The sequence below is a fragment of the Oncorhynchus tshawytscha genome, linkage group LG22 (assembly GCF_018296145.1).
Source record: "Oncorhynchus tshawytscha isolate Ot180627B linkage group LG22, Otsh_v2.0, whole genome shotgun sequence".
Taxonomy (NCBI): Eukaryota; Metazoa; Chordata; class Actinopteri; order Salmoniformes; family Salmonidae; genus Oncorhynchus; species Oncorhynchus tshawytscha.
The window spans coordinates 294,271-582,628 of record NC_056450.1 but is presented as its reverse complement, the minus strand read 5'-3'; the positions used below and the strand labels follow the sequence as shown (position 1 = coordinate 582,628).

Genomic DNA, 288,358 nt, shown 5'->3' with positions numbered 1-288,358 from the left:
GTAGATGGGAGCACCATGGACAATCCTGGAGGGGTTGAGCTAGATGCGAGCACCATTGAGGAGGCTGGAGGGGTTGAGCTAGATGGAAGCACCATGGAGGATCCTGGAGGGTTGAGCTAGATGGGAGGATCCTGTAGGGGTTGATGTAGATGGGAGCACCATGGAGGATCCTTGAGGGGTTGAGCTAGATGGGAGCACCATGGAGGCTCCTGGAGGGGTTGAGCTAGATGGGAGCACCATGGAAGAGGCTGGAGGGGTTGAGCTAGATGGGAGCACCATGGAGGCTCCTGGAGGGGTTGAGCTAGATGGGAGGATCCTGGAGGGGTTGATGTAGATGGGAGCACCATGGAGGATCCTTGAGGGGTTGAGCTAGATGGGAGCACCATGGAGGAGGCTGGAGGGGTTGAGCTAGATGGGAGCACCAAGGAGGATCCTGGAAGTGGTTGAACTAGATGGGAGGATCATGGAGGGGTTGAGCTAGATGGGAGCACCATGGAAGAGGCTGGAGGGGTTGAGCTAGATGGGAGCACCATGCAGGCTCCTGGAGGGGTTGAGCTAGAGGGGAGCACCATGGAGGACCCTGGAGGGGTTGGGCTAGATGGGAGCACCATGGAGTATCCTGGAGGGGTTGAGCTAGATGGGAGCACCATGGAGGACCCTGGAGGGGTTGAGCTAGATGGGAGGATCCTGGAGGGGTTGAGCTAAATGGGAGCATCGTGGAGGATCCTGGAGGGGTTGAGCTAGATGGGAGGATCCTGGAGGGGTTGAGCTAGATGGGAGGATCCTGGAGGGGTTGAGCTAAATGGGAGCATCGTGGAGGATCCTGGAGGGGTTGAGCTAGATGGGAGGATCCTGGAGGGGTTGAGCTAAATGGGAGCATCGTGGAGGAGGCTGGACAGGTTGAGCTAGATGGGAGCACCATGGAGAATCCTGGAATGGTTGAGCCAAATGGGAACACCATGGAGGATCCTGGAGGGGTTGAGCTAAATGGGAGCAGCATGGAGGATCCTGGAGGGGTTGAGCTAGATGGGAGTACCATGGAGGATCCTGGGGGGGTTGAGCTAGATGGGAGGAGCTTGGAGGCATTGAGCTAGATGGGAGCACCATTGAGGAGGCTGTAGTGGTTTATCTAGATTGGAGCACCATGGAGGAGGCTGTAGTTGTTGATCTAGATGGGAGCACCATGGAGGAGGCGGGAGTGGTTGATGTAGATGGGAGCACTATGGAGAAGCCTGGAGAGGTTGAGCTAGATGGGAGGAGCCTGGAGTGGTTGAGCTAGATGGGAGTACCATGGAGGAGGCTGGAAGGGTTGAGCTAGATGGGAACACCATTGATTAGGCTGGAGTGGTTGATGTAGATTGGAGCACCATGGAGGATCCTGAAGGGGTTGATCTAGATGGGAGGATCCTGGAGGCTCCTGGAGGGGTTGAGCTAGAGGGGAGCACCATGGAGTATCCTGGAGGGGTTGGGCTAGATGGGAGCACCATGGAGGATCCTGGAGGGGTTGAGCTAGATGGGAGCACCATGGAGGAGCCTGCAGTGGTTGATCTAGATGGGAACACCATGGAGGCAACACAAGGTGAAAACAGGCTACACAAGGTATTTTTGATTAACTAATCTCAGACATTATCACCCTATGTGTGTATTGCCAATACTGTACAGATCTTAATCAGTGACTTTTCTTTTTTTGTTATGTTCTAAAACTTCTATTTATCCTGATGAATATGAGCATCTCCGAAGAGACCATTTCCAGTGGGGCAAAAAATTATTTAGTCAGCCACCAATTGTGCAAGTTCTCCCACTTAAAAAGATGAGAGAGGCTTGAAATTTTCATCATAGGTACACATTGTAGGATTTTTAATGAATTTATTTGCAAATTATGGTGGAAAATAAGTATTTGGTCAATAACAAAAGTTTATCTCAATACTTTGTTATATACCCTTTGTTGGCAATGAAAGTGGTCAAACGTTTTCTGTAAGTCTTCGAGGTTTTCACACACTGTTGCTGGTATTTTGGCCCATTCCTCGTGGCAGATCTCCTCTAGAGCAGTGATGTTTTGGGGCTGTTGCTGGGCAATACAGACTTTCAACTCCCTCCAAAGATTTTCTATGGGGTTGAGATCTGGAGACTGGCTAGGCCACTCCAGGACCTTGAAATGCTTCTTACGAAGCCACTCCTTCATTGCCCGGACGGGGTGTTTGGGATCATTGTCATGCTGAAAGACCCAGCCACGTTTCATCTTCAATGCCCTTGCTGATGGAAGGAGGTTGTCGCTAAAAATCTCACGATACATGGCCCCATTCATTCTTTCCTTTACAAGGATTAGTCATCCTGGTCCCTTGGCAGAAGAACAGCCCCAAAGCATGATGTTTCCACCCCCATGCTTCACAGTAGGTATGGTGTTCTTTGGATGCAACTCAGCATTCTTTGTCCTCCAAACACGACGAGTTGAGTTTTCTGACCATATTACATTCTCCCAATCTTCTTCTGGATCATCCAAATGCTCTCTAGCAAACTTCAGACGGGCCTGGACACGTCTGGCACTGCAGGATTTGAGTCCCTAGCGGCGTAGTGTGTTACTGATGGTAGGCTTTGTTACTTTGGTCCCAGCTCTCTGCAGGTCATTCACTAGGTCCCCCCGTGTGGTTCTGGGATTTTTGCTCACCGTTCTTCTGATCATTTTGACCCCACGGGGTGCGATCTTGTGTGGAGCCCCTGATCGAGGGAAATTATCAGTGGTCTTGTATGTCTTCCATTTCCTAATAATTCCTCCCACAGTTGATTTCTTCAAACCAAGCTGCTTACCTATTGCAGATTCAGGCATCCCAGCCTGGTGCAGGTCTACAATTTTGTTTCTGGTGTCCTTTGACAGCTCTTGGTCTTGGCCATAGTGGAGTTTGGAGTGTGACTGTTTGAGGTTGTGGACAGGTGTCTTTTATACTGATAACAAGTTCAAACAGGTGCCATTAATACAGGTAACGAGTGGAGGACAGAGGAGCCTCTTAAAGAAGAAGTTACAGGTCTGTGAGAGCCAGAAATCTTGCTTGTTTGTAGGTGACCAAATACTTATTTTCCACCACAATTTGCAGTAAGTTCATTAAAAATCGTACAATGTGATTTTCTGGATTTTTTTGTCTCATTTTGTCTGTCATAGTTGAAGTGTACCTACGATGAAAATTACAGGCCTCTCTCATCTTTTTAAGTGGGAGAACTTCCACAATTGGTGGCTGACTAAATACTTTTTTGCCCCACTGTATATATATATATATATATTTATACATATATAAAGTTTACCTTTATTTAACTAGGCAAGTCAGTTAAGAACAAATTATTATGTACAATGACGGCCTACCCCGGCAAAACCCAGATGACGTTGGGCCAATTGTGAGCCGCTCTATGGGACTCCGAATCACGGCCGGAAGTGATACAGCCTGGATTCAAACCAGGGACTGTAGTGATGCATCTTGCACTGAGATGTAGTGCCTTAGACCGCTGGGCCAATCGGGAGCCATAACCAATATATGTATATATTTTTTTCAGAACGTTAACCATGTGTGCATTAACCTTGTTTTGTACAGTTCTGTACTTTCGACCCAATGATTTGTCTGAAAAACAAAGACATTTGCATCCTGCAGGCCCAGGCATGGATCAAAGCTGGCGAGAGTATTTCTATCATTATTTTATTCATGAAAGCATAAAGATGTTGATGAAGAAGCCACATTTGCCTCGGAATCCATCCCCGTTGGTATTCTGTGGAACCATGCGTATTCTGTTGGTATTCCCAGTTGGTTTTCCCAGTTGGTATTCTGTGGAACCATTTTTTCGGTGGGGCCCTTTGTCCGCTGATCTCCATGGATGGTTGCCAGCATGGTTGAATGGTCTGCAAAAACACATTCACGTTTTTAGTACACAATTATAAATTTTATTACACAGTATGTCTACACATTGATAGGCTATATACACTATCATTTTTTAAAAGAAAAATGCACTGAAACCAAATACCTTTAGTTGTGGTGATCCTCTCAGCTCCAGCTCATTTTCAAGTCCTCTGGTGGTTACAGTCCTAACCGGCCAATGTATCGAATGAATGTCTTAATTACAGTCATTTACCATTCTCATTCTCGGACTGGAAACGTTGTTTGCAGAGTTCACAATCTCATTTTCTAGTCCTTGTTTAAAAAATAACGATATTTTGTTGATGATTTTGTTTTCAAATAACCCAAACGTGAGTGTTTGTAATCTGAATAAAGGGAAAAAGGCCATTCTTGAACATGGGACGAGACAATAGGCCCTTCCTATTTTGTCTGGCTTGCCATTCCAAATAAAATGGAATATTTCTTGCTCATATAATTTAAGCAGGTCGCTCTCCGCCTGACTCTCCACGATCTTCTTCATCTGATGAGGAGTATGAAAGATCGGACCAAAACGCAGCGTGGTAAGTGTCCATTTTAATTTAATATCACTGAACACAGAATACAAAATAACCAAAGAGAAACAGTTCTGTATGGTGAAACACAGACACAGAAAACAACTACCCACAAACCATAGTGGGAAAACAGGCTGCCTAAGTATGGTTCTCAATCAGAGACAACGATTGACAGCTGCCTCTGATTGGGAACCATACCAGGCCAAACACATAGAACTATAACACATAGAACAAAAACATAGAATGTCCACCCCAACACACGCCCTGACCAAACTAAAATAGAGACATAAAAAAGGAACTAAGGTCAAACCATGTGCCATCAAAAATCTCTTCCCAACTATTTTGCAATCTATATGGCCCTACGCCAGTAATTATATTTAGAGGATTGGAGGATTCTAAATTCATATCAAAGGGGCATTTTTCGTTTGGGCAAATCTGTAAAATGACATGCGCAAGAGACGGTGATAGTATTTTTCCTTTTAGAGACTGTAATACATGGTGTCCAGGTCAGGATAACCAAAACATTTCATTATTAAAGACTATCAGAAAGAATGTTGGTACTTATTTATTTTGATCCAAAGCCATGAATGAGTAAACCACTCAGCTTTATGTTGGTGCTGAGGCTATATGACTGCATCAACTTCAGTCTTTAGCAGACATCACTTATATCACTTTAGCAGTCAACACATATATCTTAAGAATATCATGGAATATAATTTAACATTTTAGTTTGTCTTAGAATAACAACCTTAGTATAACAACAGTTACAGCTTCTTCTGACCAAGGAGTAACAAAACAACACGTGTATTTTTTCTGGGTGTGTGTGCAGGACAGAGGAATAGCCATTCTTACACTATTGTTCTAAATTCAATCCCCCTCTTCATCCTCATCATTCAGTTCATTGAAATTCAGTTTTGAAGTCGTACACAATGATCAATTTCTATTTGGTTTATATCACCCGTTCATTGACAGCATTTCATTCAGGTAGAGACACATTAGCGCCAACTCCCCCTTGCTGGTCTGGAGCAATGAAACAGTGACGCAGGGTTACATACTAAACTACAAATTATCTCTAAGTAGCACAGCATAATCTCAAAACTTTTAGTTGAGGAACCACTGTAAGTGTAAGATTGTTCTTAGTATTTGTGATGTGCTCGTGCACTTACTTTTGTTGTTTGTATTTATAGTTTACCATTATATTATAATTCCGTTTTAGTTGTGATGGCATCGACTGGGATGATGGAATTGGTGCTGACGAGAGTGTTGCTGATAAGACCTGGTGTTCCACAAAGGAATCACAGGTGACTGAAGATTCTGATGAAGAGGAATCTGACAAGTTTGAAGATTCTGATGAAGAGGAGTCTGACAAGTTTGAATATTCTGGGGACAGCAGCTTGGACGAACAACACATTCCTTCCCTTTGTGTGAAGTATGTTTATCATTCTATGGATTTAGACATGTATACATTTTTAAATGTGTCTCTTATGCTACTTCTGTACCGTTTTTTGAAAATAGTTTATCCACATATTTTTCCATGTGTTAAAACAGAAGGGGTGGATCTCTCCATCCACAGACACTCCTCCATCCACAGACACTCCTCCATCCACAGACACACCTCCACCCGCAGACGCTCCTCCATCCACAGACGCTCCTCCATCCACAGACGCTCCTCCATCCACAGACGCTCCTCCATCCACAGACGCTCCTCCATCCACAGACGCTCCTCCATCCACAGACGCTCCTCCATCCACAGACGTGCCTCCACCTACAGACGCTGCTCCACCCATAGACGCTCCTCCATCCACAGATGCTCCTCCACCCACATACGCTCCTCCATCCACAGACGCTCCTCCATCCACAGACGCTCCTCCATCCACAGACGCTCCTCCATCCACAGACGCTCCTCCATCTACAGACGCTACTCCACCCACAGACGCTCCTCCATCCACAGACGCTCCTCCACCCACATACGCTCCTCCATCCACAGACGCTCCTCCATCCACAGTCGCTCCTCCATCCACAGACGCTCCTCCATCCACAGACGCACCTCCATCCACAGACGCTGCTCCATCCACAGACGCTCTTCCATCCAGACGCTCCTCCATCCACAGACGCTCCTCCATCCACAGACGCACCTCCATCCACGACGCTCCTCCACCCACAGACGCTCCTCCATCCACAGACACACCTCCATCCACAGACGCACCTCCATCCACGACGCTCCTCCACCCACAGACGCTCCTCCATCCACAGACGCTCCACCATCCACATACGCTCCTCCATCCACAGACACTCCTCCATCCACAGACGCTCCTCCATCCACAGATGCACCTCCATCCACAGACGCACCTCCATCCACAGACGCACCTCCATCCACAGACGCTCCTCCACCCACAGACGCTCCTCCATCCACAGTCGCTCCTCCATCCAGACGCACCTCCATCCACAGACACACCTCCATCTGCAGACACACCTCCATCCACAGATGCTCCTCCATCCACAGACACACCTGACCCACATCAACTGATTTGCGAGGATGACATCATGTCACTTATGAAGTCAGTTTAATACATCTGACAAACTGTCTTGTGCTACCTGTGGATCAGTGCCTGTTCCACAACCATGGAACAGGTGAAGATTGCCATGGCCTTCCTCTCTTTGAGGTCCACTTCAGTTTGAGAGGCACAGGAAGCATCATTGAATGGGTCAGTTAATCCAATCCTAACATGGGTTTGTTGTACTTCTCAACATGCACGCAATGAAGGATGTCACAGACTTGTATCTTTGAACTTCCTATGCTATTTAGACATTGGTTGGCATCCACCCAAGTAAGGATGCTTGCGCAAATGTGTTTGTTCAAAAAAAGCTGTAACTTGGTAATAGTATACAATTTTATGGTATATTTTGGATATAATAATGTAATATTTAGGTTATTTTTAGTATATATTTTCATCCAGGTTGTGTCTCAGAGTGAAAGCACTGCCAGCAATCAAAAGTGACCAAAACATCAGCCAGGAAGCATAGGAACTGAGAAGTGGTCTGTGGTCCCCATCTGCAGAACCACTCCTTTATTGGGGGTGTCTTGCTATAATTTACACCTGTTGTCTATTCCATTTGCACAACAGCATGTGAAATTTATTGTCAATCAGTGTTGCTTCCTAAGTGGACAGTTTGATTTCACAGAAGTGTGATTGACTTGGAGTTACATTGTGTTGTTTAAGTGTTTTTGAGCAGTGTACATTTAAACTCAGTTTTTCACAATTCCTGATATTTAATTCTAGTAAAAATTCCATGTCATAGGTCCGTTAGCATCACCACTTTTATTTTAAGAATGTGAAATGTCAGAATAATAGTAGAGAGAACGATTTATTTCAGCTTTTATTTCTTTCATCACATTCCAGGTGGGTCAGAAGTTTACATACACTCAATTAGTATTTGGAAGCATTGCCTTTAAATTGTTTAACTTGGGTCAAACGTTTCGGGTAGCCTTCCACAAGCTTCCCACAATAACGTGGGTGAATGTTGGCACATTCCTCCTGACAGAGCTGGTGTAACTGAGTCAGGTTTGCAGGCCTCCTTGCTCGCACATGCTTTTTTGTCCATTTGGAAGACCCATTTGCAACCAAATTTTAACTTTCTGACTGATGTCTTGAGGTGTTGTTTCAATATATCCACATCATTTTCCTGTCTCATGAAGCCATCTATTTTGTGAAGTGCACCAGTCCCTCCTGCAGCAAAGCACTCCCACAACATGACGCTGCCACCCCCGTGCTTCATGGTTGGGATGGTGTTCTTCGGCTTGCAAGCTTCCCCCTTTTTCCTCCAAACATAACGATAGTCATTATGGCCAAACAATTCTATTTTTGTTTCATCAGACCAGAGAACATTTCTCCAAAGGTATGATCTTTGTCCCCATGTGCAGTTGCAAACCGTAGACTGACTTTTTCATGGCAATTTTGGAGCAGTGGCTTCTTCCTTGCTGAGCGGCCTTTCAGGTTATGTCTATATAGGACTGGTCCCATGGTGTTTGTACGTGGGTACTATTGTTTGTACAGATGAACATGGTACCTTCAGGCGTTTGGAAATTGCTCTCAAGGATGAACCAGACTTGTGGAGGTCTACTTTTTTTCTGAGGGCTTAGCTAATTTCTTTTGATTTTCCAATGATGTCAAGCAAAGAGGCACTGAGTTTGAAGGTAGACCTTGAAATACATCCACAGGTACACCTCCAATTGACTCAAATGATGTCAATTAGCCTATCAGAAGCTTCTAAAGCCATTACATTTTTTCTGGAATTTTCCAAGTTGTTTAAAGGCACAGTCAACTTAGTGTATGTAAACTTCTGACCCACTGGAATTGTGATAAAGTGAATAATAAGTGAAATAATCTGTCTGAAAACAATTGTTGGAAAATGACTTGTGTCATGAACAAAGTGGATGTCCTAACAAACTTCCCAAAACTATATATATACACACACACACATATATATATATATATATATATATATATATATATATATATATATATATATATATATATATATATATATATACACAAAAAATGGAGTCCACCTGATGTAAATTCAATTGATTGGACATGATTTGGAAAGGACCATACCTGTCTATACAAGGTCCCACAGGTGACTGTGCATGTCAGAGAAAAACCAATCCATGAGGTTGAAGGAATTGTCCGTAGACCTCCGAAACAGGATTGTGTCGACTGACTCAAACTTCTGGGGAAGGGTACCAAAACATTTCTGCAGAATTGAAGGTCCCCAAGAACACAGTGTCCTCCATCATTCTTAAATGGAAAAAGTTTGGAACCACCAAGACTCTTTCTAGAGTTGGCACCTAAATGTCTCAAGATTCTTTTGTCTGACGAAACCAAGTTTGAACTTTTTGGCCTGAATGCCAAGCGTCACATCTGGAGGAAACCTGGCACAATCCCCACGGTCAAGCATGGTGGTGGCAGAATCATGCTGTGGGGATGTTTTTCAGCTGCAGAGACTAGTCAGGAACGAGGGAAAGATGAACGGAGCATTGTCAGGGGGGGTCCTTGATGAAAACCTGCCCAGAGCACCTAGGACCTCAGACTCGGGCCAAGGTTCACCTTCCAACAGGACAACGACCCTAAGCACACAGCCAAGACAACGTAGGAGTGGCTTCAGGACAAGTCTCTGAACGTCCTTGAGTGGCCCAGCCAGAGCCCAGACTTGAACCCGGTCGAACATCTCTGGAGAGACCTGAAAATAGCTGTGCAGCAACGCTTCCCATCCAACCTGACAGAGCTTGAGAGGATTTGCAGAGAAGAATGGGAGAAACTTCCCAAATACAGGTGTGCCAAGCTTGTAGCATCATACCCAAGAAGACCTGAGGCTGTAATTGCTGCCAAAGGTTCTTCAACAAGGTACTGAGTAAAGGGTCTGAAAACTTATGTAAACGTGATATTTAAAACATTTTATAAAGATGCAAACATTTCTGAAAACCAGTTTTATTCGGTATTGTGCGTAGATTGATGGGGGAAAACGATTTAATCCATTTCATAATGAGGCTGTAACGTAACAAAATCTGTAAAAAGTCAAGGGGTCGGAATACTTTCCGAATGTACTGTATATTGCTCATTGAACCATAGACCAAATATTTGTACTTATAAACCCTCCCCATGGGCTGTCCATACAGAATAAAATGGTATTATCAGTAGTTTCTTCTCTGAAAAAGCCATCGTCACTGACAAATTAAAATCCCAATCAATCGACCATCTTTCAAAATCCACGATAGCTTGTTAAATAGATTTGATCACGATACCTTCCTTCCCCTCTTCCAAATAGATCCTGCGAACAGGAGACAAGGGGGAGTCAGACATGGTTTTAACTCTAGACACAGAAAAGGTAGGAAAATTATGGAGGGTACGGACAACAGAGGACGAACAGCAGAGGGGCTAATGATCTTGGAGCCGGGGGGAAAGGTCTCGGTTTCCGGGGTTGTAGCCGAGGCACTATAGCGGCTTGCCAGCGCCTCAGGCTTGACCTTCTTGGATACTGGTTGGTGCTGCGGAAACAAAGTGGTCCGGGTCTTACTGAAACCCTCCCGGAGTTCCTGCTACTCTCCGGAGCTGGCGGAAAGGTCCGGGGAAATTTCCAAGCCCCCAGGAAGATGTCCTGGGGCAGGCAGAGCTGACTTCAGGCAATGAGTGTGGCAGGACGGGCTCTAGCCTACGATGGCACCAGTAGCCCAGTCAATGGAGGGATTGTAGCGCTGGAGCCAAGAGAATCCCAATACCACAGGAACCTGCGAAGACTCAACCAGCAGGAATTGGATTGTCTCGCTGTGGTTCCCCGACACTCGTAGGTTGACGGGGGTGGTCTGGTGGGTGACCCGACCTATAGAGCACCCATCCAGTGCTCTAACAACCATGGGAATGGAGAGGGGTTGAGTGGGGATGCCCAGCTCGGATGCCAGGATAACTTCCATGAGACTCACATCGCCCCTGAGTCGATGAGTACCTGGAGAGATTTGGACTGGTTTCCCCACCGCAGGATGGCACAGAGAGGGGGGTGAGCAAGGCCTACCAGAGTACTCACTCCAACAAATGAGCTAGGTCTCTTGAAGGGACATATAGACACATAATGACTGGCAGTACCGCAATACAAACAACTCTAGGTCTCAAGTCTGCGTACACGTTAGGCTGGAGACAGCCTAGTCCTGCCGAGCTGCATCGGCTCGGGAAGAGGTGAATTGGCAGTCTCCCTCAGGCTTTTGGAGGGAATCGGGTAAGCTTGGATCCTCTTGGGGACGTAGACGACGGGGACTTCCGGAGTTCATCAGATGCAAAATGGGATTCCTGAGTGAGCAATTGGGACCGTATTCGGACCTTTTCTCCATCCCACGTTACCACCACCATACCACAATATTACACCACTACATATCTACAATACTAAATGTATAATACCACTCTAGCACAATATTACACCACTACAATACTAAATGTATAATACCAGCACACCACAATATTACACCACCACATATCTACAATACTAAATGTATAATACCACCATACCACAATATTACACCACTACATATCTACAATACTAAATGTATAATACCACCACACCACAATATTACACCACTACATATCTACAATACTAAATGTATAATACCCCCATACCACAATATTACACCACTACAATATTAAATGTATTATACCAACACACCACAATATTACACCACTACACATCAACAATACTAAATGTATAATACCACCATACCACAATAGTACACCACTACAATACTAAATGTATAATACCACACTATTACACCACAACATATCTACAATACTAAATGTATAGTACCACCACACCACAATATTACACCTCTACAAATCTACAATACTAAATGTATAATACCACCATATCACAATATTACACCACTACATACCTACAACACTAAATGTATAATACCACCATATTTCACCACTACATATCAACAATACTAAATGTATAATCCCACTATACCACAATATTTCACAGATAATTATCTACAATACTAAATGTAAAAAAACACCATTCCACAATGTTACACCACTAGATATCGACAATACTAAATGTATAACACCACCAAACAACAATATTACACCACTACACATTTACAATAATAAATGTATAATACCACCACACCACAATATTACACCACTACATATCTACAATACTAAATGTATAATAACACAATATTACACTAAAACATATCTACAATACTAAATGTATAATACCACAATATTACACCACTACATATCTACAATACTACATTTATAATGCCATATCTACAATACTAAATGTATAATACCACCATACCACAATATTACACCACTACATATCTATAATACTAAATGTATAATACCAGCAGAACACAATATTACACCACTACATATCTACAACACTAAATGTATAATACCAAAATACCACAATATTACACCACTCCATATCTACAACACTAAATGTATAATACCAAAATACCACAATATTACACCACTCCATATCTACAATACTAAATGTATAATACCAAAATACCACAATATTACACCACTCCATATCTACAACACTAAATGTATAATACCACCATACCACAATATTACACCAATACATACCTACAATACTAAATGTATAATACCGCTATACCACAATATTACACCACTACAATACTAAATGTATAATTCCACCATACAACAATATTACACCACTCCATATCTACAATACTAAATGCATAATACCACCATGCCACAATATTACACCACTACACATCTACAATACTAAATGTATAATACCACCATACCACTATATTACACCACTACAATACTAAATGTATAATACCACCATACCACAATATTACCATACAATACTAAATGTATAATACCACCATACCACAATACCTACAATACTAAAAGTATTACCAACACACAATATTACACCACTACACATCAACAATACTAAATGTATAATACCACCATACCACAATAGTACACCACTACAATACTAAATGTATAATACCACACTATTACACCACAACATATCTACAATACTAAATGTATAGTACCACCACACCACAATATTACACCTCTACAAATCTACAATACTAAATGTATAATACCACCATATCACAATATTACACCACTACATACCTACAACACTAAATGTATAATACCACCATATTTCACCACTACATATCAACAATACTAAATGTATAATCCCACTATACCACAATATTTCACAGATAATTATCTACAATACTAAATGTAAAAACACCATTCCACAATATTACACCACTACATATCTACAATACTAAATGTATAGTACCACCAAACAACAATATTACACCACTACACATTTACAATACTAAATGTATAATACCACCACACCACAATATTACACCACTACATATCTACAATACTAAATGTATAATAACACAATATTACACTAAAACATATCTACAATACTAAATGTATAATACCACAATATTACACCACTACATATCTACAATACTACATTTAATGCCATATCTACAATACTAAATGTATAATACCACCATACCACAATATTACACCACTACATATCTACAATACTAAATGTATAATACCACCAGAACACAATATTACACCACTACATATCTACAACACTAAATGTATAATACCAAAATACCACAATATTACACCACTCCATATCTACAATACTAAATGTATAATACCACCACAATATTACACCACTCCATATCTACAATACTAAATGTATAATACCAAAATACCACAATATTACACCACTCCATATCTACAATACTAAATGTATAATACCACCATACCACAATATTACACCAATACATACCTACAATACTAAATGTATAATACCGCCATACCACAATATTACACCACTACAATACTAAATGTATAATTCCACCATACAACAATATTACACCACTCCATATCTACAATACTAAATGTATAATACCACCATGCCACAATATTACACCACTACACATCTACAATACTAAATGTATAATACCACCATACCACAATATTACACCACTACAATACTAAATGTATAATACCACCATACCACAATATTACACCACTACAATACTAAATGTATAATACCACCATACCACAATAGTACACCACTACAATACTAAAAGTATAATACCAACACACCACAATATTACACCACTACACATCAACAATACTAAATGTATAATACCACCATACCACAATAGTACACCACTACAATACTAAATGTATAATACCACACTATTACACCACAACATATCTACAATACTAAATGTATAGTACCACCACACCACAATATTACACCTCTACAAATCTACAATACTAAATGTATAATACCACCATATCACAATATTACACCACTACATACCTACAACACTAAATGTATAATACCACCATATTTCACCACTACATATCAACAATACTAAATGTATAATCCCACTATACCACAATATTTCACAGATAATTATCTACAATACTAAATGTAAAAAACACCATTCCACAATGTTACACCACTAGATATCGACAATACTAAATGTATAACACCACCAAACAACAATATTACACCACTACACATTTACAATAATAAATGTATAATACCACCACACCACAATATTACACCACTACATATCTACAATACTAAATGTATAATAACACAATATTACACTAAAACATATCTACAATACTAAATGTATAATACCACAATATTACACCACTACATATCTACAATACTACATTTATAATGCCATATCTACAATACTAAATGTATAATACCACCATACCACAATATTACACCACTACATATCTATAATACTAAATGTATAATACCAGCAGAACACAATATTACACCACTACATATCTACAACACTAAATGTATAATACCAAAATACCACAATATTACACCACTCCATATCTACAACACTAAATGTATAATACCAAAATACCACAATATTACACCACTCCATATCTACAATACTAAATGTATAATACCAAAATACCACAATATTACACCACTCCATATCTACAACACTAAATGTATAATACCACCATACCACAATATTACACCAATACATACCTACAATACTAAATGTATAATACCGCTATACCACAATATTACACCACTACAATACTAAATGTATAATTCCACCATACAACAATATTACACCACTCCATATCTACAATACTAAATGCATAATACCACCATGCCACAATATTACACCACTACAATACTAAATGTATAATCATACCACAATATACTAAATGTATAATACCACCATACCACAATATTACACCACTATACATCTACAATACTAAATGTATAATACCACCATACCACAATATTACACCACTACAATACTAAATGTATAATACCACCATACCACAATATTACACCACTACAATACTAAATGTATAATACCACCATACCACAATAGTACACCACTACAATACTAAATGTATAATACCACCATACCACAATATTACACCACTACAATACTAAATGTATAATACCACCATACCACAATATTACACCACTACAATACTAAATGTATAATACCACAATATTACACCACTACATATCTACAATACTAAATGTATAATGCCACCATACCACAATATTACACCACTATATATCTACAATACTAAATGTATAATACCACCATACCACAATATTACACCACTACATATCTACAATACTAAATGTATAATGCCACCATACCACAATATTACACCACTATATATCTACAATACTACATGTATAATACCACCATACCACAATATTACACCACTACATATCTACAATACTAAATGTATAATACCACCACTCCATATCTACAATTCTAAATGTATAGTACCACAATAATACACCACTCCATATCTACAATACTAAATGTATAATACCACCATACCACAATATTACACCACTACACATCTACAATACAAAATGTATAATACCACCACTCCATATCTACAATTCTAAATGTATAGTACCACAATAACACACCACTACATATCTACAATACCAAATGTATAATACCACCATACCACAATATTACACCACTACACATCTACAATACTAAATGTATAATACCACCACTCCATATCTACAATTCTAAATGTATAATACCAAAATATTACACCACTCCATATCTACAACATTAACTGTATAACACCACAATATTACACCAATACATACCTACAATACTACATGTATAATGCCACCATACCACTATATTACACCACTACAATACTAAATGTATAATACCACAATATTACACCAATACATGCCTACAATACTAAATGTATAATACCACCACACCACAATATTACACCACTCCATATCTACAATACTAAATGTATAATACCACAATATTACACCACTCTATATCTACAATACTAAATGTATAATACCACCACACCACAATATTACACCACTCCATATCTACAATACTAAATGTATAATACCACCATACCACAATATTACACCACTAAAATACTAAATGTATAATACCACGACACCACAATATTACACCACTACATATCTACAATACTAATTGTGTAATACCACCACACCACAATATTACACCACTACACATATACAATACAAAATGTACAATACCACCACTCCATATCTACAATTCTAAATGTATAGTACCACAATAATACACCACTCCATATCTACAATACTAAATGTATAATACCACCATACCACAATATTACACCACTACAATACTAAATGTATAATACCACAATATTACACCACTCCATATCTACAATACTAAATGTCTAATACCATCACTCCATATTGTCACGCCCTGGTCTTAGTATTTTGTGTTTATATAATTATTTGGTCAGGCCAGGGTGTGACATGGGGTTATTTTGTGTTGTGTTGTGGTATTGGGGGTTTTAGTAGGTATCGGGATTGTGGCTGAGTAGGGGTGTCTAGCATAGTCTATGGCTGCCTGAGGTTCTCAATCAGAGTCAGGTGATTCTCGTTGTCTCTGATTGGGAACCATATTTAGGTAGCCTGGGTTTCACTGTGTGTTTGTGGCTGATTGTTCCTGTCTCTGTGTTAGTTGTCACCAGACAGGCTGGATTAGGTTTTCACGTTCCGTTTCTTGTTTTTGTATTGATCGTGTTTTGTCTTTATTAAACATGTATCGAACTAACCACGCTGCATTTTGGTCCGACTCTCCTTCGACGGAAGAAAGCCGTAACAGAATCACCCACCACACACGGACCAAGCAGCGTGGTGACAGGCAGCGACAGCAGAAACAGCGAAAGGAGAAATGGACATGGGAAGACGTTTTGGATGGCAAAGGTTGTTACACTTGGGAGGAGATACTGGCTGGAAGAGATCGCCTCCCATGGGAACAGGTGGAGGCACTTAGGAGAGCAGAGGCAGCCGGAGACAGGAGCCGACGATACGAGGGAACACGGTTGGCAAGGAAACCCGAAAGTCAGCCCCAAAAATGTCTTGGGGGGCTCAGGGAGAGTGTGGCAGAGTCAGGGTTCAGACCTGAGCCAACTCCTCCTGTTTATCGTGAGGAGCAGCGATCGAAGGACTTCTGGACTTGGGAGGAAATATTGGACGGAAAAGGACCCTGGGCACAGCCTGGTGAATATCGACGCCCCAAAGAAGAACTGGAGGCGGCGAAAGCAGAGAGGCGCTGGTATGAAGAGGCAGCACGGCGACGCGGATGGAAGCCCGAGAGTCAGCCCCAAAAATGTATTGGGGGCTCACAGGGAGTATGGCTACGCCAGGTAAGAGACCTGCGCTAACTTCCTGTGCTTACCGGGGGCTAAAGAGACCGGGAAGGCACCGTGTTATGCTGTGGAGCGCACGGTGTCTCCAGTGCGGGTGCATAGCCCGGTGCGGTACATACCAGCTCTTCGTATTGGCCGGGCTAGAGTGGGCATCGAGCCAGGTAAGGTTGGGCAGGCTCGGTGCTCAAGAGCTCCAGTGCGCCTGCACGGTCCGGTCTATCCAGTGCCACCTCCACACACCAGTCCTCCGGTGGCAGCCCCCCGCACCAGGCTTCCTGTGCATGTCCTCTACCCAGTGCCAGCACCAGGCCTTCAGTGCGCCTCGCCTGTTCAGCGCAGCCAGAGCCTTCCTCCTCTCTAGCGCTGCCGGAGCCTCCCGCCTGTTCAGCGCAGCCAGAGCTGCCAGCCTGCATGGAGCAGCCTGAGCTGCCAATCTGCATGGAGCAGCCAGAGCTGCCAGTCTGCATGGAGCAGCCAGAGCTGCCAGTCTGCATGGAGCAGCCAGAGCCGCCAGTCTGCATGGAGCAGCCAGAGATGTCAGTCTGCATGGAGCAGCCAGAGCTGTCAGTCTGCATGGAGCTGTCAGTCTGCATGGAGCAGCCAGAGCTGTCAGTCTGCATGGAGCAGCCAGAGCTGCCAGTCTGCATGGAGCCGCCAGAGCTGCCAGTCTGCAAGGAGCAACCAGATCCGCCAGTCAGCCAGGATCCACCAGTCAGCCAGGATCTTCCAGATCCGCCAGTCAGCCAGGATCCGCCAGTCAGCCATGATCTTCCAGATCCGACAGTCAGCCAGGATCTGCCAGAGCCTACTACCTGCCTGAGTTTCCTCTCAGTACTGGGCTTCCTCTCAGTACTGGGCTTCCTCTCAGTGCTGAGCTTCCCCTCAGTGCTGAGCTTCCCCTCAGTCCGAGCTTCCCCTCAGTCCCGAGCTTCCCCTCAGTCCCGAGCTTCCCCTCAGTCCCGAGCTTCCCCTCAGTCCCGAGCTTCCCCTCAGTCCCGAGCTTCCCCTCAGTCCCGAGCTTCTACCTCAGTCCCGAGCTGCCCCTCAATCCAGTGGGGTCCTTGGTGAGGGTTATTAGGCCTAGGTCGGCGGCGAGGGTCGCCAATCAAAGGACGCGTTACAGGGGGACTAAGACTTGGTTGGAGTGGGGTCCACGTCCCGAGCCGGAGCCGCCACCGTGGACAGACGCCCACCCGGACCCTCCCCTATGGGTTTTAGTGTGCAGCCTGGAGTCCGCTCCTTGGGGGGGGTTCTGTCACGCCCTGGTCTTAGTATTTTGTGTTTATATAATTATTTGGTCAGGCCAGGGTGTGACATGGGGTTATTTTGTGTTGTTTTGTGGTATTGGGGGTTTTAGTAGGTATCGGGATTGTGGCTGAGTAGGGGTGTCTAGCATAGTCTATGGCTGCCTGAGGTTCTCAATCAGAGTCAGGTGATTCTCGTTGTCTCTGATTGGGAACCATATTTAGGTAGCCTGGGTTTCACTGTGTGTTTGTGGGTGATTGTTCCTGTCTCTGTGTTAGTTGTCACCAGACAGGCTGGATTAGGTTTTCACGTTCCGTTTCTTGTTTTTGTATTGATCGTGTTTTGTCTTTATTAAACATGTATCGAACTAACCACGCTGCATTTTGGTCCGACTCTCCTTCGACGGAAGAAAGCCGTAACACATATCTACAATTCTAAATGTATAATACTACAATATTACACCACTCCATATCTACAATACTACATGTATAATACCACCATACCACAATATTACACCACTACAATACTAAATGTATAATACCACCATACCACAATATTACACCACTACAATACTAAATGTATAATACCACAATATTACACCACTACATATCTACAATACTAAATGTATAATGCCACCATACCACAATATTACACACTACACTAAATGTATAATACCACCATACCACTACAATACAATAAAATGTATATAATACCACAATATTACACCAATCCATATCTACAATTCTAAATGTATATACCGCTATACCACAATATTACACCACTACAATACTAAATGTATTACACAATATTACACCACTCTATATCTACAATACTAAATGTATATATACCACCATATCTACAATACCAAATGTATATACCACCATACCACAATATTACACCACTACATATCTACAATACTAAATGTATAATACCACCACACCACAATATTACACCACTACATATCTACAATACAAAATGTATAATACCACCACTCCATATCTACAATTCTAAATGTATAGTACCACAATAACACACCACTACATATCTACAATACTAAATGTATAATACCACCATACCACAATATTACACCACTACACATCTACAATACAAAATGTATAATACCACCACTCCATATCTACAATTCTAAATGTATAGTACCACAATAACACACCACTCCATATCTACAATACCAAATGTATAATACCACCATACCACAATATTACACCACTACACATCTACAATACTAAATGTATAATACCACCACTCCATATCTACAATTCTAAATGTATAATACCAAAATATTACACCACTCCATATCTACAACATTAACTGTATAACACCACAATATTACACCAATACACATCTACAATACTAAATGTATAATACCACCATACCACTATATTACTACACATCTACAATACTAAATGTATAATACCATACAATATTACACCAATACATATCTACAATACTAAATGTATAATACCACCACACCACAATATTACACCACTCCATATCTACAATACTAAATGTATAATACCACAATATTACACCACTCTATATCTACAATACTAAATGTATAATACCACCACACCACAATATTACACCACTCCATATCTACAATACTAAATGTATAATACCACCATACCACAATATTACACCACTAAAATACTAAATGTATAATACCACGACACCACAATATTACACCACTACATATCTACAATACTAATTGTGTAATACCACCACACCACAATATTACACCACTACACATATACAATACAAAATGTACAATACCACCACTCCATATCTACAATTCTAAATGTATAGTACCACAATAATACACCACTCCATATCTACAATACTAAATGTATAATACACACCTAAATGTATAATACCACAATATTACACCATCTACAATACTAAATGTATAATACCACAATATTACACCACTCCATATCTACAATACTAAATGTATAATACCACCATTAACAATACTAAATATTACAACACTAAAATACTAAATGTATATTACACATCTATCAATACTAAATGTATAATACCACCACTCCATATTGTCACGCCCTGGTCTTTGTATTTTGTGTTTATATAATTATTTGGTCAGGCCAGGGTGTGACATGGGGTTATTTTGTGTTGTGTTGTGGTATTGGGGTTTTTAGTAGGTATCGGGATTGTGGCTGAGTAGGGGTGTCTAGCATAGTCTATGGCTGCCTGAGGTTCTCAATCAGAGTCAGGTGATTCTCGTTGTCTCTGATTGGGAACCATATTTAGGTAGCCTGGGTTTCACTGTGTGTTTGTGGCTGATTGTTCCTGTCTCTGTGTTAGTTGTCACCAGACAGGCTGGATTAGGTTTTCACGTTCCGTTTCTTGTTTTTGTATTGATCGTGTTTTGTCTTTATTAAACATGTATCGAACTAACCACGCTGCATTTTGGTCCGACTCTCCTTCGACGGAAGAAAGCCGTAACAGAATCACCCACCACACACGGACCAAGCAGCGTGGTGACAGGCAGCGACAGCAGAAACAGCGAAAGGAGAAATGGACATGGGAAGACGTTTTGGATGGCAAAGGTTGTTACACTTGGGAGGAGATACTGGCTGGAAGAGATCGCCTCCCATGGGAACAGGTGGAGGCACTTAGGAGAGCAGAGGCAGCCGGAGACAGGAGCCGACGATACGAGGGAACACGGTTGGCAAGGAAACCCGAAAGTCAGCCCCAAAAATGTCTTGGGGGGGGGCTCAGGGAGAGTGTGGCAGAGTCAGGGTTCAGACCTGAGCCAACTCCTCCTGTTTATCGTGAGGAGCAGCGATCGAAGGACTTCTGGACTTGGGAGGAAATATTGGACGGAAAAGGACCCTGGGCACAGCCTGGTGAATATCGACGCCCCAAAGAAGAACTGGAGGCGGCGAAAGCGGAGAGGCGCTGGTATGAAGAGGCAGCACGGCGACGCGGATGGAAGCCCGAGAGTCAGCCCCAAAAATGTATTGGGGGGGGGCTCACAGGGAGTATGGCTACGCCAGGTAAGAGACCTGCGCTAACTTCCTGTGCTTACCGGGGGGCTAAAGAGACCGGGCAGGCATTGGCCGGGCTAGAGTGGGCATCGAGCCAGGTAAGGTTGGGCAGGCTCGGTGCTCAAGAGCTCCAGTGCGCCTGCACGGTCCGGTCTATCCAGTGCCACCTCCACACACCAGTCCTCCGGTGGCAGCTCCCCGCACCAGGCTTCCTGTGCATGTCCTCTACCCAGTGCCAGCACCACGCACCAGGCCTTCAGTGCGCCCCGCCTGTTCAGCGCAGCCAGAGCCTTCCTCCTCTACAGCGCTGTTGGAGTCTCCTGCCTGTTCAGCGCAGCCAGAGCTGCCAGCCTGCATGGAGCAGCCTGAGCTGCCAATCTGCATGGAGCAGCCAGAGCTGCCAGTCTGCATGGAGCAGCCAGAGCTGCCAGTCTGCATGGAGCAGCCAGAGCCGCCAGTCTGCATGGAGCAGCCAGAGCTGCCAGTCTGCATGGAGCAGCCAGAGCTGCCACTCTGCATGGAGCAGCCAGAGCTGCCAGTCTGCATGGAGCAGCCAGAGCTGTCAGTCTGCATGGAGCAGCCAGAGATGTCAGTCTGCATGGAGCAGCCAGAGCTGTCAGTCTGCATGGAGCTGTCAGTCTGCATGGAGCAGCCAGAGCTGTCAGTCTGCATGGAGCAGCCAGAGCTGCCAGTCTGCATGGAGCCGCCAGAGCTGCCAGTCTGCATGGAGCAACCAGATCCGCCAGTCAGCCAGGATCCACCAGTCAGCCAGGATCTTCCAGATCCGCCAGTCAGCCAGGATCCGCCAGTCAGCCATGATCTTCCAGATCCGCCAGTCAGCCAGGATCTGCCAGAGCCTACTACCTGCCTGAGTTTCCTCTCAGTACTGGGCTTCCTCTCAGTACTGGGCTTCCTCTCAGTGCTGAGCTTCCCCTCAGTGCTGAGCTTCCCCTCAGTCCGAGCTTCCCCTCAGTCCCGAGCTTCCCCTCAGTCCCGAGCTTCTACCTCAGTCCCGAGCTGCCCCTCAATCCAGTGGGGTCCTTGGTGAGGGTTATTAGGCCTAGGTCGGCGGCGAGGGTCGCCAATCAAAGGACGCGATACAGCGGGACTAAGACTTGGTTGGAGTGGGGTCCACGTCCCGAGCCGGAGCCGCCACCGTGACGGACGCCCACCCGGACCCTCCCTATGGGTTTTAGTGTGCAGCCGGGAGTCCGCACCTTGGGGGGGTTCTGTCACGCCCTGGTCTTAGTATTTTGTGTTTATATAATTATTTGGTTCAGGCCAGGGTGTGACATGGGGTTATTTTGTGTTGTTTTGTGGTATTGGGGGTTTTAGTAGGTATCGGGATTGTGGCTGAGTAGGGGTTTCTAGCATAGTCTATGGCTGCCTGAGGCGGTTCTCAATCAGAGTCAGGTGATTCTCGTTGTCTCTGATTGGGAACCATATTTAGGTAGCCTGGGTTTCACTGTGTGTTTGTGGGTGATTGTTCCTGTCTCTGTGTTAGTTGTCACCAGACAGGCTGGATTAGGTTTTCACGTTCCGTTTCTTGTTTTTGTATTGATCGTGTTTTGTCTTTATTAAACATGTATCGAACTAACCACGCTGCATTTTGGTCCGACTCTCCTTCGACGGAAGAAAGCCGTAACACATATCTACAATTCTAAATGTATAATACTACAATATTACACCACTCCATATCTACAATACTACATGTATAATACCACCATACCACAATATTACACCACTACAATACTAAATGTATAATACCACCATACCACAATATTACACCACTACAATACTAAATGTATAATACCACCATACCACAATATTACACTACATATCTACAATACTAAATGTATAATACCACCATACCACAATATTACACCACACAATACATACCACCATCAATATTACAATACAATACTAAATGTATAATAATACCACAATACCAATACTAAATATTACCATACCACAATATTACACCACCATATCTACAATAATAAATGTATAATACCACCATACACAATATTACACCACCATACACTACACCACTAGCAATACTAAATGTATAATACCACCATACCACAATAGTACACCACTACAATACTAAATGTATAGTACCACCATACCACAATATTACACCACTACATATCTACAATAATAAATGTATAATTCCACAATACCACAATATTACACCACTCCATATCTACAATACTAAATGTATAATACCACCATACACAATATTACACCACTACAATACTAAATGTATAATACCATCATACCACAATATTACACCACTACACATCAACAATACTAAATGTATAATACCACCACTCCATATCTACAATACTAAATGTATAATACCACCATACACAATATTACACCACTACAATACTAAATGTATAATACCACCATACCACAATATTACATCACTACATATCTACAATATTAAATGTATAATACCACCACACCACAATATCTACAATACTAAATGTATAATACCACAATATTACACCACTACATATCTACAATACTAAATGTATAATACCAGCACAACACATTATTACAACACTACACATCTACAATACTAAATATATAGTACCACCATACCACAATATTACACCACTACATATCTACAATACTAAATGTATAATACTAGCACAACACATTATTACAACACTACATATCTACAATACTAAATGTATAATACCACCATACCACAATAGTACACCACTCCATATCTACAATACTAAATGTATGATACCACCATACCACAATATTACACCACTACAATACTAAATGTATAATACCACAACACCACAATATTACACCACTACATATCTACAACACTAAATGTATTGTCACGCCCTGGCCTTAGTATTTTGTGTTTTTTTTATTATTGTGGTTAGGCCAGGGTGTGACATGGGTGATTATGTGTTTGTCTTGTCTAGGGGTTTTGTAGATTGATGGGGTTGTGTCCAGTGTAGTATTCTAGGTAAGTCTATGGTTGCCTAGAGTGGTTCTCAATCAGAGGCAGGTGTTTATCGTTGTCTCTGATTGGGAACCATATTTAGGCAGCCATATTCTTTGGGTATTTCGTGGGTGATTGTTCCTGTCTTTGTGTTTTCTGCACCTGTTAGGACTGTTTTCGGTTTTCCACATTTTCTTGTTTTGTACAAGTATATTGTTCACGTTATCATCTTTATTAAAGATGTTTATAAATAACCACGCTGCATTTTGGTCCTCCTCTCTTTCACCGGAAGAAAACCGTAACATGTATAATACCACCACACCACAATAGTACACCACTACATATCTACAATACTAAATGTATAATACCTGTCACGCCCTGGCCTTAGTTATCTTTGTTTTCTTTATTATTTTGGTTAGGCCAGGGTGTGACATGGGTGATTTATTGTGTTTCGTCTTGTCTAGGGGTTTTATTAGATTAATGGGGCTGTGTTCAGTTTAGTTGTCTAGGTAAGTCTATGGTTGCCTAGAGTGGTTCTCAATCAGAGGCAGGTGTTTATCGTTGTCTTGATTGGGAACCATATTTAGGCAGCCATATTCTTTGGGTATTTTGTGGGTGATTATTTCCTGTCTTTGTGTTTTCTGCACCTGTTAGGACTGTTTCGGTTTTCACGTTTATTTGTTTTGTAGTTAGTTCATGTTTGAGTTTTCCTATTAAAACCATGGACACTTACCACGCCTGTCACGCCCTGGTCAAAGTATTTTGTGTTTATCTTTATGTATTTGGTCAGGCCAGGGTGTGGCATGGGGTTTTTGTAATTGTGGTGTGTTTGTCTTGGGGTTTTGGTGGTGGCATTGGGATTGTAGCTTAGTGGGTTATCTAGCAAAGTCTATGGCTGTCTGGAATGGTTCTCAATCAGAGGCAGGTGCTTATCGTTGTCTCTGATTGGGAACCATATTTAGGCAGCCATATTCTTTGAGTTTGTCGTGGGTGATTGTCCTTAGTGTCCTATGTGTACTCTTGGTTAGTTTGCACTAGATAGGCTGTTTCGATTACGTTTATTGTTTTGTGTAGTGTTCGTGTTTCTTTATTTGATTAAACATGAATCTCAATCGACACGCTGCAGTTTGGTCCGACTCTCCTTCATCACCACTAGAAAACCGTTACAGAATCACCCACCAACCAAGGACCAAGCGGCGTGGTAAACAGAGGCAGCAGCAACAGCAGCAGCAGGAGAAGCGACAGGTGCAGCAGGAGCAACAGCAGCAGCAGCAAAGGCAGCAGCAGGAGCAAAGGCAGCAGCAGGAGAAGCAACAGAGGCAGCAGCAGCATTGGGAGAGGCTGCACTCTTTGGATAAATGGACTTGGGAGGAGATCCTTGACGGACAAGGACCCTGGGCAGAGCCATGGATGGAATTGGAGCTGTCGGCGAAGCAGAGTGCTGAGTCTGAGAGTGTGGAGGATGTATTGGACAGAGTAGAAAGAAAGGTGTGGGCTTGGCATAGCATGCACGGCATACCAGTGCCAGCACCACGCATCAGGCCTACAGTGCGTCCCACCTGTTCAGCGCTGCCGGAGCCTTTCTCCTCTACAGCGCTGCCGGAGTCTCCCGCCTGTTCAGCGCAGCCAGTCTGTAAGGAGCTGCCAGTCTGTAAGGAGCTGCCAGTCTGTAAGGAGCTGTCAGTCTGCAAGGAGCTGCCAGTCTGTAAGGAGCTGCCAGTCTGCAAGGAGCTGCCAGTCTGTAAGGAGCTGCCAGTCTGCACGGAGCCGCCAGAGCTGTCAGCCTACATGGAGCAGCCAGAGCTGTCAGTCTGCATGAAGCAGCCAGAGATGTCAGTCTGCATGAAGCAGCCAGAGATGTCAGTCTGCATAGAGCAGCCAGTCCAGTCTGCAAGGAGCTGTCAGTCTGCAAGGAGCTGTCAGTCTGCAAGGAGCTGTCAGTCTGCAAGGAGCTGTCAGTCTGTAAGAAGCCGCCAGAGCTGTCAGCCTATATGGAGCAGCTAGTGCCCCCGTCTGCCCAGCGTCACCAGTCTGCCCAGCGCCGTCAGTCTGCCCAGCACCGCCAGTCTGCCCAGCACCGCCAGTCTGCCCAGCGTCGCCAGTCTGCCCAGCGCCACCAGTCTGCCCAGCATCGCCAGTCTGCCCAGCATCGCCAGGCTGCCCAGCACTGCCAGTCTGCCCAGCGTCGCCAGTCTGCCCAGCGTCGCCAGGCTGCCCAGCACCGCCAGGCTGCCCAGCGCCGCCAGGCTGCCCAGCGCCGCCAGATCTGCCAGTCAGCCAGACTCTTCCAGATCTGCCAGTCAGCCAGACTCTTCCAGATCTGCCAGTCAGCCAGACTCTTCCAGATCTGCCAGTCAGCCAGACTCTTCCAGATCTGCCAGTCAACCAGACTCTTCCAGATCTGCCAGTCAACCAGACTCTTCCAGATCTGCCAGTCAACCAGACTCTTCCAGATCTGCCAGTCAACCAGACTCTTCCAGATCCGCCAGTCAGCCGGGATCTGCCAGAACTGCCAGTCAACCAGGATCCGCCAGTCGACCAGGATCCGCCAGTCGGCCAGGATCCGCCAGTCGGCCAGGATCCGCCAGAACTGCCAGTCGGCCAGGATCTGCCAGTCTGCCAGGATCAGTTAGATCCGCCATTCAGCCAGGATCCGCCATTCAGCCAGGATCCGCCAGTCTGCCAGGATCCTCCAGTCTGCCAGGATCCGCCAGTCTGCCAGGATCCGCCAGTCGGCCAGGATCCGCCAGTCGGCCAGGATCCGCCAGTCGGCCAGGATCCGCCAGTCAGCCAGGATCCGCCAGTCAGCCAGGATCCACCAGTCTGCCAGGATCCACCAGTCAGCCAGGATCCGCCAGAAGTGCCAGTCAGCCAGGATCTGCCGGAACCACCAGCCAGCCAGGATCTGGTAGATCCATCAACCTGCCTGAGCTTCCTCTCACTCCTGAGCTTCCTCTCACTCCTGAGCTTCCTCTCACTCCTGAGCTTCCTCTCACTCCTGAGCTTCCTCTCGGTCCCGAGCTTCCCCTCGGTCCCGAGCTTCCTCTCGGTCCCGAGCTTCCCCTCGGTCCCGAGCTTCCCCTCGGTCCCGAGCTTCCCCTCGGTCCCGAGCTTCCCCTCGGTCCCGAGCTACCTCAGTCCAGTGGGGCCCATTGTTAGGTTTCCTAGGCCAAGGTTAACGGCGAGGGTCGCCACTCAAGGTACACTAAGGAGGTGGACTAAGACAATTATGGAGTGGGGTCCACGTCCAGCACCAGAGCCGCCACCGTGGACAGATGCCCACCCAGACCCTCCCCTACAGGTTTAGGTTGTGCGTTCAGGAGTCCGCACCTTAGGGGGGGGTTCTGTCACGCCCTGGTCAAAGTATTTTGTGTTTATCTTTATGTATTTGGTCAGGCCAGGGTGTGGCATGGGGTTTTTGTGATTGTGGTGTGTTTGTCTTGGGGTTTTGGTGGTGGTATTGGGATTGTAGCTTAGTGGGTTATCTAGCAAAGTCTATGGCTGTCTGGAATGGTTCTCAATCAGAGGCAGGTGCTTATCGTTGTCTCTGATTGGGAACCATATTTAGGCAGCCATATTCTTTGAGTTTGTCGTGGGTGATTGTCCTTAGTGTCCTATGTGTACTCTTGGTTAGTTTGCACTAGATAGGCTGTTTCGGTTTCGATTACGTTTATTGTTTTGTGTAGTGTTTCTTTATTTGATTAAACATGAATCTCAATCGACACGCTGCAGTTTGGTCCAACTCTCCTTCATCACCACTAGAAAACCGTTACAACGCCGCATATTGGTCCGCCGATCCTTCTCGATGAAGAGGAGGAATACCGTGACAATACCACCATACCACAATATTACACCACTACATATCTACAATACTAAATGTATAATACCACAATATTACACTACTACATATCTACAATACTAAATGTATAATACCACCATACCACAATATTACACCACTACACATCTGTAATACTAAATGTATAATACCACCATACCACAATATTACACTACTACACATCTACAATACTAAATGTATAATACCACCATACCACATCATATTTACAATTCTAAATGTATAATACAGCTAAACTACTGGTGGGGTAAGTGTATGTGTCAGTGCTGTGTGTTATTTGACTATGCAAACAATTTGGAATTTCCAAAACATTAGGGTTCTTATAAAAACAAAAAGTGACACAGTCAGTCTTTCCTCAACTCTCAGTCAAGAGAGACTGGTATGCAAATCAAATCAAATTTTATTTGTCATGTGCCAAATACAACAGGTGTAAACCTTACAGTGAAATGCTTACTTATGAGGCCCTTACCGACAGTGCAGTTTCAAAAAATATGAATAAGAGATAAAAGTAACAAGTAATTAAAGAGCAGCAGTAAAATATAACAATATATACAGGGGGTGCCGGTACAGAGTCAATGTGCTGTGGCACCGGTTAGTTGAGGTAGTATGTACATGTAGGTAGAGTTTAATTAAAGTGACTATGCATAGATGACAAGAGAGAGTGTTAGTGGTGTGGAGAGGGAAGGGAAGGGGGAGGGCAATGCGAATAGTCTGGGTATCCATTTGATTAGACGTTCAGGAGTCTTATGGCTTGGGGGTAGAAGCTGTTCAGAAGCATCTTGGACCTAGACTTGGCGCTCCGGTACCGCTTGTCGTGTGGTAACAGGGAGAACAGTCTATGACTAGGGTGGCTGGAGTCTTTTACAATTTTTAGGGCCTTCCTCTGACACCGGCTGGTACAGAGGTTCTGGATGGCAGGAAGCTTGGCCCCAGTGATGTTCTGGTCCATTCGCACTACCCTCTGTAGTGCCTTGCGGTTGAAGGCCGAACAGTTGCCATTCCAGGCAGTGATGCACCCAGTCAGGATGCTCTCAATGGTGCAGCTGTAAAACCTTTTGAGGATCTGAGGACCCATGCCAAATCTTTTCAGTCTCCTGAGGGGTAAAGCTTTTGTCGTGCCCGCCTCACAACTGTCATAGTGTGCTTCGACCATGTTACTTTGTTGGTGATGTGGACCCCAAGGAACTTGAAGCACTCAAACTTGCTCCACTGCAGCCCCAAGCGATGAGAATGGGGGCGTGCTCGGTCCTCTTTTTCCTGTAGTCCACAATCATCTCCTTTGTCTTGATCACGTTAAGGGAGAGGTTGTTGTCCTAGCACCAGGTCTCTGACCTCCTCCCTCCTCTCGTTGTTGTCGGTGATCAGGCCTACCACTGTTGTGTCGTTGGAAAATGTAATGATGTTGTTGGAGTCGTGCCTGGCCGTGCAGTCATGAGTGAACAGGGAGTACAGGAGGGGGCTGAGCACGCACCCCAGAGGGGCCCCTGAGTTGAGGATCAGTGTGGCAGATGTGTTGTTACCTACCCTCACCACCTGGGGGCGGCCCGTCAGAAAGTCCAGGATCCAGTTGCAGAGGAAGGTGTTTAGTCCCAGGGTCCTTAGCTTATTGATTAGCTTTGAGGGCACTATGGTGTTGAATGTTGAGCTGTAGTCAATGAATAGCATTCTCAAATAGGTGTTCCTTTTGTCCAGGTGGGAAAGGGCTGTGTGGAGTGCAATAGAGACTGCATCATCTGTGTATCTGTTGGGGTCTTATGCAAATTGGAGTGTGTCTAGGGTTTCTGGGATGATGGTGTTGATGTGAGCCATGACCACCCTTTCAAAGCACTTCATGGCTACAGACGTGAGTGCCAGGGATCGGTAGTCATTTAGGCAGGTTACCTTCGTGTTCTTGGGCACAGGCACTATGGTGGACCGCTTAAAACATGTTGGTATTACAGACTCGGAAAGGGAGAGGTTGTAAATGTCAGTGAAGACACTTGCTAGTTGGTCAGCACATGCTCGCAGTACATGTCCTGGTAATCCGTCTGGCCCTGCGGCCTTGTGAATGCTGACCTGTCTAAAGGTCTTACTCACATTGGCTGCGGAGAACATGATCACACAGTCTTCCAGTACAGCTGGTGCTCTCATGCCTGTTTCAGTGTTATTTGCCTCAAAGCAAGGATATAAGTAGTTTAGCTCGTCCGGTAGACTCGTGTCACTGGGCAGCTCTCGATTGTCCTTCCCTTTGTTGTCTGTAATGGTTTGCAGTTCCTGCCACATCCAACGAGAGTCAGAGGGGTTATAAGCTTCTGGGTTAGAATCCTGCTCCTTGAACATGGCAGCTCCAGCCTTTAGCTCAGTGCGGATGCTGCCTGAAATCCATGGCTTCTGGTTGGGGTATGTACCTATGGTCACTGTGGGGATGATGTCATCAATGCACTTGTTGATGAAGCCAATGACAGATGTGGTGTACTCCTTAATCTGACCACTTTTTTATTGTTCTAGTCACCGGTGCTTCCTGCTTTAATTTTTGCTTGTAAGTAGGATTCAGGAGGATGGAATTATGGTAGTAATGGAGGGCGAGGGAGAGCTTTTTATGCATCTCTGTGTGTGGAGTATAGGTGGTCCAGAGTTATTTTCCCTCTGGTTACACATTTAACATGCTGATAGAAATTTGGTAAAAACTGATTTAAGTTTCCCTGATTAAAGTCCCTGGCTACTAGGAGCACCAACTCTGGGTGAGCGTTTTCTTGTTTGCTTATGGCGGAATACAGCTCATTCAATGATATCTTAGTGCCAGCCTCTGACGGTGGTGGTATGTAAACATCTACAAAGAATATAGATGAAACCTCTCTCGGTAGGTAATGTGGTCTGCAGTTTATCATGAGAAACTCTACCTCGGGCGAGCAATAGCTCAGAACTTCCTTAGATATCGTGCACCAGCTGTTGTTTACAAAATTACATAGATCGAACGCCCATTGTCTTACCAGACGCCACTGTTCTATCCTGCCGCTACATCGTATAACAAGCCAGCTGTATGTTGATATTGTTGTCGTTCAGCCACGACTCCGTGAAGCATAAGATGTTACAGTTTTTAATGTGCCGTTGGTAGTTTAGTCTTCCCAAATGCTCATCCATTTTGTTGTCCAAAGATTGCATGTTTTCTAGCAGAATTGAGGGGAGTGGGGGTTCATTCGTTCGCCTCCGACTCCTCAGAAGGCAGCCCGCCATCCGGCCTCTCTTCCTCCACCTCCTCTTCACACAGATCACTGGGGTCGAGGCCTGTTCCCGAGGTAGCCGTATATCCTCCGCCTCGGGCTCGTCAGAGTCGTGAAAGAAGAAAAAGGATTCTGCTAGTCAGTGGTGAGTAATCGCAGTCCTGATGTCTAGAAGTTACTTTCGGTCATAAGAGATGGTTACAAACAACGCAGATAAACGAACCAAAACACAATCGGTTGGGGGCACGTAAAACGTCTGCCTTCTGCTCCGGCGCCATATTACAGGTATTGTAATAATATTAGCCCTCTGATTACAAAGAAGAGCAAGACGTGTTGCTCTGTTCTGGGCCAGCTGCAGCTTAATTCGGTCTTCATTTGCAGCGCTTGACTATATGACTGGACAATAAAAGATACAATAAAACTAGAGCTTGCAGGACTTGCTTTGTGGAGTGTGGTATCAAAAAATCTGATCATCTCTTTATTGCAGACAGACCTCTCCCCATCTTTACAACCATTGAATCTATATGTTTTGACCATGACAGTTTACAATCTAAGGTAACAATAACTAATTTAGTCTCCTCAACTTGTTCAACAGCCACACCATTCATTACCAGATTCAGCTGAGGTCTAGAACATAGAGAATGATTTGTACCAAATACAATGCTCTTAGGTTTAAAGATGTTAAGGACCAGTTTATTCATGGCCTCCCATTCCAAAACAGAATGCAACTCTTTGTTAAGGGTTTCAGTGACTTCATTAGCTGTGGTTGCTGATGAGTATATGGTTGAATCATCAGCATACATGGACACACATGCTTTGTTTAATGCCAGTGGCAGGTCATTGGTATGAATCGAAATGAGTAGAGGGCCTAGAGAGCTGCCCTGCAGTACACCACACTTTACATGTAGTTATGCAAAAAAATATAGGGAGAACAATGGAAATACGTCCACGACTATTGTGCAATCCCGATCACTTTTAAAAATATTTGTACCCACTGACCACACACTGGTTGAATCTGGGATTCCCAAACTTTTTCACTCAGGACCCCTTCTACCATTTCACTCAGCCCCACATACACGCGATCACACCTATTTCTATGGGCACAAGCACTGTTGCTGGAGATACACTTTGTTATTTTTCTATTTAACTAGGCAAGTCAGTTAAGAACAAATTCTTATTTACAATGACGGCCTACTCCGGCCAGACCCAGACAACGCTGGGCTCCGCCCTATGGGACCCCAGTCAAACTGGGGTCCCATTCAAACTGAGGTGTCTGTCGTGACGTCTCTAGCACTGAGATGCAGTGCCTTAGACCGCTGCTCCACTATAAAACATTTGGCCGTGTCTAATGTGTATTCATGGGATATTTGATTGACTCTAACATTACAACAAAATCTATGGGAAAAGAAACCTGGGCTAGTTGATCTGGACATTTCTGAGAAGTTATAAATAGCTCTATAAGGTAAGCAATGACTGACATGATGCACTACCCAATTTTGAAATTGCACCTTGCGCATTCTACTTTTACAACTTTCAAGAGCAAGAGTTTCTAGATTTTCTTTACCTTGATTTTGACAGAAAGTCAACGCTGATACCAAGGTCTCTTCCAGATGAGACCTGTATAGCACCACAATACAATAAACACATTAAACTACACATTTATATACACAAAAAAATACACAAAAAGCTAAACACAGTAATACAAATAAAAAACAGACACATTCTTCAGTAAAAAGGTCAACTGTCTGAAATGACCTAGTGGCTTCCTGCAGATTAGACAAAGTCAAGATCTGTTTCTGTAGAAGAAGAAAAAAGCCCACTTTGAATCTTAGTTTAACAAACTCAGTCATATGTTTTGTTAACAATAAATCATTGCTTACCCAAATATCAAGGTATTTGTATGCAGGGTGTCATGACTTTACTTTCATTAATCTGATGACTGTTATTTATCTAATCAACTAACTATGTTTAGTTGTTACCTGTTCTGTGAAGGGAGTTGTACACAGCGTTATACAAGAACTTCAGTTTATTGGCAATTTCTCGCATGGAATAGCCTTAATTTCTCAGAACAAGAATAGACTGATGAGTTTCAGAAGAAAGTTCTTTGTTTCTGGCCATTTTGAACCTTTAATCGAACCCACAAATGCCGATTCTCCAGATACTCAACTACTCAACTAATCTTTAATTTTGCTTCTTTAAATCAGGACTACAGTTTTCAGCTGTGCTAACATAATTTCCAAAGGGTTTTCTAATGATCAATTAGCCTTTTAAAATGATACATTTGGATTAGCTAACACAACGTGTCATTGGAACACAGGAGTGATGGTTGCTGATAATGGGCCTCTATACACCTATGTAGATATTCCATAAAAAAATCAGAAGTTTCCAGCTACAATAGTCATTTACAACATTAACAATGTCTACACAGAATGTGCTATTCTTTCAAAAACAATTACATTTCGAAGTGACCCCAAACTTTTGAACAGCAATGTATGACTCCGGGAAAAAAAATAGAAAGTGTTTTGCTAAGTGGGATGCTTGGGAAACTCCAACTCTGAAATCATCCAATAGAAGTTGTTTTGCTAAGTGGGATGCTTGGGAAACTCCAACTCTGAAATCATCCAATAGAAGTTGTTTTGCTAAGTGGGATGCTTGGGAAACTCCAACTCTGAAATCATCCAATAGAAAGTGTTTTGCTAAGTGGGATGCTTGGGAAACTCCAACTCTGAAATCATCCAATAGAAGTTGAAATGTAAAAAAAATAAGGTAAGGGTTAAGGTTAGGCTTAGGTAAGGGATTATGGTTAAAGTCAGGTTTAGGCTAAGGGTTAGGGTTTGTTTAGGGTCGTCCCAAGTAACCCACTTAGCATCTGCCACATACAGTGCATTCGGAAAGTATTCAGACCCCTTGACTTTTTATTTTGTTACGTTACAGCATTTTTCTGAAATGGATTAAGTTGTTTTTTTCCTACATCAATCTACACACAATACCCCATAATGAGTCCAAATTTGAGATTTTTGGTTCTAACCGCTGTGTCTTTGTGAGACGTATGATCTCCGCATGTGGGGTTGAACGGGTGATCTCTGCATGTGGGGTTCCCACCATGAAGCAAGGAGGAGGAGATGTTATGGTGTCGGGGTCCTTTGCTGGTGACACAGTTGTGATTTATTTAGAATTCAAGGCACACTTAATCAGCATGGCTACCACAGCATTCTGCAGCGATACGCCATCCCATCTGGTTTGCGCTTAGTGGGACTATCATTTGTTTTTCAACAGGACAATGACCCAACACACCTCCAGGCTGTGTAAGGGCTATTTGACAAATAAGTAGAGTGATGTAGTGCTGCATCAGATGACCTGGCCTCAATAACCCAACCTCAACCCAATTGAGATTGTTTGGGATGAGTTGGACTACAAAGTGAAAGTAAAGCAGCCAACAAGTGCTCAGCATATGTGTGAACTCCTTCAAGACCGTTGGAAAATCATTCTAGGTGAAGCTGGTTGAGAGAATGCCAAGAGTGAGCAAAGCTGTCATCAAGGCAAAGGGTGGCTACTTTGAAGAATCTAAAATCTATTTTGATTTGTTTAACACTTTTATGGTTACTACAGGATTCCATATGTTATTTCAGAGTTTTGATGTCTTCACTATTATTCTACAATGTAGAAAATAGTACAAATAAAGAACCCATTGAATGAATAAATGTGTCCAAACGTTTGGCTGGTACTGTAAGTATTCAGACCCTTAACTTAGTACTTTGTTGAAGCACCTTTGGCAGCAATTACAACCTTGAGTCTTCTTGGGAATGACGCTACAATATATACACACCTGTATTTGGGGAGTGTTTCCCATTCTTCTCTGTCTATCCTCTCAAGCTCTGTCAGGTGGGATGGGGAGAGTCACTGCACAGCTATTTTCAAGTCTCTCCAGAGATGTTAGATCGGGTTCAAGTCCGGACTCTGGCTGGGCCATTCAAGTGCATTCAGAGACTTGTCCCGAAGCCACTCCTGCGTTGTCTTGGCTGTGTGCTTAGGATCGCTGTCCAGTTGGAAAGTGACCCTTCACCTCAGCCTGAGGTCGAGAGAGCTCTGGAGCAGGTTTTCATCAAGGATCTCTCTGTACTTTGCTCCGTTAATCTTTCCCTAGATCCTAACTAGTCTCCCAGTCCCTGCTGCTGAAAAACATCTCCACAGTGTGATGCTGCCACCACCATGCTTTATCATGGGGATAATGCCATGTTTCCTCCAGACTTGATTCTTGGCATTCAGGCAAAAGAGTTCAATCTTGGTTACATCAGACCAGAGAATCTTGTTTCTCATGTTCTGAGAGTCTTTAGTTGCCTGTTGGCAAACTCCAAGCGGGCTGTCATGTGCCTTTTATTGAGGAGTTGCTTCTGTCTGGCCACTGTACCATAAAGGCCTGATTGATGGAGTGCTGCAGAGATGGTTGTCCTTCTGGGAGGTTCTCCCATTTCCACAGGGGAACTCTGGAGCTCTGTCAGAGTGACCATCGGGTTCTTGGTCACCTCCCTGACCAAGGCCGTTCTCCCCCTTTAGCTCAGTTTGGCTGGGTGGCCAGCACTAGAAAGAGTCTTGGTGGATCCAATCTTCTTCCATTTAAGAATGATGGAGGCCACTGTGTCCTTGGGGACCTTCAATGCTGCATAAACGATCTGTGCCTTGACACAATCTTGTCTCGGCGCTCTACAGACAATTCCTTCAACCTCATGGCTTGGTTTTTTGCCCTGACATAAACTGTAAACTGTGGGACCTTATATAGACAGGTGTGTGCCTTCCCAAATCATGTCCAATAAATTGAATTTACCATAGTTGGACTCCAATCAAGTTACAGATGATCAATGGAAAGAGGATGCACCTGAGCTCAATTTCGAGTTTCATAGCAAAGGGTCCGAATACCTATGTAAATAAGACATTTCCGTTTTTTTTTATACATTTGACATTGGGTTATTGTGTGCAGATTAATAAGGATTTTTATTTCTTTCATCCATTTTAGAATAAGGCTGTAACGTAACAAAATGTGGTTAAAGTCAGGGCGTCTGAATACTTTCCGAATGCATTGTAAGTAAGTTCCATCAAACAGTTAATGACCCTCGTCCTAGTGAGTAAACAACACTTGTCAAAAGGTATGTGTACTCTGTCATATGCTATATTATATTATTTTTAGAGAGAAAGAATAATTCGGCTATTTAATTGGGGGCATTATTTTAGGCTACTAAAAAGCAATTGAAAGTAAAGGTTTGGCTGGATGTTTTGTCGTGTCAAATAATTGTGTTGTGTCATAAAAATTGGAGTTCAAATAAGTAGGTATTTTAAATTCTCCAGTGGCCAGGCAAAGTGCCACAAACCCGCTGTGCATCTCCCTCACCGGTCCAGGGTTTTCTTTGCTCTTCTGATCTTGCCTGCCGTACTTTAAAGCGAGTCCTCGCGGAAGTACTGACGTGTTCACATCAGCCAAACCAGCCGAGAGGTAGTTAGGTAGAGCCGAGAGTGACACAGCGGCAGAATCAGGTAAGAAAAACCTGTCTTGCAGCAGTATGTCTGTCAGTAGGTGTGTGAAAATATGTTCTTTAGTTTTAGTGGAATTAAGGGGACCAATACCAAAGTAATATTTCAATTGAATTCCTCTCTAAATATGATATCGAGAGGCTATATCTATGCTAGCTAAAAAAGGCTCGGTTTCTAACCGGAAGTGAGTTGTCAAATTCACGAAGTTACTGCTGGTGGTTGTAGTTCAACTTCCCGCTGATTTGTAGCCATCTTAATGACAAGATTGAGATTAAAGACTACATTTTCCTACTGTGATGTAGCAGGGTTGAACTGTTTGATTATTTGATTCCCGCTGCACATAATGGGAAGTAGAGGGAATCCATCAGTGTTTCACACACACTGTTAATGAAAGGTGGTTGTTTAAAAACTACACGAACCAGGAAGGTTTTTTTTGAGTGGGGGGGCAATCACTCATTAGCTTTTTTTCTAACGTTAGCTAACGTCACTCACCCTGCTTGCGAGACAGGAAAACATTTAATCAAAATTGCGCTATGAATAAAAAACACAAATGCTAAACATCTCATCTCAAACACTATAAATAATTGTTTTAGCTGGCTACAGTAGCTAGCAACTGCATTTGTTGGCTAGCTAAGCGGTAAACGAGTCAACGTTGGAGAGCTAACTAGCCATTATGAGAAGAGACTGTGAGCGACTCAACTCCACGATTTACGATGGAGTGGCGCGCCGACTAGTGTGTGGGCGGCCTCTGTTTTTAAATACATAGTACCGATTTCAGGGCTGTTCTTTGGGTGCTGAAATATGTCGTTTTTGATTAATTTAATTGTGTGTCTTCGGAACTCCAGTCTGCCCACACTAGTTGCCGCTAGTAAATCGTGGAGTTTAGTTTAATTCGGCTATGAAGTCTGTCATTATCAGCTAACTTAAGTCTCACAATAATTGGACGACTATTTGATAAGCAACGTGACATTTGACATGAATGGAAATGAAACTATCGTTTGAGCCGGTAGACCTTCCAAGGGGGCAAGGACTTTGGGTGGGAAGAGTTGGGATAACATTAAACCAGTATTTAGGCTTGAGGAGAAGATGTCTCCTCTGACGACCATTATCCTTAAATGTCTAAGTCCCATTAATCAGCTCTGCAAATGTGATGTCAAAATAAGTTCATTACGCACCCAAAATATGGAAAATATCATCTTTACTGCCGTTGTGCGCAGTATGTACTTGCAAAAAAATGTCTAAATAAAAATAGTTTTTGACCAAGTGCATGAGCCAAATCAACCTAACACCAAATGTTGATGTAGCTGACTTTGATCAACTCCATGGAGTTGATCAGAGACCAGGGTCTGTGGAATTCAGCTACTACTACATCGAATCACTCCCAAGGTCAATACTTAAACATTTACATTATGTAACACTTACCATGATGTACCAATGTTTGCCCTCTAGTTGTATGCCTTTCCTTGTTTGCTGAAATCCATACTTTTTCAATAAACGTTAATCAAATACAACCACCGATTTTGTTTGCTCGTTGCTTTTAGATGGCACGTGTCAATTTGAATTTCAACATCCAGTCGGTTGTATTTGATTTGTTTTATTTAAAAAAATATGTATTTCAGAAAACAAAGCCACTCAACTACAGAGGATTAAACGTAGGTACAAGGTAAGCATTTCATTTTTTTGTTGAAGTATTGACCTTGGGCAAATCAATTTAGTCAGAGCTGAATTCCAAAAAGCCTGGTCTCTGCTCAACTGTTCATGGAGCTCATCAGAAACTTCCTTTACTGACCTCCTGAAAGGCGCAGCAGTCTAAGGCACTGCATCGCACAGCTAGAGGCATCACTACAGACCTGGGTTTGATCCCGGGCTGTATCACAACTGGTCGTGATCAGGCGTCTCATAGGGCAGCGCATAATTGGCCCAGCATCATCTGGGTTTGGCCAGAAGGGTTTACTTGGCACATTGCACTCTAGCGACTCCTTGTGGTGGGCCAGATGCCTGCAGGTTGACCTCGGTCATCAGTTGAGCGGTGTTTCCTCCGACACAGTGGTGCGGCTGGCTTCCGGGTTAAGCTGGCAGGTGTTAAGAAGCGCAGTTTGTTTTGGGGGATGCATGACTCAACCTTCGCCTCCTGAGCATGCTGAGGAGTTGCAGCGATGAGACAAGTTTGAAATCGGGGTCCTTTACCATGGAGTTGAGTTTAGTCAGCTAGGTTGATGAAGCTTTGTTGTCGCTGTATGTGAGTTGTTGCCATGTTATTATATGTGGGAAAGGACTAACTGAATAAAGAAACTAGCTAGCTATATAGCTAGCCAATTCAAAAATTACTGTAGCCTACATGTTGGGTGAGGATGATCTGCCAGTGTTAGTACTGAATACCAATAGCTTATTTGCCAAATTGCTCTGAGCTGAAGGCCAAATATCCTCAGGTTCATCTGTCCACACATTATTTACATGCAGCAAATGTAGCCATGCTTTGGGTCACAACCAGGCGAGACATTCTTGTCTTGATAGCACACCACATCAACACATTGTGTCTATAACACCTTACTATAAACACTTAGTCTACAGATCCATACTCACGTTGCAAACAAAAAGCCTGCTGGTGAAATCTGTTCAAGTAATGCCTGTTAACAACCCCTTTCTCTCCTTGCACAGACAGAATGTCAGAAGGGGACAGTGTTGGTGAATCAATCCATGGGAAACCATCCACAATCGGAAGCTTCTTCACACGGGTTGGACAGGTACTGCTGCCAGGGCCTTTAGTTGTTATCTCATCAAATGTCAAGAGGAAAGAAAACTAGGCTAAACCAAGGGAAACGCTGCCACCACTGTTTTGATGAAGATAACCATTGGAACCACTGTCACAGTGGTGCTGCATTGAAAAGCTAGAAATTGAACTTCAGATAAGACGATGTGAAAATGTGACGCTTTATCTAATGTTTACTGTTGCGCTCCTGGTAATGGTTGTGCACTGTCTTTCTGTTTGGTGTCTTTTCCAGATCTATCAGTCATGGCTAGACAGGTCGACGCCGTTCTCCATAGGGCGATGGGGAGTCACACTTTCGCTAACGGCCATCTACATGATCAGAGTGTACATATTACAGGTAGAGAAACACACCACACTCAGGGCTTATGCTGGGTCGCGTTCAGGAGGTTGCAATGTACTGAACACTACAGATAGAAGTGCCATGAGTAGAGCTGACGTTTTTCCTTTCTCAGCGCCAGAGGTATATCTGTTCAATATATTTCTATCTTAGCATTCCACAACATTTTTCCCTACTGAATATGCATCTGACGTCTTTTGAAGGTAGACTCTGTAATCTGGCGTCACCATATACAGTGTGACAACTTCCTCCTTTGACGAAAACAACAACAAAAGTCAAATCTGCCAAGATATGGGTATGCCTCAATGGAGGGAGCCTGTAACTGGCTTGTCAGATGTGGGTATGCCTCAATGGAGGGAGCCTGTAACTGGCTTGTCAGATTTGGGTATGCCTCAATGGAGGGAGCCTGTAACTGGCTTGTCAGATGTGGGTATGCCTCAATGGAGGGAGCCTGTAACTGGCTTGTCAGATATGGGTATGCCTCAATGGAGGGAGCCTGTAACTGGCTTGTCAGATGTGGGTATGCCTCAATGGAGGGAGCCTGTAACTGGCTTGTCAGATTTGGGTATGCCTCAATGGAGGGAGCCTGTAACTGGCTTGTCAGATGTGGGTATGCCTCAATGGAGGGAGCCTGTAACTGGCTTGTCAGATTTGGGTATGCCTCAATGGAGGGAGCCTGTAACTGGCTTGTCAGATTTGGGTATGCCTCAATGGAGGGAGCCTGTAACTGGCTTGTCAGATTTGGGTATGCCTCAATGGAGGGAGCCTGTAACTGGGTTGTCAGATTTGGGTATGCCTCAATGGAGGGAGCCTGTAACTGGCTTGTCAGATTTGGGTATGCCTCAATGGAGGGAGCCTGTAACTGGCTTGTCAGATTTGGGTATGTCTCAATGGAGGGAGCCTGTAACTGGCTTGTCAGATGTGGGTATGCCTCAATGGAGGGAGCCTGTAACTGGCTTGTCAGATTTGACTTCTATTATTTATGACTGATCATGTTACATTTGAGTTTGAACGTTAAGCTATTTTCTCCCAGGGTTCTGCAATGTGCCTTTAGGCGCAATATGCACTTGCACACATCCAAGAAGTAGAAGATCACTTTGGGAGCGTCTGTGTGAAAATGGAGGCCACTGTTTTCCCTTTAGACTAGTATTGCCCCAGATCTGGTCAAATCAGTCAATGTGATACATTTGTGAATTATGTGAGGGAATACACATGTTTACGCTTATTTAATTTCCAGATTGGATAAGAGCGTCTGCTAAATGAGTAACATTTTAAAATGTAATGTACGAAATTCAATGAACACTAATATAGGTTCTCTCTGCTCCCTCCAGGGTTGGTATATTGTAACATACGCTCTGGGAATCTACCATCTCAACCTGTTCATCGCTTTTCTATCACCAAAAGTGGATCCATCAATGCTTGACGAAGGTAAGTTAGAGTTCACTGTAACATACGACATTCCTTTGGGTTCCAGTCATGTTTGAGATGTTTACTTTCTCACATAAAACAATGTACAGGAGTGTCTCCTCGCGCTCACTCTTCATGAAGAGACCCTCCATGTAGGACTGAGACTATATTTAAAAAACTTTGACTAGGGGTGTGTATCTTTGGCCGACTACGCGTCTTGATACACTGGTGTGTATATGATTCAGGAAAGACACATAGTTTGGGACGATTCAATAATATGTTTCAGTCCAATGCAACTAAATATTTATTTTCCAGTAAATCAGGATACGTTTTCATCCTTATGGCTAAACAAAGACTATTAAAAAATGACATTTTCTAATTGGGTGATTCGCAAGAAACTTGCACTTCACACAAATTCCTCTTGAATCACTAAGATCAGATCTTTATTTATCTATTTCATAATTATGGTTGTTAATAAGATTGTCATTTACAACAATTTCCACATCTACCAATGCAAAAATTATCAGCACTGCAACAGTTTTAGAAGTCTAAAGTAGTAATAAATACATTTCTAATATTTGTTTTAGCATTCCTCACTTAATGAAAGGGCCTGATTTAAAACATGACACTGAAAACAAATATTTAAAATGTAATTATTATTTTGTAACTTCTCATTACCACAACACAACCTTTTCTGAATCTTGTGTATACATGGTATTTTCATGTACACATGTAGATAAAGGCATAGTACCAGATTAAGCCCAAATAACTGAAGAGTACATTTTATTTGTTCTAATAGTTTTAAATGTTGGTGCATTAGGGTAATGATGAGCAGGTTTCAGAGATCAGAATGTTGGCTATTTAAAAATTATACTGAGCTCTATTAGAGATACACTTTTGTGTAATATATAGTGTACAGTTGAAGTCGGACGTTTACATACACCTTAGCCAACTACATTTAAACTCAGTTTTACACAATTCCTGACATTTAATCCTAGTAGAAATTCCCTGTTTTAGGTCAGTTAGGATCACCACTTTATTTTAAGAATGTGAAATGTCAGAATAATACCTTGACTTTGTTGTCCTTAAGCCATTTTGCCACAACTTGCTTGGTTGAGGTCATTGTCCATTTGAAAGACCCAGTTGCGACCAAGCTTTACTTCCTGTCGGATGTCTTGAGATGTTGCTTCAATATATCCACATAATTTCTCCTCATGATGCCATCTATTTTGTGAAGTTCACCAGACCCTCCTGCAGCAAAGCACCCCCACAACATGATGCTGCCACCCCCATGCTTCACGGCTGGGATGGTGTTCTTCGGCTTGCAAGCCTCCCCCTTTTTCCTCCAAACATAACGATGGTCATTATGGCTAAACAGTTCTATTTTTGTGTCATCAGACCAGAGGACATTTCTCCAAAAAGTACGATCTTTGTCCCCATGTGCAGTTGCAAACTGTAGTCTGGCTTTTTTATGGCGGTTTTGGAGCAGTGGCTTCTTCCTTGCTGTGTGGCCTTTCAGGTTATGTCGATATAGGACTCGTTTTTCTGTGGATATAGATACTTTTGTACCTGTTTCCTCCAGCATCTTCACAAGGTCCTTTGCGGTAGTTCTGGGATTAATTTTCACTTTTTACACCAAAGTATGTTCATCTCTAGGAGACAGAACGCGTCTCCTTCCTGAGCGGTATGATGGCTGCGTTGTCCCATGGCGTTTATACTTGCGTACTATTGTTTGTACAGATGAACGTGGTACCTTCAGGCGTTTGGAGGATGAACCAGACTTGTGGAGGTCTACAATTTTTGGGGGGCTGATTTCTTTTGATTTTCCCATGATGTCAAGCAAAGAGGCACTGAGTTTGAAGGTAGGCCTTGAAATACATCCACAGGTACACCTCCAATTGACTCAAAGGATGTTAATTAGCCTATCAGAAGCTTCTAAAGCCATGACATCATTTCCTGGAATCTTCCAAGCGGTTTAAAGGCACAGTCAACTTAGTGTATGTAAACTTCTGACCCACTGGAATTGTGATACAGTGAATTATAAGTGAAATAATCTGTCTGTAAACAATTGTTGGAAAAATTACTTGTCATGCACAAAGTAGATGTCCTAACCGACTTGCAAAACTATAGTTTGTTAACAAGAAATTTGTGGAGTGGTTGAAAAACAAGTTTTAATGACTCCTAAGTGTATATAAACTTCCGACTTCAACTGTATGTGGACACCCCTTCAAATTAGTGGATTTGGCTATTTCAGCTACACCTGTTCCTGACCGGTGTATAAAATCGAGCACACAGCCATGAAATCTCCATGGACAAACATTGGCAGTAGAACTGAAGAGCTCAGTGACTTTCAACGTGGCACCGTCATAGGATGCCACCTTTCCAACAAGTCAGTTCGTCAAAGTTCTACCCTGCTAGAGCTGCACCGGTCAACTTTAAGTGCTGTCATTGGGAGGTGGAAACATCTAGGAGCATCAACGGCTCAGCCACAAAGTGGTAGGCCATACAAGCTTACAGAATGGGACCGCCGAAGCGCGTAAAAATTGTCTGTCCTTGGTTGCAGCACTCACTACCGAGTTCCAAACTGCCTCTGGAAGCAATGTCAGCAGAATAACTGTTTGTCGGGAGTTTCATGAAATGGATTTCCATGGCTGAACAGCCACACACGCAAGCCTTAGATCACCATGCTCAATGCCAAGCGTTGGCTGGAGTAGTGTAAGCCGCCATTGGACTCTGGAGCAGTGGAAACGCGTTCTTTGGCGTGATGAATCACGCTTCACCATCTAGCAGTCCGACGGCCGAATCACAGAACCCTGACCTAAACCTCATCGAACAGCTTTGGGATGAATTGGAACGCCGACTGCAAGCCTGGCCTAATCGCCCAACCTCAGTGCCTGACCTCACTAATGCTCTTGTGGCTGAATGGAAGCAAGTCCCCACAGCAATGCTCCAACTTCTAGTGGAAAGCCTTCCCAGAAGAGTGGAGGCTGTTAGAGCAGCAAAGTGGGACCAACTCCATATTAATGCCCATGATTTTGGAATGAGATGTTTGACGAGCAGGTGTCCACATACTTTTGGTCATGTACTGTATCATGGGTGAATAAAACTTTATTTAAAAAAATGTGTTTTTACAGAAACTTGAAAAAGTCTTAAGGTAATGACAAACATGTCCACAGACAGTGTTTTTACTTAATACATATTTTGTTTAATGTGAACTTCAGATGGTATACAATTTATGATTAATCAAATTTTATTTGTCACATACACATGGTTACCAGATGTTAATGCGAGTGTAGTGAAATGCTTGTGCTTCTAGTTCCGACAATGCAGTAATATCCAAACTACAGCAACAGTGTTTTATTTGAATACATTAGGTTTTTCGAAAGTAAAACTGTCTAAAAGGAACTGAATATATGGATGCATTTTGGTAATGAGAATTTGGGGTGAAAATGTATGAAATTCAGGCTCATATTTATTTTAAATAAGACACTATGCCTAAACTAGGCAAGTCTATTTGCAACTGTCAAACTGGTATCATGAGAATTACTCATTTCTGAAAACATTGCCATTGAGCTATAGGCTAATGCCAAAATTAGATCACAAAATTCAGATATTTGTTACAGTTCAGTTCACCTACATGCAATATTTTGGATAACGGTTGGTTTACCTTGCCCTCACCAGACTTACTAATTTAAAATTGGGGCGCATTTGGTAAGTGGCATCTATTGTGCAAGGTTATTTTATGGCTAGGATTGTGACCGAATCGGGGGGGGGTCGTCTCATACCAATTCTCAGAAAGTATTGGTGACTACTTAAACCCCTACTCTGTACACTAAAGCAGCCTTTTAAGTATGGTTTGCGGCCCCACCTGTTAATGGTGGGTTGCAACTTGTCACCGTAAATGTATTATTTAATTCATTACCGGAATTGATTTGGCCAAGTGCAATTGCGCTCTATGGTAACTGTGCTCTCTCTGCTTAGCAGGGGTGTCTCTGCTCATTTTGGTATCTGCGCGAGTGGGAGGGAGACGCCTGTGTGCTTTGCTTTGTTTGATCTTGTTTCTGCAGTTTTATTGAAGATCACTCCGTGACCCACACGCTGCAGCGCTGTCGTTCAGCACCAGATGATGCGCTGTCAGCCACTGATTTGTTATTCTCACCGCTGTCATTAAATGGACTCAAGCTAGCCACAAGTTCTGACTGAGCTCATACAGTGCAAATACAGCGATGAGTTTCTCTCTCATGCAAACTTTGAGAAATGGTGAGGAGCACCCACAGTGTGTTTTATGCGCGAAGTGCTTAGTAATGAGTCTCTCAAAACAAAAATTAAAATGACACATCCTGACCAAACATCCACAGCATGATGGTAAACCCAGGGAGGTCTTTCAGAACAGGGCAGAATGCTTCAGGAAACAGGGCTTCAACAGTGGAAAAATAAGTCTAGCAAGGCACTGTTGTCATTTTATAACAGGTGATGATCAATAGAAATAAGGAGGTACTAACTGACTCTCATAGTAGTCAATTTTAATTTCTCTTTTTAAATAATCCCCTTGTACACAGCTAAGAGCTAGCTAATGTTAGCAAAAAGCAAGTTAGCTACTGTACTTAAAAAAAAAATATTTAACTAGCGAAGTCAGTTAAGAACAAATACTTGTTTTACAATGATGGCCTACCAGAAGGCCTCCTGTGGGGACAGGCTGGGGTTAAATAAATATTGGACAAAACACATAACGATGAGACACAACAACACTACATAAAAAGAGACCTAAGACTACAACAGCATGGCAGCAACACATGATAGCAGCACAAAACATGCTACAAATTTTATTGGGTACAGACAACCGCACAAAGACAAGAAGGGAGAGACAACAATACATCACACGAAGCAGCCACAACTGTCAGTAAGAGTGTCCATGATTGAGTCTTTGAATGAAGAGCTGGAGATAAAACTGTCCAGTTGTTGCAGTTTGTTCCAGTCGCTAACTGCAGCGAACTGAAAAGAGGAGCGACCCAGTGTGTGATTTGGGGCCTTTTAACAGAATGTGACTGGCAGAACAGGTGTTGTATGTGGAGGATGAGGGCTGCAGTAGATATCTCAGATAGGGGGAAGTGAGGCCTAAGAGGGTTTTATAAAATAAGCATCAACCAATGGGTGTTGCGACGGGTATACAGAGATGACCAATTTACAGAAGAGTATAGAGTGCAGTGATGACATCTAATGGCCGAATGGTAAAGGACATCTAGCCACTCACCTTTACCTGTCGATCTATACATTTTGTCTCTGTAATCTAGCATGGGTAGGATGGTTATCTGAATCAGGGTTAGTTTGGCAGCTGGGGTGAAAGAGGAGTGATTATAATAGAAGAAACCAAGTCTAGATTTAACTTTAGCCTGCAGCTTTGATATGTGCTGAGAGAAGGACAGTGTACTGTCTAGCCATACTCTCAAGTACTTGTATGAGGTGACTACCTCAAGCTCTAAACCCTCCAAGGTAGTAATCACACCTGTGGGGAGAGGGACATTCTTCTTACCAAACCACATGACCTTTGTTTTAGAGGTGTTCAGAACTAGGCTAAGGGCAGAGGAAGCTTGTTGGACACTAAGAAAGCTTTGTTTTAGAGTGTTTAACACAATCTGGGGAGGGGCCAGCTGAGTATGACTATGATCTGCATATAAATGGATGAGAGAGCTTCCTACTGCCTGAGCTATGTTGTTGATGTAAATTGAGAAGATCGTGGGGGCTAGGATCGACCCTTGGAGTACTCCCTTGGTGATGTGCAGTGGCTGAGACTGCAGATGTTCTGACTTTATACACTGCACTCTTTGAGAGGTAGTTAGCAAACCAGGCCAAAGACCCTTGTCGTGTCTTTGGCTATGCCGGATTAAGTGATATGACATGCTATTCTATAAAATCATTTATCCATAATTAATATTACCTGATTGAGCTAATCATGTAAATGTGTAAGAATATTTATAGAGCTGTTATCTTCCGAATAAACTCTTAAAGACCTAGTAATATTTTACATCAATAGCAGTCAATATTAATCGTCATCCTAATTCAGTCTCATCTGAAAGTTGTAAATTCTTGGTTATCTGCACGAACCTTGGCTAACAAGTTAAATCAGCAATACAAAATTGGGTTTAATTATTTACTAAATACCTAACTAATCACACAGAATTACACAATTAATCATAACTTGATTACAAATTATGTCATAAATTAAAACGTCCCTAGCGGGCGGAACAGATATGACAGCTGGTTACACAAAAGAAAAGGGCTGGGTTTGAGTGACAGAGCGGGAAGACTGAGGGAGAAGCTGTGCTATCGTAAATACAGTGTCTTATGCATTCTAAATTACAGCCCATTTTGGAAAAGGAAAATGCAATAAATATTTACTCTGAGCTGCGCTTCGGTAGGTTGGTGGTAGATGGAAGGCCGTGTTGCCAAACCAAGTCCTTTGAAGAATGTCTCTGGCGGTCAATTGGATACGTTGTGGTAACGTCTTTGTGTGATAGACGGGATACTCTGTCTGTTCCTTCCTAACCCTCGTTTGCAGCTGCTGTTGCTAACTCAACAGCTAGGAGGTATCACTTCTGTAGTGAATAAGAGTTCAAAGTTCATACCATTCGCAACCAAAGCTCACGCTGATGTTTGCTTCGTTCTGTATTTATTATCTGAACCATTCTGACATCGGACCATTGTCCTCACATCCTCGGAACAGAAGGTTATATTGTCGTCAAGGCTTTATAAAGGAAGGGAGAGGAGGGCGTATTTGAAAAGTTTTATAGCCCATGTCCCTTCACAGGGGCGGGCCACTGATTGAGCAGAGCCCTAACCTTATGAAAACCCAAATCTCACATTTTAGAAGCTAAAATCACATTTCATCCCATCACGAATAATTTCATATTCAAACATTTAAATTGAACAACAATTCCATGTGAATCACAGATAACTCTGTGTAAAAAGGGGGGAAGAGGTATTTATGACTGTCATACCTACCCCAGGCCAACGTCACGACACCCCTCAGAGACACCAATCTTCCTTAGCCCGGCCCACAAAAGGAATGGTCTACCGTATCATAAGCTTTGGCCAAGTCAATAAAAATAGGAGCACAACATTGCTTAGAATCAAGGGCAATAGTGGCATCATTGAGGACCTTTAAGGTTGCAGTGACACATCCATAACCTGAGCGGAAACCAGATTGCATACCAATGTGAATACTATAGACCTCAAGAAAGCCAGTTAGTTGATTGACAAGTTTTTCCAACACTTTTGATAAACAGGGCAAACTAGGAATTGGCCTATAACAGTTAGGATCAGCTTTATCTCACCCTTTAAATAATGAATGCAACGTGGCTGCCTTCTGAGCAATGGGAACCTCCCCAGAGAGGAGAGACAGGATTGGCGATAAGTGCTGCAACCTTAAAGAAAGAAAGAATCTGACCCAGATGTTTTTGGGGATTCAAGTTTAAAACTTCTTCGGGATTGGTGGGTCCCCTGCGGGACGGTTGAGCTAACGTAGGCTAATGCGATTAACATGAGATTGTAAGTAACAAGAACATTTCCCAGGACAGACATATCTGATATTGGCAGAAAGATTAAATTATTTTGAATCTAACTGCACTGTCCAATTTACAGTAGCTAATACAGTGAAATAAGGAGAGTGCACAATTTTGAACATGAAAAGATATGAATAAAAAAATTAGGCACATTTGGGCAGTCTTGATACAACATTTTGAACAGAAATGCAATGGTTCATTGGATCAATCTTAAACTTGCATTTACACTGTTGTCATCTAGTGGCCAAAAATTGCACCTGAGCTGGAATAATACATTATGGCCTTTCTCTTGCATTTCAAAGATGGTGCAAAATAAATACAAAAAAATGGGGTCCTTGTATTATCTTTTACCAGATCTAATGTGTTATAGTCTCCTACATTCCTTTCACGTTTCCACACACTTCAAAGTGTTTCCTTTCAAATGTTACCAAGAATATGCATATCCTTGCTTCAGGGCCTGAGCTACAGGCAGTTTTTCATCTGTATTGTTACTTAGGGTTGTATTATCAAACGGAGTGTGTGTGTGTTCTGTTGTACATCTATGTGATGTGATCAATCTGTTTATTCCAGTTCAGAATGAAAATTATTTAGTGTATTTTAATAGCAACGGTTCCAATCTAGACAGATATGCAAGAGTTTTTAATGGGGAAAATAAACATGAATTTATATGGGTATTTAATTTCATTGTTATTTGTTCTTGTCTATATTGCATTTGTTTTAGGCATACGGGAAATTAAATGTGCTGATAATTACATATAGTTGCATGTTTTCATAAGCTTGGGTCCCAGGTAAACAGAATTTCTAATTTGGTTCCCAGGCTGAAAGTTTAAGAACCCCTACACTAGAAAAACAAGATATTGGAGAGCTCATTTCCTTTCAATGTGATGAGAGTAACTTAGAAAGGTATTTGTTTGGAAGCTCTTGGGTTACTATGTAAATACTGCCTTTAGTGACATTTTGGTATTTAAAACCGAATGCAAAGTGTCTACACCAGTGCTCTTATCGGGATGCTATTTAGATCTGTTTTGAAACTCTGTAGTCACTGTTCTTGTTTTGAGTCCATTTGATTGGCTAGCAAAGTGATCCTCGCTGTAACTTTGCTCCCCCTCCATTCACCTGTAGATGAGGGCCCGGCGCTCCCCACCAAGCAGAACGAGGAGTTCCGTCCGTTCATCAGGAGGTTGCCTGAATTCAAATTCTGGTGAGAGCCCCCAAGGACCACACCATTTCTAGCTTGGCCTTTCACTGAACTGGACTGAGTTACAGGCTTGTGCATCATTTGTGCCCTATTATTTCTGACATCCTACCACAGTGTCCTGTCGGAATATTCCACGAATCTTTGAGTGAATGATTCAATGTCACACAGAAAATACACACAATCTATGGAAAGGGAGAACGCGCATATTAACGTAGTACACTGACATGTACAATACTGTCCAGCCATGTAATGGCTGTTGTGTTCTATGTCCCACTATTCAATAGCCTGGTTCACAAAAGACCTCCTGCACACTGCTGTCCCTTGCAAATTCTCTCCTTTTATTCTATTCACTCACCAAGTAGCCAGCTCACCCACCAATGTGAAGATGTGAAAGTATATTTCCAATAGGACACTGCACTAGGATTGCTCTATGGACTTGTAGCTTTCCAGTGCAAAGCTGTATTGTTGTACATACTTTCCTTACTATCAAGGCCATTTCATTCTCCACCTGAACCTATAACAACAATGCTAATATGTACTGGAGGTAGCACTGACAAGTATGTTGTTGCCCATACTTATTTGGATGGTAGGAAACAGAAATCTCTCGTTCTTAGCTTTGTAGCTTACTTGTGCTTTTTTTACCACTGTCTACAGGAAAGGAACTTGCTATCATTAACGCTGACTTTTTTTGTTGATGTGTACATGTGTTTTTCTTTTATGTCTTCAGGCATTCGGCAACAAAAGGCATCGTCATCGCCATGATTTGCACGTTCTTTGAAGCCTTCAATGTGCCAGTGTTCTGGCCCATACTTGTAATGTACTTCATCATGCTTTTCTGCATCACCATGAAGAGGCAGATCAAGGTATGGGAAACCCAGTGACGCTGCTGCTTACTCTGCATGATATATAGTTGTATCAGGCAATTCAAAGCTAAATGTATCGCAGTCATACAATCCTAATTAATTCCTCTGCTCTTGATATGTATCTGTAGTTAATCATGCTAGTCAATCTTCAAGATGTTTCACTGAGAATTCAGTGAATAAGAACATCATGTGGATGTGGCTCATTTTATTTTTCTTCTCCTACTTTCAGCATATGGTCAAGTACAGATACCTCCCCTTCACACACGGGAAGAGGACTTACAGAGGCAAGGAAGAAACCGGGAAACCTTTTGCTAGTTAAAATCAACCCCCCCATTGAGAATGAAAAGTTATGGAAAAATAGTATATGTGGGTCAAAGGGGTCAGTGATTGTCTGAGGGGAAAAAAGATACAATAAATAGTTTTGATCCAAAATGTTGACAGTATTGGATGGTAGTAGTGCTGAGGATTGATGTAATCACAAGAGAACACGCTGCCTTTGGTTATTATGGGGAGTCATCTCTCAGCCGCGGGATACCGTTGTCTTTGGTCAGTGGATGAAACGCAGTGCCGCCCTTTGCCTTGTAACCCCCTGGGGTAAGTATGAACTCTGCTGGAGGGTGGCGCCACTGGACGGATTGCAGGAGAAATTCCGTTGTGGAATCTTAATGACGCTCCGTTTCTAACTCCTCTGGCTCCAAGCGAAATACAACTACTATTGATTAAAGACATGGTACCTACTCGTTTATAACGTGTACTTGTGGGAGGTCCTTAGGTTTCGAAATAACCTGATTAGATGTACTTTTTATTTAATTGATTTAAATTGATGTGGGTCTATGATCAAGTGTACTTTTGCACTGTCTTGAGACTCACATCAGAAATGTTCCTTTATGTAAAGCAGTTCATTTTTAGTGACTGGTTACCCTCAGTTGAACACCAATTCACTACATACAATACCTATCAGAACTATTCAGAACCATAGTCCAACCATCTGTTGATGGCACAAGCAGTGATTTTAGGTATAGGAGATTGGCTAGATAACAAGTTGGCTAAGAGTGAAAACACTGCATGGCTAGGACAGAGTTGGTGTACTTTCCAGAGAATATCATCATGGAGAATGATGAAATGTCATGTTTTTTTACAACATTATGTACAGAGAGGTTTAAGAAAGCCCCGTTCAAGATGTGTGGCTGCTAAAAAGAAGGAAAAAAAGTGTTATTAATTTGTTACTGTTTTTCCCTCCGTAGCCATAGAATCCCTTTTGTGTTTATTCCCTCTGCTTTCCCGTCATGTCAAACATACGATTTGCTTGTACAGTTGAAGAGAACTGTAACTGTCATTCAGCACTCCTGGATACTAAATGACAGATTAATTTACATCTAGCTATGGGGAAGCAAATCAAGTAGTTCAACTTCAGATTTATGCTTTGCGCCCCCTGTGAATATAATTTTTTGGGTTCAGATTTCTTAAAATGTACATCAGTATGATACTCGTATTCAAATTATTCTTTCCTTACAAAAAAGTTATTCCCTGAAAGACCATATCCTTTGAACAAGCAGTTTAGGTAACTGTTTACAAACTGGGGTATATTCCATTCAAATCTAGTAGTTGATACTCACATTCTGTATTTTTCTTTTGACAAATGTGGTCTAATCATTCCAAACAAAAATATTTTCTCTTTCTCTTCTTTTGCAGAGGACACATGAGAAAAGTGAGATTGAGAGCTTTTAATGTATGAAGGGGGTATGCTGGGGATCTTATGAAAAGTACGCGGTAGTATTTTTGGTAACCAGAGACCATTTTGGAAAACCTTTTGATCAGCAATAGGGAAGGGAAGAGAAAAAAATCCTGTCAAAGTACATAGTGTTTCCAAGGGTTTATATCTATTTTAAAGATTACATTTGTTTTGAGATTTTTTTTCTTCAAACAACTGTTAAACAAGTGTTCCAAGTCATCGTATGTCATTAAAAAAAAAAAAAAACGAGTAAAATTGATTTCTAGATTTATAAACTTTCTCATGAAAGAGATTGCATGTTCTTGGTTGCTCTTGTGCTGCAATTATAAACAAAAAAAGAATTTAGTAAACTTTTAAGTGTAATTTTTTTCACTCCAAATGCTATTAAAGAGACTGTGTCCCTTCAAATTAGGTGTGGCTGTTTCATGTTTTAGGATCTCACTGACATTTGTCTGTTAACTTTAATCCATTCCTGCTTTTAGAAGTAACCATTAGGGCGGTAGGTAGACCAGCGGAGATGGACAGTTCGATTCCCAGGCCAGGCACTGGAAAAATAGGGGGAATTGATCTGGCAACTGGAGGGCTGATGGGTTCACATCTTAAAGACCTTCCCCTACTGTTGGGCCCTTGAACAAGGCCATTAACCCCACAACCTGCTCTCCATATAGGGGAGCTGCTCGTCTCAACTGTATGTGTGATGTCTGTGGGGGAACGATCATCAGCAGCGCCTGAGCAGTTGGTGTGGACACAGGCACTCTGCCTTCATATTTAGTATCTGAAGAAAACAATGATGCAGCATCTCCTAGCCCTGCAGGTAATACACTACCTGAATCATTTTCTTGCCCAGCCTCTGAGTTTAAACTGGTTGGAGAATATATACTGGGAGGACTTTGACGTTCATCATGCCAGCAGCTCAGTTCTTTACAACAGACCGGAGACTGGATTTCTCTCTGAGTACTGTAGCACAACATACCTTTCCACATTCAGGGAACTCACAACTCTAGACCTGGAGAGGCACTGGGTGTGCAGGGTTGTTTTTTTTTTACAGCCCAACGCCCAATTTAATTAAGCAATGCTTGTACTGAATACCAAGGTGACTATTGTAAACTGTTCTGTTAGTGTTGGTTTGGGAATAAAAGCCTGCATACCCAGTTGGAGTTGGAGACCCCTGAGTTAAATAATAACACATTTAAGTGAAATGTCTTTCATAGTACTGTAAATGTATTATAGCGGGGCTATTCTGCTATGTTCTTACAGGGGCCGGATCTGAAAAACGTTATTTACAGGGGTGGCAGACATTTTTTACATGGGATTACTCTTCCTAAAACTGGTATTAAAATTAAATATGGCTAAAAGTTCATTTTAAGTGCTTTAATATTAGCCTAATTCAGTGCATTAAATTGATTAAATAATGGTACACATTTGTACTTACAGTGCATTCGGAAAGTACTCAGACCCCTTAACTTTTTTCACATTTTGTTACGTTACAGCCTTATTCTAAAAATGTATTATATTCTAAAATTGATAAATAAATAATCTTCATCTACACGCAATACCCCATAATGACAGTGAAAACAGGTAGACATTTTTGCACATTTATTAAGAAGAAAAAACTGAAATTCCTTATTTACGTAAGTATTCAGATCCTTTGCTATATCGGCTCTTCCATTCCTCTCAAATATTTTAGAAAAGGCTGTTGCGCAGCAACTCACTGCCTTCCTGAAGACAAACAATGTATACGAAATGCTTCAGTCTGATTTTAGACCCCATCATAGCACTGAGACTGCACTTGTGAAGGTGGTAAATGGCTTTTAATGGCATCAGACCGAGGCTCTGCATCTGTCCTCGTGCTCCTAGACCTTAGTACTGCTTTTGATACCATCGATCACCACATTATTTTGGAGAGATTGGAAACCCAAATTGGTCTACATGGACAAGTTCTGGCCTGGTTTAGAGCTTATTTGTCGGAAGGATATCAGTTTGTCTCTGAATGGTTTGTCCTCTGACAAATTAACTGTAAATTTCAGTGTTCCTCAAGGTTCCGTTTTTGGACCACTATTGTTTTCACTATATATTTTACCTCTTGGGGATGTCATTTGAAAACATAATGTTAACTTTCACTGCTATGCGGATGACACAGCTGTACATTTCAATGAAACATGGTGAGGCCCCAAAATTGCCCTCGCTAGAAGCCTGTGTTTCAGACATAAGGAAGTGGATGTCTGCAAACGTTCTACTTTTAAACTCGGACAAAACAGAGATGCTTGTTCTAGGTCCCAAGAAACAAAGAGATCTTCTGTTGAATACGTGGGTGAACAGGGCCTCCGCAGTTTGTAGAGCCGTAGGGAGACTGGGCAAAGGAAGGAGACGGCAGAACTTAGAAAACCGATCCCAACGACCAGGATCGTGGTGTTACTCGACAGGGGAAGATCCGTCACGAAATCCACCGATAGGTGTGACCACGGTCGTTGTGGAACGGGAAGGGGTTGTAATCTCCCTCTGGGCAGATGTCTAGGTGCCTTGCACTGTGTGCATACCGAACAAACAATTTGAGCTTCTACTTCTAAAAATTCAACTTTCCAGAAACAAGTCTCTCACTGCTGCTGCTTGCTATAGACCTCCCTCTGCCCCCAGCTGTGCCCTCGACACCATATGTGAATTGATTGCCCCCCATCTATCTTCTGAGCTCATGCTACTAGGTGACCTAAACTGGGACATGCTTAACACCACAGCCATTCTACAATCTAAGCTTGATGCCCTCAACCTCACACAAATTATCAATGAACCTACCAGGTACAACCCCAAATCCGTAAACACGGACACCCTCATAGATATCATCCTAACTAACTCGCCCTCCAAATACACCTCTGCTGTTTTCAATCAAGATCTCAGCGATCACTGCCTCATTGCCTGCATCCGTAATGGGTCTGTGACCAAACGACCACCCCTCATCACTGTCAAACTAAAACACTTCTGGGAGCAGGCCTTTCTAATCGACCTGGCCGGGGTATCCAGGAATGACATTGACCTCATCCCGTCAGTAGAGGATGCCTGGTTATTCTTTAAAAGTGCCTTCCTCACCATATTACATAAGCATGCCCCATTCAAAAGAAATTAGAACTAGAAATAGATATAGTGCTTGGTTCACTCCAGACCTGTCTGCCCTTGACCAGCACAAAAACATCCTGTGGCGTTCTGCATTAGCATCGAATATCCCCCGTGATATGCAACTTTTCAGGGAAGTTAGGAACAAATATACACAGGCAGTTAGGAAAACTAAGGCTAGCTTTTTCAAGCAGAAATTTGAATCCTGTTGTTCAAACTCAAAAGAGTTCTGGGACACTGTAAAGTCCATGGAGAATAAGAGCACCTACTCCCAGCTGCCCACTGCTCTGAAACACTGTTACCACCGATAAATCCACTATAATTGAGAATTTCAATAAGTATTTCTCTACGGCTGGCCATGCTTTCCACCTGGCTACCCCTACCCCGGTCAACTGCCCGGCATCCTCCACAGCAACCCGCCCAAGCCCCCACCATTTCTCCTTCATTCAAATCCAGATAGCTGATGTTCTGAAAGAGCTGCAAAATCTGGACCCCTTCAAATCAGCCGGGCTAGACAATCTGGACCCTCTCTTTCAAAAAATTATCTGCCGAAATTGTTGCAACCCCTATTACTAGCTTGTTCAGCCTCTCTTTTGTATCGCCTGAGATTCCCAAAGATTGGAAAGCTGCTGCGGTCGTCCCCCTCTTTAAAGGGGGTGACACTCTAGACCCAATTTGCTACAGACCTATATCTGTCCTACTCTGTATTTCTAAGGTCTTCGAAAGCCAAGTTAACAAACAGATTACCGACCATTTCGAATCCCACCGTACCTGCTCAAGGTCGTAAACGATATCATAACCGCCATCGATAAGAGACATTACTGTGCAGCCGTATTCATCGACCTGGCCAAGGCTTTCGACTGTGTCAATCACCACATTCTTATTGGCAGACTCGACAGCCTAGGTTTCTCAAATGATTGCCTCACCTGGTTTACCAACTACTTCTCTGATAGAGTTCAGTGTGTCAAATCGGAGGGCATGTTGTCCGGACCTCTGGCAGTCTCTATGGGGGTGCCACAGGGTTCAAATCTCGGGCAGACTCTCTTCTCTGTATACATCAATGATGTTGCTCTTGCTGCTGGTGATTCTCTGATCCACCTCTACGCATATAACACCATTCTGTATACTTCTGGCCCTTCTTTGGACACTGTGTTAACTAACCTCCAGACAAGCTTCAATGCCATACAACTCTCCTTCCGTGGCTTCCAACTGCTCTTAAATGCAAGTAAAACTAAATGCATGCTACTCAATCGATCACTGCCCGCATCTGCCCGCCCATCCAGCATCACTACTCTGGACGGCTCTGACTTAGAATACGTGGACAACTACAAATACCTAGGTGTCTGGTTAGACTGTGAACTCTCATTCCAGACTCACATTAAGCATCTCCAATCCAAAATTAAATCTAGAATCGGCTTCCTATATCACAACAAAGCATCCTTCACTCATGCTGCCAAACATACCCTCGTAAAACTGACCATCCTTCCGATCCTCGACTTCGGCGATGTCATCTATAAAATAGCCTCCAACACTCTACTCAACAAACTGGATGCAGTCTATCACAGTGCCATCCGTTTTGTCACCAAAGCCCCATATACTACCCACCACTGCGACCTGTACGCTCTCATTGGTTGGCCCTCGCTTCATACTCATCCCCAAACCCACTGGCTACAGGTTATCTACAAGTCTCTGCTAGGTAAAGCCCCGCCTTATCTCAGCTCACTGGTCACCATAGCAGCACCCATTCGTAGCACGCGCTCCAGCAGGTATAGCTCACTGGTCACCCCCAAAGCCAATTCCTCTTTGGTCACTTTTCCTTCCAGTTCTCTGCTGCCAATGACTGGAACAAACTGCAAAAATCACTGAAGCTGGAGACTCATATCTCCCTCACTAGCTTTAAGCACCAGCTGTCAGAGCAGCTCACAGATCACTGCACTTGTACATAGATGGGCTGTTTACAGATGGGCTATCTACCTCATCCCCATACTGTATTTATTTATTTATCTCACTCCTTTGCACCCCAGTATCTCTACCTGCACATTCATCTTCTGCACATCTTCCATTCCAGTGTTTAATTGCTATATTGTAATTACTTTGCCACCATGGCTTATTTATTGCCTTAACTCCCTTATCTTACCTAATTTGCACTCACTATATATAGACTTCTGGTTTTCTTTTTCTACTTTATTATTGACTGTATGTTTTGTTAATTCCATGTGTAACTCTGTGTTATTGTATGTATCGAATTGCTATGCTTTATCATGGCCAGGTCGCAGTTGCAAATGAGAACTTGTTCTCAACTAGCTTACCTGGCTAAATAAAGGTGAAATAAATGTTTTAAAAATATAAAAAAATAGCTAAGAACGCTAGGCAACTAGTGTGGCCTGAAATGTATCACAATTTACTCTACTTCAGGCAAGCAAAATCTAGAGACTTCCTTAGATTTCGTGCACCAGCTGTTGTTTACAAATATGCACAGACTCCCCCCCTCGTCTTACCGGAGTGTGCTGTTCTATCCTGCCGGTGTTGTTGTGGGGGTGCTTTGCTGCAGGAGGGTCTGGTGCACTTCACAAAATAGATGGCATGATGAGGATGGACAATTATGTGAATATATTGAAGCAACATCTCAAGACATCAGTCAGGAAGTTAAAGCTTAGTCTTCCAAATTGACAATGACCTGAAGCATATTTCCAAAATTGTGGCAAAATGGCTTAATTAAGGACAACGAAGTCAAAGTATTGGAGTGGCCATCCACAAAGCACTCACCTCAATCCTATAGAAAATGTGTGGGCAGAACTGAAAAAGCGTGTGCGAGCAAAGAGGCCTACAAACCTGACTCAGTTACACCAGCTCTGTCAGGAGGAATGGGCCAACATTCACCCAACTTATAGTGAGAACCTTGTGGAAGGCTACCTGAAATGTTTGACCCAAGTTAAACAATTTCAAGGCAATGCCACCAAATACCAATTGAGTGTATGTAAACTGTGGAATGTTGCCCCACTCCACTTTAATGGCTGTGCGATGTTGCTAGATATTGGCGGGATCTGGAGCATGCTGTCGTACACAGGTCGAACCAGAGCATCCCAAACATGCTCAATATGTGAAATGTCTGGTGAGTATGCAGGTCATGGAAGAACTGGGATATTTTCAGTTTCCTGGAATAGGGTACAGATCCTTGCAACATGGGGCTGTGCAGTATCATGCTGAAACATGAGGTGATGGTGGTGGATGAATGGCACGATAATGGATTCAGGATCTCGTCACGGTATCACTGCATTCAAATTGCCATCAATAAAATGCCATTGTGTTCGTTGTCTGTAGCTGATGCCTGCTGTGGTATCCCAGTAGGTCTACCCCTGGGGATGGTAATAGAGGGGAGGTATGTGAGGCGACGTTGGCTCCCTCTGCTGTGAATAAGTGAGCAGGGCACCCCGACACAGACAGCTCCCAGTTGAGGTAATTAGAGGAAAGTGCCAACTGGCCGTGGAGGCCAAATAAAAGGAGCACGGTGGCACACCGTGAGAGAGAACGAGGAGAGACCGACACCAAGCAAAAAGAGAGAAGGACCGAGCCTCAGTGATTTTCTTTGTTTATTTTCTGTCTTAGTAAAGTTGTTTTTGCGGACTAAAGCCTCCCTGTCTCTGTGTCAATCTCTGCACGCTCAACCCAACACTCCACGGTTTACCACACTGCCCATACCATAGCCTCACCACCATCATGGGGCACTCTGTTCACAATGTTGGCATCAGCAAACTGCTTGCCCACATGACGCCATACATGTTGTCTGCCATCTGCCCAGTATAGTTGAAACCGTGATTCATCCGTGAAGAGCACACTTCTCCAGAATGTAAGTGGCAATTGAAGGTGAGCATTTGCCCACTGAAGTCGGTTACTACGCCGATCTGCAGTCAGGTAAATGAGCTCTCTTGAGACTGTTTGTGACAGTTTGTGCAGAATTTCTCCAATTGTGTAAAGCCACAGCTTTATCAGCTGTCCAGGTGGCTGGTCTCAGACCATCCCATAGGTGAAGAAACCGGATGTGGAGGTCATGGTCTGGAGTGGTTACACGATCATTACACAGGTGCACCTTGTGCTGGGGAAAATAAAAGGCCAATCTAAAATATGCTCAGATGTGTCATGTTTTGAGGGAGCATGCAATTGGCATGCTGACTGCAGGAATGTCTACCAGAGCTGTTGACAGATAATTTAATACACGTTTCTCTACCATAAGCCACATCCAATGTCCTTTTAGTGTATTTGGCAGTATCTCCAACTGGCCTCAAAACCGCAGACCACGTGTAGGGCATTGTTAGTGAGCGGTTTGCTGATGTCAATGTTGTGAACAGAGTGCCCCATGGTGGCGGTGGGGTCATGGTATGGGGAGGCATATACTACAGACAACCAACTTAGAAATTTAGAAGGAAGGGAAGCGCTGCTAACGTACACCATAGTAGGTTTTTGTAGACAGAAGGTGCTCTTTGGTAAAAGCGGTAAGTTGGTCATCAAAAAGAAAGGAGGACCAAGGCACTCTTCATTTAATTAATTAAAATGCCTTCATGACATGTTCAATGGAAAAAAAAATGTTAAATACTCATCCGGGTTTCGGCTGCAGAACCATCAAAATGCAAATCAGGGCTAGAAGCAACAGACCCCCTAGAAAAGTAGTTCCAGTCTTGAATATGACTGGGAAAAGTGGTAAGAATAAGAGAGCCATCTAGTTTATAATACACTAGATCACAGAAAACATGGACCACAGCAGTCTAAACACAGCTGAGGGCAATAAAGTGAGTGTAAAGTGTCCACTAGATATAATACAATAAAGTGTCCACTAGATGTCAGCAAAGGGACCTCTCACGACCCTACAGGTAAGGTGAGAAATCCGTATCTCCATTTAAACCAGGGTACTTACTGGCCTGTAGTTTGTAAATCCCAAGACTTTCCATTTGGTTTAGCTGTTTAAGATGGTCCATTTTTCTAACTGAGGACAACGAACACAGCTTCATTTTATCGATGGCAATTGAATGCATTGTGACGAGATCCTGAGGCACATTGTCGTGCCATTCATCCGCTGCCATCACTTCTAGTTTCAGCACGGCCTCATGTTGCAAGGATCTGTACACCCTAGCCACTGTTTTGCAACAAATGCCTGCACACCCAGTAGCTCTACAGGAGGAGGGTTGGCCACACCAGCCCTAATACCCTAAAAGGTGACCAAAATGCCCTAATGTAAGCTATTACCGTGGGAATGAGATTCATCGTGAACAAGGGAGCAACAGTCACAGATTCCGTGCTTCCAAATGGACCGGCCACAGCTACTACTTTTGACAGATACTCATTGATGCCCCTCGAAATTGAATAGATCAATTTCAAGATTGCCTGAAGCTTGAAGACGTCTGAGCTGTGGTTGAGTATCTCGTAACCAAGCAATACATTTGGCAGGAGGAGGCTTGAGTTATTGATCTCTTGCACAGCAAACCTCATCACCTGAAACATCTGATAACTTGACAGGGTAAAAAACTGTCTGTGGAAAGAGGTATACAGCAATTTAGTAGATGTTTCCTGGTATGACTACTGGCATATGCAATTTTAAATGTTTCATCACTTAACACTGCAGTTTGTTTCAACTTATTTGTCCACTTACTTTGTTAAAGGGGAAGTTCAGTATTTTATATGCTATGAGGTGGTTCATCACTCTGGTAGTAGTCTATGGGGCAGGAGTAACTGTAATCCAATGTTCTGTACTTTAAACAGCCACTACAACTTGAGCAAACTTTAACCACTGCTAATAATCAGTGTCAGGGATAGGGACCCAATGCAATCAACTCAAGTATTTGTTTAATGTTACTAAAGGGCTTGATTCAATCCGTAGCGCTGAAGATCCTCCGTGTAGCGTAATTGAAATGTAAAGGTAATTTCCGATTAAGCCAACATATGCAGCTTTTAACATGAATGCAGAGAACGCGGGAACATTGCCTTTACATTTCAATCGTGCAACAGCACTACAGCACTACAGCACTACAGCACTACAGCACTACAGCACAACAGCACAACAGCACAACAGCACAACAGCACTACAGCACTACAGCACTACAGCACTACAGAGTTGAACTTAAGCCCTTAACCCTGTGAGAACCAATGTTGCAAAAATACGTTTCCTAAATTGCATCCTGTACAGGTACTGAACAACAACAAAAAACGCTCTCAAGAGAACAGCCTATGTGAGCTTACAGAGGGGATAGTTGCTTTTCTCTGCCACAAGAAAGCCAACACGTATCTAGCAAAAATGCTTGATGAGGAGTTCGTTTTAGATGTTCGTTTTTTCAAATCAATTGAATGAAGATAATTTGGGACTAAAGAGGAGGGATAAAGGACAAACATAATGCTCAATTTCCTTACACTGCTCAACTACAGTTTCAAGAAAAAGTATGTGAGCCCTTTGGATTTACCTGGATTTCTGCATAGTTTTGACATACAATTTGATCTGATCTTCATCTAAGTCACAACAATAGACAGTGTGCTTAAACTAATAACACAAATTATTGTATTTTTCTTGTCTATACTGAATACATCATTTAAACATTCACAGTGTAGGTTGGGAAAAGTATGTGAACCCCTAGGCTAATGACTTCTCCAAAACCTAATTGGTGTCAGGAGTCAACTAACCTGGAGTCGAATCAATGAGACGAGATTGAAGATGTTGGTTAGAGCTTCCCTGCCCCATAAAATAACACTCACAACATTTGAGTTTGTTATTCACAAGAAGCATTGCCTGATGTGAACCATGCCTCGAGAATTGTTGCCTTGCGTAATGCTGGAAAGGGTTACCAAAGTATCTCTAAAAGCCAGTCCAGGGGTAAGACAAATTGTCTATAAATGGAGAAATGTCAGCACTGTTGCTACTCTTCCCTAGGAGTGGCCGTCCTGCAAAGACGATTGCAGCACAGCGCAGAATGCGCAATGAGGTTAAGAAGAATCCTAGTGTTTCAGCTAAAGACTTACAGAAATCTCTGGAAGATGCCAACATCTCTGTTAACGAGTCTACGATACGTAAAACACTGTCCATAAAAAACATTGCTGCACGTCTGAAGTTTGCAAAAGAGCACCTACTGGCAAAATATTCACAGCACACCAACATCAAAACTTCATCCCAACTGTAAACTATGGTGGAGGGAGCATCATGGTTTGGGGCTGCCTCAGGGAATGGACAGCTTGCTATCATCAAAGGAAAAATGAATTCCCAAGTTTATCAAGACATTTTGTAAGAATGTAAGGCTATCTGTCCGCCAATTGAAGGTCAACAGAAGTTAGGTGATTCAACAGGACAACAACCCAAAAGATGGAAGGAAATCAACAACAGAATGGCTTGAACAGAAGAAAATAAACCTTCTGGAGAGGCCCAGCCAGTCCTGACCTCAGCCCGATTGAGATGCTGTGGCATGACCTCAAGAGAGCGGTCCACACCAGACATCCCAGGAAAATTGTGGAACTGAAACAGTTTTGTAAAGAGGAATTGTCACGTAGAGTAGGCCAGATGGCTGAACTGGATAACCTAACCTCTATAAAAATAAAAAGATGGCGGAACCGCAAAAGTTCTTCTGTGCAAAGGTGTTTATTTACAAGTGATTCCGGAACAGAAAATAACAGTACTGCCATCAACGTCTACCTTATGGGACAGCTTAACAACAATGCTGCCCCATCCACAGCTCAATCCAAAAAATCCCCCTTAGAGACTGGAGAGAGGCTCCTTTTGTAGGGCTAGCCCATCCCCTCAGAACAATTAACCCTAATTAATTAATCAATTAACAATACAAACCTACATTTTCCATGAACTAAACATACTAAAGGATATACATTGCAACACGGTTTTAAACAATATCACAACATAACATTTACAACATTACATCATTACTGACAATATCTTTCAATATGCCCATATGCATTAATGAGCCATTTGGGACAGGCACTATAAAGCCAACCCAATTCCCTTAGCTCGGGTCCTTTTCCAGCATACCCAGAAGCTACAGAGATGGAGAGAGAGGAACAGAACAAACAAACAATGCGCTCATCCACAACATTGATAAGTATAATAATTATTGTATCTCTCAAATATGAACATTGACAAGTGTGAAATGCATGCACCAAGACAGAAGTTAAATTGTGTGTCGACCCACATTGTTAACTTATGGTATAATGGCGCAGGGAGGAGTGATGAATATGTGTGTGCGTTAAAGAACCAAATGCTGCCCGCGGCCAGTGACGGACTTCTACGTCACACAGAAAATAACAGTACTGCCATCAACGTCTACCTTATGGGGCAGCATTGTTGTTAAGCTGTCCCATAAGGTAGACGTTGATGGCAGTACTGTTATTTTCTGTTCCGGAATCACTTGTAAATAAACACCTTTGCACAGAAGAACTTTTGCGGTTCCGCCATCTTTTTATTTTTATAGAGGTTAGGTTATCCAGTTCAGCCATCTGGCCTACTCTACGTGACATATGGTGGCAGTGGTGGGATGGCGTACCGCAAATCAGTGAATTCCAACAAGAGAGGTAAAGGAATGCGTACAGGATTGCGTTCTCAGCAACAGCATCAACTGTCAGAAAAGGTACCTGAAGTTGAACCGGGGTGGAATACCATGGAATCGTCTGGTGAAGAAGAGGTCAAGTATGAGAAACTAGGAGCCCGACCGCGGGGCCAAAGACAACCAGAACTGGGTGAGCTGCTGACTGAAGGAGCAGTTGGGGGACCAGAACCACACCCAACCATGGTAACCCTTTTTCAGCAACTTTTCACCTGCCTTGAGAGGAGGGACGAAGACCTCAAGCAGGAGTTACGTGGCCTACGCCAATCTATCCTCACAGCTCCCCACCAGGCGGAACTCATCAGTGAGAGCCCAAGATTGGGTCTTCCAACATCAGGACGACAAAGGCTCGATGCAGCAGGGACTTCAACTCCACAGCAGGCACCCCAAGCAGTAATGAGGCCAGCACCAGGAGACCAGTCCAGCAGTGTTAACGTCCATCTTCCAGCATTCCTGAGGAAGGAGCCAAAGATGCCCTCATACCAGCAGGGGAGGACATTGAAAACTACCTGCTGAGGTTTGAGCGCATGGCTAAGACGTGGCAGTGGCCTGAGGTAGAGAGGGCCTGCAGGCTTGTCCCATTGCTCACGGGCAAGGCCTTAGAGGCTTACACAGCAATGGATGAGGGGCTGGCCAATGTCTACAAGGGCTTGAAGGAAGCGCTGCTGGTGAAGTTTGACATCTCACCGGAAACCTACCGTCAACGCTTCAGAGCTGCATCAACGCCATCGGGTGAGTCGCCGACAGAGACGTACCACCGCCTCAAGGGTCTCTACCGACGATGGGTTCGACCGGGGGAGAAGACACAGGACGAAATCGGGGAGGTCATCATCCTCGAACAACTTCTACAAGTTCTACCACACGACATTCGAACCTGGGTCCGAGAGCACGAGCCCAAGGACGGGCTTATGGCGGCCAAGCTTGCACTGCAGTATCTTAATGCACGTAAAGGGGGCCCACCACAACCTGCAGCACCCGCTCCAAGGAGTCTCAGAGACACAAAGGACATCAAAAACGCCAGAGATGGTGGAGGTAACTCTGGGGGTTATGTGTCTGGGAGGGAGGTAAGGGATCATGCAGTTCGCTCTGATGGGAGGGGTCTGACCTGTTTTTACTGCCGGCAGCAGGGGCACAAAGCTTCGAGGTGTCCGCTACGTAAATCCAAGCTCTCAGGTTACTGTTATGTACCCAGAGAGGGGGATGGTGTTCAGAATAGACAGACTCGGGAAGGGTCATGCTTGGTACCTGTAAAAGTGAATGGTAAAAGTCTTACTGCAATGATTGACACCGGCAGTTCCCTGTCATTGATCAGAAAAGGTAATGTACCTGTTAATGACATTGATTATGGTCATCAGACACTGATCCAATGTGTCCATGGTGACCAGTCACAGCAGCCCACAGCTGAGCTCACAGTTGAGATTCAGGGTCAGAAATACCTCCTCAAAGTTGGGGTAATGGAGAAGCTACCTTTTGAGATGATTTTGGGGAGGGATGTGCCTGTACTCTCTGATCTGTTGGGAAGTGTGGGGGTCAGCTATATGAGCAGTCAGTTTGCCAGTCTGATGTTCAGATGGCATGTTCAGTTGTCACTCGTGCCCAGGCCAAAGCTGGTTTACAACCTCTGCCTGACTTGTGTGATAGTCTGTGCGAGGGGGGAACCAAAGGGCCCAGAAAGTCACGACGCCAGCAGCGTCTTAAGAAGTATGTGGGAACCCCTGTACCTGTTGCTGATGTGTCTGGGTTAGAGGTGCAATGGGATGTTCCACAAAATTTTGCTACTCTGCAGAAGTCTGACGCAACCTTGAAATGTTTGTTTGACAAGGCCTTAGCTGGGGACAGTCAATCTTTATGTGGGGGATTTACACAGTAGACAACCACATACTCTACCTTGGGTCAGAGGCAGATAGCAGGAAGTTGGTGGTGCCATCTACCTGTAGACCACTTGTTCTCAACCTTGCACATACAGTTCCATGGGCAGGCCATCTAGGGCAACATAAGACCTATCTTAGGCTAGGCTCCCGTTTCTTTTGGCCCTCCATGTATACTGATGTACAAAAATACTGCAAATCATGCCCCACGTGCCAGAAAACCAGTGCTGTCCGTAGGTCTGAACGGGCTCCTCTATGTTCACTGCCAGTTATCTCTACCCCATTCAAGAGAATTGCAATGGACATTGTTGGACCCTTGGAGAAGAGTAGTGCAGGTTACAAGTATATATTGGTGATCTGTGACTATGCCACCCGGTTCCCAGAAGCCTTCCCACTCCGTTCCATAACCACTCCAAAGATAATCAGTGCTCTTGTTCAGCTCTTCTCTCGTGTAGGAATCCCAGATGAAATCCTGACGGACCAAGGGACAAACTTCACCTCGCGACTGATGGTTCAACTCCACCGACAGCTGGGCATTAAAGGCTTGAGGACTACTCCCTACCATCCCCAAACGGATGGGCTCGTGGAGAGATTCAATCAAACGCTCAAGAACATGCTGAGGAAGTTTGTGGCTGACACTGGTAAAGACTGGGATAAGTGGTTACCCTTTCTGCTTTTTGCTTACAGGGAGGTGCCTCAGGCATCGACAGGTTTCTCGCCATTCGAACTCCTCTATGGATGGCCAGTGCAAGGACCACTGGACCTGCTGAAGAAGTGCTGGGAAGGTTCCCCAGTAGCTACCTCAGGACAGGGGATTGTCCAGTATGTCCTCCAGATGCGAGACAGGTTGGAACGGTACCGAGAGGAAGCTAGAGCAAACCTTCAGCAAGCCCAGAAGGCCCAGAAAGAGAGGCTATGACCAGCACGCTCGCCACAGAGAGTTTGAGCCAGGACAGAAAGTCCTGCTCCTCCTTCCCTCGTCTACCAGCAAGCTCCTTGCGCAATGGCAAGGACCGTACCTAATCGGGAGGAAGATGGGCCCAGTGACCTACGAGGTGCTGCACCCGGACAAGGGTAAGAAGAAGCAAACCTACCATGTGAACCTTCTCAAGGCCTGGGAGGAGAAAGAGGAACTCTCCAAAGGAAAGTCCTTTCTGGTCCGCAGAGTAGAAGAGGATGAGTCGGATGGAGTCACAGAGGCATGGAAAGAACAAGCAGAAGTCATACTGGCTCACCTGGAAGAAGACAAGCAAGATGAGCTGAAGCAGCTGTTTGGCAAGTATCCGGCCCTCTTCAGTCAGAGACCAGGAAGAACCAAAGTCCTGGAACACGTCATTCGTTTGAAACCTGGCCAGAACCCTGTCCGCCAGCATCCTTACCGTGTGCCTGAGAGGCTGGTGGTAGCCCTCAAGGAAGAGGTCCACACCATGATAGAGATGGATGTTGTCGAGCCATCTTCAAGTGAATGGAGCAGCCCTATTGTCATTGTCCCAAAGAAGGATGGCTCTTTGCGCGTCTGCATGGACTTCCGTAAGGTGAATGCCATCTCCCAGTTTGATGCCTATCCCATGCCCCGCATTGACGACTTACTGGAGAGAATAGGTAGAGCTCATTACATCACCACATTGGATCTCTGCAAAGGGTACTGGCAGGTGCCCCTGGATGAACAATCCAAGGCCTACACTGCATTCCGGACGCCAATGGGCCTGTTCCAGTTCAAGGTCATGCCGTTTGGCCTTCATGGGGCCCCTGCGACTTTCCAGAGGCTGATGGACAAGGTCCTCCAGGACTGTGACGATTACTGTGCTGCTTACTTGGACGACGTGGTGATCTACAGCCACTCCTGGGAGGAGCACATACAGCATCTTAGCAGCGTCCTGGGGAAGATCCATGAAGCAGGCCTCACGCTTAACCTCCTGAAGTGTGAGTGGGCGAAACAGGAGACAAAGTACCTGGGTTACCAGCTGGGTAAGGGTGAAGTTCGGCCTCAGGTGGAGAAAGTGGAGTCCATCAGGAATAGCCCTCAACCCAGAACCAAGACACAGGTGAAGTCCTTCCTAGGTCTGGCAGGGTGGTACCGGAGATTCATTCCACAGTTTTCGACCATCGCTGTCCCTCTGACCAACCTCACTTCGAAGGGGGCCAGCAACCCTGTGAAGTGGACTGAGGAGTGTGAGGAAGCCTTCATGACACTGAAAAAATGACTGTGCTCATTCCCTGTTCTCCAGACCCCTGATTTTAAGAAGAGATTTCTCGTGCAGGTGGACGCTTCGGCTGTAGGAATTGGAGCTGTACTGGCCCAAGGGGAGCCAAGAGAAGAGCTTCCTGTGCTGTACCTGAGTCGGAAGCTGTTGCCCAGGGAAACCAGGTATTCTACAATCGAAAAGGAGTGCCTGGCTATAAAGTGGGCCCTAGATAGCCTCCGTTACTACCTTCTTGGGAGGGAATTTGACCTGCACACGGACCACAGAGCACTGACCTGGATCCAGACCATGAAGGACTGGAATTCTCGTGTGACCAGGTGGTATCTGGAGCTCCAGCCCTTCAGGTTCTGTGTCCGTCACAAGGCAGGAAAAGAGAACGTTACTGCGGACTACCTATCAAGGCTCCCGAACATGGTCGCTTCAGGAGAGGAGGAAGGTAATGTGACGTAGAAGTCCGTCACTGGCCGCGGGCAGCATTTGGTTCTTTAACGCACACACATATTCATCACTCCTCCCTGCGCCATTATACCATAAGTTAACAATGTGGGTCGACACACAATTTAACTTATGGTATAATGGCGCAGGGAGGAGTGATGAATATGTGTGTGCGTTAAAGAACCAAATGCTGCCCGCGGCCAGTGACGGACTTCTACGTCACAGGAATGGTCCAAAATTCCTCCTGACCATTGTATAGCTCTGATCTGCAACTACAGAACTATGCTGCCAAAAGAGGGTCAACCAGTTAGTAAATCCAAGTGTTCACATACTTTTTCCACCCTGCACTGTGAATGTTTACACGGCGTGTTCAACAAAGACATGAAAAATTATAATTGTTTGTGTTATTAGTTTTAAGCAGACTGTCTATGTCTATTGTTGTGACCTAGATGAAGATCAGATCAAATTTCATGACCAATTTATGCAGAAATCCCCGTAATTCTAACGGGTTCACATACTTTTTCTTGCCACTGTATATTCAGTCATAAGCAAAGTTCACTCCCATGATGTCTGAGTTTTTAGATAAACTGAAACCTAACTTTGCAATGAGATATGTCATGCATAAAATGTTTGTTTCCTGATGTAGGTCAACTGTGTAATACAGTGCATTCGGAAAGTATTCAGACCCCTTTTTCCACATTTTGTTATGTTACAGCCGTGCTATAAAATATATATATTTTTTTAATCTACACACAATATCCCATAATGACAAAGCGAATACAGGTTTTTAGAAATGTAGGCAAATTTATGAAAAATAACTGAATTTACCTAAGTATTCAAACCCTTTACTCAGTATTTTGTTGAAGCACCTTTGGCAGCAATTACAGCCTCAAGTCTTCTTGGGTATGACGCTACAAGCTTGGTACACCTGTATTTGGGGAGTTTCTCCCATCCCTCTCAAGCTCTGTCAGGTTGGATGGGGAGCGTCGCTGCACAGCTATTTTCAGGAGTCTCCAGAGATGTTTGATCGGCTTCAAGCCCGGGCTTTGGCTGGGCCACTCAAGAACATTCAGAGACTCGAAGCCAGTCCTGCACTGCATTGGCTGTGTGCTCAGGGTCATTGTCCTGTTGGAAGGTGAAACTTCGCCCAGTCGGAGGTCCTGAGCTCCCTGGAACACGTTTTCATTAAGGATCTCTCTGTACTTTGCTCCGATCCTCTTTTCCTCGATTCTGAGTAGTCTCCCAGTCCCTGCCGCTGAAAAACATCCCCACAGCATGATGCTGCCACCACCTTGCTTCATCGTAGGGATGGTGCCAGGTTTCCTCCAGATGTGACGCTTGGCATTCAGGCCAAAGAGTTGGATCTTGTTTCTCATGGTCTGAGAGTCCTTTAGGTGCCTTTTGGCAAACTCCAAGCTGGCTGAGGAGTGGCCTCCATCTGGCCATTGTACCATAAAGGTAGTGCTGCGGCCCATCTCCACAGAAGAACTCTGGAGCTCTGTCAGAGTGACCATCGGGCCTTTGGTCACCTCCTTGACCAAGGACCTTCTCCCTTGATTGCTCAGTTTGGCCAGGTGGACAGCTCTTGGAAGAGTCTTGGTGGTTCCAAACTTCTTCATTTAAGAATGATGGAGGCCACTGACTTATTGGGGACCTTCAATGCTGCAGACACTTGTTGGTACCCTTCCCCAGATATGTGCCTCGAAACTATCCTGTGTCGGAGCTCTACAGACAATTCTTTCGACCTCATGGCTTGGTTTTTGCTCTGACATGTACTGTCAACTGTGGGACCTTATATAGACAGGTGTGTGCCTTACCAATTCATGTCCAATCAATTGAATTTACCCCAGGTGGACTCCAATGAAGTTGTAGAAACATCTCATGGATGGTCAATGGAAACAGGATGTATATGAGCTCAATTTCAAATCTAATAGAAAAAGGTCTGAATACTGTTATCTATTTTATATACATTTTGTCATTATGGGGTATTGTGCGTAGATTGATGAGGATTTTTATTTATTTAATCAATTTTAGAATAAGGCTGTAATGTAACAAAATGTGGAAAAGGGGAAGGGGTCTGAATACTTTCCAAATGCACTGTACCTGTAACTTTCATTATGTACATGTCACATTCACTCCACGCCGAGTTAGCTTTTCCAAAGTGTCTAAGGGACGGCATGATAGAGATTCATCTTACACAACCACGTAGAACATTTGTGAGGCAATCTCTTTGTTTGTCAGTATAGGATATGTTAATGGTAGGCAGGCCACAATACAATGTCAGAGGGTTTCCTTAATGAATAACATCTTGCATATTTCCTGAAAACATTCCCACTCTTCTTTGTTAATTGTAACCAAAAATCTAGCAAATGATCATCCATCAAAGAGACTTGTCATAACCACAACAAAAATGAACATGGGCAGTTTTGGCATTTACTTCTCATCTCTTTTCAAATGTCTCCAAAAGTGATTTGAAAGACATGCACCCACGAGATAACATCTTGTACAATATCTGAAATGAAAAATACCCATTTCAAAAGGACATCATTGAATCTAAAACTAAAGAGTGGAATATGAAGGAGGTGTTAGTATGGGTGTAGTAAAAACCAATGTGTCTCCCAGGAATTGCACAGCCTCTTTCAAAGTTGCTATGTTGTCTAGCCTATCAGGTTCTAAAGCAAAGGTAGGCAAGTCATGATGTGTACAAAGCCAATAATATCAAAGTCCTAGCTTTGGGATTATAGGGTGGTTGAATAAAAACAACAATTATTTAGGATATACCCGTATGAAATCTTTCAACCACCCCAATGTCATGGCTGTGTAATAATAATAATATTAACTTTCTTCACTTCTATTAGAGTGAAATGTGAAATATCCTGAGGGCGATGCAGAAGGTGAGTTTATAAAACTATTTGTGTTCCTTTATTCTCTCCCGTAGTCAGGTGTTTGTGGGCCCCCCAGCCGGGCCCTGGCCTGTGGGCTCCTGTCCTGCTAGGCCTGTGAGATGAGTGCTCCCCAGTCCGTAAGGGGGGACCAGTTCGCCTTGGCGCTTCCTTTCCCGCTGGTGTTTATGGAGAGAACCTTTACCTGAACGGCACATCCCAGAGCTTTCCCCACCACCACTGCCCATCCTGTGCGAGCCGTCCAGCGGCCCTACCCGGCTACAGCTCCTGCCATGCTCCGAGAGGCAGCGCAGGGCCTGGGGCTCATGCTCAAAGTCGGTGAGTGGGAAATGCGAGGACAAGATGATGTGCGGCTCAGAGACGTCAGGGATTAGGGAGATGGTGGAGGTGCGGCGAGGGCTCTTCATGGGCTGGGCAGCGGGGTCTCGTCAATAAAGTTGATGACCTCGTCGCTGCTGAATCAACACAAATCCTCCTCCTCGTAGTGTTCTCCGCCACTCCCACGAGGCAGCTGGGAGTCAAATAGGAGTCGAAGAGGAGCATTTCACAGCTCTTACAACTGACTTGCTTTGAGTCTGGAGTCCAAATAGGAGTCAAATAGGAGCATTTCACAGCTCTACAAGTGACTTGCTTTGAGTCTGGAGTCCAAATAGGAGTCAAAGAGGAGCATTTCACAGCTCCACAACTGACTTGCTTTAAGTGTGGAGTCAATAGGGCTCAATAGGAGTCAAATAGGAGCAATTCACAGCTCTACAACTGACTTGCTTTGAGTCTGGAGTCCAAATAGGAGTCAAAGAGGAGCATGTCACAGCTCTACAACTGACTTGCTTTGAGTCTGGAGTCAAAAAAGACTCAATAGGAGTCAAAAAGGACTCAATAGGAGTCTAAAAGGACTCAATAGGAGTCAAAAAGGAGTCAATAGTCAAAAGGTTGAAGTAGCATGAGCAACTATTTTGCACATATTTGCATTGTTTTAGCAGAGTTGTTCAGTCAATGATATTGGAAGTCAGCATCAGCCTCATACTACTGTAAAACTTGAATGAATCGCTGAGTCTCAAATAGTCGCTTTTAATAGCTGGGCAACGGAACACATTTCAGCAAATAAACGCCTGTTACAAATAAACGCCAGGTCCAAATGAACTTTTTACGAGGTTACCATGAATTGTTTACAAGGTTTAATTTGTTACACTAAATCATTCACGAAAAAATTATGGAAATCATTTTTTTTTTAGGCAGTAAGAAACTGCTAGCCATTGGCTGCTAAAAACAGAGAACTGCTAGCTATAGCTGGCAAGCACAAAAACAGTCTACAACTTCGGGAGTACAGACCCCCAGAAATCGGCAAAAGTAGTGGCAAAGGTAAGAACTGACGAAAATGCTGGAGAATAATGGTTCTGTCAAGGAAGTATTTTTTTCCCGAAATAGAGGCACACTAAGACAAAATATATGTAAATGAGCTAAATCTACATTATTCCTCAGAAGCCTGTCTCTAATAAGCGCCTGTTGTGTTCAGTCATTTAAGCCTGGGCTATTAATTGAAGTTTTACAGTATTCTGGTATATATATGTTTAACTTGTGATACTATTATTAAGAGGTTGCAGGTCTGAGGAAGACCCACCTATAAATATTTGAGAGACTTATCTAATGAAGGTGAAAACTTGTAACGCTCGTCGTGGGTGGAAGAAGAGGAGGACCAATGCGCAGCGTGGTAAGTGTCCATATTGTTTTAATAAGAATACTGAACACTGAACAAAAACAATAAAAAGACAAAACGAACAGTCCTGAACGGTGAAGCAAAACACAGAACAGAAAAGAATCACCCACACCACACAGGTGGGAAAAGGCTGCCTAAGTATGGTTCTCAATCAGAGACAACGAACGACACCTGCCTCTGATTGAGAACCATACCAGGCCAAACACAGGTGGGAAAAGGCTCCCTAAGTATGATTCTCAATCAGAGACAACGAACGACACCTGCCTCTGATTGAGAACCATACCAGGCCAAACACAGGTGGGAAAAGGCTCCCTAAGTATGATTCTCAATCAGAGACAACGAACGACACCTGCCTCTGATTGAGAACCATACCAGGCCAAACACATAAACACAACCTAGAAAAACGAACATAGGCTGCCCACCCAACTCACACCCTGACCATACTAAAACAAAGACATAACAAAAGAACTAAGGTCAGAACGTGACAAAACTACTGATGGTCATATTTGCCAAACAGCCAGATGTATGCTTTTTTACTTTTAAATGTCATGTCTGGATAGAAAATATCTCTCAAAATGTAAAATGGTTCCAGCAAGATCAAACAAGACTAAGATAGATATTATAGTTGGCCTAAGGGCCTCTGTCACCATGCACATTGTTATCTGTATGTGAAGTTAAAATAAATGAATGGAAATATACCTGCAAATACTGCATGTTATCTTCCTGTCGTTGCAATGGATACCCTTGTAGGACCCCCCTTTCTACGGTTGAGAATTGGAATATGACAATACGGTCTACCTTCATGATATCAGCCACGGAGCTATAGTCATATGGTGGGTCATATATTAAGTCTGCATGAATTCCTCCATCTTGGCTGTTTTCTGCAAAACGTGTCAGCATTAAAGAACAACGTACTCGAAATACACAGACAGGACGGATAAATAAGAGAAAAAATTTATCTTTCGCTTGTTTTTGGGGGTCCACAGGGAGATTTGGAGTTCCTATTCAAAAAGGTGTCGCTGTAGCCCTCAAGACTTTCTTGCACTTGGTTCCTTAAAGATATTTGTAAGTTAATATTTTTTTTGTATAAAATCATAATTCCAGTATGAACCATTAAGTGTTATATATTATTTTTATTCAGATCTCTTCAGACTATATCACAGAACATGTAAAAAATATATTATAGGTTTATTATTGCCACAAATCTGCACAACTTTCCTGGTTAACTTCATTTGTCTTTGTGGCAATCACAAATCTCTACTTTTGTTCAATTCTGAACTTGGAATAGTCTGAAGTGTTGTGAATAACAGGGAACTTAACATTCAGTCGTTCATTATGGTCTAGTAACTAAATTATCTCTGCAGCAAGATGACAAAAATTCCCTAATGCTGAACAGTGGATTTGAAAATAATCCGACTGAAAATCATGACTGTGGCCCTTTCTCAACTAGAAAAACATAAAACAACTGCTTCCAAATTCAGAGACGATGTCTAGAAAGTGCTATTAATCGTTTAAGCACTGGGGCTTATCATGAGAACCATAACACAACAAATCAAAGGAGTGTTTTTGAGTAATCATTTGACATACTGTATAACTTGTCAAGCAGATTTAGAATCAAAACAATAATTCAAATTAGATTCAATTGGAGATCGGTGTAAAATGCTGATCTTGAGGCAAATGTTGGCTGGTAGGATGGAGGCTGTTTGCACAGGCAGCGTAGCACCCAAATCAGTAGCTTGAGAATGAAGAAACAACCCTTATACTGTACATAAAACTGTATTGTGATATACAAGGCAAGCCCTCTAGAAAAAGGGAGGAGAACTGGCCACATTAAAATCACACAAAAAAATACTGTCCTACAGTTATGTTTCTTTTTTTGCCTCATGCGAAACAATCAACAGGGATGGATGTCTAGAAAGGGAAGATATCAATAGGTTTGGGGGTTAGAAAGAGTGGAGAGGGGAGATATCAATAGGTTTGGGGGTTAGAAAGAGTGGAGAGGGGAGATATCAATAGGTTTGGGGGTTAGAAAGAGTGGAGAGTGGAGATATCAATAGGTTTGGGGGTTAGAAAGAGTGGAGAGTGGAGATATCAATAGGTTTGAAAGGGGTTAGGTTTGGGGGAAAGAGTGGAGAGGGAAGATATCAATAGGTTTGGGGGATATATAGGCCTACTGAATCAAATCTAGGGTTGTAAGCTGACAAGACATCCCTCCCCAAAACAAGATCTCTTCAACCCTGCTCCTGGAGAACCTTCTAGGCCTGCTTATTTCAGGTTAAGTTGATCTACAATCAAATCAGCTTCTTGTTGAGAAGCTCTATTCATACATTTCTATTCCAAAGGAACGTCACCATAGGCCTTCAGAATTCAAATCAAGTTTTATATCTGGAGATGAATTCCAGGAGTGCCTAGGTGAGATGATTCTCACTCAATTCACAGATGCCTCTCAAATCATCCATTCATGAATCAGCCAAGGCCCAAGCTAAGATAGTGCACAACCACAAATGTGAGGTGCTAGTAGTGGCTCCAGGACCGGGATTGCAGACCTCTACCTTGATCCCCCACTCCCAATCAAACGTCTGAGGCCATAAGGCATCAAACCACAGGTCCTAGACCAGTTTTCCAGGACCAGGCTTCCAGACCTCTACCATAACTTATACCCCTTGCGCCCCCCCCCTCCCTTCCCTGGAACTGCCACCCCATCATGTTATTAAGTCAATATAGCTGAGGGTGGATGGGGTAGATGGTGGACAGAAGGAACCTCCTCCTTTTCACCTTCGTCTACATCATCGTTAGACATGATGGCCACGCACTTTTCCCAGACCATACGCCTGTGCGGTAGCGGTCACACGCCCACAGGAACATGGGCAGCAGGATGGACTGGGCGATGGAGAACCACAGGCACCATCCAGCTGTAGGAGTGGTCATACTTCAGACTTGCAAAGCACACCACCTGCAGGGGAGGGAGGGAGGGAATATGGAATGGCACAGTCAATATCAAGTACCAACCGAAACTACTCAACCACTACAACGCCCAAGCGGAGGTTTTTCCAACATGAAAGCAACAGGGCAGAGTGTTTACATCTCGAGAAACACCAGCTGAGCAGTTCGTCTTTGATGCCTCTCCCTGAGCAAAAGTATAGCATGACATAGAGTTTAATATAGCATAGTGTGTTCCAGGACCAAAGCGTGTGCTCCTTTTCACTGGGCCTTGACACTTCATTCAAATAGATTAATTCAACTCATTAACCAGCCTGAACAACCTCCCTGGTGTCACGAGTGATCTTCACATCAATGAGCCACTTGATTAAGTCCATAAGATTACTTAATCAAACCTATTTCCTCATTAGATGTAAGATACTGTAAACCAGGGGTATTCAACCGGGAGTCCACGGTATTGCAGCGGGTCCTTAAAAATATTTCAAATGTTTTTATGAATATCGCTAGCAACAGAATAAAGAATAAACACATTTTGAATGACATACCTACAGTAGAAAATAGGAGAATATATTGTTACTAATGGATGTCAACTTATTTCTCAGCTCCTAATATTGAGAAAATGTGAAGGCCTATTTTGGGGCCTATTACACTTCCTGGAGTATCTGTGACGACCCTCCCACTCTGTCTGCCGAATTCTCTCTCTTTGCTCTTGTTTTCCTTAATAGGATGTCGGTGGGCGGAGCCAGGAGGGCAGGCAGCAAAATGGTACACACCTGGGTTTCGGTGTGTCCCGGGGATAAATGCACCTTTCCCATTAATTGAGGAGAGTCTCTCCACGCAGACACTGTTATTTTTTGGTTGTGGAATTTTGTGGCTTGTTTGTTTTGGCACTTCAAAAACACCCCTCATTATCACGATCTATGCACGCAACCACTCACACTACTGATTCCTGACTACACCATTGTTAATTGTATATAGTTTACTTTAGTTAATAAATATATTTTTGTTATTCCTTATCTCCACGTTGTCTCCCTCTTTGTTACGGGCTACGAGCTGGTTCGTGACATAACATGCTGGTAAGTTCTCTTGAATTGGACATTTTTGCCAACCTTTGTTTAACCAGCTAAACAGCTGCAGCTTAGTGAAAATGTGTTTGGAGTTAGCTTTTAGCTAATAGGCTATGTTAGAGCTTATACTTCCTATATATCAAATCTATTCCTTTAAAAATGTGATTACTTCTCCTTGCCATTAACGTTCACCTGATAAGACAAGACCTGTGTAAGCACATTATTTTGCTAACGTATGATGGGGGTCCCTGGGTCACCTGGGAGGGGGTCCCTGGGTCGCCGGTTTGCCTGGGAGGGGGTCCCTTGCTTGCCTGTTTGCCTGGCAGGGGGTCCCTAGGAAAGAAAAGGTTCAAACCTGTAATGGGGTTCCGCTAGTGGAATGTTTCGACAACATCCGGTGAAATTGCAGAGCTTGAAATTCCAAAAAATTATTAGAAATACTTAACTTTCATACATTCACAATAGCAATGCACCAAATTAAAGCTTAAGTTCTTTTAATCTAGCCAACGTGTCAGATTTCAAAAAGGCTTTACGGCGAAAGCAAACCATGCGATTATCTGAGGACAGTGCCCATCAAACAAACACATGACAATCATATTTCAACCTGCCAGGCACGACACAAAACTCAGAAATAACGATATAATTCATGTCTTACCTTTGAAGAGCTTCTTCTGTTGTCACTCCAATATGTCCCATAAACATCACAAATGGTCCTTTTGTTCGATTAATTCCGTCGTTATATCTCCAAAATGTCCATTTATTTAGCAAGTTTGATTCAGAAAAACACCTGTTCCAACTCGCCCAACATGACTACAAAATATCTAATAAGTTACCTGTAAACTTTGTCCGAACAACTTTCCTAATCCAACTTTAGATATTTTAAAACTTAAATAATCAATCAAATTTAAGACGGGGAAATACTGTGCTCAATACCGGACAAAAACAAAGTGAAGCGCGTTCCAGGTCGTGCACACCAAAACATTATAGTGCACCTGGAGTGACACATGAAAATAACAGTGCTACTTCTTCATTTCTCAAAGGAAAAACACCAACCAATTTCTGAAGACTGTTGACATCTAGTGGAAGCCATATGAACTGCAACCAAATGGCTCAGAAATCTAGATTCACCTTGAAAACACAGTAACCTCAACAAAAACAATTCCTGGATTTCTTTTCTCATTTTGTCTGTCATAATTGAAGTGTACCTATGATGAAAATTACAGGCCTCTCTCATCTTTTTAAGTGGGAGAACTTGCACAATTGGTGGCTGACTAAATACTGTTTTGCCCCACTGTATGTATGTGTATATATATATATATATATATACACACACATATGTTAGCTAATTTATTAAAAATGAAATCACATTTACAAAAGTATTCAGACCCTTTACTCAGTACTTTGTTGAAGCACCTTTGGCAGAGATTACAGCCTCAAGTCTTCATGGGTATGATGCTACAAACTTGGTACAGCTGTATTTGAAGAGTTTTTCCCATTCTTTTCTGCAGATCCTCTCAAGCTCTGTCAGGTTGGATGGGGAGCATTCCTGAACAGCTACTTTCAGGTCTTTCCAGAGATGTTAGATCAGGTTCAAGTCTGGGCTCTGGCTGGGCCACACAAGGACATTCAGAGACTTGTCCCAAAGCCACTCCTGCGTTGTCTTGGCTGTGTGCCTCGGGTCATTGTCCTGTTGCCCAGTCTGAGGTCCTGAGCGCTCTGGAGCAGGTATTCATCAAGGATCTTTTTGTACTTTGCTCCATTGATTTTTGCCTCGATACTGACTAGTCTCCCAGTTCCTGCCACTGAAAAACATCCTCACAGCTTGATGATGCTGCCACCACCACCATGCATCACAGTAGGGATGGTGCCAGGTTTCCTCCAGACGTGGCATTTGGCATTCAGGCCAAAGAGTTTATTCTTGGTTTCATCAGACCAGAACATCTTGTTTCTCGTGGTCTGAGAGTTTAGGTGCCTTTTGGGAAACTCCAAGCCAGCTATCATGTGCCTTTTACTGAGGAGTGGCTTCCGTCTGGCCACTCTACCATAAAGGCCTGATTGGTGGAGTGCTGCAGAGACGGTTGTCCTTCTGGAAGGTTCTCCCATCTCCACAGTGGAACTCTAGAACTATGTCAGAGTGACCACCGGGTTCTTGCTCACCTCCCTGACCAAGGCCCTTCTCGCAAGACTGCTCAGTATGGCTGGGGGGTGGTTCCAAACTTCTTCCATTTAAGAATGATGGAGGCCAATGTATTCTCGGGGACCTTCAATGCTGCAGAAATGTTTTGCTACCCTTCCCCAGATCCGTGTATCGACACAATCCTGTTTTGGCGCTCTACGAACAATTCCTTCAACCTCATGGCCTGGTTTTTGCTGTGACATGCACTGTCAACTGTGGGACCTTATATAGACAGGTGTGTACTTTTTCCAAATGATGTCAGCAACCATTAGGATGTCCTTCTCAGTAACCATGTCAGTATCCAGGACCATTAGGATGTCCTTCTCAATAACCATGGCAGTATCCAGGACCATTAGGATGTCCTTCTCAGTAACCATTAGGATGTCTTCTCAGTAACCATGTCAGTATCCCGGGTCATTAGGATGTCCTCCTCAGTAACCATTAGGATGTCCTTCTCAGTAACCAATAGGATGTCCTTCTCAGTAAGCACTAGGATGTCCTTCTCAGTAACCATTAGGATGTCCTTCTCAGTAACCATGTCAGTATCCAGGGTCATTAGGATGTCCTTCTCAGTAACCATTAGGATGTCCTTCTCAGTAACCACTAGGATGTCCTTCTCAGTAAGCACTAGGATGTCTTCTCAGTAACCATTAGGATGTATTCTCAGTAACCATGTCAATATCCCGGGTCATTAGGATGTCCTCCTCAGTAAACATTAGGATGTCCTTCTCAGTAACCATTATGATGTCTTTCTCAGTAACCATGTCAGTATCCAGGACCATTAGGATGTCCTTCTCAATAACCATGTCAGTATCCTGGGTCATTAGGATGTCCTTCTCAGAAACCATGTCAGTATCCAGGACCAATAGGATGTCCTTCTCAGTAACCATGTCAGTATCCTGGGTCATTAGGATGTCCTTCTCAGAAACCATGTCAGTATCCTGGGTCATTAGGATGTCCTTCTCAGACACCATGTCAGTATCCAGGGTCATTAGGATGTCCTTCTCGGTAACCTTTAGGATGTCATTCTCAGTAACCATTATCATGTCCTTCTCAGTAACCATTAGGATGTCCTTCTCAGTAACCATTATGATGTCCTTTTCAGTAACCATGTCAGTATCCAGGGTCATTGGGATGTCCTTCTCAGTAACCATGAGGATGTCCTTCTCAGTAACCATGTCAGTATCCAGGGCCATTAGGATGTTCTTCTCAATAACCATTAGGATGTCCTTCTCAGTAACCATGTCAGTATCCAGGACCATTAGGATGTCTTTCTCAGTAACCATGTCAGTACCCAGGGCCATTAGGATGTCCTTCTCAGAAACCTAAACAGTTCTGTCTGGTACAGAATACAAAAACAGAAAACAACTACCCACAAACACAGGTGGGAACAGGCTACCTAAGTATTGTTCTCAATCAGAGACAACGATTGACAGCTGCCTCTGATTGGGAACCATACCAGGCCAAACACATAGAAATACAACACACAGAACAAAACCGAATTAAAAACATTTAATGCCCACCCCAACTATACCAAAATAGAGACATAAAAAGGAACTAAGGTCAGGACGTGACAGTACCCCCACCCCCCCAAAGGTGCGGACTCCGGCTGCAAAACCTGAACCTATAGGGGAGGGTCTGGGTGGGCATCTCACCGCAGTGGTGGCTCTGGTGCGGGACATAGACCCCACTCCACCTTAGTCTTGGCCCACTTAGGTGGCGCCTCTGGAGTGGCGACCCTCGCCGCCGACCCCGAACTAGAGACCCTCACTGCGGGCCCCGAATAGTAGGGAGACTCTGGCGGCGCCTCCGGACTGACGGGAGACTCTGGCGGCGCCTCCGGACTGACGGGAGGCTCTGGCGATGCCTCCGGACTGACGGGGGGCTCTGGCGGTGCCTCCGGACTGACGGGGGGCTCTGGCGGCGCCTCCTGACTGACGGGGGGTTCTGGCAGCTCCGGACAGGAGGGCGGCTCTGGCAGCTCCGGACTGGAGGGAGACTTGGTTCTGGGAGCCGGCACAGGACTCACCAGGCTGGGGAGACATACAGGCGGCCTATCCTTGGCCGAGCCACCGGATGCACTGGGCCGTGGAGGCGCACTGGAGGTCTCGAGCAACGAGCCTGCACAACCTGTCCTGGCTGGATACCCCTGTTGCCCGGCAAGTGCGGAGAGTTGGAACAGACCGCATTGGGCTGTGCTGGTGAACCGGGGACACCGTGCATAGGGCTGGTGCCGCATAACCCGGGCCGAGGAGACGTACTGGACACCAGATGCGCTGAGCCGGCATCATCCCTCCTGGCTCGATGCCCTCTCTAGCCCGGCCGATTCGAGGAGCTGCGATGTAACGCACCGGGCTATGCGTGCGCACTGGGGAAACCGTGCGCTTCACCGCATAACACGGTGCATGCCAGGCCATTCTCTCACCACGGGAGGAACGGGGAGTTTGCTCAGGTCTCCTACCTGACTCCGCCAATCTCCCCGTGCCCCCCCCCCCAAAAGAATTCTGGGGTTGCCTCTCGTGCACGTTACCTTTTATGTCTCTATTTTGGTTTGGTCAGGGCTTGAGTTGGGGTGGGCATTCAATGTTTTTCATTCTATGTTTTGTTCTGTGTGTTGTGTTAGGCATGGTATGGTTCCCAATCAGAGGCAGTGGTCAATCGTTGTCTCTGATTGAGAACCATACTTAGGTAGCCTGTTCCCACCTGTGTTTGTGGGTAGTTGTTTTCTGTTTTGTGTATTGCACCTTGCAGAACTGTTCGTATTAAACATATTATGAATACTTACCACGCTGCACCTTGGTCCTCTTCTCCTTCTCCCGACGACATTCGTTACAGTAACATATAATTAACTCCTTTAGTAGGGCATTATACATGACTTTATCTGACAGGTCTTAGAAGTCTCAGGGTTACAACATGTCCTTATGATTTATAGGGAAAGCAGCCTTTTATGAATGACTCTTTTCTATCTCAACACATCTGATCTAACCTATATGTTTGATAGATTTCTTGATTGTTTATAGGAGAATAAAGGTGAATTCTGGAAGGCAGAATTTAAAGAGGAATCTGATTTTAATGTGCCCATGTTGATTGACAATATTCTTGATGCCATTACGGCTATCATTGAAAGTAAGTCTATAGTTTACAGAACTGTTTCTACTGTTTTTGTTGGAATTTATTAAGTAACTGTCTTCAGTTCAAGATTTTAACTTGTTTTTGAGCTTCATCAGGCCAGGTATCGGGTATCGTCTCAAGCGAAAACGCTCAAGGAGAGAATTTTGCCCATTATATTCTACCTCTGTGTCACAGACAATCTATGAAGTTGGCTTACTGGTAAACCTCTTTTTAGGGGGAGAGGGTGATAACTATCAGCTGTCAATATATTATTTTCATCTGTTGGTTTTCTGTTAACTGTAGTTCTTGTACTAGTTACAATGGGACGATCTATATCGAAGAAATGTATAGTTAATTGAAGTGATTTGCATAGTTGGGAGCTAACGGAGTCCCCATTGCTGTTCCAAAGGTCTAAGTAGAAATATTTATTATATCGAAAAATCGTTTTTAGTAAGCTCTAGTTGTGCAAGCTCAATTATATAATTTGTTGGCACATCACTTAAGCGGTTGGAGAGGAAGAATTTGAGGGTCTCCATACCTCCATCATTCGGGAATTTTGGTACATAGCGATGAGACATCAAGGGTGACTAGCCAGTCTCCTTTACTAATAACTGGTATACTTTGTAGTTTCATTCGAAAAATCAGTGGTGTCTTTCAGATAAGATTGCAACTGTTTGACTAATGGATAAATGTGAATGTCCACAAAACGAGACACTTGTTCTGTTAGGGAGCCGATACCTGAAACGATAGGTCTTAATGGAGGGTCTGTGGTTGATTTTGTGAACCTTAAAGACCATAAAGGATCAAAACTGTAGGTTTTGGGACAAAGATATTTAAATTCCTGTTCTGTCAACCAATTTATTTTGTAGTCCTTCATCAAGGACTTTATTCAATTGTGTAGTTGGAGGTAGGATCGAAAATCTATTTCTTGTAACATATTTTTTATCCTCCAACAGACTATTCATTTTTCCGATATACATGTTGGTATTAGAAATCACTGTTTAACGACGATAATGAGGTAGATTGACCAGAATGACATTTCATTGCTTCTTATTTTAAATCCACGTACATAGTGTGTAACACTGTATATCAGGCATTAGTCATTTTACCTGTTCTCACCTCAGCTGACCTTAGTTTTAGGGTTTTTATGTTTTCCGGTCCAGGGTGACCTATTAGACAAGCACATTAAGCTGGTCAACGGCGTGCTCACTAGAAATCTGAAAATGTCTGTACATACAGTATAGTCTATTTCTTTACGTTATTTTCGCTTTATATAGTCCATCTCTGTCTTTAATTTTTCCATGCTTCCTTCAGAGTTCCAAAGCTATTCTCTCATTTGTTATCTTTATGTTTTTTCCATCTTGTGACAAGGTAGGGGTGGTATACAGAAAATAGCCCTATATGGTAAAAGACCAAGTCCATATTATGGCAAGAACAGCTCAAACAAGCAAAGAGAAACGACAGTTCATCATTACTTTAAGACATGAAGGTCAGTAAATGTGGAAAATTTCAAGAACTTTGAAAGTTTCTTCAAGAGCAGTTGCAAAAACCCTCAAGCGCTATGATGAAACTGGTTCTCATGAGGACTGCCACAGGAATGGAAAACCCAGAGTTACCTCTGCTGCAGAGGATAAGTTCATTAGAGTTACCAACCTCAGAAATTGCAGCCCAAATAAATTGCTTCACAGAGTTAAAGTAACAGACACACCTCAACATCAACTGTTCAGAGGAGACTGTGTGAATCAGGCCGTCATGGTCGAATAGCTGCACACAAAAAAACACTACTAAAGGACACCAATAATAAGAAGAGACTTGCTTGGGCCAAGAAACATGAGCCATGGACATTAGACCAGTGGAAATGTGTCCTATGGTCTGGAGTCCAAATTGTAGAATTTTGGTTCCAACCGCTGTGTCTTTGTGAGATGCGGTGTTGGTGAACGGATGATCTCTGCATTTGTATTTCCCACCACTAAAGCATGGAGGAGGAGGTGTTATGGTGTGGGGGTGCTTTGCTGGTGACACTTTCTGTGATTTATTTTTAATTCAAGGCACATTTAACCAGCATGGCTACCGCAGCATTCTGCAGCGATACACCATCCCATCTGGTTTGCGCTTAGTGGGACTTGTTTTTCAACAGGACAATGACCCAACACACCTCCAGGCTGTATAAGGGCTATTTGACCAAAAAGGGGAGTGATGGAGTGCTGCATCAGATGACCTGTCCTCCACAATCACCCAACCTCAGCCCAATTGAAATGGTTTGGGATGGCCCGCAGAGTGAAGGAAAACAGCCAACAAGTGCTCAGCGTATGTGGGAATTCCTTCAAGACTGTTGGAAAAGCATTCCAGGTGAAGCTGGTTGAGAGAATGCCAAGAGTTTGCAAAGCTGGCAAAGGGTAGCTACTTTGAAGAATCTAAAATAAATGTTGATTTGTTGAACACTTTTTTAGTTACTATATGATTCCATGTGTTATTTCATAGTTCTCATGTCTTCATTAATATTCTACAATGTAGAATATAGGCTCCCATGCGGTGCAGTGGTCTAAGGCACTGCATCTCAGTGCCTTCACTACAGTCCCTGGTTCAAGTCCAGGCTGTATCACATCTGGCTGTGATTGGGGGTCCCATGGGTGGCGCACAATTGCCCCAGTGTCGTCTGTGTTTGGCCGGGGTAGGCCATCATTGTAAAAAATAATTTGTTCTTAACTGACTTGCCTAGTTAAATAAAAGTTAAATAAAATATCAAGAATTGGACTGCCTGTGTAAACACAACTTAAAGATTTGGGAGTACATTCAAACTATTTCCCTACAATAACTTTTCAGTCAATGTTATTTTGCTTGACTAAATGGAGAGGAACAAGTCTCCCAAAGGTTTGTGCAAATTTGTTGACTAATAGTTTTATATCTGTCTGATTTAAATCAATTTAAAAAACTAAAATGCCGGTCATTTTTTTCTGAAATAAAAATCTACCACTAGATGGCATGGTTAGAGAGGTAAGGAAACCTCACTATAACACACACACACACACACACACACAGGGAAATGTATTGCCAGACAGAGAGGAGGCTGGTGAACAGTGCAATAATAAAGTGTGTGTGTGTGTGTGTTTATTTTTGTAAGTTATCAATCTTTGTTAACATCCATTTTTATAGAAGCTGTCATACTATTTCAATGTGTAAGGTGGTTGTTCGTGTTGTACATTTGTGTTGTGTACTACATTTGTGTACTACGTGTTGCATCATTTAAAAAATGATCAATAAAAACACATTGTGCGGGCACGGCGTTCTTCAGACTGCTTATCCAGACGCAAAGTACACAGGTTTATCCAACCGCAAATGATAGGTCACCACACGCACAGGGAGAGGATAGCTCGCTTTGCTTCGATGATCACCCCTCATAGCTCGCAATGGATTTTGGATTTCATACTATTCGGCCAATACCTGGCGGGAAACTCTGTCTCGCTCGCACACGTGACTACTCTCCTGAAGCGTCTTACCAGTCCGCGCCTCGAGAAAAGCTATCCGCTGGCGCAAGTGGGGACACTTCAGGCAGAGGTGTAAGTTTCACAGCTCCCCATGTGTTACACTCAACTGCCAAACTGCTTTCTATTTGACTAAAACCTTGTTCCTTAAAATGGCATGTTTACTATTTTACTAACCATTTAAGGCCATATGTTTAAACGTTTGGGTAACAGTTGGTGGGTAGGTCTTGATTACACGCACTTCTGTGCGTAATGATACGTTTTCTTACCAACTAAAAGGAAATAGTATTTTGTCTCAGTCTAGGCCTAAGTTATGGCTATATATATCCTAGTCATACCAACATAGACAACTAAGGAAAATTGAAATGAAGAGGAATATACCACGGTATCGTAGTTTTTATTGGAGTTAAATATATGTACAATGCGTAATGGTAATACAAATACATCCCTAAAAGAGACATTTTACGTTTTTAAGAAACATAACACAACGTGCTTACATATCGTTTATCTGCACAGACCCAGAATACTGAAGTCTAAAGCGCAAATGACATACATTTAATAACCCTTTGGGTTTACAAAGGCGTTTTCTGTGGCCCTTTTATCATTTAACCCCCAAAGAGGACTAAATATAGCAAATAAAATCCATGCAGATCTTAAATAATAAGAATGTCTTCAAACTTGTCCATTTACAAGACAGAAGACGTGTGTAATTACTTCAGTATATAATACTTAACTAACATGATTTAACGATGAAGTATAGCTTTTCATCAAGAGAATATGACAATGCATGCATCTCTATAGCCTAGTATTGATAAATACATATGTACAAGAGACGTCTCCCCGACATGTACATATCATACAATTTACATTGGCGTTATGGCTTCTTGAATCAACCAGGGTCTCCACATGTTAGCATTGACAGCTTGTGGCACTGGCTGGGGCCGGTTGGGAAGCGAGTTCGAGTGGTTCTCGATTCTGGAGCCAACGTTGGCTTTGAGGCTCAGGAGTCTCTGCTGAATCTGGGGGAAAGCCCTGGAGCTCTGGGCGCAACAGTTCTGACAAGCTGGGTCGACGGACGCAGACATGGCCTGCTGAATGAAGTCGTTCACCCGCTGACACGAGTCTTTGTCCAGGTTCGTTTTGGGGATCAGAGCGGTGACGCGCTGCAGGCAGGCTTTGTACCCTTCTTTGTAGCTGTCTGATGTACTTTTTTTCTGAGCAGCAGGAATATCACTGAGGAATCTTACGGTCATCTCAAGGATGTCAGCTTTCTCAAGCTTCGAGTACCGAGAATTCTGCACAAAAAGAGAACAGGGTGATGGTTAGACCACTATCTATCTATACGCATAACTTCGATGATGACATGTTTACAGCTGTGTATTCTAGACACGTATAAAGCATCGCCTATTTGTTGGTTATTTGGAACTTACATCTTTTCCTGTGAGTGGAAGGATCAGAGTCTTCAGATGGTTGATGCTGTCATTGATACGAGCGCGCCTTCTCTTTTCCAACAAGGGTTTCATTGTCTGAAAAAGGGTAACACACACTTTAGTATCCGTTGCAAAACCATTTATCACGAGAATTTAGAAACACAAAGTATTTTCTATTCTATTGTATCTATTTAGACCCTTACCTTTCTCAATTCAAGCGCCTCTTTTCTCCTGGCCACAGTTGGCCTTGGAGCAAAGGATTGGATAAATTCGGAGGTTATATTTGGAATCATTTTCATTCTCGTATGTGGAGGAGGACAATTTTCAAGTGGGAATCTTTGAGATTGGAGAGGATATGTTTCCAACGACCTCGGGCCGCAGTTTATATGGAGGTCTCGAGCGTCGGTTCTGTGCGTCACGGGTACGCCCCCAAGCTACCGTCAAGTAATTTTGACCGAGGACCTTTGCATTTGAAACAACACGAGCACCAAGTGTACAATAATAACCATCTGCCTCCCCATTTAATCCAAGCATAACAACTATGGTTTGTGCAAGCTAAATTTGATGATACAAAGCTTGCAAAACGTCTGCGTAAATAAGCGTTGCTTTTTGGTCAAAGTGATTTGAACATCAAATGCTATTGTATACAAGCAGTCTTTAACTTAAAATATTTCTCATTATTGTCTGATTATTCTGAATTGCATAGTTTTTTATGTACCGCTTATTATTTAGGTTTTTAAATAAGTTAAATGATTCAATACCCATGCGTAAATACGCATAACCAATGTTCCATGGAAAGCATATCGCATTGTAACACCTTTCATGGTTAGTGATTTAGAAACATATCAACCACACATTAGGCCTACATGTTATTTGAATAAATATTAAACGTGTATGCAATTTCACGTTCAATTCGATAAATAGATGCAGGTTATTGTAGATGGATATGGTTCAATTCAATACACGTTTTTCAAATATACCGTTCAGCCTCTCACGTTTTGTTTTGTTTTTCTGATAGCATTAAACATGTTTTGCACAGATGTTGTTTGATATCCATTCTGTATCGTAGTCTAACATTGGTGGAGGGGCTATGGATGGATAGACGATGGAGGGGGCACTGGGCTTTACGCATCATTTACATCTACACCGACAGATACCCAAGCCAAGCTAACTTCAAATAACATCTGCTTGTAAATTGTGATCAACAATTTTCTTAGTGTGTGATGTCTAGGCCTCTTACATTTCTGATGGACGCTGTCTTTACCTGTAGCCTACTTGTGCTGCCTGGGGAGGGGCGTGACTTTGGGGGTTCGCGCGACAGATGATGGGTATGAACTGAAATTCGTTTAAGTTCTACATGAACAAAGCAAATGTAGAACTGTTTAGCATTCGGCCTATATCCTGAGACACATTTAGTAGACAAACCATTGTTGATTCGAGTCATGATGTATATATTCCATGTGGCATAGCCTACAAACCATTGTTGATTCGAGTCATGATGTATACATTCCATGTGGCATAGCCTACAAACCATTTACCGTTTATTCTATTCAGAAATGCCTTTAGCATGTCTTCCATAGGCTACCAGTTTCTAACAACAATCACTACTCCAGTGTTAACGACCTATCAAACTCGACGGTTCTCATGGGAATCACGCGTGCAGCACGCGCCATGGAGACCAGATGGGCGTATGTTACCGACCCGAACACACCCCCCAACCCAACCCACCTCTCCCATGTCCCCCTCCTCCTCACTACCATCCCCCTACTACCAGCCCGTGTCACCCTACTATAAGGAAAGAAGCCCCCACCCTACTTGTTCTAAACTATTTCTGCATTAAGTTTTATGAAGCATGTTTCGCTAACAATTTTGGCGTCGGTAGCCTACAAATCTGCATGCGATTGGGTGATGGTCTCCATGGTATCCACGATTAAATACTAGAATGCCAAAATAGATTTCCCCCACACCCCCCTTTCTATAGATGCTCTCTCCATATTGCCATAGTCCTGTTGGCTTGACTTTTACATACTTTATAGCGTCCAAGCTATATTTTTGCAAGTGTGTTTTTCAATGTTTGTGCGTAAAAGCCTGTTTAAGTGTAACGAATTGATGATGGTCGATGCCCTAGTTCAGAGCCCGGTTGCATCGATGTAGTTTAAGAGACACAGAATCAAACAAATAACATTGCCTTTCATTATAAGCCTTGTATATTTTCAAGTAACTTACAGATTGTTCGAAACAGGATATTTGCTATCACAAATCATGTTTTATTACTATGTGTACTTAACCTGTGATGTCTGCATGTTTCAAAACATTTTCAATAAGATAAATAATCGAAATACTTCCAAGATAATCATCGTTCTAATTCTGTGGGGACAGAACCTTCTAACGATGCAGTTAAGCGGACGCTTGGCTTGGAACAAAACGAAGCCCTGAAATTGATACGCGCATTTGCTGCATGCGCCCCTATCACCCCCGCGGGGCCTTCAATTAACATTTCGGCTGTATGAATCCAGAACTTTTCCATATAGAGCTTACGGTTAGGGCCCCCTTTGTCTTCCCAGCAAATTCGGCGTGGGTAACCCATCTGTGCAAGCTGAATGGACAGTGACCTATTGTCTAAGAATGTTCTGATACGTGAGAATGAAAAAAATGCAGCTTTTGGGATGGGGGAGGATGTCAGCCGCACCACGACTGTCCATGACGAAGAGCTGCGTAGCTTGAGTTGGACTCTACACTTCTTTTGTCATGGCATGACCAGCGTCTCTTTAGCCAGACAAATGGGAATGGGGGAAAAAACCTCTCAGGTCATGTCTGGTTTACTTGTGTGAGATCCAATGTAGCATATACCCAATAGTAGATCTATTGTATCTCAACCAAACCAATTAGATGGTAAAGTAGTATTGTCATTTGATTGAATACAATAGTTGTGTGTGTGTGTGTATATAACTCACATAACGGTTATTGTACATCAAATGAGTTTGGAAGCTCTTTTGTACAATGTGCACCTTATAACATTTGTCGGGATCCATCCAAAACATTTCATGTCATAAAATACAGTAAGATATAAAACCTCGGTAAAGTATATCTAAACCGTTTTTGTCGAGCTTCTCAGACCACAGTGATATGAGCTGGTGACAGGTGCAGAATCTGACGTTTTAGGGATGGAACACAGCTGGGAAAAGGGGCCAGAACTCACTTCATATAGTTGCAGCAGATATATTGTGATTAAGTGTATGTGAAAACAGATGAATGTTCTGCATGTATTTTGATGGGTTTATTTATCCAGGGGTTACCGGCTAGACTTTGATGCCAACACTTAAGAACTCCCAGTATTTTTATGGAAGTGGAAGAGGTTTAAATTGTAATTGAAGATGGAAGTTGAAGCAGTTAAGATAAGTGAGTGGTTGAGGGATGGAAGGTTAGGAATGGAAAAAAGTAAATTTCTTGAAGTAAATGTGGTGTGTTTGCTAGCTTGTTTTAAAGTATTTATGGTTGTGAAATAAATTATAATAGTAGTAGTAATGACTGCAGTAGTAATGGTAGTGACTGGTTATAGTAGAAGCAGTAGGTAGATGGAAAGATATTGATTGATTTCATAGGATAGGATAGGATGGAATTGCCTAAACATCTGGAAGTTGGTTTGGTGTCTCTAGCATAAACGGTTCAAGAGTTACTTTCAAGAGTTACTAACCGTTTCTGTACAGCACTTTGAGATATCAGCTGATGTACGAAGGGCTATATAAATACATTTGATTTGATTTGATTTGATTTACTGTTGGTTAGTTATTTTAAGCCAAAATAGTCATGGTTGATAAAGGTTTTTGATGAATTTGAAGTTAGGATAGCCTGAACATGTGAAAGTTGGTTTCGTGTTCAATAGTTACACTCTGTGAGTTATTTTATGCAAATGTGTGCACATTTATATAACTCTAGTTCATAAAGGTTTTAAAGAATTTGAAGTTAGGATACCCTATTTGTTTTTTATAGCTTAATTGGCCAAGGAGCAGGACCATTTTGAATAGCTACCTCTGTATTCCCATGGTTCTCATTCAAACCCATGTTCATGTACAGTATGCACATTTGTAAATGGTTATAGGTGTTTGGTGTTGATAGCTTAAACGGTGTAAGAGCAGTGGCACATCCAAATACTTCCTGTCGATTCTATGGAGCGTTTATGAACATTTAACACGGTTATAGACTGTAGTTCGAAAAGTGTAAATGATATAACAATTCTGAAAGCAACGAATTTAAGTTGGGTCAGTCTGAACATCTCAACGTTGGTTTGGTGTTGATAGGTGAAATGGTGTAAGAGGAGATGCATGCCAACATTTTCACCATGGAAGTTTATGGCCCTTTTATTGCCATAGACATGCATTGGGATCTAATTTAAATCATTGGTGTAAAGTACTGCGTAAGTTGTTTGGGGTATCTATACTTTACTATTTCTATTTTTGACATTACTTCACTACATTCCTAAAGAAAATTGTAATTTTTACTCCATACATTTTCACTGACACCCAAAAGGTACTGGTTACATTTTGAATGCTTAGCAGGATAGAAATGGTCCAATTCGCACACTTATCAAGAGAACATCCCTGGTCATCCCTACTGCCTCTGATCAGGCGGACTCACTAAATACAAATGCTTTGTTTGTAAATGATGTCTGAGTGCTGGCTATCCGTAAATTAAAAAACAAGAATATTGTGCCGTCTGGTTTGCTTAATATAAGGCATTTTTAATTATTCATACTTTTACTTTTGATACTTAAGTATATTTTAGCAACTACATTTACTTTGATACTTACAGTTGAAGTCGGAAGTTTACATGCACGTTTTTCAACCACTCCACAAATTTCTTGTTAACAAACTATAGTTTTGACAAGTCGGTTAGGACATCTACTTTGTGCATGACATAAGTAATTTTTCCAACAATTGTTTACAGACAGATTATTTCACTTATAATTCACTGTATCACAATTCCAATGGGTCAGACGTTTACATACCATAGTTGACTGTGCCTTTAAACAGCTTGGAAAACTCCAGAAAATGATGTCATGGCTTTAGAAGCTTCTGATAGGCTAATTGATATCATTTGAGTCAATTGGAGGTGTACCTGTGGATGTATTTTGAGGCCTACCAAACTCAGTGCCTCTTTGCTTGACACCATGGGGAAATCAAAAGAAATCAGCTAAGACCTCAGAAAACAAATTGTAGACTTCCACAAGTCTGGTTCATCCTTGGGAGAAATTTCCAAACACCTGAATGTACCACATTCATCTGTACAAACAATAGTACGCAAGTATAAACACCATGGGACCACGCAGCCATCATACCACTCAGGAAGGAGACGCGTTCTGTCTCCAAGAGATGAACGTACTTTGGTGCGAAAAGTGCAAATGAATCCCAGAACAAACAGCAAAGGACCTTGTGAAGATGCTGGAGGAAACAGGTACAAATGTATCTATATCCACAGCAAAACGAGTCCTATATTGACATAACCTGAAAGGCCGCTCAGAAGCCACTGCTCCAAAACCGCCATAAAAAAAAGTCAGATTGTACTTTTTGGAGAAATGTCCTCTGGTCTGATGACACAAAAATAGAACTGTTTAGCCATAATGACCATCGTTATGTTTGGAGGAAAAAGGGGGAGGCTTGCAAGCCAAAGAACACCATCCCAACCATGAAGCACGGGGGTGGTAGCATCATGTTGTGGGGGTGCTTTGCTGCAGGAGGGACTGGTGCACTTCACTGAATAGATGGCATCACGAGGGAGGAAAATTATGTGGATATATTGAAGCATCATCTCAAGACATCAGTCAGGAAGTTAAAGCTTGGTCGCAAATGGGTCTTCCAAATGGACAAAGACCCCAAGCATACTTCCCAAGTTGTGGCAAAAGACTTAAGGACAACAAAGTCAAGGTATTTGAGTGGCCATCACAAAGCCCTGACCTCCTTCCTATAGAAAATTTGTGGGCAGAACTGAAAAAGCCTATGCAAGCAAGGAGGCCTACAAACCTGACACAGTTACACCAGCTCTGTCAGGAGGAATGGGTCAAAATTCACCCAACTTATTGTGGGAAGCTTGTGGAAGGCTACCCGAAACGTTTGACCCAAGTTAAACAATTTCAAGGCAATGCTACCAAAGACTAATTGAGTGTATGTAAACTTCTGACCCACTGGGAATGTGATGAAAGAAATAAAAGCTTAAATAAATCATTCTCTCTATTATTATTCTGACATTTCACATTCTTAAAATAAAGTGGTGATCCTAACTGACCTAAGACAGGGAATTTTTACAAGGATTAAATGTCAGGAATTGTGAAAAACTGAGTTTAAATGTATTTCGTTAAGGTGTATGTAAACTTCTGACTTCAACTGTAGATAGTGTGGTCTACTGCTTATCATGAGATACTCTAACTCAGGCGAGCAAAACCATGAGACTTCCTTAGATATCGTGCACCAGCTATTGTTTACAAATCTGCAAATGCCCCCACCCCGTGTCTTACCAGAGGCTGCTGTTCTATTCTGCCTATAGCTTGTATAACCCGCCAGCTGTATGTTATTAATGTCGTCATTCAGCTGTGACTCGGTGAAGCATAAGATATTACAGTTTAAAATCGGGTATCTGTAGTATATCCCTCTCGTTGAAGAAGAACTCCTTGTTCAATTTGAGGTGAGTAATCCCAGTTCTGATGTCCACAGAAGCTCTTTTCGGTCACGAGAGATGGTAGCAGCAACATTATGTACAAAACAAGTTACGAACAACACGAAAAAACAAACCAAATAGCATGGTTGGTTAAGAGCCAGGTAAGACGGCAGCTCTACCCTCCGGCGCCATCTTGTTTGGTGCCTTTTCCCCTTAATATCCTGTATAAAGTGTAGCCAGGGACAGAACACCAGCTCGCTCTTGCTGCCATCTCTTTTTCCAATTTGCGTAACTACGTTTACCTGTGATACGCCTATCAACTTTTGCACCAGCAGTAGCCTATGTTCCATCTACTTTGCGGATTTCTGAACTATGAATTCACTGGCAAAAGAGCAGATCGAGGCCTGCATCCAGCAATGTCAAGTGACCCATTTTTGAAGCTTTTCAGTACTGCACTACAGGTAGAGAGAGCGAGAGGGTAAACTCTACTGAACTAGTTTTAACATGTGGAATCACTTGGGAGTTTCTAGATTTGCGATAAACTTCCCCTTTAATATTTCACATCTCAGATTCCCTTTACAGATTCCCTTTACCAAAAGGAATATGTTGTCTACTTCCCCAGAGTCAAATGAACCGTGGATACCACAAGCGTTAATGTAATGGCTGGAAGTCTATGGTATCTGCTACCTCTAACACCCTACTGGACACAAATAAAATGCTATCCACAAGTTCATCTGACTCTGGGGAAGTAGATAAAGGGCCTCATTGCCAAAATCCAGAAGTATCCCTTTAAGACCATCTGCCACATAGGGAAGATAGCTGTATGGCATCACAGGGTGTAGGCTACATATTTTGGCACAATGGGGTCTCATGTACTTAGTATGAAACTGACACAATGCATGAAAATGCCAAGGAAATATGTTCACAGTGAGTTTGCTCAGTGAAGAGTTCATTCCAAGCCACTGGATGTATTAGAGGTGCTATCTGTTGTGAAGCCAATATGTTTTGTTGTAATTTTACTCAAATCATATTTTATTTGTCACATAGACATGTTTAGCAGATGTTATTGCGGGTGTAACAAAATGCTTGTATTCCTAGCTCTAACAGTGCAGTAATATCTAACAATTTCACAACAACACACACATCTAAAGTAAAGGAATGGAATGAAGATTTTTTTAAATATTTGAGCAAGCAATGACATAGCAGCATAGACTAAGATATAGTATAGAATACTGTATATACATATGAGGTGAGTAATGGAAAATATGTAAATATTATTAAAGTGACTAGTGTTCCATTATTAAAGTGGCCAGTGGTTCAAGTCTATGTATATATATATATATGTATATAGGGCAGCTGACTCTAAAGTGCTAAGCAGCAGCCTCTGTGCTATATATCATGTGCCAGACTATATATATATATATATATATATATATATATATGTTGTTTAGAACTATCATCTAGATCTCATAGACTCCTGCCACTCCTTGCACCTATTGCTCCTTGATTGAATTTGGTTACATTTGGTGACATTTCTCTAGCCCCATCCCTCAGCTCAGGATAGACAACTGGCAGGCTCAGGCTGTTGTGCCTTTAACTTGAATAGCAAATACACATTTTGTTAATACAATTTTTGGAATCTATACTGACCCCTAAAGAGACATTGAAATACAAAGAAGAGCAATCTGGTCTCATAAATGGATGAGTCCAAAGACTGAACAATCCATCCATTGGCTTCACATCAACCAGAAGGCAAAAGCATCTCCTAAATGTAGCATGTCTTTATACAGAAACATTTTCTGGAAAATGTCATGTTGATGGTGCATATAAATATTGTTTTTTTAGATTTACAATCCATCATGGTGCTATTATGGGACTCATACTGGTGCATTTTGAAGCACTTTATCTTAGCATTACACTACTTCATATGGGCTCACCAAAATGTTTTCTTTAATTCGTTTTGTTTGAAATGCCTCTATGGGCTACCCCCATATACTTTACCCCCAAACCAAACAAGCAAATGGCCTCTTTCCGAGCAAATTCACGATCAGAAGTTGAGCAGCGCACCACCCCACAATGGGACGAATGGGGATCAACTGCTGTGCAAACAACCAAACAGTTCTAGCATTATTCCTATAGCGCCATTTCAGCAAATAAACGCATTCATTTCATATCATTTTGAAATAAACACATGTTCAATCCAATGTTTCATGTTGGAATAATGTTACTGAGAAAATACAACAAAACAGTTTCTTTCTTTTTTATAATGAGCTTTTATTGAAAGTATCAATGACAAAATCGTGTGTCATAAGACACATAAACTAAATTGTGTTCTCATCAAATAAATAATACGTTACTATAACACACAGTGTTTACAGTCTACTCCTTTGCACAGACCAAAAGTACTTAAGTCAATAGCGCAAACCTCAAACAAAATAACCCTTGGGGTTTTACAATTGTGTTGTCTACAACCCAAATCTTGGAAATCCCAAAGAGGATTGCATTTAGCCTAACAAAGATCATAGAATTTGTCTGCTCATAAAGTCTGTGCTCATCTGATTTGTCTGTGAATAAATAAATGCAGTACTAGTCAAACGTGAAATAACTCCCTCATCTCTTCCAGTTAATATCTACATCTAACAGCGTTTATATATATATCACAAAACAATGTTCGCTAAGGGAGTCTAATCTACCAGGGTCTCCACATGTTAGCATTGACAGCTTGTGGCACTGGCTGAGGCCGGTTGGGAAGCGAGTTCGAGTGGTTCTCGATTCTGGAGCCAACGTTGGCTTTGAGGCTCAGGAGTCTCTGCTGAATCTGGGGGAAAGCCCTGGAGCTCTGGGCGCAACAGTTCTGACAAGCTGGGTCGACGGACGCAGACATGGCCTGCTGAATGAAGTCGTTCACCCGCTGACACGAGTCTTTGTCCAGGTTCGTTTTGGGGATCAGAGCGGTGACGCGCTGCAGGCAGGCTTTGTACCCTTCTTTGTAGCTGTCTGATGAACCTGGGGGAAAAAAATAGGCGAAAGTTTAGTTTAATTGACCCAATGACAAATGTACAACTTATTCATACAATACGGTACACATACACAACATGATAGAATTAGCTTTCTGAAATAATACTGACTTTTGACTGAAGATGAAGGGAGATCTCGGAGGAATCGGACGGTCATCTCCAGAATATTGGCTTTCTCAAGCTTCGAGTATGGAGCGTTGTCTTTGCCGACCAGAGGGAGGATTAGAGTCTTCAATTGACCGAGGCTGTCGTTGATGCGTGCGCGCCTTTTCTTTTCCAACAAAGGCTTTAGTGTCTGGAAAAAGCGATAAAAAGCCTTTAGTAACTCGAAAAGGGTATATAGCATTGAACGAAAGCTACAGTATAGCGAGTTGGTGATAAACACATTTGACTCTTAGTTTCTCTTACCTTTCTCAGTTCGTTCGCTTCTTTCCTCTGGGCCACCGTGGACCTTGAGGGGACAAGCTGGGTAGTCTCAGGAGTGATTCTTGGAGTCATGTCTTTAGCTAGAAGTTGTGCTTTTAGGAGAGAGGCGATGTGCTCTTTGCGAGGCGGTGAGCTGCTGTGTGCTGAGCGGAGGGAGAGCGCTGTATTTATGCGAGTTTCGCGCGTCGAGGGGGGGGGGGACCTCCATCCATTGTCTTGGAGTCTTGACGCAGGGGACTATGCCTTTGGGACAGCAACACATGCACTCGACTTGACCATCTGGCCTGTGGGGATATAGGGTTGACATTTGGCTTCCACAACTGGCATGTCTCACTGGTGGTATTGCATGTTGTGGTAGCTATAACTTTAAAGATATTTAAAGTTCCATTCATTCATTTGCACCATCTCACGTGGGATCCTAAACTATCCTGAAATTCAATTTTAAAGCTAAAACTGTAAAGTATGATAAACATCATGTTTAATAAACAGCATTAAGGTTTATTCGGTTGTATTTATTAGATAGCCTACATCTTGTTTATTGACACGTTGTAAATAGCTTTATTTTCACAGTGGGCTACTGGAACATAATGGACTTGGGGGGAAGTCTTACAACCAAACAAGTTGTATTAATAGTTCTTATAATCATGCTTCTATTAAAATGTGGATTATGGTCTAGGTTTGTTTTCTTCAGTCTTGATTCCGAGTTAGGACTCAGGCAAATGTAGCCAGACAAACGTTCTAAAATAGTAAGCGATTCCAAAATGTTGAAAACCCGATCCCCAAGCCACGCTATGTATGGATTAACATTTGCTTGTCCTAATCAACATGTTTTCAATGCAGTCTATCTGAACAAGGACATTCACCTGTGGCCAAGACCCTTCTTGAATAGGGGGGGCAGCAGCAATGCAGTGGAACCATAGATGTTTATAAAATAATGAAATGTAGATTGTATGAATTATTTATGTCAAATAGCCTACATTCTGTTGATATTTCAATGCATGACAGGAGATTTATTCCCAAATAAACACCGTTGTGTTAGCCTACTCAGATGGACTTTTCATGTATCACTATATGAACCAAAATGCAGAAGTTGTATTTATACATTTTGTATTTTATGTAAGTCTTCGTCAATAGAGTGCTCTCATTTGCTCAGTGCAGCTATGAGCCGCTGTTAAACTCACGCGCTCGGCACGCGCCATGGATGCGCAACAGATGGGAGTCTGTTGCACGCCCATCCCCCACGTCTCTGCCATTGCGCTGCACTTGTTCCGTATCCCATTGCTTACTCATGTTCTTGATTTGTGCTCCCGTCACCTGTCTGCGTGTTTTTTCAAACATATTTGGCGTCAGTAGCCTATATTCCATCTGCATGATGGTGAGTGGGGGTAGGGACAGTGGTTTACAATGTCATCTCTAACAGTTTTGCACCAGAATTGGAAGTTCAAAACGTCAAATTTCAAGTGTTTAAGGTTAAGTTTAGGCATTAACCCCCAATTTTTAAGGTTAGGGTTAAGTGCAGGCATTCATTCCAAATTCTTAAGGTTAGGCATTAACTCTGACAGTCAATATGTGACGTAATACACCTGGTTTTGGATTGTTAAATGCTGGTGGCACTGCGTTGGCTTGTCAAATCTTCTGAACAGGCTTGTGAAGGCTTCTTAACAGTCAATATGTGACGTAATACACCTGGTTTTGGATTGTTAAATGCTGGTGGCACTGCGTTGGCTTGTCAAATCTTCTGAACAGGCTTGTGAAGGCTTCTTAACAGTCAATTGCAGCCTATATGCTACAATGTACTGTGCGAAAGTATAGAAAAGTATATGTCCTATACTTTGTCCATTACTTCTAGATTACATTAAGCTACACAATTTATTAGGCTAAATGAAAATAAAAAAGGCTCTCCAAACCATGTATGCATTGGTTATTCAATATTGCTTATCGAGGTGACCTTGTACCATCCATGTGCTTTGTAAATATACAGTGCCTTGCGAAAGTATTCGGCCCCCTTGAACTTTGCGACCTTTTGCCACATTTCAGGCTTCAAACATAAAGATATAAAACTGTATTTTTTTGTGAAGAATCAACAACAAGTGGGACACAATCATGAAGTGGAACGACATTTATTGGATATTTCAAACTTTTTTAACAAATCAAAAACTGAAAAATTGGGCGTGCAAAATTATTCTCTGTCCTCCACTCATTACCTGTATTAATGGCACCTGTTTGAACTTGTTATCAGTATAAAAGACACCTGTCCACAACCTCAAACAGTCACACTCCAAACTCCACTATGGCCAAGACCAAAGAGCTGTCAAAGGACACCAGAAACAAAATTGTGGACCTGCACCAGGTTGGGAAGACTGAATCTGCAATAGGTAAGCAGCTTGGTTTGAAGAAATCAACTGTGGGAGCAATTATTAGGAAATGGAAGACATACAAGACCACTGATAATCTCGCTTGATCTGGGGCTCCACGCAAGATCTCACCCCGTGGGGTCAAAATGATCACAAGAACGGTGAGCAAAAATCCCAGAACCACACGGGGGGACCTAGTGAATGACCTGCAGAGAGCTGGGACCAAAGTAACAAAGCTTACCATCAGTAACACACTACGCCGCCAGGGACTCAAATCCTGCAGTGCCAGACGTGTCCCCCTGCTTAAGCCAGTACATGTCCAGGCCCGTCTGAAGTTTGCTAGAGAGCATTTGGATGATCCAGAAGAAGATTGGGAGAATGTCATATGGTCAGATGAAACCAAAATATAACTTTTTGGTAAAAACTCAACTCTTCGTGTTTGGAGGACAAAGAATGCTGAGTTGCATCCAAAGAACACCATACCTACTGTGAAGCATGGGGCTGGAAACATCATGCTTTGAGGCTGTTTTTCTGCAAAGGGACCAGGACGACTCATCCGTGTAAAGGAAAGAATGATTGCGGCCATGTATCATGAGATTTTGAGTGAAAACCTCCTTCCATCAGCAAGGGCATTGAAGATGAAACGTGGCTGGGTCTTTCAGCATGACAATGATCCCAAACACACCGCCCGGGCAACGAAGGAGTGGCTTCGTAAGAAGCATTTCAAGGTCCTGGAGTGGCCTAGCCCGTCTCCAGATCTCAACCCCATAGAAAATCTTTGGAGGGAGTTGAAAGTCCGTGTTGCCCAGCAACAGCCCCAAAACATCATTGCACTAGAGGAGATCTGCATGAAGGAATGGGCCAAAATACCAGCAACAGTGTGTGAAAACCTTGTGAAAACTTACAGAAAATGTTTGACCTCTGTCATTGACCTTTTGTTATTGACCAAATACTTATTTTTCACCATAGTAATCAAAAAAGTGTTAAACAAATCAAAATATATTTGAGATTCTTCAAATAGCTACCCTTTGCCTTGATGACAGCTTTGCGCACTCTTGGCATTCTCTCAACCAGCTTCACCTGGAATGCTTTCCCAACAATCTTGAAGGAGTTCCCACAAATACTGAGCACTTGTTAGCTGCTTTTCCTTCACTCTACGGTCCAACTCATTCCAAACCATCTCAATTTGGTTGAGGTCGGGGGATTGTGGATGTATGTCATCTGATGCAACACTCCATCACTCTCCTTCTTGGTAAAATATCCCTTACACAGCCTGGAGGTGTGTTGGGTCATTGTCCTTTTGAAAAACAATTGAAGGTCCCTTTAAGCCAAAACTAGATGGGATGGCATATCACTGCAGAATGCTGTGGTAGCCATACTGGTTAAATGTGCCTTGAATTAAAAATAAATCACAGAAAGTGTCACCAGCAAAGCACCCCCACACCATTACACCACCTCCTCCATGCTTTACGGTGGGAAATACACATGCAGAGATCATCCGTTCCCCCACACCGCGTATCACAAAGACTTGGCGGTTGGAACCAAAAATCTCCAATTTGGACTCCAGACCAAAGGACATATATCCTCTGGTCTAATGTCCATTGCACGTGTTTCTTGGCCCAAGCAAGTCTCTTCTTCCTATTGGTGTCCTTTAGTAGTGTTTTTTCCATTTGACCATGACGGCCTGATTCACACAGTCTTCTCTGTTCTCTTCTCTGTGTCTGTTACTTGAACCCTGTGAAGCATTTATTTGGGCTGAAGTTTCTGAGGCTGGTAACTCTAATGAACTGATCCTCTGCAGCAGAGGTAACTCTGGGTCTTCCATTCCTATGGCAGTCCTCATGAGAACCAGTTTCATCATAGCGCTTGATGGTATTTGCGACTGCACTTGAAGAAACTTTCAAAGTTCTTGAAATATTCCGTATTGACTGAACTTGATGTCTTAAAGTAACGATGAACTGTCGTTTATCTCTGCTTGTTTGAGCTGTTCTTGCCATTATATGGAGTTGGTTTCTTCTGTATACCCCCCATACCTTGTCACAACACAACTGACTGGCTCAAATGCATTAAGAAGGAAAGAAATTCCAAAAATGAACTTTATTAAACAAGGCACACCTGCTAATTGAAATGCATTCCAAGTGACTACCTCATGAAGCTGGTTAAGAGAATGCCAAGACTGTGCAAAGCTGTCATCAAGGTAAAGGGTGGCTATTTGAAGAATCTCAAATATAAAATTGATTTTTATTTGTTTAACACTTTTTTGGTCACTACATGATTCCATATGTGTTATTTCATAGTTTTGATGTCTTCACTACTATTCTACAATGTAGAAAATTGTACAAATAAAGAAAAGCCTTGAATGAGTAGGTGTTCTTAAACTTTTGACGGGTAGTGTACATATATTTATTTTTTAATCCCAGCCCCCGTAGGCCATCATGGTAAATAAGAATGTGATCTTAACTAACTTGTCTAGTTAAATAAAGGTTTGATTCAATAAATAGCCAGAAATGGGTAAGCCTACGCATTCTTTTTGCACTTGCCCTTTTACCCAAATCAACTGCCGTGAAGTCCAGTTTGGGAACAGGGCTTTCGATATCAAACACAAAATCCTGGAGGGCTTTCTGTTAGGGCCCTCTTTGTCCATAATTTGGCGTGGGTATCCCATCTGTGCAAGCTGAATGGACAGTGATCCTTTGTTGGGGAATACCTCAAAATGTGGAGGAAATGATCATGTTTTTGTTGGCCACTGTATCGGAGATGCTGTGCATCATGGATGCGCTGTATGAGGGGTGACACAGCAGTTATAGAACAGACAAGTGTTCCTTTTAGCTGGGATAATGTCTGTGTGCATCAGGATATAGGCTACATGAGACATCCATGTTTGTTAACGCGATGTAGGCTAGTGTCAGTATTTCAGTATGGCAGTAGTCTCAGTAAAATAAACCAAACCTTTTCCAGTTAAGAGCATCAAATGACTATTTTGCACATTGAAGATCTAAACTATTTAATTGAACCATATTCAATATTTCTGAAATTGGCATATTTTCATTATCTAATTCACGTCAATGTGGTACAGGATTACACAATGAAAATATTAGAATGTTGTTCTATTGGGCTATTATGTTATAAATAGGATCATGCTATGCATCATAAATGGTGAGAATCTGGGTTTGAACGGGTTCGCAGACGCGAGCCAACCTTTCAAGACAGATGGGGGTCAAGTGAAAATTCAGTGAAGCATAAAATGGAACATCAAGCTTCTATTTGGGGTAGACTAGCCTTGTTGGAACAGTTATTTGAATATTATAAGAATGCCATGGATTTGCCATCATGAAATGTAAATATTCCAATATTAAATGGATCCAGATGTTAAATATGTGTAGGCCTACATCAAAACTGTATTTGCTAGCATAAATTAACTATAGTGCTATGATCGATTCATTGTTGTCCATAACGGATATTGATTGCCTTTCTAGTGGCATATAGAGTCATAGGCTACCCTCCCTATAGGTCTTTAGCAGAACGATGGAGTACTTATCTATATCCAACACCCTCGTGATGACCAGCCAATGAGTACTGTTACATGCACACAATAATGATTGACAAGCTTTACATGCTTTAAAGCATGCTTTACAAGAATGATACATTCCCTGATAATCCTGTTTACGGACACATCTGAAACCGGGCTACCTGATGGCACTCTGGTAAGTGCAGACAGCGACCATGTTACTTTTGGGAAGCATATTTGCTTCTGAGATGGGACATATAACGTTTTAAATGTGAAAACTACTTCTAAGACACATACATTCAGTTGTTCTGAAATGACTTCACTCGCCCTAAAGAGGGAGGCTCACTCGGCTGGTGCTGGCACATGCGCAGATCAAATACATTGCTGAAACGCCCACTAAGGTGTTTACATACCCTAATAATTCTAAAGATTGCTCAGAAAACCAGATGTTTTAATCAGCATATGCTTACTCCGATTTTGACCGTACGCCGATTCAGATAAGCAGAGTAAGGTGTTAACATGACTTTTGCGTAATCTGCCTACTGATACTCAACACGGGGGCCCCTCGGGGCTGCATGCTTAGTCCCCTCCTGTACTCCTTGTTAACCCACGACTGCGTAACCAAACACCATCAATAAGTTTGCTGATGGCACAACAGTGGTAGGTCTGATCACTGACAATGATGAGACAACAAATAGGAAAGAGGTCAGAGACCTGGTGGTGTGGTGCCAGGACAACAACCTCTCCCTCAATGTGATCAAGTCTAGGGAGCTGATTGTGGACTGCAGGAAAAGGAGCACCGAGCACGCCCCCATTCTCATTGAAGGGGATGTAGTAGAGCACGTTTTGAGCTTCAAGTTCCTTGGCGTCCACATCACCAACAAACTAACATGGACCAAGCACACCAAGACAGTCGTGAAGAGTGCTTGACGAAACCTATTCCCCCTCAGCAAACTGAAAAGATTTGGCATGGGTCCTTAGATCCTCAAAAAGTTCTACAGCTGCAACATCGAGAGCATCCTGACTGGTTGCATCAAATCAAATCAAAATCAATCAAATCAAATTGTATTTGTCACATACACATGGTTAGCAGATGTTAATGCGAGTGTAGCGAAATGCTTGTGCTTCTAGTTCCGACAATGCAGTAATAACCAACAAGTAATCTAACTAACAATTCCAAAACTACTGTCTTATACACAGTGTAAGGGGATAAAGAATATGTACATAAGGATATATGAATGAGTGATGGTACAGAGCAGCATAGGCAAGATACAGTAGATGGTATCGAGTACAGTATATACATATGAGATGAGTATGTAAACAAAGTGGCATAGTTAAAGTGGCTAGTGATACATGTATTACATAGGATGCAGTCGATTATATAGAGTACAGTATATACGTATGCATATGAGATGAATAATGTAGGGTAAGTAACATTATATAAGGTAGCATTGTTTAAAGTGGCTAGTGATATATTTACATCATTTCCCATCAATTCCCATTATTAAAGTGGCTGGAGTTGAGTCAGTGTCAGCGTGTTGGCAGCAGCCACTCAATGTTAGTGGTGGCTGTTTAACAGTCTGATGGCCTTGAGATAGAAGCTGTTTTTCAGTCTCTCGGTCCCAGCTTTGATGCACCTGTACTGACCTCGCCTTCTGGATGATAGCGGGGTGAACAGGCAGTGGCTCGGGTGGTTGATGTCCTTGATGATCTTTATGGCCTTCCTGTAACATCGGGTGGTGTAGGTGTCCTGGAGGGCAGGTAGTTTGCCCCCGGTGATGCGTTGTGCAGACCTCACTACCCTCTGGAGAGCCTTACGGTTGTGGGCGGAGCAGTTGCCGTACCAGGCGGTGATACAGCCCGCCAGGATGCTCTCGATTGTGCATCTGTAGAAGTTTGTGAGTGCTTTTGGTGACAAGCCGAATTTCTTCAGCCTCCTGAGGTTGAAGAGGCGCTGCTGCGCCTTCTTCACGATGCTGTCTGTGTGAGTGGACCAATTCAGTTTGTCTGTGATGTGTATGCCAAGGAACTTAAAACTTGCTACCCTCTCCACTACTGTTCCATTGATGTGGATCGGGGGGTGTTCCCTCTGCTGTTTCCTGAAGTCCACAATCATCTCCTTAGTTTTGTTGACGTTGAGTGTGAGGTTATTTTCCTGACACCACACTCCGAGGGCCTTCACCTCCTCCCTGTAGGCCGTCTCGTCGTTGTTGGTAATCAAGCCTACCACTGTTGTGTCGTCCGCAAACTTGATGATTGAGTTGGAGGCGTGCGTGGCCACGCAGTCGTGGGTGAACAGGGAGTACAGGAGAGGGCTCAGAACGCACCCTTGTGGGGCCCCAGTGTTGAGGATCAGCGGGGTGGAGATGTTGTTGCCTACCCTCACCACCTGGGGGCGGCCCGTCAGGAAGTCTAGTACCCAGTTGCACAGGGCGGGGTCGAGACCCAGGGTCTCAAGCTTGATGACGAGCTTGGAGGGTACTATGGTGTTGAATGCCGAGCTGTAGTCGATGAACAGCATTCTCACATAGGTATTCCTCTTGTCCAGATGGGTTAGGGCAGTGTGCAGTGTGGTTGAGATTGCATCGTCTGTGGACCTATTTGGGCGGTAAGCAAATTGGAGTGGGTCTAGGGTGTCAGGTAGGGTGGAGGTGATATGGTCCTTGACTAGTCTCTGAAAGCACTTCATGATGACGGAAGTGAGTGCTACGGGGCGGTAGTCGTTTAGCTCAGTTACCTTAGCTTTCTTGGGAACAGGAACAATGGTGGCCCTCTTGAAGCATGTGGGAACAGCAGACTGGTATAGGGATTGATTGAATATGTCCGTAAACACACCGGCCAGGTGGTGTGCGCATGCTCTGAGGGCGCGGCTGGGGATGCCGTCTGGGCCTGCAGCCTTGCGAGGGTTAACACGTTTAAATGTCTTACTCACCTCGGCTGCAGTGAAGGAGAGTCCGCATGTTTTCGTTGCAGGCCGTGTCAGTGGCACTGTATTGTCCTCAAAGCGGGCAAAAAAGTTAATTAGTCTGCCTGGGAGCAAGACATCCTGGTCCGTGACTGGGCTGGATTTCTTATTGTAGTCCGTGATTGACTGTAGACCCTGCCACATGCCTCTTGTGTCTGAGCCGTTGAATTGAGATTCTACTTTGTCTCTGTACTGACGCTTAGCTTGTTTGATAGCCTTGCGGAGGGAATAGCTGCACTGTTTGTATTCGGTCATGTTGGTATGGCTGGTATGGCCTGGTATGGCGACTGCTCGTCCTCTGACCGCAAGGCACTACAGAGGGTAGTGCGTATGGCCCAGTACATCATTGGGGCCAAGCTTCCTGCCATCCAGGATCTCTATACCAGGCGATGTCAGAGGAAAGCCCTAAAAATTGTCAAAGACTCTCTGCTACCACACAGCAAGCGATACCGGAGCGCCAAGTCTAGGTCCAAGAGGACTCTAAACAGCTTCTACCCCCAAGCCATAAGAATACTGAACATCTAATTAAATGGCTACCCAACTATCTGCATTCCCCCCTTTTACGCTGCTGCTACTATCTGTTATTATCTATGCATAAGTCACTTTAATAACTCTACCTACATGTACATATTACCTCAATTACCTCGATTAACCGGTGCCCCCGCACATTGACTCTATACCTGTATCCCCTGCATATAGCCTCACTATTGTTATTTCATTGCTGCTCTTTAATTATTTGTGACTTTTCTTCCTTTTTTTCTTAACTTCATTTTTGGTTAGGGGCTTGAAAGTAAGCATTTCATTGTAAGGTCTACTACACCTGTTGTATTCAGCATTTCACTGTAATGTCTACTACACCTGTTGTATTCAGCATTTCACTGTGAGGTCTACTACACCTGTTGTATTCAGCATTTCATTGTAAGGTCTACTACACCTGTTGTATTCAGCATTTCACTGTAAGGTCTACTACACCTGTTGTATTCAGCATTTCACTGTAAGGTCTACTACACCTGTTGTATTCAGCATTTCATTGTAAGGTCTACTACACCTGTTGTATTCAGCATTTCATTGTAAGGTCTACTACACCTGCTGTATTCAGCATTTCACTGTAATGTCTACTACACCTGTTGTATTCAGCATTTCACTGTAAGGTCTACTACACCTGTTGTATTCAACATTTCACTGTAATGTCTACTACACCTGTTGTATTCAGCATTTCACTGTAATGTCTACTACACCTGTTGTATTCAGCATTTCATTGTAAGGTCTACTACACCTGTTGTATTCAGCATTTCATTGTAAGGTCTACTACACCTGTTGTATTCAGCATTTCACTGTAAGGTATACTACACCTGTTGTATTCAGCATTTCACTGTAATGTCTACTACACCTGTTGTATTCAGCATTTCACTGTGAGGTCTACTACACCTGTTGTATTCAGCATTTCATTGTAAGGTCTACTACACCTGTTGTATTCAGCATTTCACTGTAAGGTCTACTACACCTGTTGTATTCAGCATTTCACTGTAAGGTCTACTACACCTGTTGTATTCAGCATTTCATTGTAAGGTCTACTACACCTGTTGTATTCAGCATTTCATTGTAAGGTCTCTACTGTATTCAGCACCTGTCTACTACACCTGTATTCAGCATTTCACTGTAAGGTCTACTACACCTGTTGTATTGTTGTATTCAGCATTTCACTGTAAGGTCTACTACACCTGTTGTATTCAACATTTCACTGTAATGTCTACTACACCTGTTGTATTTCAGCATTTCACTGTAAGGTCTACTACACCTGTTGTATTCAGCATTTCATTGTAAGGTCTACTACACCTGTTGTATTCAGCATTTCATTGTAAGGTCTACTACACCTGTTGTATTCAGCATTTCACTGTAAGGTATACTACACCTGTTGTATTCAGCATTTCACTGTAATGTCTACTACACCTGTTGTATTCAGCATTTCACTGTGAGGTCTACTACACCTGTTGTATTCAGCATTTCACTGTAATGTCTACTACACCTGTTGTATTCAGCATTTCACTGTAAGGTCTACTACACCTGTTGTATTCAGCATTTCACTGTAAGGTCTACTACACCTGTTGTATTCAGCATTTCACTGTAAGGTCTACTACACCTGTTGTATTCAGCATTTCACTGTAAGGTATACTACACCTGTTGTATTCAGCATTTCACTGTAAGGTCTACTACACCTGTTGTATTCAGCATTTCACTGTAAGGTCTACTACACCTGTTGTATTCAACATTTCACTGTAAGGTCTACTACACCTGTTGTATTCAACATTTCACTGTAAGGTCTACTACACCTGTTGTATTCAGCATTTCACTGTAAGGTATACTACACCTGTTGTATTCAACATTTCACTGTAAGGTCTACTACACCTGTTGTATTCAGCATTTCACTGTAAGGTCTACTACACCTGTTATATTCAGCATTTCACTGTAAGGTCTACTACACCTGTTGTATTCAACATTTCACTGTAAGGTCTACTACACCTGTTGTATTCAACATTTCACTGTAAGGTCTACTACACCTGTTGTATTCAGCATTTCACTGTAAGGTCTACTACACCTGTTGTATTCAGAATTTCACTGTAAGGTTGTATTTACCTGTTCTATTTGGCGCATGTGACAAATAACATTTGATTTGATTTAGGTTGAGAAGTGAGTTTCACAAATCCCCATATGATACCTTCATCCCCCATCTCACTCCACAGCAACCACAGAATTGAGCTATGTGCAAATGCAGATCCGGGTCACAGTACTAAAGAACATCAAACTGCTTGCTTAATAAGTACAGCTTTCTCCTGATTCGGCTCTTAACGAGGCTCAAAATCCTGACTTCTGGCTTGCAAACACGTGACTTCCCTCCTAAAGAGTGACCCTATCTCTCCACCAAAAAGCCAGCCTTTCGGGAGTGCAAGTGGGGACACTTCAGGCTATGCAGTGAGTTTCACAGATCCTCATCTACTACATTTAGTTCCATCTGACCATCCTGTTTCTTTTGATCATGAAAAACTCCCCAGACCCTGCCCTTGACAAGCACTCATAACATAATGCAGCCACCACCATGATTGAAAATATGCAGGGTGTTAGTGATAGGATTTACCTAGGCCAAAAAGTGAATTCCTTTGGTGTTCTTTTTCTTCAGTAACAGTTTTACAAACAGGATGCATGTTTTGGAATGTTGTTTTTTCAGTACAGGCCTCCTTTTTACTCACACCAGTTTTGTGTAGTGACCAAGACATTTTTCTCCCATCTAAGCCATTGAACAGTTACCTTCCTCTGGCAGCTCAGTTAGGAAGGACATCTGGATTTGTGTAGGGTCTGAGTGGTATGATACACCATCCAATGCTTAATTATTAACTTGACTGTGCTCATATGGATATTCATTGGGTTTGTGTTCATTTCGTCAACAATAACTATGACGGAAAATACTTTGCAATTACCTATTTTTCCTGACAAAAACTATGATAACGAGATGCCCTGGGGGGAAAAACGATAACTATTACAAATGACTTTACATTTTAGTAGAAAATATGAGTCAAGACTAATGGACATTTCATTTGACATGAAGCTCCTTTTCGTCTGTTTTGTCCAATCCTAAACATGCAGGATATTTCATGCAATTTGCTTGATCTGATCTGCCCGGCTCTCCCACATAGTTTCCAGGCGGTCACTTCAGTCACTCGTCCGTCTTTTTAACTGATGCGAAGCCAGGACACTTGACTTGTAACTAACCTCAACTAGAAACAATGTTTACTCTTACTTTCATGTGGGCTATTTTCCATTGATCACATTATAAGCTCAATTTTCCCCATGTGTTCTGTTATTCATTAATCTGTGTTGCTGCTCTCGTACTGCCGTTTTCCTATGGGAAAAAACAATGCTGTTTGAATGTTACACTGAAAAAATGATTTGAATTTACTTCATTCAAATGTGTACATCGGTTCCACATGAATGAAACATGTTAGCTAAACAGTTTACTTATTTTCTTTTTGTCAAGCCAATATAATTTGTTCAAGTAAATGCACTGTAATGGAATACAATCAATTTAACATGATTTGGTAAAGCACATTTTATTTGAATTAAATGTGTAGCTTCAAATGGATTTTTATCATGTTCCCTAAACCAGATCACAACTTGATAATTAACATTTTATTGTTGATATTACTCATAATCATGTAGAACTTTGTCCATACTTTATATTATAGACAAGGTTCTACATAATTATTCGTGGAAGCACAAGATGAAGTGCTGCCATTTTCTACCTTAGTGTTTGTATTTACAAAAATAAGGAAATAAAAAGCATATGCTAAAGATGTGTAACCAAGGAGCAAGAGACCATCTGCATCAGTGACTAAGAAGACATAAGGCATGTGTTTCAAAAATGACTGTTTTTGTTATGGTTCAGCTCTTTGGAATGACAAAATGTCCATTCACTGACATTCAGTGTTCAATGAATTGCACAGGTCTAAATCACATTAATGTAGGCTGTACAGTGGCAAGAAAAAGTATGTGAACCCTTTGGAATTACCTGGATTTCTGCATAAATTGGTCATCAAATTTGATCTGATCTTCATCTAAGTCACAACAATAGACAAACACAGTGTGCTTATTAAACTAATAACACACAAACAAGAATATGTTTTCATGTCTTTATTGAACACACTGTGTAAACATTCACAGTGCAGGGTGGGAAAAGTATAAGTATTTAATAACTGGTTGGCCCTCTTTTGGCAGCAATAACCTCAACCTAACTTTTTCTTTTGTTGCGGATCAGACCTGTACAATGGTCAGAAGGAATTTTGGACCATTCCTCTTTACAAAACTGTTTCAGTTCAACAATATTCTTAGGATGTCTGGTGTGAACCGCTCTCTTGAGGGCATGCCACAGCATCTCAATCAGGTTGAGGTCAGGACTCTGTGTGGGCCATTCCAGTAGGCATATTTTCTTCTGTTGAAGCCATTCTGTTGTTGATTTACCTCTGTGTTTTGGGTCGTTGTCCTGTTGCAACACCCAACTTCTGTTGAGTTTCAATTGGCGGACAGATAGCCTTACATTCTTCTGCAAAATGTCTTGATAAACTTGGGAATACATTTTTCCATCGATGATCGCAAGCTGTCCAGGCCGTGAAGCAGCAAAACAGCCCCAAACCAAGATGCTCCCTCCACCATACTTTACAGTTGGGATGAGGTTTTGATGTTGGTGTGCTGTGCCTTTTTTTCTCCACACATAGTGTTGTGCATTCTTTCCAAACAATTCAACTTTTGTTGAATCTGTCCACAGAATATTTTGCCAGTAGCACTGTGGAACATCCAGGTGCTCTTTTGCGAACTTCAGACATGCAGCAATGTTTTTTTTGGACAGCAGTGGCTTTTTTCTGTGGTGTCCTCCCATGAACACCATTCTTGTTTAGTGTTTTATGTATCATTGTCACGCCCTGACCTTAGTATTCTTTGTTTTATTTATTATTTCAGTTCGGTCAGGGTGTGACATGGGTGATGTATGTGTTTTTGTACTGTCTAGGGGTTTTGTTTGTCTATGGGTGTTTTTTACTAGTCTAGGTGTTATGTATGTCTATGGTTGCCTAGATTGGTTCTCAATTAGAGGCAGCGGTTTATCGTTGTCTCTGATTGGGAACCATATTTAGGCAGCCATATTCCTTGGGTATTTCGTGGGTTATTGTCTATGTTAGTTGCCTGTGTTTGCACTTGTTATATATATATATATATAATATAGCGTCACGTTTGTTTAGTGTTTCTTTGTTAATAAATAGATGTATTCACATCACGCTGCGCCTTGGTCTCCTCCATTCAACGAACGTGACAATCGTAGGCTCGTCAACAGAGATGTTCGCATGTAACAGAGATTTCCGTAAGTCTTTAGCTGACTTTAGCTTTCTTTAAAAGTATTTATTAATGAGACATATGCATTTTGATTTAGTAAATGTTCCATTTCATCTTACAGTGGTTTAAAAAAGTCCAACTCCTATAGGTCCAGGTGCAGAAGAAATGAAGTACCAAACTTCATTACTGTTAAATGTTTTAGTGGTGAGGCATTGACAGAAGTCTCCCCTATCATACTAGGCATCATAATGGTTCAAATGTATTTCAGGCCAACTTGAATGGCCACTGTCAAGAAATTGTCGATACATGGCACTGCAAACCTAAGAGTATATGTGTTTGTCTGTGTAGCCTCTCTAGGAAAGACAATGGTCAAAAAACGAAGTTCAAATGGACTGAGACATGGTATGTTTTTCTCTTTATAGTGAAAAATGGAGTAGTTGTATTATAAATGATCAGAATGGTGGAATCCTTTAAACCCAAACAACCATAAAGTAATTAATCCTCTGTAAATCTGGGTACTTTACAATATAACTGCATTGCTTTGATCGAAATGTATAGTCCTCTGGATCTGTACAAACTAGTTCATCTTTATACATAATTATCAGAGTTTCATTAGATTGTAGAAATGACAATACTGTAGTTTAATGAAATGCTTTTTACACTAATTATCAGATGATAAATCTCAATCAAGTACATTTTATATAGCATTTAAGTAAATTACACCCTAAACAAGCCAGATCTGGTGTGTACAATGTTACACTGCCCTTTGTGGTGCATCATATATTTACCATCTGTTTTTGTGAGTGCAATGTCAATCAGAATATGCCTCTGGAGGTGTTTGAGCTTGCAACAAGAAACTGGTATAAGAATTTATAAAACAGCTTGCCAAGCATAAACCAACGTCATTTTCATGAAGCGTCTGCCACTTAGAAGCGCAAACATATAGTAACATTTTTACACTGTAGCGAAGGACTCGAGTCAATACGACCAGGTGACGCGTCTCCTGGCCACAAAGCTTCCGCATCATTTCGAGTCCACAGGGGAACAACAAAGCGACACGTGACTAATGTATTACTGTATAGACATGTTTATTTAATAACAAAATAAAACATTTTATCAACTGCAATGCTGAATAAAATATGATACGAGAGTGGGTGACACTGTAATATCTCATTTGTAGACTGATCAAATCATAATTTGTCTAAATATTTTTTGTTTTGGATTGTGCCATGAAAAAACAATAAACGAATTCGATTGACCTCCTGAAACAACGATTCCTACTTGAACTGACTGTAGTCTAACTGATCGGAGGTTCTTCAGAAATCTATGGTCAGTGTAGGTGAGGACAATTTTAACTCCAATTTAACTCGTTCGTATCTATTCTACAGTTGTCCATAGACTAAATGTATCTGAATTGAATGATTGAGCACCAAATGAAGGGTCGTATTGTCTACGTAATGAATGTCACGAGAACTGCACGAGCCGGGTAACTCGGGCACCAGTTGGTTGCGCAAGTGTGTTTTTGACACACACAATAACCTACAAGATGAATGTAACAAACCCAAAAGACTGTCTCAGTATTTTTTTAAACATTTAGCCTTTATGACAACTTTATATTCTTTGTAGTTTGTAGGCCACCGAACTACCTGAAAACATAGCATGCGTAGCATTCATAGCATTCATTCTAACGAGACTTAGAAAAACAAGTCAAAAGGTTGTATTGTGGATTCATGCATAATATGTTTGGCTTACATGTCACCATCAAGTCAAACAACGTTCACTTCTAAATCATGTAATAGTATAGGCCAAGGCACCCTTTAGTCCCCAAGCGTGGACAGATTGTAAGCGCGTATGAACTTCATCAATGACATGAAATGTAAATACCCAAGCCAAAATCCAAGCTAAAAAGGTACACATCTGGTGCCTCAACTTGAGTTTTCCCTTAAACCATGTCGAATGGCTCTATGGCGTCACATTAGACTCAAACTGTATTCCTAATTTCCTCCAACAGCAGTCTCTCTGACGTACCAGCCTGTATCAGACACGAGATCACGGTAGTCTGCATTATTCTAGGTAGTAATGACTACAATTTTACTCGTATGGCCTTGTTATAGCCTATGCTTCTATAACTGAAATTAAAGAGATCATGCAGTATTTCACATTTCAATCCTATGTATTGGACATTGTCTTTCGGTATACAGAATTACAAGTGGGCTAAGCTGCAATCAGACATAGTCGATGTTATTGGACAGACGGCTCGATGGCGCGTTTTTTGAATGCACGATTTCATATGTGCATTGAGGGGTCTTCATTGTGCGGCCCCTGTAGATATGGGGGGCACGAGAACGACACGAGCCTGAGGAACAAAAGGACAGATGGCCCTCCGGTCCATCTAATGAATTATGGAGAATTTGATGGAAATTGGACCATCAAATAGTTCATGAAGGGTGAGGTATCTTTCTATTTGATAATGTTGCATTATATTGTTATTAGACCTATAGGCTACTGAAACTAAATACAATACTCAATGCTATGGGCATCCAACGATATGATCATATTAATGATAGCCATCACATCTTTAAAAGAAGGTCTACCTTATAACATTATTTTACTGAAAATAGTGTGAGAAGGAAAGAACTGGATTAATAAACTATATTGAGCTCATTTTGTAAAATAATCCATCGATATGTACGTTTAACAGTAATGTTATATATGTTTAACATGAAACAAATCATAAAACATGTTTTGATATGGTAATATGCATACGGTTAGGCTATATTCCAGATATTAAGCTTTGATGCTGAGGGCTTAGTCAAGCCTTAGAAGGCGTGGACCAATCGCCTCCGCCCACAAAGAGCACCCCAGCCACACTGGTTCACCAGCCTCGTGCGCTAAAAGGGCGCTCAATACAATCCACTGTTCCAGCCATCCACGCGCAACGCCACGCTCCTGCTCCATCGAAGCTCCATCAAAGCAAGGAGGCCGATTTCTGGTATGTATTCATCAATAATATCAGAAATAGTATTATCAGAACATGCTGTCTGTTTTGGGAAAGACTAGCACGCTTTCCTTGAACGAATGTGTGAACTGTTTATTATTTGAAGCACTCTCGAATTGGCAGAGCAGGTCCATTATGTTGCACCATATAAACATTCATGTCATTAGCATTTATCAGTACATTTGTAAATGCATTAAAGTAGTATCGTAATCATATTGGTATGAAAGTAGCCTATTGTATCGATACAATGTAATCTTGTGCATGATTAAGTAACACGCATATCGAGAGCGTTTAATGTTACTCTATTGAATGTAGAAGGTCTGTTCTATAATATGTTGTTATTAGTCATATTCCTATTGTTCACTCATGTCAAAATGTCATATTATGTCAAGTTAGTGTTAATTCAATCATGGATAAAGTGCTGTTGTTAATGGCATTCGTGAATTGTAAATGGAGGACAAGTGTGTGAGAAAGTTCGACCATGTAAATTCTCACCAGCAACTCACGGATGACTGCATTGCTGTGGTGTGGCAGAGGAATGGTAAGTTGGTTGTCATTAAGAAAGAATGTGTTGTCTCAAGGTTATATGGATGTTGGAATTGCTTGTATCTACAGTAAATAGGCGACATCTGTCTGCTAATGTAACATGAAACGCAATTGTAGTTCAACCCATGCAGTGTCAATAAGTGCATTTTGAATTACACAGTTCGCCTTAAGCTACTGACCATACTATAAAGTGTTTAAGTCAAACAATGTGGTATCTCAATAAACAGCTCAGATAGTTTTGCTTTATGAAATGGTAATATGTCAAAGACATGCATTATTAGTACAAAAAAATGAGGAAATAAGAGTTAGGTCTACAAGGAGTTTACAACACATTATGCAGATTATTTTAACTGGAAGTTGAGATTGCATTAAGATGTAATTAATATATGTATATATATATATTTATAATTGATCTGTAAAAAATATGCATGAATCATTTACTCACTAACTGTTTTTAAATAATTGGAAAACTGTCAGAATCTCAGTCATTTATAAACCCCATAGTTATTTGGAAAAGGTTCATCAAATGTTTCATTAAAGCGGCACTCATAGTTTTAACCATGTTTTTAGGCTACATGGTGTTTGTTTAAATGTACTTAGTTTACAACATTGGAGTAAACCAAGCGTATATTTTGGGTTCTGATGATTGAACTAAGCTCATGAGGCATTTATAAGTAATATTTTTCAAAAATCAATAGGTAGGCATACATATCATTTATTCACAAGTCCACAAATGGATGTAGCAACAGCAGATTGCCCCTTTATGGATCTTCAAGTGAATTGACTAGTCTTTATGAATATATATATGCCAAAAAGCGGCTTACAGTGTCACGCGGTCCCGGGAATCAAACCTGCCATAGCACCAACCTAAACCAACTGAGCTACAGAGGACCACATGAATGTAGATTGCAGTGTTACCTTGTCATTTTAAACCCCATATAGAGAACAAAAAAACATTGTTTCTGGTTGAAATTCCACTGGGCACACTACTGGTTGAATCAATGTTGTTTACGGGTCATTTCAATAAAATTACGTTGAACCAATGTGGAATAGACGTTGGATTGACGTCTGCACCCAGTATACCTGTTAGATATACACAGTTAGGTATTGCTTCACAACGTGTGTGAGTACGCGTCTGTATGTCAAGAGAGAATTCACCATTAAAGTATTCAAGAGGATCAAACCGGACGACCAAATAAAGTGATCTCTTGCCGTTTGTGTCTTATTCAATTGTGACAATTTCACATGATGTAGCTACTCCTTCCAAACTGATACGCACACACATGCTGAAATATTAAAGTTGTTGTGTCTTGTCTGGTTATTTATGTATAGTACGCTATGGATTGGAGTTATAAATGCGGCATTTGTAGATTGCAGAAAAGTATGGTGTTGGGATGCATATAAATCCTATTTGTCAATTATATAAGAACATTTAGTTGTGATTTCCTTGAGAACATATTTACATTAGATTATTTTATATGTTGACCAATTGGTCAAGGTATCGGTTTTTCTGAGAATAAATCTCTCCTTAGAGACTAGATGATGACGCACAGGACTGTGCCAAAAGGCATGTAAAACGGTAGGCGTCTTGGAGGTGGGATGATAATGAGCGTCACAAAGGTTTAAAAAGAAAAGTGTTGAAAATGGAACCATAAAAAAACGACAATAAACACCCAATTTAACTCTGAATAAAAAATAAACAAGAGCACTTAGTGGCCGTTTTATTTGTAATTTGATTTCAAAATCGAATTTAAAAGCCATTTATTTGTAGCTTGATTTCAAAATCGAAATTTAAGGTTCTATATGAGAGGCTCTTGATTTAAGAAGCGAATCAATGAATAGGCCTCCAACTGCACGCGTGCTGTTTGCTCAACCGAGGTTAATTGATGGCACGCGCCACCCCGCTGAACATTTGGACAGATGGGCCAACCTCTCTCTGCGGAGGCTGTGTGGAGGCACTGCCATTAGTAAAGGAATTTGGTAACTGCAGTAGACCTACACTGGAAAATGTATTTAATAACATGTTTATATTTAGCCAAAAATGTAAATACGTGTTTTCATTTTAATGTAAAACACAAACATACAATATAGGCCTAGGCCTAATTGCAGGGTATAAAATATGCAGTGATTTGTTGCTCATGTTATTGTTGTCATTGTTTTTAATTCGAGTCAATTTTGTTATCTTTTTTTATTTTGTTTTATTTGATCTGTCTTATAGATTTAGCTATTTCCACCCATAATTTTGGTTTAAATTTCCATTAAAATATATTTGTAATATCCTACATTGCTAATTTTCACAATGTTCAATAGGTTACTAAAATGTTGAAAAAAATAGGCCTATATTGGAACCAAAACGTCACTGAAGTTCCCCAGGGAGAAGCAGCGTTCCTGATTTGAATGTTCCCGCGCAGGCAAGCAGCAGATGGCCATAACAACGGGCCTTCAGTTTGGCTCTGAATGGAATTGCAACCAATTTGAATAACTGTCACACGTCAGACGCGTGCAAGGAATACCCCCGCGTTCACAGACGTCATCTTCAACGTTCACATTGAAAATCCGTTAGAAAGCCTGTTCCAATTCAATCGGGATTTCCAAACATTTGGGGTAATAGGGGCGTTTAAAATGACCCGTGAAACAAATACCCATAAAAGACTAGTCTAGCGCTATAGTGCTTCATTTCTCTATATGGTCTATATAGCCTTATTACTCGAAATGTTTGTGCTATAAATGGTAGATTATATACAGCAGCTGTTCTCTACAACAATAAAATAAAGCATATAGGTTTAGGTCTCTTTTTTTATAGCCTATGTGTTCTAGACATTTTAGACTAATAATTACGATTGCGCAAAACATATCCATTTATTTCTGGCAATAAAACTATTGTTCCTTATTTGTGCCATCAATTAATTGTCAGTCCCTCATGGGGTTTTAAAGGTCCAATGCAGCTGTTTTTTAAAATCTCAATATCAAATCATTTCTGGGTAAAAAAAGGCTACCTTGCCGAGTTTATTTTCAATTTAAAAAAATATTATTATTTTTTACAAAAACAGCCACTTAACAAAGAGCAATTTCTCAAGCAATAATTTTGCTATGACTGTCAGGGATTGCTCTGAGTGGGGAAGGGAAAACTGAAAAGTAGCTGTTATTAGCAGAGAGGTTTGTAACTCTTTCTTATTGGTCTGTTAACTCATTTACAGCCTCCATCCAACAGGCGGAAACTTCAGGCAGTATTTTCAAACAGCTCTTACACTAAAAGGGCATTATCCTCATTTTCACAATCTCACAGTATTATTCCAAACTCGTAGTGTGAAAATATATAGAAAACACGGGAAAATCACGTTTTTGACCACACTGAGCATTTAATAAGCACCTCCTCTTAGCAAGCAATCGCATGGTGTCTATAACAATTGGGCTTATGGCAACAGATTGTCCCATGAGGTACGAGTTAAGCACGGGGCTCAACCCATAGAGACCCAACCAACAGAGTGTGCTTGAGCAGAAAGTGATAAACTAGATAACATGAGAAGTAAAATGCAGCAACAATGCTCATATTTATGTGCTTAAAACCGTTTGTTAAATCATCTTAAGCGCTGGAATTCCATTAAAATCCATTATATGATTCTTGCAAGTCGAACTAAACAAAACGAATATGATTCAAGTCTCTGAAAGAATATCATATATAGCCTAAAAATATTATATTAGGCTATAAAAATGTTAGGAACTATAAGACCTCAATAATGCTTTTGGGGTAAAGAGCAGCTAACATACAAGTCTCACTTAAAGGCCCAATAATGCAGCCGTTTTTATATTAATATCAACTCATTTTGGGGTAACAGTTAAGTACTTTACTGTAATAGATGTCCATTAAAATCGTAAAAAATGGCTTTTTAGCAAGAAAACATCTCTCAAGCAATAATTTTGCTAGGGCTAAGACTGAGTGGGGAGGTGGAAACGGAAAACTAACTGTTATTGGCAGAGAGGTTTGGAACTCTTTGTTATTGGTCTATTAGCCAATTTACCCCATGGTGATGTCACCATGGAAACCCGAAACTCATGCAAGCTTGCTGCTTATAAGGTCCTGTGTTAATTGGGGCGGTTACTAGTCCAACGCTCTAATTAGTGGTTAGAGCGCTGGTCTAGTAACCGAAAGGTTGCATGGTCGAATCCCCGAGCTGACAAGGTAAAAATCTGTCGTTCTGCCCCTGAACAAGGCAGTTAACCCACTGTTCCTAGGCTGTCATTGAAAATACGAATTTGTTCTTAACTGACTTGCCTAGTTAAATAAAGGCCAAATATTATTGTATTTTCAACCAGCAACTATCAGGAAATAACACTGATCACATTTTTTCTCCCTTTTACACTTCTAACACTGAAACTAACAGTGTTGGTTTCATCAGCTGTTGTACAATATGATATAAAACACAGGAACATCATTTTGACTGCATTGGGGCTTTAAGGCTATATCTTATTCACAGATTGTTGTTTTATCCAATATTGACGCATACCCAGCTAGGTTGCTTGTGTTAGCTGTGGTCCAACATATGATGATTTCCTGTCACCCTCTGGTGATGAAACATATTGCAATTTATCACAGTCAACCACCGAGAGGCATATGCAGAGGTATACATTTTTTTTTTAACCTTTATTTAACCAGGCAAGTCAGTTAAGAACAAATTCTTATTTTCAATGACGGCCTAGGAACAGTGGGTTAACTGCATGTTCAGGGGCAGAACGACAGATTTGTACCTTGTCAGCTCGGGGGTTTGAACTTATGGAGAATCAAATATATATATATAATATATATATATATATATATATATATATATATATATATATATATATATATATATATATATATATATATCTAATTTTTTTTTGTGAGATGCACCGAATACAACAGGTGTAAACTTTGCTGTGAAATGCTTACTTACAAGCGTTTTCCTAACAAAGCGGAGTTAAAAGGAATTAAAACCCCCACACAAAGTTTCAGAATTGGTCGGGAGCCCGTAAAACAGCCGCTATCCACTGCAGCGCCATCTCCTTATATTGAAAAGGCCTACAAATGCATGAGAAAACGCACGACTCTCCCACGTGTTGCTCCACCCCTACTTCCAATAAATATTATTGCAGGGTCCCTTTACATGATGCAAGTCATACATTTTGTTTCTGGACTACATCAACAATAAGATATGGTTTTTGATATGAGCAAAAATGATTTAAAACGTTTTCTGATATAGCACGGGCTACCTGGCCTACTGGCTAATGTGTGTCCCCTGATGCAAACCACTAATTATATTGGGTAATGCAAAGTCTATCTCCTATGTAAAAGGATTTCGGAATTAAAATATACATAGGACTAACTGCTTTGAAAGACAACCCCTTATAAGCAGTGGTGTGTAATGATGGATGTCAAGGGAAGCCAGGCGTCCCCAAAAAATTGACCAAGAAAATCAGAAAATTATCACTTTTTCGTATCTCTGTTTCATAATTTTCCTTCAATTCAATAGGCTGAATGTACACTACATTGTCAAAAGTATGTGGACACCCCTTCAAATTAGTGGATTTGGCTATTTCAGCCACACCCATTGCTGACAGGTGTATAAATTCGAACAAACGCAGCCATGCAATCTCTATACACAAAAATTGGAGCTCAGTGACTTTCAACGTGGCACCGTCATAGGATGTCACCTTTACAACAAGTCTGTTTGTAAAATTTCTGGCCTGCTAGATCTGCCCCAGTCAACTGTAAGTTCTGTTATTGTGAAGTGGTAACGTCTTGGAGCAACAACGGCTCAGCTGGGAAGTGGTAGGCTACATGTAACAGTGCAGCTTCCGTCCCTCTCCTTGTCCCTACCTGGGCTCGAACCAGGGACCCTCTGCAGACATCAACAACTGACACCCACGAAGCATCGTTACCCATCGCTTCACAAAAGCCGCTGTCCTTGCAGAGCAAGGGGAACTACTACTTCAAGGTCTCAGAGCAAGTGACGTCAGTGAGTGAGTTGGCACGTCACTAATGCTTTTGTGGTTGAATGGAAGCATGTACCAGCAGTAATGTCCCAACATCTAGTGGAAGCCTTCCCAGAAGAGTGGAGGCTGTTATAGCAGCAAAGGAGGGACCAACTCCATATTAATCCCCATGATTTTGGAATGACATGTTCGAAGAGCAGGCATCCACATACTTTTGACAATGTATCTCACAGGAGAAAGCATCCGAGTGAGCAAAACAGCACCCCTCTGCCTCTGTATGTGTATCCCATCTAGTCCTATATGATGCTGTCTGGTCAAAAATATTATTACATTTTTGCCGTCCGTAGCATTGAATGCAAGGGAAGCTAATAATACCCAATCAGCGTTGAGCTAAACTGAGTGAGCTCAACTGTGAATGGCCCTGGCGCACCCCAAAATAGGAAAGGAAAGCCAGTTTGGATTTGGCTTCACACCAATCACATCAGGAGCAAAACATCAAATGACAGAATAAAATGTAACTGTTGCATCTCATTGTGTTGTTGTCCTCTGGTGGCTAGCTAGCTAAAAGTGTCCCTTTCCTAAATTAGCCATGGATGGATGTAGGGATTTGGACTTGTGGGTTTTACTTAATTCTCTGTACAAGCCAATGATTATGACGGTGATTCTGATCCAACCATTAATTCATACATTGTTGTGCCCCTGGCCTGAGGGGATGGAAGATCAATATCTAGCTAACTGTAGTAGGCTAATGTAAACTAGCTGGGTCCTCGTAGCCCATGAAAGGAAGTTAGGCTATCAAGCAAGCATTTCAGCCAGGTAGCCTATGACAACAAAAACTAAAAGCATACTGTATGACGGAGTCATAGATCATTTTCTCAACATGAAAGAAAGGATGGCATTACACAAACGCATGCACAAACAGAAATCACAACCATGGACAGCCAAATCATATTTAGGTTACGTTGATTGGACTAAACTGATACTTTTGGTATCTTTTAGTTGTCACTGTATTAGACTGTATTAGACTAAACATATGTGATTTGATGATGTTGAAATTAGAGGTCGACCAATTATGATTTTTCAACGCCGATACCGATTATTGGAGGACCAAAAAGGCCGATACCGATTAATCGGACGATTTTTATTTATTTATTTGTAATAATGACAATTACAACAATACTGAATTAACACTTATTTTAACTTGATATAATACATCAATAAAATCCATTTAGCCTCAAGTAAATAATGAAACATGTTCAATTTGGTTTAAATAATATCGGTAGACCTATAGTTGAAATGGTGCTGGAATAGTGGAGGCAGCTCCTGTTTTCTTTGTGACTTGTGATTTGGCATGGGTCCTCAGATCCTCAAAAGGTTTTACAGCTGCACCATCGAGAGCATCCTGACGGGTTGCATCACTGCCTGGTATGGCAACTGCTCGGCCACCGACTGGAAAGCACTACAGAGGGTTTAATAACTCTACCTACATGTCCATATTACCTCAATTACCTTGACACAGGTGCCCCCACACATTGACTCTATACCAGTACCCCCTGTATATAGCCTCCACATTGACTCTGTACCAGTAGCCCTGTATATAGCCTCCACACTGACTCTGTACCAGTACCCCCTGTATATAGCCTCCACATTGACTCTGTACCAGTAGCCCCTGTATATAGCCTCCACATTGACTCTGTACCATCAGCACCCCTGTATATAGCCTCCACATTGACTCTGTACCAGTAGCCCCTGTATATAGCCTCCACATTGACTCTGTACCAGTATATAGCCTCCACATTGACTCTGTACCAGTAGCCCCTGTATATAGCCTCCACATTGACTCTGTATCAGCACACCCTATATATAGCCTCCACATTGACTCTGTACCAGTAGCCCCTGTATATAGCCTCCACATTGACTCTGTACCAGTACCCCCTGTATATAGCCTCCACATTGACTCTGTACCAGTAGCCCCTGTTTATAGCCTCCACATTCACTTGCTTCCCAAGTGATTTTATAAAAGCACTGCTTATATGGGTGGATAGGTTTTGCTACAATGTTATTTATCGACCACTGAAAAAGCACAATCACAAACTAAAAAGTGGTCAAGTCTCCTCCTGCAGACCAGCTGGGGTCTGGAGGTTTTGGTACCAACCCTTTCACCCTTTCTAACACACCTGATTCTGCTAATCAAGGTGCTGATTAATATTTGATTAGCAGTGTCAGTGTATAAGGCTGTAGGTTGGTGCAAAAACCTTGAGAAACAAGTATCTCTCTGTGAGGACTGGCCACCCCTGACATTGGCTACTGTCTCCTTAACTACTGATCCGATTTCTAGAGACCAACCTGTTACTGCAGGAGTGATCTTCCCCTGATGGATTATTTAACAGGTGCTGAGTCCCAAATCGCAATCTGCGGCCACAGATACATGAGCCAAGACAGCCGTGCGCAATATTCTCCGTAGCTAATTCAATGGGCTACAACTTCGATAACGTTCTCAAAGCGGAGTAATATCTAAGAAAGAAGGCGATATTAAGACCAGGTTATATCCCTGCAGCGGGTGTTTGAGCTATGGTTTGGAGGCAGCGGAGGACAAGGTAGCCATCAGTTGAACATTATCGTCGTGCGCAATTACAAATCACCGATACGCAATAATGTTTAACTTCATTTAATCAATTACACGAACACGACTGGTACTTGGTCAAGTCTGTGGATATAAAGCAAAACAATATGTTTTTAACTAGAAAAATGACCAAATACATGCGCATTGAAAGACATGTCCAAATAAATAGGCTTGTCGTTCTCAAAGGGTAGGCTTACTTAAAGATGCATTTAGATATGTCAATTCAGCAGGATATGCTTCTAAAGACTGGACATGCATTTATGTTCCTGTACTGAACACATGATTTATCTGCGAAGAAAATAGTTCTTGAGTTAAATAGAGATTAACCTCATTTAGAGGGTGCGTTTATAAACACGGAGGAGTTGTCGAGCCGCAGTTATGGTGGTGGAAAGGACACTGATTGCCGCAAGGCAGGGGGATGTCCAAACTCTGAAAGTGCAATTAGCGGAGAAAGTACTGAACAGCGGAGTAAAGGACCTTTTGGGAGCCTCGCCTGTCCACCATGCAGCCCGTACTGGAAAACTGACTTGCCTGCGTTTCCTCGTGGAAGAAGTGGGTTTACCGGGCAACGGTTTGGCGAATAATGGCGCCAGCCCCGCACACGACGCAGCTGCCACTGGTAACCTGGCCTGTTTACAGTGGCTATTGACTCAAGGGGGATGTCATACCGCGGTGAGTCAAGTTATTTTCTCGCCTCAGGCATACAGTACAGTAGCTTTTTAAATGGTCTGATTAGTTCCCCAAAGTCATCACGTAATTCATCACAGGCCTGTATCCAGCTGAGATTGTTATTAGTGATTACACTGTAATTATCACCAAGCCCCATTCAAAGGGAAGTGTAGCATTACTCACCACAGCAGGCACTAAGTTCCATACTTATAGTGCATAACAATGTCACATATCTGCTGGACTAATTGTATATGAGCTTTACAACAGCTTGAGAAAGAGTTATTTGTCTGAACCCTTTCTCTGATTTTTGAAGTGTTACGGCCCCAGGCCCCAGGTACCCATGAGAGAGAGAATGAAGTAGACGGTATGTGTCAAAGTGATTGATTGAGCTATTGCTGTGTTCATCCTTTTTAAGGGTGTGCTTATGTGACATGATAGTGCAGCTGTTTCTTCCAAGTAAAGCAAAAGTAATGGCCTGATCGATGTGTAGTGACCTTGTGTAGTGACTGAAATAAAATGTGAAACAGTTGAATTTTTGTAGTGAACTTATGGAGCTGCTGGGTAGTGAGCTTGTGACCCCTTGTATAATTAACAAGTCATTTCTGGGGTTGGTTTGCAGTAGAGGTCGACCGATTAGTCGTAACAATCGGAAATCGGTATTTTTGGACACCGATTTTATTTAAAAAAAGAAAAAAAGTTATTTATTTGTTATTATTTTTTACACCTTTATTTAATCTTTATTTAACTGGGCAAGACAGTTAAGAACACACTCTTATTTTCACTGATGGCCTAGAAACGGTGGGTTAACTGCCTCATTCAGGGGCAGAAGGACAGATTTTCACCCTGTCAGCTCGGGGGACTCAATCTTGCAACCTTATAGTTAACTAGTCCAACGCTCTAACCACCTGCCTCTCATTGCACTCCACGAGGAGACTGCCTGTTACGCTAATGCAGTAAGCCAAGTTGCTAGCTAGCATTAAACTTATCTTATAAAAAACAATCAATCATAATCACCAGTTAACTATGCATGGTTGATGATATTACTAGTTTATCTAGCGTGTCCTGCGTTGCATATAATCGATGCGGTGCGTATCGTTGCTCCAATGTGTACCTAACCATAAACATCAATGCCTTTCTTAAAATCAATACACAGAAGTATATATTTTTAAACCTCCATATTTAGCTAAAAGAACCTGGTTAATATTGCCTGCTAACCTGGATTTAACTTGTCACTTCTCTTGCGTTCATTGCACGCAGAGTCAGGGTTTAAGCAACAGTTTGGGCTGCCTAATTTGCCAGAATTTTACGTAATTATGACATAACATTGAAGGTTGTGCAATGTTACAGGAATATTTAGACTTATGGATGCCACCCCTTAGATAAAATACGGAACGGTTCCGTAGTTAACTGAAAGAATAAACGTCTTGTTTTCGAAAAGATAGTTTCCGGATTCGACCATATTAATGACCTAAGGCTCGTATTTCTGTGTGTTATTATGTTATAACTAAGTCTATGATTTGATAGAGCAGTCTGACTGAGCGGTGGTAGGTAGCAGCAGGCTCGTAAGCATTCATTCAAACAGCACTTTAGTGTGTTTTGCCAGAAGCTCTTTGTTGTGCGTCAAGCATTGCGCTGTTTATGACTTCAAGCCTATCAACTCCCGAGATGAGGCTCGTGTAACCGATGTGAAATGGCTAGCTAGTTAGAGGGGTGCGCGCTAATAGCATTTCAAACGTCACTCGCTCTGAGACTTGGAGTGGTTGTTCCCCGTACTCAGCATGGATAACGCTGCTTCAAGGGTGGCTGTTGTCGTTGTGTTTCTGGTTCGAGCCCAGGGAGGAGCGAGGAGAGGGACGGAACTACTGTTCCACTGGCAATACTGAAGTGCCTATAAGAACATCCAATAGTCAAAGGTTAATGAAATACAAATGGTATAGAGGGAAATAGTCCTATAATTCCTATAATAACTACAACCTAAAACTTCTTACCTGGGAATATTGAAGACTCATTTTAAAAGGAACCACCAGCTTTCATATGTTCTCATGTTCTGAGCAAGGAACATAAACGTTAGCTTTCTTACGTAGCACATATTGCACTTTTACTTTCTTCTCCAACACTTTGTTTTTGCATTATTTAAACCAAATTGAATTTTTTTTATTTTAGGCTATATTGATATATTAAGTTAAAATAAGTGTTCATTCAGTATTGTTGTAATTGTCATTATTTCAAATAAATACAAATCGGCCGATTAATCGGTACCGGCTATTTTGGTCCTCCATCAATCGGTATCAGCGTTGAAAAATCATAATTGGTCGACCTCTAGCTCAGACACCCATGCATACCCCACAAGACATGCCACCAGAGGTCTCTTCACAGTCTCCAAGTCCAGAACAGACTATGGGAGGCACACAGTACTACACAGAGACATGACTACATGGAACTCTATTCCACATCAGGTAACAGTAGAATCAGATTTTTTTTAAATGGATACAAATACAACTTATGGAACAGCATGATCTGTGAAGACACATGAACTGACACTCGCACGCGCACTCTACACACACGCACATTGTTGAATGGTGGTATTATACAGTTTGTTTTGTAGATGTGTAGTAATGTTATATGATGTACTGTTTTATGTGTAATCTTAATGTGTTTGGATCCCTAATCAGTACAAACCTGGGAGAAGTTGCAACTTAACATTCTGAATGCACTGCAGCCTTACTAGCTAATGTTAGCTTAATTGAGTCTGCAGTACAGTCGGAATATTAAGTAGCAGCCTACCTGTTGGTCGTTGTAGCCTATCCTTTAACTTTTGATTCCGTCATTTTAATTCCATTGATTAGATAGATACCTGTTAACCTCTAGCGTCGAGCAATCCCGTATCCGGGAGCGTAATCATAGCCTCAAGCTCATTACCATAAAGGAACGTTTCCTATTCATGAAAATCGCAAATGAAATGAAATAAATATATTCAAACACAAGCTTAGCCTTTTGTTAACAACACTGTCATCTCAGATTTTCAAAATATGCTTTTCAACCAAAGCTACACAAGCATTTGTGTAAGAGTATTGATAGCCTAGCATAGCATTAAGCCTAGCATTCAGCAGGCAACATTTTCACAAAAACAAGAAAAGCATTCAAATAATAATAATAATTTACCTTTGAAGAACTTTGGATGTTTTCAATGACGAGACTCTTAGTTAGTTAGCAAATGTTCATTTTTTCCAAAAATATTATTTGTGTAGACGAAATAGCTCTGTTTTGTTCATCACGTTTGGCTAAGAAAAATACCGGAAAATGCAGTCACTTACAACGCCAAACTTTTTTCCAAATTAGCTCCATAATATCGACAGAAACATGGCAAACGTTGTTTAGAATCAATCCTCAAGGTGTTTTTCACATATCTATTCGATAATCTATCAGTGGTGGCAGTTGGCTTCTCATCAGAAGCAAATGGAAAAATACTGCAGCTGGAGATTACGCAATAATTGCAACGGAGGACACCAAGCGACCACCTGGTAGATGTAGTCTCTTATGGTCAATCTTCCAATGATATGCCTACAAATACGTCACAATGCTGTAGACACCTTGGAGAAAACGTGGAAAACGTAAGCTGACTCCTAGCTCCTTCACAGCCATATAAGGAATCATTGGCATGAGGCGGTTTCAAAAAATGCGGCACTTCCTGATTGGATTTTTATCTGGGTTTCGCCTGTCACATCAGTTCTGTGGCACTCACAGACAATATCTTTGCAGTTTTGGAAACGTCAGGGTGTTTTCTTTCCAAAGCTGTCAATTATATGCATAGTCGAGCATCTTTTCGTGACAGAATATCTTGTTTAAAACGGGAATGTTTTTCATCCAAAAATTAAAAGAGCGCCCCCTATATCGAAGAAGTTAACTTTTGCCACACACTGTAGCCTATTGCTGCTTTGACTTATGATTGGCCAATGACAAAATACATGCGCCACGCTCCACTCTTGTGAAAAGCAAGAGCAGCAGCATAAATGATAAAAATGATCTCTTTCGACCGACGCTGTCACGTTCGGATCTGTACGGGCCCTTCAGGACAAGACCGTTTATATTACACATGCCAGAGACCGGTGACAATCATATCAAAACCAACCCAGACCTGTGACATTATTTAGAATTCTGGATCCAGACCCTCTCAGGTATTTGGGTATTTGTATTTATTTATTGATCGCCATTAGTTCCTGCCAAGGCAGCAGCTACTCTTTCTGTGGTCCAGCAAAATTAAGGCAGTTTATACCATTTTAAAACATTACAATTCATTCACAGATTTCACAGCACAGTGTGCTCTCAGGCCCCTACTCCACCACTACCACATATCTACAGTACTAAATCTGTGTGTTTAGCGTGTATGTTATCGTGTTTGTGTGTGTATGCGCATGTCTGTGCCTATGTTTGTGTTGCTTCACAGTCCCTGCTGTTCCATAAGATGTATTTTATATTTTTTCAATCTAATTATACTGATTGCATGATTTACTTGATGTGGAATAGAGTTCCATGTAGTCATGGCTCTATGTAGTACTGTGTGCCTCCCATAGTCTGTTCTGGACTGCGAAGAGACCTCTGGTGGCATGTCTTCTGGGGTATGCATGGGTGTCCGAGTAGTGTGCCAGTAGTTTAGACAGACATATCGGTGCATTCAGCTTGTCAATACTTCTTATGAAAACAAGTACTGAAGAAGTCAATCTCTCATCCACTTTGAGCCAGGAGAGATTGACATATTAATATTGGCTCTCAGTGTACATCCAAGGGCCAGCCGTGCTGCCCTGTTCTGAGCCAATTGCAATTTTCCTGAGTCCCTCTTTGTGGCACCTGACCACACGACTGAACACTAGTCCAGGTACAACAAAACTAGGGCCTGTAGGACCTGCCTTGTTGATAGTGCTGTTTATTATGGACAGACATCTCCCCATCCTAGCTACTGTTGTATCAATATGTTTTGACCATGACAGTTTACAATCCAGGGTTACTTCCAAGCAGTTTAGTCTTCTCAACTTGTGTTCGTGAAGAACTCTAATTCACACTGCTTTGTTCACTGACCAATGCAGCAGAAAACCTAGGGATCATTTTTCTCATTCATAAATAGGTCTCAGGGAGTTGGCTACTTATGATAGAGTTGAGGAGGCGGCGACTAGTGTCAGTGTGTGCATTGAGCTTACCTCCACTAGCCTTTCAGTGTTTAATGCAGCCCCCAGTACCACATGTCTAAGCTTGTCTATACATGATACAAAGGGTTGACAACAAAATAAACAGGGAGGAGGTCCAAAGAATGCCTTGCATTTTGAAGAACCACAAATTATTATTTAAGGTGTACACACCCATGCTCCTTCATTTGAATGGCGGGATTGATGCTAGTACTGAATTTGCATAGTAATGGAGCCTCTCTTTCCTCTGGCTGTTCTCCCATGCATGTCTCAGGCTTTAGAGAGAGGGTACATTGAAAGGAGGGATGAGTGACTTGTATGCCATCATTCTCACTAATACTATGCATCATCAAGCAACTTTTAATAAATGCAGCTAAATTCTCATGATGGTCCGTCCACCAACATTTTAGGGGGGTTAAATAAGTGGTTACTCTTCCCAAATCAATGGCACGACTACCAGTAGCGGTGCATGGGTAAAATCACTGGGGAAGCCAAACACCCCCCTGAAAAAAAGCCATATTACAACTTGTTGTGTTAATTGCATTGTTTGTTCTATTACCCTTTAATTCATATGCCTTGCGACCGTGATGTATAGGCCTAAAGGCTGAGACAGTAAGAAAACAGTGGCAGAAGAAATTCAACCATAACTTTTTTTGTTTTATCACAAAACTGGATTGATACCTCTGTCCAGTGAAGTCCACAAAGCATATTGCATGTAACAGACAGTTACATGACCTACAGCATGGTCAAGCAAGTTAATGTTTCCGACATTTTCGACCACTAAACAAGTATTGCGTTAGAACCACGGAGAGTTACTGCAAAGCGCAAAGAAAACAGGAGCTGCCTCCGCTATTACAGCACTGCAATGTCAATGCCATCCTCCTCTCATGTTGACAACAGTCTATCACTCTGTCATACAGTACACTCTTTTATTGATATGTTTTGTTGTCCTAGGCTACCTGCCTAAAATGCTTGCTCGCTAGCCTAACTTCCATTCATGGGAAACATTAGCTAGTTAACTTGAGCCTTCTACATCTAGCTGCATATTGAACTTCCATCCTCTCAGGCCAGGGGCACAACAATGTATGAATTAATGTTTGGATCAGAATCACCGTCATAATCATTGGCCAGTACAGAGAATTAAGTTAAACCACAAGTTCAAATCCCTATCTACATCCATGGCTAATTTAGGAAAGGGCCAATTTTAGCTAGCTAGCCACCGGAGGGCAACACAACGAGATGCAAAAATTGTAGTTTTTCTGTCAATGCCGTATGCTCTCAATGGGATTTGATAGATGTGCTGCCAAATCCAAGCTGGCTTCCTTGAACATTTTGTTTTTTGGTGCGTCAGGACCATCCCCAGTTTAGCTCAACGCTGATGTGGCTAATTTAGTTATTTTTTTTGGTCAAGGGGGGCCAGATGCTCGGTGGTGTCTCATCCCTTCAATGCTACGGGCCGCAACAATGTCATAGTCGTTTGGACCAGACAGCATCAGATAAATGGCCTACATGTAGAGAGACAGAAGGCCGCTGTTTCACTCGCTTGGATGCTTTCTCCTGTAAGATACATTCGGCCTCTTGCGATTGGAAGGAAAATTATGAAACAGAGACATTGCTTCCCTTTGCGTCCATGAAAACACACTGCTGACGACAACTACTACTACAATTATTTTGCCCGTTTTTCTGCTCAATAAACTAGTGCTAGTAACAGGAGCAGCCTAATAAGAGCTCCCTTCATTACCGCTACATGTTCACCATTCAATGCTAGGCTTATGTGGTTGACAGACTATACAGCCACCACAAAGTGTGCAAGTGATAAGCAAAGTGGCAAACATTTGTATATGGCCTCTCTTACCATTAGTAATGTAGTCTAGATTAAGTTTGACATGGTGGGTGGTCCTTGTTCGTTTCCACTCTGTCATTGACACCTCTTGTTTTTGTTAGTGGTTTCAGGCACAGTGTTACCCAATTCAGATAATATACGTCTTTCAAATTATTTCAGGTTCACCCCATCTCTTTTTAATAATGGTTTCATATCTGTTTTTAAATGACTTGAATGCAGAGTAATGATGTCATCTTTTTTAATGCTGTATGGACCTATTTTGTTGTTTTAGAAATAGTACTCTCTTGTTCCTGACATAAAGGTGAAGTGAGTCCAGTGAATTGATTAGATGATTCAAGGCATACATTAGCACAAACCAGACATTGAATAGTCCTGTGTACGTATGTGATGTAACACGTGTCCTTGATCTAGGCTACTACTAGGATGTAACTGAACTAACCCGACACATAAGCCCTGACGCCTATTTCTGATATTTTCCACGTTTCTCATCTTTTTCAGGACCGGGATAGTTCCGGAGCCACCGTTCTCCACCTCGCCTCCCGGTTCAGCCATCACGAGATCACTGATTGGTTGCTGAAGAGCGGGGAGGCTGATGCCGGGGTGTCCACAGAGACTGGGGCCCTGGCTGTCCACTATGCTGCTGCCAAGGGAGACCTGCCCTCCCTCCGACTCCTGTTGAGACACATCCCAAAGTAAGAGCGCCAATGCTAATACTAAGCTAACCCACTTACCTATTATCCGCAAACAGCGCTAATGTGGCTAACCCTGACAGAATTTTGGGATGTTTAAATATATATTTTTAAAATCATTTCTGGGTAACAATGAAGTAATTTAGCATAATATATTTCCTTTAAAATGCACAAATAGCTTTTTATCAAAAAAACATTTCTGAAGTAAGAATTTTGGTAGGACTTTCTGAGTGGGAAGCAGAAAACTGAAAACCTAAATGTTATTGGCAGAGGTTTTTAACTCTGTCAATAAACACATTTTACCGCATGGTGATATCAAAAGTCACAATGTCATTGGATTTAGTTTGCAATTTGGGTGGAAAATAAATACAAAATTATTTTACATGGACTTTTTTCAAATCCAACCAGTTTTCTAAATTGCTACAATGTCATCACATTTTTTACAAAATTTTAAGAAAAAAAGTGTTAACCCTTTTCAGTGATTGATTTCAACCAGTTTTCTTCATTGGTTCAATGTCATCACATTTAAAAAAAAAAATCTCCTCTGTTCAAATCAAATCAAATCAAATTTTATTTGTCACATACACATGGTTAGCAGATGTTAATGCGAGTGTAGCGAAATGCTTGTGCTTCTAGTTCCGACAATGCAGTAATAACCAACAAGTAATCTAACTAACAATTCCAAAACTACTGTCTTATACACACAAGTGTAAGGGGATAAAGAATATGTACATAAAGATATATGAATGAGTGATGGTACAGAGCGGCATAGGCAAGATGCAATAGATGGTATTGAGTACAGTGTGTATATATATATATATATATATATATATGAGTATGTAAACAAAGTGGCATAGTTAAAGTGGCTAGTGATATATTTTACATCATTTCCCATCAATTCCCATTATTAAAGTGGCTTGAGTTGAGTCAGTGTGTTGGCAGCAGCCACTCAATGTTAGTGGTGGCTGTTTAACAGTCTGATGGCCTTGAGATAGAAGCTGTTTTTCAGTCTCTCGGTCCCAGCTTTGATGCACCTGTACTGACCTCGCCTTCTGGATGATAGTGGTGGCTGAACAGGCAGTGGCTTGAGGTGGTTGTTGTCCTTGATGATCTTTATAGCCTTCCTGTGACATTGGGTGGTGTAGGTGTCCTGGAGGGCAGGTAGTTTGCCCCCGGTGATGCGTTGTGCAGACCTCACTGACCCTCTGGAGAGCCTTCGGTTGTGGACAGAGCAGTTGCCGTACCAGGCGGTGATACATCCCGCCAGGATGCTCTCGATTGCGCATCTGTAGAAGTTTGTGTGATTTTGGTGACAAGCCGAATTTCTTCAGCCTCCTGAGGTTGAAGAGGCGCTGCTGCGCCTTCTTCACAATGCTGTCTGTGTGGGTGGACCAATTCAGTTTGTCTGTGATGTGTATGCCGAGGAACTTAAAACTTGCTACCCTCTCCACTACTGTTCCATCGATGTGGATAGGGGGGTGTTCCCTCTGCTGTTTCCTGAAGTCCACAATCATCTCCTTAGTTCTGTTGACGTTGAGTGTGAGGTTATTTTCCTGACACCACACTCCGAGGGCCCTCACCTCCTCCCTGTAGGCCGTCTCGTCGTTGTTGGTAATCAAGCCTACCACTGTTGTGTCGTCCGCAAACTTGATGATTGAGTTGGAGGCGTGCGTGGCCACGCAGTCGTGGGTGAACAGGGAGTACAGGAGAGGGCTCAGAACGCACCCTTGTGGGGCCCCAGTGTTGAGGATCAGCGGGGTGGAGATGTTGTTGCCTACCCTCACCACCTGGGGGCGGCCCGCCAGGAAGTCCAGTACCCAGTTGCACAGGGCGGGGTCGAGACCCAGGGTCTCGAGCTTGATGACGAGCCTGGAGGGTACTATGGTGTTAAATGCCGAGCTGTAGTCGATGAACAGCATTCTCACATAGGTATTCCTCTTGTCCAGATGGGTTAGGGCAGTGTGCAGTGTGGTTGAGATTGCATCATCTGTGGACATATTTGGGCGGTAAGCAAATTGGAGTGGGTCTAGGGTGTCAGGTAGGGTGGAGGTGATATGGTCCTTGACTAGTCTCTCAAAGCACTTCATGATGACGGAAGTGAGTGCTACGGGGCGGTAGTCGTTTAGCTGTTCCTCTGGTGATGTAGGATAAGGGTACAGCTAAAGGCTAACAGAACTGGTTGTCTAGTACGTTCGGAACAGAGTTAAAGGAGCAGGTTTCTGGGCGTGATAGAATAGGTTCAAGGCATAATGTACAGACAAAGGGATGGTAGGATGTGAGTACATTGGAGTTTAACCTAGGCATTGAGTAATGATGAGAGAGATATTGTCTCTAGAGACATATAAACCAGGTGATGTCATCGCATTATGTGGGAGGTGGAACTAAATGGTAGGTTAAGGTATATTGAGCAGGGCTAGAGGCTCTACAGTGAAATAAGACAATAACTAACCAGGACAGTAATGGACAAGGCATATTGATATTAGGGAGAGGCATGCGTAGGCAAGTGATCATAGGGGTCCAGTGAGTGGTTGGGCTGGCTGGAGACACAGCGATTCAGACAGCTAGCAGAAGGGCCTTAGAAGGACGTCACAACACAAAGTCGGTTTTAGCCTCTGCGTGTGGTGACATCAATAGACCAGTTGTGATGGTTTAGTAGGGTTCCGAGTAGCAGAGGGGTCCAAGTCCAATTGGCAAAATAGGTATAGTGGCCCAAGAAATTGGCCGATGGATCTATACAGCTAACAGTCGAATATGCTCTAGACAGCTAGCGGGCTGCGGCTAGCAGATGGGCATAAAGGGGACATCGCAGCGTAGGGGCCAGTTGAGTACCCCCTCGAGCAGGTTACATCGGTAGTCCAGTCGTGAAGGAATCGGCGGGGTTCCGTGCCCCGAACCAGGAGTAGAAGGGGTCCGGGTATTGTAGCCCAGGAGTGGCTGATGGGCCTCTTCAGCTAGATCACATGTTCTTGGTCACATACACTGCTACGCCATCTTGGATGAGCCTAGTAGCGAACTAGCGATACGCTAATGAGGGAAACGAATATGAGCATGAAGAACTGGACCGCTTTCTAGTTGTCTCTGGCATTGTTTAACCAAAGCTTTTTGATGTGGGGAGATAGTATTCTTATGTCAGGGTTTATGATGCAACATACTGTAGAACAGAATGTTATCTTATGGATTTCGAAGGGTAATTGGCCTGTTTGACAGAAATCCCAAGGAAGCATGTCTCCTTTATCAGCAACACCATTCATTCATTTGTTTTATTGAGCACTAGTTAGCGAAATATAAAAAGCTGTAACTGCGTTCGTCTGTTGAAGGAGAGTCGGACCAAAATGCAGAGTGGTGGTTACTCATGTTCTTTAATGAAAAAATAGCGATACATGAAATAACTAAAATAAATACAAAAACAACAAACGAAACGTGAAAACCTAATTACAGCCTATCTGGTGACCACTACACAGAGACAGGAACAATCACCCACAAAATACACAGTAAAAACCCAGGCTACCTAAATATGGTTCCCAATCAGAGACAACGAGAATCACCTGACTCTGATTGAGAACCGCCTCAGGCAGCCAAGCCTATGCTAGACACACCCCTAATCAGCCACAATCCCAATGCCTACAAAAACCCCAATACGACAACACAATAAACCCATGTCACACCCTGGCCTGAACAAATAATTAAAGAAAACACAAAATACTAAGACCAAGGCGTGACAAAAGCTTTGCATTCAGCATCATGATTTTGCTCCTTATAGTTTCCCTTTTTTTCCCAGACTTAGCTAGCTGCACAGTACGTGGTGAGGATTGGATTTGTCTAAAGCATGTTATTTACAGACCGATGGTTTCAAGGCCTTGGAAATCTACATGCTAAACATTTGCTCAATTTACAGTGCAGGAAAAATGTAAGGCCCTATATTCCAACTGAAATCCATTCCACAGATCACCAAGTGTTTTGACATTTGACTTCAAGGCAAGACATTCATATGCAATAGTGCTCACATTTTGTTATGTTGTTTTTAATTTGTACACATTTGAGTTTGGCAAACCACTATAAAACTTGTAAGTTGACATCATCCATCTAATTCACAGTTCTGACAGCACAACATACTGTTCCACTTTTATAAGCCCGTGAATCAGCTTTTCCCCCCCAAAAGGGTTTGGAACTCCATCTGAGTCTTAACTTACTGTTGAGGATTAGAATAGTAGAGTACACAAGGTGCAATTTCAATTTTTATATACTGGGTGTGTCACCATTGAGACCAGGGTCTCGTTTGCAAGGGACCGCTGTGAACATGAACATACAATAAATAATATCAATACATTAAGATTTATTAAACCAAACACAACTCTCTCTCATATCACCTCCCTTAAACTCCATCGAAACTGTTCAATGGTAACAAGCAAATCTAATTTCAAGGTGGCCTGAAGGCGATTCCATGAGTTGGGGGCATAACAACTAAAAGCTTTTTCCCCCCGGTCAGTGTGGGACCTCCAGAACCAGCCAGACAAGAGAGCAGCTCTGAAAATGACTGGATCTCCAGATAATATGTGAGCTGAGGTAGTGAGTCTCTGAATAACTGTTTTCTATACTGTTAAAGTCTGCTTCAATAATCCAGACAGATGCCAAAGGAAGCTCAGGCTAGATTTATTCACCACACTGGGTGTTATAGCTTCAAGACATGATATAAAGTCACAAACGCATATATTTATAATCTCTGACTAGGCCCCCCTTCTGTGTCTAGGATGAACAATCAATCTCTGGGCAGGTGGAGTTATCGTCCCAGCTTGAGTCAGGTACTCCTCCGCATCACAGGTCTTATCAGTCAGGAGAAGCCTTAAGTTACAGGTAGTACACATTCTTGCAGTCTACCGCGGTCCACTAGATAATTCTCATACACAAAGAACTTAAACCTAACACCACTTTCCATCCCTAAGAATGTATCTTCATATTACGAGAATATATAATGGTATAAAACATTGAAGATATGACAGTTTTTTAATAGAACAGTAATTACGATCTAACTCCAGACACAGTGCTAAGGCTCCTATTCAACCCTTACAGGCTGACTACATCGCTCGCGTTGCGTGCGCGAGTGTTGCAAGATACATTTAGATATCTATATTATTGCACCCACACGCCAAGAGCGAAAATAGAAGTCAGTTCTATTTGTGACGCAGATCGCGCTACAAGTCCTGCCTCTCCTGTCTACTCATTGGTTTATAGAAGCAGGTACCCACGTGTCATCTCCTCATTGGTTATGCCCACGTGGGTGACTGAAAGATGAACGAGGTCGGTGGTGGTAATGCACCTAATTTATTTAAGTTGCCAATTCCAATATAAAGTCCAGAGAAGAAAAAGCCTAGAAGGAGGAGAGATGACTACAAAATGGGCCGGTTGACAGTTTTATGTGTGGATTAATTGTTGGAGTAGAGGACCTTGTGCGTTTCAGGTAAAATAACACCTCAATGTTTATATCCCAGGACAAATTAGCTAGCAACAGCAAGCTAGCTAAATAGGACAAATTAGCTAGCAAGTGCAAGCTAGCTAGCTAAATTGCCATATGTTTAATGCTTTTTGACCTGTCCCCAAATTAATGTAATTAGTTCAGAGTTTGTTTTGGTATTTTAACCTGCATGTCGTGATCGCGTTTGGTGTGGAGGGACAAAATAAATGTGCGCACGATGGCGCACGCGCGCAGCCGGTTTGGGTTCCGTGTTATGGAATCATTCTTGCCCGTAGAGACGGGCCCACACTTGTACTTTACCTCTGCCCAAATACAATGCACATAGACCATTCCATCTAACACATAACACAATTACTACTTTTAGACTAATTATACAATTATATTGAAACGGGCTTAAGTCTGTATCCAACAATACAAAAAGTAGCTTATGCTGGGCCCTTCTGATAGTCAGACTCCCAGCCAGCAGATCTATACGAAATGCAGTGACGTGTATGAAAATTGTCCCCAGTGAGAGAACACAATGCTGAAAACACAGTGCTGAATGACAGACTGAATCTAAAGGTTTTAAAACAGAGGCTGCTGCATGCATGTAGATTATATCCCCATATCAAGTACCGGGAGAAGTGTTCTTTCTTTATTTGATTTGTTTTATTTTTCTAGGAGGTGGCTCAGCTTTAATATTGCAACTTTCATCATTGTAATGGTCTGCATCATTTCCAATCCCCCATATATTTTTGGGGTGTAAATATGTGTGGGTGTACGGACATCTATTTTACAATTGTTATATTTTGTTTGTTTTTAGTCCTGGCCTTCCTCTATTTCTGATGTCCATCCAGTTTGATTTATATTGGCCATATTTTTGTAACTGTGCTATTTCACAAAAGTTCTGAACCTATGTACAGTCGTGGCCAAAAGTTGAGAATGGCACAAATATGAATTTTCACAAAGTCTGCTGCCTCAGTTTGTATGATGGCAATTTGCATATACTCCAGAATGTTATGAAGAGGGATCAGATGAATTGCAATTAATAACAAAATCCCTCTTTGCCATGCAAATAAACTGAATTCCCAAAAACATTTCCACTGCATTTCAGCACTGCCACAAAAGGACCAGCTGACATCATGTCAGTGATCCTCTCGTTAACACAGGTGTGAGTGTTGACGAGGACAAGGCTGGAGATCACTCTGTCATGCTGATTGAGTTTGAATAACAGACTGAAAGCTTCAAAAGGAGGGTGGTGCTTGGAATCATTGTTCTTCCTGTCAACCATGGTTACCTGCAAGGAAACACGTGCCGTCACCATTGCTTTGCACAAAAAGGGCTTCACAGGCAAGGATATTGCTGCCAGTAAGATTGCACCTAAATCAACCATTTATCGGATCATCAAGAACTTAAAGGAGAGCGGTTCAATTGTTGTGAAGAAGGCTTCAGGGTGCCCAAGAAAGTCCAGCAAGCGCCAGGACTGTCTCCTGAAGTTGATTTAGCTGCGGGATCGGGGCACCACCAGTACAGAGCTTGCTCAGGAATGGCAGCAGGCAGGTGTGAGTGCATCTGCACGCACAGTGAGGTGAAGACTTTTGGAGGATGGCCTGGTGTCTAGAAGGGTAGCAAAGAAGCCACTTCTCTCCAGGAAAAACATCAGGGACAGACTGATATTCTGCAAAAGGTACAGGGATTGGACTGCTGAGTACTGGGGTAAAGTCATTTTCTCTGATGAATCCCCTTTCCGATTGTTTGGGGCATCCGGAAAAAAGCTTGTCCGGAGAAGACGAGGTGAGCGCTACCATCAGTCCTGTGTCATGCCAACAGTAAAGCATCCTGAGACCATTCATGTGTGGGGTTGCTTCTCAGCCAAGTGAGTGGGCTCACAAAAATTTTGCCTAAGAACACAGCCATGAATAAAGAATGGTACCAACACATCCTCCGAGAGCAACTTCTCCCAACCATCCAGGAACAGGTTGGTGACTAACAATGCCTTTTCCAGGATGATGGAGCACCTTGCCATAAGGCAAAAGTGATAACTAAGTGGCTCGGAACAAAACGTCAATATTTTGGGTCCATGGCCAGGAAACTCCCCAGACCTTAATCTCATTGAGAACTTGTGGTCAATCCTCAATTCTGAACCATTTATATTCTCATAGTTTCTACACATTTTAAATGAAATAATTTTTTGCTGAAATTAATTATTATATTATTGATCGATTGACTAACTTTTCAAATCACTCAGTATTGCTATCTGCAGCGTTATATCAGGTAAATGTTGCAACTCTTCAGCCAATCCTGGACCTGTGACCAAAAACGAGCTACATATACATGTGGACAGTACCAAAATAAATGATCTAATGACTCTGCCTCCTCGCAGCAAAATCTGCAGAGCTGGGAAGGTTGTGTAGACTATAGAATGATATATATATATATATATATACAGTGGGGAGAACAAGTATTTGATACACTGCCAATTTTGCAGGTTTTCCTACTTACAGGCCTACAATTTTACCCTGATGTTCTTACACAGCTCTCTGGTCTTGGCCATTGTGGAGAGGTTGGAGTCTGTTTGAGTGTGTGGACTGGTGTCTTTTATACAGGTAACGAGTTCAAACAGGTGCAGTTAATACAGGTAAGCAGTGGAGAACAGGAGGGCTTCTTAAAGAAAAACTAACAGGTCTGTGAGAGCTGGAATTCTTACTGGTTGGTAGGTGATCAAATACGTATGTCATGCTATAAATTGCAAATTAATTAGTTAAAAATCATACAATGTGATTTTCTGGATTTTTGTTTTAGATTCTGTCTCTCACAGTTGAAGTGTACCTATGATAAAAATTACAGACCTCTACATGCTTTGTAAGTAGGAAACACTGCCGATTTTGCAGGTTATCAAATACTTGTTCTCCCCACTGTATATATGGTGGTTGGCAACCAACTTTAAGGTGCATTCATCTTTCAATCACCCACGTGGTTATATGCTTGTATAAACCAATGCGATGAAGGGAGCACATCAAGCGTCTGAAATGAAACCACGTTCTATTTTAGTTCTTGGCTACACAGATGTCGCTTGACGCACACGAGCAGTTTGGATGAAATGGTTGAATAACGTGTACATTTATTTTGCAATGCTCTTGCATACAATGCTGGTCAGCGTGTTGGATGCCGATACAATATGTATTATGACTGGATATTGCGATTTGATGTTCCAAACATATTTCTCACTATACAGTAGGTCTGCTGCAGAGAGAGACGAGAGGGAGCTTGAGAAAATACAAAAATAACATTTATCTTTTTAAAATGTTTATTTACTTTTTATGGGCCTGGGCTCATAGGGCTGAATCGGTGAATTTGTCCTCCGCTGTCATCCTGTCTCTCCACAAATCTAACAGGATGAGTCTCTGCTGATTAGTGCTACAGTAACATAAAAGACAAGGAAAACCTCTGCGAGATGGTCACACACAGAGTGAACATGTTTCACAATCAATTAGAGCAGATTAAGAGCTTTGCCAGAGCTTAATTGCAGAATGTGGTCAAGGGAGGCACAGCGACAGGGCCATAAAATAAACCTTTTAGACTAAGTGACAGTGGGTGAACTTTCAACTGTGTCTCTCGCTCTCTCTGGGTCTAAAGTGTAGGATTTGGATTAGCCTAATGCACTCCCACTTTTCTGTATTGCTTTTTGTTACAACTTCAACTTTCTAACAAGGTGTATTGTTGTCTGGGTTTATCCAAGTCTGTTAACCACTATTGATGTTTATCAATACCTTTTCAATCGCTCTGGATAAGATTGTCTGCTAAATGACTGAAATGTAATATACCGTTTGGGCCAAATAGATAGGCACCCTTGCAGTTTTCTCAACAAATAATGACCTAGTTCATCTAAAAATCTTTTGAAATTGAAAACTTTTGGTCACCACACCTTATTGGATTTTCTACATTGTAGCACAGATTGGATTTTGTAAACATAAGTTTACAATTTTAATTTAAAAATGAAGACAATTATTGTCATTCTGGAGCTAGTGCCTGGTTGCACAGCCTTTGGCCAAGATAACTACAGACAAAATGCATCTTGTAGCACCTTTCTACTGACAATTTGTCCCACTTTTCAGCAGCAAACTGCTCTAATTCTTCAACATTTGAGGGGTGCCCTCCACCAACTGCTGTTTTCAGATCTCGACATAGGTTTTGGATGTGATTCAGATCTCAACTCTTTGCTGACCACTCCAGAACAGTACAGCATCTTTTTTTAACCCTTCCTGGGTGCTTTTTGATGTGTGTTTGGGGTTGTTGTCCTGCTGGAAGACCCACAACCTTCAATGTAGCCCCATTTTTAGACACTGGGTTGAACATAGAACTACAAAACACCTGATCATGTGCCGATTTCATGCCCTGCGCATGTTCAAGGCCCCCAGTACCAGAGGCAGCAAACCAACACAACTTTATCAAGCCTCCCCATCTTTGATTGTAGGGTATTTTTATGGTTCATTTGGTTGTCAGTAAACACACCACTGATCTGTAAAGCCAAAGAGCCCAAATGTTTTCAATGGTCCACCGAACATTTCCCCCCCAAAATGTAGGCTTGTTTACTGTTGGTGGGATTTTGAGTGTCTCCCTCAACAGTGGGATCTTCCTATGTTTACCAATGCCCAAATGAAGTGTTCAAAGAAAAGAACACCCTCCCTACAATCAAATATGGGGGTGGTTCGATAATGCTGTTGGGTTGCTTTGCTGTCTCTGGTACTGGGGGCCTTGAATTTGTGCAAGTGACGAGTGGTTCAAATTGCAAGTAGAACATGGCAGTAAGCTCATTGATCGCTACAAGAAGAATTTGTTGGCAGTTACAGTTAAGTCGGAAGTTTACATGCACATAGGTTAGTCATTAAAACAAATTTTCCACTCCACAAATTTCTTGTTAACAAACTATAGTTTTGGCAAGTTGGTTAGGACATCTACTTTGTGTGACACAAGTAATTTTTTTCCCAACAATTGTTTACAGACAGATTATTTCACTTAATTTCACATAATTCACTGTATCACAATTCCAGTGGGTCAGAAGTTTACATACACTAAGTTGACTGTGCCTTTAAACCGCTTGGAAAATTCCAAAAATGTCATCATGGCTTTAGAAGCTTCTGATTAGGCTAATTGACATAATTTGAGTCAATTGGAGGTGTACCTTTTTGAATGTATTTCAAGGCCCACCTTCAGACTCAGTGGCAATTTGACATCATGGGAAAATCAAAAGAAATCAGCCAAGACCTGTAAAAGACATCAGCCAAGCCAAGACCTGTAAGGAATTGTGAAAAACTGAGTTTAAATGTATTTGGCTAAGGTGTATATAAACTTCCGACTTCAACTGTATCTTGGCAAAAGGCTATACAACCAAATAGTAGGAGGATGGAATCCACCCAAAATGTAGTGTTTCTAGATCCTTTCACAGCAGTATATGGCTGCGTTGAGACTTATCAAAGCCCAGCTCAGTTAATCCCGACCATTGTGTTGCTGAATTGTCATAATGCTTCAGCAAATGTACATTATGCCAGGGCTGTTGGTAGACACAAAGTAACCAAATTTGATGTCCCTCTAACTGCTCGGAATGCCTCTGCTGATGCAACAGCTATTGTATGCAGTTATCATGTGCCTATGAACCAGAGTTATACTGTTAGCATTGAGGCTGTGTGCCTTAGTAGGAAGACCACTGTGTGCAGCTCACCCTGCACTAACATAAATAACATGAGCGTGTCTACTTCTGCTAAGCTTCCCAGTAAAGCAATGAAAACAATCAAGCATACCAGAAAAGTGCTAAAAATAACCCACGTTAACAAATGCAGCATAAGAAACAAGGTTCATGAAATCACTAACTTGCTAGTAAAAGATGCAGAAGTAGACATGCTAATGTTATTTATGTCCGTGCAGGGTGAGCTGCATACAGTGGTCTTCCTACTAGAGCACACTGGCAGGTTAGAGCATTTGGACTAGTAACCGAAAGCTTGCAAGATTGAATCCCCGAGCCGACCAGGTAAAAATCTGTTCTGCCCCTGAACAAGGGAGTTAACCTACTGTCCCTAGGCTGTCATTGAAAATAAGAATTTGTTCTTAACTGACTTGCCTGGTTAAGTAAAGATGTTAAAAAATAATATAGTTGCTCCTTCTTTAAAAGTTGGACGGGGGTTAGAGCACTCATTATGCTTTTGGGTCCCAAGGTTTTTATACGACCAATCATATAGAGTGGTTTTAATGACGAATTTGATGCGAGCCACACGTCCCTGGTGACTTTCTCCAACGAAGATGGCTGAAAAAAACATTACAGTGGAAGCAAATGTAAGTAGTTATAACATCACAACGAGTCAGGCAAAACATTTATAATTTAGAGGAATATGTTAGTTAATGTAGAAACAGACGTTTTCATATTTTTTGGGGCATAAAGTTAATTGACGAAACTTGCTAAATAGTGATTTATCTGACTAGCTAACATTAGCCAGCTAGCTAGCTAAAATCAAATCAAATCAAATCAAATTTTATTTGTCACATACACATGGTTAGCAGATGTTAATGCGAGTGTAGCGAAATGCTTGTGCTTCTAGTTCCGACAATGCAGTAATAACGAGCAAGTAATCTAACTAACAGTTCCAAAAAAAACTACTGTCATACACAGTGTAAGGGGATAAAGAATATGTACATAAGGATATATGAATGAGTGATGGTACAGAGCAGCATAGGCAAGATACAGTAGATGATATCGAGTACAGTATATACATATGAGATAAGTATGTAAACCAAGTGGCATAGTTAAAGTGGCTAGTGATACATGTATTACATAAGGATGCAGTCGATGATATAGAGTACAGTATCAACGTATGCATATGAGATGAACAATGTAGGGTAAGTAACATTATATAAGGTAGCATTGTTTAAAGTGGCTAGTGATATATTTACATCATTTCCCATCAATTCCCATGATTAAAGTGGCTGGAGTAGAGTCAGTGTCATTGACAGTGTGTTGGCAGTAGCCACTCAATGTTAGTGGTGGCTGTTTAACAGTCTGATGGCCTTGAGATAGAAGCTGTTTTTCAGTCTCTCGGTCCCAGCTTTGATGCACCTGTACTGACCTCGCCTTCTGGATGGCAGCGGGGTGAACAGGCAGTGGCTCGGGTGGTTGATGTCCTTGATGATCTTTATGGCCTTCCTGTAGCATCGGGTGGTGTAGGTGTCCTGGAGGGCAGGTAGTTTGCCCCCGGTGATGCGTTGTGCAGACCTCACTACCCTCTGGAGAGCCTTACGGTTGAGGGTGGTGCAGTTGCCATACCAGGCGGTGATACAGCCCGCCAGGATGCTCTCGATTGTGCATCTGTAGAAGTTTGTGAGTGCTTTTGGTGACAAGCCAAATTTCTTCAGCCTCCTGAGGTTGAAGAGGCGCTGCTGCGCCTTCCTCACGATGCTGTCTGTGTGAGTGGACCAATTCAGTTTGTCTGTGATGTGTATGCCGAGGAACTTAAAACTTGCTACCCTCTCCACTACTGTTCCATGGATGTGGATGGGGGTGTTCCCTCTGCTGTTTCCTGAAGTCCACAATCATCTCCTTAGTTTTGTTGACGTTGAGTGTGAGGTTATTTTCCTGACACCACACTCCGAGGGCCCTCACCTCCTCCCTGTAGGCCGTCTCGTCGTTGTTGGTAATCAAGCCTACCACTGTTGTGTCGTCCGCAAACTTGATGATTGAGTTGGAGGCGTGCATGGCCACGCAGTCGTGGGTGAACAGGGAGTACAGGAGAGGGCTCAGAACGCACCCTTGTGGGGCCCCAGTGTTGAGGATCAGCGGGGAGGAGATGTTGTTGCCTACACTCACCACCTGGGGGCGGCCCGTCAGGAAGTCCAGTACCCAGTTGCACAGGGCGGGGTCGAGACCCAGGGTCTCGAGCTTGATGACGAGCTTGGAGGGTACTATGGTGTTGAATGCCGAGCTGTAGTCGATGAACAGCATTCTCACATAGGTATTCCTCTTGTCCAGATGGGTTAGGGCAGTGTGCAGTGTGGTTGAGATTGCATCGTCTGTGGACCTATTTGGGCGGTAAGCAAATTGGAGTGGGTCAAGGGTGTCAGGTAGGGTGGAGGTGATATGGTCCTTGACTAGTCTCTCAAAGCACTTCATGATGACGGATGTGAGTGCTACGGGCGGTAGTCGTTTAGCTCAGTTACCTTAGCTTTCTTGGGAACAGGAACAATGGTGGCCCTCTTGAAGCATGTGGGAACAGCAGACTGGTATAGGGATTGATTGAATATGTCCATAAACACACCGGCCAGCTGGTCTGCGCATGCTCTGAGGGCGCGGCTGGGGATGCCGTCTGGGCCTGCAGCCTTGCGAGGGTTAACACGTTTAAATGTCTTACTCACTTCGGCTGCAGTGAAGGAGAGACCGCATGTTTCCGTTGCAGGCCGTGTCAGTGGCACTGTATTGTCCTCAAAGCGGGCAAAAAAGTTATTTAGTCTGCCTGGGAGCAAGACATCCTGGTCCGTGACTGGGCTGGGTTTCTTCCTGTAGTCCGTGATTGACTGTAGACCCTGCCACATACCTCTTGTGTCTGAGCCGTTGAATTGAGATTCTACTTTGTCTCTGTACTGGCGCTTAGCTTGTTTGATAGCCTTGCGGAGGGAATAGCTGCACTGTTTGTATTCAGTCATGTTACCAGACACCTTGCCCTGATTAAAAGCAGTGGTTCGTGCCTTCAGTTTCACACGAATGCTGCCATCAATCCACGGTTTCTGGTTAGGGAATGTTTTAATCGTTGCTATGGGAACGACATCTTCAACGCACGTTCTAATGAACTCGCACACCATATCAGCGTATTCGTCAATGTTGTTGTCTGACGCAATACGAAACATCTCCCAGTCCACGTGATGGAAGCAGTCTTGGAGTGTGGAGTCAGCTTGGTCGGACCAGCGTTGGACAGACCTCAGCGTGGGAGCTTCTTGTTTTAGTTTCTGTCTGTAGGCAGGGATCAACAAAATGGAGTCGTGGTCAGCTTTTCCGAAAGGGGGCGGGGCAGGGCCTTATATGCGTCATGGAAGTTAGAGTAACAATGATCCAGGGTCTTTCCACCTCTGGTTGCGCAATCGATATGCTGATAAAATTTAGGGAGTCTTGTTTTCAGATTAGCCTTGTTAAAATCCCCAGCTACAATGAATGCAGCCTCCGGATAAATCGTTTCCAGTTTGCAGAGAGTTAAATAAAGTTCGTTCAGAGCCATCGATGTGTCTGCTTGGGGGGGGGTTATATATGGCTGTGATTATAATCGAAGAGAATTCTCTTGGTAGATAATGCGGTCTACATTTGATTGTGAGGAATTCTAAATCAGGTGAACAGAAGGATTTGAGTTCCTGTAGCTAGTGTTATGACATGAGCATGAAATTGTAATTTGTGTTGTTTAATGTTTTAGGGACTCCTGAGAACCAGTAAACCAGGCTGTCGTCTTGTGAAACAGTGGATGTAAAGAATCTAGCCTGCTAAAGCATTTACTGCAAATGTAATGTACAATTGTGTACAATTGTGTACGCTTGCCTTGCAATGCAGCTGATGTAACATAGCTAGCTATCTATTCACTTATTGTGTAGTGGAGGATAAAAATAACTGTACGCCTATGGATGTGTAGCTAGCTACAATATGTAGCCGATCTGTGTATGGACCCTAAAACGTTAGGTCCTGAACTAATATTCATACCAATCTATGAACCTCAGGTATCATAGTTGCTGTATCAACTTCAAGTCTGGATGGCATAAATGAAGCCTATGGATAGAGTAGAATATAATAACTGTATTGTGCCAAGGATACAAGTCCTATATACATGTACTGTAGTTATTACCACACATGCAGCCTGTACATTGAATATATTCACTGATCATGTACTCTTCCTTGACAAATAAAGGTGTGGTTCAGGTATGAATCTCTGGGACATTCTTTTTCAGTCATTTCCAATACCAGGTGTATCAAACTCCATTCTTTGAATGATGCTGTGTCTGCATGTATGTATTACAATTATACACTTCAACAGTGTTTACCACTCCTGCTCCTGGGACATCAATGATTACACATTGTAACTATGCAATAGACTAGAAACATTATTTAAGTAAAGGCTGATTTGTAATTCATATATACAGAATAAGACACCTATGCATATCTAACTCCCTTCATCTGCATTAATCTGAGGACACAGGATAGTATTTCAATGAGATACTTAATTTCACCAGTGGAGAATGTGAAACGCTTTATTGAAAGTTCATTATCCAGGTGTTATAAATACATAATACATGCATTATGATAATTGTAATATAAATCAGTTCAATCTGTACGTCAATACACATATGTTGTGCATTATAAGATGAGGTGTAGAAGACCAACCTTCGGGCCAACTGGAGGCCCAAGGCTCTCTTAAGAGTGCGTGAGGTGGCGATGATGGGACTGGCTTCCTCTCACATCAAAACATGCCTGCAGACGAGTGACAGATAGAGAGCATGATTAAGCCTTGTTTTTTTTTATTCTAACACGGTCAGTCATCATAATCATCAGGAGGTGAAATGCAAAACTGACCTTGGATCATTAACTCTGGGATTAGTACATCTCTATCTGTATTTCAGTGTGAAGCATCTCTTTAATAATACTTCCTGTTGACCGGACCAAGTGACCTCCCACCTAGGATTATGCTGTGCCCTCTGTCAGTCAGTTCAGATGCGGGAGGGGTTCACCAAAACAGCTGATATAACCTAGGATTTATAACCTGAGGATTTAGAGAGAAGGGGAGAGGGATGAAGTGAAGAAGAGACTGTTATTGTGTGTGGTCTCACCTGGTGTCCACACTAAGTGGCTACAGAGTACTGTATGCTGAAAAACAGACACATGAGGAAAAACCATAGAAGATAATATATGTGACGCAGACACCTATCGAAGTGTACCTGAAACATTTAAATATAGAGGGCTATGTGTCTCACCACTTGATTATTGCAAGGCTAACCCCCAGCGAAATCATGACTTGGCATTAACAGATAAACACAGCCATTTTCACTGGACTATGTGGTGTAAATCTGAATATTAGCAGCTGACATATTAAGGGTTTTTAAATTAATGCATGTGAGACAGGTTCCATGTACAACAAGACCGGCAGAGAGGAAGAGAAAAAGAACACAGAACAGTTTAATTACCTCTGGTTATGGACACTTGCCACAAATAAAGCTTCCACAGCCTGTTCCTTGGACAGTGAACATTTGGCAATATCTACATTTTTGACCCCTTGATCAGCTCGCTCTCTGAAAGTAAAGAAAATAGCTTATTTTTTGTAGATATGAAAACAATAACTGAGATGACCGTTGAATCTAAAGCAGCAGATGTCATTTTCAGGATACGTCAATACAGCACAGAAAGATTAACACCAGACTGGTATTGTGGTTGTTCATTAGAAGATGGTGCAGGTATCATTGCATATTCCCCATCTACACGCTGCAAAGACTCCCTAACTCTTCACCATTGTACATGGTGGCCCATTGTTCTGAGACTTCCTTTGACCATTCTAAAGCCCGCATGGGGCATCTTGCCTTAATGTCCCTGACTTTCTGGTCTAACCCAGTGCTGCTTACCTGAGATGCCATTACACAGTCCTTCGTAGGTGTCCGCTATGACTTCCTTTTGTGTCGGATAAAAGTTGCTTTCAGAACAATTATTTTTGATTGGAAGTAAAAAGTTTTGCTCTCTGCAACAACACACAAATGTACCTCCATAGCATATAACAATTTGCCTGTGAATAACCACACCTTCATACAAACGTGCTACTGTATGCAGAATTCTTGAAGCACATCCGAAGATGCTGCCATATCCTGCCAGCACGCCCACAAGCAAGCTACTCAGGCGCAAAATGATGACACGTGGAAGAGGGAAAGGAACGAGATGGGAACAACAAGAATTTTTTGCAAGTTGGGGAAGGGGGCTAATAGCTGAACAATAGACTATTCAAACTTTACTAAAAGTCTAATAGAGCTAGGTGTGAAAACTCCCCCTCCTATCACAGACCAGATTTGCCCTAACGATCAAGGGGTAGCTTGCTACTCAATGTAATGAAGTAATGACTTTTCAAATAAGTTACCTTAAACGTTATGTTAGCAGACAATTTGTTAGCTACGCTGTCCTTACGAACCACATAACATCATTACAGCAGTATGTACCGGTATGTTAGCTATCTAACGTTAGTAGTTATACATCAATCTTGCCATTAACTATAGGCTAACTGAACCACATTGCATATCATTACAGCAGTATGTACCGGTACAGTGCCTTGCGAAAGTATTCGCCCCCCTTGAACTTTGCGACCTTTTGCCACATGTCAGGCTTCAAACATAAAGATATAAAACTGTATTTGTTTGTGAAGAATCAACAACAAGTGGGACACAATCATGAAGTGGAACGACATTTATTGGATATTTCAAACTTTTTTAACAAATCAAAAACTGAAAAATTGGGCGTGCAAAATTATTCAGGCCAGTACATCAGGAGACGTGGAGGAGGCCGTAGGAGGGCAACAACCCAGCAGCAGGACCGCTACCTCCGCCTTTGTGCAAGGAGGAGCAGGAGGAGCACTGCCAGAGCCCTGCAAAATGACCTCCAGCAGGCCACAAATGTGCATGTGTCTGCTCAAACGGTCAGAAACAGACTCCATGAGGGTGGTATGAGGGCCCGACGTCCACAGGTGGGGGTTGTGCTTACAGCCCAACACCGTGCAGGACGTTTGGCATTTGCCAGAGAACACCAAGATTGGCAAATTCGCCACTGGCGCCCTGTGCTCTTCACAGATGAAAGCAGGTTCACACTGAGCACGTGACAGACGTGACAGTCTGGAGATGCCGTGGAGAACGTTCTGCTGCCTGCAACATCCTCCAGCATGACCGGTTTGGAGGTGGGTCAGTCATGGTGTGGGGTGGCATTTCTTTGGGGGGCCGCACAGCCCTCCATGTGCTCGCCAGAGGTAACCTGACTGCCATTAGGTACCGAGATGAGATCCTCAGACCCCTTGTGAGACCATATGCTGGTGCTGTTGGCCCTGGGTTCCTCCTAATGCAAGACAATGCTAGACCTCATGTGGCTGGAGTGTGTCAGCAGTTCCTGCAAGAGGAAGGCATTGATGCTATGGACTGGCCCGCCCATTCCCCAGACCTGAATCCAATTGAGCACATCTGGGACATCATGACTCGCTCCATCCACCAACGCCACGTTGCACCACAGACTGTCCAGGAGTTGGAGGATGCTTTAGTCCAGGTCTGGGAGGAGATCCCTCAGGAGACCATCCGCCTCTTCATCAGGAGCCCAGGTGTTGTAGGGCGGTCATACAGGCACGTGGAGGCCACCCACACTACTGAGCCTCATTTTGACTTGTTTTAAGGACATTACATCAAAGTTGGATCAGCCTGTAGTGTGGTTTTCCACTTTAATTTTGAGTGTGACTCCAAATCCAGACCTCCATGCATTGATAAATTTGATTTCCATTGATAATTTTTGTGTGATTTTGATGTCAGCACATTCAACTATGTAAAGGAAAAAGTATTTAATAAGAATATTTAATTCATTCAGATCTAGGATGTGTTATTTTAGTGTTCTATTTTTTTTGAGCAGTGTATTTGGCCGCAACTGTACCTGTTGAGACTAAGGGTGCAGGCCACAGCAAGCTAGAAAACTGAAATAGTAGCACCTAAATAATTGAGAATGTCAAAAATGTAAGTGATTTTTGCATTAGTATGACCATGTAAAGCCATCTTTCTCACACAAAGGTTGATCTGTGCGTGAGATAATCTATGAAATAATGATAAGATTGGCCTTGAAGGGGAGAAGGGTGTGTATTTGTACACTGTACATCCAGTAATAGTGGAGGCAATTTCAAGTTGACTAATTGATAGCTTGAAAAAAATAGATATATATTGGGTGTGTGCGTTTGTGGGACGGTGTCATCTATTGTTGCACTTTATATTGCTACCCTCTCACAAGGACTAGCCCTTTGAAATCTACACCTGTACCTCAAAAGCACTTCCTTTACAGGAGTGCCTGAGTCTGTTTAGGCTAGAACTCGGTAAGTCCCCCTTGTCATGAGGCATCTCATAAGAGCACATGGACATCTTGGTGCATCTTCTCTCCAGGAGTATTTGAGGGGGGTTGTGTGAATGTTAGTATATAAGCACCAGCCCCTTTCCATAAACCTATGTTGTTCTCCCTCTCCAGACCCCGGGATGCAGGAGAGCTCTTTAGTTACACTTCAGTTACACTCCTGAATAATGCAGTTGTCTGCCCACTTCCTGATGACAGAACTGCAGGTCCCTTTCCTGTGGGGAAATATTTAAGGGGTGATTGTTTTGACCTGGAGCATCACCCCAAATCCTAAGGATGCCCTGTCAGTAACACCTACTGTTTGGAGGTTTGTCATGTTTTTGAGACACAAAACAAAGGGGGAGGCTTACTCGGTCAAGTTAGTTGTTGGCTTGGGTTCTATGTTGTCTCTGTCCGGTGAGGTGAAACGGAGTGGAGTTGTTTGGTTTGATGGGAGACACTCCTCCTTTACCCCTCCCCCTCTTACCCACTCCACCTGTCCCCCGTCCCTCCCTCCATTTCTGGCCTGTCACCACACTGCTGCCTGGTTAACCCTGGGGTAGTGAGGAAGAGAACCAGCGGGGCGGTAAGCCTCTTAACGGGCTCATTGCCTGCTTGTCAGTCAGTGTCCAAATAAAGAAAGGCCTTATGGGATTTAGAGGGGAAACACTTGGGTTCACTGCTTAACCTCCCGCTGTGACTAGGAGATCTGGGGCAAGTGTGGGAATTGTCATTGGATGGTCTATCCTGTTGGCCTTTGGGGAACTGTGAGAACATTGTGGGTGTAGTTTGGCTCCAGGGGGTGGAGTTGACTCGATGTGCTAATCAGAATACTCCCCCAGTTATGGTGACTTGGACTGGAGCCTCATGGAAAGGCTACTTAGGGTTCAAACTTTGACCAAGCCCAATCTGAGGGTGTTATGAAGTTATGGTTGACCTGTCAGTGATTAGATTAGTTTGTGTATTCAGAACCCCCCCCCCACGAATAGCATTAATGCCCAAGTGTTGGCAACCGGATACATGTTTATATACTCTTCTTGTCTTACAACTATTTTGGGTGTTGTTCAAGAATCACAATGTAATTTTACATGGTAATTCATTCAATAAAGTTGAATACAGGTCTGTTAATCCTCTTTTAGCGTTGTCGATTCCCAAACAAAGAATGGTGCCACACCCCTCTACCTGGCCTGCCAGGAGGGCCACCTGGAGGTTGTCCAATACCTGGTGAAGGACTGCGGGGCGGAGCCAAGCATCAGAGCCAATGACGGGATGACACCTCTGCATGCTGCCGCCCAAATGGGCCATAACACTGTCATTGTCTGGCTGGTAGGTCATTGTCCTGATTCATACGGTCTGCTTTTGTCATTTCTTCTACTGTATTTGTTGTACTATTGTATTGTGTGTTTGGGTCCTAGACAAGCACTACATAAATCCACTGTGGGTGTACATAGGGCTGTTGCAGTGACTGTATTACTGCCACAACGGCAGTCATGAATCATGACCGCAGTCAAAATCCACGTGACCGTTGAGTCATGGTAATCTCCTCCTATGCACTCTGGACATGTTTTGGTAGTACCCAACTTTCTAAATACTATCAGGTCCTAATGGCCTGGTACTCAGGGCTCTATTGTCCCTCCATCAGGTCCTAATGGTCTGGTACTCAGGGCTCTATTGTCCCTCCATCAGGTCCTAATGGCCTGGTACTCAGGGCTGTATTGTCCCTCCATCAGGTCCTAATGGGCTGGTACTCAGGGCTCTATTGTCCCTCCATCAGGTCCTAATGGCCTGGTACTCAGGGCTGTATTGTCCCTCCATCAGGTCCTAATGGGCTGGTACTCAGGGCTCTATTGTCCCTCCATCAGGTCCTAATGGCCTGGTAGTCAGGGATCTACTGTCTCTCCATCAGGTCCTAATGGCCTTGGTACTCAGGGATCTACTGTCCCTCCATCAGGTCCTAGTATAGATAGTCCTATACTGGATAGACTGGTTACATTATGGTATGCTCCTAACTTTCTATTCATGAGTCTGGGAGAGAACGTCTAGGTCTAGGCAATGCTGTTGGTTCATTGATTGTGCAGGGTGGCTTACAGAGTTAGCCTACCATTATAGTGAATGTGATTTTTAAAAAACCTAGTAAAAGGGATGTTTTTTTATATTTTCATTATTTCTAGGCCAACACATTTACCTTTTTAGCTACATCATATCTCACGACCATGAGTTTGGGCGGAATATCACCTGTCACGTAGCGAGAGGCTGAGGTAGACTACCAGGCCGAAGTAGACTATCCAACATGATTGGAAGATGAATTGGTAGGAAAGCAGCCTCCATTCCCTCTTGACTGCATACAGATGACATGTCTTTTTGCACCTGGCCCTTTGATAATGGGCCATTTCTAAATCACAACTAATTTTATATATTAGTAAAGCCAACATTTGAATTGAGAATAGTCTGATGGGTGAAAGTACGATCACTTGATGAAAGAGCATGTGCAGCCTGAGGGAAGCTTTTCTTGCGACTTTCTCAAATCATCAATAGCTTATAGTTGCATCATGCAGTCCATATATGGGGTGGCTAGTTGTTAAAGCGTTGGACTAGTAACTGAAAGGTTGCTCGTTCAAATCCCCAAGCTGACGAGGTATAATTCTGTCATTCTGCCCCTGAACAGGCAGTTAACCCACTGTTCCTAGGCCTTCATTTAAAATAAGAATTTGTTCTTAACTGACTTGCCTAGTTAAATAAAGGTGTAAAAAAAAAAATATAAATATATATAAGGCATTTTAAGGTTTGTATCATTCACAACTGAAGTTGCCAAATCGGTTCTATATGTTAGATTTAGAGTTGTTTGAAATGATCACTTTTACGCTCAACACAGCCACTTCATATGCGCACTCGCTCCAGAATAAAAATATATAAAAGTATATAAAATGTCCTTTTCCATTTTATTCACTTCAATTATATTATTTTTACGATAAAATAATGGCACAGGACTGGTTGCATATCTTGTCTGCTAATTGAACAAGCCTGCAGCCTATGGCCCATAGCCAGATAACATACAGTAGGCCTTCTGTTTTTCTGAAATACATTTATGTCATGTTTCTTTAGACCTGCCTAAAATAATGGGATTATTGCAATGGTGTATTATGAAATAGATTTTTTAAAATACTTTTTATTTTTTAATGTAGATGTTAGAAAAGGCACATCAGTGGCTTGTATGAGTGGAGGCTTGGAGATGCTTAACATGTTTATGCTAATTAAGGGTCAATTACCATGAGATTGGCAGTTTTTTGCATGCCAATAATCAGCTGACAAAATGGCATGATGCCACAGACCTACATGTACTTTAGTACCATTTTAACCATAAAGGACATACAGTGCCTTCAGAAAGTATTCAGACCCCTTGACCTTTTACACATTACATAACAGCCTATTGTCTACTTATTAGTCAAATTGAAGAGATACAGTGCCTTCAGAAAGTATTCAGACCCCTTGACTTTATACACATTTTGTTACGTTACAGCCTTATTCTAAAATTGATTAAATTGTTTTCCCCCTCAGCAACCTACGCACAATACCCCCTAATGACAAAGCAAAAACAGTTTTTTAGAAATGGTTGCTAATTAAAAAAAGAAATAACCTAACTGATCACATTTACATAAGTATTCAGGCCCTTTACTCAGTACTTTGTTGAAGCACATTTGGCAGCAATTACAGCCTTGAGTCTTCTTGGGTATGATGCTACAAACTTGGCACACCTGTATTTGGTGAGTTCCTTAAATTCTTCTCTGCAGATCCTCTCAAGCTCTGTCAGGTTGGATGTTGAACGTTGCTGCACAGCTATTTTCAGGTCTCTCCAGAGATGTTAGATCGGGTTCAAGTCTGGGCTCTGGCTGGGCTACTCAAGGACATTCAGAGACTTGTCCCGAAGCCACTCCTGCGTTGTCTTGGCTGTGTGCTTAGGGTCGTTGTCCTGTTGGAAGGTGAACCTTCACCCCAGTCTGATGTCCTGAGCGCTCTGGAGCAAGTTTTCATCAAGGAACTCTGTACTTTGCTCCATTGATCTTTGCCTCAATCTTGACTTGTCTCCCAGTCCTTGCTGCTGAAAAACATCCCAACAGCATGATCTTAGTTTCATCAAACCAGAGAATCTTGTTTCTCATGGTAAAACTCCAAGAGGGCTGTCATGTGCTTTTTTACTGAGGAGTGCCTTTCGTCTGGCCACGCTACCATAAAGGCCTGATTGGTGAAGTGCTGCAGAGATTTTTGTCCGTCAGGAAGGTTCTCCCATCTCCACAGAGGAACTCTAGATCTGTGACAAAGGCCCTGGGTGGTTGTAAGCTTCTTCCATCTAAGAATGATGGAGGCCACTGTGTTCTTGGGTAACTTCAACAATGCAGAAATGTGTCGGTGCCCTTCCCAAGATCTGTGCTTAGACACATGCCTGTCTCGGAACTCTATGGACAATTCCTTCAACCTCATGGCTTGGTTTTTGCTCTGACATGCACTGTCAACTGTGGGACCTTTATACAGTTGAAGTCGGAAGTTTACATACACCTTAGGCAAATACATTTAAACTCAGTTTTTACCAATTCCTGACATTTAATCCTAGAAAAAATTCCCTGTCTTAGGTCAGTTGGGATCACCACTTTATTTTAATGTGAAATATCAGAACAATAGTAGAGATTTATTTCAGGTTTTATTTCTTTCATCACATGCCCATGTGAAGTTTACACACACTCAATTAGTATTTGGTAGCATTGCCTTTAAATGGTTTAACTTGGGTCAAACCTTTCAGGTAGCCTTCCACAAGCTTCCCACAATAAGTTAGGTGAATTCTGCCCATTCCTCCTGACAGAGCTGGTGTAACTGAGTCAGGTGTGTAGGCCTCCATGCTTCGGATTGATTTGCACTTTTCGCACCAAAGTACGTTTGAATTAAAAATATATATTTCACCTTTATTTAATTAACCAGGTAGGCTAGTTGAGAACAAGTTCTCATTTACAACTGCGACCTGGCCAAGAAAAAGCAAAGCAGTGCGACACAAACAGAGTTAAACATGAAATAAACAAACATACAGTCAACAACATATTAGAAAAAAAGTATATATTCAGTGTGTGCAAATGAGGTAAGATAAGGGAGGTAAGGCAATAAATTGGCCATAGTGGCAAAATAATTACAATTCAGCAATTAAACACTGGAGTGATAGATGTACACAAGATGAATTCGATGAGGTTGTTGGATTGGCTATTTACAGATGGGCTATGTACAGGTGCAGTGATCTGTGAGCTGCTCTGACAGCTGGTGGTTAAAGTTAGTGAGGGAGATACAGTGGGGCAAAAAAAGTATTTAGTCAGCCACCAATTGTGCAAGTTCTCCCACTTAAAAAGATGAGAAGCCTGTAATTTTCATCATAGGTACACTTCAACTATGACAGACAAAATTAGAAGAAAAAAAATCCAGAAAATCACATTGTAGGATTTTTTATGAATTTTTTAGCAAATTATGAGAAGTCTCCAGCTCAGTGATTTTTGCAATTCGTTCCAGTCATTGGCAGCAGAGACCTGGAAGGAAAGGCAGCCAATGGAGGAATTGGCTTTGGGGGGTGACCTGTGAAAATACTGTTTGTATGCATGCATGCATACGCAACATTTGACCAGAAAACCAGGAATGATTGTTGCTGTAGTAGAAATGGCACACAATGACTTGCGTTTTAGTCATTTATTAGCAGCTCACCACCAGATACATACATGTACGCATACATACACAACAATAACACATTTGATTTACATAATCCCCTTCCATCTAAGTGCTTAACCTCTCCGGTACAAGTGGGACGCTAGAAACGCTAGCGACCCACCTCGACAACAGCCAGTGAAATTGCAGGGTGCCAAATTCAAAACAACAGAAATCCCATAATTAAAATTCCTCAAACATACAAGTATTATACACCATTTTAAAGATAAACTTATTGTAAATCCAACCACAGTGTCCGATTTCAAAAAGGCTTTACTGCGAAAGCACAACATGCGATTATGTTAGGTCAGCGCCTAGTCACAGAAAACCATACAGCCATTTTCCAGCCAAGGAGAGGGCTCACAAAAGTCAGAAATAGTGATTGAATTAATCACGAACCTTTGACCCTTCATCAGATGGCACTCCCTGGTCTCCATGTTAGACAATACATGTGTGTTTTGTTCGATAAAGTTCATCTTTATGTCCAAATACCTTTTTGTTTAGTCCAGTAATCCAAATGCACAAGGCACGGACACTAAGTCCAGACGAAAAGTCAAAAAAGGTCCATTAAAGTTCGTAGAAACATGTTAAACGATGTATATAATCAATCTTTAGGATGTTTTTATCATAAATCTTCAATAATATTCCAACCGGACAATTTCTTTGTCTTTAGAAATGAAAGGGAACGGAGCTCGTGCTCACAGGCGCGCGTGTGACTAAACTAAAGGCTTTCAGCCTGACCACTTGTTGAAACAGCTCTTATTCGCTCCCCTTTCATGGTAGAAGCCTGAAACAATGTTCTAAAGACTGTTGACATCTAGTGGAAGCCATAGGAAGTGCAACCTGACCCCATAGACACTGTATATTGGATAGCCAATCACTTGAAAAACTACAAACCTGAGATATCCCACTTCCTGGTTGGATTTTTCTCAGGTTTTCGCCTGCCATATGAGTTCTGTTATACTCACAGACATAGTTCAAACAGTTTTAGAAACTTCAGTGTTTTCTATCCAAATCTACTAATAGTATGCATATCCTAGCCTCTGGGCCTGAGTAGCAGGCAGTTTACTCTGGGCACGCTTTTCATCCGGACGTGAAAATACTGCCCCCTACACCAAAGAAGTTAAAGCTCTTTAGTCTACAGAGCAACACCCATCCACTACCAATGGTTGATAGAGAATGCTTAATGTTAGGGTTAATGGATACCAATTTGTTGGTGGGAAGTTGAACATCTATAAACTAAGGGGAGCCAACTAACAAAGTGTTACCGAACCAAATGGCAGCTGGCGCTACATACTGTTCAGCCTCTACTATCCGTTGCAGATGAGCTTCACAGAGATCAGCCTGTCAGACCGGGACGGTGACGGTGCCACGGCCATGCACTTCGCCGCCAGCCGCGGCCATGCCAAGGTGCTCAGCTGGCTGCTACTGCACGGTGGCGAGATCATCACCGATAGCTGGGGCGGAACGCCGCTACACGATGCCGCCGAGAACGGGGAGCTGGAGGTGTGTGTGGTGGGGGGGTTGCCAGTTTATAACCGTACATAGGGAGGGATCTGTAGGAGAACACATGACAATGGGGTTAGACACCGTATAGGGCTGTGTGTGAGGCTAGTCAAGACAGCAAGGGGAATGGGAATTACGAACAGGTAACTTCATACAAATCCAGAAATTGCACAGGGAGCCCATTACACCATGCATTTGAGTGAGAGCGGAAAGTTGATATTGTCTCCCTAAGGTTAGATAGACGCAGTTATTTTTTTTTATGAGCTGACATTCGTCTGTGTTGCTGTCTTTGTCACTGTCTCTCTCTTCCTCCGTCTCTTTTGCAGTTGTTTCTGACTCCTTCTCCCCATCTCTCTCTCTCTCTCGTTGACGATGTTGTTAGTATGTTCACCTGCTAATTTTTGGTTTCTGTATGTTTGCTATGAGTATGAGCCGCATGCCTGTATTTGTATTCATTGAGGATCCCCAATAGCTGCTGCCAAGGCAGCAGTTACTCTTCATGGGGTCCAGCAACATTAAGGCAGTTATATATAATTTAAAATATGACATTACATTTCAAAACACCTTTTACAACACATTGTGTGTGCCCTCATGCCACTACTCTACTACCACATATCTACAATACAAAATCCATGTGTGTGTGTAGATTGCGTGTCTTATCATGTGTATGTGTAAGCGTGTCTCTTCACAGTCCCCGCTGTTCTAGAAGATGTATTTTTATACTGCTTGCATCAGTTACCTGATATGGAATAGAGTTCCATGTGGACATGGCTCTACATAATACTGTGCACATGTCAATACTTTTCTGCTTGATAACCAGTGCACTTTTCTGTATGTTGTAAAAGCGTTACATCGTCGCTGCCCATATCATTGCATAGTGCAGAAAATACACGAGAGTTCAGGGGCCTTGTTTTCACAAAGTTAACCATTTTCACTGTAGTGTCCAAAACTTCTTTCAAGTTGTCAGGCATTCCCTTGGCAGGAAGAGCCTCTCGGTGGATGCTGCAGTGTACCCACCTGGTGTCGGGAGCAACTGCTTGCATGCGCGTTACCACTCCACTATGTCTCCCTGTCATGGCTTTTGCGCCGTCAGTACAGATACCAACACATCTTGACCACCAAAGTCCATTTGATGTCACAAAGTTGTCCAGTACTTAAAAACTCTCCTGGTTTCCAGTGGTTTGCAGAAGGGGATGTCTTCCTTAACTGACCCTACATAAACGTAACAGACATATACCAGGAGCTGTCCCAGGCCCGCCACGTCTGTTGACTCATCCAGCTGTAACGCATAGAATTCACTGGCTTGTATGCAAAGCAGTAATTGTTTCAAAACATCTCTTGCCATGTCACTAATGCATTGTGAACAGTAGTGTATGAAGATATTGTCTGTGTAGTTTTCTTGGCCTTTCCCCCAGCGTTGTCCCAGTAATATCTGCGGCAGCAGGAAGAATTAAGTCCTCCACAATAGTATGGAGCTTGCCTGTCCTAGCCCCTCGGTAGTTCACCATATAAGACGCTTCTAGCCCCTTCTTATTAACTGTATCTGTTGCTTTTATACTCCTTGAAAGTCATCTTTATTATCTCTGAAAACACTTCCATGGTTTATTTTTAAAATTGGCATGTTTTGTTTCTAAATATCTGTGTAAGAGTGAAGGTTTCATTGAGTTGTGAGAGAGTACTTTTGCACATATAACATACTGTGGCTGACGAAAGGCACTACTCCCAATATAAGTGAACCCAAAATCAATGTTGTTCTCATCATATGTGCGCCTCTTCGATGGTCCAACGTCCGTGTCTGTTCAGTGCTTTCCTGGGTAAGGGGGCAGTAGCTCTTCAGCTGCATCTGTGTCCATGCTAGCTGGGCTAACAACAAATGTAGAATTACTGATGCTAGCATTGGATGTGGTCGTGGAAGCAGAACAACTTGTGTCGTCAACAGTTGCAGGTGTAGTACTGCTGGTAGTAGCAGCATGGTGTCTTAGTAGTAGTAGCAGTACTACCAGTAGAGCTGGTAGTAGTAGTATGATGTCCTAGTAGTAGTATCAGTACTACCAGTAGAGCTGGTAGTAGCAGTATGATGTCCTAGTAGTAGTAGCATTATTACCAGTAGAGCTGGTCTGTGTCTCTATGGACTCAGGCCTTACTTATTTTAACCATTTATCCATTTTCGAGCAAATGAAATGAGCAGCAACTATGTTTGGCTACATACAGACCATTAGTGGAATTCCCCTGAGAGAGTAATGGTTAATGTGATTGGATGTTAATTATTTGACTAGGCTACCAGTATTTGACATTGTTATTTCGCTGAACACAAGATGGTTTAATTTTATTTTTGGCAGTGAAACGAGGCTACTAAAGCGAGGAAAAAAACCTCACCCAAATGTATAGCCTCGTTGGAAAATATAAATGGACTGTTTGAAAATGTGAAAAAAAAAAATCTCATTTTTATTTGGAGTATCCCCAAAGGCATTGTGCGTATCCCAGTTTGGGAACACCTGCGTTAGGTGATTGTCACACTCTGACCTTTATTTCCTTTGTTTTGTCTTTATTTAGTGTGGTCAGGGCGTGAGTTGGGGTGGGCAGTCTATATGTTTTTCTATGTTGGGGTTTTGAGTTCAGCCTAGTATGGTTCTCAATCAGAGGCAGGTGTCGTTAGTTGTCTCTGATTGAGAATCATACTTAGGTAGCCTGGGTTTCACTTTTGGTTTGTGGGTGTTTGTTTCCACACGGTACTGTTTCGGTTTTTGTACACGTTTATTGTTTTATATTTCATAGTGTTCAGTTTATCTTAAAATAAATGTTATGGACACTTACCACGCTGCGCATTGGTCCTCCGATCCTTCTCGCTACTCCTCTTCAGAAGAGGAAGAATGCCGTTACAGAGATAAAGCAGACTTCATTTCACCGGTCACAGACCGGATTACTCACTGTTGCAGCACTCCAGGAGATCTAGTTACAGTATGGAATTCACAACTAAAGGTTTGCCAGCCAGATATGACTAAGTTAACGGTATAAAATGTGCAAAATGCTCTGCAGTTGTGCATTTGGTTAGCAAATTTAGTAGCTAATTATCTAGCTGTGGTTAGCTTCTTGCAAAAACAAGCTTCTCTAGGTGACAGCAGAGAATCCCCTCCTGGATCAAGAACCTTCTGTCAAACATTTATTTTGTGTGAGTAGCATTTTTTTTGTTACTTGTATAACTTTGATCTGGGGACGTCTGTCCTGAGAGTGGTTTGTCAGAGACTGTATAAAATGTTTGCAATGTGCATGTTAGCATTTAGCTAGCATTCACTTTGGGATTTTACATGTACTTGTTAGCATTGCTAACCTTTGGATTCAGAGGGTCAGTGGGGCTTGAAAATAGTGGCCCTTGTGTTCAGTGCCAGTATTACCGAATATCCCTGGTTAGCAACATGTCGGAATGAAGGTTTGACAATCTGGATAACGGCCAAACCTACCGATGACATTTGGCTTACTCCTAAAAAGAACGGATAAAGTTTTGTCCGTTCAGTGTGTCCTTCTCTCTCTTTCTCTCCTAGTGCTGTCAGATCCTGGTGGTGAATGGGGTGGATCTGGGCATACGGGACCAGGACGGCTTCTCGTCGGCCGACTTGGCAGAGTACAACGGGCACGTCCAGTGTGCCAAGTACCTGTGCACTGTTGAGAACATGGTGAGACACAGGATGCATTAGACGGGACACACTGTAGTGAAATTGTTTCAACAGAAAATTAAATGTAGTCCGTTTTCTTCCACTGGTGCCTAATGAATACAACCCAGGTGAAATTTGTAGGTAGGGGGGATATCTAGATGAGAGGATGATTAAGTCTATTCCAGCCAGGGCACTAAATTAACTTTTTTCATTGGTAGCACTGTTGCCCCGAACTTCAAAAGTAAGAAGCACCAGTCAAAATGTAGATTTATTTTTTCACTGCAAATGACTGTCCTATCATTCCTAATTGTCATCAGCTGTTACCTTGATGCAGAACTCACTAGAGTGGGCAAGACAGAATTAAAAACAACTTTTTAATAACTGTATTCAAAAGTGCAACATCAAACAATTTTATATAGGTGAAACTAATTTCCATATGTTGATTTGTAATCCATCATTTTTCTGCATGAGTAACATGGGTCTGAATTTGGTAAAAGCCATCTCTTCTTTGGCAATGCAGTAAGCGGTGTTCAATTTAATCTGTAGCTGAGTTAGCTGGCTGTTCACTGGCTTGTTCCCTGTCAAATACGGCTGTCTGGTAGTAGACGTAGTGATGTTGTTCCTGCCCCCTTCCCCAATGCACTTCAAATCAAATCAAATCAAATTTTATTTGTCACATACACATGTTTAGCAGATGTTAATGCGAGTGTAGCGAAATGCTTGTGCTTCTAGTTCCGACAATGCAGTAATAACGAAGAAGTAATCTAACTAACAATTCCAAAAAAAAAAACTACTGTCTTATACACAGTGTAAGGGGATAAAGAATATGTACATAAGGATATATGAATGAGTGATGGTACAGAGCAGCATAGGCAAGATACGGTAGATGATATCGAGTACAGTATATACATATGAGATGAGTATGTAAACCAAGTGGCATAGTTAAAGTGGCTAGTGATACATGTATTACATAGGATGCAGTCGATGATATAGAGTACAGTATCTACGTATGCATATGAGATGAATAATGTAGGGTAAGTAACATTATATAAGGTAGCATTGTTTAAAGTGGCTAGTGATATATTTACATTTCCCATCAATTCCCATGATTAAAGTGGCTGGAGTAGAGTCAGTGTCATTGACAGTGTGTTGGCAGTAGCCACTCAATGTTAGTGGTGGCTGTTTAACAGTCTGATGGCCTTGAGATAGAAGCTGTTTTTCCAGTCTCTCGGTCCCAGCTTTGATGCACCTGTACTGACCTCGCCTTCTGGATGACAGCGGGGTGAACAGGCAGTGGCTCGGGTGGTTGATGTCCTTGATGATCTTTATGGCCTTCCTGTAGCATCGGGTGGTGTAGGTGTCCTGGAGGGCAGGTAGTTTGCCCCCGGTGATGCATTGTGCAGACCTCGCTACCCTCTGGAGAGCCTTACGGTTGAGGGCGGTGCAGTTGCCATACCAGGCGGTGATACAGCCCGCCAGGATGCTCTCGATTGTGCATCTGTAGAAGTTTGTGAGTGCTTTTGGTGACAAGCCGAATTTCTTCAGCCTCCTGAGGTTGAAGAGGCGCTGCTGCGCCTTCCTCACGATGCTGTCTGTGTGAGTGGACCAATTCAGTTTGTCTGTGATGTGTATGCCGAGGAACTTAAAACTTGCTACCCTCTCCACTACTGTTCCATCGATGTGGATGGGGGTGTTCCCTCTGCTGTTTCCTGAAGTCCACAATCATCTCCTTAGTTTTGTTGACGTTGAGTGTGAGGTTATTTTCCTGACACCACACTCCGAGGGCCCCTCACCTCCTCCCTGTAGGCCGTCTCGTCGTTGTTGGTAATCAAGCCTACCACTGTTGTGTCGTCCGCAAACTTGATGATTGAGTTGGAGGCGTGCATGGCCACGCAGTCGTGGGTGAACAGGGAGTACAGGAGAGGGCTCAGAACGCACCCTTGTGGGGCCCCAGTGTTGAGGATCAGCGGGGAGGAGATGTTGTTGCCTACCCTCACCACCTGGGGGCGGCCCGTCAGGAAGTCCAGAACCCAGTTGCACAGGGCGGGGTCGAGACCCAGGGTCTCGAGCTTGATGACGAGCTTGGAGGGTACTATGGTGTTGAATGCCGAGCTGTAGTCAATGAACAGCATTCTCACATAGGTATTCCTCTTGTCCAGATGGGTTAGGGCAGTGTGCAGTGTGGTTGAGATTGCATCGTCTGTGGACCTATTTGGGCGGTAAGCAAATTGGAGTGGGTCTAGGGTGTCAGGTAGGGTGGAGGTGATATGGTCCTTGACTAGTCTCTCAAAGCACTTCATGATGACGGATGTGAGTGCTACGGGGCGGTAGTCGTTTAGCTCAGTTACCTTAGCTTTCTTGGGAACAGGAACAATGGTGGCCCTCTTGAAGCATGTGGGAACAGCAGACTGGTATAGGGATTGATTGAATATGTCCGTAAACACACCGGCCAGCTGGTCTGCGCATGCTCTGAGGGCGCGGCTGGGGATGCCGTCTGGGCCTGCAGCCTTGCGAGGGTTAACACGTTTAAATGTCTTACTCACTTCGGCTGCAGTGAAGGAGAGACCGCATGTTTTCGTTGCAGGCCGTGTCAGTGGCACTGTATTGTCCTCAAAGCGGGCAAAAAAGTTATTTAGTCTGCCTGGGAGCAAGACATCCTGGTCCATGACTGGGCTGGGTTTCTTCCTGTAGTCCGTGATTGACTGTAGACCCTGCCACATGCCTCTTGTGTCTGAGCCGTTGAATTGAGATTCTACTTTGTCTCTGTACTGGCGCTTAGCTTGTTTGATAGCCTTGCGGAGGGAATAGCTGCACTGTTTGTATTCAGCCATGTTACCAGACACCTTGCCCTGATTAAAAGCAGTGGTTCGTGCCTTCAGTTTCACACGAATGCTGCCATCAATCCAAGGTTTCTGGTTAGGGAATGTTTTAATCGTTGCTATGGGAACGACATCTTCAACGCACGTTCTAATGAACTCGCACACCGAATCAGCGTATTCGTCAATGTTGTTGTCTGACGCAATACGAAACATCTCCCAGTCCACGTGATGGAAGCAGTCTTTGAGTGTGGAGTCAGCTTGGTCGGAACAGCGTTGGACAGACCTCAGCGTGGGAGCTTCTTGTTTTAGTTTCTGTCTGTAGGCAGGGATCAACAAAATGGAGTCGTGGTCAGCTTTTCCGAAAGGGGGACGGGGCAGGGCCTTATATGCGTCGCGGAAGTTAGAGTAACAATGATCCAAGGTCTTTCCACCCCTGGTTGCGCAATCGATATGCTGATAAAATTTAGGGAGTCTTGTTTTCAGATTAGCCTTGTTAAAATCCCCAGCTACAATGAATGCAGCCTCCGGATAAATCGTTTCCAGTTTGCAGAGAGTTAAATAAAGTTCGTTCAGAGCCATCGATGTGTCTGCTTGGGGGGGGGATATATACGGCTGTGATTATAATCGAAGAGAATTCTCTTGGTAGATAATGCGGTCTACATTTGATTGTGAGGAATTCTAAATCGGGTGAACAGAAGGATTTGAGTTCCTGTATGTTTCCATGTCACGTTAGTCATAAGGCATACGCCCCCGCCCCTCTTCTTACCAGAAAGATGTTTGTTTCTGTCGGCGCGATGCGTGGAGAAACCCGCTGGCTGCACCGCTTCGGATTGCGTCTCTCCAGTTAGCCATGTTTCCGTGAAGCAGAGAACGTTGCAGTCTCTGATGTCCCTCTGGAATGCTACCCTTGCTCGGATTTCATCAACCTTGTTGTCAAGAGACTGGACATTGGCGAGAAGAATGCTAGGGAGAGGTGCACGATGTGCCCGTCTCCGGAGTCTGACCAGAAGACCGCTTCGTTTCCCTCTTTTTCTGAGTCGTTTTTTCGGGTCGCTGCATGGGATCCACTCCGTTGTCCTGTTTGTAAGGCAGAACACAGGATCCGCATCGCGAAAAAGATATTCTTGGTCGTACTGATGGTGAGTTGACGCTGATCTTATATTCAGTAGTTCTTCTCGGCTGTTTGTAATGAAACCTAAGATGACCTGGGGTACTAGTGTAAGAAATAACACGTAAAAAAACAAAAAACTGCATAGTTTCCTAGGAACGCGAAGCGAGGCGGCCATCTCTGTCGGCGCCGGAAGTTGAACCAGGAAATTGATGTGCTTTTGGCATAAGTTATGTTTTAGCAATGACTTGTGTTTTAGGTTGCTGGACCCAGAAGCAAAATAAGTTTTCCCTGCTGCTTTTACCCCACACTTACGACAGTGTGTAGTTTTATCCCTCCTTAGCCACTTGAATTCACGAAGTCACTCCTCTCGAAACATGTAGATCTTTGACTTTTTCTGAGGTGGATCGGTAGCAGCATATCCGACATTGTCCATCTTCTGGTTGTGGTTGATCGCTTCATAATTAGTTTTTTGCTAAGGAAAGCTTTAATTCTGCCGCATTTTGTTCTTGCTAGCTAGCTAATGCCATTACTTAGCTGACTGCTCAGGTAGTGCAGCTCATCCAGGATGTCACATCAATGCGAGCTGTGGCAAGAAGGTTTGCTGTGTCAGTCAGCGTAGTGTCCAGAGCATGGAGGCGCTACCAGGAGAAAGGCCAATACATCAGTACACTTCAACTGTGAGAGACGGAATCCTAAACAAAAATCTGGAAAATCACATTGTATGATTTTTAAGTAATTAATTTGCACAGTTGAAGTGTACCTATGATAAAAATTACAGACCTCTACATGCTTTGTAAGTAGGAAACTGCCGATTTTGCCGGTTATCAAATACTTGTTCTCCCCACTGTATATGCATATTCTAGCATCTGGTCCTGAGAAATAGGCCGTTTACTTTGGGAACTTTATTTTTCCAAGCATAAAAATAGTACCCCCTAGCTTCAAGAGGTTAAATCTCCCCACTGCCTGGTGTTTACACAACCATCATGCGGTGTCTCCATAGGGTTGTGTAATTACTTTTGTAAATGCAAACTCTGTTGCATAACAATCTTAGTGCATTGTAGATACAGTGGTTCCTCTTTTAAAAGTTGCGAGCTTGCACCGCGGTACCCAGCGTCACGGCTTAATTGCTCCAGACCACCACAAGGGGGAGTTAGAGCACTCATTATGGATTTGGGTCCCAAGGTTTTCATATGACCAACCATATCGAGTGGTTCCAATGACGAATTTGACGCGAGCCACCCGTCCCTGGGTGAAGATGTCTGACAAAACATTACAGTGGAACCAAAAGTAAGTAGTTATAACGTCATAATGAGAATGATGACGCGTGGAAGAGGGAAAGAAACGAGATGGAAACAACAAGAATTGGTTGCAAGTTGGGGAGGGAGGCTAATAGCTGAACAATAGACTATTCAACCTTTACTAAAGAATTGTCTAATAGCTGAGCTAGATGTGAAAACCCTCATCCTATCACAGACCAGATTTGTCCTAACGACCAAGGGGTAGCTTGCTACTCAATGTAATAAAGTCATGACTTTTAAAATAAGTTACCTTACACGTTATGTTGGCTGACAATTTTTTCGCTACGCTGTCCTTACGAATCACATAGGATATCATTACAGCAGTATGTACCGGTATGTTAGCGAACTACCTAACATTTGTAGTTGTACATCAAACTTGCCTGTATATTAACTATAGGCTATCTAAATACCCAACGTTTATTGGTATGATTATTCCCGTCATTCTTAGCTTAGCGAAATGGTATAGTTGTTGTGCGTTCCCAATGGACATTCTGGTGCTTTTTGTAAATTCACTCTGGCTATCTACACCAATTTCAGAGCGCGCTCGTCTGAGTGTACCAGAGTGCAGAATAATTCATTTACGAGCGCTCAACACAGGTTGAATATGGCTGGGGTCAGTAAATGTTGGTAAAAAGCGTAATTAAATTGTTTCCAGCAGCACAGTCACCAACGGTTAACATGAAAACTGCCTTACCAGCTCTGCTAGGGTGAGTAAAATGGTCAGAGTAGTCTCATTTGTGTCTGCAAGTAGCTAGCAAACTTTAGCTTGGGTGCTTGACTGCCGTTGTAAGGCCAGAACACTCAAATCAACCCTACTCCTCTGCCCGAACGTCCAGTGTGTGCTACAAGAGCGAAACTGTCTGAATTTACAAACTAACAATCTGATAATGTGCAGCGCCATATTTTCTGTTCCATCCTAACGGAAAACCAGAGGGTTTTTCAATTATCATGGAATTGAAACACCATAATATGAATCAAATTAATTAAGCAAGTACCAGTCAAGTTTGGACACCTACTAATTTCAGGATCACAACTATGAAATAACACTGGTGTCCCGCGTGCCCCCCGTATTTTGTAGTACAGACATGGCCTGCTCTCCCTTATTTAAGGAATTAGGCACTTTCCCATGTTTACTGGAGTATGTATTGTAGACTGCACAGTAACCTAATAAACACACATTTCATTAATAATTTAATGATAAAAAATATTATTTCAAATGGCAGATATTGAGTTTTGTTATGGACCCATAATGAATTACTATGGGAATAAATATCCCTGATTTTCAGAAATATTGGAACAAAGTTGTCTAATGAAGGCTTAGAATTCTCCAATCCTGTAACCTATGTTGTACAGCGACATATTTTCCATTCCAGCCTATCTGTCCCCTGAGGGTTTTGTTTTTTTATCTCTGAATAGAAACAACATAATATTAATCAAATTAATTAAGCCAAATTTCTTCAAATCAATCCCATATACTATGTTATTACAAAAAAAAACATTTTAAATGTTCTCTGTCAATGCCATGTCTCTGTTAATGCCAATACGGAATACTATCAAATGCTTCTCAAAGATGCCCTCTGGTGGTCAAACTAGCAATAACTTGCAGTAACAGAAGAAATGGTTGACAAATACATAATGTGCCACAGAATGCTGCAGCAGCATGCAAGGTGTCTCGCAGTGTGACGCAACTTTTAAAGGAGGAACCATTGTACAGTAAGTTGTACAACTTGAGTATGTAGAGCAAGATACATTTCTATCATGTGTAAGAGATATGATTATCGTTGTGTAGAATAGGAAGTCATGTCAACTCTGTTTGTTACATTTCGATATATAACATTCAAAATGTTTGACTTCACTGAACACACCCCAAGACAAGCAAGCACACTCATTTTCTTCAGGAAATGTACCTTTTCAGTCTAAGTTAGGTTGCCCTCCCCCGGTTCCTGGTTGACCTTGTTTGTTAACCCTTCATTGTGGTTGTCTTATCCAGAGTGTGGCGCACCGCGTGCTTTCCAGGGACCCATCGGCCGACCTGGAGTACAGCAAGCAGCCCGACATGGGCCTGTCATCCCCCAACAACACAATGTCCCCAGCGGGGTCGCGGCAGACCCAGCAACCGGCCCACTTCGACATGGGCTCGCCCTCCAGCACCCTGTCCAACTACGACTCAGCCAACTCCAGCCAGTGTAGCATGGGAGAAAAGCAGAGCGGCTCACCCCCTTCATCACGAGCCCCCACCGGTCAGTCACACACACGCACCCCAGCTTTCACAAACACGCACCCCACACGCACCCCAGCCCACACCCCAGATTTCACACACATGCACCCCACACGCACCCCAGCCCACACCCCAGATTACACACACATGCACCCCACACTCGTGCACACACACGCTCCCTCACACACATTAACTTTCTGAACTAGCTGGATTGAACTATAGGAAAATTGAATTAAGGATAATAGTTAAGATTACACAGGGGAAAAAATAGTCATGTTCATGCTATGGTGAGGCAATCGGTGCCAGGATCTATGAATACACTATTTGTAGGATTTCCCTTGCCTGGTATGAAAAACAGTTTGCACTTTAGCCAATTTTAGAGTGTGTGTGTGACCCCAAACATGACATTTTTGATTTGGTAATGTGTACACTATTATCATAACAATTGTGGGAACTACCACCACTCATCAGACTGGAACAAATTCCATGTAACAATTTGCATTCCTTTGTATGATGCCACAACAGCGCTCCATACTAGTGCTTCCCTCTAGTGGCAGGTAGGATAAGTCATCTGTTTGTGAATCAACCACTGCATCCAAACCAAGTGTCTCCAAATGCAATCCTGGAGAGCTACTGGGTGTTCAGGCTTTTGTTCTACACCTGCACTATTATTAGAAAAAGGTAATGGATTTTATAGTGCTTTTCCAGGTGCGCAAAGCATGTGGATGAAACAAAATAATTCAACAGCTATAATGTGCGATACCCAACCTGGGTGTTTCTATGTCCTTAGAAATAGAACTCCTAGAACAGCCGTTAGTCCACCCATCACCCACCTATTTACTTGAATGGTGATGTCTGTTCAAGGAATTCTAGCTATTTCTATAGCTACCTCATCCATCTCACCCCTGACCCATTGTGTCCTTGTCGCAGGCGGAGGCCCAGCGGAGTCGGCCATAAATGACATGCATACTTACACGGATATGCTCAACCCTGACGTGGAGCCCAGAGCTCCCAAGTGCAAGGAGCCCGCCGCCACCGCTCAGCCGTCTCCCCCACCCCTGCTGGCCTTGCCAACGCCCCCTCCCCTGACTCCCCCTCCCAACCGCTCCTGCCTCCCCCGAATACCCTCTGCCACAGCCCCCCGCGGACTCAGACGATATCTATCTGAAGGCGAAGAGCAACCTGAGGCACGTGGAGGACGTGGTGAGCATTCTCTCTTCCTTTACTGGTGAAAAGCAGAAGGGCACAACTTAAGTTCCTCAAGGGACACAGTCCTGTTGTTTTTATTTAAAAAAAGCTTCTTATTAATTAAGAAGCTTTTTTGAAGACTTCTGTGTCCATTGAGAGAACATGCTGTAATCAGGAATTAAGAAGATCAATTTCCCCTCAACCTAACCATTCGATACCATTGAGCCCCCAGTCTAAAAATGGCTGTCCAGGCCTCCCGAGTCGCGCAGTGGTCCAAGGCAGTGCTAGCTGTACCATTAGAGATTCTGGGTTCGAGTCCAGGCTCTGTCGCAGCCGGCTGCGACTGGAAGACCTATGGGGCAGTGCATAATTGGCCCAGCGTCGTCCGGTTTAGGGGGGAATTTGGCCGGCAGGGATGTCCTTGTTCCATTGCGCACTAGCGACTCCTGTGGCGGGCAGTGCACACTGACACCGACGCCAGGTTTTTTCTCTGGGTGCTGGTGACAAATGGCCAAGTCCTCACAGAGGGTTGCCTTTCGATGCCACGCTAAGATAATATCCTAGCACAGTGCGGTAAGCTGATCAAACAGACCATTAGCCATAAGAACAAAAAGCTCAAACAGCTGAAGCGCCGATACAATTTAGCTACAGTTCAGATACAGATCTAGGACCAGCTTACCCCACTCCATATTAGGATATGGTACACTCAGAGCCTTCAGTTGACAAAGGTAATTGTGAATGCAGGTTTTCATGGCTGTACAAAATCAGTTCATCTCTTGTATCTGCTGGATCACAGGTCTTAACAAATCACATAAGTTAGTGGTTAACAGGATTTTTCATGACTACCCAATCTCTGTACCCCACACATACAATTATCTATAAGGTCCCTCAATCGAGTAGTGAAATTCAAGCACAGATTAAACCGCAAAGACCAGGGAGGTTTTTTGCCTTACAAGGAAGGGTGGAAGTGTAAACATTTTACAAGAAGACACTGAATCTCCCTTTGAGCATGGTGAAGTTATTAATTAGGCTTTGGATAGTTTATCAATACACACAGTCACTACAGAGATACAGGCGTCCTTTCTAACTCAGTTGCCGGAGAGAAAGGAAACTGCTCAGGGATTTCACCATGACGCCAATGGTGATTTTAAAGAGTTTAATGGTTGTAATATGAGAACTGAAGATGGGTCAACAACATTGTCGTTACTCCACAATACTAACCTAAATGATAGTGAAAAGAAGGAAGACTGTACAGAATAAAAATATTCCAAAACATGCATCCTGTTTGCAACAAGCCACTAAAGTAATACTGCAAAAAATGTGGCAAAGAAATGAACTTTTTGTCCTGAATACAAAACATTAAGTTTGGGGTAAATCCAACGTTGTGTTGGATTTGCCCCAAACTTAATGTTTTGTATTCAGGACAAAAAGTTCATTTCTTTGCCACATTTTTTGCAGTATTACTTTAGTGGCTTGTTGCAAACAGGATGCATGTTTTGGACTGAGTACCACTCTTCAAATTTTAAACCATGGTGATGGCTGCATCATGTTATGGGTATGCTTGTCTTCAGCAAGGACTAGGGAGTTTTGTTGGGGATAAAAATAAACAGAATATAGCTATAAGCACAGGTAAAATCCTAGAGGTTCAGTCTGCTTTCCAACAGACACTGGGAGACGAATTCACCTTTCAACAGTACAATAACCTAAAACGCAAGGACAAATCTACAATGGACTTGCTTACCAAGACAACATGTAATGTTCCTGAGTGGCCGAGTTAAAGTTGACTTAAATCGTCTTGAACTTGGAAATGGCTGTCTTGGAAATGGCTAGGTTAGGTTTGGATGTGCGTGAAGCGCACACTTCTCCAGCATGCCAGTGGCCATTGAAGGTGAGCATTTGCCCACTGATGTTGGTTATGACACCGAACTTCAATTAGGTCAAGACCCTGGTGAGGACAACGAGCACACGGATGAGCTTCCCTGAGACTGTTTCTGACAGTTTGTTCAGAAATTCGTTGGTTGTTCAAACCCACAGTTTAATCAGCTGTCCGAGTGGCAGGTCTCAGACCATCCCATCCCCATCCCGCCGGATGTGGGTGTCCTTGGCTGGCGTGGTTATACGTGGTCTGCTGTGGTGAGGCCAGTTGGACGTACTGCCATATTCTCTATAATGACGTTAGAGGTGTTTTATGGTAGAGAAATTAACACAATTATCTGGCAACAGCTTTGGTGGACATTCCTGCAGACAGCATGCCAATTGCACACTCCCTCAACATGAGACATCTGTGGCATTGTACATTTTAGTGGCCTTTTATTCTGCCCAGCACAAGGTGCACCTGTGTAATGATGATGATCATGCTGTTTAATCCACTACTTGATATGCCACACCTGTCAGATGGATGTATTATCTTGACAAAGGAGAAATGCTCACTAACAGGGATATAAATAAATTTGTGCACAAAGTTTGAGAAAATAAGCTTTTTGTGTGTATGTAACATTTCTTGGATCTTTTATTTCAGCTCATGAAACATGGGACCATACTTGCTCATATCTTTAATATTAAATCATTTACAATGTATGATGGGACACTTAAATGCTCATTGCCTCTGCAACCATGAGAAGCCAACCGTAGATCTAATCTAGTAGTTGCCCATGCAAACTAGATGTATGCCACAGCATGACCACGCTGACCACAGTAAAGTAAAGACAAAAGACTGAAACAGCTAAATGAACACGGATAACTGGGTCTGTCCGTGTGGTGGGAGGTGTTGAGGGTGGTTATAGTCTTGTCCTGGACGCAGAACTGAGCAATTACCCCTTTAGATAAACCTGCTGCAAAGTCCACAATTGGCTATGTTGTAAAAGGTCTTGACCTGAGCTCACAGATCACTGCACCTGTACATAGCTCATCTGTAAATAGCCCATCCAATCTACCTCATCCCCATACTGTATTTATTCATTTATCTTGCTCCTTTGCACCCCAGTATCTCTACTTGCACATTCATCTTCTGCACATCTACCATTCCAGTGTTTAATTGCTATATTGCAATTACTTTGCCACCATGGCCTGTTTATTGCCTTACATGCTGTATATAGAGTTTTCTACTGTATTATTGACTGTATGTTTGTTTATTACATGTGTAACTCTGTGTTCTTGTATGTGTCGAACTGCTGTGCTTTATCTTGGCCAGGTCTCAGTTGCAAATGAGAACTTGTTCTCAACTTGCCTACCTGGTTAAATAAATAAACAATTCAAATTCAAAAATGAGCTTTTTGGTCTTAGACTTTGTTGGGGTTAGGCATTAGGGTTTGCAGTGTGGTTATGTTTAAAATAAGGCTTTATGGCTGTGCCAAATAGTGACCACTCTGCAGAGCTGCCCCAGAACAAGATTCATGACGAAAAATGCATTACCCACTGTGTGTGTATGCACGGGCACACCCACACTTCACAAAGTGCTGCTTGGGGACCTCGTCTTTGACCGCAGACGTGAGCCAACAATGCAGAAACACCCATGAAGCCACAAAGGACAAGAGAAAAGAAGAAACAACAGGACAATACAAAGGGGAAGAGGTCACTGACGTTGGGGATGTCGGTCAATTATTTCTGCCGGTCTTAGATTTGACAATTTATTGATCTGTTGAATGTCTCTAGCTTTTGCCACGGTTCCTTTTGAAAACTACATGAATACAATGCAAATTTAAATGGCAACGGCAATTGTGATGCTTTTGTTTTGGTGAGATTTGACAGGAAAAGTGGGTGTCTGAATTGAGGAAGTTGATCCGATGGCTTCTACAATGATCTACTCAACAGCCATTTTTTTAAATATGTATTTTTTTATTTCACCGGTATTGTATATTTTTTTACATTTTTATTTCACCTTTATTTAACCGAACAAGGTACAGGAGACCTGGCCAAGATAAAGCAAAGCAGTGCGACACATTCAACAACACAGAGTTACACATGGAATAAACAAACGTACAGTCAATAACACAATAGAAAAATCTATATACAGTGTGTGCAAATGTAGAAGAGTAGGGAGGTAAGGCAATAAATAGGCCATAGTGGTGAAAATAATTACAATTTAGCATTAACACTGGAGTGATAGATGTGCAGATGATGATGTGCATAACACTTAGTAATATTGCATAATCCTGTATCTGGTTGGTTACTCTGTGTGTGTATAGATATATGTCTATAGTGATAAGTACAGAACCCATAAGAAGAAACTGTTTTTACCTCAAACTGCTGCTTGGGTGCCATGTGTTGTTTTGTACAGTGCAACATGTTTTTCTGAGCATAACTTCAGCAATCACCCTTAGGCTCCCCACATTGAGTAAGCCTGGCCAAAAGTGGCTTAACTGAGTTGAGATGGAAAGAAAAGTCAGACGCATCCCAGCTTTTGCTAGAGTCAAACTTGCAATGTAAATAGTTTTAATGCAATAGTTTGCATTAGGTAAATACTCTACCCCCAAAAAGACACAGGTGGAAAAGCACTACATTTTTACTTCCCGAACTGATTGAATTGAAATTGAATTGTCCCCAGCCCTGGACTACCATAACATCATGAAAAGGCCTAGCTATCTTTGAAACATGGGTCCTTTCGGATATACTGTTGTCAGGTGTCTGAGCTTTCTTCTCAACAGGTGGCCTAGAGAGCTAGGAATGGGAAAGGGAGCAGCCCCGAGGTGCAGTAGAGGGCCATGTTACTGATCTCTGTCCCCTCCTGGGAGGTCACGAGGGGGCTCTCTTACCTCAAACAGGAACTGTGTAAATGTGAAATCTTATTTTCTTTGATCCCAAAGGCTTTTGTGCAATATTAATGGTGATGCTTTAACTGAGAGGCAAAGACGAAACTACTTTTTGTTCCTGGTGCTGTTAAAGCTGCTTCTGCTCTGAATCCTCCAGAGGTGACATGTCTTTTTTACCCTCAAATGTCGACAAAACACAATGTCCTTTTTGTGGAGATCGGTTTCATGTTAGGCGATAAAGACTTATTTTTATTTTGTGAATGTTCTGTGGTCTACGCTTTGCGAATGTTTGCCTAAACATATATCATATAGAACAAAAGACTATCTGATCACTTAAAATATCTTACTCCTACTTTTTAACTACCCTAGCTTTTATAGCTCAGTCTTCCTTCCACACAGCTACCAAACCCCACATTTGGCCACACTGTCGGTATTTCAAAAGACTCAAATGGCAAGCCAAAAAAAACAACAAGCAAACCCAAACATATTTATTTACTCACTGTTCATTGGCCCCTCCCTTGTTTCTACCCAGCAACTGACTCCAGAAGAGAACCAGGATAGGCTGCACCGGGTGGACTCCAACAGAAAGTCTCGAAACTTCAACAAGCAGCCCAGCACGGGGGACTACTACAAAGCCCTGGGTAGCGACACGGTCGACTACCGTGGGGTCCGAACCATGGTGCCTAACAAGGAGGTAAACAGGACCAGACAACCAGGCTTCTCCAACTTCAGTCCTGCAGAGCAAACTGGATGTGCAGGGTCCAGGCCAGCACCATGGATTTGCCGTTGTCCAGACAAGGAGTTGTAAACAGGACCAGACAACCAGGCTTCTGCATTTGTTTTGGGGGCTTAAGGGCTGCAGTAAGGGCTTAAGGGCTGCAGTAAGGGCTTAAGGGCTGCAGTATTGCTATGCTTTGAATTAGGTATGCACCGATATGACATTTTTGGCCGATACCGATATCCAATATTTTCCTTGCCAAAAAAAACCCCGATTATTGATATTTTACATTTTTGCGGCCTTTTAAGCATTCTAGTACAGTTCTTTTAAAAAATTTATGTTTTACCCCTTTTTTTGCCCAATTTTGTAGTATCCAATTGGTAGTTAGTCTTGTCTCATTGATGCAACTCCCATACGGACTCAGGACTGGTGAAGGTTGAGAGCCGTGCGTCCTCCAAAACACAACCCAAGCAAGCCACACTGCTTTTTGACACAGAGCACATCCAACTCGCCAACAGCCCACTTAACCCGGAAGCCAGCCGCACCAATGTGTCGGAGGAAACACCATACACCTGGCGACGGTGTCAGCGTGCACTGCGCCCGGCCCACCACAGGAGTCGCTAGTGCGCAATGGGACAAGGATGTCCCTGTCGGCCAAACCCTCCCCTAACCCGGACGACGCTGGGCCAATTGTGCGCCGCCCCATGGGTCTCCCGGGCCTGGCCGGCTGCAACAGAGCCTGGACTCAAACCCAGAATCTTTAGTGGCACAGCTAGCACTGCGATGCACTGCGCCACTCAGGAGGCCACAGTTAAATAGTTAACACACACACACACACACACACACACACACACAGACACAGCGGTCTAAGGCACTGCGTGGTGATTTGAACTTACAGCTGCAGGAGGATGACTGCCTGCTGGCCCCTGGTCATCTTCCATAACATTGATTTTGAAATATATCAATTTCCAAGATGACAGCATGTCAAGTCGTTTGTCTGTGACTAGTACATTTTAACCTACTAATAACCTAATTATTTATGGTTGCGTAACTTCGTTGTTGTGTAGTGCAAACTATTTAGTTTTTGCTGGTGTAAAGATCACAGGTCCTCAACTCGACACTTCATTACTTGAAGTTTACCAAAGTAACCCTATCTCTGGCTGGCCTGAGTTCCTCCTTCGTCTGCGGAGTGTCTTGTCCAAGCTACTCCTTTTTGCTCTTCGCCTGGCTGTCAGTGGCAGCTCAACAATCTCAACGTTCTCTCTATCGACCTCAACACCCAATCTACTCACATGCGCAAACACTCACATTCAGACTCATACATACACGCTGTCCCTCTCTCCCCATACCTTCGTTGGCCTCTAATTTTTTGGTCAGAGAAAATGACAATTTTCGTGGTGTTGCTTTGTGTACTGACTTTACTGAACTCTGGAGAAAACGAACATTGCTGCTGGGTGAGGACATCTGACAATGTGCTCTCCCGTCCATTAGACATTTTGTCTGCAGGAACTCGCTCTTTTTCACTCGGTCCACTCGTCCAAGTGCCGATGTATTTGTGGCCTGATGTGAACAGTACGAATTTGTGTCACTACCAAGGTCGAATGGTTTTAAATGACTGTTTTGTATTGTCTGGAAACTCACTTGTAGAATTCGCTTGCGGTAGGTCTCTTAAAAAAGAGAAGCCGTACAAGGTTATTAAACCGAGGTGCCTAGTTATTCTTCTTTTGTTGATATCAGGTAACGTGCAACCTAACCCTGGCCCTGATATGCAATGTCTCCAAACCCTCTCTGATTTTAAATCAAGATCTGTCTGATGATTTAAAAATGTTTTGTAATTCTATCAAATGTTTTGTAATCTTACCCAGTTGATTAACTCACCCACTCACCCAAATCTTAAATGCCCAGATCAATCTACCCTGATTTATTTGATATTGACAAATGTTCCACATAAATATTCTGCATTTGGTGTTTTTGTAATAATTTAAGTGACCATTGTGCTGTTGTTGCTGTTGGAAATACTAAGGTTCCTAAAACAAACCCACGTTTTATTCGTAAGAGAAATTTGAAGTGTTTTAATGAGCAGGCTTTCTTTCATGATTTGTTTTATTTTGACTGGAGCAGATTGAGTTTATCCCTGATGTGGAAACTGCCTGGAAATTCTTTCATGATGGTTTTTCCAAATAGTAAACAAACATGCCCCATTCCGCAGGTTCAGGGTTAAAGGGCGGGTTAATCCATGGTTTTCTTCTGAGCTGTCTTGTATTATTCACAACCGTAATCTAGCCTGGGCTAAAGCAAGGAAATCATGTTCTGATGCTGATTGGCTGAATATTTTATGTATGTTACCACTGATAACCTGAAGGACCCTATTTTTAGTCTGAATATTTTATGTATGTTACCACTGATAACCTGAATGACCCTGTCACGTCCTGACCTTAGTTCCTATTTTTATGTCTCTAGTGTTAGTTTGGTCAGGGCGTGAGTTGGGGTGGGCATTCTATGTTTTGTTCTGTGTGTTAGATTTCTATGTGTTTGGCCTGGTATGGTTCCCAATCAGAGGCAGCTGTCAATCGTTGTCTCTGATTGAGAACCATACTTATGCAGCCTGTTTTCCCACTATGGGTTGTGGGTAGTTGTTTTCTGTTTTGTGTGTATTGCACCTTGCAGAACTGTTCATTTGTCGTGTTGTTGTTTTTTGTTCAAGTATTCGTATTTATCAAATGTATTATGAATACTTACCACGCTGCACCTGGTCCTCTTCTCCTTCTCCCGACGACAATCGTTACAGACCCTAGAATGTTTTGGAAGGCTATTAAGTCTATATCTGGTAACAGTAATGTTACTGAATTACCGTCATGTGTTTTGAAGGACTCTGTTGCTGTATATGACAAAACTGAATTGTTTCAATGAGCACTTTGTATCTTCTGGTAGGTTGTTTGATTCAGTGTCCTCTGTCTCTGTACAACCCTGTGTGGATGAACCAGTGAGAGCTGGTCAAACTTTTAGCTTTTTGCCATTCTCGGTGCAGGTGGTACATAACGCCCTGAAATCCTTAGATCAGAGAAAGCCTGCAGGTCTTGATCTTTTGGATCCCTGCTTTTTAAATCTGGCAGCTGATTTCATAGCTGAACCACTTACATATCTGTTCAATCTAACCCTGGAATGTAATGAAATTCCAAAGATCTGGAAATCAGCATTTGTCCTACCACTTTTAAAAGGGGGAGATCCAACTCTTTTAAATAATTATAGGCCAATCTCAAAGCTGTCACCCCTGGTGAAAATACTTGAAACCCTTGTGAGTGAACAGCTAAATTAGTTTTTATTTACTCACTCTATTTTATTAATGTACCAATTGGGCTTCAGGAAGAACCATAGCACAATTACAGCAGCCATGAAGGTTGTAAATGATATCACTGAAGCCCTTGACAAAAAACAGCACTGTGTCTCACTCTTTATTGATCTCTCTAAGGCTTTTGATACAGTTGATCATGCTATACTAAGGCAGAGATTGTCGAGTGTAGGTCTTTCAGAGCATGCAGTTGCATGGTTTGCTAACTCTCTGTCTGATAGAACTCAGTGCACTCAATTTGATGGGCTTATGTCTGTTAAATTGTCTGTCTTTAATGGTGTGCCCCAAAGCTCTGTACCTGGTCCTCTCTTATTCACTATTTATATAAATGATTTAGACAAAAATGTCAAAATCGCAACTTCATTTTTATGCTGATGATACTGTTATTTACTGTTGTGTCTCTTACAAAAGCTTCCCAGAACTTGCAAACTGCTTTTTATACTGTTCAACATACCTTGTGTCAATTGAAGCTTATCCTCAATACTGACAAAACTAAACAAATGGTGTTTTCTAAAGCAAGAAATAGACCTCTGAACCTTTCACCTATTACTACCTGTCAGGGCAAGGAGATTGAGGTTGTAACCCTCATACAAATATCTTGGAATTTTAATTGATGATGGCCTCTCTTTTAAATTGCGAATAAATAACAAAAAATTTAAGCTGAAATTGGGATTTTATTTTAGGAATAAGGCCTGTTTTTCTTTTGAAGCCAGAAGGAGGCTAGTACCAGCTACATTCATGCCTTTACTAGACTATGGGGATATTTTATATATGAATGCTTCCGCTCAGTGTTTGAGATCAATTGACACCCTTTACCATGGCACTTTGAGATTTATTTTAAACTGCAAAACCCTTACGCACCACTGCACTTTGTATACCAGGGTTGGCTGGCCTTCTCTAGTCACTCGTAGGCTCATTCACTGGTATACTTTTATTTACAAAGCCATTTTGGTTTACTACCTTTTATTTTGGCATTTTTATTGTTCAGAAATGTGGTGGGTACTCTCTTCGTTCGCTGGACTTTATCCTGCTAACTGTTCCAAATGTCCAAACTGAATTTGGTAAAAGGGCTTTTATGTGCTCTGCGCCATCGTCTTGGAACACCTTTTACAAAATACTTTTAAACTGGAAGAACTTGTCCCGATTGGTATTTTTAAATCACTGATGAATGATTTTGAGACTGATTCCCTGACCTGTCAATGTTTTTAATTTGCTGTTTTTGATTTTTTTATACTCTTGTGAATTCAATGGTTTTTACTAGATTACTTGTAGAAATTTTAATTTATTTAACCTTTATTATCTCAATGCAACAGGCATCACTACAGTCCCTGGTTTGAATCCAGGCTGTTTCACATCCGGCCGTGATTGGGAGTCCCATAGAGCGGTGCACAATTGGCCCAGTGTCGTACGGGTTTGGCAGAGGGTAGGCCGTCATTGTAAATAAGAATTTGTTCATAACTGATTTCCCTAGTTAAATAAAGGTTACACACACCACACTGACCAAAAAGTTATTTTGTTTGTGTTTAGGTATGTCCCCATTACCAGCAAAACATAATCAAACCCTATTTCTTTCACTTACTTGCTGTGCTGTTTCATTGTTCATTCTCAACCAGGATTTCATCATACATGTCAAGTAGTGAAGTTTCAGCTCTGTCTGTGGCCTCTCTTCCTCGGTGCTCACTGCCACCGTGTCCGTTTCCATCTTGTCCAGCTGTCTATGTAACACTTCACGTTAAACCCTGTTTCTTGTCCGCATCGAATTAGCGGTCCTTGTACCAAGCATTGAGCATGGTGGCGACAGTAAAGAGGCTCAGAACACCACTGAATCCCTTGTTCACAGCCTCGGATACTTTTGTAGGTTTTACCCCCACGGCCCATGGGCAGTTTTGTTGAGCAGGCGTTACAATGCCATGACAGAGGGTACCACGTCTGCTGCAGACGCAGTTGATGAGCTTTTTTCTCCAGTCAGTTGTTCAAATGGCGCTAGAAGTGTGTTCATGTTTCAAACTTGTTCTCAAATGCCATTGAAATGGCAGCAGCGGTATGAGAACCAGCACATTCTTGAGCAATACAATCTTCCTCAGTACGAAATCCTTGTCGACCCACTGTGCTGTCACTCAGCATGCTGATGGGGCTGACATCGCTGGTCCAAATGTCATCGTGACGCCCATAGCAAGTAGCATAATGAATTCCATTATCATGGCGTTAATGGATTTGAACTTTGAGTTTTCTCGCTCAACTCTTTCGAATGACTGCTCAACTTGAACTTGTTTAGTTGTTGGAAGTGTGAGCTTAGTATTTCTGCTTTTGTTCTGTGTAGCACTATTTTTCATGGCGTCATTACGTCATCTACTTACATTATATACGTACGCACGTCAGCTTTGGCATCGGTTTTGCACATGGGCGTTAAACTAGACATTAGGCCAATGTGTTGGATTTTTTGCTAATATCGGCCGATTCCGATATGCTCACCGATATTTCGTGCATCCCTAGTTTGAATTGTTCCCTGGCATTTAATGGATGCCTTTGTGTCACTGATAGGCCAGGGGTATAATTTAGTCTCTGATTTGAAAAGGCAAGGTGGACAACTAGTGTACACTTTGGCCATCACTACCAGGGAAATTAAATGCTTTAAATGCAGACTTGAATTTGTATAAACCTGTGCTTTATCTTTTTAAAGGTAATGTCTTGTTTCAGGTCTAATCTATGTTGGCTTTATGGTTTTGTTGTACTCACTAAACCTAAAGAATATTGTCTCAAATAAAATAAGCTAAATGTCCATTTTTGCGGTCAACACAGAAGAAACAATTGAGCAGACAAATAGTTCCACAGACACGGCTCAATCAGGTCTTGCACGCACAGTCAACAGGCCCCCCAGGGAGCGGCCCAAAATCTCATGGGTATCAGCTTGGTGTAATCTACATTGAGCCAATTAGGAACTCCGTGGGGCTTCCTAACCCCTACGCGTCCCCAAGGACAGGACAGATGGCGCCCCACGTCGCCCCCGGCTAATCATTATCGCCAGCTGGGGCCCGGCACGTGCTGGAGAGCGACCCCCGTGAGACCCCTCATTATAGGGGAAGAGGGGCATAATGACAGGCACGCGTGTAAAAAGAGGAGGAGGAAAGGGGTTAAATGTCACGGTCCATTAACTCTGTAACAGCTGTGTTAGTGTCACTGTCAGGCTGTAGTGCGGGGTGGTGCGGAGGGGTGGGGGGCTATTACTCTATTCCTCACAGCAACAGATGCCCCCCACACCCCAGAAGGACACTAGATTAACTCAATTATTATTCCCACTGGGTGTAATGTCTTTGTGTAGATTTAAAACGGCAAATGTTTAATTGAGCCGTCATTTCAGAGTCAACTATAGTACCATACATCTGTCACAGTATTACTCCCCCTCTCTCCTCCCACTATAATAATGTTATTGGCCTAGCATAGCTACTGTGGACTGTTTTAGCAGGTATTTCTGTGAAGACAGGAGTGATATGGTTCATTGGCTCCTACCATTATGACAACTTCCTCTCAGCTGTCAAGGAATGAGATCACAATAAGATCCGGACGGGTGATGTTTTGACTGTGCAAAAATGGGGAGATGTTACCAAAAAAAAGTGGAGTCACAATTTTAGCTGCATTTATTCTTTTCACAATGTCCATGGCAAGGGATTGATTTGGGTTTAAAGATAACTGTACCGTGTAGGCAATTCAATGAAAAAATATGCTTTCGATCAAGTATTTGAAATCTCTGCATTTTAACTCTGTCAAAATGGAGCCCTTTACATTTAAGATGGACAGGCAACCCTTATCATTTTCCTCATGTTATATGTTTTGGCTGGTGGGATATGAACTAACCATTTTCTATTCTTTATGATCCAATCAGGGTTCTCTGTTATTGGAGGAGTCAGCCGACAGCCCCGCCCCCAGCCCACAGAACAGCACCACCGAAGCGTTGCCCTTCCCTCCTCCCCTGCCCCCACTCCCCATCAGCAATCCCACCCCGGCACCCCCTCCTCCCCCGCCATTGCCCTCAGAAATGCCCACCTTCCAGTACAGCCCTTCCTCAAGCACCAAACAGCGACGCCCCTCTTCAGGAAGTGAGTCATCACTCCTGCTATCTTTCAATTTTTCTTTCCTCGCTTTCACTTTCTCTCTATTTTTCACTACCCCTTCCTTTCTTTCTGGCATTGTGCTTCTTCTCTCCTCTTGTAACTGCAGTCCATTCTGAACATGTTCTTTTTCATGTTACATTTACTAGTTTCACAGATGGCAAAACCAGTGTGAATAGACTCCTTCTCCACTACCCCTGATGGTGCACTAATTCCTGGAAAGCTGAGTTGCGGCAGGCGCAAAACTGGAACAATGTTATCTCATTCTGTAGCCCGAGAGATGAGTCTGGCTTTACCGTCCCAGATAACTGATTACAAATGTATGCCCTCGCTCAGGGCTATCATTACCTTGAGAACTGGTTTAGTGTTCAGCAATTTCCCTAATTTCCCCCTCTCTTTCTCTTGACTGACTGGCACTACCTGACATGGTTGCTCTTTGCCCTGTCTGCTCCTCTGTTATAGTTACAAAAATCGCGGTTACTGTCTATGGTTGGGGGAAATGTGATTTTAGCAATATGTTCAATTGTTCCATTCCAGAGCATTGGGGCGTTGCGTCAGCACTATGATGTCAGCCACTCTATAGTCAACCATAGAGATAAAACGTTCTCATATTTGATTTGTCCTGTTGAATTTGACACTCATCTGTCTTCAATTACGGTCGTCTACTAACAAGCTCCCTTTTTCCTCCTTCAATTGTGTCAATGGTCCTATCCCTCTCTCCTCTCCTGCCCTCCGGAACAACTGCTGTCTGTCCCCTTCTCTCTCCTCCTCTTCTCTCTCTCTCCACTGCTGCCTATCTCAAGGTGTGGAGTTTCTGTCCCCCTCTCCTCAGCCTGAAGGCGGCCCACTTAGGGTGATAAAGAGTAAGTACAAGTGGCTTCAATTCAACTTTATTTATCCCCTCATGGGCAATTAAGGTGCGTCTCAAATCAACATCCTTGTCGTCCCTCTGGGCAGAAGACTTCTCTTTTAACCCATACAAACCATTTCCTTTATTTTCTTCCTCTCCTTTCTTTTACATCCACCTGCCTTGGTCTCACCGTCTGCCTGCTGGAGACTGTTTGTCATTGGTGACACAGTCGATTAGGCAGAAAACTACAAAACAAATAAGTGGTCAGAGGCTGTACCCTGGTTGGTTGATGCATGTAATAAATGGGCAATACGTGGGTTATAAAGAGGTAATAAGAGTGAATTAAAGCTGTAAATATAGATGGGTGTGGAACAAAGAGATCAGAGAACTTATTCAAATTAGGTGTGTGCAAAGTTTAGAGCGTCACAGAAAGACATACAATACAGAGCAGACATGATTCTGGTCAATAACATGGCAGAGAAGCATTGAACATACCCTTTCTGCACAACACATTTCTATCTGAATCTTCCGAAGTAGTCCCAATAAGCCCAGCAACACACGTTTCCTCCTGACGAGAGGGAGTTAAAGGGGAATCTCACCCTGGGGAATCTGGACTTGTGGTCATCATGTCTGAGGCATTTCTAGGACCGTGAGATGTTTCACACATAATTGCACAGGAGGAAGGCAGGTCAGGGCTTCCCCCGCAGAATGATGCACCCTATGACGCCTTGCGGTGTATTGATGTAGTCCAGCTCTGTGGCATTTGGCGAAGGCTGTTAAACTGTTTGTGGGTTCAGATATGGTTGTCCTTGTTCGATAGAGAGACGTCTTTCAGCGATGTTCCTATCAGCAGATTCATTGTTAAATATATGAGCAGACTTTTTTTCAGTCTCTGAAAGACTACAACTTGTGTTGGGCGGTGCTTCGTGCTCTGGCCCCTGTCCCTCTCCCAAGATGGGCTTTTTCGAAGAAGAGGCTTAACAACAATTCTTTGGGCAAAACTTAATGAACTGACCAGATGCAATGGCTTCAAGTGATTCCTCTCATCAACACGAATTCGAAGATGGAGCATCTATTAGCTACATGGTGACATTCAACCATACATGCTTCAACCTGAATGTAGCAAAGATGATTTGAAACAAAGGGTTGGATTTAGCAAACATTAGAAGCTCAGCTATGGCCGATGCCAGCATGAGGGCAGATGACATAATACGATATCTAGCTAACTTTTGTTTATCTACTGAAGCCCATATTGTGTATTGCTGGCTAACTTACTACTGTGTTATTGTGGGAGGGAAATCAAGTAATTCTTCTGTTTATTAACTTCGCTAGCTAGGTAGCTAGCTAAGTTAGCTAAACAACTACCGGTAGCCATAGGTATGACCAAAAATAATGTTTTACAATCTGCATTTTTTTTTTGTCTCTATTGTTTAACCTATTCTCTTTTTAGTCGTAGATATGGCTAGCTACTAAATAGCAAACTACAATGTTACAACCAGCCACCTAAAACTTGGTTTACTAGCAAACATTAGCACATGACTGGAATTGGCTAACTAGTTAGCCTGACACCTGCTAACTTGTCATGTGCCACACCTCGCATTTGTAACTTGTAAACAAACTTGTAACATCAACAACTGTAAATCATTTTACTATGTAACATAATTTGATGAGGGTTGACATTGGTTATGATTATGACCGTGGATGCATTTCAATTTCACAAAATGGTATGCATGACGCAAGAGGATTCCAAACAGATGTAAATTACAAGTATATCCAGCAAGCAAGCTAGCTACGTTTACTAGCAAACAGTGAGGTGAAACAATAATAGAACAATTTACTGTTGTAAATCTCTAAAACAAAAGCTGGTTTCACTATAAAAATATTTGCCTAAACCAGGGTGTATACTACATTAATTTGTTTTATTTTCAATTTTTGACTTTTTTTAAGCATTGTTAGCAAGCAGTTCACTGTAAGGTCTACACCTGTTGTATTTGGCGCATGTGACAAATCAAATGAGATTTTTTTTGTCTTGCCAACGTAGTGGTGCGCACACTAAATGATGTAGCACAGACGGGGGCCACGCACTGCAAGATTCTTCACTTGGTTGTGAGGATTGTCGATACCATGTCTTGTGTGATTAGATTTAACGTAGCTACAACAAACAGTGGTGTAAAGCAGCATCATCAAAGTTTTCAGTCACATTCACACTTGCCATACAGAATTGAAATGTCTAGCCAACATTTTGAATTGAATAACATTGCTTGTGCACTTCAGAGCTGTAATGATTTGACGCTTTGTTTAAAGGCAAGCGTATATTATACTGAACAAAAATATAAATGCAACAGTAAAATCTTTGAAATTGTTGCATGAGTTACAAGTCATATTTGGGGCGGCAGGGTGGCCTAGTGGTTAGCGTGTTGGACTAGTAACCTGAAGGTTGCAAGTTCAAACCCCTGAGCTGACAAGGTACAAATCTGTCGTTCTGCCCCTGAACAGGCAGTTAACCCACTGTTCCTAGGCCGTCATTGAAAATAAGAATTTGTTCTTAACTGACTTGCCCAGTTAAATAAAGGTTAAAAAAAAATATGAAGAAATCAGTCAATTTAAATGAATTAATTGGCCCCTAATCTATGGATTTCACATGACAGATATGCATCTGTTGGTCACATACATAAAGAAAAAGTGGGCCCCACAATGGGCCTTAGGATCTCATGGTGGTATTTCTGTGTATTCAAATTGCCATCGATAAAATGCAATTGTGTTTGTTGTCCGTAGCTTATGCCTGCCCATACCATAACCCCACCACCATTGGGGCACTCTGCTCACAATGTTGACATAAGCAAACCGCTCACCCACAAGAAGCCATACATGTGCCCTGCGATTGTGAGGCCGGTTGGACGTACTGCCAAATTCTCTAAAACGATGTTTGAGGAGGCTGCTTTTGGTAGAGAAATTAACATTCAATTCTCCAGCAACAGCTCTGGTGGACGTTCCTGCAGTCAGCATGCCAATTGCACGCTCCCTCAAAACTTGAGACAATGGTGGCAAATTCAAGTTGTATTTTATTGTATGTTATTTATCCAAAGATTTTCCATTACTGTTTTTTTAAATTGAACCTTTATTTAAACAGGGACTCACATTAAGATTAAACAGCCCTTTTACAAGAGTCCTGTATACATTACAATTAAAACAGAATAATAAAACATACACGTGTATAAAACAATTCAATTCAGCACACAATCACAAAATAAACATTTAATAAAGCAATCACATTAAACTACATAGACGTCCTCAATCAATCATTTAAACTGCCTGAGTGGCACCAGCACATCTAACTGCTGTGAACTCTGTATATTGTTCCACAAATTAGGGGCAATAAAACTAAATGCAGATTTTCCCAAATCTGTGGAGACTGAAGGGATCTCTAGTGTTATCCATTCCTGAGAACGGGTTTGGTAACTTATGATTCTTAACTTAATGAATGAAGTTACATATGCAGGGAGTTTCTGTCAGATTGCTGTGTATTGCTAACGTATTGCTGAATGGTAGACTGAGTCCAAGGTTTTAAAACAGAGGTTGTGCCGCATGCATGTAAACAATATCCACACAAATCCAATACAGGGAGAGGTGTTGTTTGAACAATCTTTCTCCTATTTTTAATACTAAGGCATGATTTATTTCGATATAAAAAAACTATCTTGGATCTTAGCTTCTTCAGATTTTCTATGTGTTACGAAGGACAACTTGTCATCAATCCAGACACCCAGGTACTTATACTGAGAAACAAGCTCCATTTGTAGCGCAATTATGCAGGTCATCAGGGTCAACATTTCATGACCTAAAGAACAGCAGGAGCTTGGTTATACTTGTATTTAACACTAATTTAAGATCAAAGTTATTTCTGAAATGAATCAGTCATGTTGAAGTTCACGAATTGCCTGCTGCACCGAGGTGGCACCGGAATACAAAACTGTGTCATCTGCATAGAGATGAATGTTACAAGTATCAACATATACAAGGTGAACAATAATGGACCCAACATAAAAAGGTGTTCCTCAGGGTTCTGAATCTAAAATTCAGATTTAACCCAGATGGCCTGAGTTCTGTCGCTAAGATAATTCTGAAACATTTTGTCAGTAATGGGGCCAGAATCTAAATACATTTCTTGGGGGAGAGAAGAGGAGACACAACCCTTCAGTGACGTAGCTGGGTTCCCAGTACATTCAGAGAGTGTATTAACAACATAATGACCAGGGTTTTAACTAGTTTTCATATTTCTGTGTGTAAAAAGAGTCTGAATGTAGCTTTGGCAAAGGCAGCATCTCTGTTGTGTATGACTTCAAATAGCTCTAATGCAAAATATGCAAACATTATTAAAGTGGCCAGTGATTTCAAGTCTATGTGCAGTTGAAGTCAGATGTTTACATACACTTAGGTTGGAGTAGTTACAACTCCTTTTTCAACCACTCCACAAATTCTTGTTAACAAACTATAGTTTTGGCAAGTCGGTTAGGACATCTACTTTGTGCATGACACAAGTAATTTTCCCAACAATTGTTTACAGACAGATTATTTAACTTATAATTCACTGTATCACAATTCCAGTGGGTCAGAAGTTTACATACACTAAGTTGACTGTGCCTTTAAACAGCTTGGAAAATTCTTGAAAATGATGTCATGGCTTTAGAAGCTTCTGATAAATTATGTAAATTAGCCTAAGTCAATTTGAGGTGTACCTGTGGATGTATTTCAAGGCCTACCTTCAAACTCAGTGCCTCTTTGCTTGACATCATGGGAAAATCAAGAAATCAGCCAAGACCTAAGAAAAAAACTTCCACAAGTCTGGTTCATCCTTCCAATTTGCAAACGCTTGAAGGTACCACGTTCATCTTTACAAACAACAGCATGCAAGTATAAACACCATGGGACCACACAGCCGTCATACCGCTCAGGAAGGAGGTGCGTTCTGTCTCCAAGAGATGAACATACTTTGGTGCGAAAAGTGCAAATCAATCCCAGAACAACCGCAAAGGACCTTGTGAAGATGCTGGAGGAAACAGGTTCAAAAGTATATATATCCACAGTAAAACGAGTCCTATATCGACATAACCTGAAAGGCCGCTCAGCAAGGAAGAAGCCACTGCTCCAAAACCGCCATAAAAAAACCCAGACTACGGTTTGCAACTGCACATGGGGACAAAGATCATACTTTTTTGAGAAATGTCCTCTGGTCTGATGAAACAAAAATAGAACTGTTTGGCCATAATGACCTTCGTTATGTTTGGGGGATAAAGGGGGATGCTTGCAAGCCGAAGAACACCATCCCAACCGTGAAGCACGGGGGTGTCAGCATCATGTTGTGGGGGTGCTTTGCTGCAGGAGGGACTGGTGCACTTCACAAAATAGATGGCATCATGAGGGAGGAAAATTATGTGGATATATTGAAGCAACATCTCAAGACATCAGTCAGGAAGTTAAAGCTTGGTCGCAAATCGGTCTTCCAAATGAACAATGACCCCAAGCATACTTCCAAGGTTATGGCAAATGGCTTAAGGACAACAAAGTCAAGGTATTGGAGTGGCCATCACAAAGCCCTGACCTCAATCCCATAGAAAATGTGTGGGCAGAACTGAAAAAGTGTGTGCGAGCAAGTAGGCCTACAAACCTGACTCAGTTACACCAGCTCTGTCAGGAGGGATGGGCCAAAATTCACCCAACTTATTGTGGGAAGCTTGTGGAAGGCGACCCTAAACGTTTGACCCAAGTTAAACAATTTAAAGGCAATGCTACCAAATACTAACTTAGTGTATGTAATCTTCTGACCCACTGGGAATGTGATGAAAGAAATAAAAGCTGAAATAAATCATTCTCTCTAATATTCTTCTGACATTTCACATTCTTAAAATAAAGTGGTGATCCTAACTGACCTAAGACAGGGAATATTTACTAGGATTTAATGTCAGGAATTGTGAAAACTAAGTTTAAATGTATTTGGCTAAGGTGTATGTGTAACGGAGGGGCAGAGGCTTGTGGAGCGATGGGGAACGATGCTTCGTGGGTGACTGTTGTTGTGTGCAGAGGGTCCCTGGTTCGCGCGAGGGGACGGTCTAAAGTTATACTGTTACATATGTAAACTTCTGACTTCAACTGTATGTAGGGCAACAGCTTCTAATGTACTAGTGATGGCTTTTTAACAGTCTGATGGCCTTGAGATAGTAACTGTTTTTCAGTCTCTCTGTCCCAGCTTTGATGCACCTGTATTGACCTTGCATTCTGGATGATAGCAGGGTGAACAGGCAGTGGCTCGGGTGGTTTGTCACAATCTTCCTCCTCTTCATCTGAAGAGGAGAGGCGAGAAGAATCAGAGGACCAAAATGCGGCGTGGTATGTGTTCATAGTGAATATTTAATTAAAGAAAGTACTGAACACTGAATACAAAAACAATAAACCATTAAAGACCGTGAAGCTACAAATGAGACCTGTGCTGACATAAGCCACTAGCATAGACAATCACCCACAAACAAACAGTGCAACCCAGGCTACCTAAGTATGATTCTCAATCAGAGACAACACCTGCCTCTGATTGAGAACCATACTAGGCCGAAACATAGAAATCCCCAAATCATAGAAAATCAAACAGACTGCCCACCCCAACTCGCGCCTTGACCATACTAAATAATGAATACAAAACAAAGGAAATAAAGGTCAGAACGTGACAGTACCCCCCCCCCAAAGTTGAGGACTCCGGCCGCAAAACCTTAACCTATAGGGAAGGGTCTGGGTGGGCGTCTGTCCGCGGCACTGGCGCGGGTCGCGGACCCCACTTCACCATCGTCTTAGTCCGCCTCATTGTCCGCCTCCGTAGCTTCCTAACCATGGCAACCCTTCTAAATGACCCTACTGGACAGAGGGGCAGCTCGGGACAGAGGGGCAGCGCCGGACAGGTGGGAGACTCCGGCAGCGCCGGGGACAGGCGGGAGACTCCGGCAGCGCCGGGGACAGAGAGACAGCCTGGTGCATGGGGCTGCCACAGGACCCACCAGGCTGGGGAGACTTCCAGGAGGCTTGGTGTTAGGAGGAGGCACCTGAAGGACCGGAGCTCTGGTGCGCAGCCTTGGCACCACTCCCCCAGGCTGGATCACTACTCTAGCCCGGACCCTCCAGAGTGCAGGCACAGGTTGAACCGGGCTGTGGGTAAGCACTGGAGATCTAGTGCCTACTACGTGCACCTCTCCCTTAGGCTCCACTCCCACATTTGCCCGGCACGAGCGGAGTGCAGGCATAGGACGCACTGCACCCTCCCAGCGCCCCGGAGACACAGTACGCAGAGCCGGCGCAGGATACCCTGGACCAAAACTGCGTACCGGCGACCAGACACGCTGAACAGGCACCATACGCCCTGGCTCGATGCCCACACTCGCATGGCACTTTCGGGGGGCTGCCCTATAGCGCACCGGGCTATGGGCACGTACTGGCGACACCGTGCGCTTAACCGCATAACACGGTGCCTGACCAGTAACGCGCTGCTTATGATAAGCACGAGGAGTGAGCTCAGGTCTGCTACCTGGCTTAGCACCACACCTCGTCTGCCCCCCCTAAAACATTTTTTGGGGCTGCCTCTCGTACCTGTCGCGCTGCCGTGCTGCCTCCTCATATCGCCGCCGCTCAGCTTTCGCTGCATCCAGCTCTGCTTTGGGGCGGCGATATTCCCCAGCCTGTGCCCAGGGTCCCTCTCCGTTCAATATCTCCTCCCATGTCCAAGAGTCCTGTGATGCTGGCCGCTGTTGTTGCTGCTGCCGCTGCTGTCGTCACTGTACTTTACCACGCCGCTTGGTCCTTGGTTGGTGGGTGATTCTGTCACGATGGCGAGAAGGATCAGAGGACTAAAATGCAGCGTGGTATGTGTTCATAGTGAATATTTAATTAAAGAAAGTACTGAACACTGAATACAAAAACAATAAACAAATAACGACCGTGAAATTATAAATGAGACCTGTGTTGACACAAGCAACTAGCATAGACAATCACCCACAAACAAACAGTGCAACCCAGGCTACCTAAGTATGATTCTCAATCAGAGACAACTAATGACACCTGCCTCTGATTGAGAACCATACTACGCCGAAACATAGAAATCCCCAAATCATAGAAAATCAAACAGAGACTGCCCCCAACTCACGCCCTGACCATACTAAATAATGAATACCAAACAAAGGAAATAAAGGTCAGAACGTGACATGGTCCTTGTTGATCTTTTTGGCCTTCCTGTAACATCGGGTGGTGTAGGTGTCCTGGAGGGCAAGTAGTTTGCCAAGTCAAATTTATTTAGCCTCCTCAAGGTTGAAGAGGCGCTTTTGCGCCTTCTTCACCACACTGTCTGTGTGGATGGACCATTTCAGTTTGCCAGTGATGTATACTCCGAGGAACTTGAAGCTTTTTCGATGTGGATAGGAGGGTGCTCCCTCTGCTGTTTCCTGAAGTCCACGATCAGCTCCTTTGTTTTGTTGATGTTTCGTGAGAGGTTATTTTCCTGGCACCACACTCCCAGGGCCCTCACCTCCTTCCTGTAGGCTGTCTCATCATTGTTGGTAATCAGGCCTACTGCTCTTGTCATCTGCAAACTTGATGATTGAGTTGGAGGCATGCATGGTCACGCAGTCATAGATGAACAGGGAGTACTGGAGGGGGCTGAGCACACACCATGGTGGGGCCCCAGTGTTGAGGATCAGTGAAGTGGAGGTATTGTTTTCTACCTTCACACCCTGGGGGCAACTCATCAGTAAGTCCAGGATCCAGTTGCAAAGGACGGAGTTCAGACCCAGGGCCTTAAGCTTAATGATGTGCTTGGAGGGTTCTAGGGTTTTGAATGCTGAGCTATTGTCAATTAACAACATTCTTACATAGGTATTCCTCTTGTCCAGATGGGAGTGTGTGATTGCATCATCTGTGGGGCGGTAAGCTAATTGAAGTGGGTCTAGGGTGTCAGGTAAGGTAGAGGTGATATGATCCTTGACTAGCCTCTCAAAGCACTTCATGATGGCGGAAGTGAGTGCTACGGGGAGATGATCGTTTAGCTCAGTTACCTTAGCTTTCTTGCGTACAGGAACAATGGTGGACATCTTGAAGCATGTGGAGACAGCATACTGGGAAAGAGAGTTTGAATATGTCCGTAAACACACCAGCCAGCTGGTCTGCGCATTCTCTGAGGACATGGCTAGGGATGCCGTCTGGGCCAGCAGCCTTGCGAGGGTTAACACGCTTAAATGTCTTACCCACGTCGGCCACGAAGAAGTAGAGCCCACAGTCTTTGGTAGCGGGCCACGTCGTGGCACTGTGTTATCCTCAAAGCGGGAGAAGAAGGTGTTTAGCTTGTCCGGAAGCAAGACGTCGGTGTCCGCGTAGTGGCTGGTTTTCCCTTTGTCTTGTAGACCCTGCCTCATACGTCTTGTCTGAGTCGTTGAATTGCGACTCCACTTTGTCCCTGTACTGATGTTTTTCCTGTATATTGCCTTACGGAGGGAATAACTACTTTTTGTATTCGGCAATATTCCCAGTCACCTTGCTATGGATAAATGCGATGGTTCGCGCTTTCAGTTTTGCATGGATGCTGCCATCTATCCACGGTTTCTGGTTAGGGTAGGTTTTAATAGTCACGGAGAGCTACCGTCCTTTAGGTTTTCACTCCAACACTAATCTAGCACAACTGATTCTAATAATTAGCTAGTTGATCAACTGAACCAGGTTATTGACAACTGGGATTGGAGAGAAAATCTACAGGAGGGTAGCTGTCCTTGGTCTTATGGTCTTATCCTGAGCCACACTGGCTGCATTTACACAGGCAGCCCAATTCTGATATTTTTTTCAACTAATTGGTCTTAATCACATCAGATCTTTTTCAGAACTGATATTATTAGTCAAAAGACCAATTAGTGAAAAAAAAGGTCAGAATGTGGCTGCCTGTGTAAATGCAAACATAGTCCTTTATCTGGCTTCAGTACATTGGCAATTGTGTTTGGCATGGCGGGCCGAGGAAGTGGAGACTCTTTATTCTTATGGCAATGGGCTTGTCCTGTCTGTGGTGAACGGCCAACTGGATAAGACTGTCGAAAGTGGTTTTGAGCTTCTTAACCACCAACTGTTTGGTGCTCTAGTAGAACATTTGCTGGTACTGCACGTCTCCTGGAAAGACATGGTTGTGGTGTTGGCATTTTACACTCTTTGTGGAAGGGATGTAGGGCAACACGCCTTTGTTGGTATATGTATCAATCAAATGGGACTGGCTAGCGTATTGTTAAGGGACAATGAGAGGACAGTGTGAGCTGCTTTTGAGATGAAAGATCAGTCAACAAAGTGAATGGGCTGAGCGGGGCTAAATAAGATGTGAAAATCTAAGGAAGGCTGTTCTAACACAGTATGAATGGTTGTGTATGGGAGATTGAGGAGAAATGGCACCTCAATCACTCTCATACACAACAATTCATTTACTGTCTAAGCACAACTAAAAAACCCTTCCTCATCTCAAAGTACTGTATGTAAACATCCCCCCAGCCCATTGACTTTGACATATAGTTCTTGTCAATAGTAGACCTTGGCATGTCTTTTGTGTTTTGAGATTCTGCAGAGAGAAGAATGAGGTGGTTGTCATTACTGTTATAGTCTTGTTTTTATATCTTTCAGTGTCCCTTGCTGGTTTCTATCCCTCAATCTTCTTGTGCTCCATAACCGCAAGGTGTATTCGATCCCTAATGTTTGTGTGCCCAAAATGCCTCCACTTTGGGGTATTTGTCAGCAGGTCACTGTGGAATAACTCCAGATAACCTGAGTTTTACAAAAAGAAAAGGTAAAAAAGAGAAGAGGGGTAGACTAAATTGATTACATGGTCTGGAAGGTACTGTGTGGTCCTCGGGCTACCTAACCACCTGTAAACACATAACACAAACCATACAAACACTACTGCTTCTTGCTCTGACAGTGCAGTAATATCTAACAAATAATATCTAACAAACTACACAACATATACCCAATACACACAAATCTAAGTAGGAATGAATTAAGACTATATACATATGGACGAGCGATGTCAGAGCAGGACAGACTAATATGCATTAGAGTAATATAGAAAAACAGTATATACATATGAGCTGAGTAATGCAAGATATGTAAACATGATTAAGTGACTAAGATACCGTAGAATAGTATAGAATACAGTATGTACACATGAGATGAGTAATGCAAGATATGTAAGCATTATTAAGTGACTAAGATACCGTAGAATAGTATAGAAAACAGTATATACACATGAGATGAGTAATGCAAGATATGTAAGCATTATTAAGTGACTAAAATACCGTAGAATAGCATAGAATACAGTATATACACATGAGATGAGTAATGCAAGATATGTAAACATTACGTGACTAAGATACCGTAGAATAGCATAGAATACAGTATATACACTACCGTTAAAGTTTGGGGTCACTTAGAAATGTGAGGCGTCTGTTTCTCAAACTAGACACTAATATACTTGTTCTCTTGCTCAGTTGTGCACCGGGGCCTCCCACTCCTCTTTCTCTTCTGATTAGAGCCTGTTTGCGCTGTTCTGTGAATGGAGTAGTACACAGCGTTGTACGAGATCTTCAGTTTCTTGGAAATTTCTCACATGGAATAACCTTCATTTCTCAGAACAAGAATATAGTAATGACTATATGTTGTGGCAGAGCCAGGGTGAAATTCCCCTTTAATGTGGGGGGGGGTGTCAAGGAGACTAAAGACTGTTAAATCACCACCCCCAGATGCAGTCTGCAGCAATAACCCTTAGAAATTAACCCTAAACCTGGTGCCATTGGTCCCCATTGCCGTCCCATTGTGATCATATTGCTGTTACATTGTGGTCCCATTACCGTTCCATTGTGGATGGCTATTTACTGAGTAGTGCACCTGTCAGTAGTTATTTCACCTACTTATTGCCTTTCTGGCAAACGTCCTATGTCCACACCCTCAGCCTAAACACAACCATGCACATAGTGTTCGCACACACACACCAATCCACACCCATAGTTCTTGCCTTTAGAGAAAATACCACACCATGCAAACCTAAGCCTGTCTGCATTTGTGAACTGCTAAAGTTTAGCTTGTGCTCCTCAATGAAGATTTACCAATTAGGACCAATTAGACGAAAGTCCACCATCAGTTGTCAGGGGTTTCTATTTTATGGATATTTTGTCTATGGTCTTTGAGGATTTATATGTAAATATATGTATGAAACATAGTTAATCAGTCCAATTTAAAGAAATTGGGTGAATGTGACGTGTAACTTTTAGTTCTTGAATGGATGATGGTCCGGGATGGTGTCTAAGAGCTGAAAGGTGCCTGCTTCTTGATCTCGCCTTATATCAATGGTCTGGCTGGCTCTGTGCGCCTGCGCCGGGGTAGGCGGGTGGTCAGGTTGCTCATTAGCTTGACTGACTGAGATCACTCTCTCCCTCCCACTAATCCACCCTCAGAGCCTCTTTGAGCATGTGGTGGTGCTGGACAAGGCAGGGTAAGGCAAACGGGAGAAGGGGAAGGGGAGGTGAGGCTGGACCTTAAATCCAGGCCCAGTTTGGCAAGCTGCTCGCTGTCAGCGCCAATTACCACTGATTCCTTTATATTTCTCCCTGGTCTTTTATAGATGGCTGCTCTCTTTTCTCTGAGGATCGAGATGGAGTGAGCGCAGGAGGGAAAGAGGGCGAGGGGGAGGGGGAGGAGAGGGAGTAAGAAGGGGTGGGTGATTGCATGAAGCTTTGTCCCGGTTGCTCAGTCAGCCTGTTGCCATTGCCTCCTGTTTCTGTTGCCTCGCAGCAAGTCTTGTTTTTGCCTCAGTCGGGTAGGAATGAATGAATGAATGATCTAAAGTGATCTGGGTCGTCAAATTCAAAGGAGTTCCATACATAAATTCAGGTAATGTATCTATCCTACTGTTTTATTTATTTGTGTCAAGACTTATGCTTTGTCTGTCATTGGGACATTAAAGATTTGACCTTTTGGTGTCTTAGAAAAGGTATGATGAGTCTGTAGTTATTTGCTCGTGTTCATTTTATCATATAGGTAAGAGTTTCACCTGCTGATTGAGCTAGTCTGAGGCATTTAGCAGGTGATTTTGGTGTGAGGGTTCAGGCAGCCCTGTTGAATGTACCTTTTTAATTGTTAATGTTATTTGAATACGTTTGTGGTATCTGATCAAATTGAGTTGTTTGCGCTTCATTTCTTTACATTGACTTTACAAAGTGCATTTTCCATTTTTATAAATCACTTTAGTTGTTCAATATGGCAGGCATTGCATAAGTATGTTTCCCAGGTAACATAACAATTGTTTTACAACTGTTATTGCGGTAATAGACATTGTCACCATTGTCACTTGTTGCATTATGACAGTTCAGACAAATCACCTGTTGGCATCGCAGGTTGTGTAGCCTATTCATTACTTTACCAGATGGAAACCCCCTGTTGTTTCTCTACTGTCCTTTACACTGTTACAATTTCCAAACAAAGTGCTTTTGTTCCCGGATTTAACAATAAAGACCGCAATTATTAGCAGACCCTATTTTAGGGCACTGTTCTGTTGTAAGGGGATTAGGGCTCGTGGCAGCCTTTTGTTTTAACTAAGATTCCACTTTTATGTCTGAATCTTAGTTTTACACAATGAGCTGTGCCGGAGCATCCCTAACCTGTGCATTTTGATTGTGTTCCGAATTGGTCATGTGAAATCATTTGCTGCCCCTTTCTCTCAATAGCAGCAAATTGGCAGTGTGTCAATCTTATATCTCCACTGGTTCTAGAGTGGTGCAAAGTCTTGTTTTTTCCCTTGATGCTGCACTCACAGAGTATTTGCAGAAATATATCATTCGGTGCACATGACCCCTCTGCCCAAAATTGTTTTGTTTTAGTTTCTAAACCACATGGCGATTAGTTAAATGGAAAGTGGAGGCCCCACTATAGTCCTTTCATGAGAGTGTCATTTTACTACAAGTGCAGCCAGGCAGGTACTCTAAAAAGACAATAAAACCCGCATCAAAAGATTCCTCTCTGCACTCGTCTCCCCTTTTGCGTTTCACACATGCCTTACGTCAGTATTGTCTGCTGACGAAGAGAAAATATTCAACAGCCAGGTGTCTACCAGTGTTAGGGTCCTTAATTTCAGGGTTCTTAATTTAGAGTATTCTGAACATTAGACCTATCAGGAAGTTGGTGTTCCTATCTCTACCAGTGTAAGAGCAGTGGGCTTCTAAGAATTGCAAAAATCCTGTGGTATTAGTGGAATGAGGGAGTAGTCTTCAATCTACTATATGTAAATAAACCTTAACCCAACAGTAATTGTAATTTATATACTTAAAAAGCTATGATTAATTATTTTGCCACAAACAGGATTGAAACCCTGGTATATAGGGGTGGAAGCCATTGTCGTTACCATTAAGCCACAAAGACTTGAGTGTTGGCAGTCTTAAATGGTGGATTTAGAGAGCAACAGGCGAAATGGTGTCTTTACATTGTCTCACAGTGAAAACGTAGTTGATTATTTCTGGCTTGCTAGTTACCTTGCTAGCTACATTTCCAGATTAGATTGAAGGATGGCATGCTAGCAAGTTCGTCTATATTTGTTAACACAGTGCTAGCTAGCTAGAGAAATAAGAATGTCGTTGTGTGGTCAGTAGCCAAGTTAGGGTCAGTAGTTGTGTGGTTGTGGTCATTAGTTATGGTCAGTGGTTGTGTTGCGGGTTCTTTGGGCCCTATAGTATGAACTTGTTCAGTGGTTGTGGTCAGTAGTTATGGTCAGTAGTTGTGTGGTTGTGGTCAGTACTTGTGTGGTTGTGTTGCAGGTTCTTTGGGCCATATAGTATGGACTTGTTCAGTGGGTGTGGTCAGTTGTTATGGTCAGTAGTTGTGTGGTTGTGGTCAGTAGTTGTGTGGTTGTGTTGCAGGTTCTTTGGGCCCTATAGAATGGACTTGTTCAGTGGTTGTGGTCAGTAGTTATGGGCAGTAGTTGTGTGGTTGTGGTCAGTAGTTGTGTGGTTGTGTTGCAGGTTCTTTGGGCCCTATAGAATGGACTTGTTCAGTGGTTGTGGTCAGTAGTTATGGTCAGTGGTTGTGGTCAGTACTTGTGTGGTTGTGTTGCAGGTTCTTTGGGTCCTATAGTATGGACTTGTTCAGTAGTTGTGGTCAGTAGTTGTGTAGTTATGGTCAGTAGTTGTGTGGTTGTGGTCAGTAGCCAAGTTAGGGTCAGTAGTTGTGTGGTTGTGGTCATTAGTTATGGTCAGTGGTTGTGTTGCGGGTTCTTTGGGCCCTATAGTATGGACTTGTTCAGTGGTTGTGGTCAGTAGTTATGGTCAGTAGTTGTGTGGTTGTGGTCAGTACTTGTGTGGTTGTGTTGCAGGTTCTTTGGGCCCTATAGAATGGACTTGTTCAGTGGTTGTGGTCAGTAGTTATGGTCAGTAGTTGGTTGTGGTCAGTAGTTGTGTGGTTGTGTTGCAGGTTCTTTGGGCCCTATAGAATGGACTTGTTCAGTGGTTGTGGTCAGTAGTTATGGTCAGTGGTTGTGGTCAGTACTTGTGTGGTTGTGTTGTAGGTTCTTTGGGTCCTATAGTATGGACTTGTTCAGTAGTTGTGGTCAGTAGTTGTGTAGTTATGGTCAGTAGTTGTGTGGTTGTGGTCAGTAGATGTGGAAGTCATTAACATTAAGCCACAGAAACTTGAGTGTTGGCAGTCTAAAATGGTGGATTTAGACAGCACCGGGCGAAATGGTGCGTTTTTACATTGTCCCACAGTGTAAATGTAGTTGGTATTCCCGTCAGTAATAACAATAATTATATTGATAACTAGAAAAGGTAGTCTCAGCTGCCTGAAAGTGTTGTTATTATTATTATTATTATTATTATTATTGTTAGTGGAAGAAGTTTGCAGGTGAAAAGTCTCTGTGCCCTTGAGCAACGCATTTAATCATCATCAATTGCTTCTCTAAGTCACTCTGGTTGAAACACCATGTTGGGAGTTATTGGAGTTATTGGAGTTAAAAGGTTGGAGTGTTTAATTTAAAGTTGGTTTGGAGTGTGTATCTTAAAAGGTGTACAGCGGTGTTCCAAAAATTGCAGATTTTGTTCAAAATTAGCATTTTGCAATTCATTTTGTGTGCTTTTTACCCCTTTTTTCTCCACAATTTCGTGATATCCAATTTGTTGTTAGTCTTCTCCCATCGCTGGAACTACCGTACGGACTCGGGAAAGGCAAATGTTGAGAGCCATGCATCTTTCAAAACACGACCCTGCCATGCCGCAAAGCTTTTTGACATACTGCTCACTACCCGGAAGCCAGCCACACCAATGTGTCAGAGGAAACAACTGGCGACACGAGTCAGCGTGTATGCGCCCAGCCTGCAACAAGGAGTCGCTAGAGGGCAATGGGACAGTCATTTTTCTAATTTCTTAGAAGAATTACTCTTGCTGAATAATATTTTTTTGCAGTGGATTAGGAAGTGCACTATTTTTTGTCTACCTTTTCAAGAGCAAATTGGTGGTCACTAAGCCTGTATTTGGTCAGGATCTGTTTCTGTTTTGTATCTCTGACAGAGTTGAGATGTTCTGCCAATTTGTATGATCTTTTTAGAGCCAAATGAAGGGATGTTTTGGGGCTTCATTTTAAATAGTGCCAAAATGTTAGTGTCCTTTTCTTTATATTATCAATTAGAGCAAATATTCCGTCTTCCGCTCTGCACGCATTATTTGGTACTTTCTCTATTGTTTTCTTTCCCTTCCAATGCTTATAATCATAATTGCAGGTTGATCCCTAAACCTCACTTCAATATAGTGAAATTGGTAAAATGACACAATTGAGTATTTTGCACCAGATTTGGATTGGAATATTTATTTTGGAGAATTGTATTTTTATGGAATAAAATGTTTTGCCAGACCAGAGGCACTGATTTTTAGTCCCCGGTAGTTGTAGATTGGTCCAACATCGGTAGTTTGTTGATGTAGATGTTGAACAGGGTTGGACTGCACCGCTGTCTCACCCACACCCTCTTGTGCAAAAAACTCTGTTCTCTTATAGTTTAATGCAACATTTGTTATTCACATAAATGGATTTAATGACGTTGTGTAGTCTACCCGCAATGATGCTTTATTGGGTTTTGTAATATAATCAGACCTTCCTCACAAAACATAACGCTCTAAGCAAAAATAATGTATTTCTACCCAAACACAGAACATTCACATGCTAATAAACCAGCATGTTCATCAGAACAACAGAGGGAAAGTATTTGCACGTTTTGTTGATTTTTAAGAATGCTTTTGATTCATGCCAAATGGAATCAAAAGCATTCTTAAAATGCAATTTGCTTTTACCTCATATGACTTCCATGATATTGATAAAATGAAGCCTGGTTTGTTCTCAGGTAACTTTAATACGGTAGCTAGTGTAAGCCTAAGAGCGCCTTTCAGCTAAACCAGGGCTCTCCAACCCTGTTCCTGGAGAGCTACCCTCCTGTAGTTTTTCACTCCAACCCCAGTTGTAACTAACCCGATTCAGATTATCAACCAGCTAATTATTAGAATCTGGTGCGCTAGATTAGGGTTGGCGCAAAAGCCTACAGGACGGTAGCTCTTCAGGAACAGGGTTGGTGTGCCCCGAGCTAAACATCAGCATTTACGTAGCTACAGTCAGCACATTTATGTGAGGATGCAGAAATTATTTTGTTTACCAAGTTGTGTAGCCTAATTTATGCAGTAATATGAATGACAATATGATAACTTACTGAACATTTATATTCGTATGGTGGGGAACTTTATCGATTTGCTAACGTTACTTGATCATGAAGCATGTTTGTTTGTTAGCTTTCTTAGTTATCTAGCTAGCAGGAGTTAGCTGTGGATTGTCAGCTAATTTAATGTGTATGGACCGGAAAATTAACCCTTTGTCTGCACATGCTTGTGGATTGTCTGCATTAATCAAGAGTGTAATATGGTTTGGTTGCATTATTGCATTTTGTAATACGTTTTAGAATAAAAGTTGCTTGGGTTGTTAAATAGTTTGTACTTACTGGCTTGTGGCTACTGGGATATTTACGGTCAACTTGAACTGCTGACCAAGAATGTCAGGTTGCCACGAAAGGTAAGGAGAGGATGTCATGTGAATTGAAAAGTAGACATCTGTTTAGTCACTCCGCTCCTCAGACTCTCCTTCATCTCTCGTAGAGGGAATAGGGCCGAAGACATCCTACAGCTCGGGAGTACTGTGTTTAAGCATTTCATTCCTGATGCTATCAGGGCCATATGCCTTTCCAGCTTCAAGGGGCTTTTCACACTAACCAACTTTGGCGACACAAACTAGGTCCAGGAGAGATACTTATGTAGTGTAAAGAGATGCTTTGAAAACAACAGGTGTAGACTAACAGTGAAATGCTTACTTACGGGGCCTTCACAGCAATGCAGAGAAAATAAAAATAAAATAATAGATAACACAAAGAATAAATACACAATGATAATGTGGCTATATACTGTATTCCGGGGAACCAGTACTGAGTCGATGTGCAGGGGTATGAGGTAATTGAGATAGATATGTACAGATAGGTAGGGTTAAGGTGATGATAATGATAAAAAGCAGCAGCATATGTGACGAGTCAGAAAGGTTAGTGCAGATAGTCCAGGTAGCTATTTGGTTAACTATTTAGCAGTCTTGTGGCTTGGTGGTAGAAGCTGTTCAGCGTCCTGTTGGTACCAGACTTGGTGCTTGCCGTGCGGTAGCAGAGAGAACAGTTTGAATTGGGTGGCTGGAGTCTTTGACAATTTTTAGGGCCTTCTTCTGACACCGCCTGGTATAGAGCTCCTGGATAGCAGGGAGCTTGGCCCCAGTGATGTACTGGGCCTTAAACAGTACCCTCTGTAGCACTTTGCGATTGGATGCCAAGCAGTTGCCATACCAAGCGGTGATGCAGCCTGCTACCAATGGTGCAGCTGTAGACAATTTTGAGGATCTGAGGGCCCATACTAAATCTTTTCAGCCTCCTTAGGGGGAAGAGGCGTTGTCTAGCCTTCTTCACGAGTGTGTTGGTGTGTGTGGACCATGTTAATTCCTTAGTGATGTGGACAGAGAGAAACTTGATGCTCTCGACCCGTTTCACTACAGCCCTGGATGGGGGTGTGCTCGGCCTTCCATATCCTGCAGTCCATGATCAGCTCCTTTGTCTTGCTGACATTGAGGGAAAGATTGTTGTCCTTGCATCACATTGCCAGGTCACTGACCTCCTCTCTATAGGCTGTCTCGTCATCAGTGATCAGGCCTTCCACCATCGTGACATCAGCAAACTTAATGATGATGTTGGAGACGTGTGAGGCCACGCAGTCATGGGTGAACAGGGAGTACAGGAGGGGACGAAGCACGCACCACCTGGGGGAGGCCGTCAGGAAGTCCAGGATCCAGTTGCAGAGGCATGTGTTCAGTCCCAGGGTCCTGAGCTTAGTGATGAGTTTGGAGGGCACTATGGTGTTGAGTACTGAGCTGTAGTGAATGAACACCATTCTCACATACATAAATATAGTGCCTTCAGAAAGTATTCACACCCCTTGACTTTTTCACATTTTGTTGTTACAGCCTGAATTGGGGAGGCAGGTAGCCTAGTGGTTAGACTGTTGGGCCAGTAACCGAAAGGTTGCTAGATTGAATTCCCGAGTTGACAAAGTAAAAATCTGCCCCTGTCATTCTGCCCCTGAACAAGGAGATTAACCCACTGTTCCTAGGCCATCATTGTAAATAAGAATTTGTTCTTAACTGACTTGCCTAGTAAAATAAAGTTTAAATAAAAAATGAAATTGAAAATGTATTCAATTGCAATTTAAAAAAAATGTTGTCACTGGTCTATACACTACCACAATGTCAGTGTCATTTTTACAAATTAAGATAAAACAATCTAGCTAACATTAGGCTCTAACTAGAAAAGCAAACGGCTCTGGGAAACCTATAACAACGTCAACTAGGCACCACTACGAAATACATTTTTTTATAAAGCCACGTTTAACAGGATTACCAACAGACCGACAAGCTCAAATAGACAGACGTCTTCAATATGGCAGACCAATCCGAACTTGTCTCTTGGCATGTCCAGCCCACTCATTATCTCAGCCAATCATGGCTACTGGGAAGATTCACCTCTTTTTCTGTGGCTTAACCAACAAGGCTCGTAATGTAACAATTGTATTCGTATTTACAGATGGCATACAAGTTTGTTATTAAGGCACATGAAAGTTCACATGTTCCAGAAGGCATTTCTGCCAAAAAACGCATTTTGCAAAAAACAATGTTTACGTTCAAGCGTCTCTTTTGTGAAGTCGTGACTTGCGACATATGCCTAGTTTCCTGAATCGGGTCACAAATGTGGAAAAAGTCAAGGGGTGTGAATACTTTCTGAAGGCACTGTTAGTGCTCCAGGGTGTCTGGGATGATGGTGTTGTGAGCCATGTAATCTATCTGGCCCCGCCTTGTGAATGTTAACCTGTTTAAAGGTTTTACTCAAATCAGACATTTAAGAGCGAGATTAGATGTCCAGAACAGCTGGTGCTCTCATGCATGGTTCAGTGTTGCTTGTATTTAAAGCAAGCAGAGAAGGCATGAAGGCTTTTGGGTTTCTCTTTGTAACCTGTGATAGTTTGCAAGCCCTGCCACATCCGACGAGCGTCAGAGCCTGCGTAGTAGGAGTCGTTCTTAGATGTTTGATGACTTGTCATAGGTTGTTTCCTTATAAGAGTCCCAATTGGTGTCCCGCTCCTTGAAAGACGCTGCCTTAGCCTTTAGATCAATGCGGATGCTGCCTGTAATCCACGGCTTCTGGTTGGGATATGTACGTACTATCACTGTGGGGATGACTTTGTTGATGCTCTTATTAATGAAGCCAGTGCTCAAACCGAGGTTAGTGGTTGCTGATGTCGAGAAGCTGTTTTCCGTCATAGGAAATGATGGCAGAGACATTATGCACAAAAATAGTTCAGATAATTAAGATAGATAAAGATAGATTAAAAAAATCACACAAAATAGCAGAATTGGTCAGGAGCCCATAAGACTACCGCTATCCACTGCAGCACCGACCTTAAAAACTCTGAGACGTCTCCCACACTACCCTCTGAGTGTTAGTGTAAAGGAAAAGGCTCTCCCACACCACATGTCCCTGCAAGAACAACCTTAATACCAGTAGACAGCATTTTTGCTCTGTTAGACAAATGAAAAATGAAAGGCTTTTAAAATATCCACACATTTGTGAATCATTACATTAATCAAGTGTGTAATGCTATGTACAATTTGGGTTCAATGAGACGCTCCTGTATAGTTTGAATTGCTATCCTTATTTTGTTTGTCTATATACTATGTTATTTATGACATACTAATAGCTGCACTCATGAAGCAAGGATGTGGCTTTGGCCACACGACCTCCAAGGCTAGTGTAAACAGAAAAGTAGAACATTTGATGTTGAAGAGAAATAGATCTCACAAGACATATTTTACTCATGTAAATCCACCCTAAGGCTTTGTAATTTATTTGAAAATTCAGCTTGTGTAATTTGATAGTCAATTGGAAGTGTTTAATTGTGTTTTCTAGGGAGCTGAGTTTTACTGGATATTTATTTGGTTTAAATTCAGATGTTATTATTCCATAGAGATGATCTTTCCAAATGTAGCCATTTTAAATGATCATTCTTCTATTCTCCATTCAGACCATTTCTCCCAGAACTGGTTTCTATCAATAGAGTTTCAGTGTTTTCAAAGTGTTTCCATTTCTTCCATCTTAGGTTATGTTTGTATTCTTTCAATGTGTCACAATTATTCTTGCCGAACATCTGTATCTTGTGGTTGGTAATGTTTTGTCTTGGATAAATATCTAACATTTTTTCCTTGAGCTTACAATTACCATCCAACCATTTCTCTTTTTGAGGTTTCCAATTAGAATTGTTTATTTTTTTTGTCCATTGCATAAATGTGCTTTTGTGGCTGCTTTATGATAAATCTAATGAATGTATTTCTCGCTCGCTCTCTCTCTCACTTTTCCCTCCGTTCTTTTGTCCTCCCCAGGCAACAAATCCTTCAACATGATGTCCCACACCGGAGACAACACGGAGTTGCTGGCTGAAATAAAAGCGGGGAAGAACCTGAAGCCCACCCTACACAGTAAAGGCTACACAACAGTCTTCTCCAACAGCGGCCTGCCAGGCAATAATGTATGTGGCTTCTACACTGTCATAACATAACTATTAAATGTGAAGACTGTTATGTGATCATTTCTCTGTGTAATTATTCCGTGCTTTGTTTAATCACGGAATAGTGATTAACTAGGAAGTCGGGGCACCACGGGACATTTTTTAAAGAGCCTCTATTTCCCAAATGTAACTTCAGATATTTTCATATATTATCGATTAGTCACTTATTAATGTATTATTACCTCATCAGTCATATTCTGAATGTCGCAAACCCTTGGATATCTGCATGAACCCTAACATAGATCATGAATCAGGGATAAACTATTTTTTACATTTATTTTATTTCACCTTTATTTAAAATTGGCTTATTTATTTACTAACTAAATAAACACACACACTATATGTCATACGTTGTTTACTAACATGATACAAAGAAAAGTCCCTAGTAGACAAAACTGATATGACAGCTTGGTAGACTAAGGAAAGGGGTGGGGACAGCTCAAGAGCGGGAAACTCAGTGGACCCACGTACATACAGTTGATAACTACACTCACTAATACTTTGAACATGCACAGCCACTCATTCAAAAATAAATTGCAATTGACATATTTATGAGTGTATGCCTTTGTTGTCCCTCTCTTTAATCGCCGGTCCGTCTGCTAGAGAGTCAGTAGATAGAAAGTTCCTGGTTTGTCCATCAGAGATCAGTCTTTCGTAGTTGTAGCTTGTTATATTGGATACGTCAGGCGTACCATTTGGTCCTTCTATCGGTTGTGTTTACCAGTCTAAAGTACTTAAACAGCTGCAGACTGAATAATTGTTCTTTAGTTTGTAGATTTCAGCATGGGGATGATCCCTACGTTCTCTGGTCTTGTCCTTAGGTAGAGTTGTAGTTTAAACCATTTTGCAACATCCGGCTCATGCCTTAGTCTGCTTGGTCAATAGAGTAGTAGCCATTTCAACGTGGGGACCCCTTCCCTGCGTTCTCCTGACTAAATGTACATTTTTGTCACAAGTCCTTTTATTAACTCTGTGGAAAGGGGCGTTCCATGACGTTTGGATATAATGCCTGTGCTTATAGGGGCGTGGCCACTGACTGATCATATGTTACTATCAAAAACCATTCTCATTTAGAAGACTAAGGTCACATTATCATCTTTCCAAAAGTATTCTTATACTTAATCATGTATTTCATACAACATTGATACAAACCCCATAATTGAGAAGTGTATACAAACAAAGATACAGTAATGTGGGTCTCTTGTCGTTCATGAGGTCACCAAATGAAACAAATTCAACATGCTCATTCTTTGCTTCCCCACCGACCGGTTCCACAATCTCAAAAATAGACGTTTTGATGGCTTCTCTGTTCCACTGTGAAATCCTCTCTCCCCATACTGCATGTCCAAAGGGGGAGAGGGTCTCTTCAAGGAATTTATGACCTGTCGTTAAGTCATATAACTGTGGAGAGAGAGAGATAGGGGGGGTACCTATGATTCTCCCCCAAGGGCAGTCATGACAACACCAACACTAGATAGATAAATGGATATGATCATTGTAGCAGACACTTTTATCCACACACCACAGAATATGCAATCATATTGTATGGGTGATATCCGAACTCCAAATTAAGTTGAATTTTCACTTAGTCATGCTTTGGTGTCAATAGGAGACAAAGTGAAAATTTGACTTAGGTGCGAATCATAACTTCCACTGAAGTACATATTCAAGGAAAACTGGTGCTGTTATAAGCTGTAGCAGGCTCCAACCAACAGCTCCAGCCATCAGAGCCATACACACTTTGAAAAAAGGGTTATTCTCCTGTCACCATAGTAGAACCCTTTTTGGTTCCATGTAAAAAGGGTTCTACCTGAAACCAAAAAGGGTTCTTCAAAGGGTTTGCCTATGGGGACATCCGAAGAACCCTTTTAGGTTGTAGATAGTACCCTTTTTTTCTAAGAGTGTAGATGCAAAGTCCTGTTTTGGTTGGTGATGATATAGAGAAGATTTTTTGATATATGTTGCTGAGGATACCATAGTATTAGCAAAGCAGTTTGACTCATTCAGTAATATGTGTTGGAGGTCATATGGGATCACCGGTCCTTCTTAAAGAGGCATTACATCAACATTCGATCATTTGGTCTGTTGACCATAAGGCATTTTCAAACAAACGGTGCCATCCTACTGTATCTACTTGCCAAAGCAGGAGTTAGCAGATGTAGAACAGTGGTACACACCCCCTTTGACGTTGCCCAATAGTTATCCTCTTACTACTGACTGTGGGAATCCATGGCAGAGGACAGAAATATTAATATCAGTGACGTTTCACCTCATAGACAATAGTAGAAGTAGTCAGACCTGAGTTTGAGGAGAGACTACCTTTGTATATGTTTGTAGACTACCAACAAATAGTAATTATTTTCTGGTAGCTGAGGGAAAGGTTTGTCATTATAACCAGGATGTACAGTGTCTTCAAAAGTATTTATCCCCCTTGGCGTTTTACTATTTTGTTGCATTACAACCTGTAATTTGAATGGATTTTTATTTGGATTTCATGTAATGGACATCTCCAATTTGGACTATTTTGGGTAAGTGAAATGAAAAAAATTACATTTTCAATAAATTCTAAAAATATATATAACGGAAAAGTGGTGAGTGCAGATGTATTCACCCCCTTTGCTATGAAGCCCCTAAATAAGATCTGGTGCAACCAATTACCTTCTGATGTCACATAATTAGTTAGATTGCACACAGGTGGACTACTTAAGTGTCACATGATCTCAGTATATATACACCTGTTCTGAAAGATCCCAGAGTCTGCAACACCACTAAGCAAGTGGCACCATGAAGACCAATGAGCTCTCCAAACAGGTCAGGGACAAAGTTGTGGAGAAGTACAGATTAGAGTTGGGTTATAAAAAAATATCCAAAACTTTGAACAGCCCACTGAGCACCATTTTTAAATCCATTATTAAAAAATGGAAAGAATATGGCACCACACCAAAACTCACATACAGTGCCTTGCGAAAGTATTCGTCCCCCTTGAACTTTGCGACCTTTTGCCACATTTCAGGCTTCAAACATAAAGATATAAAACTGTATTTTTTTGTGAAGAATCAACAACAAGTGAGACACAATCATGAAGTGGAACGACATTTATTGGATATTTCAAACTTTTTTAACAAATCAAAAACTGAAAAATTGGGCGTGCAAAATTATTCAGCTCCCTTAAGTTAATACTTTGTAGCGCCACCTTTTGCTGCAATTACAGCTGTAAGTCGCTTGGGGTATGTCTCTATCAGTTTTGCACATCGAGAGGCTGAAATTTTTTCCCATTCCTCCTTGCAAAACACCTCGAGCTCAGTGAGGTTGGATGGAGAGCATTTGTGAACAGCAGTTTTCAGTTCTTTCCACAGATTCTCGATTGGATTCAGGTCTGGACTTTGACTTGGCCATTCTAACACCTGGATATGTTTATTTTTGAACCATTCCATTGTAGATTTTGCTTTATGTTTTGGATCATTGTCTTGTTGGAAGACAAATCTCCGTCCCAGTCTCAGGTCTTTTGCAGACTCCATCAGGTTTTCTTCCAGAATGGTCCTGTATTTGGCTCCATCCATCTTCCCATCAATTTTAACCATCTTCCCTGTCCCTGTTGATGAAAAGCAGGCCCAAACCATGATGCTGCCACCACCATGTTTGACAGTGGGGATGGTGTGTTCAGGGTGATGAGCTGTGTTGCTTTTACGCCAAACATAACGTTTTGCATTGTTGCCAAAAAGTTCAATTTTGGTTTCATCTGACCAGAGCACCTTCTTCCACATGTTTGGTGTGTCTCCCAGGTGGCTTGTGGCAAACTTTAAACAACACTTTTTATGGATATCTTTAAGAAATGGCTTTCTTCTTGCCACTCTTCCATAAAGGCCAGATTTGTGCAATATACGACTGATTGTTGTCCTATGGACAGAGTCTCCCACCTCAGCTGTAGATCTCTGCAGCTCATCCAGAGTGATCATGGGCCTCTTGGCTGCATCTCTGATCAGTCTTCTCCTTGTATGAGCTGAAAGTTTAGAGGGACGGCCAGGTCTTGGTAGATTTGCAGTGGTCTGATACTCCTTCCATTTCAATATTATCGCTTGCACAGTGCTCCTTTGGATGTTTAAAGCTTGGGAAATCTTTTTGTATCCAAATCCGGCTTTAAACTTCTTCACAACAGTATCTCGGACCTGCCTGGTGTGTTCCTTGTTCTTCATGATGCTCTCTGCGCTTTTAACGGACCTCTGAGACTATCACAGTGCAGGTGCATTTATACGGAGACTTGATTACACACAGGTGGATTGTATTTATCATCATTAGTCATTTAGGTCAACATTGGATCATTCAGAGATCCTCACTGGACTTCTGGAGAGAGTTTGCTGCACTGAAAGTAAAGGGGCTGAATAATTTTGCACGCCCAATTTTTCAGTTTTTGATTTGTTAAAGTTTGAAATATCCAATAAATGTCGTTCCACTTCATGATTGTGTCCCACTTGTTGTTGATTCTTCACAAAAAAATACAGTTTTATATCTTTATGTTTGAAGCCTGAAATGTGGCAAAAGGTCGCAAAGTTCAAGGGGGCCGAATACTTTCGCAAGGCACTGTACCTGGCAAGCAGGGCATTAATCAGAGGAGCAGCAAAGAGACCAAAAATTACCCTGAAGGAGCTGCAAAGCTCCACAGTGGAGATTGGAGTATCTGTCCATAGAAGTATTAGGCACCATTTTAAAGATAGAATTCTCGTTAATCCAGCCAAAGTGTCCGATTTCAAAAAGGCTTTACAGCGAAAGCTCCACAAACGATTATGTTAGGTCACCACCAAATCACAGAAAAACACAGCCATTTTTCCAGCCAAAGAGAGGAGTCACAAAAAGCATAAATATAGATCAAATTAATTACTAACCTTTGATGATCTTCATCAGATGACACTCATAGGACTTCATGTTACACAATACATGTATGTTTTGTTTGATAAAGTGCATATTTATATCCAAATATCAAATTTGACTTTGGTGTGTTATGTTCAGTAGCTCCAAAACATGCAGTGATTTTGCAGAGAGCCACATGAATTCACAGAAATACTCATCATTAACATTGATAATAGATACAACTATTATACATGGAACTTTAGATAAACTTCTCCTTAATGCAACCGCTGTGTCAGATTTTTTTTTTACTTCACGGAAAAAGCATACCATGCAAAAATCTGAGTATGGCGCCCAAACCAGCCAAAGAAATATCCGCCATGTTGTATAGTCAACATTAGTCAGAAATAGCATTATAAATATTCACTTACCTTTGATGATCTTCATCAGAATGCACTCCCAGGATTCCCAGTTCCACAATAAATGTTTGATTTGTTCGATAAAGTTCATCATCATTAATGCCCATATACCTCCTTTTGTTAGGGCGTTTGGTAAACAAATCCAAACGCGCGTGCAATTCCAGCGTGTCGGACGAAAAGTCCAAAAAGTTATATTACTGTTCGTAGAAACATATCAAACGAAGTATAGAATCAATCTTTAGGATGTTTAACATAAATCTGTCCGAACCAGAGAATTCCTTTGTCTGTAGAAAAGCAATGGAATGCGAGCTAAGTCTCACATGACCGCGCGTCACGAGCCCGTGGCTCACTGCCAGACCTCATTCCCCTCTCATTCAGCCCCCCTTCACAGTAGAAGCCTGAAACAACGTTCTAAAGACTGTTGACATCTAGTGGAAGCCGTAGGAAGTGCAAGATGACCAATATCCCACTATCTTCAATAGGGGCTGAGTTGAAAAACAACAAACCTCAGATTTCCCACTTCCTGGTTGGATTTCTTTCTCGGGTTTTTGCCTGCCATATGAGTTCTGTTATACTCACAGACATCATTCAAACAGTTTTAGAAACTTCAGTGTTTTCTATCCAATACTACTAATAATATGCATATATTAGCATCTGAGACTGAGTAGCAGGCTGTTTACTCTGGGCACGCTCTTCATCCAAAAGTGAAAATGCTGCCCCTATCCCAATGAAGTTATAGAAAAAAATAAGCAAACACGTTTGGTGTTCGCCCAAAGTCATGTGGGAGACTCCCCAAACATAGGGAAGAAATGAAACTAAAATTGAGCTTTTTGGCCATCAAGGAAAATGCAATATCTGGCACAAACCCAACCCCCCTCATCACCCCGAGAAGATCGTCCCCACAGTGAAGCATGGTGGTGGCAGCATCATGCTGTGGGGATGTTCTTCATCGGCAGGGACTGGGAAACTGGTCAGAATATAAGGAATGATGGATGGCGCTAAATACAGGGAAATTCTTGAGGGAAACCTGTTTCAGTCTTCCAGAGATTTGAGACTGGGATGGGAGGTTCACCTTCCAGCAGGACAATGACCCTAAGCATACTGCTAAAGCAACACTCAAGTGGTTTAAGGGGAAACATTTAAATGTCTTGGAATGGGCTAGTGAGAGCCCAGACCTCAATCCAATTGAGAATCTGTGGTATGACTTAAAGATTGCTGTACACCAGCAGTGCCCATCCAACTTGAAGGAGCTGGAGCAGTTTTGCCTTGAAGAATGGGCAAAAATCCCAGTGGCTAGATGTGCCAGGGTTATAGAGACATACCCCAAGAGAAGTGTAGCTGTAATTGCTGCAAAAAGTAATTCTACAAAGTATTGACTTTACAGTGTTTTTTTTAATGGTCTTATTTCTTGCTTGTTTCACAATATAAAATATTTTGCATCTTTAAAGTGGTAGGCATGTTGTGTAAATAAAATTATGTAAACCCACCAAAACATATTTTAATTCCAGGTTGTAAGGCAACAAAATAGGAAAAATTTGAAGGGGGTGAATACTTTTGCAAGTCACAACTAAGACTAGAGGTTAGTGGCACAAAGGTGCCTCATCTGAAATTGTAAAGGCTGCTGTGTTGGCACGTATTTGTATCCCCTTCTGGGTTTTAATGAAAAACAATACGCCTATGATATCGTTCATTGCTTCTGTGGCGATGAATTTATATTGCTATTATGTAATGTCAGTCAGTGGCCTCTGATAAAAAGATTATATTCTGGAACAAAGGGTTTTTCAGGCATCAGAAGGATCCCAGATTGAGTGCTAACAGTGCATTTACCTGTGAAACCTCATTGAAGTGACGAGACACACTCTGCAACATGAGACTTTCATCCCACATGATCAACATAGACTGTATGTCAGGGATCATCAACTAGATTCAGCCGCGGGCTGATTTTTCTTCTTGAGCAGATAATTATGTAATTATGTTCTCAATCTGGGAACACAATTACAAATCATTTGTAGACTGTAAATTCACCACGAGAAACTCAAACATATGTTGGAACATACTTTAAAAAAATAAATAAAACCAAGCTTACATCTGGTATATGATCATGTGTCTCTTTATTATGTGGAAGAATACTCTGGAACAGATTTCCTTAAATTAAAATCACTTGGAGCTGATTTCCTGGTGTTTTTACAGTATTTTATGCCCAACAAAGAAAAACATTTAAAAGTACAAAAGTTTTGCACAGCCATTTGCACTTATCACAATATGACCATTTAACAGTTGGTCAAATGGTGACTCACTGATGGCTGAACAAACATGTCACTCCATGGTGGTTTTTAATGCTTTTGACTGTTCACTCTGTCATCGTGGAGAAGAAGTGAGGAGTGCTAACTTGATGACTCAACCCATTGTTCTCCCCCTCAGAGCTGGCATGGCCTTCACCGCCACGCTTGCTTGCATTACACTGAATTAGCCCAAAGCTTCCACTCTGTGAAACCAATGAGTAAGCAATTCAATATGAGTGGTGCTCTGTGCGGTTGTTATTTGCAACGTGTGACACACCGAAGCAACTTGTTAGGTTCTCCTTTTATTCTATAGGCAGTCAGTTTTGTTTCAAATACATACGTACATAAGCAAAAGTATATGGACACTTGCTCGTAAAACATCTCATTCCAAAATCATGGGCATTAATAAGGACTTGGTCCATCCTTTGCTGCTATAACAGCCTCCACTCTGGGAAGGCTTTCCACCAGTTGAAAATTGCTGCAGGGACTTGCTTCCATTCAGACACAAGCATTAGTTGGGCACTGATGTTGGACAATTAGACCTGGCTCGCACTCGAACCATGAAAAACAGATCATTATTCCTCCTCCACCAAACTTTACAGTTGACACGATACATTTGGGACAGGTAGCCTTCTCCTGGCAGCCAGATAGTGAAGCATGATTCAGGCGTTTCCACTGCTCCATAGTCCAATGGCGGCGAGCTTTACACCACTCCAGCCGACACTTGGCATTGCGCATGGTGATCTTAGGTTTGTGTGCGGCTGCTCGGCCAAGGACACCCATTTCATAAAGCTTGCGACAAACACTAATTGTGCTGACGTTGCTTCCACAGGCAGTTTGAAACTCGGTAGTGAGTGTTGCAACCGAGGAAAGGCGAGTTTTACGTGCTTCAGCACTCGGCGGTCCCATTCTGTGAGATTGTGGGGCCTACCACATCACAGCTGAGCCGTTGTTGCGCCTAGAGGTTTCCACTTCATAATTACAGCACTTACCGTTGATTTGACAAACTGACTTGTTGGACGGCCTCCTATGGCGGTGCCACGTTGAAAGCGACTGAGCTCTTCAGTAAGGCCATTCTACTGCCATTGTTTGTCTATGGCGATTGTATGGCTGTGTGCTTGATTTTATACATCTGTCAACAACGGGTGTGGCTGAAATAGCTGAATCCACATACTTTTGTGTATATATAGTGTGTCTTGGTTTCTGTCATTCCTCAATGTTGCACATCCTGTGTAGTTCATGTATATCTCAACTGAGCCTATTAGGTTAAAGCCAAAGACATTCCTGTTTGACCTTAATGAACAATGAAGCTTTTGAACTTTATTCCCCTCTTTCTGCCACCCCCCCAGGGAGAGAGCCCCATGTCACCGCCCCAGACCCACACGGTCAGCCCGTCCTCAGCCAAGCCCACGTCTCCGCCCTCCAGCGCCACCTCCCCACCCGCCGCCCCCAGCCCTGTGGGCACCAGCACGCCCCGGACCCTCTCCACCTCCAAGAGCAGCGAGCAGCACCTCAATAGGAACGTCAGCGGGGCAGCAAGCCTGACGGGACAGACCCGGAAGGGTAGCCTGGCGGACGTGGAGGCCCTAGTGCCCACACACGACGAGCAGGGCCGAGCCATCCCTGAATGGAAAAGGCAGGTGATGGTGCGCAAGCTCCAGGTGAAGATGCAGGAGGAGGATGAACACAAGCGCAAGGTAGGCGTGAATGGAGGAGGTGTGAGAGAAAGGAGTGTGATGATAAACATTTACAATTTCAGCTCTTTTTTTTGTGCTGCGGTCACAGAACGGGCACTGAGGGGAAAACAAGGTCGAAGTGGTTAAAGGGTTGGGCTGAAATGTGGGTTGGTGGGTTTGTTTTGTGTTTAAATGGGTTTACTTAGCTAACATATGGAATTGTTTTAAGATGGCCATACCTTTTTTTATTTAGCTATTTTATTTTGAATTTAAGTACCCTAAAAGGGATCCCCCCAAAAATATTGAAATATTATTTGATAAACATTGAATAACACATTCAAAATTGGCAAATTAAGTTTCTGTCCTAATCTAGGAGAAATAAGAAAGCTCAGGGAGTATTTTAGTTTTTTGGGACACATATTTAACCTCTTATTTTTGTTGGCACAAAACTACCTCGATCCTTCCATTCGTTGTATGGGTTACCTTCAGACGAGTCCCATGACACTTATGGGGGTCGCAGAGCAAAACACCATTGTGTTCGTGAGAGTCTCCCCTTTCCATTGAGTGGTCATAATAGTTTGTAAACTATTCTGAAGTTCAAATCAAATCAAATCAAATTTTATTTGTCACATACACATGGTTAGCAGATGTTAATGCGAGTGTAGCGAAATGCTTGTGCTTCTAGTTCCGACAATGCAGTAATAACGAACAAGAAATCTAACTAACAATTCCAAAAAAAAAACTACTGTCTTATACACAGTGTAAGGGGATAAAGAATATGTACATAAGGATATATGAATGAGTGATATAAGTTAGATGTTTTTGTGAGAGGACCGAATTTTGGGATGTCTCATGGTCTGAAAAACACCGCTGTTGCTTGGCCACCTTCCACCGCAGATGATGAAAGGCCAACATAGGCAGATGCAGTGGATTGAAACGCAACCTGATACCTGATGGATTTTTTTTATTATGCTTGGGTTTGGTTTGAGTAAGAACATTGTAGTTGTAGTGCTTTTCCTATCCTTTTCATGTTTTATTGGTGTTGCAATATCTGATTGTTGATTTGATCTATTTCTGGCTCTCATAAGAAGTCGGCCTACAGGTTGTAGTCAGATTGATTGGTTGGTTTTCAGGACTTTTACGCGAGCAGTCTTTAATTTTTCACTTTTAAGCTTTTATACCCATGTTTTGTGATTAGAATGAATGATGTATTTTTTTAATGATCATTAGGTTGGTATGTAAAGTTGAACTCTCTGATCTGCCTGGCTGCTAGCTACTAGTATCTGTGCCCTTATTATCTGACACTATTACCTATAGGAGCTTGAACATAAAGGATGCTGTACATTGGCAGCAGTTCTATCATAATACAAGTAACACACTTGCGTCTTTGTCACGTAGAGTAGGCCAGAAGGCTATACTGGAGAACCTAACCTATATCACGTAGAGTAGGCCAGAAGGCTATACTGGAGAACCTAACCTCTATCACGTAGAGTAGGCCAGAAGGCTATACTGGAGAACCTAACCTCTATCACGTAGAGTAGGCCAGAAGGCTATACTGGAGAACCTAACCTCTATCACGTAGAGTAGGCCAGAAGGCTATACTGGAGAACCTAACCTCTATCACGTAGAGCAGGCCAGAAGGCTATACTGGAGAACCTAACCTCTATCAAAATAAAAGATGGCGGAGCCGCAAATGGTCTTCTGTGCTTCAGGGTGTATATTTACATAGTGATTCCTGAACAAAAACAACAGTACTGCCATCAAACATATACCTTATGGGACAGCTAAAAACAATGCTGCCCCATTCACAGCTCAATCCAAAATGACCTCTCTATGAACTGAAAGAGAGGCTCCTTTTGTAGGGCTAGCCCCTCCCCTCAGAACAATTAACCCTAATTAATTAAGCAATTACCTAGTCAAACTTACATTTTCCATTAACTAAACATACTAAAGGATATACATTGCAACACGTGTTTTAAACAATATCACCACATAATATTTTCAAAATTACATCACTACTGACAGTGTCTTTTAATATGCCCATTTTTACATTAATGAGCCATTTGGGACAGGCACTACAAAGTCAGCCCATTTCCCTTTTCTCATGTCCTTATCCAGCATACCCGGAAGCTACAGAGATGGAGAGGAACAGAACAAACAAACGCGCTCATCCATAACATCGATAAGTAAAATACAAATAGCTTATATTGAATATGAACATTGACAAGTGTGAAATGTAAAAGAAAAAGTTAATTTGTGTGTCGACCCACATTGTTACCTTATCTGATAATGGAGCAGGGAGGAGTGATGAATGTGTGCGTGCGTTAAAGTACCAAATGCTGCCCTCGGCCAGTGACTGACTTCTACGCCACAGTCTTGAACAATAAACATGATTGACAGGTTAGAACCCTGAAGCCTATGTATTCCCCAGGGAAAATGCCCCTTAAGCAGTTTGAGAGCTTCTTTGCCATTGCCCTTCTTTAAGTGCTATTACTAAGGTAGTCCTATCAGACATTTGCAATGTGTTTGTTTATTTATATAATCTATATTTGATGTAAACGTGTTGCTTTGTTTTGACTGGAATGTTAAATAAGATTTCAGAGTCTTAACAGTCAGTACGTGTTCCATCCAAGATGGTAGACATTGGCTACTGTACTAATATAGGGACAGATGCCTTAATTGCTTTTCAATCCTATTAAGGACCCATACATGTTATGTTGATGTAACAATTTCCTCACTTATCAATGAATACATTCTAAAAGTGTTTCCCAACTCAAGTCCTCGATTATCCCCAACAGCACACATTTTTGTTTTGTTCTTGCCATAATTGATTTTTACATACACATGTATTTACTAATATTGATAAATAATTATTTGTTAGCAGTTTATAAGCAGACCTCCAAAAAAGTGAATCCCATAAACCCACATACTCAGCCATGTTCAGGCAGCAGTTAATTGGTGATTTTGCCACCCTGCTTTCATAAAGGAGAAGGCTGAGCACTGAACCTCAGCTAATCTAGGAGTTATGAAGTGTGTGCTGAGGCAGTGCACCACTAAATCCATGTAAATCATTTGTGATGAAGTTTGACCATGCACTGTGTGTGTACAGTACACCAGGAAGTGCAAGCTGAAGGAACCTCCCCCTTCCCTCCTCTTTTATGTTATTCTTTGCTGTCCCTTGACCTCTGTTCTAGTTTGCGGCCAGTGGACATTGTCAGCCTCAGGAGTGACACTACTCTCACGTCCACAATGCCATCCTGGGCCCTTTTGGAGAGCTGATGATGGAGGACAACCTCATCCGCATTGAGAAGCAAATTGAGAACCTGCAGGTCATGCACAAGATGACCGAGGGGGAGAAGGAGCTGGAAGAGCTGGAGCAAGAGCTTCAACACTCCTTCCCGTGTCTGCCGCCCTCAACCAGCAGAACTTCTCCATCAACCCCAAAGTCCACGAGCAGGTGGAAGATCTACCAGCCTGGTGCAGCAAAATCTCAGCCATGCTTTTGAGCAGCGTTATCCTCCTATCCACTCTCGGAGGAAAGACAATAGACCTCTTGGATTTGATATCTCCCGGATAAGCTCAGGAGGAAGTGAGTAATAATAGGATGGGCCAGAGGGTCCGCTGGTGTCATTGGTCAATCCCAGTCATTCTCCACCAGGGAGGAGGTGGAGAAGGAGATCAAGCAGTGTGATGTCTCTGTGAAAGAACTGAAGGCCAACTATGAGATTCAGAAACTGTCCTAGTTTGCCTACGACAAAACAAAGCGGGTATACATGCGCAAGAGGTCCCTCCCTGTGGTGAGCAAGTCCAGTTATCACCCCAAGACTATTCAGAAGGACTGGATTCTGTGCTCCAGTCTCCTAACAACAAAGTCCTTCCTCCAGTCCAGGAATCTCTACCTCTAGTGGAGGAAACTGTAATCACACCATCTCATGCTCCTCTTACATACCAGTCTTACAAAATAGATCCCTTAGTCGGATCAGTTCAACCAGGTTCTGTCTACAGACCTTATACTGACCAACGAGCAGCTGATCCGGAGCCTGGAGGTGCAGACAGACATGAGCTACGTCCGGGAGTGCATAGAGATGAAGAATGAGCTTATCGTCTTCCTGTTGCTGGAACACTGGAGAAAGTACACCCTCTGAGTCCTACAGGCCAAAGTACACAGACGGGGAAGTCTAGGGGTTGGTCTGGATGACGATAACTGGTTTACCCCTGAGATGGACGGAGACATGCAGACACAGGATGACAAAACACTCCTCTTCCTGAAGTCCAGGCAAGTGGTGGTGAAGCTGATTGGCCACTGGAGGACAATCATGAGCCAGGTGCCCACACGCCAGATCCGCCAGCTCAGTCAGTCCCAGATGATCTACTGGTCAGAGCACTTCCTTCCACACATGAATAAAGCATCGGTCAGTTCCGAAACCCTGACCCTAGACCTCTTTATGCGGGTTTACTTCCAGCTCCTAGAGATGACCATGTCACGCAGCGAGCGCAAGTTCCGACACCTGCTATGCTGCGAGATGTTCGACCGCATCGGACAGCTACAGCTGGGAGCTGAAACGCCAGTTCCACCGCAAGGTCCTGGACATTGAGTGAGGGAAGCGGGACTGGGTGGACAGCTTCGAAGACATTAAGAAAAATACTGTTCATAAAGCTGTGCAAGACTCGGTAGTACAGGTTGTGACAGTAGAGACAACAATACAGAGTGTAGTACAGGGAGTGACAGTAGAGACAACAATACAGAGTGTAGTATAGGGAGTGACAGTAGAGACAACAATACAGAGTGTAGTACAGGGTGTGACATAGACAACAATCCATAGTGTAGTACAGGGTGTGACAGAGACAACAATACATAGTGTAGTACAGGGAGTGACAGTAGAGACAACATTACAGAGTGTAGTACAGGGAGTGACAGTAGAGACAACAATACAGAGTGTAGTATAGGGAGTGACAGTAGAGACAACAATACAGAGTGTAGTACAGGGTGTGACAGTAGAGACAACAATACATAGTGTAGTACAGGGAGTGACAGTAGAGACAACAATACAGAGTGTAGTACAGGGAGTGACAGTAGAGACAACAATACATAGTGTAGTACAGGGAGTGACAGTAGAGACAACAATACAGAGTGTAGTACAGGGAGTGACAGTAGAGACAACAATACAGAGTGTAGTACAGGGAGTGACAGTAGAGACAACAATACAGAGTGTAGTACAGGGAGTGACAGTAGAGACAACAATACAGAGTGTAGTACAGGGAGTGACAGTAGAGACAACAATACAGAGTGTAGTATAGGGAGTGACAGTAGAGACAACAATACAGAGTGTAGTACAGGGAGTGACAGTAGAGACAACAATACATAGTGTAGTACAGGGAGTGACAGTAGAGACAACAATACAGAGTGTAGTACAGGGAGTGACAGTAGAGACAACAATACAGAGTGTAGTACAGGGAGTGACAGTAGAGACAACAATACAGAGTGTAGTACAGGGTGTGACAGAGACAACAATACAGAGTGTAGTACAGGGAGTGACAGTAGAGACAACAATACATAGTGTAGTACAGGGAGTGACAGTAGAGACAACAATACAGAGTGTAGTACAGGGAGTGACAGTAGAGACAACAATACAGAGTGTAGTACAGGGTGTGACAGAGACAACAATACATAGTGTAGTACAGGGAGTGACAGTAGAGACAACAATACATAGTGTAGTACAGGGAGTGACAGTAGAGACAACAATACATAGTGTAGTACAGGGAGTGACAGTAGAGACAACAATACAGAGTGTAGTACAGGGAGTGACAGTAGAGACAACAATACAGAGTGTAGTACAGGGTGTGACAGTAGAGACAACAATACATAGTGTAGTACAGGGAGTGACAGTAGAGACAACAATACATAGTGTAGTACAGGGAGTGACAGTAGAGACAACAATACAGAGTGTAGTACAGGGGTGACAGTAGAGACAACAGTACAGAGACAACAATACATAGTGTAGTACAGGGTGTGACAGTAGAGACAACAATCCATAGTGTAGTACAGGGTGTGACAGTAGAGACAACAATACAGAGTGTAGTACAGGGAGTGACAGTAGAGACAACAATACATAGTGTAGTACAGGGAGTGACAGTAGAGACAACAATACATAGTGTAGTACAGGGTGTGACAGAGACAACAATACATAGTGTAGTACAGGGAGTGACAGTAGAGACAACAATACATAGTGTAGTACAGGGAGTGACAGTAGAGACAACAATACATAGTGTAGTACAGGGAGTGACAGTAGAGACAACAATACATAGTGTAGTACAGGGTGTGACAGTAGAGACAACAATACATAGTGTAGTACAGGGTGTGACAGTAGAGACAACAATACATAGTGTAGTGTAGTACAGGTAGTACAGTGACAGTAGAGACAACAATACATAGTGTAGTACAGGGAGTGACAGTAGAGACAACAATACAGAGTGTAGTACAGGGAGTGACAGTAGAGACAACAATACAGAGTGTAGTACAGGGAGTGACAGTAGAGACAACAATACAGAGTGTAGTACGGGGAGTGACAGTAGAGACAACAATACAGACTGTAGTACAGGGAGTGACAGAGACAACAATACATAGTGTAGTACAGGGTGTGACAGAGACAACAATACAGAGTGTAGTACAGGGTGTGACAGTAGAGACAACAATACAGAGTGTAGTACAGGGAGTGACAGTAGAGACAACAATACAGAGTGTAGTACAGGGTGTGACAGAGACAACAATACAGAGTGTAGTACAGGGTGTGACAGTAGAGACAACAATACATAGTGTAGTACAGGGAGTGACAGTAGAGACAACAATACAGAGTGTAGTACAGAGTGTGACAGAGACAACAATACAGAGTGTAGTACAGGGTGTGACAGAGACAACAATACAGAGTGTAGTACAGGGTGTGACAGTAGAGACAACAATACAGAGTGTAGTACAGGGTGTGACAGTAGAGACAACAATACAGAGTGTAGTACAGGGAGTGACAGTAGAGACAACAATACAGAGTGTAGTACAGGGTGTGACAGTAGAGACAACATACAGAGTGTAGTACAGGGAGTGACAGTAGAGACAACAATACATAGTGTAGTACAGGGAGTGACAGTAGAGACAACAATAGAGACCATAGTGTAGTACAGGGAGTGACAGTAGACACAACAATACAGAGTGTAGTACAGGGAGTGACAGTAGACACAACAATACAGAGTGTAGTACAGGGAGTGACAGTAGACAACAACAATACAGAGTGTAGTACAGGTGTAGACAGGGTGTGACAACAATATAGAGTGTAGTACAGGGAGTGACAGTAGAGACAACAATACATAGTGTAGTACAGGGAGTGACAGTAGAGACAACAATACAGAGTGTAGTACAGGGTGTGACAGAGACAACAATACAGAGTGTAGTACAGGGAGTGACAGTAGAGACAACAATACAGAGTGTAGTACAGGGAGTGACAGTAGAGACAACAATACATAGTGTAGTACAGGGAGTGACAGTAGAGACAACAATACAGAGTGTAGTACAGGGAGTGACAGTAGACACAACAATACATAGTGTAGTACAGGGAGTGACAGTAGAGACAACAATACATAGTGTAGTACAGGGAGTGACAGTAGACACAACAATACATAGTGTAGTACAGGGTGTGACAGTAGAGACAACAATACAGAGTGTAGTACAGGGAGTGACAGTAGAGACAACAATACATAGTGTAGTACAGGGAGTGACAGTAGAGACAACAATACAGAGTGTAGTACAGGGAGTGACAGTAGACACAACAATACATAGTGTAGTACAGGGAGTGACAGTAGAGACAACAATACATAGTGTAGTACAGGGAGTGACAGTAGAGACAACAATACATAGTGTAGTACAGGGTGTGACAGAGACAACAATACAGAGTGTAGTACAGGGAGTGACAGAGACAACAATACAGAGTGTAGTACAGGGAGTGACAGTAGACACAACAATACATAGTGTAGTACAGGGAGTGACAGTAGAGACAACAATACATAGTGTAGTACAGGGAGTGACAGAGACAACAATACAGAGTGTAGTACAGGGAGTGACAGTAGAGACAACAATACAGACTGTAGTACAGGGAGTGACAGTAGAGACAACAATACATAGTGTAGTACAGGGTGTGACAGAGACAACAATACAGAGTGTAGTACAGGGAGTGACAGAGACAACAATACAGAGTGTAGTACAGGGAGTGACAGTAGAGACAACAATACAGAGTGTAGTACAGGGTGTGACAGTAGAGACAACAATACAGAGTGTAGTACAGGGTGTGACAGTAGAGACAACAATACAGAGTGTAGTACAGGGAGTGACAGTAGAGACAACAATACATAGTGTAGTACAGGGAGTGACAGTAGAGACAACAATACATAGTGTAGTACAGGGAGTGACAGTAGAGACAACAATACAGAGTGTAGTACAGGGAGTGACAGTAGACACAACAATACAGAGTGTAGTACAGGGAGTGACAGTAGAGACAACAATACAGAGTGTAGTACAGGGAGTGACAGTAGAGACAACAATACAGAGTGTAGTACAGGGAGTGACAGTAGAGACAACAATACATAGTGTAGTACAGGGAGTGACAGTAGAGACAACAATACAGAGTGTAGTACAGGGAGTGACAGTAGAGACAACAATACAGAGTGTAGTACAGGGAGTGACAGTAGAGACAACAATACAGACTGTAGTACAGGGAGTGACAGTAGACAACAATACATAGTGTAGTACAGGGAGTGACAGTAGAGACAACAATACAGAGTGTAGTACAGGGAGTGACAGTAGAGACAACAATACAGAGTGTAGTACAGGGAGTGACGCAGGACATTGCACCTGCTCCAATTCAAGTCACCATCGTCACATTAATGTCTACCCAGAGAAGAGCCCAATGAGGACTCAAGTCAAACTGATCTATGAACTGAGAGTGACTTCCTGTTGAACGCGACATGAGGGAGAGCTCGGTTTGTTGTTTAGAAAGTATATTGGGAAGTTTCTTAGTAGCTAGCTAACTTTTTAGTTTGGATCCCACGTTGCAGTTGGCATCAGTTGCTGGGACTCCTAGTATCTGTCCAGTGGTACCCCTCCCTTCTCCAGACGATTTCTGGTGATATGAAGAGGATCTGTGTCTGCAGCACATATCTTACGAATCGTGTCCCCCGGTACTCGGTTCTAGGCCCTCTCCACTTCTCTCTATACACCAAGTCACTCGGCGCAGTCATATCCTCACATGGTCTAACCTATCATTGCTATGCTGATGACACTCAACTACTTTTCTCCTTCCCCCATTCTGACACCCAGGTGGCGACACACATCTCTAAGTGCCTGGCAGATATCTCCACTTGGATGTTGGCCCACCACCTCAAGCTCAATCTCGACAAGACAGAACTGCTCTTCCTCCAGGGTAAGGCCTGCCCGCTCAAAGACCTCTCCATCACGGTTGACAACACCACGGTGTCCATATCCCAGAGTGCAAAGAACCTTGGCATGACCCTGGACAACACCCTGTTCTCTGCAAACATCAAAGCAGTGAGTCACTCCTGCAGGTTCATGCTCTACAACATCTGTAGAGTACAACCCTACCTCACACAGGAAGCGGCGCAGGTCCAAATCCAGGCATTTGTCATCTCTACTGCAACACTCTGTTGGCTGGGCTCCCCACTTGTGCCATCAAAACCCTGCAACTTATCTAGAACGCTGCAGGATGCCTGGTGTTCAACCTAGCCACTTTCTCCCATGTCATCCTGCTCCTCCGCACACTCCATTGGTTTCCAGTCAAAGCTCTTCTCTGTCTTGGCACACCAATGGTGGAACCAGCTTTCTCCTGAAGCTAAGACAGCAGAGTCCCTGCCCATCTTCCAACAACACCCTACCTATTCAAAGAGTATCTTAAATAATCACACAGCACCCCCTCACATCCCCTTCTCACCCCGGCCCGGGCACAGGCCAACAAATGAGCCTGTGCAGGATCCTGTGAAAGCTGAAAGTGTAGCACAGGAGAGTGTTCCCAAAGACACAGTTCAGACTTCTGTGCAGGATTTGGCGTAGAACATTGGGCAGGATACTGTTCATGAAGCTGTGCAAGACTCCGTAGTCCAGGCTGTGAAAGCGGAGACCACAGTACAGAGTGTAGGGAAGGGTGTGATGCAGGACATTGCTCCAGTTCAATTTACCATAGTCACACCGGTACATGAATTTCCACCCAGAGAAGAGCACAATGAATACTCAATCAAACTGATCTATGAACTGAAAAAGTTCAGCAATCAACAGATACATTAAGCGCATCTTTGCCTTCTGGAAGGAAAAGGCTGAACTGTTTATCTGACCATCAGAGTTGGATAAGCAAAAGATATGTGGAATACTCTTTACACAAAAGTGTTAGGCTAAAAGCAGGCAGCAATGCCACGAGGGACGTGGTCAAGGAAACTAACTTCAGTGGCGTATGCTAGGGAGAGAAAGCTAATCTGGGTTGTAGGTAACACGTGGTTTTAGTAAGGAAAGGAGCATCCAGTGTGTGATTGGATGTGCGGCTGTCAATGCACTTTTTTATTTGCATATCAGTGGTCGACAAGACAATCTGATGTAATGATAGAAGAGGGCTCTAAATGTGCTTCCAGTAATGATTCCCTGAATTCTGAAAAAAAAGTCTGCAGTTGCTACATCAATTGTTGGGCTGTTAAATAAATGTTATTGCCGTTGATTCTTGAAGAATAAAGCTTATAAATTTTAGCTTAAATGGTCGTACCCCATCAGAACCCCAAATTTCAGCTTGTTTTACTCCAATGTTTGTATACAAAGTAAATTCAAACAAACACTATACTGTGGCTTCAAAACATGATGGTCAGTCCTTGCATCCATAGCTTTGTCTATGAATTTGAGTGGTTCAATTTGAGTGGTATTTTTCAAGCCCCATCCCTCAGTTGTTTACCAAAGCAAGTGGCAGGTTGACCGCTTTGTTTATGTTTCTTATGTGTTATTGGTTTGTAGTTCTTTGAAATCCAAAGACCGATCCTAATGTTGGAGAATGTTGTGTAGGAGGTGGTTTGTCATTAAAAACATTATAGAACATATTGTACTTAGGCAATGCAAGCTATGTAACATAATTTGATCAAACCTGAGTATTGCTGAAAATGTTTAAAACTTCTTAGGGATAGGGGGCAGCATTTTCACTTTTGGATAAATAGCATGCCCAAATTCAACTTCCTGCTGCTCATCCCCAGAATATAAGATATGCATATTATTAGTAGATTTGGATAGAAAACACTCTGAAGTTTCTAAAACTGTTTGAATCATGTCTGTGAGTGTAGCAGGTAAAACCCTGAGGACAAAGCATTCAGATTTTTTTTTTCAGGTCACTGTCTATTCAATGTGTTTTCATTGGGAAACTAGATTTGGAAGGGACTTGTTTGCAGTTCCTACTGCTTCCACTGGATGTCACCAGTCTTTAGAAATTGGTTGAGGTTATTCCTTTGTGTAATGAAGAAGTATTTGAGAAGGCGCATGACTAGAAAAGTAGCGTGAGTTTGTCTTCCTGTATTGAACACAGATTGTCCCGTCTACAATTTGATCGATTATTAACATTTAACAATACCTAAAGTTGTATTACAAAAGTAGTTTGAAATGTTTTGGCAAAGTTTACAGATAACTTTTGAGATATTTTGTAGTGACGTTGCGCAAGTTGGAACCGGTGTTTTTCGAGATCAAACGTGCCAAATAAATGGATATTTTGTATATATATCGACGGAATTAATCGAACAAAAGGACCATTTGTGACGTTTATGGGACATATTGGAGTGCCAACAAAAGAATCTCGTCAAAAGTAAGGCATGATTTATATTTTATTTCTGCATTTTGTGTGGTGCCTGCAAGTTTGAAATATGCTACTCTCTCTTTGTTTACTGTTGTGCTATCATCAGATAATAGCATCTTATGCTTTCGCCAAAAAGCCTTTTTGAAATTTGACATGTTGGCTGGATTCACAACGAGTGTAGCTTTAATTTGGTATCTTACATGTGTGATTTAATGAAAGTTTGATTTTTATAGCATTTTATTTGAATTTGGTGCTCTGCATTTTCCCTGGCAATTGGCCAAGTGGGACGCGACTGTCCTGCCTATCCCAGAGAGGGTAAACTTTGAAAATGTCAAATATTGTAGAGAACAGTTGGGTGCAGACAAGGGCCAGGAACATAGCAGTATCGCAATATTTTTTCCATGGCAAAAGTGAAAATGTTAAGCAGACCAAAAGTCTTCTGTCCTTTAAAACCCTGCTCTATATTGTGTGCAATAGCTTGGAAAATAAATCAAAGATTTTCCTAAAGTTAAAATCTGCTTTGTGTTTTGTTTCCTTGCAACGATAGTAACAAGTATCGCAATACTGATATCATCCTGGCTCTAAGCCTGACCCCCCAAGACACTGCACCCTTGGCATGCTGGAGCAACATTCTAATGACATTTATACTGATATCATCCTGACCCTACGCCTGACCCCCCAAGAAACTGCACACTTAGCATGCTGGAGTACCATTCTAATGACATGTATACTGATATCATCCTGACCCCCCACCCAAGAAACTGCACCCTTGGCATGCTGGAGTAACATTCTAATGACATTTATACTAGTGTATTTTTAGGGTGCTGTTTCACCTCTGTAGGAGTTCAACTTCTACATGAGATGCACTGTGCTGTCATTAGTCAGAGATGCATACAGTAACATCATATAGGTTTGACAAATATTCCCCTGATACTCACAATGGACTATCAAACCAATTGCTTCTTACATATACAATTATTGACTATGAAGATGGCTTTATTATCAAGAACGATGATCACTTTGCCGTCTACAAAATGTTAACCAGAACAGAGCCATATTTTCCTCGGTCTCACATGGTGCTGGTTGTTGCATGAGCTCTACAATGAGGAAAGTAGGTCTCCCGTGTTCGTTTCAACTGGGTTACGTAATGGCTTACACGCTATCATTTTTACCCAGTCTGTGACCTTATCAGGATGTAAACAATGCACACCTTTCAGAACAGATTAGGAGCTTGTTGAATAATAATAGCGGGGTTTGTATTCAATGGAAATGAATCATGATTTTTGTTACTGTGTCTTGCATCTACACTTTCACATGTTCATATATTCACATGATCAAATAAACCTTTAGATTGTTGATAATACATACAGTTATATATATCTCATCACACTTTTGAAATGTTTTAATACACTACATAACCAAAAGTATGTGGACACCTCATCGAACATCTCATTACAAAATCATGGACATTCATGGAGTTGGTCCTCCCCTTTGCTGCTACAACAGCCTCCACTCTTCTGGGAAGGCTTTCCACTAGATGTTGGAACATTGCTGTGGGGACATTGCTTCCATTCAGCCACAAGAGCATTAGTGAGGTCAGGCATGATGTTGGGCAATTAGACCTGGCTAGCAGTCGGCGTTCCAATTCATCACAAAGGTGTTCAATGGGGTTGAGGTCAGGGCTCTGTGCAGGCCAGTCAAGTTCTTCCACACCATTCTTGACAAACCATTTCTGTATGGACCTCGCTTTGTGCACGGGGTATTGTCATGCTGAAACAGGAAAGAGCCTTCCCCAAACTGTTGCCACAAAGTTGGAAGCACAGAATCGTGTAGAATGTCATTGTATGCTGTAGTGTTGACATTTCCCTTCACTGGAACGAAGGGGCTTAGCCCGAATCCTGAAAAACTGCCCCTAGACATTTCCACTTCACAATAACAGCACTTACAGTTGACTGGGGCAGCTCTAGCAGGGCTGAAATTTGACAAACTGACTTGTTGGAAAGGTGGCATCTACAGACCTGCCTACCCACCACACTTGCTTAACCTATTCACCTGATGTGAGTCCAAAACAACAATAACAAGCAAACATGACACACAAGACAATTATTCAACAGGTACTGGTAGGGACAGGCGGACAGGACCGGACATGTAGATAACATTTCATATTGGTCTTCGGGGGAAGTAATTGGTTAATTACTTCCCCCAATAATTGGTTATGTCAACCTGATTAGACACAGATACCATTGTTTTATAATAATAATAATAATAATAATAATAGCAAGTTAGAGGAAACACTAAGGTGGGGATCAGCTCATCGGGAGTTGAGTACTGGGGTGCAGTTTATGTTGAATGATTTGAATCTTGTCTTTGGTGGATGCTGTAATTTATTCCTTTATGACGTGGCCATTGAAAAACAGAAAATTGGTTTCTGTTTTTCCAGTTGAGTAATATTGTTTTTTGCTGATTGCTAAGGCGATTAAAAAGGACTGATGATGTTTGGGAGGTAGGTCGGATGACGAGACATCTCCAAGAAGGTAGAGGGATGCTGTGACCCGAAAGGGTGTTATTTCTTTCCAGAACTGAAGGGTGGTTGGACAGAGCCAGGAAAGTAGTTCTCTGGAGTGTTGTGACTAGTGTGAACAGATGTCTGTGTCAATGCATCCAATTGTGTGCATTTTGTGTTGGGAGTTATGTGCTCTGTGAATTTTGTGTTGAGAGTTATGTGCTCTGTGCATTTTGTGTTGAGGGTTATGTGCTCTGTGCATTTTGTGTTGAGGGTTATGTGCTCTGTGCATTTTGTGTTGAGGGTTACAGTGAGGGAAAAAAGTATTTGATCCCCTGCTGATTTTGTAAATTTGCCCACTGACAAAGAAATAATCCATCTATAATTTTAATGGTAGGTTTATTTGAACAGTGAGAAACAGAATAACAACAACAAAATCCAGAAAAACGATTGATTTGCATTTTAATGAGGGAAATAAGTATTTGACCCCCTCTCAATCAGAAAGATTTCTGGCTCCCAGGTGTCTTTTATACGGGTAACGAACTGAGATTAGGAGCACACTCTTAAAGGGAGTGCTCCTAATCTCCGTTTGTTACCTGTATAAAAGACACCTGTCCACAGAAGCAATCAATCAATCAGATTCCAAACTCTCCACCATGGCCAAGACCAAAGAGCTCTCCAAGGATGTCAGGGACAAGATTGTAGACCTACACAAGGCTGGAATGGGCTACAAGACCATCGCCAAGCAGCTTGGTGAGAAGGTGACAACAGTTGGTGCGATTATTCGCAAATGGAAGAAACACAAAAGAACTGTCAATCTCCCTCGGCCTGGGGCTCCATGCAAGATCTCACCTTGTGGAGTTGCAATGATCATGAGAACGGTGAGGAATCAGCCCAGAACTACACGGGAGGATCTTGTCAATAATCTCAAGGCAGCTGGGACCATAGTCACCAAGAAAACAATTGGTAACACTATGCCGTGAAGGACTGAAATCCTGCAGTGCCAGCAAGGTCCCCCTGCTCAAGAAAGCACATATACATGCCCATCTGAAGTTTGCCAATGAACATCTGAATGATTCAGAGGACAACTAGGTGAAAGTGTTTTGGTCAGATGAGACCAAAATGGAGCTCTTTGGCATCTTTGGCATCAACTCGCCGTGTTTGGAGGAGGAGGAATGCTGCCTATGACCGCAAGAACACCATCGCTACCGTCAAACATGGAGGTGGAAACATTATGCTTTAAGGGTGTTTTTCTGCTAAGGGGACAGGACAACTTCACTGCATCAAAGGGACGATGGACGGGGCCATGTACCGTCAAATCTTGGGTGAGAACCTCCTTCCCTCGTGTCGCGGAGTAGTAGTGGATTTCTCCTTCCCCCGGCGTATGCGTCGAACCCTCTTACGTGCTAGGGGTGTTGTCCTCGACATTTTCCCCGGTGTCCCTGCCCTCTGTTGTACAAAAAATGCTCACCGTTGGTAGAGGAGCCAGTTAGCGCTGTCTGTGGATAGTTGGTCTGCAGAGGGATGAGAAAGCCATGAAAACTATTTTAGATCAGTCATGGAACTAAGTGCTGAAAACAAATTGGCTCCCTATTTAAAAAGAAGCCAGTCAGTCGATGTGGGTATTAACATTCGTCAACCAACATTCCTCTACTGCAGCAGACACCCATGACAGCAAAGATACATTTTGTCGTAGCATTTTCTCTTCTTCCCTCATGTCCAGATTACATTTTTCCCCCCCTAAACTATTAACCCTCTAACTGTCATCTGCTGTCATGCGAGCGAATGTGGAACGGTGACTTATACTGAAGACATAAGGAGATTACTCCTTACAGTGGACGACTTCCCATCTACTTTCAGCCAATTGGTTCGAGCTGGGATTCGCTCTCATGCAGGTTGGAGTCAAGATTGACTGGATACATGGTTGAGACTGAGGGTGCTGTCTAGATATTCGGAAACCCAATAGAAAGTTATCTGGGGCAATTTATCAATGAAAACACCGGCCACCCAGAAAAATATGAATTATCAATTTAGAGAGAATGATTGTCAACTTAAATGAATGAGATGGAGATTGTCAAATTACATAAAAATAAACCATGTCCTGTCCAGTGGTTTTAACTTCTGTAAAAAAATATAATGAAAAAAGGATTTGGATTAGATAACAATTCAAGTAGCTAAGTCAGGTGTTCTCAAACCTTTTTCCCAAACCCCAACATGTAAGAAAGCTGTGGCTGCAACCCTTATAATTCTGTGTATTCTGTACCACCCATGTTGAATTCCTAGTCTCCGGCAGCGTTCGGAACTGCCGATCTGCGGTCAATAAGATGAACTCAACCTATAAGCTCCCCTCAGTCAAATCAAATCTTACTGTGAAATGCTTACTTACAAGCCCTAAACCAACAATGCAGAGTTTTAAAAAAGTTTGCTAAACTAAAGGAAAAATAGTAACACAATAAAATAATGAAGCTATGTACAGTACAAGGGGCACTGGTACCGAGTATGTGCAGGGGTACAGGTTAGTTGAGGTAATACTGTATGTACATGTAGGTAGGGATAATGTGACTATGCATAGATAATAAATGGCGAATAGCAGCAGTGTGTGTGAAGGAATGTGTGTGCGGTGTCAATACTCATGTGTGTGTTGAAGTGTAAGTATGTGGTTAGAGTCCAGTGAGTGTACATCGAACCTAATGCAAAAAAAAATAACAAACTAAGGGGTCAATCCAAATAGTCCGTGTAGCCATTTGATTAACAGCAGTCTTATGGTTTGGGGGTATACACTTTTTGGCCCTGACAGAGCATGGATTACCCCAGAGAACAATGCTACTCCAGCTGCTCTCTCATCATCTGACTATGTTTCCTCTCATAGACCGAGAGTATCTGGACGTCGTTGTGGTGGCACAGGGCTACTCATTTATATTTTCCCCCTCTCTCACCTCTCTCCTCCATTGAATACCATGCAGTCACTGTCACTTGTCCACTCAAGCTTAACATTGTTGTCATATATCACCCACCAGGTGCCCTTGGAGAGTTCCTCAATGAGCTTGAAACCTTGATGAGCACATTTCCTCACCACTCATCGTACTAGGTGACTTTAACCTCCTGATGCCTGCCTTCAATTCATTTCTTTCCAGACTTTTCCTCTTTTGACCTCACCTCCCACGTGGGCTGTCCCTGACAACAACAAAAAATCTTGGTCGACCGAAAGTTGTATTTTCTTTCGACCAATTGATTGCTAGACATTTTTAAATGTGTATTTTTCCATATATAGACAACACCATATGTGTTTTAATAAAGTCAACTATATGCACTGAACTTGTCTGATGCCATAAGCTTATGGTTTGATGCCTCAAGAGGGTGCCAGATCTTGATAACCTAAATATGAAAATAAATTACCTGACACAACTATTGTCCTCACTCCTGCTGGCTTTCATAGATTCTGCAATTACTCTCCTGAAGTTGACGGTAATAGGCTCCACGAGGAGTGGGCAACCTGACTCATGTGGAATGCCAATTTATCTTACCATTGCTACCGATTCATATGCACATTTTCATGAGTTTAAGTTTAATTTAATTTATAATAACGTCTTGATGTCTCAAAATTCTATCCAAATCTGAATGAAAGTTAAACAAACCTAAAAATGTCACTTCTATTGCCAACTAAACTAAAAAAGAAACGTCCTCTCACTGTCAAGTGCATTTATTTTCAGTAAACTTAACATGTGTAAATATTTGTATGAACATAAGATTCAACAACTGAGACAAACTAAACAAGTTCCACAGACATGTGACTAACAGAAATGGAATAATGTGTTCCTAAACAAAGGGGGGTACAAAATCAAAAGTAACAGTTAGTATCTGGTGTGACCACCAGCTGCATTAAGTACTGCAGTGCATCTCCTCCTCATGGGCTGCACCAGATGTGTCAGTTCTTGCTGTGAGATGTTACCCCACTCTTCCACCAAAGCACCTGCAAGTTCCCAGACATTTCTGGGGGGAATGGCCCTAGCCCTCACAACAGGTCCCAGTCATGCTCAATGGGATTGAGATCCGGGCTCGTCGTTGGCCATGTCAGAACACTGACATTCCTGTCTTGCAGGAAATCACACACAGAACAAACAGTATGGCTGGTGACATTGTCATACTGGAGGGTTGAGCCTGCAGGAAGGGTACCACATGAGGGAGGAGGATGTCTTCCCTGTAACACACAGCGTTGAGATTTCCTGCAATGACAACAAGCTCAGTCCGATGATGCTGTGACACACCGCCCCAGACCATGACGGACCCTCCCCCTCCAAATCGATCCCGCTCCAGAGTACAGGCTTCGGTGTAACGCTCATTCCTTTGACGATAAACGCGAATCCGACCATCACCCCTGGTGAGACAAAACCGCGACTCGTAAGTGAAGAGCACTTTTTGCCAGTCCTTTCTGGTCCAGTGACGGTGGGTTTGTGCCCATAGAAAACGTTGTTGCCGGTGATGTCTGGTGAGGACCTGCCTTACAACAGGCCTACAAGCCCTCAGTCCAGCCTTTCTCAGCCTACTGCGGACAGTCTGAGCACTGATGGAGGGATTGTGTGTTCCTGGTGTAACTCGGGCAGTTGTTGTTGCCATCCTGTACCTTACAAATTATCATTGAAAGGCAGGGTCCTGAAAAAGGGATGTCTTTTTTTGTTGAGTTTATGTAAAAATTGTCTACATACTAGATTAAAAATAAAAAAATCCTATAAATCATATTGGCTACACATGGCCTGTCTGCAACGAACTTGAAATATTATATCAACTATTAACTTGGCTCCGGCCTGAAGCTTGCACTAGCAAACTTGCAACAGTGTATAAAATATTCTGCTCCAGTGAGCTCAGGACATACACAGCTGTATGCTATTTGCCTACAGGGATATGAAGCAGTGCTTGACTTGAACAGGAGCTCACCGGAGCTGACTACCGACACCTCAAATGTTCTCCTGCTTGAGCTCCCGTTCCTCTTATAGAATATTAGCTCAAAAGTATTGTGGAGCTCCTGCACCTACATATAAACAGTACCAACACCCAAAATGAGTAGCGGAACCTATTTCAGTCCAAGTCAAGCACTGATAAGAAGCCTATTTTATGACGTATCCACTGTATCGGAGCATGACATTTCCCCCTTTCATTTTCCCTTTCACGCTCAGTGGTTATTGAAAGTGAGAGAGCTGGAAAGATATTTCAAATACATTGAGGAACTATTGTCATTCTCAATGGATGTAAAAACAGACCTTGTTTGTTTGCTGTTTGAGGTGAAGAAAACATTACTTTGAGAAGCTCCACAGGTCATTAGTGGTGATGAGTTAAGTCAATCAGAAATACTATCAGTCCCAAATGGGCACATTTCTATGCCTACATTTGCGCACAGGCCAGGTAGCCGATAGGCCTACTTCTATGCGTGCCTGTGTAGCAGTGTGATTAAATTCCTGCATAAAATGGGTGTTATGCCACCTCCTGGTGGTATAGTGTGTTTACAATGTCTAACACAGTGATAAAAGTATGGAATTCTGGGTAATCCACTGCAGATTTATGGATGAGTTGAAAATTGAATGGTCCCGGGATAGACATGTATAAAGTTGACATTACATCATAAAATCCACATTTTACATAATACATTAGCAATTTATGTTATTCGTAACTAATGTTGTTGGTTTGGCGTCAAATAAGCCACCCTTTAAATGTTATTTGCCACGTGGGTTTTATGCTAGCTAAAGTTCCCTCTGAAGTTGATAGCTATCTCGAGAATGCATCTTTAGGAGTGCTGTTTATATCCCGTCTCACCACTCATCCATACTGTGTGTGGGCCATGATTGCAGGTATTTTGACAAATGTGTAAAGTATATGTGTAAATGTATGAGCACCAGCTAGCAGTGTATTAGCCTGGTTTTGTTAGCTTAGGAAAATGTGGTACTTTCTAGGTGTATTATATTTCTTCGCCACAAGAGAGTGACATTGAGTCATTTTTCAGTTAAATTTGATATCTTTTGAATACTACAATGGATGATAGTTTATTCTGTTGTGAATGAGATTACATGGAAACAATATATATTTTTATTATAAGTAAATTAGGAATGATTAGATATGATTAAATCCACTATACGATGACAATGTTCTTTTGTCAATTGCTGTGGGAGTGCTGTTTATATCCCGTCTACTACTAATCATTCATCCATACTGTGTGTCCCATGATTGCAGCTTTAAAAATAAAATAACTATCCATCCATTACTCCTTCCTGTGTTGACTCACGGACGGGACCAAGAATTGTTTATACAGGATGTACCGCCCCCCCTTACTGCCAACCAGTCATGTCAAGCTATTCACACCCTTCCGCATTGTTACAACATTTGGGAGGTGCATGGTGATGCGGTACAGTTGCGTCCATACCCTCCATATGGAGCCTCCGACCACATTTTAGATTCAAGCATAAATGGACTTTTAGTCTAGGCATCCAGAATGGATTAGTTCACTGAGATGGACACACACACATACAGAACCAATCAAAAGTTTGGACACACCTACTCATTCCAGGGGTTTTCTTTATTTCTACATTGTAGAATAATATTGAAGACTATGAATTAACACATGGAATCATATAGTAACTAAAAGTGTTTCACAAATCAAAATATATTTTGGATTCTTCAAATAGCCACCCTTTGCCTTGATGACAGCTTTGCACACTCTTGGCATTCTCTCAACCAGCTTCATGAGGAATGCTTTTCCAACAGTCTTGAAGGAGTTCCCACATATGCTGAACACTTGTCTGCTTTTCCTTCACTCTGCGTTCCAACTCACCAAACCAGGTTGAGGTCAGTGTGATTGTGGAGGCCAGGTCATCTGATGCAGCACTCCATCACTCTCCTTCTTGGTTAGATAGCTCTTACAAATGATAGTCCTAAGCGCAAACCAGATGGGATGGTGTATCGCTGTAGAATGCTAAGTGTTCCTTGAATTCTAAATAAATCACTGAGTGTCACCAGCAAAGCACCATCACACCACCTCCTCCATGCTTCACGGTGGGAACCACATATGCAGAGATTATCCGTTCACCTACTCTGCATCTCACAAAGACACAGCGGTTGGAACCAAAAATCTCACATTTGGATTCATCTGACAAAAGGACAGATTTCCACCAGTCTAATGTCCATTGCTTGTGTTTCTTGGCCCAAGCAAGTCTCTTCTTCTTATTGGTGTCCTTTAGTAGTGTTTTTGATATATTTTATGAATTCAACCATGAAGGCCTGATTGACACAGTCTCCTCTGAACAGAAGATGTTGAGATGTGTCTGTTACTTGAACTCTGTGAATCGTTTATTTGAGCTGCAATCTGAGGTGCAGTTAACTAATAAACATATCCTCTGTAGCAGAGGTAACTCTGGGTCTTCCTTTCCTGTGGCAGACCTCTTGAGCTAGTTTCATCATAGTGCTTGATGGTTTTTGCGACTGCACTTGAATTAACTTTCAAAGTTCTTGAAATGTTCAGGATTGACTGATCTTCATGTCTTAAAGTAATGATGGACTGTCGTTTCTCTCTGCTTATTTGAGCTGTTCTTGCCATCTGGATCTGGTCTTATGTAGCAACATTTGAAATTGTGTTTTTTTTACATGAGATAAAAGTAGAGACTCAGAGCTACAAAATGCACTGCATTTTTGAGGAACAATGAGAAAGTAATTCTGCTTTCAAAGTTGATAAACATGTAAACTCACTTTTGAGAAAATGGCCTTTAGTGAAGAGCTATTTTTTTTGTCTGCACCCATTCAGCATTGTTCACACCCTCTTAAGCTTTACCCCCACCCATCTCGTTTCGCTCTTGGGAGAGTTTAGAGTTCCACGCTTGACGCTCTCGCCGATGATTTGTTTCTCTCTGGATAACATGAAAACAGCCTAACCAGCTCTGCTGGCAACAATTTCATTATGCTTTTTGGCCGACGTTTACTGACACCGGCCATATTCAACAGGTGTTGTACACCATAGCTTAACACATGTAGCTAGCTAAGTAAACAACATGTAGGAGTTTGTGTTGTACACCTATCATGTGAAGTTCGCTAGCAAGCCAGCCATCTAATGTTAGCTAGTTAAACAACAATGAACACAGTGCCAAATAATTACTACCCTGCATAAATGTTTAACTTTTTTTACATTTTAATTTCACCTTTATTTAACCAGGTAGGCTAGTTGAGAACAAGTTCTCATTTGCAACTGTGACCTGGCCAAGAGAAAGCATAGCAATTCGACACAAACACAGTGTTACACATAGAATAAACAAAACATAGTCAATAATACAGTAGAACAAAAGAAAACAAAAAGTCTATATACAGTGAGTGCAAATGAGGTAAGATAAGGGAGTTAAGGCAATAAATAGGCCATGGTGGCGAAGTAATTACAATATAGCAATTAAACACTGGAATGGTAGATGTGCAGAAGATGAATGTGCAGGTAGAGATACTGGGGTGCAAAGGAGCAAGACAAATAAATAAATACAGTATGGGGATGAGGTAGCTAGATGGGCTGTTTACAGATGGGCTATGTACAGGTGTAGTGATCTGTGAGCTGCTCTGACAGCTGGTGCTTAACGCTAGTGAGGGAGATATGAGTCTCCAGCTTCAGAGATTTTTGCAGTTTGTTCCAGTCATTGGCAGCAGAGAACTGGAAGGAAAGACGACCAAAGGAGGAATTGGCTTTGGGGGTGACCAGTGAGATATACCTGCTGGAGCGCGTGCTACGAGTGGGTGCTGCTATGGTGACCAGTGAGCTGAGATAAGGCGGGGCTTTACCTAGCAGAGACTTGTAGATAACCTATAGCCAGTGGGTTTGGCGACGAGTATGAAGCGAGGGCCAACCAATGAGAGCGTACAGGTCGCAATGGTGGGTATATGGGGCTTTGGTGACAAAACGGATGGCATTGTGATAGACTGCATCCAGTTTGTTGAGTAGAGTGTTGGAGGCTATTTTATAGATGACATCACCGAAGTCGAGGATCGTAAGGATGGTCAGTTTTACGAGGGTATGTTTGGCAACTTGAGTGAAGGATGCTTTGTTGCGAAATAGGAAGCCGATTCTAGATTTAATTTTGGACTGGAGTTGCTTAATGTGAGTTTGGAAGGAGAGTTTACAGTCTAACCAGACACCTAGGTATTTGTAGTTGTCCACGCATCCAGAGTAGTGATGCTGGACGGGTTAGCAGGTGCGGGCAGGGATCGGTTGAATAGCATGCATTTAGTTTCCCCTGCGTTTAAGAGCAGTTGGAGGCCACGGAAGGAGAGTTGTATGGCATTGAAGCTTGTCTGGAGGTTAGTTAACACAGTGTCCAAAGAGGGGCCAGAAGTATACAGAATGGTGTCATCTGCGTAGAGGTGTACCAGAGAATCACCAGCAGCAAGAGCAACATCATTGATGTATACAAAGAAGAGTGTCGGCCCTAGGATTGAACCCTGTGGCACCCCCATAGACTGACAGAGGTCCGGACAACAGGCCCTCCGATTTGACACACTGAACTCTATCAGAGAAGTACTTGGTAAACCAGGCAAGGCAATCATTTGAGAAACCAAGGCTGTTGAGTCTGCCAATAAGAATGTGGTGATTGACAGAGTCGAAAGCCTTGGCCAGGTCGATGAATATGGCTGCACAGTAATGTCTCTTATCGATGGTGGTTATGATGTCGTTTAGGATCTTGAGCGTGGCTGAGGTGCATCCATGACCAGCTTTGAAACCAGATTGCATAGTGGAGAAGGTACGGTGGGATTCGAAATGGTCTGTAATCTGTTTGTTAACTTGGCTTTCGAAGACCTTAGAAAGACAGGGTAGGATAGATATAAGTCGGTAGCAGTTTGGGTCTAGAGTGTCACCCCCTTTAAAGAGGGGGATGACCGCGGCAGCTTTCCAATCTTTGGGAATCTCAGACGATACGAAAGAGGTTGAACAGGCTAGAAGTAGGGGTTGCAACAATTTCGGCAGATAATTTTAGAAAGAGAGGATCCAGATTGTCTAGCCCGGCTGATTTGTAGGGGTCCAGACTTTGCAGCTCTTTCAGAATATCAGCTATCTGGATTTGGGTAAGGAGAAATGGTGGGGGCTTTGGCGGGTTGCTGTGGAGGGTGCCGGGCAGTTGACCGGGGTAGGGGTAGCCAGGTGGAAAGCATGGCCAGCCGTAGAGAAATGCTTATTGAAATTCTCAATTATTGTGGATTTATCGGTGGTGACAGTGTTTCCTAGCCTCAGAGCAGTGGGCAGCTGGGAGGAGGTGCTCTTATTCTCCATGGACTTTACAGTGTCCCAGAACCTTTTTGAGTTAGTACTAAAGGATACAAATTTCTGTTTGAAAAATCTAGCCTTAGTTTTCCTAACTGCCTGTGTGTATTTGTTCCTAACTTCCCTGAAAAGTTGCATATCACGGGGGCTATTCGATTCTAATGCAGAATGGCACAGGATGTTTTTGTGCTGGTCAAGGGCAGACAGGTCTGGAGTGAACCAAGGACTATATATATACCTAGTTCTACATTTTTTGAATGGGGCATGCTTATTTAAGATGGTGAGGAAGGCACTTTTAAAGAATAGCTAGGCATCATCTACTGACGGGATGAGGTCAATGTCATTCCAGGATACCCCGGCCAGGTCAATTAGAAAGGCCTGCTCCCAGAAGTGTTTTAGGGAGAGTTTGACAGTGATGAGGGGTGGTCGTTTGGTCGCAGACCCATTACGGATGCAGGCAATGTGGCAGTGATCGCTGAGATCTTGATTAAAAACAGCAGAGGTGTATTTGGAGGGTGAGTTAGTTAGGATGACATCTATGAGGGTGCCCGTGTTTACGGATTTGGAGTTGTACCTGGTAGGTTCATTGATAATTTGTGTGAGATTGAGGGCATCAAGCTTTGATTGTAGGATGGCCGGGGTGTTAAGCATGTCCCAGTTTAGGTCACCTAGTAGCACGAGCTCAGAAGATAGATGGGGGGCAATCAATTCACATTTGGTATTGAGGGCACAGCTGGGGGCAGAGGGAGGTCTGTAGCAAGCGGCAACAGTGAGAGACTTGTTTCTGGAAAGGTGGATTGTTAGTAGAAGCTTGAATTGTTTGGTTACAGCCTTGGATAGTAATACAGAACTCTGCAGGCTATCTTTGCAGGAGATTGCAACACTGCCCCGAATCTGCTGGGAGTTAACCAGGTTCAATGTAAGCTAGCTAACATTAGCCTCTAACTAACAAAGCAAACAGCTCTAGGATACGAATAATAACGTCATACACGTAACGTTAGCTAACGAGCCAGCCAGCTAACGTTAGCTAGTTAAACAACAATTAACACAATGCCAAATCATGTTCTTACTACCCTGCGTGAATCTGCTGGGAGCTAACCAACCAGGTTCAACGTTAACTGGCTAACAATTAAGCTCTAACTAGCAAAGCAAGCGGTTCTGGGATACAAATAATACACGTAACGTTGGCTAGGGAGCCAGCCAGTAACATAGCTAGCTAGCGAACCATACACTTCAAGTTTGAAATGAAACCACTTTGTCAAAATTAGAAATGTGTAATATCTATCTTACCCATATACATCATGCATGATGGACGCCTCACCCTGTCAGGAATGCCATGCCACGGTTGCCCTTCGTTTGAAGATGTAATCCGGAGACAGGTGTTTTCTCCATCTCTTTAGCTATCATATTCTAATTCCACTGATTTCAAAAAACTCGATCCTCCAGAAAGTGGAGAGCAACACTTATGCAGCTCCATTACACAACACATTTTTAAAGCTGCGTTCGACAGGATTATCAACAGTGACCAACTCAAATAGACAGAAGTTCTCTATATGGCAGACCAATCTGAACTCCTCTCTCGGCATGTCCAGCCAACTGTTCCTAGGCCGTCATTGAAAATAAGAATTTGTTCTTAACTGACTTGCCTAGTTAAATAAAGGTAAAATAAAAAATAAACTCATTATCTCAGCCAATCATGGCTAGTGGAAAGGTTGCTTCTTTCTCTGTGGCTAAACCAACAAGGCTTGTAATTTAACCATTTTATTTGTATTTACAGATGGCATACATGTTTGTTATTATGAAAGTGCACATGTTCCACAAGGAATTTCTGCCAAAAAAATGCATTTTGATAAAATAAAAAAAATGGTAACGTTAAAATGTCTCTCCTGTGAAGTCGTGACTTGCGACATACGCCTAGTTTCCTGTAGCACACCTGTTAATTGAAATGCATTCCAGGTGACTTCCTCATGAAGCTGGTTGAGAGAATGCCAAATGTGTGCAAAGCTGTCATCAAGACAAAGGATTGCTCAAATCATAACATTTATTTTGATTTGTTTAACACTTTTTTGGTTACTACATGATTCCATATATGTTATTTCATAGTTTTGATGTCTTCACTATTATTATACATTGTAGAAAATAGTAAAAATAAAGGGAAACCCTGGAATGAGTAGGTGTCCAAACTTTTGATTGGTACTGTATATATTTTTGTTACTGCTCGACTAAAACAATCTCGGTCGACCAACAGCCTAACAATCAACCAGTCGACTAATTGTGGTCAGCCCTACCTCCCACTCACAAGGCAGGCAGTACGCTTGACCTAATCTTCACTACAGGCTGTTCACCTACTATTCTCACTGCAACCCCCCTCCAGGTCTCTGATCACTACTTTGTTTCCTTTTCTCTCCCCCAACCCTACCCACTCAGCCCCTACCCAGATGGTCATGTGCCGCCGTAATCTTTGCTTTCTCTCATCCAGTACTCTCTCCTATCCTATCCTCTCTCCCGTCTGCTAAATCCTTCTGTCTCCTGACTCCGGCTCTTCAACCGTACTCTCTTCACTTTCCGCATCCTTTGTTACTCACGGTCCACTTTCGTCCGCGACCTTCCCCTCCCACTCCGTGGCTGATCGACTGTGTGCTAACAGTAGGTCTGCGTGCAGCTGAGCTGAAATAGAGGGAAACGTCACATCTGGAGGGCCTATTATCCTTCCACTCCCACTCCGTGGCTGATCGACTGCGTGCTAACAGTAGGTCTGCGTGCAGCTGAGCTGAAATAGAGGAAAACGTCACATCTGGAGGGCCTATTATCCTTCCACTCCCACTCCGTGGCTGATCGACTGCGTGCTAACAGTAGGTCTGCGTGCAGCTGAGCTGAAATAGAGGAAAACGTCACATCTGGAGGGCCTATTATCCTTCCACTCCCACTCCGTGGCTGATCGACTGCGTGCTAACAGTAGGTCTGCGGGCAGCTGAGCTGAAATAGAGGAAAACGTCACATCTGGAGGGCCTATTATCCTTCCACTCCCACTCCGTGGCTGATCGACTGCGTGCTAACAGTAGGTCTGCGGGCAGCTGAGCTGAAATAGAGGAAAACGTCACTTCTGGAGGATTATCCTTCCACTCCCACTCCGTGGCTGATCGACTGCGTGCTAACAGTAGGTCTGCGGGCAGCTGAGCTGAAATAGAGGAAAACGTCACTTCTGGAGGATTATCCTTCCACTCCCACTCCGTGGCTGATCGACTGTGTGCTAACAGTAGGTCTGCGGGCAGCTGAGCTGAAATAGAGGAAAACGTCACTTCTGGAGGATTATCCTTCCACTCCCACTCCGTGGCTGATCGACTGCGTGCTAACAGTAGGTCTGCGGGCAGCTGAGCTGAAATAGAGGAAAACGTCACTTCTGGAGGATTATCCTTCCACTCCCACTCCGTGGCTGATCGACTGCGTGCTAACAGTAGGTCTGCGGGCAGCTGAGCTGAAATAGAGGAAAACGTCACTTCTGGAGGATTATCCTTCCACTCCCACTCCGTGGCTGATCGACTGTGTGCTAACAGTAGGTCTGCGGGCAGCTGAGCTGAAATAGAGGAAAACGTCACTTCTGGAGGATTATCCTTCCACTCCCACTCCGTGGCTGATCGACTGCGTGCTAACAGTAGGTCTGCGGGCAGCTGAGCTGAAATAGAGGAAAACGTCACTTCTGGAGGATTATCCTTCCACTCCCACTCCGTGGCTGATCGACTGTGTGCTAACAGTAGGTCTGCGGGCAGCTGAGCTGAAATAGAGGAAAACGTCACATCTGGAGGGCCTATTATCCTTCCACTCCCACTCCGTGGCTGATCGACTGCGTGCTAACAGTAGGTCTGCGGGCAGCTGAGCTGAAATAGAGGAAAACGTCACTTCTGGAGGATTATCCTCCACTCCCTACTGGCTGTCCCTCCGTGGCTGATCGACTGCGTGCTAACAGTAGGTCTGCGGGCAGCTGAGCTGAAATAGAGGAAAACGTCACTTCTGGAGGATTATCCTTCCACTCCCACTCCGTGGCTGATCGACTGTGTGCTAACAGTAGGTCTGCGGGCAGCTGAGCTGAAATAGAGGAAAACGTCACTTCTGGAGGATTATCCTTCCACTCCCACTCCGTGGCTGATCGACTGTGTGCTAACAGTAGGTCTGCGGGCAGCTGAGCTGAAATAGAGGAAAACGTCACATCTGGAGGATTATCCTTCCACTCCCACTCCGTGGCTGATCGACTGCGTGCTAACAGTAGGTCTGCGGGCAGCTGAGCTGAAATAGAGGAAAACGTCACATCTGGAGGGCCTATTATCCTTCCACTCCCACTCCGTGGCTGATCGACTGTGTGCTAACAGTAGGTCTGCGGGCAGCTGAGCTGAAATAGAGGAAAACGTCACTTCTGGAGGATTATCCTTCCACTCCCACTCCGTGGCTGATCGACTGCGTGCTAACAGTAGGTCTGCGGGCAGCTGAGCTGAAATAGAGGAAAACGTCACATCTGGAGGGCCTATTATCCTTCCACTCCCACTCCGTGGCTGATCGACTGCGTGCTAACAGTAGGTCTGCGTGCAGCTGAGCTGAAATAGAGGGAAACGTCACTTCTGGAGGGCCTATTATCCTTCCACTCCCACTCCGTGGCTGATCGACTGTGTGCTAACAGTAGGTCTGCGGGCAGCTGAGCTGAAATAGAGGAAAACGTCACTTCTGGAGGATTATCCTTCCACTCCCACTCCGTGGCTGATCGACTGCGTGCTAACAGTAGGTCTGCGGGCAGCTGAGCTGAAATAGAGGGAAACGTCACTTCTGGAGGATTATCCTTCCACTCCCACTCCGTGGCTGATCGACTGTGTGCTAACAGTAGGTCTGCGGGCAGCTGAGCTGAAATAGAGGAAAACGTCACTTCTGGAGGATTATCCTTCCACTCCCACTCCGTGGCTGATCGACTGCGTGCTAACAGTAGGTCTGCGGGCAGCTGAGCTGAAATAGAGGAAAACGTCACTTCTGGAGGATTATCCTTCCACTCCCACTCCGTGGCTGATCGACTGCGTGCTAACAGTAGGTCTGCGGGCAGCTGAGCTGAAATAGAGGAAAACGTCACTTCTGGAGGATTATCCTTCCACTCCCACTCCGTGGCTGATCGACTGCGTGCTAACAGTAGGTCTGCGGGCAGCTGAGCTGAAATAGAGGAAAACGTCACTTCTGGAGGATTATCCTTCCACTCCCACTCCGTGGCTGATCGACTGTGTGCTAACAGTAGGTCTGCGGGCAGCTGAGCTGAAATAGAGGAAAACGTCACTTCTGGAGGATTATCCTTCCACTCCCACTCCGTGGCTGATCGACTGTGTGCTAACAGTAGGTCTGCGGGCAGCTGAGCTGAAATAGAGGAAAACGTCACTTCTGGAGGATTATCCTTCCACTCCCACTCCACCTTCTCTTCATCTGTATCTGCTGCTAAAGGCACTTTCTACCACTCTAACCTCCATCCCTGGGAAACCATTCTCCACTTTCCCATACCTCATTAACCATCCACCACCTCCCTCTCTGCTGACGACTTTGTTAACCACTTTGGAAAAAAGGTTGACGACCTCATTCACTCTGCCTACTGAGCCCACTGATCCAACTCAAACAGAACTACCCTACACCTTGACCTCTTCCTCCCCTCTCTCTCCAGATGAAATCCTGTGACTAGTGATGTTCAGCCGCCCAACAACCTGCCCACTTGACCCCATCCTCCCTTCTCCAGACCATCTCTGGAGACCTCATTTCCCGCATCAACTCATCCCTGACCACTGGCTGCGTCCCCTCTGACTTCAAGATGGCCTGTCGCTCCCCTTGTCAAGAAACTAACACTCGACTCCTCTGACATTAAACCACAGACCCATGTCCCTTTCTTTTGTTTCCAAAACACTTTGGCGTAATGTCTCTGACCAACTCTCTCATTATCTCTCTAAGAACGATCTTCTTGACCCTAACCAGTCAGGCTTCAGGGCGGCTCACTCCACTGAGACCGCTCTCCTCTGTGTCACAGACGCTCTGCAAAGCTGACTCTCTCTCCTCTGTTCTCATCCTCCGACATCTTTCCGCTGCCTTCGACAACAATTAGATCCTCCTCTCTACCCTCTCACGCTCTGCACACTCCAGGATTGCACACTACCTGGAAGGTTGCTCCTAACAGGTGGTGTGGAGAGGATCTGTGTCTTCATCATGTGCTCTCACTACTGGTGTCCACTAGGGCTTGGTTCTAGGCCCTTTTCTCTTCACACCAAGTCACTCTGCTCTGTCATATCCTCACATGGTCTCTCCTATCATTACTATTTGGATGACACTCAACTATTCTTCTCCTTCCCCCCCTTCTGACACACAAGGTGGCAACATGCAACTCTTCGTGCCTGGCAGACATCTCGGCTTGGATATCGGCCCACCACCTTTGCGCAACCTCGACCAAACAGCTGCTCTGCCTCCCGGGGAAGGCATGTCTGCTCCAAGACCTCTTCATCACGGTTGACAACTCCACAGTGGTCCCCTCCCAGAGTGCAAAGAACCTTGTCGTGACCCTGGACAACACCCTATTGTTCTCTGCAAACATCAAAGCAGTGACTTGCTCCTGCAGGTTCATGCTCTACAACATCCCTAGAGTACGACTTTTCAATGCTAGCATGACTAGGTTTTCTCAATTTAACTCACCCAGTGCATCGTTTGGCCATGTTTTTCACTTTTGGGTCCGTTCCATCAGTTCTAATGTACCAACCCGTATGGTAAAGAATTATGAAAATGCGATAAGAATCTTGTATGGCAGAAGATGAGTACAAAAATTGATGAAGTAATCGAAGTATCTGGCAAGTTTTTCCTTATGTCAGTGGCGTATATGTGTTAACTTGTTTGCCATATATGACATGCATGATTTAATTTCCTACATAGATATGGTATGACATATGAGAAAAAATACATGAGTCATCTATAAATATTACAGAAAAGGTATACGTTCTGACAATATAACCTATACAAAATAAATGCTTACCTTTATAAGTTTCACATTCAAATATAAGGGCGCAGTGGTCTAAGGCAGTGCTAGATGTGCCGCTAGAGATCCTGGTTCCAGGCCGCAACCAGGAGACCCATGGGGCGGCACACAATTGGCCCAGCGATGTCCGGGTTAGGGGAGGGTTTGGCCAACAGGGACATCCTTGTCGCATCGCGCTCTAAGCGACTCCTGTGGCGGACTGGGCGCAATGCATGCCGACACCATACACTATCGCCAGGTGTACAGTGTTTCCTCCGACACATTGGTGCGGCTGGATTCCGGGTTAAGTGGGCATTGTGTCAAGACACAGTGCAGCTTGTCTGGGTTGTGTTTCAGGGGCCGCACGGCTCTCAACCTTTGCCTCTCCCGAGTCCGTACAGGAGTTGCAGCGATGGGACAAGACTGCTTTCCCTCTTCTTCACCTCCTGCTTTCCCTCTTCTTCACCTCCTGCTTTCCCCTTTCCTCTTACTCCTTCTGCTTTTCTCCTCCCTCTCCCTCCTTTTCCCCTTCCTCCTCCTGCTGCTGCTCCACCCTCTCCCGTGTTCTCCCTCCTTTTCCCCTTCCTCCTCCTGCTGCTCCGCCCTCTCCCGTGTTCTCCCTCCTTTTCCCCTCCTCCTCCTGCTGCTCTGCCCTCTCCCGTGTTCTCTCTCCTTTTCCCCTTCCTCCTCCTGCTGCTCCGCCCTCTCCCGTGTTCTCCCTCCTTTTCCCCTTCCTCCTCCTGCTGCTCCGCCCTCTCCCCTGTTCTCCCTCCTTTTCCCCTTCCTCCTCCTGCTGCTCCGCCCTCTCCCGTGTTCTCCCTCCTTTTCCCCTTCCTCCTCCTGCTGCTCCACCCTCTCCCGTTCTCCCTCCTTTTCCCCTTCCTCCTCCTGCTGCTCCGCCCTCTCCCCTGTTCTCCCTCCTTTTCCCCTTCCTCCTCCTGCTGCTCCGCCCTCTCCCGTTCTCCCTCCTTTTCCCCTTCCTCCTCCTGCTGCTCCGCCCTCTCCCCTGTTCTCCCTCTTTTTCCCCTTCATCCTCCTGCTGCTCCGCCCTCTCCCCTGTTCTCCCTCCTTTCCCCCTTCCTCCTCCTGCTGCCCCGCCCTCTCCCCTGTTCTCCCTCCTTTCCCCTTCCTCCTCCTGCTGCTCCGCCCTCTCCCGTTCTCCCTCCTTTTCCCCTTCCTCCTCCTGCTGCTCCGCCCTCTCCCCTGTTCTCCCTCCTTTCCCCCTTCCTCCTCCTGCTGCTCCGCCCTCTCCCTGTTCTCCCTCCTTTCCCCTTCCTCCTCCTGCTGCTCCGCCCTCTCCCCTGTTCTCCCTCCTTTTCCCCTTCCTCCTCCTGCTGCTCCGCCCTCTCCCCTGTTCTCCCTCCTTTTCCCCTTCCTCCTCCTGCTGCTCCGCCCTCTCCCGTTCTCCCTCCTTTTCCCCTTCCTCCTCCTGCTGCTCCGCCCTCTCCCCTGTTCTCCCTCCTTTCCCCCCCCTTCCTCCTGCTCCGCCCTCTCCCCTGTTCTCCCTCCTTTCCCCCTTCCTCCTCCTGCTGCTCCACCCTCTCCCCTGTTCTCCCTCTTTTCGCCTTCCTCCTCCTGCTGCTCCGCCCTCTCCCCTGTTCTCCCACTTTTTCCCCTTCCTCCTCCTGCTGCTCCGCCCTCTCCCCTGTTCTCCCTCCTTTCCCCCTTCCTCCTCCTGCTGCCCCGCCCTCTCCCCTGTTCTCCCTCCTTTCCCCCTTCCTCCTCCTGCTGCCCCGCCCTCTCCCCTGTTCTCCCTCCTTTCCCCCTTCCTCCTCCTGCTGCCCCGCCCTCTCCCCTGTTCTCCCTCCTTTTCCCCTTCCTCCTCCTGCTGCTCCGCCCTCTCCTGTTCTCCCTCCTTTTCCCCTTCCTCCTCCTGCTGCTCCGCCCTCTCCCCTGTTCTCCCTCCTTTTCCCCTTCCTCCTCCTGCTGCTCCGCCCTCTCCCCTGTTCTCCCTCCTTTTCCCCTTCCTCCTCCTGCTGCTCCGCCCTCTCCCCTGTTCTCCCTCCTTCAGCATTCCAGCTCCTGCTCGTCCTCACGGCGGACTTTGCTTCTTTTTTCAATAAGGGTGACATTTTGTGTGTCAATGTCAGACAGTGCAAGTGCTTTGAAATGTGTATGTCCCATGTATATGAGGCCTTGTAAGCTAAGCCTTCTATGTCTTGTATTTTTTTATACAAAACATTTCTGTTCTGTCTAAATGTTACCCACCCATACAAGTCAAATATTACAAGAATATTTTATGAAACTGCTGCCATATATATTAATCACAAGTTCCAGGTAGAACATATAGAATAATTGAACAGAATTCTTATCTTTTCCATATGGGAATCCCCGCCCACCTGGTGTGCTGGGGGAGTTAAATCTGGTGTGCTGGGTGAGCTACATCTGGTGAGCTACATCTGGTGTGCTGGGTGAGCTACATCTGGTGTGCTGGGTGAGCTACATCTGGTGTGCTGGGGGAGTTAAATCTGGTGTGCTGGGTGAGCTACATCTGGTGTGCTGGGTGAGCTAAATCGAGTCCACCTGCTGTATCTTTACCAACCCAGAGATTCAAGGGGAGGAAAATGATGTGTAGTGAGTAGACTCCGCCAAATCATGGGAAAACAAAAATATAATTACTTGACCCCCTGGAAAGAATTAACAAAAATACTGAGCAAACTAAAATGCTATTTGGCCCTTAACAGAGAATACACACTGGCAGAAACACTGTGACTGACCCAAAATTAAAGAAAGCTTTGACTATGCACAGCCTTGCTATTCAGAAAGTTCGCCGTAGGCAGACCTGGCTCTCGAGCGGACCAGCTATGTGCTCACTGCCCACAAAAGGAGGTGGAAACTGAGCTGCACTTCTTAACCTCCTGCCAAATGTATGACCATATTAGAGACACATATTTCCCTCAGATTACACAGATCCACAAAGAATTTGAAAACAAATCCAATTTTGATAAACTCCCATATCTATTGGGTGAAATACCACAGTGTGCCATCACAGGAGCAAGATGTGTGACCTGTTGCCACAAGAAAAGGGCAACCAGTGAAGAACACACACCATTGTAAATACATATTTACTTATTTTTCCTTTTTTCCTTTAACTATTTGCACAACGTTACAACACTGTATATAGACATAAAGACATTTGAAATGTCTTTATTCTTTTGGATCTGTGTGTAATATTTACTGTTCATTTTACATGCCAATAAAGCCCCTTGATGAATTGAATGAGTAGGTCTGAGGCTCTAGGAGAATCTTAATTGAATACTCCTCACGTCCTCTCTCATCGCCTCCTTCTCAAACCCATTGGAGGAGAAGGTCACAGGGGTGGGACCTCTGGCTTTCTCATCCAATGGGTTTTGAGAAGGAATCTTAAGAGCGCTGACACGAGAAATTCTCCCTCTGAGTGGATTTTATCAATTGGGTTTTTGTGTCACCTCTAATCTAAATGTCCATATTTTATCATGGCAAGAAAGGGCACCATGTTCAAAGGACCATTTAACAATCCATATTTCAATTTCTTACCAAGTTCAGGGCACATGTATATATACAATAGGCAAAGACCAATACTGTGGCTTATCAGTTCTATCAGTTCTATTAGCTCAAGAGTACTGCCTTGCAACATGAAGACTTCAAGGAATTTCCATGCATTCCCTAAACAGCAACCGTTCTTGTTACTCGTCCAGGTATGAATGGATGCCTTCCGACTGCGACAGCGCACGCCTTTTCTATGATGCAATTAGCATACAACCATGTAAATCTACAATGGCTGCTGTGCTGTTGTATAGGTAGCATTAAACTGGCTTTGTCTCACTTTCTATCAAATTACATCACATATTTTTACTCCCATTCTAGAGTTCCCAGGGGAACCATAAGAAACCATAAGAAATGCAATGTGTAGAGAGCTAAGCTTACACGGATACTGTTGGCTAGGGCCAGTGAAACGCTGTGGGGTGAGAGGGATGCGAGGGATAATGGATCTGTAGCCAGGTGAAAATGAGAAATCCAAGATGGCTCCCATCCTCTAATTAGGACCTGAAAGAGACGGGTTTCAGGCAGTGTGTGTGCACTGTCCACAACCTGTCTGCAATGAGCTGGGTTTCAGTCACTTAAAACTGGCTCTCCAAATCTCATTTGATTTGTCACATGCGCCGAATACAACAGGTGTAGACCTTACTGTGTAATACTTACTTACGAGCCCTTAACTAACAATGCAGTTCAAGAAATGGAGTTAAGAAAAGATTTACAAAATAAGCTGAAGTCAAAAATAAAAAGCAACACAATAATGAAGCTATATTCAGGGGGTTCAGGTTAGTTGAAAGTAGGGGTAAAGTGACTGCATAGATCATAAACAGCATGTAGCAGCAGTGTAAAAACAAAGGGGGGGGTGTCAATGTAAATAGTCTGGGTGGCCATTTGTTTAATTGTTCAGCAGTCTTATTGCTTGGGGGGTAGAATCTGTTAAGGAGCCTTTTGTACCTAGACTTGGCTCTCCGGTATCGCTTGCCGTGCGGTAGCCGAGAGAACAGTCTATGACTTGGGTGATTGGAGTCTTTGACAATTATTTGGCCTTCCTCTGACCCCGCCTGGTATATAGGTCCTGGATGGCAGGAAGCTTGGCCCCAGTGATGTACTGGGCCATACGCATTACCCTCTGTAGCGCCTTACGGTCGAATGCCGAGTAGTTGCCATACCAGGCGGTGATGCAACCGGTCAGGATGCTCTCAAATGTGCAGCTGTAGAACTTTTTGAGGATCTGGGGACCCATGCCAAATCTTTTCAATCTCCCAATGGGGAAAAGGTTTTGTCGTGCCCTCTTCACGACTGTCTTGGTGTGCTTGGACCATGATAGTTTGTTGGTGATGTGGATGCCAAAGATCTTGAAACTCTCGACCCGCTCCACTACAGGCCCGCCTTTTCCCGTAGTCCTCGATCAGCTCCTTTGTCTTGTTTACATTAAGGGAGAGGTTGTTGTCCTGGCACCACACAGTCAGGTCTCTGACCTCTCCCCTATAGGCGGTCTTATCATTGTTGGTGATCAGGCCTACCACTGTTGTGTCATCAGCAAACTTAATGATGGTGTTGGAGTTGTGCTTGGCCACGCAGTCGAAGGGTGAACAGGGAGTACAGGAGGAGACTCACCCCTGAAGGAACCCTGTGTTGAGGATCAGCATGGCAGATGTGTTGTTACCTATCCTCACGACCTGGGGGCGGCCCGTCAGGAAGTCCAGGATCCAGTTGCAGAGGTGTTTAGTCCCAGGATCCCTAGCTTAGTGTGGGTACTATGGTGTTGATTGCGGAGCTGTAGTCAATGAACAGCATTCTCACATAGGTGTTATTTTTGTCCAGGTAGGAAAGGGCTGTGTGGAGTGCGATTACATCATCTGTGGATCTGTTGGGGTGGTATTCAAATTGGAGTGGGTCTGGTGTTGATGTGAGCCATGACCAGCCTTTCGAAGCACTTCATGGCTACCGAGGGTGGTAGTCATTTAGGCAGGTTACCTTCACTTTCTTGGGCCCAGAGTCAGCTGATAAGGTCTAGACCTGGGTTCAAATTTTATTAGAAATTGCTTTAGCTTGGCTGGAATGCCAGATGGGTGAGGTTTGCAGTTTTGTGACTACTCTATTTGATACCTTGCGCCACGCAAGCTCAACAAAGCAACAGATAATGTATTTGAAATGTTTTTTAAATGGTATTCGATGCCAGCTCTTCACAGTGGATGTTTCAGCCATACTATGTAAGCATTATAAAGGGTCCATAATCAGGTGCTTCACCTTTGTGAGCTACATCATTGGAGAAACAATAAAGGATGGGAAAAGTGTCAGTTCCTTGGAGACTAATGGGAAGACTGTAGTAGTGGAGTTGGGCAGGGACAGTGTTTAAAGTGTGGGCCCCATTGTGACGGGCTCTTGTGCGTTTGGTCCTCTGCAGGTGGATGAGGAGGTGGCACGCCTGGCGTCCATGCCAGGATGGCGAAGGGACATCATCAAGAAAAAGCTTGATGAAGAGAAGTGAGTGAGAGGCGGTGCTACCCATCCCATTACTCCAATCAGGAGCTTACACTGTTACACCATTATCTCTTTAATGGTCTCTGATTTGTCCTCCCTTCTGTCAATTTCTCCGGTTGTTTGTCTGTTTGCCTTGGTTAATGTTTTTTTTTTATCTTCTCTTTTCCCCCCTCAAGTTGTGTTGGGTGGGTTGATTAAAAAAAGTCATGTAGATCCTGAAATATTTAGAGCATATAGCTAGCTAGCTACCTATAACCACTATACACATCATTTCCTGGAGTCGTTAAGGAACGTTTTGAATGTATTAATACTGTATTTCCTTACATTCCTTTTTGTGCCTAACTTCTCCGGGTCGGACAGGGGGCAAAAAAGGTAAGAAAACATTCTATAAAATGTTCATTTATAATATGCCACAAACTATTATCATGATCTTGGTTTCCATCCAATTTGCAACAGATTTTAAATGCAAATATTCTAAAATCCACATAAAAACAATATGTGCATTTTCCCACAACCTACAAAAGGTTGTGTGTATTGCGGAAAAAAACAACTTTGGCAGTTAAATTCCAACGTACCGAATAACAATGTGTTACATAGAGAATGTGCACTGTATTTTTGGATCAAATTTAAAATACATTTAATCTTGATGTTCTGATGCCGTTTGGGCAATTTATAGTATTGCTTTTTTGTGGAGTAATGCAGCTGTTTTTCTGTGTGACTTTTGTTTTATTTGTGTTTCCCAGACTGTGTTTTTGTGTGTGTATATATTGTACAAGTTCTCCCACTTAAAAAGATGAGAGGCCTGTAATTTTCATCATAGGTACACTTATACTATGACAGACAAAAGGAGAAACAAAAATCCAGAAAATCACATTGTAGGATTTTCAATGAATTTATTTGCACATTATGGTGTAAAAAGTTTGGACACACACTCATTCAAGGGTTTGTCTTTATTTTTACTATTTTCTACATCAAAACTATGAAACATATAGAATCATGAAGTGACCAAAAAAAGTGTGAAACAAATCTAAATGTATTTTAGATACTTTAAAGTACCCACCCTTTGCCTTGATAACAGCTTTGCTCACTCTTGGCATTCTCTCAACCAGCTTCATGAGGTAGTCACCTGGAATGCATTTCAATTAACAGGTGTGCCTTGTTAAGTTAATTTGTGGAATTTATTTCCTTAATGCGTTTGAACCCATCAGTTGTGTTGTGACAAGGTTGGGGGGGGGGCATACAGAATGTGGCCCTATTTGGTAAAAGATCAAGTCCATATTATGGTAAGAACAGGTCAAATAAGAGAAATGACAGTCCATCATTACTTTAAGACATGAAGGTCAGTGAATATGGAACATTTCAAGAACTTAGAAAGTTTCTTCAATTGCAGTCACTTAAACCATCAAGTGCTATGATGAACCTGGCTTTCATGAGGACCGCCACAGGAAAGGAATACCCAGAATTACCTCTGCTGCAGAGGATAAGGTCACAGAGTTCAAGTAACAGACATCTCATTTCCACCGTGAAGCATGGAGGAGGTTGTGTGTTGGTGTGGGGATGCTTTGCTGGTGACACTGTCAGTGATTTATTTCGAAATCAAGCTACACTTAACCAGCATGGCTACCACAGCATTCTACAAAGATACGTCATCACATTTGGGGTTAGTGGGACTATCATTTGTTTTCAACAGGACACTGACCCAACACACCTCCAGGCTGTGTAAGGGCTATTTTACCAAGAAGGAGAGCGACAGAGTGCTGCATCAGATAACCTGGCCTCTACAATCACCCAACCTCAACCCAATTGAGATGGTTTGGGATGAGTTGGACCACAGAGTGAAGGAAAAGCAGCCAACACATGCTCAGCATATGTGGGAACTTCTTCAAGACTGTTGGAAAAGCATTCTAGCTGAAGCTGGTTGAGAGAATGCCAAGAGTGTGCCAAGCTGTCATAAATAATTTGATTTGTTAAACACTTTTTGGGTTACTACATGATTCTGTGTGTTATTTCATAATTTTGACATCTTCACTGTTATTCTACAATGTAAAAAAAGCAAAAAATAACATCCCTGGAATGAGTTGGTGTCCAAATTTTTTTTTTTTGTGTGTGTGTGTGTGTGTGTGTGTGTGTGTGTGTGTGCATTCAGAAAGTATTCCGACCCCTTGACTTTTTTTTACATTACACAGCCTTATTCTAAAATGTATTCAATTGTTTGATTCTCTCATCAATCTCTGCACAATACCACATAATGACAGACATTTTAAAAACTTTCAGACTAATTTTTACTGAAATATCACATTTAAATAATTATTCAGACCCTTTACTCAGTACTTTGTTGAAGCACGTTTGGCAGCGATTACAGCCTCAAATCTTCTTGGGTGTGACGCTACAAGCTTGGCACACCTGTATTTGGGGAGTTTTTCTCATTCTTCTCTGCAGATCCTCTCAAGCTCCGTCAGGTTGGATGGGGAGTGTCGCTGCACAGCTATTTTCAGGTCTCTCCAGAGATGTTAGATTGGGTTCAAGTCCGGGCTCTGGCTGGTCCACTCAAGCACATTCAGAGACTTGTCCAGAAGACACTCCTGCATTGTCTTGACTATGTGCTTAGGGTCATTGTCCTGTTGGAAGATCAATCTTCACCCCAGTCTGAAGTCCTATGCGCTTTGGAGCTGGTTTTCATCAAGGATCTCTCTGTACTTTGCTCAGTTCATATTTCCCTTGATTCTGACTAGTCTCCCAGTCCCAGCCACTGAAAAACACCCCCACAGCATGATGCTGCCACCACCATACTTCACCGTAGGGGTGGTGTCAGGTTTCCTCCAGATGTGACACTTTGCATTCAGGCCAAAGAGTTCAATCTTGGTTTCATCAGACCAAACTTAAAGCGGGCCGTCGTGCCTTTTACTGAGTGGCTTCCGTCTGTTCACTCTACTATAAAGGCCTGATTTGGTGGATTGCTGCAGAGATGGTTGTCCTTCTGGAAGGTTCTCTCATCTCCACAGAAGAACTCTGGAGCTCTGTCAGAGTGACCCTCAGGTTCTTGGTCACCTCCCTGACCAAGTCCATTCTCCCCCGATTGCTCAGTTTGGCCGAGCGGCCAACTCTAGGAAGAGTCTTAGTGGTTTCCAAACTTCTTCCATTTAAGAATGATGGAGGCCACTGTGTTCTTGGGGACCTTCAATACTGCAAAAATGTTTTGGTACCCTTCCACAGATCTGTGACTCGACACAATCCTGTTTCGGAACTCTACGGACAATTCCTTCAAACTTGTGGCTTGGTTTTTCCTCTGACATGCACTGTTAACTGTGGGACCTTTTTTATATAGACAGGTGTGTGATCATGTACAATCAAATACAACCAAATCATGTACAATCAATTGAATTTACCACAGGTGAATGCCAATCAAGTTGTAGAAACATCTCAAGGATGATCAATGGAAACAGGATGCACCTGAGATAAATTTCAAGTCTCAGAGCAAAGGGTCTGAATACTTATGTTTATATAATAATTTTTATTTTATTTTAAATAAATTAGCAAAAATGTCGATACCTCTTTTTGCTTTGTCATTATGCGGTATAGTGTGTAGATTGCTGAATTTTAACGAGGCTGTAAGGCTTATTAAATAAGGCTGTAACGGGGGTAAAGTGTGAAAAGTGAAGATCTGAATACTTTCCAAAGGCACTGTGTATGTGTGTGTGTTGTATTATACAGAGCGCATTTGGAAAGGAGACCTAGGTTTCACTATGTCTTCCCTGGCAAAATAAAGGTTCAATAATAAAATACAAATGATTGAATCCGTAGCCCAATAAACAGCATGCTTTCCCGAGTCTTAGTGGGAGCACCACACAACATATCATTGCGTGACTCCATGTTTACTTCGATATGATGGTTATTATATCAATATTTGCGCATTTACGCCACCCTTTCTCGCATAATAGATTTTACCGAGACAAAAAGATCCCACATTGTCTAGCGTGTTTTGCTTTGTCAACATTTAGAAAGTTTACCAAAAAATGAGCTGTTTTCCATTATCCCTGTTGTGACATTCTTTATCCGACACGTACTTTACTCACATAAAAAGGTTGCATGGGAATCCTGGTTAGTAGTGATGCCATATAGCATGCAGGTTTTTGGTTTCACATGGACTGAAAAGATCAAGGTTTCCAACTACTGGTCAGTAATATTAGAATAACACCCATCATTTCATACATCCCCCTACAGAGTTATAATGAAGCAGTCAAACTCTCATATAATAAATATTCGTAAGACATTATATAAAATGGATCAACTAAAGGCAAGCATGGCATTATATTGACGTATCAGCCCTCAAATGTTGCAGCAATCAGCGTTAGGTGACTAACTCATTGATCCTGCACATTGTAATACGACACGTTTAAAAGTTAGTTAAATCCTCCATAAGGCAGAAGTCTCTTTACCTGGTATGTATTTAGAAATTACACCGTAATGTTTGTTTACCAGGTGGTAACCAGTTATAGGAGGTACCAAAAGTATTCATTGTTACCAGACCAGGGTCAAATACTTGAGCTTTGGTTTGCCCGGTACAATGGAACCAATAGAATTGTCCCAAAAGTTTAAACTCCCAGCTAATTTAAGGCCATCTCAAATATTTACATTTGACTGTGGTGACCTAGCCTAAAATCCAGAATCTGTTTTGTGCTTACATACCACTCATTGTACTCCGTGTCATGACAGACAATGAGAGGTGAGCTAAACAGACTGGGTCCCAGGGTAATAGTGACCTAATAACATATCAAAGACAGCACAGTAGAGTTCGGGTTGGCCCAGAATCAGGCAATTGTTTCTTAATACAAGCTGAAACAGTCACACATTGAATCACACTGACACCTTGTATTCACCTTCCCTCTTATTGGTGCACTCAGAAAAGAAGAGGAGCTTGCAAACAAGGCAAAGGAGAGCGGGGAGAAGAAAGAGCAGGAGCGACTACGGACCATGGGTTACAACGAGAGCAAGTTGGCGCCATGGCAACGGCAGATCATCCTGAAGAAAGGAGACATAGCGAAACAGTAGATAGCGCATCCCCATCCAACCCTCTTCCCCTTCAATGTCAACCAACCAACCCCCAACCACTACCAAAATCCCCTCCCATACCCAAACCTCATCGCACCCCACCCCAACCAGGTTTCCACTAGATAACACAGCCACAAAGTCAGATTACAGAGCCACAAAGGCAAAATTAGCTACAAAAATGTACATTTTGGCATTCATTTAAGGTTATTCGGGTTAGGTTGAAAATAAACGTGAAATTATAGAAATAGGCAGAGTTTAGCCGTAATTATGACTTTGTGGCTGTGTTAACTAGTGACGACCCACCAAACAGGACCATGCCACCTCCCAACATGCTTTGCAGCTCTGCCATCCTGAAATGGTGTGGCCGCACCAAGGTCCCGTGGACAAAAACTGTACGTGTCGCAACGTTAGCGGTGTCTGATTCAAAGGACAACATGAGCACATTGAATAGATGCTCCTACCCCTTTTTTCCTGTCAAAACATTTGACTAAATTACTGTACGTATCGCAACTGTATGAGACCCTTAGACTTGAATCATATACACTAGCTTTACTTTACATTATTTAACATGACTTTGTAGGAATTTCCCACACAATTCCACACACTTGAACAACCTTTGTCAATGTTGGTCTGTCTTGTTGGCCATTGTGGGAAAAGTTGTCATTGCTATAGGTTGAGCAGTTTGTCATAAATAGAAAAACTGTCCACGATCTGTTTTCTCTGCATTTGATTCACCCACACTTACATTGATAATTGAGCTCTAAAACTAGACTGTTGTATTCTACTGTAGGTTTGCTTTTAGGATGGAAAATGTCATGGTTAACATAATAAGCAATGGCATTTTGATACTGTATATATCATCTCCATGTATTGCACAAAGACCTATATTCTACTTAACGATGCTATTTTTCATTGACCCCATCTGAACTTCCAGAGATATTGTTGAAACAGGAAATAGATAAAGTCCCTCCTGTATCTGTTATTTTGTACATTAATATCATATGGGTAACTGCAACCATAAGTCATTTAAAATGGGTTTATTAATATTGTTAGTTGTGGATAACGTAATTTAAGTAAAAAAATAACACTGAACAAAAATATAAAAGCAACATGTAATGATTTCAATGATGTTACTGAGTTACAGTTCATATCAGGAAATCAGTCAATTGAAATGAATTCATTAGGCCCTAATCTTTGGATTTCACATACAGACTGGTCACAGATACCTTTTTTAAAAAGTAGTGAATCAGAAAAGCTGTCCGTATCTGGTGTGACCACCATTTGCATTGTGACACATCTCCTTTACGCTGTTGATTGTGGCCTGTGGAATGTCCCACTCCTCTTCAATGGCTGTGCGAAGTTACTGGATATTGGCGGAAACAAACCGCTGTACACGCCAATCCAGAGCATCCCCAAACATGCTCATTGAGGTGACATGTCTGAGTATGTAGGCCATGGAACTGGGACATTTTCAACTTCCAGGAATTGTGTATAGATCCTTGTGACATGTGGCCGTGCATTATCATGCTGAAACATGAGGTGATGGAGGAGGATAAATGGCACGACAATGGGCCTCAGGATCTCGTCACGGTATCTAAAATGCAATTGTGTTCGTTGTCCATAGCTTATGCCTGCCTATACCATGACCCCACCGCCACCATGGGGCACACTGTTCACAACGTTGACATCAGCAAACCGCTCACCCACACGAAGCCATGCATGCTGTCTGCCATCTGCCCGGTACAGTTGAAACCGGGATTCATCCAGGCCATCGAAGGTGAGCATTTGCCCACTGAAGTCAGTTACAAAGTCTAACTGCAATCAGGTCAAGACCCTGGTGTGGACGATGAGCAGGCAGATGAGTTTCCCCAAAAAGGTTTCTGACAGTTTGTGTAGAAATTCTTTGATCTTGCAGGTAAAGAAGCCAGATGTGCAGGTCCTGGGCTGGCATGGTTACACGTGGTTGTGAGGTCGGTTGGATGTACTGCCAAATTCTCTAAAACGACATTGGAGGAGGCTTACAGTAGAGAATTTAATGTATCTGGCTACAGCTATGGACATTCCTGCAGTCAGCATGCTAATTGCACACTCCCTCAACTTCAGACATCTGTAGCATTGTGTGAGAAAACAGCACATTTTAGATTGGCCTTTTATTGTCCCCAGCACAAGGTGCACCTGTGTAATGATCGTGCTGTTTAATCAGCTTCTTGATATGCCACACCTGTCAGGTGGATGGATAGTCTTGGCAAAGGGGAAATGCTCACTAACAGGGATGTAAATAGTTTTACAATTTTTTATTTAACCTTTATTTAACTAGGAAAGCTAGTTAACTTTGTAAACACGTGTGCACAACATTTAAGAGAAACAAACTTTTTGTGCGTATGGAAAATGTCTGGGATGTTTTATTTGGCTCATGAAAATGGGTCATGTTGGAGTTTGCATTTTATTTCAAGCTCATGAAATTTGGGATGTGTCTTATGGATGTCATAATTGACTGTGTTTGCACATCTCTTTTATATTTTTGCTAATTAAAAAACACAACATTTAGTTTGAGCATTTAATCATGCTAATTAAAAAACACATTTTTCGCTATGAAAAACTTTTCAATGCCCTTATTGTGATCATGGTGAATTGTTTGTGTTGCATGTGTCTTATGGATGTCATAATTGACTGTGTTGTCCAACCAAAAGCACATCTCTTGTTATCCAAGCAGAGGATTGAACACTCCACAATCATGCTAATTAAAAAACACATAACATTTAGCAAATCGCTATGAGTTCAACAAGCAAACATGTTTTCTTTTATCGATGTATAAAATATCAGGAGCACAATCATAACAGAAGTCTCATCAGCACACTGAATATTGCAAAAGTCCCACAAATATATCAGTGTCCTTTATCTGGCTTTCACCAGTAAACCTTGGAATGTAATATTTTATGAGCAGATCCTTTTACTAGAGGAGAGTTCTCTCTCTCTCTCTCACTTACTATATTTTCAATCCACCTACTGTTTTTTTTCTAGGTAAATGTTGTAGTTTTTTTTGGTCAAGGGACCAAACTATAGGTAACTCGGGCATTCTCTTTTTTTAGAAATGACCGTTGACACATTGTTGGTTTCGTAGGATGATGTGCACTAATGCTGTGGCTGGAGTTGTTGGTCCTCAGAAATGTGCCAGACGTGTCTTTCTCAATGTGTATATAAAACATACAGTATATGGGCATCCCCAATGTCAGAAAATGTGCTACAGGTTTACTTCATATGTATTGGGTGTACATTTTTTGCAAGTGTATCAAACATAATATATAATGAAATGCATGGTCCTTGTTGAGAAACTATTTGGAAATATTCAATTCATTGGATGGCATATTGATGTGAAAAAGTAAAACTAAGTAAACGTCATTGCCCTTAGAAGATTTTCTATACATTTAATACTGTATATAGTAACCCTCAATACTTTGTTGTTTCATTGATCTCATATTACAGTTCTCAGCCTTGCTTACATAGATTGTTGGTTCATGAATGTAAAACTATAATTTCAGATTGTCAAATGGAATATTTGACCTTTTGTCAATTGATTTATCTACTGCTTATCGGGTCTGGCAAAATTAAGGCAGCAATACAATTTTAAAAACATTACAATGTAATGTGTTAAACAAATCAAAGTGTTAAACAAATCAAAATATATTTGAGATTCAAATAGCCACCCTTTGCATTTATGACAGCTTTGCACACTTGGAATTCTCTCAACCAGCTTCATGCATTTAAATTAACAGGTGTGCCTTCTTAAAAGTTAATTTGTGGAATGTATTTCCTTCTGAATGCGTTGGAGCTAGCAACAGCGTGTTAGCTAGCAACAGCTAGTTCCTTGTTACGGAACACTAACCGTCTGCGTGCGTGCGTGCGCCATTGTGCATAAATTTATTTTGTTCCCCCACACCAAAAGCGATCACTACACGCAGGTTAAAATATCAAAACAAACTCTGAACCAATTATATTCATTTGGGGACAGGTTCGAAAAGCATTGAACATTTATGGCAATTTAGCTAGTTAGCTTGCACTTGCTAACTAATTTGTCCTATTTAGCTAGCTTGCTGTTGCTAGCTAATTTGTCCTGGGATATAAACATTGAGTTGTTATTTTACCTGAAATGCACAAGGTCCTTTACTCCGCCAATTAATCCATACATAAAACGGTCAACCGAATCGTTTCGAGTCATCTATCTTCTTTCCAGGCTTTTTCTCTCTTGACTATATTGCAATTGGCAACTTTCATAAATTAGGTACATTACCGCCACTGAGCTTGTTCGTCTTTCAGTCACCCACGTGGGTATAACCAATGAGGAGATGGCACGTGGGTACCTGCTTCTGTAAACCAATGAGGAGCTGGGAGAGGCAGGACTTGCAGCACAATCTGCGTCAGAAATAGAACTGATTTCTATTTTAGCCCTTGGCAACGCAGACGCTCGTTGGCGCGCGCGAGCAGTGTGGGTGCAATAATTGAATAACATAGATTTCTAAATGTATTTTGCAACACTCACGAGCTGTGTGGTCAGCCTGTGAGCCTACAATTTCTCTGAAATTCTGCTGGACAATTGCCGAACAACTGAACGTTATGTCAAACTAAGTTGTTTGCAAGAGAATCTCTTTCTTCGAGTTGGACAGGTACTGTACTTTTATGAATAGTTTTTAATTAAATTTTGTCGAGGGAATAACACAGCAGTCGTCGACCGTGGGGCGTTACACTCACACCCCTTTCTAATTGATTTAATGGTGGCGTTTTCAGTGTGGGTATATGCAATTGTTTTGTTTAGAGGTGGCACCACTGGTTCAAAAGTGGTGTTGCAAAATTCATACATGTATTTTCTGGGGCCTCATTTATAAACCTTGCATAAATTTCACACAATTTCTGCCTGCGCCATTTCTGAAAGTCTGCCCACACCATACAAGCGCAAGTTTCCTGTTATAAAAATCAGATCTTGTCATAAAACTGCGTGAAGGAGCATTAGAACTTCCATTCACTTTTTATGGTGACATTAACGCCCTTATTTGCTATCTAATGTGGAACTATTGGCATTAATTGTTGTTTAATATTTAGTTTATCAATAGATTATTGGGTTTCTATACCCTGGCTTGGTATAGGCTCAGATTAAATATGCAACTATCTCACACCAATACTGTAGCATACCCATACTGTCAAACATTTCACATAAACTACCGGCCTATTTTGTTGGCAGGATGATACATCTTTAGCAGTAATTTATGCCTGGAAAAGGACCTGCAGGAGGTACGGGGTGCTGCAGCAGCCTCTGATAAATCAGAATGAGCTTTTTTTTAAGGTTGTCATCCATATATTTATTTACAAAGCTAGGAGACTGAATTTCAATATCCACCCTCCGGGAATACAATTTGTTCCTGTATTGAGTATTTGTGCCGCCATCGAAAAGGCCCCTCTCAACACATATTGATCTCCAATATAGGCAATGAAAGCCAAGGATCTGGTATCATGTACCACCTCACGACGCCAAATATGGAAAAGATACAACCAAGAGCAGCACAGTCTAAACTAGCAACAGTCACAGCAAATGGCCATTCTTATTTCAACAAATACTATCAAGTACAAGGTTATAATATTGTGGAGAACAATATAATGAATAATTATATAAATGGAGGATCTTCAAAGGAGGAAGGGGAGGACCATCCTCAGTGAATTTCAGAACAAAATCTAAATAGTGAAACATTAGTTTTATCTAAAAATGATAACTTTATGTTAAATATATTCACGTCACCAACTAATGTATTAAATTACAGTTTTGCAGTGAAGGTCTACAGTAACCTCAACAGCACTCGATAAGGTGGCACATCATGGTGTAGCTTCTGTCCTCCTCTGGGTACATTGACTTCAATACAAAACCTAGGAGGCTCATGGTTCTCACCCCACATCCTCCAACCGATCAGAACTCTTGCAGCATGAACTGAAATGCTCATAATAGAAATTATCGTCCTCCCTCATCTTAAACGGCACCAACCGACACTGAATTCGATGTAATTTATGACATAGGGCAAAGAAAAATGGACAAATTTTACCCTCTTGAATTGCTCTGTTTTCTCTACATTGTACATCAGTGTGAAACCCTTTTTTTTTTAATCTCACAAAATTAACAGGACTGTCAGTTATTGTATGACTCCTTCGGGAATATGAACTAGAGGTCGACCGATTAATCGGAATGGCTGATTTAATTAGGGCCGATTTCAGGTTTTCATAACAATCGGTAATCTGCATTTTTGGACACCGATTATGGCCGATTACATTGCACTCCATGAGGAGACTGCGTGGCAGGCTGACTACCTGTTATGCGAGTGCAGCAAGGAGCCAAGGTAAGGTGCTAGCTAGCATTAAACGTATCTTATAAAAAACTATCAATCTTAACATAATCACTAGTTAACTACGCATAGTTGATGATATTACCAGTTTATCGAGCTTGTCCTGCGTTGCATATAATCGATGCGGTGCCTGTTAATTTATCATTGAATCACAGCAGGTGATTTAACAAGCGCATTCGCAAAAAAAGCACTGTCGTTGCACCAATGTGCCTAACCATAAACATCAACGCCTTTCTTAAAATCAATACACAAGTATATATTTTTAAACATGCATATTTAATTAATATTGCCTGCTAACATGAATTTCTTATAACTAGGGAAATCGTCACTTCTCTTGTGTTCCGTGCAAGCAGTATATGCAGCAGTTTGGGCCGCCTGGCTCATTGCGAACTGTGTGAAGTCCATTTATTCTTAACAAAGGCCGTAATAAATTTGCCAGAATTGTACATAATTATGACATAACATTGAAGGTTGTGCAATGTAACAGCAATATTTAGACTTAGGGATGCCACCCATTAGATAAAATATGGAACGGTTCCGCATTTCACTGAAGAATAAACGTTTTGTTTTCGAAATGATAGTTTCCGGATTTGACCATATTAATGACCTACGGCTCGTATTTCTGTGTGTTATTGTATTATAATTAAGTCTATGATTTGTTAGAGCAGTCTGACTGAGCGGTGGTAGGCAGCAGCAGGCTCATAAGCATTCATTCAAACAGCACTTTCCTGCATTTGCCAGCAGCTCTTCACTGTGCTTCAAGCATTGTGCTGTTTGACGTCAAGCCAATCAACTCCCGAGATTAGGCTGGCAATACTAAAGTACCTAAAAAGAACAGCCAATAGTCAAAGGTCTATGAAGTACAAATGGTATAGAGAGAAAAATTCCTATAATAACTACAACCTAAAATGTCTTACCTGGGAATATTGAAGACTCATGTTAAAAGGAACCACCAGCTTTCATATGTTCTCATGTTCTGAGCAAGGAATTTAAACGTTTAGCTTTCTTACATAGCACATATTGCACTTTTACTTTCTTCTCCAACACTTTGTTTTTGCATTATTTAAACCAAATTGAACATGTTTCATTATTATTTGAGACTAAATTGATTTTATTGATGTATTATATTAAGTTAAAATAAGTGTTCATTCAGTATTGTCATGATTACAAATATATTTGTATAAATCGGCATCGGCTTTTTTTTGTCCTCCAATAATCGGTCTCAGCGTTGAAAAATCGTAGTCGGTCGACCTCTAATATGAACCCATCACAGCCAGAAAAGGTGAGGAGTTTGTTATACAAAATAGGAAAAAGATTCCTATGTCGAATTATTTTAGATTCTAAAAATAAAACAGATTTTCACTCTTCTCCCTAACAGCAAATGGGTGCATTCTTGTTCATATGTTTTCCAGTTTTAAAAAAATAACCTTTTCATCAAATCCTTGATTTGCACAAAATACTTACTTGCCAGCTTGCAACAGAATATTTCAGCCACTAGCAGATGTGCGTACGCATGGTCTAAAGTTTGCAGGGAGGTGAGCACATTCTCACGCCAAGTTACTTTTTTATACATTGATAAATTCCCATTTGCGTGAACTGGCGCACACACATTTTGGGGTATATTTTGTATATACACATGTAAATGAGGCCCCTGGTCATTACACCTGACTGCACTGATCTCATGACCTGGTCATACTCTGGATCCTATTTGTAAGCTATGAGCCTAGGGCTAGGGCTTTTATTGTCGGGTAATGTGAATTGGAAACACTCCTGGCCTAAGGTGTATCAAACCCTTTCAAACCTAGTTATTATTCATCCTGAATCTGATATCAAAACATCTAGAGACAACTTCAATGGACAACATACTCTGTCGTTTAGTGGACTTATTTTCCGTTGCAAAATGCTCTTCTATGACGTGAAAGAGTGAATGTCTTGTAAATGCATTCCTCTGACAAAGACCATTTGATACTGATGTTTGAATTGGGAAATACCTTGTACTCAACATTACAATTAAACAAGACACATATTACTTTTTATTGTATTTTATAACTGAATCAAATGGTAATAGTTATTTTACTGTAGTTATTGTACTCTGCCTGCTGGACCAGTGAGGCAAACTGTTATATCCAGGATGTATGCACTCCACCCCTCCTGCACCTGACTGACTGTTCATAACCTGTAATACATTAAATAGATGGAAGGGGTTTCATCACCCACTGGAGACTTGAACACAGAACGTCACTCAGAGAGCTGTGCATGCCAGTGTGTTAGACAGCCACATCTTTAGATTTGGGCAAATAGACTATAGAAATGCCACTCTACTTTTGGTTAGGCAGCTGAAGTTGTACACTACACAGAACAGATTTTGATTTGTTAGGTAAAGTGTAGGCATGCTGTCTTTAGAAGCACATCAATATGATATGTACAACAGAAAATGTATCAAGCTGGGTGGCATTTGTGCAATGTCCACATGTAGCCTACACCTCAACGGATAAGTTATAGCCAGTTATATAGTATTGTTCTAGGACAGCTGAGCTGACTGAATATCACGGGCATTCAACTCGCAGTAGTTGATATCGGTTCCACGGTAACATGTATTGTGCCTAACTGTTTTCTTGCCTAACATCATTATGTGGAAACGGTATATTGATGATATTTTTGTTCTATGGAGGGTGATGCAAAACAGCTCCAGGGGTTCCATGCTTTTCTTAACTCCTGTTCTGATCATTTGAGATTTACTATGCAATCTGATACACGTCAAATCAGTTTCCTTGATCTTCTGATCTTGTGTGAAGATAATGTTCTATACACTGATCTTTACAGGAAACCTACTGATCGTAACAGTTTGTTGAGGGCTGATCGTTGTCACCCACTTCCCTTGAAAAATAGTTTGCCCTACAGCCAATTCTGTCAAATCAAAAGAATTTGCAAAAAAACATTCAGATTTCGACAGAAATATGGCTGAGACGCAAAGAAAGTTCAAGCAGAAGGGCTACAAAAATGATCAGATTAATATTGCTATTGAGAAAGTTCAAAACAAAACCTGACCTTTTTCAAGGTCAGTCTCGCAAAAAGACACATTGTTGTGTTCTAACTACCCGCTATTCAAAGCGTTCTGAACAAATTAAAGGAATCGTTCACAAACATTGGCACATTCTAAAATCCGATGATAGTCTCGGTAATGTGTTTTCAGACCTTCCCTTGGTCGTATACTCGCGGGGCAGAAATCTGAGACCAATTGGTACACTGATTTACCACCCCAAGATATTCCTGAACAATGTGCTCAATGTAATGGCACTTATAAATGTAGATCATTCAAACACCCACAAACAGGGAAATCGATCCCAATCAAAGGTGTTATTACGTGCTCCACTAAGGCAGTTATTTATCTTATAACTTGTTCTTGTGGTAACAAATTATGGGTAAAACAAAGCTCGAATTAAAAGTACGTATCTCAGAGCATCATAGCACCAGTAGGTGTAAAAACTTTACTTACCCAGTTGCGGCCCACTTCTTGGAGGCAGGCCACTCGATTTCATCTCTGCGTTATATTGGCCTCGAACATGTCACCATCCCTAGGAGAGGGGGTGACCTTGATAATTTATTGTTAAAACGAGAGGCTGCCTGGATCTTTAACTTAAAGACCCTTGCTCCCTTCGGTCTCAAAGTAGACTTTGATCTGAAGCCATTCTTGTGATTATTGTGACTGCCATTGTAATTGTTTGTAAGCTTGTGTAGTCTAAAATTAATTTATGATCGTATGCTATCCATTTGTTGTTTGTATGCTGTTCTTTGTATGACATTTTAATATTTGAGAATTAACCAATGATATTAGGCCACTCTTGGCCATGATTACAGACGCCTGTGTCTTTTGACACTATATAAACGAGTCATCCCGCAGTGTTTGTGTCTATACCCTGATGAAGACAGCTTGGCTGTCGAAACGTTGGTAGTTAAATGTTTGCATCCGAGCTCCTAGAGTGTGCGGCTCTCTTATTTTCAAACATGTATTTACATACCTTGATGAAACGTTGAAACTAAGTTGCAAGCTACTTTCATAGCAAGGCGTTGTATAACGAGTGTCTTGTGAAACACATTCCAGACACTGGCTCTTGCCATCTTACCATGACTGATTTAACAAAGAAATATTAGCTAGATAGCTGCAGCTGGCTAGCCTATCACCAAGCTATGCCAGCCAGGTGCTGTCAGCTTGACTAAACACAAGGTCAGTGCAGGCTTTAGCCAACAACTGAATTAGCTGACGGGTTTCATTTGTGCAACGTTCCAACAACTTCTTAAATAACAACACTCTGGCAGCCTATGGACAAACAATAAGAATAAGAAGCTACGTGGTGAGTTGATGCCTATTCGGCAGCTAGTTGGCTAGGTGAATTGCTCATTCATGCTACTTCGTATGCGTTGATTGTTGGCAGCCTTGTACTTTCCGAAGTTTGTGTTACAGATTCCTGGTGGAACGTTCCCCAAATTATACCCACCCTAGCTGACCTTCTTGAGATGAAGAATCAGTCAGGAGGGGAGAAGTCCAACTTCAAAACCATTTCTTTATTCATAGCAGCTAGTTTACCTCGCTGTACTCACTACTCAATTCAATTCAATTCAAATTTTATTTGTCACATACACATGGTTAGCAGATGTTAATGCGAGTGTAGCGAAATGCTTGTGCTTCTAGTTCCGACAATGCAGTAATAACGAGCAAGTAATCTAACTAACAATTCCAAAAAAACTACTGTCTTATACACAGTGTAAGGGGATAAAGAATATGTACATAAGGATATATGAATGAGTGATGGTACAGAGCAGCATAGGCAAGATACAGTAGATGATATCGAGTACAGTATATACATATGAGATAAGTATGTAAACCAAGTGGCATAGTTAAAGTGGCTAGTGATACATGTATTACATAAGGATGCAGTCGATGATATAGAGTACAGTATCAACGTATGCATATGAGATGAACAATGTAGGGTAAGTAACATTATATAAGGTAGCATTGTTTAAAGTGGCTAGTGATATATTTACATCATTTCCCATCAATTCCCATGATTAAAGTGGCTGGAGTAGAGTCAGTGTCATTGACAGTGTGTTGGCAGTAGCCACTCAATGTTAGTGGTGGCTGTTTAACAGTCTGATGGCCTTGAGATAGAAGCTGTTTTTCAGTCTCTCGGTCCCAGCTTTGATGCACCTGTACTGACCTCGCCTTCTGGATGACAGCGGGGTGAACAGGCAGTGGCTCGGGTGGTTGATGTCCTTGATGATCTTTATGGCCTTCCTGTAGCATCGGGTGGTGTAGGTGTCCTGGAGGGCAGGTAGTTTGCCCCGGTGATGCGTTGTGCAGACCTCACTACCCTCTGGAGAGCCTTACGGTTGAGGGCGGTGCAGTTGCCATACCAGGCGGTGATACAGCCCGCCAGGATGCTCTCGATTGTGCATCTGTAGAAGTTTGTGAGTGCTTTTGGTGACAAGCCGAATTTCTTCAGCCTCCTGAGGTTGAAGAGGCGCTGCTGCGCCTTCCTCACGATGCTGTCTGTGTGAGTGGACCAATTCAGTTTGTCTGTGATGTGTACGCCGAGGAACTTAAAACTTGCTACCCTCTCCACTACTGTTCCATCGATGTGGATGGGGGTGTTCCCTCTGCTGTTTCCTGAAGTCCACAATCATCTCCTTAGTTTTGTTGACATTGAGTGTGAGGTTATTTTCCTGACACCACACTCCGAGGGCCCTCACCTCCTCCCTGTAGGCCGTCTCGTCGTTGTTGGTAATCAAGCCTACCACTGTTGTGTCGTCCGCAAACTTGATGATTGAGTTGGAGGCGTGCATGGCCACGCAGTCGTGGGTGAACAGGGAGTACAGGAGAGGGCTCAGAACGCACCCCTTGTGGGGCCCCAGTGTTGAGGATCAGCGGGGAGGAGATGTTGTTGCCTACCCTCACCACCTGGGGCGGCCCGTCAGGAAGTCCAGGACCCAGTTGCACAGGGCGGGGTCGAGACCCAGGGTCTCGAGCTTGATGACGAGCTTGGAGGGTACTATGGTGTTGAATGCCGAGCTGTAGTCGATGAACAGCATTCTCACATAGGTATTCCTCTTGTCCAGATGGGTTAGGGCAGTGTGCAGTGTGGTTGAGATTGCATCGTCTGTGGACCTATTTGGGCGGTAAGGGTGTCAGGTAGGGTGGAGGTGATATGGTCCTTGACTAGTCTCTCAAAGCACTTCATGATGACGGAAGTGAGTGCTACGGGGCGGTAGTCGTTTAGCTCAGTTACCTTAGCTTTCTTGGGAACAGGAACAATGGTGGCCCTCTTGGAGCATGTGGGAACAGCAGACTGGTATAGGGATTGGTTGAATATGTCCGTAAACACACCGGCCAGCTGGTCTGCGCATGCTCTGAGGGCGCGGCTGGGGATGCCGTCTGGGCCTGCAGCCTTGCGAGGTTAACACGTTTAAATGTCTTACTCACTTCGGCTGCAGTGAAGGAGAGGCCGCATGTTTCCGTTGCAGGCCGTGTCAGTGGCACTGTATTGTCCTCAAAGCGGGCAAAAAAGTTATTTAGTCTGCCTGGGAGCAAGACATCCTGGTCCGTGACTGGGCTGGGTTTCTTCCTGTAGTCCGTGATTGACTGTAGACCCTGCCACATGCCTCTTGTGTCTGAGCCGTTGAATTGAGATTCTACTTTGTCTCTGTACTGGCGCTTAGCTTGTTTGATAGCCTTGCGGAGGAATAGCTGCACTGTTTGTATTCAGTCATGTTACCAGACACCTTGCCCTGATTAAAAGCAGTGGTTCGTGCCTTCAGTTTCACACGAATGCTGCCATCAATCCACGGTTTCTGGTTAGGGAATGTTTTAATCGTTGCTATGGGAACGACATCTTCAACGCACGTTCTAATGAACTCGCACACCGTATCAGCGTATTCGTCAATGTTGTTGTCTGACGCAATACGAAACATCTCCCAGTCCACGTGATGGAAGCAGTCTTGGAGTGTGGAGTCAGCTTGGTCGGACCAGCGTTGGACAGACCTCAGCGTGGGAGCTTCTTGTTTTAGTTTCTGTCTGTAGGCAGGGATCAACAAAATGGAGTCGTGGTCAGCTTTTCCGAAAGGGGGCGGGGCAGGGCCTTATATGCGTCGCGGAAGTTAGAGTAACAATGATCCAGGGTCTTTCCACCCCTGGTTGCGCAATCGATATGCTGAAGGGAGTCTTGTTTTCAGATTAGCCTTGTTAAAATCCCCAGCTACAATGAATGCAGCCTCCGGATAAATCATTTCCAGTTTGCAGAGAGTTAAATAAAGTTCGTTCAGAGCCATCGATGTGTCTGCTTGGGGGGGATATACGGCTGTGATTATAATCGAAGAGAATTCTCTTGGTAGATAATGCGGTCTACATTTGATTGTGAGGAATTCTAAATCAGGTGAACAGAAGGATTTGACTTCCTGTATGTTTCTTTCATCACACCATGTCACGTTAGTCATAAGGCATACGCCCCCGCCCTTCTTCTTACCAGAAAGATGTTTGTTTCTGTCGGCGCGATGCGTGGAGAAACCCGCTGGCTGCACCGCTTCGGATTGCGTCTCTCCAGTTAGCCATGTTTCCGTGAAGTACGTTACAGTCTCTGATGTCCCTCTGGAATGCTACCCTTGCTCGGATTTCATCAACCTTGTTGTCAAGAGACTGGACATTGGCAAGAAGAATGCTAGGGAGAGGTGCACGATGTGCCCGTCCGGAGTCTGACCAGAAGACCGTTTCCCTCTTTTTCTGAGTCGTTTTTTTTTTTGGTCGCTGCATGTGATCCACTCGGTTACACTGGTTGTAAGGCAGAACACAGGAATCGCGAAAAACATATTCTTGGTCGTACTGATGGTGAGTTGACGCTGATCTTATATTCAGTAGTTCTTCTCGGCTGTATGTAATGAAACCTAAGATGACCTGGGGTACTAGTGTAAGAAATAACACGTAAAAAACAAAAAACTGCATAGTTTCCTAGGAACGCGAGCGAGGCGGCCATCTCTGTCGGCGCCGGAAGTACTACTGCACCTGTAGCACTGTACCTACCATCTCTAAAAAAGTCAGGTAAACAATACTTTCTGAAAGCACTGTACCTACCATCTCTCTAAAACGTCCAGGGTGTGAATACTTTCTGAAAGCACTGTACCTACCATCTCTCTAAAAAGTCAGGTAAACAATACTTTCTGAAAGCAATGTACCTACCATCTCTCTAAAAAGTCCAGGGGTGTGAATACTTTCTGAAAGCACTGTACCTACCATCTCTCCAAAAAGTCCAGGGGTGTGAATACTTTCTGAAAGCACTGTACCTACCATCTCTCTAAAAAGTCAGGTAAACAATACTTTCTGAAAGCACTGTACCTACCATCTCTCTAAAAAGTCAGGTAAACAATACTTTCTGAAAGCACTGTACCTACCATCTCTCTAAAAAGTCAGGTAAACAATACTTTCTGAAAGCAGTGGAACCTACCATCTCTCTAAAAAGTCTGGTAAACAATACTTTCTGAAAGCACTGTACCTACCATCTCTCTAAAAAGTCTGGTAAACAATACTTTCTGAAAGCACTGAACCTACCATCTCTCTAAAAAGTCTGGTAAACAATACTTTCTGAAAGCACTGTACCTACCATCTCTCTAAAACGTCCAGGGGTGTGAATACTTTCTGAAAGCACTGTACCTACCATCTCTCTAAAAAGTCAGGTAAACAATACTTTCTGAAAGCACTGTACCTACCATCTCTCTAAAAAGTCCAGGGGTGTGAATACTTTCTGAAAGCACTGTACCTACCATCTCTCTAAAAAGTCAGGTAAACAATACTTTCTGAAAGCACTGTACCTACCATCTCTCTAAAAAGTCGGGTAAACAATACTTTCTGAAAGCACTGTACCTTCCATCTCTCTAAAAGTCCAGGGGTGTGAATACTTTCTGAAAGCACTGTACCTACCATCTCTAAAAAAGTCAGGTAAACAATACTTTCTGAAAGCACTGTACCTACCATCTCTCTAAAAAGTCAAGGGTTGTGAATACTTTCTGAAAGCACTGTACCTACCATCTCTCTACAACCGGTAGACTAAGTTTAAATGTAATTTTATTCAACATCGACTCAAATGATGTCAATTAGCCTATCAGAAGCTTCTGAAACCATGCCATCATTTTCTGGAATTTTCCAAGCTGTTTAAAGGCACAGTCAACTTAGTGTATGTAAACTTCTGACCCACTGGAATTGTGATACAGTGAATTATAAGTAAAATAATCTGTCTGTAAACAATTGTTGGAAAAATGACTTGTGTCATGCATAAAGTAGATGTCCTAACCGACTTGCCACATCTATAGTTTGTTAACAAGAAATTTGTGGAGTGGTTGAAAAATGAGTTTTAATGACTCCAACCTAAGTGTATGTAAACATCCAACTTCAGTTGTACATCGCTTCTGTGTTTATTACTTTTTAAAACACTTGTTTTTGTTTTGGACTACGGTGTTAGTACGGTTCTGAACACATTATGTTGGTTGGATTTTACCGTCACCTGGAGCTAACTTTGGCCGGCTAGCCCCGGCTAGCTCCGAATAGCTAGGTTACCTGGCTGTCACAGGACTTATGTTTCTGACCTATGTATAAGCATGTCAGATTCCTCTGATTTGGAGATGAACGGTGAAGCCATGAACTGTGAGACCTGTGATATGTTTGCCGTAGTGAAACAGGAAGAATTTACTGACTTACACTTGTGAACAGTGTCAACAATTCATTGTTATCATTTTCATGCTACTACCAAAAATAGGTTGTGGTGTTGAACTCTGTTGCGATCTTCTCTGGCTACACTGCTGGTTGAAATACTGTAATAATGTTCCTCTGGATTTGGAGTACATTTATCCATTTCAAATTATAAGTCTATAAAATCTATGTGTAGTCTCTGTCACGCGGGACTGGGTGTGTGAGGTAAGAATCAGGCGCAGAGAGCAGAGTTCCAAAGGGAAAAGTGCACTTTAATATGGCACCAAAATACAATGCCCAAAACACAGGGTGCACACGGTTTCGGAGCATGAACACACCCAAAGACACAACACGTAACAAAACCTGCACAAAACACGGACGGGTTTACCAACCTTAAATAAGGAAGCACATCAGGAAAACACAATTAGACATAGGTGCAACTAATAAGACAAAACCAACAGAAAAAGGAAAAGGGATCGGTGGCGGCTAGTAGGACGGTGACGACGCCCACCAAGCCCCGCCCGAACAGGCAGGGGAGCCAACTTCAGCGGGAGTCGTGACACTGTCCCTAAAAATAAACAAAAAAAACTAAGAAATAACTATAGAGTTGAATAATACCTTCAGTATGAACAGGAACAGAAAACAAAAAAGAAGTGGGCCTCCATCCCCAACCTTCCATCCCATTCCCCCAACCCCACACAGCCAGCATGTCTCCATCTAACTCCCTGAGGGTCAATATTGGATATATGGGCATGCCATTTCGATTCCCACTTACATTTTTATTTTATTTTGCGCCAAATATAAATTGTGTGAGCAATATTAAGACCAAAGCGTAGTTTACATTGTTTAAGAGATATATCAGTGAAGACCATGTCGTGTCTTTGGCATCATTAAAGGTGAAGACTGTTATTTTATCAAAAATTCTCTGTAATTATTATTACGTGATTAAACTAATCATGTACATTTAATTAACTAGGAATTCGGGGCACCACGGAAAATCTTCAAATTACAAAGTTATAATTTTCTGATCAAATAGTCTTCTAATTAATTATTTATTCTTTAACTCACGTCAGTCTCATCTGAACGTCGTAAATGGTTGGTTATCTGAACGAACCCAGCCTTTACTATAAATCATCCATACACCAATTGGCGCAATTATTTATTCACTAACTAACTACATAATCACAGAAATTCATAAACAAACAGTAGATAATGGTTACTAACAATGGAAGGGAAGATTCCCTAGTGGACTAAAAAAAAACAGTTTGGCTACAACACGATAGATTCAGAGAGAAGAGAAGGGGGTTTTGGAAGGAAGACTAAGGAACATTTGTCTTTATCGGAGCTGAGAAGCTATTCTTACATAAATACATATGCCGCTAGGCTCATTCGGAAGAGCAATGCACTGTATTTACGTGAAGCTGGTGATGTGAGGCTCTGGTTTGCTCTGTTCTTTGTGGAATCTTCTGGGTCGTCGTGTGGTCTGAGGTTCATCTCACTCTGGAGATTCGTCCATGTCAGTCAGTGTTCTTGTACTAGATTTGCGCATATATTCAGCTACAGTCTGATATATGCTAGTTTAGTATGCACTTCTTCTTTAGGTGATCAATAGTTCAGAGTTCATACCATTTCACGTGTGGCGCAATCTCTCACACTTCCTAAAAAGGTTAAAAAATAGTTTCGTCCTTACTCATTTATTTTATACAAGAATTTGATGCAAACCTCATAACTGAGGCTCCTATATAAACAGAGTTAGGGTAATGTGGCTGTATTGTCTTTCATGAGGTCACAAACATGAAACAAAACGGACGTAGCTGGCTTCTCCACCGACCGTTTACACATTCTCCAAAATATGAATATTGTTCCATTCTCAAATTCTGGGATGTAGTAGAATTGGACCGGAGAATCCCTTCGTCTTATGTCATGGAAATATTCAGTCAATCATATTTATTTACAACTCCTCTTAATGACTCATCCCCTCTGGCATTTAGCCACAGTTATCTTATTGCCCTGCACTAATTTTAGTTTGGTTTCACATTAGGGCATTGAACCTGTAGAGCCACACCAATAGTTCAAAAATACAGACATGTTCTCGACTAAAACAGGTTCATGCATGTAGGACCATAGCAACAGTCCATAGATACATTTTACAGAAATAACCAGACATGTCCACTCCCCAGACAGGTTCATGCATGTAGGACCATAGCAATAGTCCTTGGCACTTTACAGAAATAACCAGACATGTCATCCTGCTAACTCCTCTGAAAGGGACACCCATGTTCTGGAAAACACCCAAGAGATGTAACCATAGCAACAGTACATATTAGGCCATTACACAGTTACAGGAATAACCAGTCGTGTTCACTTCCCAGACATGTCTAATGGTATCCTAATGACCCAGAGCACCCACAGAGAGCACTAGTTTTGCTGACTATCCTGAAATGTATAATGGCCACACATGTTCTGGAAAATTCTCAATACTTACTTGTGAAACTCTCTCTCCATACTGCATGGCCAGGGAGAGTCTCTTTACGGAATGTATGACGTGGGTGTTAAGTTGTAAAACTGCCCCTCCTCCCCTCCTAACAGGAGAGGGGGTTTGGTTGTTCACATCTCTGCTAGCCAATTCACTGAAAGGGCTAGCATCATGTCAACCACCTCTTCCAGGGCAATAGAACATCTCTCTATACTCAGCCAGGGGGCACTAAGAATCATGTCTAAACCAATTTAGGATGGGATGAGATTGCCTGAAAAGATCTGTACACAATTCCTGGAAGCTGAAAATGTCCCAGTTCTTCCATGGCCTGCATACTCACCAGACATGTCAACCGTTGAGCATGTTAGGGATGCTGTGGATTGAGGTGTACGACAGCTTCTTCCAGCTCCCGCCAATATTCAGTAACTTTGCACCGCCATTGAAAAGAAGTGGGACAACATTCCACAGGCCACAATCAACAGCCTGATCAACTATATGCGAAGGGGAGGCTACATGGGAAGATTTTTTTTTTAAACGTGAAAAACTAATATTGGGAAAATATTACCAAGAAAATATATTTGATTTTATTTATATACGTTTTTTTGCCAACGTTTACTGACACCGGCCATATTCAACGGGTGTTGAGCGCTCGCAAATTCATGATTCTGTGTTCTGAAATCAGAGTAGAGAGCCAAAGCAAATTTACGAAAGCACCCTGTATGTCCATTGAGAACGCACACAACTATACCATTTAGCTAAGCTAAGAATGATCAAGTCAATAAACATTGGGTAGTTAGATAGCCTACAGTTAATATACTGTCAAGATTGATGTAGAACTAATGTTAGGTAGATAGCTAACATACCAGTACATACTGCTGTAATGATATGTTATGTGGTTCATAAGAACAGTGTAGCTAACAAATTGTCAGCCAACTTAACGTGTAAAGTAACTTATTTGAAAAGTCATTACTTTTATTGCATTAAGTAGCAAGCTAACGCAAGGACACACTATTGAGTCTGCGGCTTGAGCATGCGTTTGTGCACTGTCGATAAGGCGCTGGACTGATGGCTCAAAACCTGCTCCCTGCTTGTTTCATTTGAAGTCGTGCACAATTCAGTTTATTCTTTGGTTTATACTGCCCATTCATAGTCAGAAGCATAATCAGTGCTGTAACTCCCCCTTGGCCGTCAGGGCAAATCTGGTCTATGAGGGGTTTCACACCGAGCTTGGCTATGAGACTATTCTTTAGTGAAGGTTGAATAGTCTATTGTTCAGCTACTAGCCCCCCTCCCCAATTTGCAACAAATTGTTACTCCCATCTCCCATTCCACGCCTCATTCTCCGCCCGATAGGCTTTCTTGGATTTTCAAGGAAGGGGAGTATATTATTTTGTGTACATATTGCATATTTCCCATCACCTGATGAACAACCACAGTACCAGTCTGGTGTTAATCTTTCTGTGCTGTATTGACGTATCCTGAAAATGACATCTGCTGCTTTAGATTCAACGGTCATCTGTTATTCAAATGTAGAGATTGCCAGATGTTCACTGTCCAAGGAACAGGCTGTGGAAGCTTTATTGCTGGCAAAAGTGTCCATAACCAGAGGTAATTAAACTGTTCTGTGTTCTTTTTCTCTTCCTCTCTGCCGGTCTTGTTGTACATGGAACCTGTCTCACAAGCATTAATTAAAAAAAAACCTTAAGATGTCAGCTTCTAATATTCAGATTTACACCACATAGTCCAGTGAAAATGGCTGTGTTTATCTGTTAATGCCAAGTCATGATTTCACTGGGGGTTAGCCTTGCAATAACCAAGTGGTGAGACACATAGCCCTCTATATTTAAATGTTTCAGGTACACTCCGATAGAGGCGGCAGGTAACCTAGTGGTTAGAGCGTTGGACTTGTAACCGAATGCAAGATCGAATCCCCGAGCTGACAAGGTAAAAATCTGTCGTTCTGCCCCTGAACAAGGCAGTTAACCCACTGTTCCTAGGCCGTCATTGAAAATAAGATATTGTTCTAAACTGACTTGCCTAGTTAAATAAAGGGTAAAAAAATCTATAATTAACACTCATAGGTGTCTGCGTCACATACAGTCAGTAACCACTCAGAGGCACACACAACTTGCATTTCTATAACCTCGGACCCACTTCAGTGTTCACTATTCATGGAGGAAGACCACAGAGACTACACACACACACAGAGATTTCTGTTGAACACAGTCTCTCTAACTACCTTATTTTCTCAATAACAGTCTCTCTCCTTCACATCATCCCTCTCCCCATTCTCCCTAAATCCTCTAGGTTATATCAGCTGTGTTGGTGAACCCCTCACCGCATCTTAACTAGCTGACACAGCATGATCATAGGTGAGAGGTCACTTGGTTGGGTCAACAGGAATTATTATTAAAGAGATGCTTTACATTGAAATACAGATAGAGATGTAGTAGTCCCAGAGTTAATGATCCAAGGTCAGTTTTGCATTTCACCTCCTGATGATGACTGACCGTGTTAGAATAAAAAAAACATGGCTTAATCATGCTCTCTGTCTGTCACTCGTCTGCAGGTATGTTTTGATGTGAGAGACGGTGCCAGTCCCCTTAACGTCACCTCACCCACTCTTAAGATAACCTTCAGGCCGACTAGGAGCCTGGTTAGGAGACACCACAAGAGACACTATAATTGTGATGAACTGAGAGAGTATTAGGTAGCATTGGAATTCATTAATCTTATGCTGTCTTCCCTGCTCCTCTGTTCTTACCTCTTTCCTTTTGTCTTCTATACCTCTCCCCACCTTTCTTCCTCGTTTTATAATGCAAACCAGATGTGCATTGAAGTACAGATTGAACTTGTATTTATAATAGAATATTACAATTATTATCATGTATCTATAACACCTGGATAATGAACTTTCAATAAAGCGTTTCACATTCTCCACTGGTGAAATTAAGTATCTCATTGAAATACTATCCTGTGTCCTCAGATTAATGCAGATGAAGGGAGTTAGATATGCATAGGAAGTGTGGTGTACTGTTTTTTTCTGTATATATGAATTACAAATCAGCCTTTACTTAAATCATGTTTCTAGTCTATTACATAGTTACAATGTGTAATCATTGATGGAGCAGGAGTGGTAAACACTGTTGAAGTGTATAATTGTAATACCTACATGCAGACACAGCATCATTCAAAGAATGGAGTTTGATACACCTGGTATTGGATATGACTGAAAAAGAATGTCCCAGAGATTCATACCTGAACCACATCTTTATTTGCCAAGGAAGAGTACATGATCAGTGAATATATTCAATGTGCAGGCTGCAATGTGGGGATCTCATGCTTGGTAATAGCTACAGTACATGTATGTAGGACATGGCCCAATAAAGTTATTATACTCTATCCATAGGCTTCATTAATGCCATTCAGACTTGAAGTCGATACAACAACTATGATAGCTGAGGTTCATAGGTTCTGAACTAATATTCATACTAAGCGTTTCAGGGTCCATACACAGATCGGGTACACAATTATTTTTATCCTCCACTACACAATAAGCAAATAAATAGTTAGCTATGTTACTTCAACTGTATTGCAAGGCAAGCTTACACAATTGTACGTATAGTTTACAGTAAATGCTTTAGCTAGCTAGATTCTTTACATCCACTGTTTGCTGGTTTTCTCAGGAGTCCCTAAAGCATTAAGCCACACAAATTAAAATTCCATACTCAATGTCATAACACCAGCTAGCTAGCTGGCGATTTTCATAAATTAACTTCATGACAAAAAAGTATGCACAAACGTTTGTCTCTAACTATTCCTCTCAATTATAAATGTTTTGATGTTATAACTACTTTCATTTGGTTCCACCGTAATGTTTTGTCAGCCATCTTCGTTGGAGAAAGTCACCAGGGATGGGTGGCTCATGTCAAATTCGTCATTGGAACCACTCGATATGATTGGTCATATAAAAATAAAAACCTTGGGACTCAAATGCATAATCGGTGGTCTGGAGCAATGAAGCTGGGTACCTCTAAGTCCCGCAGTTTTAAGCTTGCAACTATTAAATGAGGAACCACTGTACCGATAGTAGTGGTGGCGCTTGGCTTGCACGTGCAAATTCAGCACACACAACATTCTATAATACAATTGTGTTATTTGACATGTAAAATTAAAAGCTTATCTACCTCGTCAAATAGTATTATATGACACCGAGGTAAAGACAGTTTCAGGTTGGATATTCGCGCTTTCAAACCTCAATACCCCTTAACCAACAATACAGTTTAAAAAAAAGTAAATAAAGAGCATCAGTAAAATAACAATATTTTATTTTACCTTTATTTAACTGGGCAAGTCAGTTAAGAACAAATTCTTATTTTCAATGACGGCCTAGGAACAGTGGGTTAACTGCCTGTTCAGGGGCAGAACGACAGGTTTGTACCTAGTCAGCTCAGGGATTTGAACTTGCAACCTTTCGGTTACTAGTCCAACGCTCTAACCACTAGGCTACCCTGCCGCCCCAGGGTAGCCTAGTGGCTATATACAGGGGCTACTGGTACAGAGTCAATGTGGAGGTTATATACAGGGGCTACTGGTACAGTCAATGTGGAGGCTATATACAGGGCTACTGGTACAGAGTCAATGTGGAGGCTATATACATGGGGTACCGGTACAGAGAGTGTGGAGGCTATATAGGCGAGCTTCTATGACATACAACTCTCCTTCCGTGGCCTCCAATTGCTCTTAAATACAAGTAAAACCAAATGCATGCTCTTCTACGGATCGCTGTCTGCACCTGCACGCCTGTCCAACATCACTACTCTGGACGGCTCTGACTTAGAATATGTGGACAACTACAAATACCTAGGTGTCTGGTTAGACTGTAAACTCTCCTTCCAGACTCACATCAAACATCTCCAATCCAAAGTTAAATCTAGAATTGGCTTCCTATTTCGCAACAAAGCATCCTTCACTCATGCTGCCAAACATACCCTTGTAAAACTGACCATCTTACCAATCCGAGCTTCGGCAAATTAATTTACAAAATAGCCACCAATACCCTACTCAATAAATTGGATGCAGTCTATCACAGTAACATCCGTTTTGTCACCAAAGCCCTATATACTACCCACCACTGCGACCTGTACGCTCTCGTTGGCCGGCCCTCGCTTCATACTTGTCGCCAAACCCACTGGCTCCAGATCATCTACAAGACCCTGCTAGGTAAAGTCCCCCCTTATCTCAGCTCGCTGGTCACCATAGCAGCACCCACCTGTAGCACGCGCTCCAGCAGGTATATCTCTCTGGTCACCCCCAAAATCAATTCTTCCTTAGGCCGCCTCTCCTTCCAGTTCTCTGCTGCCAATGACTGGAACGAACTACAAAAACCTCTGAAACTGGAAACACTTATGTCCCTCACTAGCTTTACGCACCAGCTGTCAGAGCAGCTCACAGATTACTGCACCTGTACATAGCACATCTATAATTTAGCCCAAACAACTACCTCTTCCCCTACTGTATTTATTTATTTTGCTCCTTTGCACCATTATTTTTTGTTTCTACTTTGCACATTCTTCCACTGCAAATCTACCTTTCCAGTATTTTACTTGTTATATTGTATTTACTTTGCCACCATGGCCTTTTTTTGCCTTCACCTCCCTTATCTCACCTCATTTGCTCACATTGTATATAGACTTATTTTTCTACTGTATTATTGACTGTATGTTTGTTTTACGCCATGTGTAACTCTGTGTTGTTGTTTGTGTCGAACTGCTTTGCTTTATCTTGGCCAGGTCTTAATTGTAAATGAGAACTTGTTCTCAACTTGCCTACCTGGTTAAATAAAGGTGAAATAAAAATGTAAAAAAATATACAGAGGATACCGGTACAGAGAATGTGGAAGCTATATACAGGGGATACCGGTAGAGAGAATGTGCAGGGGGGCACTGGTTAGTCGAGTTAATATATACATGTAGGTAGAGATATTAAAGTGACATGCATAGATAGAGTAGCAGCAAATAGTCTGGGTAGCCATTTGATTAGATGTTCAGGAGTCTTATGGCTTGGGGGTAGAATCTGTTTAGAAGCCTCTTGGACCTAGACTTGGTGCTCCGGTACTGCTTGCTGTGAGGTAGCAGAGAGAGCTGTGACTCCACTGGCAAGCCCAGCCTCAGAATGCTGAAGCCCCCGAAGTGAAAACCTTCTACGTGGTTGAAGAGAATGTGTTCCCCACTGAAAAAAGGAAAGCGGGGGGGACATTCAAGTCCATAAGTAACACTTGTTGGAGAACACAATCCTCTTAAGTGGTGATGTTTTACTGATGTGGGCCATGTTACTTCGATGATCATGGTTTTGCATCTAACCTTCCACCTCCAGACGTCAGTCCCTCCAGAAACATGTGACTCTTCTCTCTATTGCTCTTTGATTGGTACCAGGTGGGGAGAGCTCTGCTTTGAAGAGAGAAGCTATGTCTGGCCAAAAGAGGTTTCTCAGCATAGATGAAAAACCTCTCTGAAGAGGCTTGAGTGTCTATTCATGTAAGGCAGGAGACCTAGACACTCCAGACCCTCTTTGAATCTATAAAGTAAAAAAAGTCAATGAATTTGCCCTGAAAAATTGAACTAAACTTGAGATTCCTTAGATATATGGAAACTCACTGCTCAAGAGCATCCCGTATCCTGCTTTCTAAGTAGAACTTAGTGGCTGACTCCACCAGGGCCTCTCCAATGTACGAATGTATCACACTGGACCCAACATAACCACTTCCTGTGACTCATCAACAGCTTGTGCTAACTGGATCTTAGATTGTTTATTGAACTGTGTTTGGGGGAAAATTAGCAAAACAAACTGATTATCACTACCCTTAAAGATTGACTGCCAGCAAAAGGAAACCAGATCCATGTGGAAAAGATCTCATGAACTACAATCCTAATGTTTTTCAAACTTAGTGCAAATTAACTGTAGCATAACATCCATCACAGTATAAAGTCACTTACCTTCTCCAACTTCTCTCTGAAATCATATTCCACAATTTCTTTCAGTTCTGGCACAGGAGGTTGTAGGCCACACTGTAGAGCCTCTCTGACAAAATGTGGCTCTACACCCCCATGTACCAGACAGACAGCAGTCATGTGGCCCACCTGCTTGTATACGCCATCATAGAGTGCTGTCACACAGAAGACAAACAGTAAATAAAGGACACATTACATACAAAAATCAAATGTCTTACTCAAGTCATACATAATGCCATAAACAAACGTCTTTGTTGGTGTAAAGTGTAACTTACCTTGAGAGTTGCAAGAAAGGCATTTTCCCCAATCAGGCCCCTCAAATATTGCAGAGGAATGGATGGCACTCATTAGCAGCCGGGGAAAATCTCGAGGGACCACCCTCATCAGCTGCCCCTTTTCCATCAGCATCCCTAAAAAACGTGTCTATTTTTACCTCTGGATTAAAGCAGGCTCTCTGAAAGCCTCTCATTGCACAATCATAAACGTTGTCTCTCATCACGTTAATTCTGTTGGCATCTCATTAACTTCAGCAGTGTTTGGACGTCAACACTAAAAGAGACATTCAGAATAACAAAGCTCAGATACTTCCTACAATTCATCTGTAATAACAAGACATTTAATTATTTACAGGGATGACTTACTCATTGTCATCACCAACATCAACGGAAGAATGAGGTGAAGGAGAACGATAAGCCTCAGGGAAAGGTGGAGGGGAGGCCACAGGGAGTGGTATAGGTGGAGGGGGACCACAAGAAGTGGTGCAGCAGATGGGGGGGCCACAGGAAGTGGTGCAGGTGCAGAATATAGGTGGGGGGCCACAGGAAGTGGTGCAGAAGATGGGGGGCCACCGGAAGTGGTATAGGTGCAGGGGGGGCACAAGAAGTGGTGCAGAAGATGGGGGCCACAAGAAGTGGTGCAGAAGATGGGGGGCCACAAGAAGTGGTGCAGAAGATGGGGGGCCACAAGAAGTGGTGCTGCCACAAGTGTAGCCTTATTTGTAGATGTACTCTGTAAAAGGTCATTTAAAGGCTTATACATTTCAAAAACATGGAGATAACAAAGCAGCAGACCAAATATTAAATTAACATCCAAAATGTGGAACAATGTCTATGAACAGTCTACTGCGGATCACAACTATAAGTTCTTCCGTTAGTCCTCTAAAGGCTACAACAAGGGTTTGTTCTAGACTGTTTCCTGCAGCGGAAGATGTGTGATTACAATATCTACTTCAAATGGAAAAATAACCAAGTTTATCTTGGTGAGTCAAGAGGACAGACTCTCCTGTTGTTCACACTTAGGCACAAATACTTTGCTAAAACTGTTTTTGCCGCCGTGGGTCCTCAATATGAGCATGTTTGTTAATTTCACAATGCAGATATTCTATCAATCACAGAAGTAGCAGAAACACAATGAACCAAATATTATCCACATGAGTGACAAATGGTATCAAGGGCCATTGCTTACTGAACTGTTAGTTGGTGAACAATTTGAGATGTTACAATGTATAACTTCTCACCAGTGATGTATCTTTGTGATAATTGTGTCTATCTACATCTACCTTATCAGTTTGTGGTTTCCATCAAGGTGCCATTACGAGTTTGGTCCAGCAACACGGTATGACCTTCTATGCAGCCTCTGTGACATGGCTGAGGGCAGTCACCCTCGGGTTAACACGAAGCATGCTGTCCCTCACTCTGCATCTCTGCACCCAGAGCCCTTAATGGTGATCGAACAGCCGCCGGTCCACGTTTGTCGTTCCCAGCCACCAAGTCCTTAATCTTTTCATCCAGAGCCAAGTCTGACATGTCAGGATATAACGGGTCATGTGACAGATTGAAGAGACTGGGAAAAAAAGTACCAATGGACAGGGATGAGGTCATGCATATCATCATAGTCCTTTTAAAGTCCTGTCTTGATTGTCGTCATTCTAAATTGTTTGATTGGTAAGAAACTGGAAACCATGCATCTAAAGTCTGTAGTTTA

The 288,358-nt window shown here is 42.6% G+C and overlaps 4 protein-coding genes across 5 annotated transcripts; 2 read left to right on the top strand and 2 right to left on the bottom strand.

Moving 5' to 3' along the window:
• Positions 1–37,422: 37,422 nt before the first annotated feature.
• On the top strand, positions 37,423–53,692 carry LOC112221568 (retention in endoplasmic reticulum sorting receptor 1). Of its 2 annotated transcripts, XM_024383691.2 has the most exons (8): positions 37,423–37,554; positions 40,210–40,295; positions 40,554–40,658; positions 41,990–42,086; positions 50,747–50,825; positions 51,550–51,685; positions 51,915–51,969; positions 53,378–53,692. In XM_024383691.2, the coding sequence occupies exons 2-8, from the start codon at positions 40,215–40,217 to the stop codon at positions 53,386–53,388; spliced, it is 564 nt and encodes a 187-aa protein (XP_024239459.1). In that variant the 5' UTR covers positions 37,423–37,554; positions 40,210–40,214; the 3' UTR covers positions 53,389–53,692. The 2 variants fall into 2 exon arrangements, with proteins under 2 accessions (XP_024239459.1, XP_024239458.2); XM_024383690.2 differs by having other exon boundaries at positions 37,425–37,554; positions 51,915–53,692.
• Positions 53,693–87,867: 34,175 nt separating this feature from the next.
• Positions 87,868–88,727, bottom strand: LOC112221489 (transcription factor HES-2-like). Its single transcript, XM_024383627.1, has 3 exons — positions 88,638–88,727; positions 88,435–88,530; positions 87,868–88,299 (listed from the first exon to the last, which is right to left on the bottom strand). Exons 1-3 carry the CDS (start codon positions 88,725–88,727, stop codon positions 87,868–87,870), a joined length of 618 nt encoding a protein of 205 aa, XP_024239395.1.
• An 8,719-nt stretch (positions 88,728–97,446) lies between these two features.
• Positions 97,447–98,768, bottom strand: LOC112221371 (transcription factor HES-2-like). The gene is made up of 3 exons (XM_024383522.2): positions 98,508–98,768; positions 98,211–98,394; positions 97,447–98,088 (listed from the first exon to the last, which is right to left on the bottom strand). Exons 1-3 carry the CDS (start codon positions 98,595–98,597, stop codon positions 97,772–97,774), a joined length of 591 nt encoding a protein of 196 aa, XP_024239290.1. The 5' UTR covers positions 98,598–98,768; the 3' UTR covers positions 97,447–97,771.
• A 26,218-nt stretch (positions 98,769–124,986) lies between these two features.
• On the top strand, positions 124,987–262,288 carry LOC112221569 (espin). The gene is given in 16 exon segments (XM_042304359.1): positions 124,987–126,035; positions 133,551–133,744; positions 154,446–154,632; positions 160,360–160,542; positions 164,082–164,213; positions 171,411–171,660; positions 172,569–172,741; positions 172,743–172,841; positions 178,107–178,268; positions 185,522–185,735; positions 186,377–186,610; positions 208,681–208,826; positions 217,758–218,105; positions 255,657–255,736; positions 256,094–256,105; positions 260,635–262,288. Coding segments are annotated over 16 exon segments (2,856 nt in total). The 5' UTR covers positions 124,987–125,741; the 3' UTR covers positions 260,783–262,288.
• The last annotated feature ends 26,070 nt before the right edge of the window (positions 262,289–288,358 follow it).

What these genes read in the sequence shown, in the direction of transcription:
- LOC112221568 (XM_024383690.2), top strand. Translation starts at nt 40,215, where the DNA reads ATGTCAGAAGGGGACAGTGTTGGTGAATCAATCCATGGGAAACCATCC. An exon ending in TCAGAGTGTACATATTACAG is followed by an intron (nt 40,659 to 41,989) that starts GTAGAGAAACAC and finishes TGCTCCCTCCAG; the next exon opens with GGTTGGTATATTGTAACATA. An exon ending in TCCATCAATGCTTGACGAAG is followed by an intron (nt 42,087 to 50,746) that starts GTAAGTTAGAGT and finishes ATTCACCTGTAG; the next exon opens with ATGAGGGCCCGGCGCTCCCC.
- LOC112221489 (XM_024383627.1), bottom strand. Translation starts at nt 88,727, where the DNA reads ATGATTCCAAATATAACCTCCGAATTTATCCAATCCTTTGCTCCAAGG. An exon ending in AGGCGCTTGAATTGAGAAAG is followed by an intron (nt 88,531 to 88,637) that starts GTAAGGGTCTAA and finishes ACCCTTTTTCAG; the next exon opens with ACAATGAAACCCTTGTTGGA. An exon ending in TTCCACTCACAGGAAAAGAT is followed by an intron (nt 88,300 to 88,434) that starts GTAAGTTCCAAA and finishes CTTTTTGTGCAG; the next exon opens with AATTCTCGGTACTCGAAGCT.
- LOC112221371 (XM_024383522.2), bottom strand. Translation starts at nt 98,597, where the DNA reads ATGACTCCAAGAATCACTCCTGAGACTACCCAGCTTGTCCCCTCAAGG. An exon ending in AAGCGAACGAACTGAGAAAG is followed by an intron (nt 98,395 to 98,507) that starts GTAAGAGAAACT and finishes CGCTTTTTCCAG; the next exon opens with ACACTAAAGCCTTTGTTGGA. An exon ending in CCCTTCATCTTCAGTCAAAA is followed by an intron (nt 98,089 to 98,210) that starts GTCAGTATTATT and finishes TTTTTCCCCCAG; the next exon opens with GTTCATCAGACAGCTACAAA.